The sequence below is a fragment of the Sceloporus occidentalis genome, unplaced genomic scaffold (assembly GCF_023333645.1).
Source record: "Sceloporus occidentalis isolate IW3139 unplaced genomic scaffold, rSceOcc1.0.p SCAF_4, whole genome shotgun sequence".
NCBI lineage: Eukaryota > Metazoa > Chordata > Lepidosauria > Squamata > Phrynosomatidae > Sceloporus > Sceloporus occidentalis.
Genome location: NW_028316984.1, coordinates 77,242,885 through 77,521,631, shown reverse-complemented (window position 1 = coordinate 77,521,631; position 278,747 = coordinate 77,242,885). Strand labels below are relative to the sequence as shown.

Here is a 278,747-nt window from a genome sequence, read left to right as displayed (position 1 = left end):
CTGACTCCCAGCTGACACCCTTAGGTGACTGCTTCACTATACTTAGTGGTAGGGCTAGCCCTCACCTCCAACTTACTTTACATGGGTGGGATTGAAGATGAGAATGTGGATAAGAACGACACACTCATGTGCTGGGAACAATAGTATATAATCAATCTAAAGTAACATATTTCTAAATATATTCTCTCTGCAAATTCAAATGTCTAAAAGCTAGAAGATTAAAGCTGAACTACTACAACATTCTAAAGAGGTGATCCTTACTAGAAATTACAAAGAGATATCTGAGTTGTGTGTTGCTCTAGGTTAAAAAGCCACCAGAACAGACTGCACATTATAATGCAGTAACAGAGACATCACTAGGTGTATCTGTGGGAGGGAGGCAGACCGCATTGGGTAACACCCCAGAAGGGGTATGTAGAGAGACCTTGTAGCACCTTTGAGATTAACTAAAAGAAAGTTTTTCTACGAAATCTCATGCTGCCAACTTCTTTCTTTCAGTTAGTCTCAAAGGTGCCACAAGATCTGTCTACGTACTAATTCTATGTAGTATACTCGTGGGGAGGTACACCCGAAGGGACTGGCGTGGCTACTGGGTGAGCAAGAAATGGTGTTGCCTCCCTTTCCCACTTGCCCAGCAGCTGGGCTGGACTCTACATGGGTCCTCCAGAGGCTGCAGTACCACCTCCCTCAGCAGCAACCACCGCTGGGGTGTGTCTTCAGGGTTCAGCACAGCTTCTGGGATAGCAGCTGTACTGGACTCTAAAGGCCTTATGTGGTGGTGGTGGAGGGTGCCCTTAGAGTGTGGCATGGCTGTTGGGAGAGCAGCCATACCAGACCCTGAATGGGCATTCTGGAGTCCGTAGTGCCACCCTCCTCAGAAGCAGTCTAGGCGGCCAGCTGGGTGGTGAAGGAGGGCAAGGCAGTTGCCCGCCCCACTGGGTGACATCAACCTCACTAATGCCACTGTGTAATATACTGTCTGCTTACACACTTTAACGAAATATTATTTTGCATGATATGTCACATTACACCTGCTTATACATATAATCCTGATGCACTATTGTAGATGTTAATATTATACCATTGAGAATACTTTTAAAATTAAACCAATAAACATAGTTCTAATTAAGATAATCATAAAACACATGCACACATCTAAACAAAATGGGTCGTTTTTAATGCACGGACTAACCATCTCTAAGGCCAGTTAGCTATTTATGGAGATAATGACTTACTTTTGTTTAGATGTCCAACAAAATGAGGAGGGATAGTAAACACCCCACTGCCATTAGTCCCTCCCCTCCTGAATGCTGTGATTCCAATCTGTCGTTCTCACTTGTTCAACACTCTTTGGAATTGCTTTTTTTCCCCAAAAGAACCTCTTTTAAACTAGTGTCTAGAAAAACCAGTTCTTTTGCTATTGCCTCGTTTCATCATAACAGATTTGTTCACATCGCGATAGGAACTGGTTTCAAATGGAAACGAGGGTCATTTGCTCTGAATTGCAATTCGCTGTATATAGTGGGAACAAGCCTTGAATGAGTTATTTAGAGAAGAATCTTGTTTATAGCTATTCATAGGGGTTGTTCCCACTTAAGATTTGAAACGATTTAAAATACAACGTTTTTAATAAAATCGATTCAAAATAACACTGTTCTTATCCCGCTATCCGAATCGCTTTGTTCATCATTCCCATCTGGTTATTTAAATCGAAGTTTTTACCTGCAAGCGTTCCTACTTGGCATGAAATCGGTGTTTAAATAAAGCAATTCTTCTCCTCCATACCTTATTTGGAGCTGTCAATCAATAGTACGTCAGAATGACGTAACGTTAATCCGGAATATTTGGAAGCGATTTATCTTTTGGCATCGTTTCCATTTCATTGACTGTTTGTGAATTTAGCGAATTTAGGAAAGCAAATTTAAGAAACCCAAGCTCTTTCCAGAGGAACTATGGGATAGGTTTTGCATGACAGCATCCCCTCTTCATGTCTCCCAAAAGACAGCCAGGGAGAATCCCTTCAGAGAGCACAGAGATCAATGGGAGAGGCTTCTGGCAAAGCAAAGCTCTTTCCAGAGGAACTATGGGATAGGTTTTGGAGGGCAGCATCCTGTCTCCCAAGACAGCCAGGGAGAATCCCTTCAGAGAGCACAGAGATCAATGGGAGAGGCTTCTGGCAAAGCGAAGCTCTTTCCAGAGGAACTATGGGATAGGTTTTGGAGGGCAGCATCCTGTCTCCCAAGACAGCCAGGGAGAATCCCTTCAGAGAGCACAGAGATCAATGGGAGAGGCTTCTGGCAAAGCGAAGCTCTTTCCAGAGGAACTATGGGGTAGGTTTTGGAGGGCAGCATCCTGTCTCCCAAGACAGCCAGGGAGAATCCCTTCAGAGAGCACAGAGATCAATGGGAGAGGCTTCTGGCAAAGCGAAGCTCTTTCCAGAGGAACTATGGGAGAATCCCTTCAGAGAGCCCAGAGATCAAAGAAGGAGGCTGCTGGAAAAGCAGGGAGGGAGCACTCTTCCCAAAGATTCTCTTTCCAGGGTTGGAGGAGAAGGCAGATTCCATTTGAGAAAGGGAGAGAGAAAGGCTCTATCCCCCCCCCCCCATTGATTAGAGCCCTTCCCTGCCTGGGCGAGATCAGATGTCTCCTCGCGAGGAGCCATCCCTTCCCTGCCTCTCCTCCGTTAGAAATGGGCTCTCCCCACACAGAGGGGAGGTTGCAATCCACCGGCAGATGCAGGCGCTTGAGCAGCCGGGACTTCAGGCGCTTAAAGCTCTGAAGAGATTAAGCGCCTGTAAACCATTAAAATAAAAAATAAAAATAATCCTTCTCTCTTATTGAAAGACCAGAGCGGACAAAGGGGTGAGGGAAGCAAAAATGGCGACAGCCAGACGGATGGGGACAGAAAGGGCAACTCCCCCAAGGACAGCCCCATCGCACTCCGCTCCTCCCATTCATCTAACGCAATTTCAAAGTCTGTCGTTCCTATTTAAATGCTCCGGTTCCTAAATCGAATCAATGGAAAAACGTAGGTCGGACCCTAGTGTTTTTTTAACACGCGTTAAATGAGGAAAACTCGATTCAAAATTTTATTCCGCTCTACAATTCGATTTGTAGTGGGGACGATTGCGGGTTGCTCTAGAACCGTTCTAGGTTTAAATCGGATCCTAATAGGAACACCACTCCTTGGATTCGATTCAGAACGCGGGGTTTCACCTAGTGAGAACAACCCCATAAACAGATGTAAAAGATAATGCCTTATGTAGCTCCCTCAGTGTTCATGATGACTTGCCTTTCACAAAGAAAGAAGAGAGATCCTTGCTGTAAGAGAGCTTAAATGTTGATGCAAAAAGATACAACATGGTTAAAGGCACAAAAAGTAGGTGGGATGCAAATAGTAAAAGGACTGGGAAACCTTCACTTTGCATCCATCACTTGGCATTTCTTCAGAGCAGACTAACTGGTTACTAGTAAAACCACTGTCAGGTATTTAAATGCAGTTGTACTGTAACACAGTGCTGAGTGGCAGTGCAACATACCACTGAAATATTTCATTAATCTTTGCAAAAGAATCTCAGTAATAGAATCAGGTCCCTTGTGTTACTCTGTGATGCCTGACTGTGTAGCTGATATGTTGGATGCCATTAGACTGGCCAATGAAGTTAAGCAGAATTTATGGGACTAATGCAAGAAAATAAAAGAGTACCACATACCACATTTCTATAAAGGATGTGTGTGCCTCCACATTAGTTATTTACTCTGGAGTTGCTTCTTTATGTTCAGTCACTTTTTATCCACATGATGTAGTCATCAAATTATTGCCAATTCCCCCACCCTATTCATTTGTTTTAAAGTCTACAACTACCTGACTTTAGAAATGACTACTACAACAGTGCAGGAGGGCACCCCCACTCCTCAGTGCTAACTGCCATAATGTCACATTCCACTCACATTTTTTTAAAGTGTGGTTTTGAGATTTGTTGTGATCTGTTGTCAGAGGACAATTCTACCACCACACCTGCACACCAGATCTGGTGCCAGCATTTGCCATACTGGTGGCATTGACTGAGGTTCTTATGTTCAAGCGGATCTTCCTTGGACTGAAAACTTGCCTTTCCCCCACTTGATTGGTGCCAATTAAGCCCCCTAATGGTGGCATTCATTGGGGTACCAGACCCCCTTTTCACTGGCATTCATTTGTGAGTGGGTGTGCAAAACAGTATCAGGGCCTATTAAATCCAACAACTAGAGAAATTTGGTTGCTCACAAAAGTGAAATGGGGCCTTCCCTATGCTTTGCTTGTAAGTAGTGCTTAGTGGGACCTAATCTGACAGTGGCACTGTAGTGAGCCATTGCTGTCATCACATACGTCTGTCCTACAGACTGAGAAAGGGAGAATTATCTGTGGAGGTGGCGGCGGCAGTGCAGTGCTACCAGGAGGGCCTGAGGGGCCTTCCACACTACATATTTACAACATGATGATTCCATTTGAAATGCCATGGCTGCCTCCTATAGAATCCTGGGATACATGGTCTAGGAGACACCATGGCTAAGAATTATAAATACCTCTCCCTGAACTGCCAATCCTGACAGTGAGTGTGATGTATTGGGCTGGGTGAACTAGGACTCTGGAGACCAGGCTCCAAATCCCTGTTCAGCCATGGAAACCCATTTGGGGAAGTCACAGTCTCTCAGCCTCACAGGGGAGCAATGGCAACCCCCTTCTGAGTAAATCTGGCCTCTTAGGGTTGCCGTATGTTGGAAACATTTTGAAAGGGTGGGAGTTGGGGAAACCTAACTACAAATCCTAGGATACCACTTGTTTTAAGTCTGTTCAAGTGGAATTCAAGGCAGTTTAAGTGGAATCATAGTGCTATAATTGTGTAGTGTAAAAGAGTCTTAACTTGAAGTGGAAATCTAACAGCTTTCCAAATGGTAAAATTCAAAGATATAACCATGTTCGTCTGTAGAATCAGTACGCAGAGAGATCTCTACATACAGCTTTCCAAACCTTAGGCTGCAGTTGCCACCATGTTTCTCCATGGACTATGCTGGCTACTAAGGCTGTTGGGAGCTGCAATTCAACAGTGAGTGGAGGGCCACATATTTCCCTGGTCTGTTGAGTGCTGGTGTAGGCGGCTTCAGCACCAGAGAGGGTGCTAGTAAAACTACCTTCCCAGGCTCTCAAGAGAATTGGTTCAATCTAGACTATCCTGTGCTTGGATACCTGAACACCTTACCATTCAATACTGTGAATGCTGATAAATGTTTGTCTCTGTATCCACCTAGGTGCCTTAAACCAATTACTATAATGATTACAACAGAACACATTTTGGATTTTCTTTGAAATCATTGACATTGTTTGGATCCTTATGAACTCCTTGTGATCTTTTGTGCAAAATATCAGGCTCTCTGAGGCAACTTGGTAGTTAGTCAGCCAGCCTGAACAAGCCAAAAGGGCATGAGGAAGAAATGGGAATTCATAGAGCATTGGTTAGTGAGGGAGGCATTAGAAATCCTCACCCTTCCCTATTTCCACCCCACTACCACCTTTGGCTCTTTAAAAATTATTGCCATATTTAGCTACTGTGCTTAAATAATCCTGCAGTCCTTTCCAGGCTCCTTCTGTTCCGAGAAAGAAGCCTCAGTAGGGAAGTGTGGCTTTGGGTTTTAAATCACCACTTTCTCACTTTTGCCCACAACAGTGAAAGGGGGTGAGAATGGGGGCTGCTTTAATCCAAATGCCATTCTGGAGACTTTTAATAGCTTCCCCAATATATTTCCTCATTTTCTGGAAGAGAAAGGAGATTAATTTCTAGTTAAAAGCTATTGCCTGGCACCTTGCTACCTGTGATTCTGATGACTTGAGAAGAGCAGAGTTAAAATCTAATCAAGGTAAGAAGCTGAAAAGGTGTGTGTAAGGGTCTTAAAGAAAGGCAAATATAGAACCCATGGAGACAGGGGTCTATATGCAGTTTTACTCTTGGCTGGATGGTGGGAGAGAACTTCCACACACAACGTATGCTCAGCTGCTCCTCTCTGGTTACGATGAGGCAAGGCCTGCAACAGCCTTTTCTTGCCTCCCTCCCTCTTTGTTTCTAGGATGTTCTGCTACTGGTGAGAAGAGATGTGTAGGGCCAAAACTCTTTCTAATTCACTGTAGGTCACCTGTCTAAAACGCAGACATGTATCCAGCTTAACATTTTCTTGGGAGTGTGTGTGTGTGTGTGTGTGTGTGTGTGTGTGTGAGAGAGAGAGAGAGAGAGAGAGAGAGAGAGAGAGAGAGAGAGAGAGTTGCACAAAAATGTAGGTAGGCAGACAGTATATCTGGTATGCCCACATCTTGCTATTTTTATTTAACTTTTATTCTTGTAGCCATACAGCAACTTATATCCATCCAAAGTTCTTCACTAAGCAACTCCAACAATTTTATTTTTTGGCCACCAGTTAACAACAACTACAAAACAGATTTTAAATATTCAAGAATAACCCACTACTACAAAATTAGGAATAAGTCATAAGCGTAATAGAAGTATCATTATACTGGGGTTGTGTATCCACTGTAGAAGTAATCCTGGTGGTTATAGTTTTTTGTGGGTTTTTCAGGCTATGTGGCCATGTTCTAGAAGAGTTTCTTCCTGACGTTTCGCCAGCATCTGGAGAAGATGCCAGCCGAAGCCGGGGGGTGGAGCTTCCACCCTCCGGAGGCAGGGCTGCATGCCAGGGTAGAGCTTCCATCCTCCGGGGTGGAGCCGCACGCTGGGGGCGGAGCTTCCACTGAAGCCCCGCGGGGAGGAGGAGGCGTGTGCCCGCCCTCTTCTCCTCGGTCCCTTCCGTCGGCCGAAGGGGAGGGAGGCCGAAGGGAAGGGCTTGGGCACCCGTCCCAGGCCCTTCCCTTCGGCCGAAAGGGCTCCAAGGGGCCCTTTCGGCCAAAGGGGAAGGAGGCTGAAGGGAAGGGCTTGGGCACCCATCCCAGGCCCTTCCCTTCGGCTCTTCCCTTCGGCCAAAAGGGCTCCAAGGGGCCCTTTCGGCCGAAGGGAAGGGCTTGGGCACCCGTCCCAGGCCCTTCCCTTTGGCTCTTCCCTTTGGCCGTAAGGGCTCCAAGGGCCGTAGAGGAGCCCAGGAGGCGGCAGGCCGCTTCCGCGGGCCCCTTCTCAGCCCGTGCGGCCCCCTGGCCTCCCTCCGGAGAGAGAGGCCTGGGGCCGCAAGGGTCCAGGGGGGAGCCCGCGGAGGCGGCAGGCCGCTTCCGTGGGCTCCTTTTCGGCCCATGCGTCCCCAGGCCTCCCTCCGGAGAGAGAGGCCTGGGGCTGCAAGGGCCCTGGGGGGAGCCCGCAGAGGCGTCAGGCCGCTTCTGCGGGCCCTTGCGTGCGGCCCAGGAGGAGGTGGAGGAGGAGGTGGAGGTGGAGGTGGTGGCCTTGGCGTCAGCAGCGGCAGTGGCGTCGGCAGGACCGGGCTGGGGCCGGTCCTGCTGCCTCCGTGGACCGCATCCGGCCCATGGGCCGGGGGTTGCTGACCCCTGGGCTAATCAATAAACGTTGTTGTTGTTGTTGAAAACAGTGGCTTGTATCATTCTAACTTTTGTGTTCAGTTTTATATCTTTGCATTTTAGAATCTTTGCTAGTTCTTTCATAGCTGCTCTCTCCATTCTTAAACTTCTTAAAAGACCTTTTAATAATGTATTAAATATTTCCCACTAATTTCTTCATCTGTCTTGTATGCCTACCTCGGAGTAAGCTAAGTAAGTTAGGTGTCTTCCGAGTAAACTTCTATGCATTTCAGTTAGAGCCCTTCAAGAAGAAATATGGGGGGAAATGGCTTTGGGGAAAAATTAAGAAAATAAAGGGTGCTTCCAGATGAACCACTATTTTTGGTACAGTGTTCCTACAGTTTAAATTAACAATTTACAGTTAAAATGAAACATTAAATTTTAAAAAATTAAATTAATTTTTTTAAATGGCCATGTATATTACCTTGATGCAGAACCCTGTAGATTGTTGGATTTTATGACTGTATTGTATGTTTTTATCAGGTTGTAACCTCACCTTGATCCTTAGGGAGAGGTGGGGCAATATAAATAAATTTTTTTAATTATTTATTTGTTTATTATTAGATGTATTTCTTCTCTTTTCCTTTTCTTGTTCTTTGCTGCCCTACCCATTCTTCTTGCCATGTACAGCCACTTGCTACAATTTGGTGAGGGGAGTGGTGGTGCAGGCATTGTTGTTGTTGTGTGCCTTCAAGTCATTTCTGACTTATAGCGACCCTAAGGTGAACCTCTAATGGGGATTTCTGGGGCTGAAAGTGCGTCACTCACCCAAGGTCACACTGTGGGTCTCTATGGCTGAGCAGGGAATTGAACCCCTATTTCCAGAGTTCTATTCCTATTGTCAAACCATTACATCATGCTGGCTAATCAAAACAGTCCTTTGTATTGTTCCTTGGAAAATTTCCTGTAAATTACCTTAGATTTCTTTTGGGGGGCGGTGGAGAAGCAGTGTTTTACATTCTAGTTTCAATTTCTATGAAAAATACAATCAGTGCAATTACTTTTAACACATAGGTTCCAGTCTTTTCAGTACAGTGTATGCTAAGTCATCACAGGTCCTATATATTTCTTACATGGGTCCAATATTGGGAGAAAGGTGGATGATACACTCCTTGAGAAATAATTTATAAATTAATGACTTCAATATAAATATTTAAACATACACATATAATTATTGCTCATGGAATGTGTCATTCCTCATCCAATCTAAAATAAAATATTTCTTTCATTGCCTTTTCTTACTGTATATAGGTAAGAATGTAGCTCAGTTGATCTCATCTCCTGGATTGTGTTGTGTAACCCATAAAACCTCTGAAGTCCCCCAATCCAGCCTGACGCTTCAATGTAACATGTCCCACCCCTTAAATTAACCAGTGCACTCAATTCCACATTATAACACCAGCAGAGATAAGATGCACTGAAGTAGGTGATCACCTGGCTCTTCAGTGTAAAACATTGCATGATAAACTTCGTGTTTGAGGCTTCAATTTATATTTCCAAATGGAATCCAGATTCACTTTTTTAACTCCCATGGATTTATTATTAGTGTGTAATCCCTTGTTTTTCATCAGTTGTTCATTAACACTTGTTTTGGCTTTACACAGGTTGAACAACAAGACTTCTAGGATGGGAGATACATTCACATTTGATGGGGATCTCTACAGTCTCTTTGATACTTATAATTACACTGACTACACAATCAACCCTAGCAGTGTATCAGAACCCTGCAGAACTGAGAGTGCATCACCTGTGATCAGGTACTTTGTGGCTTTCCTCTATTGCCTTGTATGCTTAGTCAGCCTGGTCGGAAACCTCTTGGTGGTTCTGGTGGTCACCTACAACAAAAGAAACCGGTCTGTAACTGATGTATACCTTCTGCACTTAGCTATTGCTGATCTCCTGTTTGCTCTCACCTTGCCCATATGGGCTGTCTTCCGTGCTCATGAATGGATCTTTGGCACTGCCATGTGTAAAATCACCTCTGTCCTAAAAGAAGTCAATTTCTACAGTGGCATCCTCCTGTTGGCCTTCATCAGCATCGACCGCTACTTGGCAATAGTTTATGCTACTCGTCAAGCTACTGAGAAGCGGCACTGGGTCAAATTTGTCTGTGTTGGCATCTGGGTGTTCTCTCTTCTCCTTTCCCTCCCTATGTTCGCCTACCGTGACGTTTTCCCTGCACCTAATTCTTCTCAGATGGTTTGTTATGAGAATATTGGATGGAATGAAACAACTAAATGGAGAGTGGTCCTGAGAATCCTGCCACAAACCTTTGGTTTCCTTGTGCCTTTGGTCATCATGCTCTTTTGCTACGGAGTGACAGTGCACAGACTCTTCCAGACCAAGAACAGCCAGAAAAAGAAAGCCATGAAAGTCATCCTAGCTGTTGTGCTGGTCTTCCTCTTCTGTTGGCTGCCCTACAATATCACCCTACTTGCTGACACCCTGCTGAGGACAGGGGTGACTGGTGAGACCTGTGGGCGTCGTAGTGACATTGATGCTGCCCTTTCAGGCACAGAGATCCTGGGATTTTCTCACAGCTGTATGAACCCCATCATATATGCCTTTATAGGTCAGAAGTTCCGAAACAACTTCCTCAAGATCCTGGCCGCACGAGGCCTCATCAGTAAAGAAATCCTAATTCGGTATCGGAAGGGCTCTTCCTTCTCATCTACCTCCGGCAACACCTCAACAACCTTATAATGTCCATGCTGTGAAGACAAGAGGGAAGACAGGACAGCTGAGGACACTCTGCAGCTACTGTTCCAAGACTGAGGTCAAGACAATGCTTCATCTTAACCTTGATTTGGCCATTGTAATAAACTCCTGCATTCTGTATGATTTTATGATCATCTGAAAAGTTGTTATTTTAAAAACCATGAAAATTAAATACTTTTAGATACACATACAAGAAGATATTTTATACAAGCTTTATATGTTACAACACGTTACACATTTCAAAGTGCATGCAATGGAGAGAGACTTCATATAGTGCATGTTTGCTGCACACAAAATGGGTGCAGTTCTAATGTAGATTGTTTTATATGGTAGATTCTCACACACCTATCTGTTTCTCGGGGGGGGGAGGGGTTGGGCACGGAAGCTGTTTTCATTTGTTGCTTTAAGTATGGGAATATGTAGTTAGGGGATAATTGCAGTTGTGCAGTATCACATATGACAACCTGCAGATCGGTTCAAGGTATTTTTTTCTATGGAATTGTTTTCTTAAAAAAGTAATGTGTGCTATGTAAAGCAGCCCTGGATCATTTACAATGCAATCATATGCATATCTACTAATAAATTTATTCCTCTGAATGTTACTTAGCAATACTTCCAGGTTAAGTAGGTATTGGACCACAGCAGGGGTAGGCAACCTTTTTGAGCCGGGGGCCGGGTTGCTGTCCCTCAGACAACTGGGGGGCTGAAACCAAAAAATAAATAATTATTTTTTAAAAATTAAATAAATAAATAAACCGGGCCTAATGTAGGACAAAAATTTCAAATGGAGGACACTTTTTTTAAAAAATGGAGGACACGCTAAAAAATTTCCTGATTTTTTAAAAAATGTTAATATAAATGCATGTTTCGGAGGCTTCTATAGACAATTGCCCCCCTTGCCTGCCGCTTGCCCCCCTTTGCCTGCCTCCTCCTGATAGGCCAAAGGCCCCACACCCTCACGCGAGAGGCCAAAGGCTCCAGCGGCAATCGGCGGCAGGACTGGGCTGGGGCCAGTCCCAAGGCCTTGCCGGGCCGCATCCGGCCCGCGGGCCGCAGGTTGCCTACCCCTGGACCACAGGCTGAATTCTTTAGGAAAACCTCTGTGCTTTTATAAAAATATGTTTGCACAGAAATTAATGACCAAACTTTCTATAGGCTTGAATAAGATTATAATAGGTAGTTTTAGGATGGATAGAAAAGATATGATGTGCTAGGTTTGTGATTTGACTTGAATAATTTTCAGTGTGCCACAGAAATCCAGAAATAACAACATTTCGTTAGCAGTGTATTCTCAGATTATATACTGAACTTGTTTTTCTATGGAGCATGAATAGCAGTATGTTGTCTGCCATTGGAAAGAAGAAGAGCAATGAGTATTTTTCTTTTAGCTAGAAATTACATCTGTCAACACTTTGCAGGTGAAATATTGTAATTCTCCTAACCCTCCACCTCCATGAACTGATTATTTTGATGATTTTCCCCTTTCTCTAGTACTTACTTTCCATATAATTAGCTTACTTGTTAATTATATGGAAAGTAATGGAAGCTAATTAGCTTACTTATTAATTAGCTTACTTGCTGTTCATCGCTATGATCTTTGGAATAGCGGTATATAAATAAAACAAATTATTATTATTATTATATGCAGCAATGCCGCTGTATTGTTTTAGAAATCTGTGACATGAAACAATGCATTCTCTCACACTTATGCCTAGCTGTTCTAAAACCCAATAAAGTTATGAACTGAAGTTCTCATTAAAGTTTATGCACTGGGATCATGTTGACATTTTCAAGTACCTACATAAAAAACAGACATTGTCCAAATTTGTTCTTGTCTGTCATTAAAACCAGTGGAAGGGATTATTTAACTCAAACTGAAACTTAAATTTCAGTAATCATTCTATTTGAGTAAAATGGAGTGATATTGGATAACCAATTCAGGTTGAGTTTTCCTTATCTGAAATATTTGGGGCCACAAGTACTTTGGATTTTGGTTTTTTTCAGATTTTGGAATATTTGCACACACACACACACACATATATATATATATAATGAGGTATTTTGGAGGTGGGACTCATGTCTAAGCATGAAATTCATGTTTCATATGTACCTTATATACATATATGGTCAAAGGGGCCCAGAATTTGGGATATAATATTGAGTTAAAACATTGCAGTGTGGGGAGTGGACAACTGGCTTGTAAAGAGTTATCTTATTATAATATGAGAGATAATTTTTATACAATGATATACCGATGTTACTTGACACCAGCGAGATTGTCTAAGATATACAAATGTCTTAAAAATAAATGTTGGAAATGTGGGGTGCATGAAGGTACTTTTTACCATATGTGGTGGGCTTGAGATAAAGCAAAAAGTTATTGGATACACATATAAAAATTAATGCAATCTATTTTTAAATGTAGAATTGATGTAAAACCAGAGTTGTTTTTGTTGGAAACATCAAAAGAGAAATGTAAAGGTATAACCTATAAAGTGATGCACTATATGATTGTTGCAGCGAGATTGTTGTACACTCAGAACTGGAAAACTGACTGTCTTTCTACAGATGACGATTGCTAAAGTTTTTGAGTTGACTGAGATGGATACACAGGCGACATTGATCAAAGAAAAATTGTTGGACATTTTTTTAAAAGACTGAGAATTATTTTTGACTTATATGAAGAAGAAAGAAGGAAAGATTATATTAGTGGAATTTGAGGATTGAAGCAACTTTGATTTACAGCTGAGGTAAAAGAAAAATAAGTTAGCATAATTGAGAAATTTAAGATATTGAGCATTAATATTCTTAGGCTTGAGAAGAGGGAAGTCAATTTTTGTTTGTGTTAATTGTGTTAACTTGGGTTTATGTTGGTTGTGTCAACTGATATAGTTTTATGTAGGGAGAAGGAGTTGGGGCTGGAGGGTAGCTTAGTTTACTTTATCTTAGCTTAGTTTAGGGTTATGTTTTTATAGTTTAGGTTTATGATTTTATATTTTATATGTATTTGTTTTTATTCTGTATGTTTTATGTTTTAAATCTTAATAAAAGATTTTAAAAAAAGAAAGGGAATGAAAAAGAAAAAAATAAAAAATAAAAAGAAGAAAAGAGAAAGAAAGCAAAGGTGCCACTATCTCACCACCCATGTGGGCATTTTTGGATTTTGGAACGTTTCAGAATTCCGGATAAGGGATATTAAACCTATACTTTCAAGTATGCTGTATCAGGGGAAACAGAATAATATTTGAGTTTTTCCAGGGTGGGTTTAAATGGAGTGATGACAATTTTAATTTGCAGTACTGTAAATGAAGGGCCTAAATATCATAAAGGGCACAAGAACCCGCCTGGCCTTGGAAGCTAAGCAAGTTCAGCTCTGGATTGTACTTGGACAAGAGACTGCCAGCAAATTCCAGGTGGGTAGGGTTGCCATAACTGTCCACCTCCAAACCAGGACAAATGTAAAAAAATGTAGGACAAATGTAGGACACATCCTACATTTCTTATGTCTGGGGGTCTGGAAGGAATTGCAAAATGTTCTCGATTTTGAACCATAAACCTGTTCTTGTGTCTCCAGTGCCTCAGCCGGCAAACGAGTAATACACCAACAGATATGTTACTGCCCCCAGCAAATGGGAAAACTACAAATGAAAGTAATAATTTAAATGTAGATTCAGCCAATTTATTTATTTATTGTATTTACTTATATCCCACCTTTCTCCCAGTATAGGGACTCAAGGTGGCTTTTAAGACAGTACAATTTAAAAACAACATGAAAGCATGTTAAAAGTATAAGTATAAAATTTAAAAATCAATTAAACAATTTAAAAAGTTTAAATTTTCATGCATTGAAATATTATTATGTATTTTAAAACAGGATACAAGCCTTACTCTGACTTGCACAGCATTAAAAAGCCCCATCCTCTATTTTAAAAGCCTGATGGCACAAAAATGTTTTCACCTGCTGCTGAAAGGAGATGGGGCCAACCTGGCCTCTCTAGTGAGGGTGTTCCAGAGCCTGGGAGCAGCCACTGAGAAGGCCCTCTCTCTTGTTCCCACCAAACACACCTGAGAGGGTGATGGGACAGAGAAGGGCCTCTCCTCTAATGGGCTCATAAAGGGAGATGCAGTCAAGGGTTTGTTGGTAGGAAAGGTGACAAGGCATTCTAATGAAGATAAGTTCATCAGAAAACTATCGTGGAGTACATAATAAAATACAGTATATGTACTATAGCTGTAAACAAACCATAAGAAACAAATTTGTATTTACATTGGTTGGATTTAGCTTTTTTGTGTGTAACAGGGACGTAGCCAAGGGCGGGGGGGGGGGGGTGTTCTTGGGGTCCGGACCCCCCCTTCCATTAGAAAAATGAATGGTGCGTGCTGCTGCGCCACCACACCCAAGCCCCATTATAATGGTGGTACTTAGTCTGGACCCCCCCTTCCTAAAATCCTGGCTACGTCCCTGTGTGTAATGTCCTACATTTTTATTGAATGCCTACATTTTACAGTGTGCTGTCCTGTTTTGCAGTTATGACATCTGGTAACCCTGGACATAGGAGGCAAGAAAAAAGAAGGGACATTTGTTATGGCCACAAGGTGGGAATCACGTGGCCTTCCAGTTGTTATTGGCCTCTAGCACCCCACCTTTTTTCCCATTGCCAATGCTGTATAGGGCTAATGGGAGTTGCGGCCTCAGCAACATCTGGAGGAATTAATTATTCCTATCTATGGTATAAAGAAAAATGCCATGTGTATACTGACTTTTCTTTGCATTTTTTTTTTTTTTGGATTTTAAAGAATAATGGAAAGACAAAATATTGACACAACCTCTCAAGTTCTGCTTCTGATCTCTGCATCACTGAAGAGGAAATTTTGCATGTGAAACAACCAACCCTAGTTTTACAGTCAGCTAGGGTGTGTAGTCTTGCAGGCATTTAGAAATTATGAGGCTGGTATAGCAGAGGTTTTCTGAAGCAAACAACCTACCTACATCTTGAGCAAGAGGTATACTCACACTTCCTCTTACAAAAAGACCAAAACAAATGAGCTGTTGATGAAGATTCCCACATAACTGTAAAATGCAAGCTGTTTCACACATGTTTTACTTGCAGTGACGTATCCTCTTTGCAGGAAGAAACACACAAAAACCCTATCACCCTGCATATTCTTTGCAGTTGTCATATGTTTACATGTGTTTTTGTTTGACCATCAAAGGACAGTTCTTGGTTCAGAAATGTTGGATGTTATTTTCTAAAGAGCCTCTGAAGAAGGTCTTAAGAATACTGATAGGCCAAATTGTTTCAGGGCTTTTTTAAACTAATAAAGCAACCATCTTTTGAACATCCTCAAATACGTTTTCAGTTACTTCTGTGGACTTCATTTCATACTCCTCAGTTTCTGCTTTCCATGGTCACCATGGAAAATAAATGCTAATAAATTTACAGCAAATTTCCATATTCAATGGTATATATCATGTACACTGATAGATATTTTACTCTAAGGTAGCCTATCTCATCTGTTCTGTTATATGGAGATCTGATATATGGAGTTTATCACACATGGCTTTTAAACCACAATTAGAGCAAGGGAAAAAAGTGGCTTCGCAGATACTTATCTCACGCTGCCACCTCTGAACTTTAGCTGTTATGTCCCTGAAGCATAATTAGAACATCCCTTTTCATTGATGGGTGAAACGTTCCAATGAACTCCCACTCATGCTAGTCCCCAGGTGTGAAATGTCACTGAAGGAGCTGTTGCAATATTGGCAGTCATGCGATGTCAGTTCCTTCTACTCTCTTCCTGTCCCCATTTCCCCTCACAATTCCCAAGCAGCCTGATTGATTTTTTAAAAAAGAAATAGACAAAATAAAGGCAAAGAGTAGTAGTAGAGGTCCAGAAATGAATGAAAAAGTGGACATAAAAATAAATTTTAAATTTTCAAAAATTTGAAAGGCATACTGGGTAAACAGAGAGGCAGGATTAAGATGAAGTCAGGAAGAGTAGGCAATGACAGAAGCAGCCCTAGTCATGCCATGGCAAAGATGTGCAACAATGGCTGCTTACAAACAGGTATAATTCTGTTTTCTTTAATAAGCATGATTACAGAAAGAACAGGGCTCATGCGGTAAGACCCAGAGAGTAAAGCTGCTTTCACAGTAGATACTATTTGTCCATCTTATACAAAAATTCCTTTTTTTGTTGTGAGGGTTTGTTCAGGCTATGAGCCTTTTATGCATGTATATTAGTAAGTGACTGCAACAGAAAAAAGTGGCATAACGTAGAGGAAATCTAATTACACTGAGTCCACACCATATGCGGGCCTGTTATGGGCAGCTTCCAGCTTACATGGAAGCCGCTGGGAGATTGGTTGAATGGTGTGTGCACCACAGCTGTGCAGCAAGCACGAGCCCCATTATATCTAATGGGGTTTGCGCATACACGCCTTTTGCTTTACATCGGGGGGGGGAGTCTGGAACGGATCCCCCGTGTAAGGCAAGGGCGGACTGTAACTCCCTGCAGCCTATAAAACCATGCATCTCCCCAGAATTATTTTTAAAAGTACACATTCCCATATGAGTTAATACAGATCAGAACATTTAACATCAAATCCTAAAAGAATCCTAAAAGACTGCACCAGGGAAGCTGCATGAGTGCCTGATCATGGATGTTCTGACAATCAGATAATGCCATCTTGCACCTTTGCTCATGTATGGATGCAGGAGTAGCTCAAATCTTCATCAGTCTTTTCATGCCAGGTTTCCCCTTTCCCCTACCTGTTCAACCCCAGCTAATAATGCTAGTACACATCTCCATGATTAACTAATGACTACTGGAAGCATAAGATCCTGGATATCATCCAGCTGCAGTTTTGCAGTTGCAAGAAAATAAGAGACACTGCCCACTTACAGTGCCTAGGAGGACAATTCTTTAGTCCCACCCCCCCACCCCCGGCTGCTGGATTTTGCCTGGGGGCCTTCCTTCCCTGACTACCCACTGGTGATTGGCCACAGGGGTCTGCCTGATACCATCAGCTGAGGTTGCATGTAGAGGAGGGATTGTGCACAAGGAGGTACTACATACTTTTGTTAGCAACAATCTTAAAATAGCATACACTGGCAGAAGAGGCAGTTGTACTAGTGTATGTCACTAGCAGGATGTCAGTTTGAGTTCTTTGTCATCAAAGATCGATCGATCCATCCATCCATTGATCCATCCATTGATCCATCCATCCATCCTTATTTCTTCTTGTTGTATACATTCAAATTGTTCTTGACTTATGGTGAGCAAAATGAACAGAATGAACAAACAAAAGAAAACAAAACAAACAAAAAGAATCTTACAATAGGCAACGTTCTCAGCCAGCCTGAGATTTCAAAGACTACAAAGTTTTCCCCCCAATTTTTTTATTTTTTTTTATTTTTGCTGTAGCTGTTGTTATTTTCTGTTAAGTCAACTTCAGCTTATGGTGAACCTATGAATGAGAGACCTCCAAGATCCCCGTTCATTAACTGTCCTGCTGATGTTTGGCAAACTTGGGGCAGTGACATCCTTGATTGAATAAATCCACCTGTAATCCTATTGTCTTCAATTTGCTAAGCACTTTTATCTTTTGACAGGAAACCAGAAAACTCAATTTAGGCAGGTCTATAAAAGTGGGTAAGCTTCACTCCAGCTAGGTCAACAGCATGACCTAGTATATTGCAGGTTTTTTTTTTAAAAGGAGATATTCTAACTGGACAAATTCCTTAACAGACACCACACATGAAAAGAAAAGTCAAACAAGTGCAAAACATGCTTTGCATGTCTTCACCTTGTATCAGTAACAGTTTCTTCACCAGAGCCAAAGCTCAGCACTAATGACCACCTCAACAGTGCCACCAAACCATTCTCTTACTCTCTTGATGAAGCTGATCTCAAGAAGGTGTTCACTAGAACAACCTGATTGATCGTTGCAGATCTAGGAATGGAATATGAAGGAATATTAGGCATGAAATGTTCTGAGAATATGCATTCCATGACTTTCAGGGACATAGTCATAATTCTTATCATGGTTGCCAAATTACAACAACTCTGCCACAATCTTTAGCTGTATATTTGCAGACAATTCACAGTGCTGATATTCAGGGGCTTGTAAGTGCAAGTGTTACACTAAAAAGGGAAAACAGAGTCCATCTAGCTGTGTAAACAGAAAAGTTGTATCTTTATAAGTATTATAATATGCCATCTCTGGCCAAGTGAGACCCTAGGCCAGCTATTTTGCACTGGGTATAGAAAAAGGAACAAAGTATGCAAGATAGTCCGATAGCACAAAAGAATACTAATCTATAGGCATTTACAAGGGAATGACACAGTGTTACTTGCCTGTAGATAAAATAAAAAGGAAGTTCTGGCTAAAAATAAAAAGCTGTTTTAATATAAATTGGGCAATTTGTTTGAAAATGGAGTGCTACTTGGGGACCTGCTGCTCCAGCCACCTGACTGCTTAATCAACACTTAAGAAGCCTAATGTGTGCAGTTTTCAGTCCATTTTCCCAACTGCCCGTTTTTTTCAGCTGCACATTTTATGTCCAACTTCATACTAAAAACAACAACAACAAAAAGCTACAATAACTTGTACTGCAAGGGAAAAAAAGCCTTCACTAGATGTGCACATGGTGTGGCCAGTCTCTATTCCCACAATTTCTCCAAAGTTTAGGGATTGTTGGGAACTGGTGGCAGGATTCCCTAGGTAGAAAGCTGGTTTGATTGAGGTCCCTGGGCATGACTAAGGACTTTATCACATGGGGACCTATGTACTTCCATCCTGAAAATGTTTAAAGTGTTGGCATCCCAGAAAAGCAAGCAAATTTTCTAATGATTATCACACACAGAGCACAACAATGGGTGAAAAGCACATAACTTAGGCAAGAAAGTGGGTAGAAAGCGAATTTGGGTTTCAGATGGATGAGGACTAATGCCACTGCTAGCTTGGAAATAACATTTTTGCGCATGCTCCAAACTGTAATTTCCTCAAGTGCATACACACACATGCTCCAGAGAGGGAAAGGAAACCCAAGAGGAAAATCCTCTTTGCCCCAGAAGCTGTTTCAGAGGAAGGAAGGCAGAGGTTTCCTTTTGCTTTCCCTTGGCTTGCTCCACCACTTTGCCCTTGGTTTCAAGAAGAATTTATTTTATTTCTTTCTGTTAGCTGAGTCTCTCTCAGTCCAGCTGTTGATCTACATTACATACCAACTGCCTGTTCCTTTTTCTATTGTTGTGATGACTTGCTCCCTTGGTCCACCTACTCTTGTCCCTCTTGAGATGTTTCCTGCTACCCTATTCTTCCTCTTTCTTCAGCCCCCCTGGGCACCCCCCAAGTGGGGCTTACTGCCATTTTGGTCACAGGAGTAGCAACCTCTGAATGGCTGCAGTAGTGTGGCTCACCTTTTACATGGCAAGACTCTAAGAAAATCTTGGTTATGGGCCTTGACCCACTCAACATGAGATATATAACCCTATTGGCCTCTCTTGACTACCTCCTACTCCTGTCTCTGGTCCCCTCAAAGACAGCCTGCTCTCTGTACAGGCAGTTCTTTCATTTGTACAGCAGACAACCATAGACTTAATTTAAGAGTGATAGACAATATCTTCATTGCAAAGTCATAGTGTTTTTATACTACTTTAACTGACACGAGTCCATCCTATGGAATCTTGGGAGATGTAATTTGGGGAGATATTTAAAATTCTCTCTGCCAGAGAGTGCTAGTCCATTCACTCTCTTTAAATGCAACACTGAAGGAGCTTTCTAGCAGATAATCCTAAAGACCTCACTAAAGCACACAATTTCTAGAATGGAACCAGGACAGTTGAAGTGGCGTCAAACTGCTGTAACAGGGTAGTACAGATGTTATATGTGCATAAGCTCTCTTTCCTTCCTGGTATGGAGGTGAATTGCTTGGTTTGGGGAAAGCAGCTTTACTCATCTTTACATCTATCCATCTTTCTATAAAAGTACTCACAGATAATATTTGTTTCACAGAGTCCAATGGAAATGGCTGCCTTCTCTTCCTCTGATTGCCTATTGTTTCCAGATGCCAGCCTGTAGCTTTGATAGCTTGAGGTTGTTGTGTATATGGTAGTTATGAGATGTGAATGGTGAAGGCAGTTATTCTGAAAACCAGGATTTTGTAAGGGGGACATGTCAGGGATTTCTATTCTTGGCAAAAACCATGGAGATGTTGATAAATTTCTTCTTAAAATAGATGTCTACCTATCCATAGAAGGTGCACATTTGTTTTACTCACAAGGCTCAATAAATCCCAACCCCATGTTCCCTGGATTGTGTGGCATGACTACCATAACCAAAAGTAGTCAAGCTCAAAAACATCAGTGTGCATGTTCTGCCCCCCCCCCCTCTCCAAATTCATTAATGCAATCTATTCCACAGCAGAAACGGGATGCACTGCAGAGCTCATAGTATCTGAGTCATGGAGCAGTTCTCTCTGCTGAAATTTGTCTGGACACTTCTGGCAGGTTTTTTTTCCTCACTGAACACTATCATCTGAATGATAAGACACACTCTTTTTGGCAATGGGTCTTGTGAAATTGCTGAGAAATGAATTAGATGATCACCCTGTTATTCTGAGTTTTATAGTTGCAGTCATGACTGAACAATGACACATTGTTCTCATCAGCAGGATTCAAAAACATGTTTTAAAAATGCTCATTCTTTGTAAGGACATAAAATAAAATTTTTCTTTTAACACATTTAAAAATAAGTTTGATCCTTTTATGATTATTATTTGTAATTAAACATGAAACAGGTAACATGATCTCACCTTTTAACTGGATAGCCAGGTAAGAATCATGCAAAGGGTTAAGATAACAGAAATCAGCTTACAAAAAGGAAATAGAAAGGAGGAAGTGACTGGATTTCAAGCTCTTCTTTTCTTTTTGGTAAATTAAAGGCTTTCCCCTCTTTCTTGCTCACTCTCTCTTTTGAGAGAGAGAGAGTGACAGGGCAGAGAAAGGAATGGTCAAGGAAGCTACAAAGGAAGGCATTGCCATCCTCACAGCTGGAAGATCTGAAGACTGAACTCCAAAGAGGTATGAATAACTGAAACATTTAGGTAGATGAAATAGGAAATTTCTTCCTGCACATCTTATTTTGGGTGTTTTGAAAACCCCTTTGACTGTGAGATGAGTTATTTTCTGCAACTGAAAGATAATATCTAAGGAAGCAATTCCTTGCATTTGCACACTGTATAATTGTTTGTAACACCCAGGACCTTTGTATTGAATGTGTTTTTCTTTCCTTTAAATGAAATATCCCTGGAGGTATTTTTGCAATCTAAGGAGGGAGGTGGATCCATACAGTACAGGATGTCAAAATCAATTAGTTGAGGGTACCCACATTTGGGTGGGGTGGAGGGTATAATTCAGTTGAATACCTGGGACAATTAAATCTCTAGTTTTTTGTGGGCTTTTCGGGCTATGTGGTCATGTTCTAGCAGAGTTTCTTTCTGACGTTTCGCCAGCATCTGTGGCTGGCATCTTCAGAGAATGCTTTGCCTGGAAAAATTGGGTGTCTATATAGAGCCCGGGAATGCAGGAGTGGTTTGCATGTGTATTGTTCTGTGTTGATGGCTGGCCTCAGGCTGGGAGGCTAATGCAAAAGAGGATTAGTGTCTGCTAATTGGTGATTATTATCTGCTGGGAAAGCCCCTGATCACCAGTTAGCAGACATTAATCCTCTTTTGCATTAGCCTCCCAGCCTGAGGCCAGCCATCAACACAGAACAATACACATGCAAATCACTCCTGCATTCCCAGGCTCACACAGTATATATACATCCAATTTTTCCAGGCAAAGCATTCTCTGAAGATGCCAGCCGCAGATGCTGGCGAAACTTCAGAAAGAAACTCTGCTAGAACATGGCCTCATAGCCCGAAAAACCCACAAAAACCTATGTGTCCCGGCTATGAAAGCCTTCAACTTTACAATTAAATCTCTGTCTCTGGTAAAGGGAATAGAGTTTGGGAGATGTACAGGAAAGAAGATCTCCATGTGGCTCTTTGGCTGCTAAGAGTGCCTTCCCAGGGGCATCACTAGGAAGGTGATGGTGGGGTTTCAGACCACAGCAGGTGACAGCTCAGAGTGGGGTGTCGCTCAGTGTGTTGGTGGAACTGGACTGCCTTTCAGGCCTGACAGCTCTACTTGTTGGGTGGTATAGAGAGTCTCCTCTTCCTTCGGCTCACCGAAGAGCTCTGCCAGACCTGGAAAAGGCAGTGGGCAGCAGGAACATCCCACCCACACCAGCAACTACTAGTGGGAATGGGCTTCCTTCTGGGTCTGGCAGCTCTGTTGGCTGGGCTGTAAAGAGAGTTGTCTCCCTTTGTCACCTGGACAGCAGCTCCACCAGTCCCAGAAAAGACTGGTGAACAGAGAAGGGAGTATTTTAAAATTATGCACACTGGGTATCAAATATACTAGACACATCACTGTGCCTTCTATTGGCAGTAACAACAGCAACTGATCGAAGGACTTAAAAATTGAAGCTTGGCAGTTTCTAGGAAACAAGGAAGGAGGTTAAATGAGGTTTTATGATCCTCACTTTCTGCACTGACAGTGCAAAGTGGTGATTCAGCCTGGACTTAATATAACTATCCTATAATTTTAATTAATTTGTTCATTGACTGTCTGTTTTGTTTGTCACTCTACCCAGGCCCAATACATTGAGGATGGCTGAAGGGTTGACCTTTGAAGGGGATCTGGCTAACCTCTTTGAAGATTATAATTACACTTATGACTACACAGCCAACCCTAGCAGTGTACCAGAACCCTGCAGAGCTGGTAGAGCATCATTTGTGATCAACTACTTTGTGGCATTCCTCTATTGCCTTGTATGTTTAGTCAGCCTGATAGGAAACTCCTTGGTGGTTCTGGTGGTCACCTATACCAAAGGAAAGAGGCCTGTAACAGATGTGTACCTTCTGAACTTAGCCATTGCCGATCTCCTGTTTGCTCTCACCTTGCCCATCTGGGCCGTCTTCCGTGCTCATGAATGGATCTTTGGCACTGCCATGTGTAAAATCATCTCAGCCCTGAAGGAAATCAATTTCTACAGTGGTATCCTCCTGTTGGCCTTCATCAGCATTGACCGCTACTTGGCAATAGTTTATGCTACTCGTCAAGTTACTGAGAAGAGGCACTGGGTCAAATTTGTCTGTGTTGGCATCTGGGTGTTCTCCTTGCTGCTTTCCCTCCCTATAATTATCTTTCGTACTGTTTTGCCAGCACCTAATTCTTCTCAAATGGTTTGTTATGAGAATATTGGAGGAAATGAAACAACTAAATGGAGAGTGGTCCTGAGAATCCTGCCACAAACCTTTGGTTTCCTTGTGCCTTTGGTCATCATGCTCTTTTGCTACGGAGTGACAGTGCACAGACTCTTCCAGACCAAGAACAGCCAGAAAAAGAAAGCCATGAAAGTCATCCTAGCTGTTGTGCTGGTCTTCCTCTTCTGTTGGCTGCCCTACAATATTTCCCTACTTGCTGACACCCTGCTGAGGACAGGGGTGATTGGTGAGACCTGTGGGCGTCGTAGTGACATTGATGCTGCCCTTTCAGGCACAGAGATCCTGGGATTTTCTCACAGCTGTATGAACCCCATCATATATGCCTTTATAGGTCAGAAGTTCCGAAACAACTTTCTCAAGATCCTGGTTGCACGAGGCCTCATCAGTAAAGAAATCCTGATTCGGTATCGGAAGGGCTCTTCCTTCTCATCTACCTCCGGCAACACCTCAACAACCTTATAATGCCTATGCTGTGAAGACAGGAGGGAAGTCAGGGCAGCTGAAGATATTGTCCAGCTGCTGTTCAAGTCAAAGTCTCAATAAATATCAAGCCTGAGATGAAAGCTCTAGAATGTTTTGGAAATTGCAGTGGGAAATCCTCTTAGCATTGACATGGCATTAGTAATTAATGTTAGTAGGAGCCCTGGTGGCGCAGTGGTTAAATGCCTGTACTGCAGCCATTCACTCGAAACCACAAGGTTCCGAGTTCAAGACCAGCAAAAGGGCCCAAGCTCGACTCAGGCTTGCATCCTTCCGAGGTCGCTAAAATGAGTACCCAGACTGTTGGGGGCAAATTAGCTTACTTGCTAATTAGCTTACTTGCTGTTCACTGCTATGATCTTTGGAATAGCAGTATATAAATAAAACAAATTATTATTATTATTAGTAGTAGTAGTAGTAGTAAAAATGTCTCCTGCTTGTCATAAAATCCATTGTGATTTTCGTCTACATAGAAGAGTTTCCCCATCAAAATGATTTCATGAGGTTTGTGTCAAATGCAGTACTGTACCTCCAAAAACAATATGGCAAAGTAACCAGACACTGTTTATTTTAATGTACAAGACTGCCAACGTAGTACCTTGTGGATAGAACCTAGAGGAACTCAACTTCCTCTGTATATGTCTTGGATAAAGTAGACCACTGTTATAGAATTCTGGGTAGAAGTAACTATAGTTTTCACTGGATCTTGACTAATTTGAGAGATAGATAGATAGATAGAGAGAGAGAGAGAGAGAGAGAAATAGTAAATGCAATAATTCTCTCTCTCCTATATTGTCTTAATATATCTATCATTTGCATATTACATACTGAAAATCTGATTTTATTGTAACCTTGCCTGTGGAGCTGTGTTTAAGATAGATCATTTATTTGGTACAAGGAATAGTTTCTACTTTAGGAAAAACAAATATCTCCTGGATGCAATACATATTTCTCCAGTGTATTGCATTCTGTTAATTTATTTATTCAAGATGGTTCTGCTGGGTGCTTTCCACTCATCCACAGGACAGGAACAACTGGGATGGGAGATATCCCTGTAAGCAAGGGGTGAGACCTATGTAGCCCTCCATATGTTGTTAAAATGTGATGCTCAGTGGCCCTAGTTCACAGAGGTGATGGTGAGAAATGTTGGGAGCTATGGTGAACAACATCTGGAGGACTGCACCATTCCCACCTCTGGGGTTAATTTTGCAGTCTCACTGTTATCTTCAGCCACCAGTCAGTGGTATTTATTGCTATGGTTGCTTCACATCCTTCCCAGTGAGATAAAGTGCAAAATTAAGCTAGATCTCTAAAGCACCAATGGAAGGAAAACTCCTGCTGGTAGACTGAGAAGCTAGCTTGGTTTGTATATTAGGCATTTCTCAGTTAAGAATCTCCTATACACCAGTCTCACTCACAACTAGCAAGTGACATATGGAGCAACCTCCTTGCATGGGGTGAGGGCTGTGGGAGGATAGTGTTGGGAAGAAGAGACTTCTGGACCTCCTATGTATCCTATTGGGATCTTCTCCAGGCCAGATGAGGGTAGGACTTGCCTTACTTGATATAAAAGAAGGTAAGGAAACATTCAGCCTTCCAGATATTGTTGGTCTGCAATTTCCATCATCCTTCACCATTGACTATGGCATCTATGGATGATAAGAATTTTAGGGCAACAATATTTGGAGGGCAACATATTCCCCATTCCTGATCTAAAATGAGGGCTATTTCCTTTTATGCTTCTTCTCCAGGTTGCTTTCAGAATGGGGCCTATTGATTATACAACACAACAGCAAATTCCCCCCCAAAATTAACTACTCATTTCTCTTTGTTTGCATGTTTTAATTAGTTGCTTTTAGTTCCAAGGAAATGCATTTGATTTCCTGACAGTTCTATTTCTCCGTTTTGTGTCATTGATATATTGAAGAACCTTAAGTTTTGATCAGCAAAACTAGGCAGCTGTTCTTTAATATGTTGTGTTAAGAAGTTCCAATGGTCAGTGTATTGTTCTGAAACTTGAAGAAATTTCAGATGTGATGTTTGCAAAGGAAGTTTGAAGGTCTTTGGGTGAGAGGACCGCCCCATAGCCATTATATACGAGTGTGCTGAAAGAGTTTTGTGAGTGCCGACCAAATCTTGTAGTATACTATCTACTGTGGAAGATGTGGGACACCTTTACTCACCCTTCTGGGTTTCTTGACAGTTTCTAGTAGTGATGGTTGAATCCCCCCTTGACTCAGTTGCAAATGAGCTGCAGCATATGATCATTACCTGTGAACAGGTGGATGGAGACATTGCCTCAATTTCTGAGCAAAGCTTCTAAATGGACTTCTACATTTTTCTGTTTTGCATTTTTGAGTAGGGTGGGATTGGCTCATGCACATTTTGGCACTGCTACTTAGCAATTGCAGGGCAAGAGATGGAAGCACATTGCCTAGGCAACCATTCCACACTTCCAGTACATATATATTGTATGTGGAACACATACTGTATATTGTTTTGCCTCATGACTGATTTGTTTGGCAAATTTTACAATTTGTATGTTCACAAAGTGCAGTTCTCTTTGCTTCCCCAAGCCATTGGAACAGCTGGGCTTGCATGAGTTATTTTTGTAAAGTCTGCATTTCAGCAAAGCAATGTTCTCTTCTTGGAGCTCACAGGACAAGTCACTGTACTGGTCTGAACATTATATATCCAGTTTTTAAATCTTTCAAACCCATTTTGGCAACAAATGTTCAACCATCATGTTCACAGATGATGACTACTTTTGAGTACCTCTTTTGAGGAATGGTGCCACCACAATAGTTTAGACTTAAGCTCAGTCTTGTAAACAAGTCCACAAAAGTTACTAGCCTGCTTGACACCATTGGAGAAGGGATTAAGAATTCCTCCAGTTCACCAGCTGTCCATTTCCATGCAAGTATGGAAAGAGAGCCAGCATGCTAAGGTGGTTTGAACATTCAGCTATGACCCTGGAGACCAGGGTTTGATTCCCCACTCAGCAATGGAAAGCCTCTGTGTGACATTGGGCAAGTCACACACTCTCAGCCCCAGAAAACTCAATGATAGATTTTTAGCTTTAGAGACACCAAGAGAAACAAGGGACAATGGATTTTAAGGGTTCTTTAACACAAGGCCACAAAATCATTAAGAACACAGCAAGCTATTTATTTTTTAGTGGAAATCAATTTGGAAAAGGGCTTTAGTTATCTCACTGTTTGGGGGAGAAGTTACTTCTCTTCAGATTCATATATCTTTCCCCTTTGACGGTGCATCTAGTAGTGGTCACTGAATATAATTTTATGACATATCTGTGGTGGAGCTACTCTGGAACTCCCTTCATGGAGAGACTACACTAGCCTAGATCCCTCCCTTCTATCCTTCTGTAGGCAGGTGAAGATCTTAATTGTTTCAGCAGGTCTTTGATCAGTTGGGGGAACCGTCTAATTAAAAATAGTAATTGTAAGCCGCTCTGATAGCCATTAGGGCTGAAGGGCGGGGTATAAATACCATAAATAAATAAATAAATAAATAAATAAATAAATAAATAAATAAATAAATAAAGTGTTGTATTGGCTATATTTGTTGTTTTTATTTTTAATGGTCATGCTTTTAATTCTATTGATAGTTTAAATATATTTTGGAATGACATAAGCTCCATCTGTTTGAATTTTCATAAGCCATTTTGAGTCCTATCCTATGAAAAAGATTTGCCTATAAATAAATATAATCATCACCACCATCATCAAGAAGTATATCATGCTGTTAGTGAGGAGGCAGTCAATACCATTCCTCATTTAATGGTGGAACTGAATATATATGATGCCCATCTCCCCCAAAATAATTGTACTTTGGTTCTTTTTTACAGTGAGTGTAGTCTTCTGGTAATATCCTTCCTCCTTCAAATATAAACCAGCAATATTTTTCTTATATGTGTCCTTTTGCAAATGGTAGCGATGATGGTTAGGAAAAAGTTAGCTTTTAACTAGGCTACTAGAAGTGAACCTGAAACAGTTAAAAAATTAAACTGGAAGACCAGCATGACCTTGATGAATCCATACATCAATTAATCAAACTGAAGACAGTGGTAAGGGTTGAAAGAGATGGGAAGTGATTTAGCTAGAATTAAAATGTTCTGTGCGTTCCGACAGATAACTCACAAATAATAGTAAAAGCACTATTATTTGTTCAGGGTTGGTATTTTTGCTGATACTCAAATTAGGCAGAAAAACTGAGGGCAACACTCCACTTATTTTTACTGCCCTCATTCTATACTTATCTCAGCCTAGTACACCTTTAAGGGAAATCTTCTGGTATTGCTTCTTCAACATTTTTGCTCATATCCCTGAAAAAAGCAGAAACTCTCCTTGGCAATGATGATATAGCAGATAAAGCATCAACGCTGTCTGTAGAGTTGTGAAAAGTATGTCTGCTACTTGTCTGGTGTCTCCCAAGCTGTAGTCCAGACAGCCTGAGAAGCACCACCATCTGAAAATGAACATTTGAAACACTGCTTTTTAACACAAATAATATCAGGGATGCTAAGAAGACCAGATGAATGCTAGTAAATGGTTGGCTCTTACAATGCAGAGGTGGGCAGACTTCAGGCTTGTTGGGTCTGCTTTAATTTTTACTAGGACCCCAAGATTCACCAACCACAGATTAGGGGCCCTTTCACACTACACAACTATAGCACTATGTCCCTGCTTTAACTTCCAGGGTAATATGCTAGGGAATCCTGGCATTGTAGCTAAGTAAGGCTATTGCTCTCTGGAGAATTTGAAATGCCTCTCCCTCAACTGCAAATCCTAGGATTTCACAAGGTGTTGCAATGGCTGTTAAAGCAGAATCATGGTGCTATAGGTGAGCCATGTGAAAGGGCCCTAGGAATCTGTTCTTAGTTCCATTAATTAACTATCAGTACCTTTGCACTAAAATCTATTTCTCATTACTCCAAGGTTTTTCATTTCAACAACCACAAGCTACTCTACTGGAAACCAGAGATCTACCATCAGTGCCAGGTAGTGGCTCCAATGTCCATGGAGTGTTTTCTCTGACCTGGAATGTAGTGTGAACTTTAAAGGAGCTGCTTATGTTGTTTAACTGTTATTATAAGCTGCTTTGGGTTCCTTATTGGGAGAAAGGGGAAATATTTAAATGAATGAATTACCGGTACTAAGCCTCCCTACTCGCTGTGGACAAGAGTTGTCAATAATCTGTCAAAACTGTAAAATCTGTTGAGATCCTGGGATTTTTCCACAGCTGCATAAGTGTTTATAGGACAGCAATTCCAGAATACAGTCAGCTCTTCATATCCATGGATTCTTTATCCACAGATTCAACCATCCACATCTTGAAAATATTTTTAAAATATAAGTTCCAAAAAGCAAACCTGGATTTTTCCATTTTGTATTTGGGACATCATTTTACTATGCCAGTATTTAATTTTAATGGGACTTGAGCATCCATAAATTTTGATATCCACGGGGGGCCTGGAACCAAATCCCAGTAGATACCAAAGGCTTTCTCAAGATTTTAAAATAGCTTTCTCAAAGTTTTGGTCACACAAGTTACCATCCAGGAAGAATGGACAACAATGTTGTTAAAGATGCTGCCAGGCTATGGTTATAACACTGTGATGTCTTAGACATGATTGCATGTCTACACAGTCACTCAACTGGAGTTGCTGTAGCCATTATGGTCTCTTCCTGACTCCCCTTTAATCCTGCCTCTCTGCCCTACCTAGCATGCTTTTGGGCTCCTTATTTTGTTTTAATTTTTTTTTTTTGATGCAATTCTGGAGCTCTGCTACTGTGATGTAAAAAGAAAGAAAGAAAGAAAGAAAGAAAGAAAGAAAGATAATGGGAATCAGCCTGCTTTGGATTAGTAAGGTGGAAGGGGAAGAAGGGGAAGAGGAGGAAATACTGGCACCACGTGACTTCCAATATCGCAACTGTCCTGGCAGCAATGTTTCGCACTGTCAGTGTGGTGGGGACCAAACGGAATTAACAACATTTTTGTAATGATGAGAGTAACAACAAAACTGAATGAGGAAAAGTGGAACTTCCTAGATATCAATGTACCCTGCAGCCATGGTGCAAAAGCAGGATGGGGTATAGTTGCAAAGTTTGGAGCCACACAGTTGGATCCAAAGCAGCTTGACATATTTTCATGCATGTATTGTCAATGGTCAGAAATGGAGTAGTCATATAGGTAGGTGGTCCCAATAATATACTATTGGTGCAAATTTGGGAAAACCAAAAAGAAACAATAGTCATTTCAATCTGATGCTATTTTATCTTTTTCTTAGCTATTTCTTTTAAGAATTCACCGTGTGAAGTTGAAGGCTTTCATGGCCGGCATCCATATATTTTTGTGGGTATTCTGGGCTATGTGGCCATGGTCTAGAAGAGTTTATTCCTGATGTTTTGCTAGCCACAGATACTGGTGAAACATCAGGAATAAACTCTTCTAGAACATGCCCACATAGTCTGGAAACCCCACAAAAATCACCTTGTTCTTATTTAAAGCCCATATTGCCAACTGTACCAAAACCTATTTCCTACTGCAGATTTTATTTTCCAGGTGCACAAAATGGTTAACTACACATTGGTACAATGTCTCAAGCACCAAGAGTAATCTACAGGACAATCCAGGAGTGTAGTTAAATCACTTAGTCACTGTGGTTTGATATCACTAATGGACATGGCTTCATCCTATAGAAATCTGCGATTTGTAGTTTGAGGAAGAAATTAAAATTCTTTGTGAAACCTCCTCTATAGATGTAGTTCAGGGGAGAATTGTAACCTCTACAAAGTAAAAACAACAACAACAACAACAACAATAACAGAGTTTCATAGGAAGGATAGGGGGTTGGACTGAATGGCCCTTGTGGTCTCTTCCAACTCTACGATTCTATGATTCTATGAAATCAAGTATCATTGCACTGCAGTAACTGTGCAATGCAGGCACACACTTACGCATGCTTAATCAGAATAGATGTTTCAGGTTGCCTGCTGAATGCTGTGTCTTATTGCTCTCCTGGTTCTAGGTATCATGAGCTGAGCTCCCAAAAGCCCATGGAGGGCCAGTTCCTCCCAAATTATGTAATGAATATCTTTTTTCCAATCACAAAATAGTCATCTGCACGCAACAGTCCCATATAGCATTTTGCCAGTCCTCAGATTTCAGATCCACAGTGGCTCTTTATTTTTACATTATGAAGCATGTTGAATTTGGTCATGGGAAAGTCTTTCAGATTATGGTGGACTACACATCACATAATCCCCAACCACTAGCCATTCTAGTTAGTGAGAAGTGGTGTCCAAAAACATCTAGAAGGTGCAGGTTCCCCACTCCTGTTTAATAATTAATTTGTTTTATTTATATACCGCTATTCCAGAGATCATAGCGGTGAACAGCAAGTAAGCTAATTAGCAAGTAAGCTAATTTGCCCCCAACAGTCTGGGTACTCATTTTAGCGACCTCGGAAGGATGCAAGCCTGAGTCGAGCTTGGGCCCTTTTGCTGGTCTTGAACTCGCAACCTTGTGGTTTTGAGTGAATGGCTGCAGTACAGGCATTTAACCACTGTTTGACAACCTGAAGAAAAGAAGAAGTTTTTGTGACCACTTTACAGTGATGATGTTCTCAGACTTTCATCTAGCTGCAATCTAGTGTTGTAAAGGAATTTCCAAAAGTTCTGTACACAAGAAGAGTCCAGTTCTCACGAGACTGCTGGCACACGTCATTTTGAGGATGCCAAAACAATTGTTACCCAACTGGCTTTGCAAAAGCCCAAACATCCACCCACCCTACTGTAAATTTCTGACATCAGTCTCAGAGTACAGTTAAGAGATAACATAATAGGACAATAATGATGCACAGTTCATAACAGAAACCCCGGAACAGGGCTAGTTAGAAGGGCTCCCAAGTTTCCACATTCAACAATCTAGGCCAGTGGTGGCGAACCTATGGCACGCGTGCCACAGGCGGCACTCAGATCCCTCTCTGTGGGCACACACATCATCATCCCAACACAGAGTTCACTAGAGTTTGTCACTAGAAATCCAGAGGGATGTGGCACTTTGTGATAAATAAGTAGGTTTTGGGTTGCAGTTTGGGCACTCGGTCTCTAAACATTCTCCATCACTGATCTAGGCAAATGAAGGTGTGTTCCATGGGCCACATGCCCATAAGGCTAAAGTTGTCCAGTGATCAGGAAAAAAAATGACATTTTCCTCCCATGCTTTTAGCAGCACCCTGAGAGCTGCAGGGACAAGCAGGTGATTTCTTTTCTCATAGCATGCAGAGAACATTTTTCCTCTGTTAATATCTGCAGATGAGGCTGTGGTTATCGGCATGAAAGGAGGAAAAGGAAGAGAAGTGGCAGCACTAGCAAGAGGAAGAGGAAGAATGTAGCTACAGGGAAGAGCAAATTGAGGGCATTACCCCTTCTAAATATGAGTCTCCTCCTAATGAAATTTTCTTTCAGTCCGCACATTTCTAGCATTGCAGTAAAAATTGAGATGCCCATTTAAAAACAGAGTTTAGGGCAAAGATGAACGGGATATAGAAGTAATTCACTTCTGTGTGTATATCACTACATCACACTGGTACGTTTCACTTTTCTTATTGTTATCAACTGATTTTTCAGTTAATTAACATAAAAACAATACCCACTTTTGCACTACCTGAATTTTGAACTGTACAAATGTTCTTTTGGAACTGCCCATTTTGCATATGAAAATGCACTGGTAGTTTAAGGGAACAGGTCTCTCAAGACAGATAGGCCTGTTCTCTGGGAAATCCATTATCAGCTTTACTGTTTTATTATTTTGTAATGAGTAGACCTGCTGTCCAGGAAAACTCTTTCCATCTGTAGCTGGTATCTTTATTCCCTTCACCCTCATTCCCTCCATCATGTAATAGTCTCCTATCTCTTCATAAATTACACTGCTGCAACAATCAGCTTTACAATTCTACTCCTGCATTTCCCTACAAAATGCCTACACACCAGGAAACTGAATAACAATGCTGGACTTTGCAATAAAATTATAGTGGAAGAGTTAAGGCCCATAGAAAATCACACTAAACTACTTTGCAAAGCTGGTATAACCTGCCATCTCTCAGCCACATTTTTCCCCCTCTAAGTGAATGCAATAATGATGAATTTTATACTAAAACTAAGGTATTATTGTGGTTTTATATTATCATTGTATTTCTAGGGCTGACAAAACTTGTAAAAATTGACAAAAGCAGGAGTGTTTGATTGGAACAACTGTTTGAACTGCCCACTTGCCCAGGGAGGTTTTCCTCAACAATGGTGCAGAGTCCAGATCTGGCTGCAGACTCTAAGTAGGACAGCTCACTCTAATCAGGGACGTAGCCAAGGGGGGGGGGTTCTTGGGGTCCGGACCCCCCTTCCATTAGAAAAATGAATGGTGTGTGCTGCTGCACCGCTGCACTCAAGCCCCATTATAATGGTGGCATTTAGTCTGGACCCCCCTTCCTAAAATCCTAGCTATGTCCCTGCTCTAATGCTGCATCTACACTGCAGAATTAATGCAGTTTGACACCACTTTAACTGCCATGGCTCAATGCTATGGAATTCTGGGATTCATTTTTTTTTAGAGATATTTAGCCTTCCCTATCAGAGAGCTTTGGTGCAACAACAATCTATAAATCCAAGGATTCCATAGGTTGAAGCCATGACAGTTAAAGTGGTGTCAAACTCTATTAATTTTACAGTGTGGCAGCAGCCCACTAAATAATAATAATAATAATAATAATAATAATAATAATAATAATAAAAGTTTATTTATATCCTGCCCCTTGAGGTCAATCAGGGCGGCTAACAACGATAAAATACAATACATTGTAGATCAAAATTCCCTCCCCCCCTTAAAAATTATTAAATCAATTATAATTAAAACCAACTAATTAAACAACATTAACACATACACATTATTACAAGACAAAAACAAAACAGAACAAAACAAATAAAACAGTAAACTACAGTAGCATTTCCAAGGAGGACCTTGGGGACTCTCATAAGAACAGGGTCTAAATCTCTTGCTGGTGAGCTAGATGTGCCTCTGCATGTGACATTCCCATCAACAAATAGGTTTAAGATTTAAGTGGGGAGGCAAGTGTTCCCCTCCATTCTCCTTCAGACACCCCTTGCCTCAATTTCAATTAGGAGAGGCCTACAAAGGTGGAAGGGAATTGCAAATCTCACAGCTGTCCTTTATAGCTGTTTGTTCAACAGTAGTGTAAAAGGGCATACATTATTAGGTGAAGAACATGGAGTTATATGATCCACTCACTGCTGCAGCTCAAAATGTTGTTTTAAAGTTACATGGCTAAGAAGCCGGCTGTCTTTTATTTAGGGTTTTTAAAATCATATTTTATCAAATATTTCATGTAACCAACAACTGAAAAAAGGCCTCATATTCTAGAAACTAGAGGTTCAGTGCACTCAAACTGGTTGAAAAATCCCAGACTTTGTTCCTGCTCTTTCTGATTTTATACTGGGTTAAAATAAACCAATCTGAAGAGCTGGTATAAAAAAGCTCTGATTGTACCAGGAGTTGACAAAAAATATTCTGGGATGAACAAAGCATGTATGGATCTCCAAAAATAAAATGAGAAAGAACAGGATCTCCTATGAATAATCCCAGAATGACCCCTACTCTTGATGAAAACAGAACGGCAAAGAGGTGGCAAGTCACTATTTTAGTAATAATGTAATAATTGTTGTGATTTTATTGAATAACTGTAATTTGTATTGTATTTTAATTGATGTAATCCCACCTCAATCTGAGGGGAGAGGCAGGAAATATAAACAAAATTTATTATTATTATTATTATTATTATTATTATTATTATTATTATTATCTTGGGCTTTCTGGTCTTTTAAATCATTTTGGATGTGCCCCGCCTTATAAATCAGATGGGCACATTTTATACAGCTTCTGCCTCTGTGCTTTTGCTAAAAATCTGACACGAAATGTAATAAAATAAGATTTTTCTAGCCTTGGCATGGAAAAAAGTATGGCAGGAAGTGGCTCCTGCTAAATTTTTGTGTAACAGGGCTGCTTGAAGGGGCACAAAAGTACTGTAAGTCTACTAAGAGAGAGAGAGAGAGAGCAAGAGAGGTATTGAATGCTCTGTTCAACCCATCTGCCATAGATTACAACATCAAGAGAACAGTTCCAGTGGTTATGAAAGAGGGCCCTTATACAACACCAATAAAGATAGAGCAACCCAGGGCTACTGGTGACGTACTGGGAAGGCATCTTCCTCCTCACTCCCACTATGGATCTGTCATTTTCTCCTTGTCCCTTTAATAACTAAACAACAGAGAGATGTTCAGTAGATACAGCTTTCCCTGACATAGAAGTGCAGTGATGAGGAACACTGTTCCTGTGGCATGCTGTTGAAATGACACATGCATCTTAAGAGGCCAGAAGCTGTGCAAAAGCTGCATTCCAGTCCTTGGGATGCATGCAGTATTTAAATAGCATACCTCCAAAGTGACCCGAAGAAGCTTTATTTTGGCCTGTTTGTTCAGGCCTAAAGAGACTGTGTTGCCTTCCCTGAAAAGCTGTTGCTTAATTCACATCTAAAGGCAGGCAAATTAAATTGCCTAAAATTTATATAATAGAATAAATAAATCTTTTTTTAAAAAAAATGAAGTTATAATCACACACATATGTGTGCACACACTCTTCCTTCTCCTTCTTTTTTTGGTCCAGAGACTCTGTGTTTGCCCTGCAGTTGCTGCAAGGAAGCCTCTTGCTTAAGAGACCTGAGTGAAATGATCTTCTGCAACAGGGTCAGGAAACTGGCAGAGGGAACCAACAAAGGTTGGCTAAGAGGTCACTTGCTTGCTTACTGTTGCACCTGATTGCTTAACCATACTGGCAGACCAAGAAGAACAGGATAAAGGATGTACTAACACAATCCCTCTGTCTCACATCAACTGCTTTGAGGCAATCTGTCTGAACCAGGATTGCCAATTTTTATTATTAATCCTATCTCCTCCTCCCTCAAATGTGTTTAACACAAAAATAAGAAGCCTTTTCCCATCCAGATGTCCTTGGACTCCAGTTCCCATCAACTATAGTTGATAGGAGCATGAATCCAACAGGACAACATGGAGGGTCACAAGTCCATACCCCTGTATTCACACCCATCCCTGTTTTACAGCTGCTTAATCTGTAGATGTTAACCCTTAAAGGTTAAGGCAGTTCTCTTCAAGTTATCAAAACCCTGTTGTAGATTTAAGCTACTAATAAAGGGACAAGAGCAGAAAAGACTGCTGTTCTTGATACTATTTTGAGTTATGGGAAATGTATCAATCTAAAAAAAATAATACATAAATTTAGAATACCCACTCCAGGTTCTATCTGGGTGTGTTATCATCCTAGCAACAGCTATTCAGCCAGGCAGTAGCAAAGAAGGGAAGAAGATCTATTCCACCGGTATCTTTTCTCCTTTTCTATCTAGCAGAATCCATTCCATCAGGCTGTTTCCACTTTCTCTATCACAGGTGGTAATCACAACATCTATAACTTGAAGAGCTGGTGCCTGAATTCCTCCCTGATCTTCCCCTCTCTATCTCCTTTTCCCTTTTCTGTTGGGTCTTTTAGAACCATGTGGTCCCTGGAGCCATCAGCTGCTGGTCTACATAGTTTCCAGGAAAGAAAGAAACAACTGCAGCCAGTGGTCACAAAGTAGCAGTCCTTGGCACAGGAGAGAAAAAAATTGGCAGTCCCCCACATCAGATAGCCAAGAAGCTCTATTTTAGATGGAAGCCTGAGAGCAGGACCTATGTTTAAATTACTGTTCTGAAAGCCACTTGGGGAAGGGCGAACAGAGGAAATGTTCCTCTTAGTTGGTTTTTTTGTCCACACACACACTCCACAAAATAAAATAAAATAAAATAAAATAAAAACATACACACAAAAAAACACATCCATATGATGTTGCCTTTTTCATGGAATGTCCAGAGACAATTCCCAATGCAAACAGAAACATTTTATTTCTGCCTAAAGTTGTTGTTGTTTAAAAAGTCCAGGATACATTGCAGCAAAACAAAACAACATTTGCAAAGGACATGTTTTTCTTGTTCCATTTAAAGGTTAGTCTTCTTTCTCTTTGCTGAATGGGAGAGGAAGCGTAGGGCCTTTATACTAGAACAGTAAGATTGTTGGAAAACAGTATTTTTTTTTTTTAAAAAAAGGCATACCTTTTTAGGTTTTCAGAGCCAGTGATGAGCAAAGACCCAGAAAAGATCTATGATGGTTCAATTGTCTATAACATTATGAAATCTGAATACTTATTGGCCAGACTGACTATACAGCTGCTTTCATTTCCCCAACTGGCTGCAGAGGTGTGTGTGAACTGTAAATGATTTCCCAGGAAGTTCCAGGAAGTGAGCAAAGTCACTTTTTTCCACATAGTTTGGACATGTTAATATAAATAAATGTTTCCCCCCCCCTTGGGTGGATTGTTTTGTTTGTTTGTTTTTTGATTTATTTTGGAGAAAGTTGTTTTTAAAGTAAAAAGAGGGATGGAGGAAGATGGGGGTCTCAGTGGCTTGGGTGGTGGGCTACTTGGAGCTTCAGGTTGCACTTTCTCCACCCCTGCCAAAGTCTGACCATCATTCCCTTGGCTGCACAATGGAAATTGATGCTCTTAAACTTTGACGTTCCACATAAAAATGAGAGAAATTTCACTCGAATCCAAGCCAGACAAACTCAAGCACTTTTAGATCTCATTGATATCAACTGGGAGCAGATAATCAGATCCCTTTGTGGTATCGAAAACTTCACTACTGCCAGAATTGTGCCATCATTTTCTTTAACTTCTACAGTGCAGTTGGTGACACACAGACCACTGCATTGCTCCTAAACTTACTCAAAAATAACATAAACTAATTTTGATGAATCAAGACTGCATGTTTGCCTCTTTCAAATGGCACATGAAACAGGCAGTCTTTGAAACACCTCTAATCTAAAAGTTTTTGACAGAGCTTAGAAACATTACTTTTCTGCACTGTTGCTCCCAGAATCCTCCAGACAACACAGGCTAATTGTAGAGTAAAAAAAGTAACTGTTTTGATCTCCTGAGTGTTGCCCAGGGAATGTAAAGGATGGTATGAAAAGTGACAATGGGAAACTTGACTATTGGCGCCGGGTGGCACACATCTGATGCCATCTTTGGCTCTGCCTCTGCTTTTATGCCCCACTGCCCAGGGAGAAGGCAGCCATTGTCCTTTCAGGGCCTTTCACTGGCAGCAGAATGGTCAGTGAGGACTGATATCACAATCTCCATTCACGGAATGAAGGATGGGACAAAGATCCAATATCTGAGGAATGACAGTTGAGACAGACGCCTGGTGGATTAGCAAAGTGTGTCTGTGTGTAAGACAGCATCACCCGGGCACCCTGAGGACCCATGAAGCAATCTTCCCAGGGCCTATGTCTCAGTGGTTGCATTCCACATCTCACCCCCACTGGCAGTAACATATTCACAAAAGGAGCCACATTTATTTGAATGCCACTGAGTTGAAATCCCTCATTATTTGAACTGAGTATCCCTGACTCTGATAAACAGTACTCTTTTATTAGCATGTCTGATTGTTTGGAGACCATATTCTCACTAAGGGAACTAAAACAACAGTAGCTTTCAATGGCTTAACACATTAGTTACTGTCCACATACTGTTTAATATGGTTTCAGGCTATTTGATGAGGTACTGGCTGATCGCCATTCACTTTGCTGGCAAGCCATCGTGTATAATGCCACTACTTGTATCATCATCATCATCATCATCATCATCATCATCATCATCATCATCATCATCATCATCATCATCGGCCAAATAGCAGAATCTGCATGCAGATGAAACTGGCACCTTTCTGATTATGGTGAATCTGCTGAGCTGACTCTGTTGGTTTCTAAGATTGGTTTATATTAGTTTTCCTTCATGATCAGTAAGCCAACGAACACAAGGAAGGAAGCCAAATGCCTGTTCAATTCCCCAGTGCTTAGAGAATTACTTTCAAAGAACAATCCATTCCATAATTCTTTACATAGTTCAAAAGGTTGCTTGCTGTTAATGCTAGAAAGTTGTTGTTTTTTCTATTAAAAAAAACCAACAAAAAATTTTGTTGCTCCCCCTCCATACTTTCTTTTCGAGGTGGACACCTTAGGATGAGTAAATGTGACAAAATTTGGAAAATTCCTCTCAAAATGCTTTAAAGGCCCTTTAAAGGCAACTACAAATCAATACTATAAATATGTATACTATAAATGTACATGAATATTCTCCTCCCTACTATCTTCTTCACTAAAGAATAAAATCCAGAACATTACATTTTAGTATAATCATTTTTGCAGCACCTGAAAAATAATAACCGCTCATTCCTTTGGTAATGTGGAGAACAGCAGACAAACATATTATGTTCTACTGTGTAAAAAAGAAACAGCATAACAAAACAAAATGATTTTCATTAAACTGATTTTCATTAAACTGATTTTCATTAAACTGCATTTCTTAAATACCCACACCATAAATAATCATTTCTTTAATAGCAACCAGGTGATGCAATTATGAATCCTTGTTTCCTTCAGAATAAAGGTACAATAAAATTCAGAATTAATGGCATAACAGCTTTTGGGAAGGAGGGCTCTCATCCTCCCCAAATTATCCTTGTCTCCAAGCTTCATCCCAAAATACAGTCATCCCTCCATATTTGTGGCTTTGACACTTGCGGATTTGATTATTCACAGATTTGATTAGTATGTTCTCTCTAGGACTGTCTAGGTCCTCCAGTGGAACTCTGTGGTCAACTTTAACTAAAAGTTGCACTGAAAGACCATTTGTAGCTACTCCAGTGCCATTCTATGGTCAGTGTATGTTGGACATTGACCACAGAGTTGCACTGGAGGACCTAGAGATTCCTAGAGAGGTGTCCTATCAGGTAAAGTGTTTTTGTTATTTGCGGTTTTTCCATATTCATGGGGGTCTTGTTCCCCTAACCCTAGCGAATATAATAATAATAATAATTATCATAATCATCATCATCATCTTTTATTTTTATACCGCTTTTCCTTCAGATCAAAGCTTTTCACACACAATAAAACTATATGACCCATGTCATAGTACAATATGTCATCAGTTACAAATAATACAATCGAAAATTTTAAAAACAATATATAAAAACAGTCAAGGACATCAGATAAATAATCTTAATCTATTAGGGACTAGTTTCTCTACAGCGAATTGGGAGGGTATGCTACCCGGAAGAGATATGTTTTCAATACCTTCTTAAAGGCTTCCAGTGTTGAACTAAGTCGAATCTCTTTTGGGAGTGTGTTCCAATGGGTTGGAGCTGTCGCTGAATAAGCTCTTTGGTGCATTGCTGCCAATCTTACCTTTGGGCATTCAAGAATATATTTCCCCGTTGTTCTGAGGATGCGGTGCGGATTATGTAGGGAGAGGCACTCCCTCAAGTAACTCGGGCCCAAGCCATGTAGGGCTTTATAGGTAATGACCAATACTTTGTATTGCGCCTGGAAGCTAATTGGCAGCCAGTGTAAAGATTTTAATACCAGTGTTATATGGTCGGTTCTTGAAGTTGCCGTGACCAATCTGGCTGCAGCATTTTGGACTAGCTGAAGCTTCCGAACTTGGTACAAAGGTAGCCCCATGTAGAGCGCATTACAGAAATCCAAGCGAGAGGTTACCAGTGCGTGTACTATCGTTTCAAGGTCCTTTTGGTCCAGACAGGGACGCAGTTGGCGTATCAGCCGAAATATGGAGGGACAACTGTAGTTCCAAGCAACTGCAATGTATGTGTATGCTAGATCAATGTACTGTAAGCATGAGGAACTCTTCCAGTAAGTCCCCTTGGGAACTTGACATGGTCTCAGCCTTTGCTGGCAACATGAATCCAACTCCCAGAAACTTCCAGCCAGCATGGTCACAAGCCATAATGCATGAGGGATGCTGGGATTTATAGTCTTCCAAGCTTGTTGTTACTGTTGCTATGATCAAAGACATATGACAAAAATTGAGGCTGCTGCCACCTTCAGAATTAATACAATCTGATACTGCTTTAACTGTCACAGCTGCATACTATGGAATCCTGGGATTTGTAGTCAGTTGTGGCACCAGAGCTCTCTGACCAAGAAGGCAAAGTATCTCACAAAACTACATATTCCAGAATTCCATGGCATTGAACCATGGCAGTTAAAGCGGTGTCAAACTGCACCAATTATTCAGTGTAGATACAGCTTTGAGGACAAAGGGATTCTCATGAAATCACTACCTCTCACATTTTGTTCAAATTCCCAATTGGAAGAATTTGGTTTTGGTTGAGGAGGAAGCAATGCTCATGTGAACATTCCATGCACTTGCCTTCTTGACTATTCCCACCAACTAAACATGAGTAAAAAGTTAGGAAAATATTGGGAAAGTTATTTTTTTTGGGGGGGGGGGGAGGGACATGCAATTCCTAGAATCCACAAGACAGCATGACCAGTGGCTATGCTATCTGGAGAATTTGGGGGGATGTAGCCTGCAAACATAACATTTTCAAACCCTGACAATGGTCGATTACTCCCCTACTCCACCACACACACCATACACTGGGTAGAAAATACATTATCTCCCTGCCCAACTGCTTGTTATATCAATGCACGATTTTCCTGATATCATAAATCTGAGGAAGTATGCAGTTGTAGGGTTAAATGAAGAAGCCGGGCTGGTTCTGGAAGTTCACTTGCATGCCTCATAGAAATGTTGGCTAAAACCAAACTTTTAACAAAAGGTGTTATTGGATTTGGAACATAACAGAGGTGCCATAGTACCACTCAAAGCTCCTTCTTATTCAGGGTCATGCTTTATTTCATTATGATTTTTAAAGGATTCCTTCTTATCATTCTGCCTTGGTAGCTGGTGCTCTTCGTAAAGGTCTGCAGTGATGCCCCGAAGGAAGTTGCATCCATCCATTGTCATATAGAAACTGGCCTTCTTGGCTTGATGAGATCTCAGGTGTAGTCTTTGCTGGCCTGATAAGGTCTGGGGTGTCTGGTTCCCTGGGTATTTCTCTTCTGGTGGCAGAGCACGCAGCAGCGTTCCTTTGGTCCAGTACTCACAGAACAAGCATGGCATACAGTATGCTGGCATAACCTGAGCAAGAAATTGAGAGAGAAAGAGAGACACATTGACTGAAGGCACTTTGTTATTGGGAACTGATTTAGTGAGCTGAAGGGATTTACACACACACTTCAGCTAGTGGCATCACTAGGGTTGGCATCACCCCATGTGTTAATTCATGGTGTCACCTCCCAAAATGACCTCCTCCTATACCACACCATACAGAATCAGTAATGTTTTTTGTACCCTTTAACCAGCCTTAAAACTGAGTTAAAGACAATACTGTTCAGGGAAGCATTCCTAGACATTACATGATTGTTATCTAATGATTATTTTAACTTGTTGTTTGCTATATTTTATTGTTTGAAAGTTCATATGTATTATATATATTAAGTTTAATTATTTTTCGTACAATGTATGCCATTGGCAGGAAAGGGAGAGAAACTATTGATATGCTACTCCAAATCATAGGTAGTGTCTATTAAAATATCTGTCATAGCCATAGGAGGGGGTTGAGGGAGGGGGTTGAAATCACAAGAAGAAATGACGGTGGAAGGAACTGTGTTAAATTGGTTCCTATATAGACAACTCAAAGAAAGCTTTAACTATGATAATAAACTGATGGGAGTTGAAGCAGATGTCTTAGATTTTGATAAAATCATTTTTGATGAAAAGCAAATTAAAAAAATCTCATTATTTTATACGTTTTTTGTTAAAATAGAAATGCACAAGAAATATGTGAAACCTTCCATGATTAAATGGGTCCAGGATTTAAAGGAGACTTACCTTTAGAACAGTGGGAAAAAACTTGGTCTAAAAGATTAAAACACACAGTATGTGTATAAATAAGAGAAAACTATTACAAAATGCAAAATAGATGGTACCTTACCACAACAAAATTGGCAAAAATATATAATAATAACAAAATATTATGTTGGAAATGTGAAAAAACACCAGGATCTCTTGTACATATGTGGTGGCATTGTGAATTTGTAAAAAAATACTGGACCCAAATTCATAGAAAGATGCAAAAATATTAGGATGTCAGATTAAATTAGAACCAATTTTTTTTTTATTAAATATGATCTCTGATTCCAATATAGAAGATAAATTTGGTGTACTTTTATTTTATATGATCTCTGCAGCACGGATAATACTGTATGGGCATCACAAAGGAAAGGGGAAAAACACCTTACATGGGAAGATTGGTTGATGAAACTACTGAAATTTATGGAATTGGATAAACTTACCTGCTTAATTAGAGGAAGAGACTGGAATAAAAGGAAGAAATGCTGGGAACCATTAATAAATTATGTTAAGGTGTAAAAATATCTAATTATTTTATTTGGTAAAATTAAGTATGTATTTTTGTAAGATAAGTACCTATAGAAATTTATTTCAATTTATAACAGAGTATTATGAGGATGAAACAAGTAATATGTCTTAAAATAATAGAAACTAAAACAGCAAGTAGAGAATAAAAAACAAATTGAAATATGTATTAATGTATGAAAATTCTCATATCACAGATTATTGGACTTTATAAGGAAGTTTTTTGTTGTGTATTTATTGTATGTGTATTTGTCTTTGTTGTCAATGTTACTGTGTTTTTTTATTTTAATAAATAAAATTTATAATTTTTTAAAAAGAAATGTTTGTGGTATACAAATAGAAATATTTAGTAATGATTTACTATATATATCCCATCCTTCTCTTGACATGGATTCATGTCAGCTTGTAACATAGATTAAAATAAAGCAGAGCTAAAAACCTAATGATAAAAAGTTTTCAAAAGCAGTGAAATAAGCTATCCCATTAAAACACCACTAATTTAAAATACAGGTTGCGTTTCCCTTATTTAGGTTTCCAAAATCCACAATATTCCAAAATTGTTCAAATGCATGGCTGACGTAGCAACACCTCTGCTTTCTGATGCTCCTATGTACACAAAATTTGTTTCATGCACAAAATTATTAAAAATATTGTATATAAGATTACCTTCAGGCTATGTGTAATAGGTGTATACAAAATATAAATGAATTTCATGGTTACACTTGGGTCCTTTCTCCAAAGTACTGTATCTCATTATGTATATGCAAATATTCCAAATACTGAAAAAATCCAAAATCTAAAACTCTTCTGGCCCCAAGCATTTTAAATAAAGGAGACCCAACCTGTAGTATTTTAAAGCCATAACAGTAAGGCTAAAAAGTACAGTGCGTACACACACATGCACACACACACTTCCACTGAAAGTCCTTCAGCACAAACAGTTAAAGGCTTTTACCTCTGACAGAAGGACAGCAGAGATAAGTGATGCTAAAATATTTTTTTTACAGTTTGTAGTGCATTCTTTCTAAGTCTTGTCAATCTGGTACAAGTAGAAGAAGATGTTCATTGGGAAAAAAATCAAATGAACAGTCAAGTCAATTTGCTTTCCACGGACCACCATTCCACTTAGAGTTACAGGAAAAAACAAATGTCAGTGTCCCTTGGGAAAAAAGCCAAGCCTCTTAATTTTTAGTTGTTGTTGTTAACTGCCTTCGAGTCATGCTAACCCTGTGGATGAGACCTCTCCAAGAACCTCTGTCATGCACTGCTCTGCTTAGGTCGAGTAAATTAAACCCCAGGACCACACTGTTTGAATCTATCCATCAAGTGTGTGGTTTTCCTCTCTTTCTTCTACTCACTACCTTTCCTAGCGTTATTGTCTTTTCTAATGAGCTGTGCCTTTTCATGATATGGCCAAAGTACAACAGCCTCAATTTGATAATCTTGGGTTCCAGGGAGACTTCAGGCTTGATCTGTTCAAGGACCCATTTCAATCCATTTCTAAGTTCCAGAAATAGCACAGGTAGCCCCTGACTCCCAAAGGAGAAACATTAACAACCTCACCCCACTACACTAGAGAGACAAATATTAGAATTTCTGAATATTGGCTTTTCCCCACAAAATATAGTCCAGCAACCTGTTGTGGAAATTGCTTAATCTAGAAATCAAAAACTTCTTCTCAAAGTCATTGCACAGAACTGAACATGCTTCCTTAGAGTCATGCTCTGTCCCATTTCCATACTGCTTGGTGGTTGACATGATAGATTGTCATTCTCTAGTGTTTTATCATCGTGCCCAGCTGTTTCCCCTTCCTTTCTACTAACCAGGAGAAACCCAACACTGCTGCAAGCTATTGCTTGCCCACTCAGGGTTCAGGTATCAGCCACAATTCAAGGAGATTGAATATAGTACAAAGAAACCATGCAGGTCGGCAAAGCTGATGAAATCATACTTTTTTTCAAAAGCAGCTTGCTTCACCCAATGCGGAAGCTGTAGGGATCAAAGTTGCAGCCACAGCCCAGATTGCCAATACAGCAGCTTTACACGTGAACAAATGTTTCCTTTGGAAGTGGGATCGTCAACTGAAACATTCAGTTATCTTCAGCGATAACTAGAATGAGGAATTCATTATTCTAGAGCTCCCTTCTTTGCTTTTAATCCAGTCAGTCTTTAGATTTCTCCTTTGACTCTATAAACTAGGGATCGGGATCATCTTATTCTCCTTGATGCTGAGGGACTGAAACTCCCAGCAGATCTCCAACACAACCGATGGCAAAAAATGTTGGAAAGTCTGGCAATATCTGTAAATCCACAGCATTCCCACCTCTATGATAAACAAACTCATGGTTGATGAATACTCAAATATATTGGGACATCCTGCAGGATATGAATTCTGCACTGAAAAGAGCCAGACAGTTAGCTCTGAGTGAAAAATCACACAGACTAAGGAAATTATCAGACAGGGGACGGGATGTCCTTGTCCAATCCTTTTCCCATAGTTCCCACATGATCACGGGAAGGACTTTCAGATAATTTCACACTAATCTGGACATTGCCTCATCCAGGAAGTGCAAATGATAGCGATCGCGTGAAAGACTTTCATATGATGTTGCGCTGATCCTGTCATTGTCCCATCAGTGAGGTGAAATTATCCTGTCCTTGCCCTTCATTTTGCATTAATGGAAGAATCTATTAATGCAATTCCACTTCACTAACAGGTTTATGACAGACCAGTGCATCAAGTGTGAATATCTTTCACGCAATTGATATCACTGACAGGATAAGGATGGGCTTTGCTCCCATTCCCCACCTGATAAACTCCTAAAACAAATTTGCATCATTTTTATTTTGTGTAATATAGCCTTCCATTATTACTACACTATAATTTATTTTGGATGCACTAGCAATGAGGCAGAACAAGAACAAGCCCTGGTCCCTAATCAAAAACCATAAGACCGACATCCTCTTTGGCGTCCTTGAGCCTAAGGGATACAGCTTCTTTTGCACACATGTTACCACAATATGGAGGCAGAGATACTGGCTGCTTCTAAGTCACTGAGGGAGGACATTTTAGTCTCCACCCATTCCTAGTAACCCCAGTTAGGATCACTGGCATGCCACCATTAGCAGTACAGAGGTAGAGATGGAAGTGGGGATAGAATTCTGGGGTGGCAAGAGCACAGGGTCACTTACAGCCCACATAAAATTCACTCCTGCTTTTCCTGACTGCCATGTGCCTTACATAAGGAAGTGTGGAAACCTGGTGGTACCTCTGTGATTAAGTGGACTAGTATGGGTGAAGATTGTTGTTGTTGTGGGCCTCCAAGTCATTTTAAACTTATGGAAACCCCAAAGCAAACCTATCATGGGGTTTTCTTGGCAAGAGTTGTTCAGAGGAGGTGCCTTTGTTTACCTCTGAGGCTGAGAGAGTATGATTTGCCTAAGGCCATCCAGTGGGTTTCCATGGCTGAACAGCGAGTCATTGTCCAGCACTCAAGAAACTAGTGCACCACACTGGCTCTCCTGTTTAACTATCTATTTTAAGTTGTCTTCAATCCTGGTTTTGGAAAAAAGATAGATACAAAGGAGGAGGGGGATATCAAGGGGATTGTTTGCCTTCAAACCCTTTCTGACTCATGACAACCCTATCACAGGGGTTTCTTGGCAAGCTTCTTCAAAGGGGGTTTGCCATTGCCATCCTCTGAGTCTGAGAGAGTGTGACTTGCTCAAGGTCACTCAGTGAGTTTTTGTAACCAAGCAGGGATTTTAACCGTGTGCTCCAGGAATATACAGATCTTGTATTCCTTTTCTAAAAACATGTCTTTCAGAGGCCCTCATGTGCAAATACGCACTCCAGATATAGTCTGTTTACTCATTTGATGTTGTGATCTATATCTGGTTGAGAAGACCCAGATGTTGGAGAGTCATTTGGAACTGACAACAGAAGAGAAAAGCAGTGATCTCTTCATGCTGGTATTATTTCCCAGTTTGCCCATTTTCAATACTATTCTTCACTGCAGAGAGCCAATCTTTTCAATCAGCCCTCTTACTCCACTTGCAGGCAGAAGGATTCAACATGAGACAAAAAACAGAACTAGGGTAAGAGAGGAGTCTTTCCTCCAAAATAGAGGCCTTCACCATACTTGGCTCTACCACTAGGCAGAGTGAAGCATATTAAAATGCAGCTGGCTGTCTTCGGGTTGCTGGAGGAGGCTGCCCTAGTGCTAGTGTTGAAGTAAGACTCCACTGCCATTCTCTTTGGCTTCCATATGTAGAACTGGATGAGGCTAGTAGGCATTTTGTCCTTTGCTTCTAGCAGCAGAATGACTAGGGCTAGTGCTGGCTTTGGCATACTATAAGGCCCTAGACCCAGTCTCCCCAAATACACATGGTCCTCTCAGCATCAGTCAAACAAGTGGAAGCATTACCTGCACTGGTAGCGGCGTGACATGAGCCTGAAATCCTTTTTGCACAGACTACACACTCCAGAGTTCTGAGGAGTTGAACACACCACTGGCGAAGCAATGCCTTCTGTCTTCTGCCACAGAGCATCCTTCTCACTGTAGAAATGGGAGGAGGAGCAGCAAAAAAGGCAGAGAACAAAGGAGGGTCATTCTCTTTCTTACAGGCAGCTAATGAGAACCAGATAGAGGCTAAGCCCCAGATGGAGTACTGTACTGCTCTGCCATTATGATTCTATGATTCTACGATTCTACCCTGGCCTCAGAATGATAGAATTTTAGAGTTGGAAGGGACCTCAAAAATCACTCGGTCTAACCTTCTGGGGATGCAAAAAATCCATTACTATGGTATCCTTGATACACTCTTGATACACTTGATACATTCAGTTGCTGTTTAAAAACTGCTAACTGAAGGAGATATTCTGATATCTGAAGGAGATATAATTTACCTCATGTCACTAGGAAGTTCTTCCTAAAATGTAGTCCAAATTCCCTGGTAATTTAGGCCCGGAAGGTTAGTCCTTTGAAGCAAGAAAAAAATGCAATTTCTTCCATCATCTACATACCAGCCATCTTCCATGGCTGGCAAATGCCACCAAGAAATTTGTCTGTTTATTGCACTTATATTGTATCCAAAATGATTTGATGCCCAAATTGTCCTTATTCAATTTACATTGCCCTTGCCCAACTTAAATTGTCTATGCCCAACTTAAAATATATCTTTCAGATGAATAGTTTTGCAATTTCCTTCAGTCATCACTTCAAATGCTTCTGAGGAACCCAAAAGAGTAATAAAACTGAGAGGTTCATAGTAGACCTTGGAAATGTTACTGTTGGATTACCATTCACAGACTTCCCCAACCAGCAGGACAAGTGATCATTCTGACTGAGGGCTACATTCCAGAAAGTACCATTCTGACCTCTGGTTAATAGCACTGAGAAGTCAGGAAGTTGCCTTATTGGATCAGTGATTCTCCTAACTCTTCAACTTTTTGTCTTCACCAAGGGATTTGTCAACTACCTCCACCCACCTATAAAAATTAAGTGGCATGGCATGGTAATGGAAGGGAAGAAAATATTTAATTAAAAAAAGACATATGAGGAGCATGGAACTTATTTTTAAGCAATGATACCCCCAAAAGTGTGATTTTTCCTTTTAAGTGCATGTGCTTCTTAGACATCTTGCTTTAAAGTTAAAATATTGCATTCTTTGCCGCTCCATTTTAATGATACATCAACAAATTAAGCAGTATGGTACAGAATGTGGCTTCTAGAGGGTCAGGAGGAGGGAAGCAGCCACAAGCAAGCCAAAGTTTGTAGTCTCTGGTCTGAACTGACTGGTAGCTGCTCTCCAGGTTTTTCAGGTAGCACTTTTTCCTAGACATAATGGGAGATACCAAGAATTGCACCTGCATTCTTCTGCATGCAAAGCAGATTCTGTCACTGAGCTATAGGCCCTTCCCGTAATCTAGCTGCACTATATGACTCTTGCTGGTTTCTCTTTATCTTGTCTGCTTTGACTTGTTTGTGTGTGTATGTGTGTGCATGCGCACACACATGTTTTGCTCACTGCCACTTATGGCTTTCCAAAGCCAGTAAACACAGAAGGATGCTACTCCCTTTCCTGCTGTTCCTCTTGGCCCTCATTCACTCACCGCAGTAATTCCAGCAGCTTCCCTTTCATACTGCAGAAAAGCTCCCCCTGTTCCGACAACTGCTGTTTGTATTTCTTTTCCTTTTCTTCTGTTTCTTGGTGGCTTTTTGCCAGTAGGAACTGCAATTGTTCTTTTTCTTGCTGAGACCTAAGTAAGAGAAAGAGGAATATCTGAAACACTATTACATGCACTCCTGACATAAATAAGTTTTATAATTCTGCCTAGTATCTTCCAAAGAATTCTTGGAATTGAAGGTTTACTGTGCTGTTAGAAGCAGCACTGTATCAGCCCACTGCCTCCAAATTACAGTCCCCAAGGTTTAGAATAGGGTGTGAAAAATGTGTGGCCCTCCTGATGTTGTTGGACTGCACAGCCAATGGTGGGGATGATAAGAACTGCAGTCCAACAACATTCAAAGGGCCACATGATCCCCAACTTGGTTTACAAGACAAGAAAACAACTGTTAAACAAAGGGCTAAAACAGACGGACAGTAAGCGCCAGCTTCCCAGCGTTGTGGGCATGTGGCATTCAAACAGCACACGCCCCCAAGCCACCGGGAAGCTGCACAGCTGACTGTACTTCAAGGTATTTGGGCAGAATGGCATTTACATGTGCCATACCGCAGAAATGCCAACAAGCCACAGTGGCAGTGGCAAAGCTGGCTTTTTCCTGTCTCAAAAGGGAGCGGGGTTTTTTGCCCCTTCTTTTTTGAGCTAGGAAAAGGCCAAGTTGGGGGTGTGGCACACGGTTGTTGCAGCCCCAACCTGGCAATCAAAGGGGCGCTGTGATGCTGCTCCTTCAGGCCCATCTGTTTCAGCCCTAAGTCTACCTTTAGAGTCACAGCTGTGAGTCTTGGAATCTCTTCTAACAGTCTGAACTGTTTGTTGCTCACTACATTGGTCCCTGGACACAGTGTATTAACCTCATTGTAACTGGCTGAATAGCAATAACAAATGCCAAAAAGTGTCAATTACCTGTGTCCCAAGAGTCCCTCCACCCACACACAGTGACATGCTGTCCTTGGGGATATCCACAGTTCCTGTCACAGTGCTTAATACCTGGCATTTTTTTCCTACTCACACACCTGGTAAGGTACCTTGTGAAGCAGCCAAATGCTCCTGGCTAAGCTTTATATCCTCTTGGTAGGGAACACGTGACTTTGCTGTGTAGCAGAAGATTTATCACAACCACAAAATTGTCTATGGGTGCATCTGCACTGTAGAAATAATGCAGTTTGACACCACTTTAACTGCCATAGTTCCATCTTACAGAGTTGTGGGATTTGTAGTTCAGTGAGGCACCAGAACTCTTTGGCAGAGAAGGCTAAAGACCTTATATACCTACAAGTCCCAGGATTCCATAGGATGGAGCTACAGCACTTAGTGTTAAACTGCATTATATCTACAGCACCCTATACAAATTTCCCCCAATTTACAACCTTTCCAAGGTGTTGACCTATTGCTCTCCATTGTCTCCAGTCAACATCCAAGGGGGCACATGCCTGCCATGCCTGATGTATACTGAATGGCAGTGGCTCTCTACGGTTTTAACCAGAATATTTCCTGCTTTTAGTTGTAGGATGCTGAAGACTGAACCCAATAGTTTCTGCAAACAATGGTTATCCTCCTCCACTGAGCTTCAGCTCTTTCCTTAAAATACAGTATTAAATGGAATGTGTTCATCCTCTCACCGGTTCAGCTGCTCCATGAGATTCATTGTAGTTTTTAACTTGGCTGCTAGCTTTTGCTTTGCCTGCTGAACATCATCCGTCAATTTGCCCAAATGGCTAGTTAGACTCTGAGGAAAATTGGGTAAGGGTGGGGAGAAGCAGAACAGAAAGCAAGTCATGCAAGTGTGAGAGACCAGATTCACTGTCTCCCAGGAGCAAAGAAGAGGTCGAGAATTCTATGGTTCTTTGAAGTTCCAATTTTCTGGAACAGTGCAGTGGCAGCTTTCTTTCCATTTCCCCCCAAGAACCATTTAAGCCTTGTCCACACACCAAGAGCCCCCACCCCCATTCTGGCATCATCCTGCTTGGATGACACACATCCTAAACTCCAGTTCTGATTCAAGCAGTCCAGACAATGGTCAGCATGTTCCTTGCCAGAACTGGGATATAACAGCCTTAAAACATATTTGATCTGGAGCCCTAATGCCACAGTGGTGGTCTGCGCGGGCTTCCTCCTGGACTGCCTAATAGCAATAGCAGCTTCATTTATATGACGCTTCATACTGCCTAAGCAGTCTCTAAGTGGTTTACAACTGTACACTAATTGCCTCCAACAAGCCTTGTACTCATTTTAGCGACCTCTGAAGGATGCAAGCCTGGCTGGTATTGAACTCACAACCTTATAGTTTGTGAGTGAGTGGCTGCAGTACAGGCATTCAACCACTGCACCACCAGGGCTCCGCACTTGTGCCACTGCTGTGGGTCACTTGTTTTGAGGTCAGAAGAAAGTGTCCAGCCATGTGGCCATCCCTGGATGCTTCATTCTGGCCTCAGATACAACTGACCCACAGAGGCAGTGGATGCAAGACGTCTACACAGACAGCCACCCTGGCATGGAAATGAAGGGTCATGGGGGGCGGGGAGAGATTGGGGCACCTGTGGGGCCAGGAAAATCCAGGCTGCACCCCCCCCCCCAGCATATTCTGGACAGTGAAGATTACATTACACCTACATTAAGCCACATTTTGCCCCTACACCTCCTTGCCTGGTATTTTCCCAAAACTACAGCCATTGTGGGCTCGGGTGGGTACCTTCTGATCCCTGACATGTCTTAAGTTTCCAGATGTCCTAGCCAACATGGCTAGAGATTGTGGGAGCTTGAAACACTCCTGTTGTATAGAAATCCTTTAAGAAGCTAAAACGAAACACACTAGGTTGGTCCAAAGGCCCATCTAATAGAGCATATTTTCCAGAGTATTCAATCAAATGTTTCTTCTGAGAGCAACACACCAAGTCAATAGCAAAGCTTGGAAAAGTTAGTTGGTATTTTGGGGGCAACTATTTTTGGAAAACAGAAGCCACCAGCCAACATGACCACTGAGCGGTAGCTCAATCCTCTGAACAAAAAGATGTCAGTTACAGATGATGCTGGGATGAGAAATACTGTGTTGCCAAGGAGAGAAGAATCTCGAAGTAGACGCGGACGAAGCCCCAGGAAGAAGGGACTCGCTAGACCAGCCTCCAGAAGAAAAGGATACCCAACAAAGAGAAGGGAGAAATCTGAACTCAAATCCGCTTTTGAATTTGGACTTGGAAGATACGCAGCTTATACATTCAAGAATGTTGGAAACCTAACCAGGTCTATAAATTCCTTAATTTTATTTGGGGGATTTGGGTACTTTAAAATTGTTTGATTTCTAGGCAGGGGAGAAGTACTAGAATTTGTTTGTTGGGTATAGCTCCGAGTATGATTAATATCTACCCTTGTATGGGTTAGGTATAGAATCTGAATATTCCTTGAGGATAGTAAATTCAGGTATAAAATGACGCTCAAATTAGCATCCTGGAACGTGGGGGGCATAAATAGGGAAAAAAAGAGAAAACAAATATTCCATCTTTTGGAAAAGAGAAATTACGATGTAGTCCTTCTACAAGAAACTAAAATAAGGAAAGGGGAGGAAAAATATTTGAGAAACCCCAAACTGGGCAATTGTTTTGCCTTGTCGAATAAGAAGAGAAAGAGAGGATTAGCGGTTTATGTAAATAGGAATTTCCACACGAAGGAATTAAATAATGATCCGGAGGGAAGATTTCAAATAATAGAAATAGATATAGGTGACATGAAATTGATAGTGGTAAATGTTTATGGACCATTGGAAAAAAAAGACATCTTTTATCGGAGGTTAAATGAAGAACTAATGTCTTATGACCTAAACAATATAATATTGGCGGGAGACTTTAACGGGGTAATAATGCCAAAGAGGGATAGGAAGGCGGAAAAAAAGATTAAGGACAGTCAAGGGAAACTTCCCAAGAGCTGCAGAGACTTGATTCAGGAACACAATCTTGAAGACCTTTGGTCCTATAAAAATGAAGATAAACCAGGATTTACCTTCTATTCCGAACCACATAAATCATGGTCCCGTATTGACCTATTTTTACTGTCTGGAATATTGGCTACAAAGGTGAAGTTAATGGAATTAGACCCTAGATCACTATCTGATCACTGCTTGATTGAAATGTCGATGAAGGTTGGGGAAAACCGGGAATTTTCATGGAGACTAAGGGATGAGCTTTTAGGGGATAAAGCTTTTGTGGAGAAAATGAGAGAGGAGATAGCCATTTACTTTAGGATAAACGAGTCACAAGAGATAAAGAATAATGTGGTCTGGGATGCGGGTAAAGCGGTGTTTCGGGGGTTATTCCTGAAAAGGGCCGCGGAAATAAAGAGAATTAACAAAAAGAGGGAGAAAGACCTATGGGAGAAACTCAAAGAGAAGGAATTATTGCTAAAAGCTGACCCGGCAAACACTCAGATAAGGAACGAAATAAAAATCCTGCAACAACAAACACAAAGCAAAATTAACTTAGAAATTGCAAGAAATTTAAAGGCGACTAAACAAAATTTTTTTGAAAATGGGAATAAAGTAGGGAAATGGTTAGCAAAGAAATTAAAAAAAGAAAGGGAACGAAAAATTATCCCTAAGCTAAAAACTGATAAAGGACTGATCACCTCTAGGGAAGGGATAATAAATTCATTCCGGGAGTTTTATCAGAATTTATATAAGGCTCAAGGCCATGACAAAGAACAAAAAACGGTTCTCCAAGAGTACATTAAAAGGAAAATTAAGCTTAGGATTACCGAAGACCAAAGAGAAAGATTAAACGAGGCGATCTCGAAACAAGAAATATTAAAGGCAATCGAGAGTTTGAAGGAAGCCAAATCCCCAGGAAGGGATGGTTTCACTCCAAAATTTTATAAGGAATTTAAATGGGAATTGATAAACCCATTAAATAAGCTTCTTAATTCAATAGCAACAGAAGGAATCCCTCCCTCTTGGGAGGCTGCTAATATCTCTCTCATACATAAGGAAGGAAAAGATCCGTTAATAGTTTCAAATTATCGCCCAATTAGTCTCTTAAATGTGGATTATAAGATTTTTACACACATCTTAGCAGAAAGACTAAAGACGATTCTAAATACGATATTGGGAATAGAACAGAATGGTTTTTTACCAGGCAGGCAATTAAGAGATAACATCAGACCATTAATAAACTGCCTAGAATATTATCATGTGCACAACGAGAGAAAATGCGCGATAGTTGCATTAGATATGGAAAAGGCTTTCGATTCTTTAAGTTGGGATTTTCTGCTTGAAACTCTTAGACAATTAGGCTGTGGGGATATATTTATAGATCAAATAAGACAAATATATAGCAATCAAAGTGCGCAAGTGGTAGTGAACGGGGAGAAATCTTCAGAATTTAAACTTTTTAGAGGGGTGAGACAAGGGTGCCCCATCTCCCCGCTTCTTTTTTTGACAGCGATGGAAATCCTTATTAATGCTATTAATCAAAATAAGAACATCAGAGGGCTTAAAAAAGGGGGTCTGGAATTGAAAGCGAGGGTGTTCGCAGATGACGTTATTTTAGTATTGGAAGACCCGATCCAAGGGATAGACTCATTACTTTATGAATTAAATCAATTTGAATTAGTCACCGGATTAAGAGTCAACAAGAACAAGACCTCAATGTTAACCAAAAACCTTACCAGGGAAGAAGTGGAGTTGTTAGAAAGAAAGACCGGTTATAAAGAGGAAAAAAAGCTAAAATACCTGGGGATTTGGTTAGCAAAAGATAACCTTAGACTCTTTGAAAACAACTATGTTAACGTTTGGAAAGAGGTTCAGGGAAATATGAAAAGATGGAACCAATTAAACCTTTCGTTATTGGGGAGGATCTCTACAATTAAGATGGTAGTGCTTCCAAAAATAATGTTTTTATTACAGAATTTACCAATTGAGATAAAAGAAAATAACTTTAGGAGTTGGGAAAGGGAACTTAAAAAATTCGTTTGGAAAGGAAAGAAGCCTAGGATAAAATGGTCCACCCTGAAAGATGCTAAAAAGAGAGGGGGATACTCTTTGCCGGACTTTCAATTATATTACTGGGCTTGTAGCATGGTGTGGATACAGTGCTGGATAAAGTTGGATGACCCCTATATTTTAAATTTGGAAAATACTCACTTGAGATTTGGGTGGCATGCCTTTCTGTGCTATGACAAAAGTAGATATAATAAGGATTTCGACAATCACGCTATGAGGAAGTCACTTTTAATTACTTGGAATAAGATTAAAAAATTGTTTTATTTCAAATTACCATATTGGACTTCACCCCAAGAGGCGTTTTTTGGCAGATGGCTCCCGCAAGGCAATTGGCTAACTTACAATAACGCATTGACTAAGATAGGACCAGGGAAAGTTAGCATTAAAACTAGAGAGAGGCTGGTTGAAGAGGGTTATGAGATAACCTGGTTCAATTATATTCAGATCTGCCAAAAATACAAAGAAGATATAAAAGAGAAGGGAATTGAACCCGGATTTAACGAATTAGACGAGATACTCTGGCAATCGGATAAAAAAAAAATAGCCAAACTATACAACTTATTTTTGAAGAGAACTTTAGAAAAGCTTGCAGTCAAGGATTATATGATAAAGTGGTCCGAAGACTTAAACATGACAATTAAAATGGATGAATGGGAAGGGGCTTGGAACAAGACGGATAAGTTCACAGTGGGCCAGAATCTGAAAGAAAACTTTTTAAAGATCATGAACAGGTGGTACATTACCCCCTGGAAATTAAAAAAAATGTCCAAGTCCTCAGATGGAAACTGCTGGAGATGCGGAATAGAGAAGGGGACACATTACCACATGTGGTGGAAATGTGCGGCAATTCAAAAATTCTGGGTTAAAATACATTTGACTATGCAACAAATTCTAGAAATAAAAATTCCAATGAATCCCAAATTATTTCTTCTGAACATAACTTAGGTCCTCGATCCCAAAGACGAGCAGCAGAATTGGAGGATAGTTCTCTATATGATCACAGCGGCTAGAATAGAGATAGCGCGGCTCTGGAAAACTAAAGAAGTGCCAACTTGGGAAAATTGGATGATGAAGATCAATGATTATAGAGAACTAGATATTATATCCTGTCATGTCCAGAATAGAAATAACAACAAGAGAAAGGAAATGTGGAAAAAAGTCCTGATCCATTGGGGGAAAGTGTGGGATTTAGATATCTCTCCGATTGTAATCTAATTTGGGTGGCAAGAATGGAAGTGAGAATAGAGGGACGGGAGAAGAGATGTAAAACTGGTCGAGTTGGAGGGAGACTTCAATATATGCTATCACTGATGCATTATATTTCTGTTCTAACATTTCAGAACCTAAATAGACTCCAAATGAAGCAGAAGAATTTATAAAGACTCTTCCAGTTTTATTTTTTGTATCACTATAACTGTTGAGAGGGTTCAGGGAAAGATAATTTCAGATATTATTGTATAGTGATGTGGTAAAATGCAAGATAATCTAAGTCTATTAGAAAATTGAATATACTGTGTAAAAGGATATAGGGTAAATAGACTTAACACCAAAAGGTATTCAGATCTTAGAAATTAGAATACAGCAGAGAAGCTTCATTTCTTACTTTAAGCATGGGCTGTTTAAGTTTAACAATAAGAACTTCCCTTCAGGAGAGACAAGAGAAGAAGAACGAAGAGGGGTATGAAGATGTTTTTTTTTACGAGATCAATTTCATTTGTGACATGATGAATCTTCAATTGTGTGTTTTATGTTTATTTTAAAAATTAATAAAGATCAATTAAAAAAAAAAGAGAGAAATACTGTGTTGCCTCATATAATAATAATAATAATAATAATAATAATAATAATAATTATATTTATTTATATCTTCCTGCCTCTCCCAATTGGATCGAAGCGGGATCACAACAGAGTTTAAAAAATACAATTAAAACATTAAAATATTATTATCACACAAGTTAAAACCACTGTTAAAAACATAAAATCACTTATCAATGTACTCCTCATGGAACAACAGGCTCCTCCTACCTTGCTATGGGCTTCATGCTTGGCACTTCCGATTTTCTTGACAGCTCTTTCCAAACCTTGTGGCACATCAGCTTGAAGTATATCTGTGTCTGTTAGTTGGGGCCTTGCTAGTTCCAGCACATTGCCACAAGGGGGAGCACTCTCCTCTGTGGGCCATTCCCAGCACTGTTCCAGTTCTTTACTCAGCTTCTTGGCTATGTGAGTGGCTTGCATTTTCTCTTGTTCTAGTTGCTCCACATGAGTTTTTAACTGCAAACACTGCTCTCTTAGGGAAGAGGCCACCATTTCATTTTTATCCTGCAAGGCTTTCTGTAGTGCTTGGCTGGTAGCCTTCACATTCTCCAGCTCACTTCTAAGTTGTGTGGCCTCCTGGATCTGTCCCTCCAGGGAAGCAATAGTGCTCTCTTTGTGCTTTGCTAAAGCCTCTCTTTCTTTAAGGGCTTGCTGCAGGCTGGCTTGGAGCTGTTTCCTCTCCTCTTGAAGCTTAACTACCTCTTTTTCAAAAATGCCAAGCTGGCTTATCAGTTCCTGCCTGGTTCTTTCGCATCGGGCCTGCTCCTCAGCTAGTTGAGCAGCCAGATGAGATTTCTTGCTGGTCATTTCTTCTAACTGAGCTTCCAGTGTAGTGTTTTTCTCCAAGGTTTCCTGGAGCTGACCTGATTTGGTCTTTAGGTCCCTTTGCAAGCTTTCATATTCTCCTTCCTTGTCTTTTAGGGCCTTCTCTTTTTTCTGCAGAGACATTTGAAGAGTAGCAACATGCTCTTGACACACCAACAATTTCTTCTGAAGGTCCTGCATCTCTAATTTTGTAAATGCCAAGCTTTTCTCCTGAGAAATGAGAGTTTCTGTAAGGGTTTCCCTCTCATTTTCTAGCACCTTTATCTCAGCTAGTCTTCTCTCTAATTTCTCCCTTAGAAGATCCTTCTCCAACATGGTCTCTGCTGCCCTGCCATTCCTCCCTTCTAGCTCTCCCCCACTTGTTTCCAACTGGCTGTGCTGGCTGCTCAGGGCAGCTACTTGGGTTTCCCACCTCTCTAGACTCTCTTCACACATTTTTAGTTTCTCCTGCAGTCCCTGACATTGAGAAATCATCTGCTGGTGCTTCAGTTCTTGGGCCTCCATGTCTGCCAGGCACTTTTTGTGTTCTGCCTCCTGAGAATTCAGCCTTTGTTCTGCCTCTTTAAGAAACCTCTCAGCAGCATCTTTGCTGGCCCATGCCTCCTGGCATTCACTGGTCAGATTGGCAAGCTTACATTCTGCCTCTCTGAGGGATTTTTCTACCTTGGACAGCTCTTGCTGCTGTTTCTCTTGCTCGTCCATTTTCTCCTTGTGTTGTTTTTCATGATTGGCCAGCTCCTGTTTCAGAGCTTGGTTCTCCTCTGAAAGGGCTTGCTTTAGAGACTTGTTCTCTTCTTTTTGCTGGGCCAACTGCAGCTGCAAAATACTAAGCTCCCACATTAGTGCTCTCAGATCCTTCTGTTTCCAGCAGCCATCAGTTTCAGAAGACACCTGATGTGGATGTTCCATATTTCCACAGAGGAAATGTTCAGGCTGAGGAAGTAGGGAACTAAGATCTTGAGTAGAAGACACCTTGCCCGGCTGCTCCTTGCTGAGTTTGACCTCTTGGGTCTTTGATTCCACATTTTCCCTCTGCACCTCCTTCCCAGAAGCTGGATGCTGGGCTTCCTTTTCCATAAAATAATTCTGCTTTAGGAGGGAACCCATCTGCAGCAGACTGTTCTTTCTGCTTCTCCAGGCTCCAACCCACTTTTCCATTGAGTGTTCCAGCCTAGGCCAAATGGCATTATCATCTGTTGACTCAGGACCACAAGGATCTTTGGTTATTAATGAGTTCTTATGGCCTTTGGTGGCTCCATGGTTGTTTCCTGGACCTTGATTTGAGTTCCCAATCTATGAACAACAAACAAATAAACAATATGTTACAGAGAAATGTTACCATATTGGATCCCAGGAAATGGAAGAGAAGCAATGGGTGCTCAGGTTTTTGCATGTTCATGAACAAAAGCTGGGCTTCAAATGTCTTATCACACATTGATACTAAACAAATAAGAATGAAGAAAACACATAAGCAAAAAGGACTCTCCATCTTTGGAAGTGTTTAAAGAGAGGTTGGATGGCTATCTCACAGGAATGCTTTAGTTGTGTTTTCATCCATGGTTTCCTCCATGGATTAGATGGACCTTGTGATCCCTTCCCACTCACACTGACTTCTACAATATGTCTGGGGAGGGCAAAGTTGCTGGATCACCACTCTCTTGGGATAGAGGGTAGGTGGGCACAGGGAGATCTCAGGCTCAAAGGGCCCTTTCAGACCACACAATTATAATGCTACGATCCTACTTTAATTACCATGGCTGCATTCTATGGAACTTGTAGCTTGGTCAGAGACACCAAAGAGTTCTTCAACTGCAAATTCCAGGATTCCATAGGACAAAGTCATGGCTATTAAAGTGGAATCATAGTGCTATAATTATGTAATAGGAAGGAGCCCTAGGTCTTCTTGAAGGAATGGAAAAGGACATACCAGGGCACAGCAGTGTTCTAAAGCTATTGCTGGAGTCTTCTAGCAGGGAGTATCTTGCTATGCAATAGAATAGGCAAGGAAGTGGAAACTACATACCTCAGAGGATGCAATCTCTGCATGGATGTGGCTGGCAACTGGGATGGAACATTGGGGCAAAGCCCTAGGAGAAACAAAAGTAACAGATCTGAAATCTGTATTTCATCTCCAACCTCACGGCTGTCTCATGAGGAAGATGTGCCTTTGCCAGAGGTTGAGCCTCCCTTATCTGCAAATCCAAAATAAAATAAAAAAACAAAAACCCTGAAACTTTTTGCCACCAGCTGCTTACTTCTGTCTTCAAGGAAAGGAGGTTAGTCTGACATCCAGGCCTTCTGAACTTTTCTTCAAGGAGCTCTTGCTTCACCACTGTCAGAAATTTTATAGAGGGGATAAAAGGAGAAGGGAGGGAGGATTCAGGTCCCTATAAAAATGATCGTCCTCTACATCCTTCTCCCTTTTCTTGGTAGCCGAGTGAAGGTTTATTTGCTGGCAGCTACCAAATTCACTTGGATTTCTCCCTCCCTTTCCAGCTACTTTGCTACAAGGGTGGAAAGTGTGCTGACAGCTGGGGAAGCATCTGGGACATCTGCTTTTTGCAGGTGCCTTGTGTGAAACCATCAAAATATGCCAATACAGGTATTCCAAAATCCATAAATAAATAAATAAATAAATAAGAAATTCAAAACACTTCTGCTCACAAGCATTTTGGATAAGGCAGGCTCAACCTGTAAATCTGGACATGGTTTCTCTAGAAGGAGATTTCCCTGGATGGTGGGTAACTTTTTACCATCCAGATGATGTGGTGCTATAACTGTCATAGGCATTAGACAGCACAGGCAATGGCAGGAAGAATCATGAGAGTTACAATCCAGTATTATCTGAAGGGCCATAATAGCCCACCATTTAGGCTAGTGTCATGGGTGGAACAGCATCTTCTGTGGGTCTAGAGGCCCATTCACACTACACATTTATAGCACTATCATTCCATTGTAACTATCATGGCTCCATCCAAGAGAATCCTGTTGTTTGTTTGTTTGTTTGTCTGGTGAGGCATCAGAGAAGTTCTCTGGCTGAAGCTTCTAAATGCCCCTTCTTCATCTGTCAATCAGAGAAAACACCAGCTGTAGTATAGTGGTTTGCATATTGGACTTAAACTCTAGAGACCAGGATTCAAATTTGCACTCAAGTCATGGAAATCCACTGGGTGACCTTAGGCAAGTCATACTCTCTCAGCCTCAGAGGGGATGTTCCCACTTAAGATTTGAAACGATTTAAAATATAACATTTTTAATAGATCCGATTCAAAATAACCCTGGTCTTATCCCGCGTTCCGAATCGCTTTTATTCTTCGTTCCCATCTGGTTTTTTAAATCGAAGTTTTTACCTGCAAGCGTTCCTACTTGGCATGAAATCGGTGTTTAAATAAAGCGATTCTTCTCCTCCATACCTTATTTGGAGCTGTCAATCAATAGTACATCAGAATGACGTAACGTTAATCCGGAATATTTGGAAGCGATTTATCTTTTGGCATCGTTTCCATTTCATTGACTGTTTGTGAATTTAGCAAATTTAGGAAAGCGAATTTAGGAAACCCAAGCTCTTTCCAGAGGAACTATGGGATAGGTTTTGCATGACAGCATCCCCTCTTCATGTCTCCCAAGACAGCCAGGGAGAATCCCTTCAGAGAGCACAGAGATCAATGGGGGAGGCTTCTGGCAAAGCGAATTTAGGAAACCCAAGCTCTTTCCAGAGGAACAATGGGATAGGTTTTCCATGACAGCATCCCCTCTTCATGTCTCCCAAGACAGCCAGGGAGAATCCCTTCAGAGAGCCCAGAGATCAATGAAGGAGGCTGCTGGAAAAGCAGGGAGGGAGCACTCTTCCCAAAGATTCTCTTTCCAGGGTTGGAGGAGAAGGCAGATTCCATTTGAGAAATGGAGGGAGAAAGGCTCTATCCCCCCCCCCCCCCCCATTGATCAGAGCCCTTCCTTGCCTGGGCGAGATCAGATGCCTCCTCGCGAGGAGCCTTCCCTTCCCTGCCTGGGTGAGATCAGAGCCCAAGCGGGCAGGGAATGCCTCTTTGAGAGGAGCCTTCCCTTCCTGCCTCTCCTCCGTTAGAAATGGGCTCTCCCCACACAGAGGGGAGGTTGCAATCCACCGGCAGATGCAGGCGCTTGAGCAGCCGGGACTTCAGGCGCTTAAAGCGCTGAAGAGATTAAGCGCCTGTAAACCATTAAAATAAAAAATAAAAATGATCCTTATCTCTTATTGAAAGACCACAGCGGACAAAGGGGTGAGGGAAGCAAAAATGGCGACAGCCATGACGGATGGGGACAGAAAGGGCAACTGCCCCAAGGCCAGCCCCATCGCACTCGGCTCCTCCCATCCATCTAACCCGATTTCAAAGGTTGTCGTTCCTATTTAAATGCTCCGGTTCCTAACTCGAATCAAGGGAAAAATGAAGGTCAGACCCTTCGTCTTTTTTAACGCGCGTTAAATGACGAAAAATCGATTCAAAATTTTAAACCGCTCTACGATTCGATTTGTAGTGGGGACGATTGCGGGTTGCTCTAGAACCGTTCTAGGTTTAAATCGGATCCTAATAGGAACGCCACTCCTTGGATTCGATTCAGAACGCGGGGTTTCACCTAATGGGAACATCCCCAGAGAAAAGCAAAGACAAAGCCCATCTGAACAAATCTTGCCAAGAAACCTCCATGGCAGGTTTACCAGGAGCCCTGGTGGCGCAGTGGTTAAATGCCTGTACTGCAACCATTCACTCAAAACCACAAGGTTGCGAGTTCAAGACCAGCAAAACGGCCCAAGCTCGACTCAGGCTTGCATCCTTCCGAGGTCACTAAAATGAGTACCCAGACTGTTGGGGCAAATTAGCTTACTTGCTAATTAGCTTACTTGCTGTTCACCGCTATGATCTTTGGAATAGCGGTATATAAATAAAACAAATTATTAATTAATTAATTATTAGGTCAGATAAGTCAGAAACAACTTGAAGACACACAACAACAATGAACTCTCCATTTCAGGATTTCATAGGACAGAACCATGGCTGTTCAAACAGTGCTATCAGGGCCCATTCTATAGTGTGAATGTGTTCTTATACTGGCAGGAAGGTTGAGGGAAAAGCTGCAACAAGCATGTGAATCACAGAAGATGAGTGGTCATCAAAGCAGAGGATGGATGTTACATAGCTAACAGTCCAGAGGGATTTGTAGAAGGAGGTGGAGGCTAGTGAGAGTATGAGGAAAAGGCAGCAAAGAAGGTACAGAGATTAGAGTAAAGGGAGGCATTAACAGAGAAGTGGGAACAGCAATGATGAAGGGGGAAAGGGAAGAGTAGTGAGCTGCAGTGTGCAGGTATGCATCAATAATACAGAAGCAGATTTTGTTGTAACTTTTGACCCTCTGAGATGATATTGGACTGAAACTTCCAGGATTCCTCAGCACTGTCTATGCAGACTTGGACTGATGGACATTGTTATCCAACAAAATCCAGAGGAGCCACAAGCTGTTCACTGCTGAGATAGCAGAATAGTTTAATCCAAACCAGACTGGAAGTTTTCAGCACCCCAACATATTTTTTTAAAATGACTTCTGGCCACTTAGAGAGGAAAGTACAGTGTTCACAGTGAAAATATGTAAGAGAGACAGCAACAAAACCCCTCCCTTGCACTGGCCCCAATGCACCTTACTCCAAAATAATAATGTGAGGAAACTGTGTGGAGAATCCAAGCTGCATATCCTCCTGCTACTCACTCAGAGACCATTGGCCATGCAGCATCCAGGTCTGCTCTGCAGAGTGCCAGATGGAAGATGATGCCATCTAATTCATAGAGGGAGCCCAATATATCCAACCACAGCTTTCTGTCCAGGAAGGGGCTGCGTGCGTAGTACCATTCACTGCAAGGAACAAACCAGAACAAATCCTGAAAAAAACCCACTGTCTCCATTCCCATTGTGGACCAGGTCTTATGGGATGTAATTGACTGAGAAGGGGGCAAACATTCTAGTTACGAGGTTATGGAGGTAGTAACTGATCCCATAACTCTCCTTCACCCCACCAAGCTTCTCTCTGTCAACTGGGGCAGCCCAGTTACATAATACACATGTACTATGGGGACATCTGGGGAACTCTAGGCAAAGAAAGAAAGAATGGTTTGTTTTGGTATTGGTAGGTGGCAGCATTGAAGGTGGTCCACAGAGACTAGCAGCATACTAGGGTGACCTTGATTGTTCAGAAAGGGCACAATGGTATTATATTTTCATTGTTTATGGTAACAGAATACAGCTCCTCTGTCTTCTCTGACCAAATGTGAAGCATTTTGACATTGTGCTGGGAAATGAATTAACATTTCCTAGTTGAACCAGAACAACTCCTGACTTGCTTTTCTGCTGCTCAACACACTCACTTATCTGGGCTGGTTCCATTGTTAGGCAGAATTAGGCAGGATGGCAATCAAAACACTGACACTTTTTGATTAGCAGGAAATATGGCCATAATGGCGAACCTATGGCATGCATGCCACAGGTGCACATGCCTGTGGCTCCTCCCTCCTGGCATTTCCCAGTCTCCAGATGTCTCTCTGACGCAGCTAGAGGCTGGGCAATGGGCTCTGGGGGGCAGGAGCCACAGACACACACTTCTGGCTCCTCCCCAGTGTTTCCTGGCCTCCAGCTGTCTCTCTGAGGCAGCTAGAGGCCAGGAAACAGGCCCTGGGGGGCAGGGCAGGGGCCACAGGCACGCGCCTCCTCCCTGGTTCTTCCCGGCCTCCTGCTGGAGGCAATGAAAGGGGGGCTTGAGTCTTGCCCCCAGAGACCAGAAGTTTTGCCCCTGGAGAGTAGAAACCCTTCCCCCGGAGGCCGGAAGCCCCTCTCCTGGAGGGCACCAGCCCTGCCCCTGGCAATGGGTAGAGCCTGGTGCTGGGAGAAAAAATAATTGGGGCACACAGCTCCGAAAAGGTCGACCATAACTGGACTATGACATCATCTGCCACTCTACACACACACACACACAGAGAAACTCCCCTGTTTGAGTTTAACTGCAACCTCCATAGTAGTTGAAGGAGGGAATAAATTTTCCTACCAATACTGTATTCTGATTATTTTGCTGTTGTGGCCCTTCAAGTAGTTTCTGATTTATGGTGACTATCATGGCATTTTCTTAAGATTTGTTAAGATGTGATTCTCCATAGCCTGTGCTGGGTTTCCATGATTAAATGGGGATTTGAACCTTGTTCTCCAGAGTTGTAGTCCAATATTCAAACCATCTAGCTCTCTCTGATGAGCTCCCCCCCCCCCCACTCAATAATCCTTAATTACTTTGGGATGGCACAGTCTTCAGTAGGCAATTAAGACCCTCTAATTTTACCAAAAAACAGTGTCTGATGGAGGTGAAATCTACTATTTTTTAAAAGAAAGAAAGAAAGAAAGATCACCATTTTCCTCATGGTGATGCTATATTTACTTTCACAATGAAGCTTCCACATCTAAATTTACCTCTATACTACTGCAGGATGGCAGATGCTGGGACAAGGAAGTGGAGTATCAGAAGATAAATTTTGTCCCACATGCCCTAAGCTAGCTGGTACCTCATGATATGGTGGAGGATGCTGCTCCATAGCTTATGCTGAAGAAAGATTAAGCTGCTTGTCCATTCAGTTTGTGTACACAGAAGAGGGCCACCGTTTTGTTCCTTGCTTGGGACCAAGCCTAATGCTTGAGGCTCCATCTTTAGACTCCAACATATAGTAGCAACACTGCTTTGTCTAGACTTTGTCCTTGTGCCTGAATCCCATTCCTTCCTTGGAATGCCAGAGTCCTCCATGTTTCTCATTCATCATATCCACTTTACCATTCTTTGCCTTGTTATCTTTTGCACCATGATCCTAAGCATGCAGTCACATCCTGTGTCCCAAACATCTTATGTCTCACCTAAACCACAGAAGATTATCGCACCGGGGTTAAAACGTTCCCCGGTGCATTCTAACGGAAGCGAGCATGGAGTGTGATGGGAATGCAATGGGGCCCAGAACACTATTTTACCACACAGCGGAACGCCACCATCGCCACCAAGCGTTCCCATCGTGTTCCCATTGAGTTCCTGGGGACACCATTTCTGGGGACGCTTTGAAACAGTTCCCAGAAATGGCGTCCCCTGGAACTCAATGTGAACACGATGGGAACACACAGCCCGTTCTGCTGTGCGGTAAAATAGCATTCTGGGCCCCATTGCATTCCCGTCACGCTCCATGCTCGCCCCCGTTAGAACGCACCGGGGAACGTTTTAACCCCGGTGCGATAATCTTCGCAGTCTTCCTTTACCGCAGAGAACCCTTACCTAGTCACTTCTGGTTCCATGAAGCAAAGTTGCAAGGTCTCAGCCAGCTGCTGATGGACCAGGCAATAGCGGATGAAAGCACGTCCTTTCCCCACAGATGTTTTCAGCTGCTGGATCAAAAAGAGGCACACTTTGATGTACATTCAAGGGTAGAAGAATAATCTAATGCCACTCTATTTGCTATAGTATTCTTCATTCATATTGTCTCTACTCCACCTGGTTGGCATAAATGCTGTGAGAAACTTCCCCTACTTGCTGCCAGTGCATGAATTATTCATTAATTACACTTGGTTCCTTGTACAAGTCCATCCATACTTCTTTTTTACACAACAGGTGGAGATGACATAATGTTTACATTTTTTCTTCTCCATAGTTATACTTTCTCATATTGCAATGGTTTATTTGTTGCTTCTTGGTTTTTTTAAAAAAAATATTTTTTAAAAACTTCACTTAATCCTTGCAGACAGAACTTATACATTTTATTTAACTCCATAGCAGAGGCTAGAGCATGTGTTGCCCCAGATGTTGCTGGTCTGCTACTCCCATCATCTATAGCAAGTATCTGGATGTGGGCATCCTCCAGATGCTATTGGACATAATTCCTCACCAATGTCAATGCTGGATAGAGCTTCTGGGAATTGCAGTCCAGAAATATCTGCAGGGTGGTGTGAATCCCCACTGTGGGTTATATTAATAGCCTTTACGGAAGCTGCCCAAGAAGTTTCGATGTTAATATGCAAAGGGATCTTGTAGCACCATTAAGACTAATTGAATGAAAGACATTGTAGCATAATTTTTTGTAGATTTGGTCTACTTCCTCAGATGCATGGAGTGAAAATGGTGCCAAAGAAAGACATTGAGATCAAGTGTAGATGTTACTTGGCATAAAATACTATGGCCATAACACTTGACCTGAAGGAGCTTTGTGAAAGGTTTATCTGTTTCTGGGGTGAATCCATGGTGGTGGTAGTCACCTATACAGACCTAAATGACTTGGGTATCTGGTATCTAAAGGCATACCCCTCTCATTACTAGCCTACTCATGTTCTTAGATAAGGAGGTGGGGGATGCCTGCCTCATTGTCCAACCATTCAAAGAAAGCATGTGATAGCATAATATAGGTTTTTCTCTGTGGTGGTACCCCAACTTTGGAATACCTTCCCCGAGAGGTATGCCTTGTGTTAACTTCATTTTTTCACCATTTATGACTGATTAATTTTGCTGTGGATTGAATAACTGTGTCAAGATTTTGGAACTCAGTGCAACAAACACATATTTTATCATATACTTGGCTCACATAAAGAAATTAAAGAGAGAAGGGAGCTGAAGTTCAGATGACATAACTCCCCCCATAGAAAATTTGTCACGTATCAGGATGCTTTTAATGAACCATAGAGACTATTTCCAGTTTTAAAAAACAGAGCAAAGGAAAACTTTACTTTATTTTATCTCACCAAGAAAACCCTCTCTTTGCTTAAAAAAATGTTGTCCCAATTTTTATGGCTGAAGTCAATTGCTGTCAACCCACAAGAACTAGGTGTTCTCAATATGAACATCAGCCTGAACAACAAATTTTTATCATACCGTCTTTTCCTCAATGTTTTTTTTCCCCCTGTGCTCAGCCAGGAAAATAAGAAATCAAATTTTACCTTTTTAACAATCTCAAACTGCCACTGACAAATCTCTTAGGAGTTGGGTTCCAGCTAAATCCACTGTCCAAACTTGCTGCCACTTCCTCCTTTTCAATAGCTGTCTGCTGCCAGCACGAAGCCAGTACTAACCACATTCTCCTTTCCACCCCATTTACCTTGCATCCATACCCAATAAATTTTATTAAAGACATTTTCTCAGTATCCTGAACTGGGTGGGTTGTTTATCTACTTTCTTGATTTATATCCTGCAAAATATGGACAGTGTCTCTGTTTTCAATTTATTTATTTATTTATTAAAAAGAAGTGACACCCAAGAAAACACATTTTACTAAGTAGTCCGTTTTAATCCCCCTTCTCATAAGACAGCACCCTGTATCAATGAGCCAGAAAGAAATTTGCCATTGTGGTACATGTTTTCTTGGGACCACAGAAAACCACTTTATGGCAAATGTCTTCATATGGTCTCTTCCACGCTAAGATTCTATCATTCTTAGGGTGCATAGAAATAATGCAATTTGGCACTTTAAGGGTCATGGCTTGATCTTACAGGATTCTGGGATCTGTAGTTTGGTGAGGCACCAGCACTCTTTGGCAGAGACAGCTAAATCACCTGGTAAAACTACAAATCCCAGGTTTCCATAGGATGTCATTACAGCACTCAAAGTGGTGTGAAATTGCATTATTTCTATAGTGCAGATAGACCAAGTGATGCTCTTGGTCAAATTAGCACCTGCATTCTCAACACTGACTGGCACTTGTTCTCCAAGATTTTAAGCATTCTAATCTTACTTGGGAATCTACTCCCTAGTGCTATTCCATTCAAGACCCTTCTTCGTTTCCAAAATCAGATCTTTGTGGCTTGGTATGAGAACCATTCTGGTACAGTATTTTGAGCATTGGACTATAACTCTGAAAATCAGGGTTTGATTCCCTGCTCAATAATAAATACTCACTGGTTGACTTTGGGCAAGTCACACTCTCTCAGCCTCAAAGAATGGCAATGGTAAATTCCCTCTAAAGAAACTTGCCAAGAAAACCCCGATAGGGTTGCCTTAGGGTCATCATAAGTCAGAAATGACTTGAAGGCACACAACAACAACAACAACAACAACAACAACAACATGGTATACAGAAAGCTCCTAAGCAGAGCAGATATATCATCCATCTTACTTTATCCAGGGAAGTGACATGCTGCAATCCTGCATGGACTCCACTCTGCAACCTTGTTAGGATTCTGCTCAGAAAATCCCAGTAATCTTTCTTCTGCCCAAAGAGATTTCTCTTCTCTTTCAAATCATACTGGAATGATAATATAGGATTGGGTGTGTGTGGAGATAATGGCATTATTAATTTGTATGAATTTTGTGGATGTTTTTACACTATCAAATTGTTATCTTGAGTGTTGCTTTGGGTATATTTTCCCCCAACAAATGAGTAAATAGACTTCCTTATGATCCACTAGATTGGGGCTCACTGGTGTGGCTGTACATTTTAAAGGTGAGGCTGTCAGCATGCAAGTCCCCATAGTCAGCTCCCTATGAGAGTCCAAAAATGCAGGCATATTGATCCACATGTATTAACCAATTGCTTCTTGGTCCACTGGGGACAGGTCATTTGTAAAGCCAGTGGCTCTTGCTTATTGAAGACCAAACTGCCCCAAACACTTCATGTGCTAACAGGAATCGCTCACAACAATATATCATGTCTGGGAAAATCTACCCTATTCCCCTCTCCTCTCCTTTTGCTCTTGGGATGATTTCAGCTAAACCCAGAGAGAACAGAAAACTTTGATTCCATAGGAGATAATCTCATCATTCCTGCTAATGAAAAGGGTCCCAGTATTTCATCTCTTCAAGACATGGCTACAGCACTCCTGGGATTACAGGGTAAAAAAAAGAGGTTTAAAAAAAAAAACAGGAACAGTTTGGGGCTCCCTGCTGTTTATCAGACAACTTATGTTAAGTGTGGGAGAAAAGTGTGGCTCTCCAGATGTTGTGTTTTAGACTCTAACTTCCATCAGATACAGGACAGCCCAACCAAAGATTAGAGATTAGGGGAGCTGCAGTCCAACATCTAAAGAGCCACATGTCCCCACCACTGCCTTAAGATGACACACTCTTACTAATAATATCTATTTTTGTTATTCAGGATGTCAAAGAGATCTCTCAGGAGCAAAAAAAGAGAAAAGAGAAAATTTAAAAAAGGGGGGATACTTCACAGGTTGAAATTGAATGGTCACATTGAATGGCCATCTATTGTTCTCATTATATAGCGTTTAAGTGACTTTGTGACTATACTGTTTTCTTTTGAAGGTCACATTCCCTCAGGCATACCCTACTGGAAGTTGTATCCTAATAGTGGGTGAGCATAGCAACTGCCATCTCATCTCATCTCTCTCTCTCTGCCATCTCAGGCCTTGTCTACATTGTTGTTTTACCCCAAGTTCCCCCCTCCCCAGGATTGCTGTGTCCTGCTTACAAAATGCAGGGCCAAAACCCCAAATCGGGTCTGGACTGTCTTCATGACGCCCACACTTAATTCAGGGCTTCCTCCCCATAACCTGCATTTTAAAAGCTCACTTTGTGTTGTGGTTTTTCAGTGGGTTTTTAGCAATGACAGATGGTTGCCTTTTAACTCACACTCCCCATTTGTCACCCAGAGCCACCCCGTTGGCTGCAAGTTGCTCTGAGGTTAAAACAAGGTGGCCAGCATCAATATCATTACTGGATGCCTTGTTTTGACCTCAACAGCAGCACCAGGAGATGAATGGGGATCATGTGGGAAGGCAGTTGCCCACCATTGCTGGAGAAGAGAGCCAAAGGTAAGGGGGGAATTTGGGGTCCAGAATACTCTGGGGGCAACCTTGAGTATTCTGGCAAATGTAGACAAGCCCTCACTCTGCCTGGCACATACTGGGTTTCTCTCTTTCTTTTTCCTCATCCAGTGCGTTGTTAGGAGAGGGTCAGGTTGCCCTTGTAAGAGGTCTGAACCGATTACTTGCAGATAACATTTTCTACTGTAATCAAAATAACAAGGTAGGGAATAAGTTTGGGAGTTCTGGGTTGGACACCTTAACGTCTTGTGAGCCAGATCAAGTTGGAGCTTATCCTGTCCCCTGCCACTCTTAGGTCCATGGCGAAAGAGTCGAGTGGGGCTTCCGCAGCTGGCTTTTCATCCTGGAACCAGATTTTACTCTCTCTTCTTCCTCTCTACTAGAGAAGGGGATTGAAGGGGCAAGGAGTCACTACTATGTCCAGCCAGAGCATTGCTTGCAAACACAGGGTAGAGCCCACTGTTATCTCTGATCTCCGAAATAGCAGTGATTTCTTTCCCTCTAAAAGGGGAAGAGATTCAGAGAGGGTAAAAAGGCTTTGTACAAAGCACAAAGGATTGGTTATTACCTTTAAAGCCCTACATGGTTTGGGTTCAGGTTATCTATAGGATTACCTTCTCCCATACAACTACCCTGTACATTCAGCTCCTCTGGGAAATGTTTGCTCCAACTGGCCAGGACTAGATTGGCAACAGTTTCCCAGAGGAAACAGTTTGTCTCTTGGCTCCAGACTGTGGAATGACCTGTTGGAAGAGATACAATAGCTGAAAATGCTGACTGCATTTAAAACATCATTAAAGATATGTCTCTTCCAACAGGCTTATCCAAGGCAATTTTCAATCATAACTTTTTAAGAATGAATTTATATGACTGTAATTTAATGGTTTTATAGTATTGTATTTTACCTGTTGGTTGTATAGATTTTCTTTTTTTAAAATTGTGTTTTGTATTTTAACATGTTGTACCCCACCTTGAGCCTTGAGGACAGATGGGAAAAGAATAATTATTATTATCATCATCATCATCATCATCATCATCATCATCATCATCATCATCATCATCATCATCGGAGGTGTTCATTGAGGAACCTTCCCTCCATTAAGAGGCAAAAAAAAAATCACACATCCTTTTTGTTTACTGTATTGGCAATCAAATACCTGCATCAGGTGCTTCAGGTGCCTTACCTGCAGCAAAAACTCCAGCTGAGCACAGAACTGTTGCAGCTCCCGACTACCATCTGTCACTGGTAGTCCCCGTGCCTGGTAATTTGCATTTAACTCAATCACAGTATCTAAATAAGCAAAGAGATAAGATTAGTCACCTAACTTAGTTATTAGAAGTATCACTCCTTTTAGTGCTGAATTTGGGAGGCATGCAGACACTTTGTCACCAAAAGTGGAAGCGGTGAGAAACAGGAATTAGACACCTGCAGGTATAGGGGAACCTAGCAGTGTTCAAAAGTACACAACAGCCAATTGAAAAGGGAACACATGGCAGAAGGAGGAGGACAGTGGAGGTGAAAAAAAAGGCCTGTGAGGAGCATAAATGAGCTGCATGTTCTTCACCCCAATAGAGAAGATGGGGCCAGGAGTACTCTCAACAAACATTCATTAAAATAGAGTTGAACTATGGTGGGCTTCTAATATTCTGCATTCTGACACTTCTTGGTAATAGTATGGAGAAGATAAGATGAGCCATACTGGATCATCCCAAAGGACTGTCTAATCTAGAATACTGTTTTCACACTGGGAAGCACACAAGTAGGACATGAGGGCAATAGCTCCTGAATTTTGTATGGAGTGAATAGTTCCAATTAAATAAAAGCCTTTGCCTCATAACCATAATTTATGGCTCCTTTTCATCCTGGAGAGAAGTGACCAGTGGGGTCCCACAGGGCTCTGTCCTGGGGCCAGTGATATTCAACATCTTCATCAATGACATGGATGACAGAATTGGGGGCATACCCATCAAATTTGCAGATGACACCAAATTAGGAGGAGTAGCTAATACCCCTGAGGACAGGATCAAAATTCAAAATGACCTGAATAGACTAGAAAGCTGGGCCAAAGCTAACAAAATGAAATTCAACACACAGAAATGTAAGGTACTGCACTTAGGGTGGAAAAATGAAATGCACAGATATAGGATGGGGGACACCTGGCTGAACGAGACTACGTATGAAAGGGATCTAGGAGTCCAAGTAGACCACAAATTGAACATGAATCAACAGTGTGATGTGGCAGCTGAAAAGGCCAATACAATTTTAGGCTGCATCAATAAAAGTATACTGTCTAGATCAAGAGGAGTAATAGTGCCACCTGGAATATTGTGTCCAGTTCTGGGCACCACAATTCAAAAAGGATGTTGAGAAACTGGAGCGTGTCCAAAGGAGGGCGACTAAAATGGTGAAAAATCTGGAAACCATGCCCTATGAGGAACGATTTAGGGAGCTGGGGATGTTTAGCCTGGAGAAAAGAAGGTTAGGAGGTGATATGATAGCCCTGTTTAAATATCTGAAGGGATGTCTTGTCCAGAGAACAGGACCCGGAACAATGGAGGCAAGCTACAGGAAAAGAGATTCCACCTCAACATTAGGAAGATCTTCCTGACAGTAAGGGCTGTTCGACAGTGGAACAAACTCTCTTGGAGTGTAGTGGAGTCTCCTTCCTTGGAGGTCTTTTAGCAGAGGCTAGATGGCCATCTGTCGGATATGCTTTGACTGAGATTTCCTGCATGACAGGGGGTTGGACTGGATGGCCCTTCTGGTCTCTTCCAACTGTACGATTCTATGATCCTATGATTCTATGGCAGTGTAAGACGACAGCATGCATACTTTCATGGCATACACATGTGTTGACTGGGTGAGCATTTTGCATTCATCCCTAGTTTGTAGCAAATTTGGATCTGGGTCAATTATTTCCAGTTAGCAAGTTAACCATCAATTACACATCATTCCCTCCAGAGAGGGATCAAAGTACAAAGATAGCTTAAAACTAAAATGCACGGATGGGAAAAGTGATCTTGTTGGATTCTAACTTCCACCACCCCCCACCCCCATCCATTGGACATGCTAGCTGGAATAGATAGGATTCTATTCCAATGATATCAGCAGAGCTATACACTCCCCATCTCCATTCTTGAAAGATCATAACTACATGGCACAGAACAGCAATGTTCTGCATATTTACAGTCCCACATTTGATCCTGGAATATCCAGTCAAGTAAGAGGCGTGGACCTTTCAGTCTTCCACAACCTTTGTATTACAATGTGTATAATTTTTCACCATTGGTCATGCTGACTAGGATATCAGGGAACAGAAGCTTGAAACATCTGAAAGATGAAAGATTTCCTGCCCCTGAATTACAGGATTTCATGTAGAGGAAAGGCCTGGGAAAGATCCCTTTTTTCAACCCCAAAGAGCCGGGCCAAAGAGTATTCTCAGGATGGACAGCAATTGACCATTGCTGGCCTCTCTTTCTTTCTACCTTTTTCAGAAGGTGAGGTTGAATTTACAGATAGCTTTCAAGTGGGGAGCTGATTGAATGACCTATTGGCAGGGACAAACAGTGATTTGAAAGTACTACTGGAAAAGGGGGTGTCTGCTACTCAAATGAACATAACATATAACAATGACAAAACATTTGTGTGTGTGTGGTGTTGTGTGCTTTCAAGTTGTTTCCAACTCATAGTGAACTTAAGGTGAACCTATCATGGGGGTTTCTGGGGTGAGAGTGTGTGACTTGCTCCAGGTCACCCAGTGGGCTGAGCAGGGAATTGAACATCAATCTCAAAAGTGGTTATACATCGTTCAGGGTAGCTATCAACAATTAAAACCAATCATGCATACAGTAAAATTATACAACAGTAAAACAGCAGCAATATTATAATAAAGCCAGAATACAATTCTATTTATATAAAAATAATGGTGGCTACTTGAGCAATATGCCTAGCCTCAAAAACTGAGGTGGACAACTGAAGCCCTCCCAACATTTTTGGGCAGTTGTTCCCCTAATCTCTACCCCCCCCCCAAAAAAAAACCTAGCTATGGTTGATGGGAATTAAATATCTAAGACAGCTGGAGGGCCACACCTACCCACTCTTACACAACACCCCCCACCCTCAGATAAAACCAATAGTTGTACTCAAAGGGTCCTGTATGCACTTACTCTCTAAGTCTCTGATTACACGAAGAAGCTCTCTGGTACTCGCCATAGCACGGCTTCACCTGGTCTGCAAAGGAAAATGTAGTTCATTAAGGGGATTGGCTTGTATCAAATTGCAGTTCGAGATTCTTCCTCCAAATAGGAAATTGGCATGAAATGTATGTAAGGAATCCTATGTAGCCCAGAAAACGCATGGAGACAGAAAATTCAGAGTTAATTAACCATTTTGCAGTTCTTCTTCAGTCCAACAGCTTTCAGTTCAAACAGGAGTTTTCCTCTCCTTCATGAATGTTTTATCTTTGTTCAACAGTTTTCAATTCAATCAGGAATTTTCCTTTCCTTCACCTATGTTTTTTTCTTTGTTCAATAGCATACAGATCAAACAGGTATTTTCTTCTTCTTCACAATTTTTTTATTTTCTTAATTCTATCCTGTACTGTCTGAATCCTGTGATGGTCTTATTATGCTGCTCTGATGCGGTAGTTAGGATCAGGAGCAAAGTTGACTGACACAACAATGCAACTAACTGACAAAGTGGCCTGCTTGCACAACATTCCCATCCGAATGTAGACTGCAGCTCTGTTAATATGAAAACTTCTATGTCTCTTTTTCACTTTTGCTGTCTTGTGACAGAGGAATTTGTGTACATTGCTTAAGACTTGAGGCAAATCTGAGTTATGTCTGGATTTTATATTTTCCAAAATGTGAAATCAACTGTTATCCCAATCATTCTAGGCATAACCTAAACTTGTATGATACCTCAGTGTCAGAGTCATTTGAGTATGAGCTCCTAAATGTTTAAGTGGATTCTCTTTTCTTGTAATTTGAATCTACACTTGTCCCTCCACATTTGCTGGGGTTAGGAGCACAAGACCCCTGTGAATGTGGGAAAACTGCAAATAAAAGGGGGCTATGTTTTTACCTGAGAGAACACTTCTCTAGGAATCTCTAGGTCCTCCGGTGCAACTCTATGGTCAACATCTGCCAGACACTGATTATAGTATTGCCCTGGAAGAGCTACAAATACCCAGTTGAGTGTTCTATCTAGGAATCTCTAGACCCTTCAGTGTGACTCTTGGTTAAAGTTGACCATGGAGTTGCACTGGGGGACCTAGACATTTCTAGAGATAACATATTAATAAAATCTGTGAATAATCAAATCTGCAAAAGTTAAAGCCACAAATGTGGAGGGAGGAGTGTACTCGTTTGTGTCCTAGTTTCTATTGCAGAAGAAAACACTCCATCTTCTACGTCACGTCCCTTCAGACATTTAAAAACGGCTATCATGACATATCTCAGTTTTCTCTTCTCCTATCTAAACATATCCAGCTCCCTAAGCCATTCCAGATGGGTCTTTGTCTCTTGGACTCATATAAAACATCTTCCTAAATTTCTACAGTGTACAAATGGTCTACTTGAGGGTATTCAGTCATATGCAGAGTTGGCCTTGCTTATACTGCTGTGAGAAAAAGAGGAGGGCTATAGGATCTGATTAGGATTCATTTTTTCCATATGTTGCCCTTTTTTTAATGACAGTTCTGTTCCAAAACAAGAATATTGGAGTTCTGGCCCAGCATTTCAAATCCAGGCTATAATCTGGTGACATCAGTTTATTGGGGGAGACACAATGGCAAGTCTGGGTGGATGGGGTCACAGAAAAATGTTATGGGTTAAGAAGTGTTCAGCTTACAAAGGATGAATAGAAAATAGAGACAACAGCAAAATCAGTGCAAGACATGGATGAGCAGGTTGTGTGATGGCCCAGCTCAAGAAGACTCAGAGCAATGGCTTCAAACTACATGAAAATAGATTCCACCTAAACATTCAAAAGAACATTCTAATAAGAGCACTTTGACAGTGGAACATGCTGCCTTGGAGCATGGTGGAGTTTTTAAAAGAGGCTGGATGGCCATCTGTCAGGAGTGCTTTGAAACTTCCCGCATGGCAAGGGGTTGGAATGTATGGCCCTTGTGGTCTCTTCCAGCTTTATGATTGTATGACTCTATGTGGCTCTTATCGACTTAGAAGATACCATTGTGAATGACCTAGCCTGGCTACTATTTGCCTTCTGCAATGAGTTGCTGTTGTTCATTGTTTATCTACAGAATGGATGATTGCTCAGAGCCTTGGGTCTTCTCTGTGTGGGAAAAAGAAGAAGAAGAAACACCAACTTTTTCTCTTTAGCTAGCATCACATGACTACTAATCATATCTGAGTGTTAACACTCTGCAAAATGTTGCGGGCACAAGGGAGTAGGGTCCTGTGATACTCATGCAACCATATTCCACATAACATACAACTACTGCAACTGATATGATAGCTAGGGAAAGCACATATCCTCTACTGACAACATACTTTACATAGGTAAATTACTCTTCTATGTAAATCATTTGAGTTATACACACAGCCTCAGTCTGTCTTATAGCAGGTCAATCTCAGGGGGCAGGCATGAGGCATGCTTAACTTTAGTGCAATAAAGTGCTTTGGAAATACTCATTTCTAAGTAAGTTTGCAGTCCAGACAGTAATCATCCCAGGCATATCTGCTGTCACTTGCATCTAACCTATGATTGGGCAATTGCACAGGAAACCAGGGTTGATTTCCCCCCTTGAGCCCCACTATGAGCCACCCTCCCAAGCCCTCCTTAAGTCTTTCATTTTTATAAGCGTCAATCAGAAGTGATTTTTTTTCTTCACTTGAAGACCTGGATCCACTCACAGCAGCTGCAGAAGAAATGGTAGACTCCAGAGTTGATTTATCAGCCCCCAGTAACCGATCCACCAGGAGGTCCTGGCTGGTTCTGTCAGTGCTGGCTTAAGGCATTTTGCTGCATGATGTGGATTTCAAGTAGCAATCCCTTCCTATTGATGCACCTTAAGATATTGCAAACCTCCCTTTCTGTGAGTGAAGCCCCCCCATCTGAGATGACCTCTCAGAAAAACCTCCACCAATGGAAAGCTACACCATGATGCTTCTGCAATGGATACTCTACAATAATAGAGGAAGGAAGGAAGGAAGGAAGGAAGGAAGGAAGGAAGGAAGGAGCATAGATGGAGAGTGTAGGTCACAGATCTCCCAGATCCAAAGCCTTCCCATTCACCTTCATGAGGGAAGGAAAACACACTAGCCCAGTAGCTGGAAGATTTAATCTATCTCCAGCTTCTCCCTCCTCCACTTTCTGCCCTTTCTTATCGAAGCTCAGCAGGCCTTGGGAAATCATGGTTCTTCTGCCAAAAATGCAACCTCTCCTGTTCAACAAGATTTCTCTGCCTAACTCTCGCTCAGAGCATGAAAACCTTGTAGTATGCAAAGCTTTGTTATATAAATAGTTCTTGGATATTTTACTACAAGCAGTTCAAAATGTGATGTCCAAGAAATTTGGGGATTAAGATCTGTGTGAGATTTTCTCTAACCTCTGTTTGAGGACAAGCCCCCCAAAGGGTGTCACAGTGCTTAAGGCACATTCTTATCTAAAAAGACTGTCTTTACACAGTCTGCAGCTCTTGCATGTTTTCTGTCCCTGGTTTCCATGTCATCCTGTGAAGCCCAAGGAGAATAGTAACACATACCTGGTCTGAGAAGTTGGCCTTCCATTGCATCCTGAATAGAGCCTGATCCCTAAACTGCTTGGTCTCATCTGTTTGGATGCTGAGGCTGGTCTATGAATAGCTTCCTTTTTCCTTTGGGAGTCATTGCTTCCCAAATGGAAAGGATGACACTGAGGGAGGTGGAGGAAATCCCCTTGGATTCCAGCAAAGGCCCACATGACCGAGGCCCAGTTCAGACAAATTCAGTTTTCCAGCATGCACAACATTGTAGATTATGAGCTCAGCCTTACCATTAAGCTCATGAGCAGCAGTTCGGTTGCCAGATTTCAGGATCTGGCCCTGAGTCTCCAGTTTTGTGGATTATCTCCAGGCAGGAGGCAAGGGGCTTGTCTACACCAGTAGGAAATGTTGCATTCATCCTGAAGCTGGTGCTGGCAGTCTCCACAACATATGGCTACTTCCAGGGAGGATCTGTGGTTTTTGGCCCTTAACCTGACTTTGCTCTGAAGTAAGCAAAACCAGGGAAATCTCCAGGGTTTCCAGAAAAACCTGGAGTGCCTACGGTCCTTTTGGCCGATCCAGCTGTCCATATGCCAAGAACCACACCATCCTTCTTACACTGTACTGAGCAGTGCAGGGAAGGGGCTGGATCTCTTTTGGAGCCACCATCACCACTTTCTTGCCTGAAAGAGACAGCCTGGCAGGTAGAGCGACCCCTTCTTTGTTGATCACATGGTGGAGCACCTTGTTCTGACCTCTGCAGAAGCACTAGCATGCTGGGCAAGCTCTTGCAGGGAATTCCTATGAGGAAGTGGCAGCTGTGAAGGCGGCACTGAGGGGGATGAGCCGTCCGGGCTGATGCAGTGCTGGCCCAGCTGGCCCATGTACACAACAAATAATGCTGCATTGCACCAAAGTTGGCCTGGTGTGTGTGGCCACTGTTGTGGTCAGTCTGGGGCCAATGCAGGGCATAATGCTCCAGACTGGCCCTGGATTAAGCAGCCAGTTCAAACATGCCCAAGGATGCATTTTTTACAGTTATGTTCGGCTCAGCTCTGGGCAAGAGGAAAGAAGGGTGTGCAAATCTCCCGCTCAACTAATAGAGCAATAGGCTTGTTACCAATGTGAAGCTTGTTACCATTTTCAAGGATTAAATTACAGTATTTCTTGCTGCAACTTGCAACTTAAATTCCTCCTTGTGCTTCTTTCCCAGTTGTTGTGGCATCAGGGATTCAGGGCTCTCCTTCTGCTCTGCTCTGCATCCACTTTCTGGCTAGAAACAAGTAGGCTAGATTCAATGTTCCTTATCTCACCTACCTAAATAAGTGTGAAGGAATAACCTTCCCATTTCACATTGATCTATGAACAGTCTTTTTAGCTAAGTCTTACTTTCCAAAGAGGAAAATATGTCCCACCTCTCTCTCTCTCTCTCTCTCTCTCTCTCTCTCTATATATATATATATATATATATATATATATTTGAATGAACAGTTGTGAGCAACTGCAGTGGGTACTGAATGCATATCAGTTCATGACATCACTTTAGGTCTCCGTTTTGGCCCACAAGGGCCAGGGCCTGAGACAATCTTGAATGGGCAACCTGAGACAGCAGAATATCTGATGTCTTCCTTTAACCAGCTAACCCTGCAAACCCTGATTCAAAGACGACAGCATGCCACTCAGTCCAAAAGAGACAACCTTTCACTTCTGCTAGCTGGAGTGCTAATAGTTCACTTCCACACTGCTGAATTAATGCAGTTTGACAATGCTTTAACTGTGGCAGGTCCATCCTATGGAATTTTGGGATCTGTAGTTCGTTGTGACACCAGAGCCCTCTGACAGAGAAGGCTAAACATCTCACAAAATTTGTCACACAACGACAAATCCTAGAATTCAACAGCATTGAACCAAGGCTGCTAAAGTGGTGTCAAACTGCATTAATTTTGCAGTGTAGATGCAGCTCCCTCTCCCACCCAGTGCATAAACTCTGTTGTTGTTGTTGTTGTTGTTGTTGTTGTTGTGTGCCTCCAAGTCGTTTCTGGTTTATTGTGACCCTAAGGTGAGCCTTATCATGGGCTTTTCTTGGCGTGTTTCTTCAGAGGGAGTGTGCTCTTGCCATCCTCGGAGGCTGAGAGTGTGTGACTTACCCAAGGGGATTTCCAGTGGCCAAGCCAAGATTCAGACCCTGCTCTCCAGGCTGGCTCTGTACACGCCCCGAGAAGTGTGCACTGCACACACTGCGTTCTCTTTCCGAGGGCTGGGCGATGTGTAGCACACCAAAAGAGGAAGCACCCAGCAGGGCCCCCCTCGCCAGGCTTGAAGGCCAGGAGGCTGCAGGGGGGAGCAGATCAGGGCACCACAAAATGGAGGACGTGCCAGAAAAGAAAAGGGAATGTCTCCTGGGCAGACGCTGAAGCAGGAGTCTCTCTGGAGGCCAAGCTGGGCGGGAGCGAGGCCGGCAGCTTCTCAGGGCAGCTCAGGTCCCCGGGAGGAGGGTTTGGGGCGCTGGCCCAGCCTTGCCTTCCTCCTTCTGCCTTCGCAGCAGCCGAGTCCAGAGCTCCCTGCTGGGCGGCTGTGTGGCCTAGTGGTTTGAGCGTCTGACTCTGGAGACCATGAAACCCACTTGGGCAAGTCACACTCTCTCAGCCTCGGAGGATGGCAATGGCAAACCGCCTCTGAGGAAACTTTTGTCAAAAAAACACCCTCCCCCGCCAGCCCCAGCAGGTCCCTCTGCCCCCCCCACTCCCCCGGAGGGAGCCCCCTTTTCTCCAGCAGCCACTCACCCTCCTCCGGCCTCCAGGCTGCCTCTAGTCCTTGGCAAAGCGAAAGCAGGAAGCATTGTGTTGTTGTTGTTGTTGTTGTTGTGTGCCTTCAAGTCATTTCCGACTTCTGGCGACCCCAAGGCGAACCTGTCCTGGGGGTTGTCTTGCTCCGTCCCTCCCAATGGCGTGTGCACTTGCCATCATCCTCTGAGGCTGAGAGAGTGCAGCTTGCCTAAGGCCACAATTCCTTACCATGTCTGAAGCATCTCTTTGTGTGCCTTGGCAAGATTAGTTCAGGAGGGTGGGTGGGTGGGTCTGCCTCCCTCTGAGGATGAGAGAGTGTGACTTGGCCAAGGTCACAAAGAGTGAGTTTTCAGAGCTGAGCCCAGGATTCGAACCCTGGTCCAGCCTTCAAACCATCGCACCGCATTCCCTCCTGAAACATCTGTAGGATGTTTGGAAGGCCAACATTTCCCAGCTGCTGATGAAAGAGGTGCACTGGAGCCTGGCCTAGCTTTCCTTCCTTATTTTTCAATATTTCATTGCTGTGATCAAGGCTTTGAGGTGGAATGGACACTTCACTTGAGTGGTTCTCAACCCTTTTTTACCCTTGCAGCCCCTTTTACATCTACATGCAAACATCATATCCCCTCCCCACTCGACATAGTATATGAATAAAAATTTTTTGTTCGTTTAATGTGCCTATTTTATTTTAAACACAAGGATTGATCGTAACTTTAATACACACACACACATATAAGCATTTTATAAGGAAATAGATCTCCTCCTCCTCCTCCTCCTCCTCTTCTCCCCTCAGGCAGAGGTTCCAAGCAGCCTATTTGTCTTTCTCTTTCCCGCCAGGAGAAAAAATAGTTTGGGAAGCAAAGGGGGGGGGGGGTCAGGGCTTTCAAGTCTCCTGCCCCCCTGAGGGTCCCATTGAGGATGACCGAATGTCCTCCTTTCCCAGGACATGTCCTACATTTCAATCTTCTGTCAAGGGAGTAATTTCAAAATGTCCTCCATTTGGAGCGTGACTGCGAAGCTGTAAGGTCCTCCATTTTTCTTGAATGGCCTACATTTTGCAGTGCCTTGTCCTCTTTTGCAGTTAGGGCATCTGATCACCCTGGTCTCAGCTCACTGGTTGAGAGCCACTGCTTTAAACTGATGTCAGTTCCTCTTCAAAGGCTGGTGACAGCAATCTCTCTTAACACAATACACAGCAGGACAACACAACAAGAGTTGCCCTCCCACCCTTTACAGCTACAGGAACCAGTTCAGTAGTATGACTGATTCCACAGAACTGCAAATACAGTCTGTTGAGCTAGTGCCCCCCCCCCCCCAACAAAAACATCAAATGAGAAACCATAATTCTATGAACTAATGTTGTTTGATAATGCCTCTGACCCATCTGTGACCCATTTCAGTGGTTATGAAAATGCTATTTGTCATCTTCGGATAAAGCTGCCATTATTTTTGAAATGCAATACTCCAGCTGCAAAATATCCAGGCCTCCCCTATTTCCACCCTTGGCACAGAATTAGTAGCAGAGAAGGCTCGAAATGATAGCACTATGAAATTTGTTTAAAACACTTCTATTTGTTATTATTTATTTCTCTGGTTTTTTAGATTCTATTCCTATTTTCTTCAGTGAGCTGAAGGCAGCCAAAATGGGTCTTCTCCACCCCATTTTATCTTCATAGTAAGAAAGCTCTAGGGCAGCCTTTGTATCCTGGAGAAACCAGGCCTAAGGGAATCTTTGCATAAAAATTATTATATCTACAGCCAAAAAAAGGTTGTTTTTCAATTGTGGTCTCTTACAGAACCCCTAGAGGCCTCTTGTAGTTGCAGGGATCCCCACTGTAGCTTGTGATAAGCTGAGAGAGCAAAAAGCCTGGGTCATCAATGAGTTGCATTGCCAAGAGGAGACTTGAACTTGGACCTCTCAATTTCTAGTCCAGCACTGAAACCAAGCCCAGCATAGTGTAGTGGTTCAAGTGTTGGACTATGAATTTGGAAATCAAAGTTTAATTCCCCATCAAACCCCACTGGCCAAAGATGGAAACCAAAGGTGGGCCTCATACTCTCAGCCCCAGAAACCTCTGTGATAGGTTCATCTTAAGGTTTCCATAAATTGGACTATGACTCTGGTGATCAAGGTTCAATTCCCTGCTCAGCCATGAAAACCAACTGTTTGTGGAGACCCACCTTTGGAGGGTCTCATACCTTCTGGCCCAGAAAACCCTGTGGTAGGTCCACCTTAGGGTTGCCATAAGTTGGAACCAACTTGAATGGCATGTAACAACAACATTAAGAGTCACAGCTCAGCACTCAAACCACAACACCACACTGGCTCTCATGGAAGTTGTAGTTCCAAATAAACGGAGGACAACAAATTGTGGAAGCGTGTCCAAAATTGTTCTTGAAGAATAAATAATTTCCAAGTTCTCTTGTCTCAGTCACTAACATAAGAATGCCTTCTACTAAAGGATGGATCTTCTCTGTTTCACAAAGCACATAGGTTTCACGAAGCTCATAGTGTTGTCCCTTGTTCCTTGCAGTGTGTTGTTACAGCATAGACAGAGAATGGGACAAAAAGAGTTTTTCTTCTCTATATTGTGAGGAGCACTGCATGTCAGGTACAGTATACAGACATTAGCCTGTTTTTCTGTAACGTGTTTTTCTATACTGTGATAGGTAATTAATTCTTTCTTGCTCTATATCGTACCCCATAAGGAACACAAAGCATACTAATAACCTTTTCCTCAACTAACACTTCAGCAGAATGACATAACTCTTTCAAGGGAAGGTATGTTTATTTATTCATTACATTTACAGTGCCTTGCAGAAGTTTTCATCCCTCTTTGACTTTTGCATATTTTGTAGTGTTCAGCTGAAAAGGATATAATTGGCATTGTTAAAATTTAATGTACACAAGATGCTCAACACTGTGAATGTGAAAACTATTTGTGGCACAAAATTTAAATAAATGGAAACATTTTACACCCAGAGGGTAGCAGTGTTTATTAAATCCATTCCAGTTCCAGGTTGGAACACAATAAAAATGTGGACAATTCAAAGGGCGTGTGTGTGTGTGTGTGTGTGTGTGTGAATGGGCAAGTCACATGCTCTCAGTCTCAAGGGAAGGCAATGAAAAACCTCCTCTGAACAAATCTTGCAAGAAAACCCTATAATGATAAGTTCACCTTAGGGTCACCTTAAGTGAGAAACAATTTGAAGGTACACAACACCACACACACACACACACACACACGCACACTTTCAGTCTGTTCCACCACAGTTTTTGAAATGACAGCTAATAACCTTTTTAATTTTTAAAAAAATGTTAAAACAGACTCCTCCAATCATGTCAAAGTGGATATAATTTCTACACATTAGTATTGTGCATTTCCTTCTCAAAGGCTGTTTTCAATGAGAATGCTATATTAGGATATGGGGATTGGGTAATTCAGACTTGTTCTGGTAAATGGACCAGTTGTGAGATTAGAGCCAGGAGAATGATGGTCAAGTGGGAAATCTAAAATACTTGACAGATATATTAGTTTTAGGCTGCAATTGAAGCAAATCCAGTCAAGCCTGATGAAACTTCCTTCTGAGCAGACATGCATGGAGCTGGTGGGCCCCACACATATTCAAAATCAGGCTTGATTCACGTACATTTTGCAGGTACAAGCCACAATTTATATCTGTCATTTATAGCTGATGCTACACTCATGTGTTTAGTGTTCAGGAATTATTTTCAGGAATGCAATCTGCAAGGAATACCCATGGATCCTGGTCCATTAAGGTAAATGAGACACTGCCTCTGCCCCACAATCCCATCCCCTACTCAGGCAAGCATGAAACAGTTTACTAATTGTAATTTAACTAAAAACCCTTGGATTTTCATATATTTCCCTCTAACCTTTCCTTTTAGAATTGAGGATTCCTCCACAGTTTTTTCCCTTCTTTAAGCACCACACCTCTTCTGTTTATTTCTTCCTCCAGGCCACTAAAAACCATAATTGGAAATCTTTCCTTACAAGCATTCCTAAACAACACTAACCCATGCATCTACTCTTGCTGTGTTTAGAAACCTTAGTAAATGTATTCAAGATTATAGCCTCCAGCCTTAAACTGTTAACATGTCCCTCCCTGTTGTTTAAAGGCTCTCTTTTATGAGTTCACCCTATATCTGAAGAACAGAAATGAAGTTTGGAGCCTTTGGGATGTTGAAAGGTGTTTGTAAGTGTTAGACTACTTCCGCCATCTACTGGACACAAATGGAAAGAGGAAGTTAAGAGTTGAGTCTCAAAGCTTCATTTGAGAACTGAGAAAAAATCCAGGACTATTGAAAGTCATTTCACATCTTATGGAGGTCAGCTTTGGTTTGCAACTGAGGAATTAAAGAATCATTAACACTGATGTACCAGTGGTTAGATTGTAAGGGACAATCCTATATATCCACACAGGCATCATGAAGCCCATTGGGTGAGCTTGGGCCAAGCACTCTCTTTCAGGCTAACAAACATAACTTACAAGGCGGTTGTAAAACAGGACAGTGATTATTGACCATGCATGATGCTTTGACTGCCTTACAGTTAGAGTGGGAGTGAAATGCCACAAAGAGGAGAATGAATTTGACCAGAATACCAGGTCCCTGCCAAAATACTGCTGGAAGAAAAGCATTTGGTGCGTTCATGCTTTGCAAGGGTAGATGTATACAAATGTACACCTAAGACTATAATATGTGGAATGATCCACAAACACTGATGAGTATATCCTGGAGCAGGGTTCTGCATGATGCATCACATCTGGCTGGCTGCAGATAAGCCCAAGCGAACAGGCTGCTTGCTAATTTAGGAAAACAGTGCTTGAGGGATCACTATAAATGGTCCACATTTATAATTTACACATAAGTTTCTTCTTTTAAAAAGTAACTGTGAATCCACTGAAAGCTACATTTGCTGCACTGAACAGTTGCCACTTTTACCCCTCAAATACCTTAAACAGCTGTATGAGAAAAAGATATTTTGCAGTGACCGCTTTTCCCGGCAAAGAGATCCAGTAATAGGGGGAACTTCATGGGGCAAAATTCTGCTTGTTAAGAGTGTTGTTCTGGATACACCCTCTCTTGTAATTCTTCATTTCATCCCTCACTGTCCCACTATTTATTTGCATATTTCTTGTTTCCTCCTTGAAATGCAGTTTACAATTTTATATTTTTTTCCTAAACTAAATTTGAATTTTTGCTTCCACACTCAGATGCAGAATAATAAATTAGATGCAGTGTGCAAAACGTCTAGCTTCAAAATGTGTGAGTGAGACAATGGAATTCGGACATGGCCTGGGTTCAGTTTCAGCTCAAAATGAAATTAATGAAGTGATGAAGGAATTTCTGTGACTGGGAATAGTTGTGATTCGGAATATCTAAAGTGACAGGGACTATCAAAATAAATACAAATAATAAAGTGATTAAGGAGTATCTATGATTGGGAATAACTGTAAATTGGGTAAAGTTAGTTTTTCTCTACTCATTAACCCTAAGAGTAATTCTGTAGATATTTCTCAATATCTCTTTTTGGGGCTGCAATGTTTCAAATTCCTTCTCCCTTAATTTTTTTTAAAGCTTCCGGGAAAAGGAGTGAGGAAATAACACAGTAGACTGGCAATTCTTTCATTTGTACTCAGAAGTAAACTCTCTTAAGTGTGTTCTTAGAGTGCTTCCAAATGGACATATCTAGCACTTCCAGTCAAAAGTCATTGTGCATTTATTTCATCTTTCAATCCTTAATGAATTTTTAGAAGAAACAAAGGCAAAACGTAGGACAAATGAAAGGCCTCATTGTCTGGCCTCTCTTAATATTCTGTTTGAGGCGCACGTATTTCCACAACTGAAGAGTAGTCTGCATAGAATTGTAACCAATGATCTGTGTGAAAGGACATCCTCACATTGATGGGTGTTAGGGCTGCCAATCTGGCTTTTGTGGATATCAGCATGGATGGAGATGTGTAAATGTTCATTACAGCTAGCTCTAGAAAAGAAGAAAGGAATCATCCTGTTTTTTGATCCCGGCTTATGTACAAGCACTCTGTGATCTTTGACCATAGTTCACATGCCTGGTATGCACAAGAGCATAATGGATTCTGTAGACACCACCAAAGAGTTTAGAAAAGTTACTCTTTTGGACTATAGCTCCCAGAATTCCACAGCGATCATGATGTGGGGGGGGGGTGTTTTGGTTTTTGTAGTAAAAAAAAAATTCTTGCTCAGTTTTATATTTATACATTTCAACGTTGTACTTTTTTTGAATTGTATTGTTTTAATTCTGCTGTTTGCCGCCTTGAGCCTTATATTGGGAGAAAGGTGGGATATAATAATAATAATAATAATAATAATAATAATAATAATAATAACAACAACAACAACAAGGCACCCAGCCCTCCCGCTTTTCTTGCTGAAGCCATCAGCCACCTACTGCCTAGTAGCTACATCAAACAAAAGGCTAAATAACTGAACTCAGCATGTAGAGAGTTCAGTAAACTGTTATGGAAACTGCTGTGCTGTATAGAGACAGTCTACAGAGGGCCAGTTTCCAATATGATATTTAATTCATATGGATTAGAATCATGCAGTCAGTAAATTGTCAAGGACTACCAAGGAGTCCGGCAGTTTGGTGTATAGATATATCCACTTTGCCATCCCCTCCATGTCATCATGGTCAAGTTTGTCCTGTGGTTCAGTGGAGATCTGAATACAGGCTGCCGACAGGCAAATCTCATGTGCTGTGCAATACATACATCTCCCTGGCACTGAATTAGCACCTGCATACTTCTTCCTTAGCTCTGTTCTTACATGATATGAAACAGAGTTATCTAGTGGGAGTGTTTATTTTTTATATGCACTAAATGTGGGAGAGTCTTGGCAGGCAGAAGTGGCACTTCAGCACTGATCCTGAAACCTAGATTCCAGTGGGGTGGTAAATCTACATCTAGGGCAAGGGGGATACTGGGTCCCCATTTTCCAATCTCACAGGAGACCCGCCTTCAGTTGTTGCTGTTGTGTTCCTTCAAGTCATTTCTGACCTATGGAGACCTTAAAGCAAACCTATTATAGGTTTTTCTTGGCAAGATTTGTTCATGGTGGCTGTGAAACTTGCCAAAGTCATCCAGAGAGTTTCCATGGAATCCCTGTCCTCCAAGGGCCCTGCACCAGCACTGAAACTGTTACAACATGTTGGCTCCCAAGTCCTCAGACCCCACATTTTTTAAAAAAATCAGCCAAATTTTTGACTCACAAGCATAGAAAAACACCTAAACTGCCACCAAAAACACAATGCTTTGCCCCCTGCCCCCAACAACCCACCAGTTGTAGAAGGAGATTGCTATTTGAGGGCTGAAGACCTCTCTTTTCAAAAACATTCAGTGCGCATAGAAAACTAGATGTCAGGCAAAAGACTATATTTTCCCTTCCAACATGTCCATATATTTATTTATTTTTGTTTGCAGGAACATTTAATCAAATCACTTCCCTCTGTGAACAGAACTTGAAAAAACTTACTATAATGGATCACAATTCTAGAAACGATGGAACTACACATGTAGCTTTAGGCTACAACTTCCAGAATGGCTGAGGTATTCAGGTCATCTCTCCCACTAATAATTTTCCAAGTTTTGTTCCTAAAGTCCGAAAAAGGGCACAACCCTCATGGACATAATGATGATCTAGGTCACAGTGTTCATCTAATACTAGATGTGATCCTAGAAAGTTGGGGCTGCCCATGGTCAACTTCCAGCAGAATCACACTGGTAAGACCAAGAGATTCCTAGAGAGAACATATTAATCAAATCCATGAAAAATTCCAAAAGTCAAAGCCACAAATGTGGATGGCTGACTGTATAATGGTTACTCATGCCACTGTTTTTCTAAAGTAGTAATCAGCTTATCTACAGACAGGGGTATAGCAATGATAAGAGCAAATGAGGGCATTGCCCCCCCTTAAGAATTATGTGCCCCCCTCACAAATTTTCCTTCAGTCCTCAAATTTCTAGCATTGTAGGTGAGCAATTAGAAATACAGTTTAGGCATCCAATGAAAAGAATATGGTAGAATCTTACAAAATCCCAACACTACCCTTCACACACTTACCAGAACATTATACAAGAAAGCATTTCCACTCATGCACACTTTGTATGCTGTAGGATTCGTGTTTGATGCATACACAATTTCATGTGAAAGTGAATTCACAGCTTTAATATGTGTGCTGTCACCATACAGGGATTTAATGCTTCACCAAGAAAAGCAAATGTAATTGACTTGGCTCTTGAAAGTAGTATATTTGGAGGAATTTCAAGTGGACAGTTCCTCGGCGAATTTGCAGAGAAATCATTGTTCATTAGACTTTATTAACAGTTCAGGCCATTATAGTAGGGTGACTTGCACAATATACATTTACTTCCTAGTCACTGTTATTTAGTTTACACACCTATTTTTCATGTGGAAAATTTTGTACTTAAGTTTGCTTTGGGTTTTTTTTTTTTTGGGGGGGGGGGAATCTTGGCATCATACTTTCCAATTAAAATGTGTTGATTAGAGTTATTTTTGTCAATAGCCATGAAAACTATTTTCCAGTGAAACATCCACAGATTCTCAAACTCTCCCAATTTTGTCATTGTTCCCCCAATGTAAATGGTTTTGCTATACCCCTGTCTGCACCCACCAATATGTGATGCATCATATTGAATCTTACTGCAGGATGCATGCACTTTCTGAATGTTTGGTGCCTTTCTGCCATCACTGATCAGCTGCACAGTCAAGTGGCCTTTTTTCTACTACTTGGCTGGCCCTGTGGATGTGTAATGACTGTTTATAGGGCAGTGTCACAAACAACCCATTGCTCTGGTTTAATAGCCAAGTCTCCCCTCCTTTTCCCCTTGTTCCTTGACAAGTGAAAACGTGTCACACAGCAGAGGCTGCCAGCAAACATCAGGAAAGGGACAATGCCTGATGGCTGCAACGCCAGACATATTTCACAGACACAAGAGCTCCATTGACCATCCCTCCCCTTCCCACCCTACTCTCCTTAGGAGGGAATTATCTATTGGGAAAGCAACAATGGCACTGTACCCAGGGTGGCAACAGTGAATCTATCAGACCCACTATCCTTCCCCTGCCCCACAATTGTGTTCAAGTCCACCCCCTGCCTAAGAAATATGTTTCCGGCCCAGTCTGGCTACAGCCCCTGGAATTCTTATTAATAATTGACTGGCCTAGATGGTTCTTTTGTGCAGATCCTCTTTCAGACTAATATTTCCAGTCTTAACAGTCCCTCTTGCCAGGGTTGCCTCCTGCAGCCTGTGTGGCAGGACTGGGAGGGAGGGACAGAGGGAGTGGGAAGAAAGTTTTGCAGACTTCTCTCCACTTGTTTGTTTGCTGGTTGGCACGAGCGACTCTTACAGTATCTAACTTTCACTCTGTGGGTAGAGGCAAGAATGTGGCTGATTTCCAGGCAGGCAGGCAGGCCAACAGAATGTGGCATGCAGGAAGAAACTGAAGCTCAGAGGTAGAGTGCATGTTTTGCATGGAAAAGGCCCCAGGTTGAATTCTGGGCATCTGTAGCTCAAAGGATCTGGCACCAGGGATGGGAAATACCTCCTTTTGGTCTGCAGTGAATAATCTCTAGAGAGCCCCTACTAGTCAGAGAAGATCATATCAGACTAGATCAGCATTCCCCTCCTTGGCTGTTCCAGCCGCTCTGATTATCTTGCTACAGAATTGCGGGATATAAATAAAAAAAATTATTTATTATTATTATTTATTTATTATGCAGTACAACTCCTAGCACTGACCACTGACTGGGCTGTCTGGAGCTTGTTGGAAGTGTAATCCAAAACATCTGGAAGATTTAGTTGGATCAGAGAGGTTTGAGGTAAAGGCAACAGCTGCTGGAAGCTTCCATGCCGATATGGTAGTGAATCCAATCCAGGTTTTAGTCTGTGGTCCTGAAGAGCCATCCAACCTGATGAATTATATCCCTCAAACAGGACCATGCCCTTAGAAAGCTCCTTTAAAGGCTGGATTAAAACATGGAGAAAATGTTCTATGCCACTCACACAAGAGATTCACCATTCAGCAGATTCACATGAGAGTCAATAGATACCAGTGGGCAGAGGAACAAATAATCTGGTAGTTTCTGTGTTCCTGTGAACAGTGAAAGAGATTATTACAGACCTAAGGGTCCATGAATAGCCACGCTTAAGTGAGAAAACGTTCTAGGTTTTTCAGAAACAGAGAGCATAGCAGTATCAATGGGGGGAAAAGGAAGAGCTCCAGGAAGATGCAAAGGTTTGCCCATGAATATGTGCATGATTTAACTGCAAATCAAGAGAACTTTATCTTAAGAGCATTGATTTTATTCCACATATAGCTCCCAGAGAATAATCATTTGTTTTCTGAAATTCAAGCAACACACGCAGAGAGACAAACAGACACAGACAGAGATAACACACAGTTCCTCCTAAAAGGTTTCCCTGCAACTAGGTCTGCAAAAGAAACTCGATAGTAGCCATCTCCTGCCTGGTACCTTCAAAAAGCATAGGATTACAACTTCATCAACCTGACCACATGGCCATGAATAAAATTGCTTTATACTGCCCCAAGACTTTCTCCATGGTTCTAGTGCACCTTCCACAGGACAAATGAAACTTCAGCAACATTTGACAACTCCATTGTGTTCTCTAGGCCCACAGGGTCCTTCTTTCCTTAAAAGTCTGAGGCTTTTCTTTCTTCAGAAATATCCCTTTAACTCTTGGTCCTTTTACTGGCCCCAATTCCCTTCCTAGTCCACTCACTTAGTAAATGACTCATGGGATCCCAGCATCCTATCTATTATGTGTCTTAATCTTTTTGGTAGCATGTTTTTGGCATTTTAGTTATAAATTACCTCAAGCCACTCCTCTGTAGATAAGAAGAAATAGAAGCGTTATTTACAGACAGAACTTAGGTTAGTATCTTTTTACAGTTGGTCCTCAAATCGTGTGGTTACATTATGTACAGCAATTTACTTGTTACAAACCATTTTTGTTGCCACCTGAACCCATGTTTTTACTCTGAACACAACTTCTAATAATGCCCCGTCATCAGGACTATGAATCCCATGAAAGTCTGGCTTACTTCACAATTAACATCCCCCCAGAACAAGGCGGGTATGTACCACCCTGAACTAGCTCTTCAGCTGTCAAATGACACGCTCATATATTCCACTAAACGTCTTATTTGTACTGAAACCGCTTCTGACAGAGCATGCACGACACACTCAAACTCCTTTCAATGCCCCCCCCCCCCGTTTTATAGTCATCAGGCAGACCCCCACCTTTGCAGCCAGCCTAACTCTGCTTGGCTGTGGGGAAAATTCCATTCCGCCAGTGACTCTCCACACCCATGCACTTCACTCACCTTGACCCATGTTAACAGCAACAATGTACCTACAAAGCATCAAGTCTAAAACAGGAAGTCACTTCTCATTTTAGAAATGGTGCACTTCGTTGTAGAAACAGTATAGTTTTCTTTCTTAACATCTTCTCCTGTTAAAATTAGTTTTAAGATTTTGAAAAGTTGCCATTCTTGACAATGCAGAAGTAATAACACCAGAGATCTTTTGGTCAATCCTCTGGGCTGGAAAACCCATTTGATGCCACATTGTTTTTTGTTTGAATCTGTCAAAATGATTTGCATCTTGACCTTGTAACCTTCTTACTCCCTTTCTAACTCTTTCATCATGCATTAGAATCCACATATTCAAACTTTTCATAAGTGCTTGCCATAAATGTTTCCATGTGTTTTGATGTTGTGCCATATTCAGAATTTAAATAAGACTTTCCCAACGTCACCCATTGAGTTTCCATGGTTGAGGAGGAATTTGATTCCTGTTGTCCTTGAGACCTAGTCTAACACACAAACCATCACACTGGAACAATTTTATAACTCAGTTTTGTAACATATGAGTATTGGACTCCAGGACACTGGGGTTCAAATCCACTCTCAGCCATGGGAACTCACTGGATGACCTTGGGCAGATCATCATTCTCTCAGCCTAAAAGGAAGGCAAAGGCAAACCCCTATGAAAAAGAATCTTAATGAGAAGATCCTGTCATCGAGTTGTCATAGTTAAGAGTCAACTTGAAAGGCACATACTGTAACAATTACATATATGTTACAAATGTACACCATTTGGCCTCAACAGTATTTTTCAACTATTTTGTCTCTAGCAAAGTGAGGTTTAAATGTCAATTTCTCCTGTAGCGCAAAGGTCTAAAGTCTGTTGAGCTATCAGCAGATGGATAGTATCACAATCAAAGTTGGCACTGCTACTTGACACTCAATTCTGAAGCTTTCCATTGTTCATCCATTATTAATGCCCTGTCAGACTCTGCCCACAAGGACTGAATGAGCGATCCAAACCAAATGTTAAAATAAAAAGAACCTGATCTCTCCTTGCCTGAACATTCCAACAAGACATAAAGGATGAGTAGGACTTGTTTCCCAAAATATACACTTGAAGTTCATTCTCTTGTGTGTGAGATTGTTGATAGCATGGTTATGGTGATCCTCTTTGGAAGCTTTCCATCCTTCTTTGCAATAAATGGGCCATCTAAATAAGGTACAACCTTGTATCCTCCAAGTGTATTGGACTGCAGTTCTCAGAGAAGTAAGCCACACACAATCTCCTGGGGATTCACTAGGAATTGCAGCTGAACACATCTAACACAGGTAAGAAAAATTATTTTTGGACTGCAGCTCTTACTGTGTGATCATCTTGACCCATGTACAAAATTTTACAGATGTTTATCTTCTGTCCTGCCATTTCTTTTGCCTGTTTTCTTACCACAGAAAGTCACTGAAGGTGGGAATGGGAGAATTGTTGCACATTGGGTTTTGATTCATGTGTGTGTGTGTTGCGTGTGCGCATGTGGGCCTTTAAGTTGCCTAATGGCTTATGGTGATCTCATGAATTTCTTAGAGTTTTGTTAGGCAAGAAATACTCTGAGGTGGTTTTGCCAAGTCCTTCCTCTGAAATGTAGCCTATAGTATGACTAAAAATGAACACTTCAGTAGTTTTCTTGAGGAATTGGACTTTCCCCCTCTCTTTCCTTTCCTGACATTTTGTGCATATATTGTGTGGCAATTCAGTGAGTGGGTTCATTTAAATGAAGAACTGGGATGAGGATGAAAGATTCCAATTGAACACATAGATGAATCAACAACTTTTTATTCATTTGAAATCCAGTAAAAAATAAATTCTTTTCTCTCCCTCATTTCAAGATCTTTATTGCCACTTTGTTCCTTCTTGCTGGTCTGCGATTATAGTTGCTGTGTCTTAGATGAAATAAAGTGGCACTGGCTTGCTTCTGTGGTACCTTCCACACAACAGGCCCCTTACTCTCACCTGCTCCTCACAGCTGCAACCTTGATGATTAGACAAGTCCTTGTCTAGTCTGTCATTTGTGATGATAGTTACATTCCTACTTCAGAAACAAAACCAACTCTCAGTTCCTCCATCTTCCCTCTCATCTCTTTCTCCTTCCTTCTTTCCCCACCCCAGGCCTACTTATGAACCATTTCCCTCCCAACCCACAACTTTTCCCTGCACTTGTTGCTGTGATTTTTCTTCTTCCCAATGTTCCATTTTTCTGGCCACTGTTATCCAGTACCAATTGCCTTTGTTTATCCCAGTAATTGAAGCATACCTCACATTTCCAGGGTCCATGTCTAATACCTCTAGAGTCCAGCAGATCTCATGTTTCCCCACTTCTCTTTTCACTTCAGGAACCTTACCAGTAAAACATCAAAAACAAAAACAAAAACAAAAAAACAACACTCTGAGTGCATCCATGCTGTAGAAAAATGCAATTTGATACCACTTTAAGTTCTGTCACTCCATCCTGTGGAGTCCTGGGATTTCTAGTTTTATAAAGTCTTTAGCCCTTTCTGCTAAAGAATGCTGGTCCCTCACCAAACTACATAGCCCAGGGTTCTGTAGGATGGAGCAATGGCAATTAAAGTGGTATCAAACATAATTATTTCTACAGTGTAGATACACCTTATGGCATATTCTGAGGCGTCTACCACAATTTCCTGTGAGTTATGGCTGCCTTATCCATGAGCCATAGCTCTTATTTATCTTACATTAGAACTATAGAGTTGGTAGGTGGGCTGTCTACTGAGGATCTAGTCTGAGATCTACTTATTTGTTTTCCATATGGAGCTATCCAGTCATGGAAGGCTGCTGAAATCTTCTGAAGGCCTCAAAGGGAATTTCTAGCCCCAAACTACCTGGTTCAATATTGAGATCCAATGACAAACCTCCATCTTTAAAAAGATTAAGCTAGTAACATCAGTTGATGTCACCCACCAGATTTAGGACATAATGTGCTAGGGTTAGAAACCCCTAACCCTACCATGGACTGAGTCCGTAACAAATGGTGGCGGCTGTTCCACATGGCCGCCGCCATCTTGATGTAGCAGACGTTCTGCGTTCGCACGTTGCGCCCCAGAAGTGATGCCGTGAGTGCGCAACTAGTGCCTTGCAGCGTCTCTTCCAGGGCCCAGGAAGGAGTGTGATTTTTGCGCTCCTTCTCTGCAGCATCCGGGAACCGCGCCGTTTGGCTGCTGCGGTTCCTGGATGCTGCAACCGGTGGCGGCGGCAGACCACCGCTTCTCAGCAGTCTGTAACGGGCCAATGTCAGCTAGGAGCCCTATATATGCCACCTTTATTAAACATGAAATAAATACTGAGTTTTAATACCTTTTTGCATGAAGTAGGGACATGTTCTGGCTTGGGTAGTTCGTTTATCATGTTAGTAATCCATCTGCAATCAGCATTAGAATGTAGAATTGTAGAGTTGGAAGGGGCCTTAAGGGTCATTTAGATGATGTTTCACTGATGCAGGCATTCCATTGTTAAAGTATCCCTGAGTTTGTTTAAAAACTTCAATGGAAGGGGATATCACCACCTTCTGAAGTGGTCTGTCCCATTATCAAACAGCACTTACAATCAGGAGTTTCTTTCTCATTTTTGGTCAAAATGTCCTTTCTTGTAATTTGAATGAATTGGTTTGTGTCCTACACTCTGGAACAGCAGAAAACGAGCTCATGCCATCTTCCGTGTGATAACCCTTTAGACATCTGCATTCCACTTACAGCCTGTCAAAACCATTGTGTATGGAGGTTCTGGATACCTCTTTGTGGAACATCTGAAAAAATAGTTAAATGGATGTAACCCTGGTTATGCCAATGTAAGTCACCAAAAGAATTCCAGCTAGAAATAGATTAAAACATCACATTAAAAATTTACACCTTAAATGCCTCCCCAAGGAAGAAGCTCTTCACCAACTTCAAAAAACAACATGTCATTAATGTGGAAATGATTTGGGCCTTGTTAGAAAGGGAGTTCCTAAGAAGGAAGGTGTAGCCACTAAAAAGCCTTCCCCCTGTTCCCAGTTAAGCACAACCAGAGTTTGACTGAGAGATTCTCAGTTCCAGATTGCAGTTCCAAAAGGTATCTTTTGCAAGCTCTGTAGTAAGGCATTGGCCTTACTGCTCTCATGGACATTGACTCTCTAGTCTTTTTCCTTCTGTTGCTTACACTGGTTTAGGTGCATTGATGTAGCACACCAACAATGTCTCCAGCCAGTCTCCAGAACCACAAATGGCACTACTTACCTTCTGTCTTGTTTGTTATGACAACATCTTCAATGAGGTAGAATAACAGACAGTAACTTGTTCAAAACTTCTAAATGAACTCCATAGTTCAAGGATGGTCCCATTGCTCTGCCTAATATTCATCACTCACTAGATGGGTTTTTTTGGCTTTGAAGCTATATTTTTTCCCCATGTGATGGCCAGATCTGAGGTCATCTATCATTAATTCTCTCCTATCTGACATATACAGGCCCCATTCCCGCTGGCGATTTTGCTCCTGAAGGAACTGGGCAGATTGGGGGGGCCCCCTCCCGAATCTCTCCGTAAGCGAGTGCCCACTAAAAATTGAGGGGCATTTTAACCTGAATGCCTTCTTCAGAAATCGGGTTTAACATGAAGGTGCCTGTTGTCAATCAAGCTATCATCATAGGTGATGTTTGCAGCACTCATTGGGGCATCGGAAGTGTGCTTCCCCCCTCCTTTTTTTTTTTAAAGAGCCAGGAGCCAGAATGCGCAGATTCTGTCAAATTTAAAAACCTCTTGTGTGTGTGTGTGTTGTGGGCATTTGGGTCAGTGCAGGTTATGATCTGCCCTTGGCCCCATTTTCAACCCCAAAATGCCAGCTAATGCATCCTGTATCCCCCCTCCTTGCCACCCCAGAATGCCTCTACATGTAATAATAACATGTAATAATAATAATAATAATAATAATAATAATAAATTCCTCACCTTGGAAATGCCAGAAAAGGATGCGATTGCCATGCATTTTTTTTGCTCTTAAAAGCAATTCAGGGCTACCCCTGAATTCCTTAGAGACAGTAGCAAAAACATGTATCATTTTGCCAATTGGCCAAATTGACAAGAGCAACAAATGTAACATTTGAATTGTAGCATTCCATTCGCAAGTCTTGCCCACTATAACATTTCCCCTTTGCTGGGAGTGAGCAAATGAAAGGGAAAGTGAACCAGCAGCAGCTATCCACGTTTGATCTATCTATATATCTGCCTCAAGCAAAAACAAACAAAAAAAAACATGCACATATTTTGTCAAAAATAATTTAAAAAAATAAAAAAAGGGGGGGGGAGGTGCTTGATGGGAGCTCCATTCATGCCCTACCTGTGACCTGACCTGCACTGACCCTTTTCCTCCTGCTTACATTCTCTTCAGAGGAGCTTTGCCATTGCCTTCCACTGAGGCTGAAAGAGAGTGACCTGTCAGTTCCAACTAAAGTAGACCCATGGAATCAATTGGGAATAAAAGGGAAATGCAGCTCAGGCATTCTGACTGTAGCATCCTCATATAACACTAATAATAATAATAATAATAATAATAATAATAATCCAGGAGCAAGAGGAAATGAAAGTAGCACAAGCAAGCACACACATGTCACCCAAAAAATCATGTGCATAAATTGTCAAAAATAAAAGAGGTTCCTTCTACAGACTGAGTTCCCTACACCCCTCCTCCGGCTTGGCCCCGCAGCCCAATTTCCCTTGGCAATCCTCCTCCTCCTCTTTCCTTCCATCCCTCCCCTCCCGAGCTGCCCTGGCTCCTTCATCCTTCTCCTCCTGCTCCGTTATAGAATGCCCTCCATGGCTCCCTTCTTCCCACAGCCACTTCCTCCTCCTCCTCCTCCTCCTCCTCCTCCTCCTCCTCCTCCTCCTCCTCCTCCTCCATAACTTTCTCCACTCCCCCCCCCCGCCTTCCCTCTGACAGCCCTTTGCAGCCCCTGTCAGTCACCCTGATTTCCCCTTTTTGCCTCCTGTCACCCTTTCCTCCAGATTCCCCTTTTTCCTTTGGCTCTTTCCTCCTGCTCCTCCTCCTCCTCCTCCTCCTCCCCCTCCCCTCCGATGAGGGGAGGGAATGCTCTGACCTCTGCCCGCCCTCTGACCTTAATCCCTCCCTGAATTTGCACTGATCATGATCGGGGACAAGTTCATATTTCGCAGAACCCGGGTCTTTTCAGAAAAGATGGATTTTAGCCCAAATCTCAATACCCCACGCTAAGGGGCATTTCCTTGTGCAAGCCTCGACATGGATTGTGACAGAATCGGGCCCAATATGAACTTCACATGGAAGAATCGATTTTAAATCCGGGTTAAAAGGTAATGTGAATGGGCCCTCAGAAATGTATGAAACTCAGTCTACAGGAAAATCACATCCCGATAGATTTATAAGTATGCAAGCACATATACATACTGACATTTACACATGCGCACACATCTTTGCCATATTGGGATTAGTGCAAAGAAAGATGTAAAATGTAATAAATGCAGAGCAGAACATTTCATTTAATTAACTGTTCCTGTTAATGTTTAAATGGGGGAAATAACTCAGTACAGCTCACCACTTAGGGCAGTTTGTTTCCTATGGTAACTCTAACATCATCTCCCTCTCATGCGCTTGCATACACAGAGAGTAATCATTGTTATGGCAGAAGATTTACACAGAACACTAGGAGTGGGAAGGAAGCTGACAATTTTTTAAAATAAAAATGTGAGTATGAAAAAGGCTATTTTTGGCACTGATGTCAAAGTGGACACCTATCTGGGAAGGGGGGGGGGGAAGGAAGATGCTTAGCACCACAATATAAGAAGAAATTCAGTAACACAGGAGGAAGCTGGGAGAGGATGGGGAGATGTGTATCTTAATACTGGGGGAGAGGGAGAATAGAAAAGAAAGCTGAAGTAGTAGAAGAAAAAGGACTGTTCAAGTGGGTTCATTGGTACTTTGCCCATATAGGCAAAGTTGCTGTAAATCCCTTCCCCTTTGGTCTTATTTGATTTCATTGCTGACAGTCTGGCAAACATCAGGAAGGCCACTTCCCTTAATTCTGATTGTTGGATGTAAAGTATAAGGTCTCTAACAAGCTCTGGTGTTTTGAAACAGCAAGCATCATCATGTTATGTAATATGTGGTATTCTGGAATAAAAGACAGTATTTTGAATTAGGGAACATATGGCATCCCAACCACTGTCCCAACCTCTGTTCAGTTTGGCAATCAGAAGGACATGTTATTTCATTAACCGGTCTGTCCACCTTATTTGTGTGTGATGGGATAGTGGTGTATGAAATACGTACATGTACATTTTGATTTTGATTGAACTGAAATGTTTGTATAGTAGGTGTCCTTTATTTCTAAAAGACATAGCAAATGGAAGGGAGAAAATTATAACTCACATGTACATGTGGAGTTATATTTATTTAAAACTTCCATTCAGGATTCTATCCATTACAATCAGAAATCTTTGTTGTAAGTACTGTTTCTAACAGGGGGCAGTGTCAGTGGTACAGGTATTCCTCAGTTAACAAAGTAGTTGTTATCCCCGGCATTACTTTTTTTTAAACAAAAAATTGGTACCAAAGGCATAAATAAGATGAAAAGAATAGGAATAGATTCCTGTGCCACAAAAAAAGAACAGTTCAACACATTTTGCCAACTTTGTATTCAAAACTAGCAATAGCCACAAGTGAAATGAAACCACCAGATCAGGTAAACCTTGCATAATGATGTAAGTAAACAAAAACTTTTTGAGCCTTCACCTGAAAGCTTCTTCCAAAATACATCCAGGGATGACATTTTCTTTCATCAATCTCCACTTCTCTCATGGCTTCCATTTTGCTGGTTATACTTACAGATCTATACTTTGCTTAAAAAAACATGCTGGGGCATCTGGTGAGACAGGCTTGCCTGCTCTCCCCCTTTCTCTCTGTTTTGCTGTTCATGCACAGTGAATGGAAGATTCTGGAGGCAAGTGCTGTTGTTTTAGGTCGGAACACACAGATACTATGAAACTGGCCAGAGCAGCATCTCCTTCTTTTCCAGCTCAAGCTTTATTGCACTGTTTACTGCAAATATGCTGCTTCAACCCAACACCAATTCTCTAGCCTTCCTTCATCACCCTCCCAATGCTGATGGTGCTAAAAACCAGCTAGCTAGACAGAGTATGAGGAGGAAAAATGACAGTAGAAAAAGACTCTGTAAAAAGCAGCTTTACTGTCAGTGGTGTTGTTAAACAGTGGGTGGTGAAGGAGTTATACCTGTATTTACAAATAAACACCACAAGTTGCAGCTACAGAACAGATACTGGGATAGATATCATGCAATTGCCTTTACATTTTTTCTTGTATGGCCAGTACTAACTAGAATTTGTGGAGATTGTGGGAGTGATGTTCCACTCTTTCAGTCATGGCCCCAATTCTAACCTTCCCCAGCACACAGGTAAATTTTGGAATTGAAAAAAAGGAGGAAAATCAAATTACAGACTTCTTGTGTGATATATAGTTTTTCTCCAAACCAGGGCCTGCAGGTGGAAGATTCCATTTCCTTTGCCTACAAGCTCATCATGTACTTCATAAAAAAAAAAGATTACAAGAATAGGAGGAAAAGGAAGCAGTGGCAATGGCAGCAGCTGCCAGAGGAAAGATGCTATTTTGACTTGTCATTCCAGCTGCAATTCAAAACTTGATTGCTTGGGGCACATCTCATTTCAGTGAAAAACTAGGTGCACTCATGCAGATAGTCTTCAAATTAAGAATCTCAAAATATAACTACCCCCCATGGCTATGGCTCTTAATGTAAGGGGAGAAAAAGCATAAACACACTGTGTTACCTTTTCTTGGTGCTTCGTGCTGTCTGGACTTATCCCATTCCCCTAAATGTGACAGGTAACTTACAGATGTGTAAGACAGTAATCCTCACTATCCTTGGCCAGAATGTCCAGCTCTCACCATCAGGAAGTTCTTCCTAAGATTTAGGTGGGATCTTTTTAGGTGGAATCCTGTAGCTTGAATCCCTTGCTCCATATCCTAGTCTCCATAGCAGCAGAAAACAAGCTTGCTCCATCTTCAGTATGACAACCCTTCATATATAGCTCTCATGTCACCTCTTAACCTTCACTTTCCTGGGGTAAACATTCCCAGCTTCTGAAGCTGCTCCTCATACCACATGGTTTCCAGACCATGTTAATTCTGTACCAGCTTTCTAATCTATTAAGGTAGTTTTGAATTCTGATTCTGTTCTCTCCCAATTTGGGGTTATCTGCAAATTTGATAAGCATACTCACATGTTCTCTTTCCACCGAGTAAACAGATCTAGCAAATCTAAGATAGGGTGTATTACAGAAGAGATGAAGAGAAAAGAAGAATGGGGAGGGAGGAATTGGGGGGAGGCTGAAGAGCCCCTCCCAGAATCAGTCCAGACAGTGAGTTTGTACATATTTCTTCCATTTGTAAAGAAAATAAATCACCTCTTGTCTTAATAACATCCTTCAATTTATAACTCTTTCCAAAGAGATTGCTTCGGAGATTTCCACAGTCATGATTCACAAAGACATTGAATAAAAACAATGGTATTCCTTCCTTGTACATCTGTGCATGTTCAACTGTTCCTATAATCCAACCCAATGCACATACCCAGAGCCACTCAGAGCTGTAATGAACGCTCCTTTCTCTGCATAGAAAGTAGACTATGTGCTCTCTAGGATTAGAACATCCCATCCCATCCATCTATGATTCATTACCCCAGATGCACTATTTCTGTGTCCTGTCTTATTAGTATAATTCAACATTAGATTCACCATGTCTCTCCACCAGGGCCTTTGCTTAATGCTCTTTCACTTTTCTGTTCAAACCATCTGGCACAATCATATCAGGAAGTAAAGGCAGCTGCATTGTTTCAGGGTTTAGGTTGCAAAACTAACCAACAAGACAAGTAGGGAGATGAAGAGGAAGCAATGTATATTTATGAGAGTCTCCAAAATCAGTACCTTTTGGTGGTTCCTACAAGGCCCTGGGGAAATTGTGATCTCTTTTCTTTGACAGATGCAAAGGGTACTTAGATCATTCATCACAGATGCACACTACTCCTAAATCCTCTTAGAGCCTTATCAAACTATTCCCTCATTCCAACTTGCCTTATAATCCGAATTCCAATTCGGCTCTGCTCTGCTATGTTAATCGATTCCTAAAGGTCCGTAGTTGCCACTATGAATTGGAATATTTCCATTACGCCAGTTGAATCGCTTTTTTTGGCATGATTGTCATCCCCATTAGTTTGCACCGTGTCAAAATAAATGTCAGTCATTGTCTCTACCTGTCAGTCATGGGTGTCAAAAAAGGCAGAGGACTGGAGCATGGAGTTCGGGGCAGGCAGAGGACTGGAGCTTGGAAACTGGGGCAGGCAGAGGACTGGGGCTTGGAAACTGGGGCAGGCAGAGGACTGGAGCATGGATCGGAGAAGAGGAGGAGGAGGAAAAAGGCAAGGCCTGGAACTGGGCAAGGTGGCTGGGGAAGGGAGCAAGGCTAGAGACACTTTTTAAAAAATAAATATATATATAAAAAATAATTGAAACATTGATAGAATGGTTTAGCAACTACTTACTTTTGTGATAGTTGCTTGACCAATCTATCGATTTTTCGATTACTTTTATTTCTTTTTTTTAAAATGGAAAATGCAGCACTGGGTGTGTGTGTGTGTGTGTGTGAGAGAGAGAGAGAGACAACTGTGGGAAGAGATGGCACACACACCACTGCCATTTGTCTCTCCCCTCAGAAAGAATCGACTCTGATCTGATGTTCCCACTTATTGGACATGCTTCAGAATCAATTCTTCTGAAAAGAACTTCTTTCAAACTGCTATCAAGAAAACCCATATTTTGTGTGTTTGCCCTGCTTTATTCAAACTGGAATCAATCCAATAAGGATCAGAATCAATTTCCAGTGGGAACTAGGGTCATATAATCAGAATCACAACTCGAAGTAAATTGTAGTGGGAATGACCCCTAGATGACTCTCACTCAGAAATGGGGTTTTAAATGGAGAAAACCCCCACAAAAAGGAGGTGTTTTTCAAATGCATTTGCACCAAACAGAAATAATGCAAAAATAAAGTGGACAGAAAGTGGACAAAAATGATACTTTTTTACTTTCGGGAACTTCCTGAAAGTAAAAAGGTCCACTTTCATTCGTTTTATTTTTGTGTTATTGCTGTTTGGAAGAAACATAGTCTGAAAAACATCCCACATTTGTGGGGTTTTTTAAATAATATTTTTATTAATACTAACAATCAAACCAACATTAACATACATAAAAAATCTAGAGTCAGTCAACTAATACAATCAAATCTATCCAAGACACATACATATTACCACACTCAAACCTTCCTTCATTCCCTTTCTTCCACCTTCTTATCTCTATCCTCCCTTATACCTCCCTTCTTCACTAACTCCTACTAACTATCATTTATATGCATTCCATCTACTGTACTTATCTTCTTTAACTTATCGCTACCAATATTCGATCTTCAATTTTCTTTCATACTGACATCACTTCCATCCTCTTTAATATCTTTCCATTTTGGTGTATCCCTTTGTAAACAGCTTTAAATCCTTTCTATATACCTACTATCTTCACTTTCTAAGTCATGTTAAACTATTATCTATCATTTAACATTTAGTCCTTTAGCATTGACCTCACTACGAATGCAAATACATACCCCTATTTAATTCAATATTCCCAACATCTGCGTTTTTTTCCCCTACTTTTAAATTCCATTTCTGAGCGGGATTCGTCTAGTGTGATAAAGTCCTTAGACACTACTCTCAGTTTGAGTGCAACCCCAACAGTCATTTCCATGCCTTTTGGGAGCTATTGACTTCTGATTTCAATTAGTTGAGCTATGGCAGGAATGTATCCCACTCCCCACCCCTCCATGGGGAACTGACCTGAGCTTTCCCCCTGTGAAATAAATAGATGCTACAATGATGTTAGGGAGCCATGAGGTCAGAGTCAATCCACATGAGTTAGACCACCCCCCCCCCCCCCCCAGCTGCATTCTTGGCCAGTAAGACAGGATCAGTGGATCAGGACTGCATTGTTTATTTGGCAAGTGTTTTTCCCTCCTTTTCATTTTTAACTGGAGCAGCTTGGTAGAGTGGTATAAGCGGGGCAACAATACAATCCTGTACTTATAGCATACACACACTGGAGTATGGTGTAGGACTGTAACCACTGCCTTGTTCCCTTCACCTTGTTTGATGATTCCATGTGTTCTGGGTTTTTGTCTCCAGAAGCATCCCAGCAGGCATAAGCTCTACTGAATTTCTACTCTGCCAGAAATGAAGGATACAGGCTAGAGAGTACAGATCACACACGTGAAGCCTACAGCCATGGGAGCAGGGGAGGGATCAGAACATAGACCCCTGAGCATATGGGAACTTCAGGATTTGGCATGTCAAAGAGATGAGTAACCAGGAGCAGTCCTGCCTCCCCATACTGATACAGTCCTCATTTAAAATGCTTGACCAATCTTTTTATTATAGAGTGGGTAGCAAGAATGGAATCAACACACAAAGATAGAAAAAGTTACCCACAAATTCCCTCACACACAATTGGCATCATATAAACTGAGCCCACCTAAGCATGCTTGAAGTGGTTTCCTGTATAATGGGGCTTCTGGTGTTTATCACACGGAGGTTTTTGCAGCTCAGATCCAGGGTGACTCCTGGTTCAGCTTTGCAAATTCACGTTATAACGTGAATGTTTTATCACACCTGTTTGCCCTTCCGTTGTCCTTCCGAATCGAGGGGGAATCGAATCCAAGGCATGTCACGTGATGTGGATTCAAGCAAAGCAGAGTGAGTGCAAATTGTATTACCCCACTGGTGGGATTCAACAATTCGAATCGGCACCCTTGCGCATGCTCAGTGGGGGTCTGAATGCATCGTGACCTTGTACATTTCTGGGGTGAAAAGGGGCGCAAGTTCTTGTTCCCTGTTTTGCGTAATTGAGTGATTGCGTGAATATTTGCCTTGTGAATATTTCTATGTCTTCTTCATCCCCTTTTTTATTTTTCCTTCCATTTCAGCAATTTCAACACACAGATAGATAGATAGATAGATAGATAGATAGATAGATAGATAGATAGATAGATGGACAGACATATCTGTATATTCACATTCACGCATGCACACACGCACACACACACACACACACACAGTATATAATCCCAAAAAATGAGTTGCCTTGAAAGTTGCTCTGAAAGTGAAAGGACCACTGAAAGGAAATGGGGGGGAAATTGCAGTGCTGCATCATGGGAAATTTGCAACCTGGGGGGTTTGTGGTGGTGTACCAGAGCAGAAGCAAAGTTGCATTCCCCATCAGACCAATTTGGAGTGAAATCAAAGTGAGCTTGAAAGTGAATTCTGTGAATTCACTTTTTTCCAAATTCACCAAAAAGAGGGGTCACTTTGGAATCACTGCAGAAGCCCCACAGAAAGAGCCCCCATAGAAAGGAATCGCGTATGATAACATATCATGTTATCGCGTGAATCCATGTTGTTGAACCCGCAGTCACGTCAGAACTGAGCTGCAAAAAGCTGCAAAAACCTCCGTGTGATAAGGCTCATAGTTTTTCTCCCTGGCCATGTACTTCTGCCTGGCACACCAGCTCTCCAGTCACTCCTTGCTCTGTCCCTCCACACCTCTCTCTCTCTGGGCACCATGCCACTGGGTTTGCTCCCACTAAATCTTGCCAAGAAAACCCTATAATAGAATCACCATAACAGCAACAAGGTGCTGAAGCCTGGTGTTTTAAATTTATTTGCAAATGCATTACTTGTGGGTAAGAACAAATACCCACAAGGAATGCATTTTCATTGAAGCAATGCATTCAATATGTTCTTAAGAATTCCTGTTTTGATGTGGTGAGTGACTGACTTTTTGAAAAAGTTGGAAGCTCTTTAATGAGACACTGACTTTTCTGGTGTAAAATGTAGAAATCAGTCCAGGACAAATGAAGTGCAGTTTCCCCAGCTATTTCCTGAGATATATCTTAAGGAGAATATATAAAGCAGGTAACTTACTAAAAAAAGGAATTTTCTTTTCTCTTTAATTTTCTCTTCTTTTCTTGACAGTCAGAAGCTGGACAGTCATCTTCCAAGTGCTCCCTTCCTCTTATAAAATCTTGTGAAATTACACACCCATACAAAAGGAAATTATGCTTGCTTATAAACATTTTCCTTGTTATTTCTCACCATGGAGACAAAGGGGAAATATCTAAGACAGCAATGCAATTGCATATAATGTAATAAAAAATCAACTTCACCTCTAAGATTCATCTTTTGCAAATTAAGAATAGAATCCCCTTCCCCACCACCACTCCCTTCTCCTTCTGTGTCATGTCTTTCTAGATTGTAAGCCCGAGGGCAGGGAACTGTCCAATTAAAAAGATTGTATGTACAGCGCTGTGTAAATTTACAGCGCTTTATAAATAAAGGTTAATAATAATAAGAATAAGAATAATAAGAAAGAAAGGACAGAGGACACTATGCAAATATGCCTATAGAGGTAGTATGAGACTGTCTCAGGTTAAAATCTTTTCTCAGCCACTAAACATATTGACTGGCTTTGAGAGTCAGTCAATCTGGTTCACTCTCAGTTTGAATCTTGGTGGGAATCATGTGGATCTCCCAACTGTGTTGGACTGGAGCTCCCAACAACCATGAACAGTGGCCAGGGCTGCTGGGAGCTGCATTACAACAGCATGTATGACCTGCACACTTAACACTCTGGCCAGGAAGTTTGCAGAATTTTGGTTCATTTTTAATCAACACTAGTCTTTCTTATTAATGTATTTAGCTGTATTGTTTCTACACAGCATACCTTCATTCTAGTTATCTAATTTTGTTGTTAACTGTTGTGAAGTTAGTTTTGGCATATGGTGACCCTATGAATGAGAAACTACCAAGTCACCCTGTTATCAGCAGCCCTGCTCAAGTCTTGCAAACTCAGGACAATGGCTTCCTTGATTGAGCATATCCACCTATAATGTGGTCTTCTTTTTTTTTTTTCCTTAATGCCTTCTGACTTACCAAGTACTATTGTCTTTTTTAGTGAGTCTTCTCGTGATGTACCCAAAATATGACAGTCTCAGTTTAGTCATCTTGGCTTCTAGGGAAAGTTGAGGCTTGATTTGCTCTGAGATCTATTTGCTTGTCTTTTTGGCAATCCATGGTATCAGTAGAATCCTCCTCCAGCACCACATCTCAAATAAGTTGATTCTCTTCCTACCAGCTTTCTTCAAGGTCCAGTTTTCACAATCATATAAAGAAGCTGGGAAATATGATGCCATGGACAATCCTAACATTAGTATTCAGTGATATACCTTTATACTTCACAATCTTGTCTAGTTCCTTCATAGCTGCCCTTCCAAGTACTAGTCTTCTCATTTCTTGACTGCAGTCTCCATTCATTAATGACTGAGCCAAGGTATGGAAAACCTTTAATTATGTCAATGGCTTCATCATCCACTTTAAAATTATGTAAATAATCTCTGGTCATTATTTTTGTTTTCTTAATGTTCAGCTGTAACCCTGCTTTTGGAATTTCTTCCTTGACTATCTTCAATAGTTATTCCAAATCTTTGCTATTTAATGTTAGTACTATGGCATCATTTGCATATCTTAAATTGTTGGTGTTCCTTCCTCCTCTTTTCACGCTTCCTTCATCTGAATCTAATCCATATTTAGATATGATATATTCAGTGTTCATGTTAAATAGACAGGTGCAAAATGCAGCCTTGCCTGACCCCTTGCCAATTGGAAACCATTTGCTTTCTCCATATTTTGTCTTGACAGTAGCCTCTTGTCCTGAGTACAGGTTGTCAGAACAATCAAATGTTGTGATACACCCATTCCTTTAAGGGAGATCCATAGTCTTCAAAAGCTTTGCTATAATCTATAATTTAGTGTGCTCCATTAGTTGACATAAGTTTGAAATGTGCTTCCTAGTGCCTCTTCCTTTTTTTAAAATTTTTTTTTGAAGCCCACTTTGGCACTGGGCATTTTTTGCTGTATACAGTAAAAATCTTTGTTGTAAAATTTGGAGCATCGTTTTCTTTACATGGGAGATCTATGCAGTAGCCTGGTGGTGATGCAATCTATAGTGTTCCCTTTCTTGCAACTAGGATGTATATTGAGCTTTTCCAATCTGTGGGGCATTGTTTTTTCCCCCCATACTTGTTCACAGTTGTTAGTTAACAAATATTGTATATTGTTATTTTACTATGTTTTGACTGCTTTACTGTAAACTGCTTTGGTTATAATCGGAGTACGCGGGATATAAATAAAAGTTTGTTTGTTTGTTTGTTTGTTTATTATTAGTTAGAATTTGAATGGATTCTGTCTCCATAGCTTGAAACAGCTCTATTAATACGCCATCTATTCTTGGTGATTTATTTCTCCCAAATTTTTTGAGAGCAGCTTCTACTTCATTTTCTAAAATTATGAGTTCATCTTCAAACAGTTCTTTCTTTAATAAATCTCTCATCCTTTCATCTCTTTTATATAATTATCCAGTGTACTGTTTCCATAGTCTTTTTATTTCTTCTTGATCACGTACTGTGGTCATGTTGGACATATAGCATCCCCACTCTTGGTTTAAATTTTCCTTTGATTTCCCAGATATTGTGGACATGACCTCTTGTTCTACCTTTTTTATTGTTGTCTTTTATAGCAGTTCTCTTTGTTCCTGCACACGTATCACTGAACAGTTGTTTTCAGAGTGCAAACCATATCTTTGCCCCCTTTTACTTTTGCTTTTAATCTGTCCTTAACTGCCTGAAGAGTTTTATTTGTCAACCAATCATGCGTTTCTTTCTTTTTTGTTGCAGACAACATCTTTTTCCATTTTTCATGATAGTGTTCCTGGCTTAAGTCCAGAGTTATTCTGGCTTCTGGTCAATTAGGCTCAACAGTGCAAATCTGTTTTTTTCGTGGTTTTTCAATGCTACAGAAAAGTTCTTCAGATTGTATTCTGGCATGGTGGTTGATTTAGTGTTCTTCTTTAGCTTTCTTTTAATTTTTGACATTAGCAGTTCATGGTCTGTGCCACAATCTGCTCCTGCTCTTGTTTTTGCAAACAGAATGAAGCTTCTTTGTCTTCTTCTTTCAGTTATGTAATCTATTTGATTTGTATCTTGGCCATCAAGTGATGACCAGTTGGACAAAATGAGAGCATTGCCTTCCAAATGAGAAAAAAATTCCTTCAGTCTCCAAATTTCTAGCATTGCAGTAACTTGCCACTTAATTTATTACTCCAGCTGAGCATTTGGAAATTCAGTTTGGGCACCCAAAGAAAAGGGCAAAGAGTGCATCTACACTGTAGAAATAATGCAGTTTAAGAGCACTTTAACTGCCAGGTGCCATCCTACAGAATCCTAGGATTTGTAGTTTAGTGGGGTACCAGAGCTCTCTAACAGACCAGGCTAAATACCTTAACAAACTACAAACTCCCAGGATTCCACAGAATGGGTCTACAGCACTTAAAGTGGTATCCAAATGTATTATTTCTACAGTGCAGATGCACCCAAAGTTATCAAAGAAATGTGAACATAGCAAATGTAATAGTTCTAGGTGTGAACAATTTCCAGTGTCTCATTCTCTGCTAGACTTTTGGGAAATGAAGGGAACTTTCACTAGCACCAGATTTCTTATTGGGAGGACAATACCCTCATTCCCCTATAGCTAACCCCCTGTACCCATGACAGTGCTCTGGGACAGAATGAAACTTCTTGTTCAAATTAAGTGGAGCATGCATGAGGGATATCATGCCAGTCCATTATTTCTGTACACAGTATAGAAAGTAACTATTGTTTGGGCCAAAGAGGAAAATGATCAACAGCCTCGTACATCAAGTATCTTTTGCCAGAACCTGAAGCAGCTGGGGGCTTATATTAAGAGTACAGTTGATGCATGTGAGATGAACATTATAGACCAGGGGTCGGCAACCTCCGGCCCGCGGGCCGGATGCGGCCTGCGGAGGCCTGGCGGCCGGCCCCTGCCTCCCGTTGCCGGCGCCGCCCGTTGCGGCGTTTCGCCGCTCTGGGCGCCGCCATTTTGGGCGGCAAAATGGCGGCGAAGTCTCGCGCGACCTCCCTCGAGGTCGCGCGAGACTTCGCAGCCATTTTAGGTGAAAAAATGGCGGCGCCCAGAGCGGCCTCTGGGGCTATGGGCGCCGCCATTTTTTCACCCAAAATGGCGGCGAAATCTCGCGCGACCTCGGGGGAGGTCACGTGAGACTTCGCCGCCATTTTGCCTCCCAAAATGGCGGCGCCCAGAGCGGCGAAAAGCCGCGATGGGCAGCCGCGGAGGCAGCGGCGGCGGGCCTTTGAGAGGCCCGCTACCGTCTCTGGGGCCCTCCAGCAGGGCTCCGAAGGCGGCAGTGGGCCTCTGGGGGGCCCGCTGCCGTCCCTGGGGCCCTCCAGGAGGGCTCTGAGGGCGGCAGGGGGCTTGCTGCCGTCCCTGGGGCCCTCCAGGAAGGCTCCGAGGGCGGCAGGGGGCCTCTGGGGGGCCCTTTGCCATCCCTGGGGCCCTCCAGGAGGGCTCCGAGGGCGGCAGGGGGCCTCTGGGGGGCCCTTTGCCGTCCTTGGGGCCCTCCAGGAGGGCTCCGAGGGCGTCAGGGGGCCTGTTGCCGTCCCTGGGGCCCTCCAGGAGGGCTCCGAGGGTGGCAGGGGGCCTCTGGGGGGCCCGCTGCCGTCCCTGGGGCCCTCCAGGAGGGCTCCGAGGGCGGCAGGGGGCCTCTGGGGGGCCCGCTGCCATCCCTGGGGCCCTCCAGGAGGGCTCCGAGGGCGGCAGGGGGCCTCTGGGGGACCCTTTTCCGTCCCTGGGGCCCTCCAGGAGGGCTCCGAGGGCGGCAGGGGGGCTCTGGGGGACCCTTTTCCATCCTTGGGGCCCTCCAGGAGGGCTCCGAGGGCGGCAGGGGGCCTGCTGCCGTCCCTGGGGCCCTCCAGGAGGGCTCCGAGGGCGGTAGGGGGCCTCTGGGGGGCCCGCTGCCGTCCCTGGGGCCCTCCAGGAGGCTTCCGAGGGCAGCAGGGGGCCTATGGGAGACCCTTTGCCATCCCTGGGGCCCTCCAGGAGGGTTCCGAGGGCGTCAGGGGGCCTCTGGGTGACCCTTTGCCGTCCTTGGGGCCCTCCAGGAGGGCTCCGAGGGTGGCAGGGGGCCTCTGGGGGGCCCGCTGCCGTCCCTGGGGCCCTCCAGGAGGGCTCCGAGGGCGGCAGGGGGGCTGCTGCCGTCCCTGGGGCCCTCCAGGAGGGCTCCGAGGGTGGCAGGGGGCCTCTGGGGGACCCTTTGCCGTCCCTGGGGCCCTCCAGGAGGGCTCCGAGGGCGGCAGGGGGCCTCTGGGGGGCCCGCTGCCGTCCCTGGGGCCCTCCAGGAGGGCTCCAAGGGCGGCAGGGGGCCACTGGGGGGCCCTTTGCCATCCCTGGGGCCCTCCAGGAGGGCTCCGAGGGCGGCAGGGGGCCTCTGGGGGGCCCTTTGCCATCCCTGGGGCCCTCCAGGAGGGCTCCGAGGGATGGCAGGGGGCCTCTGGGAGGCCCGGTGCTGTCTCTGGGGCCCTCCAGGGGGCCCTCCAGCGCTGGTGGCCCCCACCAGCTTTTTTGCCGGTCTCTGACGGGGCCTGGGGCCCCGTCAGGGGCCAGCAAAGGTGGGGAGGCCTGGCCCCCGGAGGGTGGAAGCTCCGCCCCTGGCACGCAGCCCCGCCCCGGAGGGTGGAAGCTCCACCCCCTGCACGTGGCCCCGCCCCAGAGGGTTGAAGCTCCACCCCCGGCTTCGGCCCCCTAGTCGCCTGAGGGACACCAACCCGGCCCCCGGCTCAAAAAGGTTGCCTACCTCTGTCATAGACACTTTGCAGTGGCTGCCCCTATCTTGGTGTAGATGAAAACTGTTAGAACTTTCTTGATATGGATCAACACAGCTACTGTGTCTGGATTTTTCTTGCAGGCCTGAATTTGGAAATAATTATAAAGTCTGCCTCTGCTTCAAAATTCACTAGTTTAGCACTTATTGGCACAGTGTCCATGGTAAACTATTTGTGCAATCATGCCCTCTTCCTGGGCAGTTAAGAAAGCTGACTCCTTTGAAATGTTGTGATGGAGGAGAGTTCTACAGATACCAGAGAATCTCACAAATGAACTCCCCCTAGGAGCCAAAGTGACTATACTAAGGCTATTGTACTCCAGGCCTATAATGAGGTGACTTGACTCACTGGAAAGACAATAATTTTCAATAAAGTGAAAGGCAGTCAGAAAAGAGGAAGACTGTGTTAGAGTCATAGAATCATAGAGGTGGAAGAAAGCACAAGGGCCATCCAGTCCAACTCCCTTGCCATGCAGAAATTCACAATCAAAGCATCCATAACAGATGGCCATCCAGCCTCGGTTTAAAAACGTCCAAAGAAGGAGACTCGATCACTCTCCAAGGGAGTATGTTCCACTGTTGAACAGCTCTTACTGTCAGTACGTTCCTCCTAATGTTGAGCTGGAATTTCTTTTCCTGGAGCTTGCATCCATTGTTGCATGTTCTAGTTTCTGGTGCAGCAGAAAACAAGCTTGCTCCATCCTCAATGTGACACCCCTTCAAATACTTAAACAGGGTTATCATATCACCTCTTAACCATCTCTTTTCCAGGCTAACCATACCCAGCTCCCTAAGTCTTTCCTCATAAGGTATGATTTCCAGGCCATTTTGCCATTTTGGTGGCTCTCCTTTGGACACGCTCCAGCTTGTCAACATCGGGGCTCAACAGACGAACAGCTCTGTGCCACACATTTTTGAACCGTATCATTGCCACAGCAACCAAAAGGCGCGGCAATGATGTGCTCCCTATCGGGAGGAAAAAGAAGGTGCCTAAAGCAGCTTTCTGGAAGGGGCGTGATTGGCGTGCTCGCACACCCCGATCGCATCACTTCTGGCCAGCACAGTTTGGTCACTGTGCTATGCTTGCACCATCATGGCACCACTGTGTAGATGGGGGCAAGCCATGATGGTGGCCTCCTCGCAGACTAGGTCTTCTGGGCATGTAAATGCCCAGCCTCATCTAGCCCTAGTTTGTGGCAAGGACGCCGCTAATCACCCGTCTGTACCAGGCCATCCTTTTTTAATTGTGGTGCCCAGAACTGGACGCAATATTCCAGGTGAGGCCTGACCAAAGCAGAACACAGTGGCACAATTGATTTCAAATTGATTGTAAGTGGTTACAAATTGATCGATTCAAGCCCCATTCCATTTGCTCTGGATAGAACTGTGCAGATCTGGTTGCCCCCATACCGAATCTGCCCAGAAAGAAGTTCTGACTACCCTTTACCTTGATTGATGCAATTTGCCTGTCTGAAGTTCACATTTGCAGTACTGCTTTAAAATGGAGCCTCCTTTGTTGTCAGTCAAATTCACTTCCATTTTTATCATTGGCCAATGGAATAGGTTCTTTCCCCCCTCCTTTAAAAAAAACAAACTGGTGGCAGTGTGCACATATTCTGTCAACTTGTTAAAGTTAAAAACCTCCAGGTGCATGTGTGTGTGTGTTGTGTGTATTTTGGTCATTACAGATTATGGCAACCCTAAAACGACCCCATCCTGGGGTTTTCTTGGCAAGATTGGTTCCGAGGAGATTTGCCATTGCCTTTCCCCTAAGGCTGAGAGAGTGACTCCCCCAAAGTCATGGGTTTCCACAGCCTGCCCTCTGAATGCCAGCCTCTAGCTTCCCTTTTGCTTCCAGCCCAGCATTTCTTCCTCTTTGGAACCTCTTCCCTTCCCTTCCCTTCCCTTCCCTTCCCTTCCCTTCCCTTCCCTTCCCTTCCCTTCCCTTCCCTTCCAAAGTGACCTGACGTGCCAGCAGCAAGCAAACGAAAGGGAAATGTAGCACAAGCAGACACATTCTATCAATATGTATCAACCTGTAGAACAAGCATTCGCATCATCTGTCAAAAATAAAATTACAAAAGAGAGAGAGAGAAAGCTGCCTGTGAGAGGGGAGCCATGTTCCGCCCTCTGCCCTCCCTCTGACCTAAATCCCTCCCCTGAACTTGACCTGATCATGACTGGGGCCAAGTTCACATTTGCCAGCAGCAGGGAAGAAACCGGTTTTCCTAAAACACAGGGGAAATAATCAACTTTTGGAAAAAACGCTCTAAGGGGGATTTGTCATGGATCAGGTGTGCAAGACCCTAATTCTGACGTGTTTAAACCGGTGCCAATGGGAACTTCCAACTTTTATTTCAGGTTACAGTTTGGTACAAAAGGTAGTCTGAACGGCCCCCAAATCAAGAAAGCCACCACCCTGAGTTTGTGGGATCTGAGCAAAAGCTCTTGACAGCCATTTGAGTACTTTGATTCACAGAGTCACTTTAAATCAAAGTTGATTTGATGGCAAATAATAACATCAAACCCCTACTTTCTTTACAACACAAACTTAGTGATCTTGGTATCCTGGAGTGTTTCTATACTATATAGTTATAGCAGCCTGATCACACATTAATTGCCATGGGTCCATCCTGCTGCCTTTGGGGATCAGAACATTGGTGAGGCAGTCTTAGAATTCCCATTGCACTAGAGCTCTCTAGTAGGGGATTCTAACCACTTCTTCACCAAACTACCAATCCCAGGATTTCATAGGATGGAGATGAGGAAGTTACCTCTTACAGGGGGACAATGGGATTCTAGGCTTTATCCAGGGAGGTATAATGTCTAGCTCAAGGGAACTAATAGTACCACTTTATTCTGCTTTAGTCAGACCTCATCAGGAATACTGTGTCCAGTTCTGGGCACCACAGTTCAAAAAGGATGTTGACAAGCTGATGCATGTCCAAAGGAGGGCGACTAAAATGATGAACAGTCTGATAACCATGCTTTGTGAGGAAAGACTTAGGGAGCTAGGTATGTTTGGCATATGATTCTATGACTTGGTGGGGGGAGATATTTGGGGTTTTTTTCATGCCTAGTCCCTTTCCTCCCTCCCTCCCTCCCTCCCTCCCTCCCTCCCCTTGCCTGCTCCAGTGTCACGGTGCCCCACTTGTTGTTGTTAACTACCTTTGAGTCAATCCCTACTCATGGTGACACTGCTTGCTTAGGTCCTGCAAACTCATACCCATGACCTCCTAAATAGAATCCATCCATCTAGCATGTAGTTTTTTTCTCTTTTTTCATCCCTCCACCTTTCCTAGCATTATTGTCTTTCCCAATGAGTCATGCCTTCTCATGATGTGGCCAAAGTATGACAAGCTCAATCAGGCAGATTTCAGGTTTGATCTGTCAAGGACTCAATTGTTTGTCTTTTTTGCTGTCTATGGTATCCTCAGCACTCTCCTTCAGCACTGCATCTCAAATGAATGGATTTTCCTCTTACTGCTTTCCTCACTGTCCAACTCTTGCATCTGTACATGGTGATGGGGTATACAGTGGCTTGTAGGATTCTAACTTTCAAACTGTATGTCTTTACACTTTAGGATCCTTTCTGTTAATGCTCTCTCTCGCATCCTCTCTGTCTCTCAGTCTGGCACAGTTTCTCTCTGTTGCTGTCAGTGCCAGTTTTCATGGACTTTCTCCAGTCCTGGCCCAAGGTGACCAAATGTCCTCACTGCAAAAGAGGACAAGGTACTGCAAAATGGAAGACATTAAAGGGAAAATGTAGAACACGACACAACAAAAACTTGAAGCACTAATAGAAACATATCTCTGTGCTACTTGGCCATGCTCCAAATGGAGGACATTTTAGAATTCCTCCTGGACAGAAGGTTGAAATGAAGGACAGGTCCCAGAAACAGGGTGACCAGATGTCCTAACCACCCTGGTGACAAAATAGTAAAATGCTGGTCCTGCAGCCACAAGGTCGTGAATTCAATCTTGCAGGGCTCCAAGGCTGACTCAGCCTTCCATCCTTTTGTAGGTCGGTAAAATGAGTACCCAGCTTGTTGGGGGCAACTGGCTTACACATTGTAAACTGCCTAGAGAATGGTAGAATTCAAAGATATGTACTGGATTGCAAAAGAGGGGTCCCTGCTGAGATCCAAATAGACTTTCCTGGGCTTTGAAAATGTCTGTATTGCCACATGGCCAGAAGGAGGAGGTGCCTGCCTGCCTGCAAAAGATATCCTCCCCAGCATACCATCTTTCCTAAGGACTGAAACAACATGCAGGCATCTGACTAACCTCTCCAGTCCCCCCCCCCCCTTCTCCTGTTTGGTTTGTAATATCTTGCCTGATGAAGAAGCCCATGGAGCTTCAAAAGCTTGCAATTAGTATATTGTGCCTTTTGGTTGGCCAATAAAAGGTATCACTGATGGATTTAAGATATAGCTGTGTTGACTCAGTATGTGGAGAGATCATGTAGCATCTTTGAGGCTCACTGAGAGAACAAAATTGGTGGCATGAGCTTTCCTAGATGACTTCCTCAGATGCATTTGGAGAGCGCTGAGTCCACTATTATGAAGTGGTGCAGAAATGTAACTGCTCTAAAGGAGAACAAGGCATGTTTGGATGTATGTCTTGAGTACTGAAGTCTTATGAATATTGTCTTTGTATCTATGCTCTATTTTATTAATTGAATAAAAGAAAGATTTTTTTAAAAAAAAATGTAGGACCTCTCAGGAACAAATGTAGGGCGTGAGGCAACCAAAGCTAAAAACTCCCCTAGAAATTTAAGCCCATACTTCTTAGCCGTGCATAAAATGGAGGGGGGGCTGGCTTTGGGAATTCCTCCTGGGAAGAAGAAGGTGGAAAGATTGGGCCTGTCCTGGGAAAGGAGAGGGACTTCTGGGTCTGGGAGGCAGCTGGGCAAGGAAATTGGTCTCCCTGGCCCTGTCCCTCCAGCCGCCTCTCTCTGGGCAGCGTGCCACCCTCCTCCTCTGCCTGCCAGCCTCCCTCCTTGCCTGGTCCCTTGGGAGAGCAGCAGGTAGTGCCAGTGGGGAGAAAGCCCACAGCCCGAAAGAGGCGGGAAAGAGGAGGAGGAAAGTGGGGGGCCCTTCGCCCTCTGCCCCCCTCAGACCGCCCTCTCGCCCCCTGGCTTGCCACTGGGGCTGAGGGAGTGGGCACCTTTCCGTCTTGGGAAGCTGGCACTCTCTGAGCCTGAGCCCCCTTCCTTGCTTCCAGCGGTTGGATGGGATGCTCGGTGAGCCTTGTGTGCTGCGAGGAGGAGGCGAGCCCCCATGGAGCAGGAGCAGGAGGAAGGCAAGGGCAGGGCGAGAGCCAGGGGAGGAGGAGGACGCCCAGCAAGGTGAGTGAGACCTCCGGGCTTCGAGGAATCCCAACAGGAGCAGGACTAAAGGAAGCGGGCCTGGAGAGTTGAGAGAGGCGTGTTTGTCAACTTGGCATTGGGGCATGTCCTCCATTCCGGGGATAGGACACCTGGGGACACGCGGGTTCCAGGGCCTGCCCTTCCCTTCAGCCTTCTGTCCAGGAGGCATTTCCCAAGGCCCTCCTCCATTTGGAGAAGGACTGAGAAGCAGGCACTGGCATTTCTATAGGAGTGGTTTTAACTTTCCTGTGTTGGAATGTCCTCCCTTTGTCTTTGCATGTCCTCCATTTCCCCTTGCATGGCCTCCATTCTGCGGGGCCCGGTCCTCCTTTGCAGTTAGGACCTCTCTGGACCTGCCCTTCCCTTCAGCCTTCTCTCCAGGAGGGATTCCCCAAGGCCCTCCATTGGGAGCAGGACTGAGAAGCATGCATTTACATCTGGTTTTAGCTTGTCTGGGTTGTACTGTCCTCCTTTTTCCTCGCACGTCCTCCATTTTGCGGTGCCTGGCCCTCCTTTGCTGAGACCTCTGGTCAGTCACCCTGTTTCCAGGACCTGCCTTTCCCTTCAGCCTTCTCTCCAGGAAGAATTTGACAAGGTCCTCCATTTGAAGCGTGGATTTCCATTTCTAGCTTTTCTAGTGTGTTACGTCCTCCACTTTTCTGGACTGTCCTCCATTTTGCGGTGAGGGAAGCAGGGAAGAAACCTGGGCCTGTCAGAGGGGAGCCAGGCACTGAGGGGCTGAAGGGGTCGGGGGGGGGGGCTGAAGGAGACGACCATACTGTCATGTTGAGAATACTTATTTCTACCCCGCCTTTGGGGAAGCAGTTGTTTCCAGGAGAGAGGAAAGTTACAATAACATCCCAAATCCACATAACCCTGATACCTTTATGGGGACAAAGAATGCAGAAAAATGTTGCAAGCATTGGAAGCTCCACTGGCTTCTTCCTGGGGCAAAGATGTTAGCAATCGTTCAGGGGAGAGAGGGAAATGAAGGCGACGTGAGTCCCAACAAGCCTGCACTTTGTCAAAGTGTGGCTGTTCACCAGTTCAGGTGGCTCTTTGGAATGGCAGTTGTGTTTTTTTTCTATATTAACTTTGAAACCCACCAATTCTCCACATTTAGTCAGTGACTTAAGCAATCCCTCCGTGTTGTTCAGTGGGTCTTCTAACAATATCACTAAATGGTCAGCGTTAGCTTTTAACATCTAGCTTTGATCCTTGATTTTCAGCCATTGTATTACTGGGTTTTCCCTAACGCTATTATTCAAATAGTAATAAATAATAGGGGAGATAAAGGACACCCTTGTCTCGTTCCTTCTTCTGTCGTAAGGGCTTTTGCTTTCTCTCCACTTACAAAATTACATGCCAATTGTTCTTTGTATTGATCCATTTTTAAAAGGTTTTCTCTGGTATTCATTCCTTTTAATATTAAACTACTAAACTAGTTCTATTGAACTACTGAACAGTTCAGATGGTTGCAGAGGGAAATTTGTGCAGGTGGGCCCTTCCTCCTTCTGGCCCTGGGGGCACTTCAGCATTTTAAAGTTTAATAAAGAATTTTAAAGTTTCATCCACAAGACAAAAAGAGATGGACCTCTTGATATCCAGAAAGGTATGGACGAAGCTTGGGAAAGTTACTTATTGGGATTACAACTCCCAGTATGCTGCCTGGGAGATTCTGGGAGTTGTACTCCAATCTCTCAAATTCTCATCCTTCCTTTGAGCTTTGGGAGGAAAGGAGAAAGGGCAGAACTGTGCCAGGTGTGCAGGGGCGAGCTTTAGCTGGCAGCAAGGCTGGCTGTCCTAGCCCTTTCAAAAGCAGGAATGTGGAAGGAGATGTGGAAAGCACTTTTCAGGTATACTGCAGGTGAAGGTAAAAGGAGAGAGAGGGATGCCTGTTGAAATGACTGACCCACCTGGACAAATGTGGCCATGAGCAAGTGAGATTTTTGAGGCACATGCCTGTTGTAGTTAAAGCAGGAGAGTACCAAGCCACGCAGGCAATTATTTTTGCTCATGTGTGTAGTGCAACCTTTGTTGAGAAATATATGCCTCTATCTAGAAAGAGGGCTAGAGCTAGACATATTCTCTTTAGCTGTGTGAGGAGTGATGGTGTGAACTAGCATGTTGCAAAGTGTATTGATGCTACAGTAGAGTCTCGATTAACCAACATAAATGGGTGGGCTGATAGTTGGATAGCCGAAAATGTCGGATAATCCAGAGGGTCCAAGAAAAGCCTTGAAATCACTATGAATTGCAAACGTATTGAAGTTTTAATGCTTGGGGTTGTGTTTGAGGGCCTGGCTGTGCCCGTCACCTTCCCCGTTGCCATGCTTTGGCCCTTGTTTTGGGGCCTGGAGGTACTCGCCCTGCTTACTGCCACTGCCGCCGCACTTCGGGCCAGGTTTTGGGGCAAGGCTTCACTTGCCCTTCTCTCCTTGCCCGTTGTGGCCACCATGTTTGAGGGCATGTCTGTAGGCACGGAAATGCCTACAGCCATACCCTCAAGCAGTCGTGACGTTGGATAATCCATAATGTCAGATGACCGAAGGACTGATAATCGAGACTCTACTGTATTTAAATGGAGAAAAGAAGCTGTGGCAGGTAGAGCAAATATATTTCTGAAGCACAGAAACATTTAAATAATTATCAGGGAGGTGTCGCCTCCACCTTCTAATGTGAGTTATTCCACTCAACCTTCTGCAGTCTGTGACCTTTTGGAGTTTCTCCCCTTTCCCTCAGGAGGCACTTCTTTTCTGTCTTTCATATATAATTTTTCTGTTTTTCCAGTTTGCCTTTGATAATTGAATGCTGGTTGCTTCCAGTCTCCTGCATTCTTTTATCTGTCCTACTTTAGTTTTTGAGATCGTTTAAATCTTTGAGTTGCTTTTTTGTGTGTACACTGCCTTGGAGTATTATTGAAAACCAGCCCCATCTGCAGCACAAGAATAGACAATGGGCACATCTAAGCAGTTGTGAAATGTTGGCATTAATAATAAGTACATGTTAAAAGTAGAACTGGCATAGTGGTACTGACCATGGCAATAAGATCCTTGTCAACTTGAAGGGGATCTGAAAGTTATGCAGCAGTTTGGATTGGCGGACAGATGAAGGAGCAAAACTGGTTTTGCAGAAGATGAGTACTGAGATTTTAATAGTTGGAAAAAGTCTTTTAGCTATCTAGTCTACTCCAAACTCCAGTTAGAGCCTCTCTAAAAGACAGCTGTCTAGCCTTTGCTTGACCAACTGCCCTTAAAGTCAAGAAGTTTCACCTAATGTTCAAAGAAAGAGAAGGAAACTAAAGCTGAGCTGAATTTTTGTAGGAGGTAAACACTGAGGTTTTAGCTCAGGACACAATGGGCTGCACTGTGTTCTGCTCCTAGAGAGGCAAAAACGTAGCAGTATGGACAAGGACAATCTATGATAGATATAGCAATTATTTAAAACATGCTTCCAAATCCAAATATCATTATACATATATATGTACTTGAAACATTTGTGTGTGTGTGTGTGTGTGCATTCTTACATATATTCCGCATAATCCACCCCACGCCCTCAGGTCCTCTGAGAAGAACTTGTTACAATCGGTGAAGACCAGAACAACTATGGCGACCCAGAAGACCTTTTCTGCAACTGCTCCCAGACTATGGAACAGCCTGTTGGACGAGATTCATCATATTACAAGCTTGGACAGATTTTAAAAAAGCTGTCAAGATGGATCTCTTCTGACAGGCCTTTCTGGAATAGTCTTTCAGCCACCCATTGAATTGACTCTTGTGCAGTCTATCCCACCGATTATCTCGTACCCCATCCCCTAGTTTTAGTTATTTTAATTAATCTTTTTAGTATGAATTTTTAAAAGTAATTGTGATTTAATTGTTATTTTAATGGGGGAGGGTAGAATTTGGGACTATTGTGTATTTTTATTTTATTATATATTGGATTAGATGAAGGGAATGCTGTGAATATAGTATATCTTGATTTCAGTAAGGCCTTTGACAGGGTTCTCCATGACATTCTTACAAACAAGCTTGTAAAATGTGGGCTAGATAACGTAACTGTTACATGGATTAGTAATTGGTTGACTGGCTGAACCCAAAGGGTGCTCAACAATGGCTCCTTTTCATCCTGGAGAGAAGTGACCAGTGGAGTCCCACAGGGCTCTGTCCTGGGCCCAGTGCTATTGAACAACTTTATCAATGACTTGGATGACAGAATTGGGGGCATATCAAATTTGCAGATGACATCAAATTAGGAGGAGTAGCTAACACCCCAGAGGACAGGATCAAAATTAAAAATGACCTGAATAGATAGAAAGTTTGTCCACAGCTAACAAAATGAACTTCAACACGGAGAAATGTAAGGTACTACACATAGGGCAGAAAAATAAAATGCACAGATATATGATCGAGGACACCTGGCTGAACGAGACTACATATGAAAGGGATCTGGGAGTCCACAAGTTGAACATGAGTCAACAGTGCGATGCGGCAGCTAACAAGGCCAATGCGATTTTAGGCTGCATCAATAGAAGTATAGTGTCTAGATCAAGAGAAGTTATAATCCTACTCTATTCTGCTCTGGTCAGGCCCCACCTGGAATATTGTTTCCAGTTCTGGACACCACAATTTAAAAAGGATGTTGAGAAACTGGAGCGTGTCCAAAGGAGGGCAACTAAAATGGTGAAGGGTCTGGAAACCATGCCCTATGAAGAAAGACTTAGGGAGCTGGGGATGTTTAGCCTGGAGAATAGAAGGTTAAGAGGTGATATGATAGCCCTGTTTAAACATTTAAAGGGATGTCATATTGAGAGCAAGCTTGTTTCTGCTGCTCCAGAGAACAGGACCCGGAGCAATGGATGCAAGCTACAGGAAAAGAGATTCCACCTCAACATTAGGAAGAACTTCCTGACAGTTAGGGCTGTTCGACAGTGGAACAAACTCCCTCGGAGTGTAGTGGAGTCTCCTTCTTTAGAGGTCTTCAAACAGAGGCTGGATGGCCATTTGTCGGGGATGCTTTGATTGTGATTTCCTGCATAGCAGGGGGTTGGACTGCATGGCCCTTGCGGTCTCTCCCAACTCTATGATTCTATGATTCTATGGACTGTCTTATTGTAAGCCGCCTTGGTCCTAGTCACAGTAGGCAGAAATAATGAAAGATTATTATTATTATTATTATTATTATTATTATTATTATTATATTCATGTATTCATATTTTTGTGTATATAAAACACAACTGTTGCAAGTAATTACAAGCAGCTCCAAGCAATAGTATTATCCAATGGTCAGCATGTTTTTTTTAAGTAAAACTGCCACCTATACAGTTTTTCTGAACAGAAAAGGAAAACTCATAGTTTCAAAAGTGTTATGATCTCCCCACAGCTTATGAAAACAAAGATACCTGCACAAACTACCATTCCCCAGTATTAAACACACTCTGAATAAATAAGAATTCAAAGGTATTTGGGGCAAAAGATTGGAATAAGTCTATCCAGTGGTGATTTTTTTTGCATCACTGCAAACTTCAATCTCTTTCAAAATGGGAATAGCTTGTTCCTTTACTCCACATAAACAGCATCTAGGAGGAAATCCTAGAATAGAAAGAAACTTTCAGGAAAAATAACCCACCCAAGAGTTGACAACGCCAGAGTGTGGTGATGCCTCATACACCTATAGTGTTAACAAACCCACAATGTCCTGAAACAGCCCAGCTGAAAGACAGCCTCTGTCTATTTTGGAACCACCAAAGGTCTATACTTAAGTAGAAGGGGCAGAACATGGACTATGCTATTTGGGGAGAAAGTTTCATTTTCTTTTCTTGGATGTGAAGTTGCCAGTTTCCTCCTTTCCAGAAAGACTAACTAATCACCATGCAATTCTGTGTGTCTTTCTCTGTATGCATGTGTGTGTATGGGGGGAGGACAGATCAAGAGATAATATGATTATATGCATTTTGCTGACAAAAGTACTAGTATGAAAAGTAGGGAAGTATGCAGGGAGTGCCTTGTAAGGACAATAATTGGCCGGCTACTACCAGGGCACAATGGCATAGTGGTTTGTAGTGGGTTAAGAGTCTGGACAATCACGGTTTAAATTCTCACTTGGCCATGGAAACACACTGGATGATCTTGGGCAAGTCTCATTCTCTCAGGCTCAGTGGCAACTCCACCTGAACAAATCTTGCCAAGAAAACCCTGTGATGGGGCCACTTTAGGGACTCCATAAGTTGGAAATAACTTGAAGAGATACAACAGCAAAGCCAGTGCACCTATTGGTTTTCAAGCTGTGTGAATCCACCACTGTATTTCTTTAGAAGCTTACTGAGTCTCCTCAGTGAGCTAATATATAGTGGCGGACAAGTTTCTCTGAAAGATGGTTTGTCCATGACTACTTACCCTTTCTCTGAAATGCAAAAGCCCAAAAGAAAGTGTCAAGCCTGTTCTCAAGTGTCCTGTCAGTTCATGCAGGGCAACAGTTAGGGGCCCAGTAGGTCTGTGATCACTGCCAGCTTGTGAAGAGTGAACTAACAGTGCACACTAGGACAGCCTTCCCAAGATACTTTTGGACTACAATTCCCATCATTCTAAGCCAGCACCCCATTGGCTAACTGGAAATATTTGGAGTTGTAATTCAAGTACATCTGGAGGGCAGTAGGTTGAATGGAGGCGCTGCCATAGTACAAGTCTCTGGATCTTCTGAAATGTGAAAGGACAGCACAGCAGAAACCCAGAAAGTTCTTCAGAGAAGCCATTGCAGAAAGAAGTCCCTGAAGTCAGAATATTTGAAGGGACCAGCACCACTGAATCTGCTGTTGAGCATTTCCAGGGAACTATATGGCATTTCAAATCCAAGCCAGCTGAATGTACTCTTTTTTGTTTAATCTAAATTGTTTCACTTGGTCATCTTTGTTCTCCAGGAGCAAAAATTACTTTGTATTTATTTGGCTTAAAGAGATTGCAAATTGGAATACTTTGTTGCCTCTTAAGCATTCTCTGTAAGTTCTTTTAATAAACGAAGGTGGCTGAGTGTTATTTCATTGGGTGATATTACTGTGGGCCAAATTAGACTAGAATGCAATTAACCTGTATGCATCTTGTTATTTAAATGGCAGCTGAGATGAGGAATCAGAGCAGTCTCAGAACCTTCAGAATTGAAAGGTTGGTGAAAGTTTAACTCCTTTGCCAGTCTGTAACAGAGAGCCTTATCACATGGAGGGTTTTGCAGCTCTGTTCCGACCCGACTCCGGATCCAACCAGGCGGATTCATGCTAAAACGTGATATGTTATCTCACATGATTGCTTTCTATGGGGGGGGGGGGTTGTTCCGAGGCACTTCCGCAGTCAATCCAAAGTGACTCTTCATTTTGATGAATTGGTAACAAGCGAATTCACAAAAATTGCTTCTAAGCTCTGTTCGATTTCACTCCAAATTGGTCTGGTGTGGAATGCAACTTTGCTTCCGTCTTCGTACCCCCCCCCCCCCAAAAACCTCCAAGGTCCCACATTTCCCATGATATTGCGCTGCAGTTTTGCCCCATTTGCTTCCAGTGCTCATTAGGGTAGATTTAGATGTAGATGACGGGGTGAAGGGAATGAAATGGAGGGTAGATTTAGATGTAGATGACAGGGGTGAAGGGAATGAAATGGAGGGTAGATTTAGATGTAGATGACAGGGGTGAAGGGAATGAAACAGAGGGTAGATTTAAATCTAGATGACAGGGATGGAGGGAATAAAATGGAAGGTAGATTTAGATCTAGATGATAGGGATGGAGGGAATGAAACAAGAGGCTGGAGGGAGAGATGGAACAAAGGAGAGGGCCATCGGAGGCTGGGGCGGAGGCTCCAACTCCCAGAATTCCATAGCCTTGAGATGGGAGCAAAGGAGGGGGCCATCGGAGGCTGGGGGGAGAAATGACAGGAACAATTCACATGAGGGTTGCATTCACGTGAAAGTGGAACCAGGAAGTGGCCCCCTTCTGCACCCTGGAAGCGTAAAAGGTCTTGATGCATTCAGAGCCCCACTGAGCATGCACAAGGGTGCCAATTCGAATTGTTGAATCCGCATGGTATGTACTGGTGTGGTAATTCAAAGTGCTCTCACTCTGCTTTGACTCAGGAAGCACCACAATTTCGTTCTTTATGTGTGATAATACATCACGTGAATTGCCTTGGATTCGAAGTGACCCTGCTATGGAAGGGCTGCAGAAGGGCTCCAGATTGGAGTTCCAGTTTCATGTGTGATAAGGCCCAGAATCACCCATCTGAAACTGCTCTATAGCTCCCCTAGTTTCAGAGAGGTGATTTTTGCGTAGCTTGGAAAAGGTACAAGTACGGCTGTATGGCTGGAAGCTGTAGTCCAGAAACAGAACAAAACTTTTCCAGGCTCAGGATTTCTTCTGAGGATCATGGTGAGAAGTGAAAGACCTAAACACCCATTTCTTACCTACCTTAAAGTTCAGAAGTGCTGTAGTGGTAACTTCTCATATCCAGGCACTCTTCATGACAGTTCCCACAAAAAAAAAATGTCAAAATTTATATTGGCATGACTTGCTTTAAAATGATATTGTGAAGACACACCCAACTTAAGGTGGTGGCAGGTTTGGGTGTGCAACGCCGGTACCCTGGTGAGATCAAACTCTTCTACCCAAAAAAGGCTCTGAAGCTGAATGTAAAGTTTAAAAGGGGGGAAATTTAATTTAAAGGACAAAATAAAGAGTTTTCTCCTCCCCAGCTCTAAACAAAAGGTACTTTACAGTTGCAGCAATCTTCAGGTTGTCATCTTTCTGGGTCTGATGGTTTGCTCTCCTCACTCAATGGAGCTGGTGCAGGGTCTTTCAGCTCCTGAACTCCTTTATTTTCTTGCTGATGGTAACTAATTCGGCTGAGGTGTAAGAAATGCCCTTTCCGGCTGTCTGGGCCTGCTTGCCACCAAAAGACAGCTCTCTGCTTGCTCACAGCAAAGACTGCTCCCCCACTAAAAACCTCTAGCTACAACAGAGCATGTTGGGAAAGGGCAAACCAAACCTGGAAATAATGCAGGGGAAACCTACAGCTCCTCCCACAAACTAATACAATGAACTTTTCTACACTAAAATAATCTATGGCCTGAACCAAAATAAAAGAAAATGCAGGGGGAAGTCCAATCAGTCCTGGCAGGACATCACAGATATATAACTGAAAATAACTGAGAATAACACACATAAAGCAGAGGAAGTCTTTGACTTGTAATGCTCTGCAGAGCAATGCAAATGAATGCTCTCCTTATGTAACAGGCAAGATCCTTCCGGGTGCAATGGGATTTCTTCTTCTTGGCCCTAGAACAGGTAGCTTTTGTGTATAACCAGATTAGCCTAGGTATTTACATTAGGTTGAAAGCATTAACTGATAAGGGCTTTCATTTTGTTTAACCAAACTAGCTGAGTGCAACACCAACCTTGGATTTTTATTCTTGGCTTTTAGATATAAAAAGGAGCAGTGGCAACTAGTGGCTGCCATTATCGGTAAGGCAGTGAAGCTGTTCCAGATTTTAAACCAAACTTTAAAGGAGCCTTCCAAAGTGCTGAAGTCAAACCCACAAATGGGCACAGAAACACTGATTACTCCTGTAGAGTCTGGACTAAAACCCAGAGTACATTTACCACCCCACTGACATGGGAACCATGAGCCTCCATGGGGAAACAGTCCTGATTTGTATTGGTTGAAGAATCCACTCTGAATACCACAGTTGAATTCTGGAATATGCAAATGAAACCTCTGAGCATGTGAAGAGTGCTTCTCTCCTTTCCACCAGATAACCACAGTCTGTCCCCACAATCATAGAATGATGGAATTGGGTGATGCCCCTCTTTCCCATACCCCCTCCCACCCATTTCTGGGCAGATGACACAGCTTTGGGTCAAGTTTGAATCCCACCCCCTTCTCCTATCCTTTTTCTTTTTGATTTAGAAATTATTTGCAAGATATACTGGAGGGGAATGCCAACTTGTCTGTCTGCACAACTGTGGCTGCCACATTTTTCCATGAGCCATCACTGGCTTGTTATGAGATTAATTTCACTGGTTTCCTATATATCTCAACCTAAAGATAATCCTTTGTTAGTAACATCTTGTTCAGTTGCTGTGGAAATCATTAGGATCCCCTTTCACTAATGAGAGAGAGACTGAAGAATAGGGTGAAAGAAAAGCGGAAGAGAGAAGTGCATAGAACTGGCAGCACCCCTTCTTTGTACCCAAGCACTGCAGCACCTTCATGGAGGATAAAATGAAGCCCAAGTCTGTAAAATGGCTCTTTTTCAAAAAGACTTCAACATTACTCCTGGGACCAAAGAATGCCATGTCATCTTTTCTAATTTCTGTCAACCTGCTCAGATACCTCAGCTTCAGACAGATTTATTTTATTTTCTATCCTAGAATGTGGTGCAAGTATTTCACTGCTGTCCCCTTCACTCTACAGGCAAAGAAGAAAATAAACCTTGAAGGGAGGGGGTGTTGGTGCAAGTATCTTTTTTTCTCGCTCCTTTTATAGGCACCTTTGTCAGGATTCTCAAGCTAGGCAGGTTTGGCCCATTTCTGCTCAAGGTGTCTTCACTGCAGGAGGGAGAAAATTAGGGCACAAATGCAGCTCTGGATGGTGTTGCCAACTGAAAAGTATCACAATGTCAAAATAATTATTTTCCAAGCAGAAAACTAACCTGAATGTTACTAACTTGGCAACTTTCCTTCACTCCATAAATTTTACATTATATACCCATATGATGTGGACCTTATCAATGATGTAGGAGAAACAGGGATCACACAGTCAAAACACTGGGAATTTTTCATAAGTAGGGCTGTTGATATCAAGTGGCACTCTCTATCCTCAGACTTTTCCCTCTGAAGTTAGCTGTGACTAGGGAATGCTTGATCTTTAATGAGCAATTAATACACATTATCTTGATAGAGATGAAAACAGGAGAGAAATAGTTTATCATAAAATGTTTCTCCCTAAGAGTGATGAAAAATTTAAACTGGTGGTCTTATACTGTTTAAGGAGAAGCTATATCCCTCTTGATCATATGCAATGCAAAGACTCCCAGCCAAAGTCCCACATGCTCTCCATGATAACTGCCCTTTATCATTACACTGTTCTAGGACTGTTGGCTGATCTTAACAAATGGACGAAATGATAGTTCTATATACTCTACCCTTTTGGTATATCTGTGTATCTGAACATGTTTTAGTGAACACAGTTGCCTCCATTTCTGGACTCTGCTTAGAGGGGAGGCTGTGAGGACTGTCATGATGAAGGACTGCATTTTAAATTTTATCACTACACATACACATGCATTCAGCCCTTCATATTCACGGATTCTGCATCCATAGATTCAACCATCCATGATTTGAGTATACAGTCAACTCTCCAAGTCCGTGGACTTGGAAATCCCCGGAGGGGTGACTGCTATTAATCTTAATAGGGGTGTGGCCATGGTGCGCCTCCCTCATGCACGCACTCCATTCAAGCCTATGGCCTCAATATGCATGAGAGTTCAAACTCACATTGGGGGGGGGGGTCTGGAATGGATCCCCCATGTGTTCAAAGGGGCAACTGTATTCTACTACCATACCAATCTCAAAAGCAAAGCTTGATTTTGTCATTTCATAAGGGACACAATTTTACTATGCCCTTGTGTATAATGGGACTTGAGTGTCTGCACATTTTGGTATCCACAGTGGGGTGGTACATTGGGAGGTCCTGGAACCAATCCCAAGCAGATACCGAGGGCCTACTATATATTCATAAAATGATATAGCTTACAACACCTAACAAATATACTATTAATTCTTTTGCAAAACTCCACATAGGATACTTACAAAGTCACAAATGTTTTAAATGACAGGCCTTCTCTGAAAGGGCACTGACTGTTCTGTTCAAATGAACAATTTCATCTCCAGAGGTGTCACTAGCAGGGTGCGGTGGGTGCGGACTACATCAGGTTACATGATGAGAAGGGGTGATACCAAACTGACTTTCATGTGTAGGGAGGTACTTCTTCCATTTTGGCCAGTAGACAGGCAGGCAGGCTTGCTGGCTGGCAAGATTCCTCTTCATGCCTTCCTTAACTTAGCTTTGGTCACTTCCCCTTCCCCACTCCCACCATTCTAATTTCAGCTATTCTGTCATTTACTTTGCCTTCACTGTCCCTTTAAATCCCAATATAAGGACCCCTATTTTCTTTTCCTCTCCTCTGTCCTTCTAATCAGGCTTGGTGCATGAGGTGAACTCATGAAGCAATGTTTCTAAGTGGGTGTTGCTTCTGATAGCACATTAGTAGCTGCTAAGCAGCCAAAGTGGGGAGCAGCTAGAGAATTAAAGGGGGACAAAAGGTAAAGCCAAACCATTGTGATACCAGAGTGCTAAGTCATATTGTCACCACCCCACCACCCCAAATGACCTTCCTACATATTACACCATATAGAATCCTTAGTAATGTTTTTTTGTACTAATGTTATTCAGAAATCATAATACCCATATATCTCTGAATGTAATGGTAATAGTTGTGACATAAACAATTAGCAAAATTGAAATTATGCCTTTAAATTACATATTGTATGCACAATCTAAATGTATTTATATGTACATAGTTTCATGTAGTTAAAGTGAAAATTTGGTAAGATGCGATGTTTTTAAAGAAAATTTTATAAGAATATATATTTTTAATATGTAAAATATAAAATATAATTAAAAAACCTGTTGCATCTCCTTTCTTCACCCCCTTACACCATCTCTTCAGAATTTAAAAGTAACACAGGTGAACATCACAGCCTGTTTCTGCCAAAAGACAGATATTTGGGGAACAGTGGTGTCACCCTGCCCTTAGAGTGTCACCTAGAGCAGTCCACACCCCATAGTGACATCCCTGTATGTGCCTAGACTGAACCCATGGAGAGGAACCTCTATGTACACATTATGCTTTTAAGAGTCTTCATCTTTTGAATGATAATGGATGGGGTAAATAATTTGACTTTCCCCTGCAAGTAGGCAAAATTAAAAACACTAATTAATAACAACCTGCCTGTTAATATTGAGTGTGACGGGAACCCGATGGGGCCCAGAACACTAGTACTGCACAGCGGAACGCCGCCACACGTTCCCATCGGGTTCCCATCGGATTCCAGGGGACGCTATTTCTGGGGACAGTTTCAAAGCGTCCCCAGAAATGGCGTCCCCTGGAATCCGATGGGAACCTGATGGGAACGTCAGCAGTGGCGGCGTTCTGCTGTGCAGTAAACTAGCATTCTGGGGCCCATCGGGTTCCCGTCATGCTCCGTGCTCGCCCCCGTTAGAACGCCCCCGTTAGAACGCACTGGGGAACGTTTTAACCCCAGGGTGATAATCTTCGTTATGTATTCTTCAGTGTTTTAAGAGGGTAGGCCTAACAGCAACACTATCATACATATGCATTTTAAACTTAATTTAATTTAGTGTTAATTTCCACTACTCAGTGAGTCCTAGAATTTCAATTGCACAAGGCAGCGGCAGGATTTGTGTGGCCCTCTAGGTGTTGATGATCTGCAAATTCCAGCATTCTTTTCTATTAGCTGTGCTGGCTGGGGCTGATGAGAGTTGCCATCCAGCAACATCTGGAGGGCTCCACAGTTCCCACTCCTCCTATAAGAGAAGCACTAGGTACCTCTAACATAAACCTTGATCCCTTGTAAAATTACAGTTTTCAAGATGTTTTAGGGTAATCATGGTGGTTCAAATATTATAAAACCACTGTAGGTTTGCTGGGTTAATGCAAACTCAACCACTTTTTGATGCTTTTTACAGACCCTCCTCAGCCAAATTAATAATTAGAAACATGTTTATCATGTGTAAAATGAATTCGGTCTCAATTTTCAGCTCAGTTTTCATTGTTTTATATTAGATTTCTTGTTCTTAACTCTGTAGCTGTTTATTTATTTATTACATTACTTAATGTATAGCTTGATTTTCTTCCAAGGAATAGGAACCAAGATGGCTTTCAATTAAAAAGTACTAATATAGTTAAAACATAAAATGAATAAAAGCATTATAAATTTAAAACACAATTTAAAAACTCACTAATAAAAGAAATAGAGCACCTGCTCAACTGAAAGTCTTTTCCGCAGGTCAGTGGATCTCAATCATGCCAATTTTATTGTGTGGCAAAGGTCTTTTTGACACAAGGTTTTAAAATGAGCAGAAAAGTGTTAATGAGAAGCTTAATCTCCCATTACGAACATGGTCTGTCACAGGACTGGAGAAGCTTCAGTGCAGCTTTACTGCTGCATACATCCCTCAAACTGATCTCATGTGGTCCAAAGCTCACTGCAGCTTGAGGCCTCTTTGTGAATGATCTTTCTCTAACAGCTTGCTAGGCATAAGAGGGAGAGAAAGAAAGTAGGGACAGTGAACCTTATTTTTGGCTCTGTCCACTGCTGAATTCAGTCCCACGCACCACCAGCAAAGCATGCTACCATCAGTCTACTTCACCCCTATTCCTCCCATGGGAAAGTAGCCTGCCTAGCTGTATTAGGACGATCAAGAAGATTAACCATTTGGATAAGCTGTCTATTATCACTAGCAGCCTGCTTACAATGACAGATCAATACCTCCCCTTCTTCCCACCCGCAAAAGGTACTACAGCAGCAATGGAGGGACATTTTCTTGTGTGCCATTTTAAAAACAAGGTAGAAGCAGTGGTGGTGGAAATGCAAGGAAAATATTGCCATCTTGATTTTTCTCTTTAGATGTAAAAAGATCTATAGTTGACAACATTGGCTGCCCACAGTCTGTATGTACATGTCATGGCTTTCCCCGTTTCATGTCATGTATATATGGGTGGAGACCTTGGAAAGGTTACTTTCTGGGACTACAATGTCTCATTCTGTCAGCCAGCAAGGCTTGCCAGGGGATCCTGGGAGCCATAGTCCAAAAAAGGAATTCTCCCAAGTACTGAAGCCACATAAGTAATTGTCATAATAATGCATCAAAACCATCATTTTGCTTGCTGTTTCATGCAGAGGGGTGAGGAGGTTTGCCATGCTGAAAGTGGTCCCCCTGCTCCTTGGTCTGCATGCAGTGGCACACATTCCATGATGTCACCTTGGACTGTGCGGCATGAGCGGCTTCCTCACCACTCAGCATTGCAGCAAGGCCCCAGAGCCAGTGCATTCACTGCAGCCTTTCATAACTCAGTGCTTTTGGTGGTGCAGTGGCAACTCACCCTCTTTCTTGCTTGCATTACAGAAGGAGCTTATTGAGAAGCAGCCGGGGGAACTTGGGTGTTGCCATTGGCCTCTATAACATCCTTTATCTTTCTGAAACAGACAGGAATTAAATGTGGAAAGGGAGGGGGAGGCGCAGAAATAAGATAAACCTGTGTCAGCACAACAGAAAGACCTGGGCCTTAAACTCAGTGCAAAAGGAAATGAAGAATCAAGAACTCTGTAAAACCAGGTAATTATACTGGCAGATTGATAAGAAGAAAGCAATTGGTCTGAGAATGCATTGAGCTTTCTCTTTCTAGAGTTAAGTCCTTGTCATGCCACAGATTGCTGATGTGACTTTTTTGCCTGGCCTCATACACAATGCTGCAAATTTCCTGCACCCCTACTGTGTTAAACCAAATCCCAATGGGCAAAACTGTGGGGATATTATTGATGTAACAGCCATTTGGTTGTGCCCCAACAGTGCCTAAGTACATCATTTGGCAGCCTGCATTGCTGTACAGCATGCAACTGTTCAGGTATTATTCAGTCCATCCAGTTTTCCTTGTAGGGTTCTCTATGTATGTGATGTGTGGCTTGAATGGCTACTACACCACTTCCTTGTTTTCTAAAAAGAGAGCTCTATAAATGTCAAAGCATATTTTTAGGGAATGCAAGCCACAAGTCTTTTCCTCTCACTCCTTTTGGAAGATTGTCCTGCCCTCTAAAATAATGTTCCTCCACTGGCCAACAACTCCCAGGGCAAGGAACAGTGGGAAGGAAAGAGCTTATAGCTGTTGGTTCTGATGTTTCCTTATTGCAAAAAAAGATTGTCCAGTGCAGAAGGAGGTGAGCAAATTATAGTCTGTATACAGGAAACTGTGGTGCCATATTTGTATTACTTTTGGCATATGTTAGTGTTCCTAATAAAAGATATTACTCACTTCTGCATTTTAAACAGAATATTGAAACAGATGTGCATTTAGCAGTTCTGTCACTGTAGCAATGTGTCCACATGCAGACACACATACACATGTATGTGAGATTTTGTGTTCCTACTCAGCAGATCATACATTACATTCTCTTACATACATTCTCTTAAAGGAGTACAGTCACCCCTCCTTTTTCACAGGGGATCTGTTCTGGACCCCCTCGTGAAAATGGAGTTTCACTTATATTCTGGCCCCATTGGCTTGAATATAGGTGCATGCATGTGGGGGTGCACAGGTACATGCCACGAGTGCACAGCCCATTCTTTCCCCCTCCTTTCATCCTTCGTGCATAAGTGAGGGATGCGAGTGAAGACCACAAGAATGGAGGAAGGACTTTTGGACATGGGATAGGGTAGGTGCCATATTGTTCTTTGTTTTGGACAGCAATATATTTTGGGCTGTCTCTGGACTGCTCTTCAAACAGAATGATGTACAGTCCTCCCTCCATTCTTGTGGTCTCCTGATTTGATTCCCTTGCTTATGTGCCAATGGGGCTTGAGTATAAGTGAAACTTCATTTTCGTGAGGGAGTCTGGAACGGATCCCCCACAAAAAAGGACGGGTGACTGGACTCCTTTAAGAGAATGTATTTTCACATATTATGGAATGCATGTCTAATAGCCTCCCCCACCTCCGCCAGCTCACCTGTCTGTCCTTTTAAAGGCAGAAGTGGGAATCATGTGGTCTTCCAGATGATTACAATTTGGACACTATAAAGCCTGACTGCTGGCTATGCTGTTTAAGGCTGCTGAGACTTTCCATCCAACAAATCTAGAGGGCTATATGATAATCAGCCTTGCTTTAAGATGAAGAAATCATGTCATTTCTTCCCAGTCCTGACAGATTCAGATCTTCATGGGCATGTGTGCCATTGTGTATGTTAATTTCTCTATAACTCACTTTGTGTACAGAACACATTGTTACCCAAAAAGGTGGGAGGGGGCTGGGGGAGTCCCCCCCAATTGTGTCAGCATCTTTACTGGTTTGGGAAATTACTTAGTGCAAATGTCGCATTTGTGACGTAACTGGCGAGGTGCAACATGTGTACGCTATGCGTCCATTACATCATAATAGTGGTGCCCGAGTACATAGGCTGCCACCATTATTGTGCTGCCAGTACATGCTAGGGTTAGGGACCCTGTGGTTGCCACATAGTTTCGTAACCCTAACACGGCGTGAGCATGGTGTTTAGGGCCATGTGTACCACGCCATAGTTATATACTTCCACCAGAATCAAAGCCACCATGCCTGTGAATACATGTTGCTGAGAATTAAAAACAAGATAGGCATCTGTCCATTTTGGGAAGCAAGAGGTAAGAGTAGACACACCTTTGGGTTGATCCAGGAGTGTTCCTATTCCTATTCCTATAGCAGCTTGAGCCATGGGAGAGCAAAGAATTCAGTGTGTTTACAACAGTGATTTCTGGAACAAGAGGAAATCTTTCAAACTGAATAATTCCACCACGAGGGAGTGAGAATATGGCAGTGAGCACATTATATGTGGCTATCTCCTTACTAGCACATCCTGGCCCAAGGAGCATTAGGTGGATAGAAACTACATAAAATCTTCTCTCTACTTCAACCTCAGCTTCCTTCCCGAACCTGTGCCAGACCTCTGAGGTTTCAAGCTCTGAGCTGCTATTTTGCTAACCAGTATTTTTTCCCCTTGCACTGATGGTATTGGTCATGATGAAAAATGATGCCAAATGAAGATGGTCTCTGCCCTTTTTCTCATCTCAAATAAACTATCATTGACAAATCCCTTATGAGATGGCCTCCAGCCAAGTCTATTGAATTTCCCTGTCCAAATCTGCTGTCATTTCACCCTTCTCAGTGGCCAGCTTGCTGCAAGCACACAGACAGTGCTAACTGCTTTCTCTTTCTACTACATTTGCCTGGAGAATCAAAAGTCTTTTGACATTTAATTGCAATATGAACCAAATAAATGTTGTTAAACATATATTCCCTACTTCCAGAATAGGCTGTTAATCCCTCCCTCCCTTCCTTCCTCCCTCCCTTCCTTCCTTCCTTCCTTTATCCATTCATTTTGTTTATATGTTTCCTTTCTCCCAGAATGGGACCCAAGTCCACTCACAGATAAAGTTGGTTAAAAACATACCAATACAGTTTTAAAAACAATTAAAATAATTTCATTTAAACAGTATAAAATTACATTAAAATAGAACAGTTAAAACACAAATAAACACAGCATGCACCCAAATAGAAAGCCTTCTTGAGAGTGAGTACATATTAAAAGCTTGTTTTAAGAAACAAAAAAAGACTATACATGCCAGTAAAAGAAAAGCAACGAAGGCTGCTGCCACACTGCAGAATTAATGCAGTTTCATACCACTTTAACTTTCATGGAACAATCCTATGGAATGCTGGGATTTGGAGTAGGTTGTGGCACCAGAGCTCTCTGACAGAGAAGACTAAATATCTCACAAAATTACAAATCCCAAATTCCATAGTATTCAGCCATGGCAGTTAAAGTGGTATCAAACTGCATTAATTCTGTAGATGCAGCTGAAGAGGCTAGCTTAGCCTCTCATGGGAGGACATTCCAGAGGGTGGGAGCAGCCACTGAAAAGGCTCTCTCTCATGTCTTCACCAAGCAAGTGTGTGATGGTGATGGGAAAAAAAGAATGCTTTCACCTGAAGATCTTAAAGCTCTGGCAGATTTGTATAGCAGGTCTTTGATTAATATCCTGGAACATTTGGGCAGTTTATGCATTTCTCTGTGTGTGTGTGTGTGTGAGAGAGAGAGAGAGAGAGAAAGAGAGCCCTTATATGTCATGTACTGTATATGATAGGAAACATACACATACACAGAGAGGGGGGATAATTATACAGTATATTTTATATATGACAGGAAAAGACATGGAAGTAAATACAATTTTATTAAACTTTCCATTCCCCCTCCCCCCAACCCAAAGCATAGCATCCTTTGATAATGAGCCAAAGATCAGTTTGTCGTTATGGAGCAGTTCTTGTTGGAAATATATTATGTGCACCTGGAATTTGTTATAGAATGGAAAGGAGAAGCCAGGCATAGTCAGACATGCATTCTATACTTTAGGAAAGCTGATTTCAGTAAATTTAGGGAAATATTTGGGGTACTCACGTAGTCAGGAATACTAAAAGAAAAGTTAGTTCAGGATGGATGGGAGTTTCTCAAAAGAGAGATACAGAGGGCACAGTTTCAAACAATTCTGATCAGGAGGAAAAATGGGAGATGTCTCAAGAAACGAGGATGGATGATTAAAGAACTTTCAACAGAGCTGTTTTAAATGTAGCATGTATAAGAAATGGAAAAAGGGGAAAATCACCAAAGAAGAATTCAAACAAATAGTGAGCACATGTAGGGGTAAAGTCAGAAAAGCTAAAGCGCAGAATGAGCTCAGGCTTGCTAGAGAGGTTAAGAACAATAAAAAGGGCTTTTGGGGGTATGTTCACAGCAAAAGGAAAAAAGAAGGAAACGGTAGGGCCACTGCATGGAGAAGATGGCAAAATGCTGACAGAGAAAAGGCAGAATTACTCAACACCTTCTTTGCCTGTCTTCTCAGAAAAGGAAAAGGGTCCTCAACCTGAGGATAATGGAGTAGAGGACACAATAGGGGAAATGCAGCACAGGATAAATAAAGAAGTAGTACAGGAATATCTGATTAATCTAAATAAATTTAAGTCTCCAGGACCAGATGAACTACACCCAAGGCTATTAAAAGAACTGGCAAAGGTAATATCGGAGCCTTTGGCAATAATCTTTGAGAACTCCTGGAGAACAGGAGAAGTCCCAGCAGACTGGAGGAGGGCAAATGTTGTTCCCATCTTCAAAAAGGGGAAAAAAGAGGATCCAAAAAATTATCGTCCAGTTAGTCTGACATCTATACTAGGAAAGTTTCTGGAGCAGATCATTAAACAGAGAGTCTGTGAACATCTAGAAGGCAATTCCATAGCCACAAAAAGTCAACATGGGTTTCAGAGAAAGAAGTCATGCCAGACAAACCTGATCTCTTTTTTTGATAAAATTACAGCTTGGTAGATGAAGGGAATGCTGTGGATATAGTATATCTTGATTTCAGTAAGGCCTTTGACAAGGTTTCCCATGACATTCTTGCAAACAAGCTTGTAAAATGTGGGTTAGACGATGTAACTGTTACATGGATTTGTAATTGGTTGATCGGCTGAACTCAAAGGGTGCTCAACAATGGCTCCTCTTCATCCTGGAGAGAAGTGACCAGTGGGGTCCCACAGGGTTCTGTCCTGAGCCCAATGCTATTCAACATCTTTATCAGTGACTTAGATGAAAGAATATGAGGCATGATTATCAAATTTGCAGGTGACACCAAATTAGGTGGAGTAGCTAATACCCCAGAGGACAGGATCAAAATTCAAAATGACCTTAATAGATTAGAAAGCTGGGTGAAAGCTAACAAAATGAATTTCAGCACACAGAAATGTAAGGTACTGCACTTAGGGCAAAAAAATGTGAAATGCATATAGGATTCCCCCATCCTATATCTATGCATTTCATCCCCCCCCCCCCCCCCAAGTGCAGTATCTTACTGTGTTGAAATTCACCTGGCTGAAGATTACGTGTGAAAGGGATCTAGGAGTCCTGATAGACCACAAGTTGAACATGAGCCAACAGTGTGATGCAGCAGCTGAAAAGGCCAATGTGATTCTAGACTGCATGAATAGAAGTATAGTATCTAGATCAAGGGATACTATTCTGTTTTGGTCAAACCTCACCTGGATTACTGTGTCCAGTTCTGGGCATCACAATTCAGAAAAGATGTTGAAAAACTGAAGCATGTCCAGAGAAGAGCAACCAAAATGATGAAGGGTCTTGAAACCATGCCCTTCGAGGAGAGACTTAGGGAGCTGGGTATGTTTAGCTTGGAGAAGAGAAGGTTAAGAGGTGATATGATAGCCCTGCTTAAATATTTGAAAAGATGTCATATTGAGCATGGAGCAAATTTGTGTTCTGCTCCTCCAGAGAGTAGGACCCAAAACAATTGATGCAAGCTACAGGAAAAGAGATTCCAGCTCAACATTAAGAGGAACTTCCTGACAGTGAGGGCTGTTCTACAGTGGAACACACTCCTTCGGAGTGTAATGGAGGCTCCTTTGGAAGTTTTTAAACAGAGGCTGGATAGCCATCTGTCAGTCGTGCTTTGATGGTGAGTTCCTGCATAGCAGGGGGTTGGACTGGATGGCCCTTGTGGTCTCTTCCAACTATGCTTCTATGATTCTATGATTAAATTGTCTTATGCTAAATGAGACTCTTGGTCCTTCTAGCCCGATGCTGCCAATGCTGACTGCCAATTGCTCTCCAGATTTTCAGGCATGACACTTTTCAGTTTCTATCTGAAGATTTTTGGGAGTGAATCTGGAACCCTCTGCATGCTAGCATAATGCTCTACTAGGAAGCAATAGCTTCTCTTCCAAGAAAGGCACACTTCTAATTATTCTTAATTTTCTGGTTTAGGGATGGCTCTATCTGTAGGAAGAGTGAGGGTAGTCCTATTACAGGCAGCAAAACTTGCGTGTCATGAAAAGCTGTCAAAGGCTCAATTATTTGGTCATTATTATTATGCTTCAACTGCCAGGGGACAGGAAGAAGTGCTTGGAATGAAAAGCTACATCCAATTAAAGCTGTGCCTTCCCACCCATGCCTAGAATATTAGATACCTGATCATTTTAAATGGAGACACCATGGACTGGATCTGGGACCTCTGACCTTTGCATGCAAAACAAGGGATGAGCAGGTCACACTTCTCCATAAGGAGCAGGAGAGTGAAATGATGTAGTGGGTCAATTGTGCAGAGAAAAGATCTTCATATGCTCAAAGCATTTCTGACTTAAGAGTTTACCACCCTTGAATCATTGATTGATCTTTGCATCCAGCCACTTATTGCTTCACTTGCAGTAGTCAATCACTGCCTTCTAAATGAGATAAACATATAATTTCCTACTAGTCTTTAACACCATTCCTTAGTAACCTTTCAAAAACAAGGTGTTTAAAGATAAGTGAAGTGTACATGTTGGTAAAATGGAAAGGAGAGAGGTGTAAATCAGTAAGGAATATAACTAAACAGGTTGTAAAGTGAGATCACACTGTTTGGGACACCCTTTCCCAAGTGACAATTTGTACGCATGTTGGTCTCACACCATCCACAGGTAACAGTGTTATTATGGACTTTATCTGGAAATCAGTTGCAGTTCAGGGAATGGCCATTTAAAAACAATAAAAAGAGGACACTAACAAAACATGTCCCTCAGGGACAATAGTTGCAACCTCCATGTCATTCTGTGTAAATCCATCGTTTCTTCCAACAATCAATGTTTACATAATGAATTAAATAGCAATAACACAACGAATTAAAGGATACCAATTATTAGTGTTAGAAACAAGAAATTAGTCACTCAATTTCTAGTTGCTAAATTGCAAGACTAGGTTTTCAAACGTGTTGCTCTAAATTCTGGTCATGTGAGCAGTATATAACTTAGGGCTTGTCTACACAATTAGACTACTTTCATTTGAATTGAAAAGACTGCAATTTCACCAAATGTGATTTGAAAGAATTCAGCCTTTTTGCAGCCCTGTGACCTCCCAATTCCATAAACTCAGCTGAAAAAGGATTTGTAGTTTCTACCATAAGTATCCATGAGTATTATCAAATGTGGCTGTCTGCTACTTTGCATGAATATGCATGTGTTTGCATGGCTGCACATTTTCGACAGAGGGAGGGTGAATAGATGTGAATTTGCACAGGAAAGTGAAGACAATTAAGTGTTAATGCAAATGTGAGAAAATCCACAGCCATGTGCATAGTACACTTGCATGTGGACTAGCCCTTAGAAAGGTGCCTATCTCTATGTTTTTCAGGTTGATTTTATTTTAAATTCTATACCACATTTTATCTCTTAAGGAATTGTGTGATGTTTATATAAAATCAGTAATTTAAAAATTAGACCATTACAATGGCTTCCTTATGATGACAACAACAGGAATATGTAAATTAATTCAACACCAGGCCATTAACCTCCATCAGTTTCCCCAGCCTCAAGCAGACCAATGAGAGAAGCACCAGCTGCAATACAACAAAAGCAATTGCTCTTTTTTTAGTCTGGAATATCCAGTGTCCATTAAAAACTTATAAATCTAGCCAGTTCCAGCTACTCTTAAATACTATAGAAGACTTTGGTAATATGGTGGCATGAAAGTATTTTAAAGTCTACAAGATGAAGAAAACAGTTAAAACTCCCATGGAAGCAATGTAGCTTTCCATTCTTCCAATTCTGGTAATGAGCCAAGACGATGAAATTCCAGCCAGCCCTGTAAAACCTTGGGTGATTGTCATTCATCTCAGAAGTAAGTTTAGAAGGCCTTTTGGAAGAACTCATATTTCTGTTTTTAAAAATAATCCTGATCTTTCTTGTGTCATTTCTAAACATCTGGAATTAGGTGTTGGACCATATCATGGAGCCAAATGAAGTTTATTCCATCTCAAATGCAGCTAATTGCAGCATGTGGCTGTAGAACAGCTTAAAGGCATGGCTCTGGATTCTGGCTCAAGCTACTCAACAGGGAAATAAAATTTGAAGTAAGACCCTTTTTATCTCTGAAAGTGACTCATGGATTTCAAAGAACCTAATTTGACTTTTATTTCTAAATGCTTCATACCTGAAATCTAGGCCAGATTTTTTTCCTTTTTAAAGAGCCCAGATTTCAATTAGGCACTAAAATGGGGTAAGTTTTCAAAAGCACACAAGATGGAATGTCTCTAGCAGTTTCTGTTGTGTCATCTTTGGCTGGATTTTCAGCCAAGCTGGGTCAAATGGAAAATGCAAGATTAGTCTCTCTCTGAAAACCAAGATTAGTTTGAGATGGGGAAGGTTAGCTCACTAGAATATTACTCTCTGTGTACATACAAACATATGTGATTTGAGCAACTGCATGACAGTGGAAGAGCATTCACTAATGGACAATTTCTTCTTTAGAAGCAAACACTCTCTTCTCCAGTTGCCAAACTTGCTTAGACCCTTACTTACTTTATAATACAGAAGATTGTGACTTTAATAATGCATGCAGTGAAGTACACACTAGTGCTGAATAAACAATAAACAAACTGTTAAATAATTTCTAAAATAAAATGTTGTCACTCTTCAAATTTGACTGGATGCCTTGTATCTATGAAACATGGCAATGGTTGTGAGGGAATGTTACTCTGGACATGCTCAAAGGATATGGATGAATATTTCTACTATTATTTCACATGACATTAAAAACAGATTCTGGGACTAAATTTTGAGTGTTGTGCATTTCTTTAGTTGAGAAACTTAACAACTTTGTCATCTTGGCAGAAGCCTTAAGGGAGCTAGCAAAACTGATCATTCCTGCCAGCATACCAAACAGTTGCTTTCAGCATTGTCAGGTCCCAAGTCCAACACTTGGTATCTCTAGCTAAAAAGAATCTGGTTGCAGAAGACAGAAATACTTTTTCCTGTCAGAGATGCTAGAGAACAGCTGCTTATCAAAATAGGATTAGAGATTAGACTCAACTGATAAGTAATTTGACCACCAATAATAAAACAAGTTAACATCTGAGCACCTGAGAAATCGTGTGTGTGTGTGTGTGCGCGTGTGCGTGCGCACATGTGCACATCTGCCTTCAAGTTCCCTGTCGACTTATGGTGACCTCATGAATTTCACAGGGTTTTCTTAGGCAATTAGAAATTATAACCTACAGAACATGGTATTCATTGGCAGTCTACCATCCAAGTACTAGCCATAAGTGACCCTGCTTAGCTTCCAAGATCAAATGGGAGCTAGTTTCTTTAGGGTATTTATACTCTGAAAAAGTACATATCCCGCAACATTTCACAAATGAAAATTGTACCACTTCAGCCATTTCTGGCCATGATCCTTTGCTCACAGTACCATTATTGCACTTTAACTTCAATGGCTGCCTCCTGTGAAATCCTGGATTTTGTAGTTTAGGGAGGGACATTTAGAATTCTCAGCCAGAGAGCTCTTAGGCTTCACTAAAATACAAATTCTAGAATTCCACAGGTGGGAGTAAAAGTGAAATAAGAGCAGTAAAAGTAAAAATATTAGGAGGCAATAGAAGTGGAATAATAGTAGTAAAAATGGAATCATCGTGCCATAACAGTGTAGTGTGGTATTGTAGAGGCCACCAGCTATTGCTGCCCTGGATATATTTACAGTAACTCTAAAGACCAGGGTTTGATTCTCAGTTTGACCACAAAATCCATTGGGTGACCATGGGCAAATGACATTCTCACAGTGTAAGGGGCTATAGCAAAACCTCTTTTGAAGGAATTTGCTAAGAAAATCCCATGATAGGGTCACCTTTAGGTCGCCATAAGATGGAAGTGTCTTGAAGGAACACAACAACTAAGCTATTAAACATGGCTAACAATCTTATCCCCAGCTCTGTCTAATCTCTCCTGAATACAGCCTCCCCCCACACACAATCATTGTCCTATTTGCAATTACGGGTGTCTTTTTCCCCCCAACCAGCTACTGTGGTTGTGTTTTCAGTAGCTGCTAAATGTGCAGACATTGTCAGGCAGTGATCATTACTTAATCTAGGGTGTGACTCCAGCTACTTTCTATGTATCAGTTGAGTCTAGAAGAAAGGCCAGTTTTATTTCATTGGCTGGCCAGAATCTTGAAATGTAGTGGGTTTACTTATCAGTCATTGCATTTTCTCCTTACAAATTTGCATGAAATAATTACAAAATAAGGGGGGACCACGCTCTCCTCATTGTCATGCTGTTTCTGGGCAAGGTGTTTGGATCCTGCTGGAAAATAGACAAAAGACTTTGTTTTCCATGATATTTTGTGTTTGTGATTAAAATTCTTGTCATAATGGCTTGAACAAGATTTTACTAAAGGACTCCCTATTTCTACCAAGCCTTCTCCCCATGATTTTGACTGAAAGTGGCTTAGAGGTTAAAACATAATTAAAAAGTACAAAAGCCAACATTAAAATAGAATTAAAGTATTAATCTTATTAAAACCATTTGAAACAATGCAGCACCCTCTTACAGCCTCTTATATAACTTCTGCAAGCACCTTACCCCACATGACAATAGCATTTTGCTTGGGATTCATTTCATGTAGAAATGAAAAGAAAAATCTGATTGATTCAGCCAGAATGAGTCATATACACTGTGTCCTGAACAACAAAAGGTTGTGCCAAAACATGTGTTATGTCCCTGCCCTTAGAAGGTTGCCCTCTCAGATTTAGCCTGTCTTTTGTGACAAGAATCTTTCGAGGAAGGGGCTTGGAACACAGCACCTAACTGTGCAACTTTGTCAGTAAGTGGAGTTAGAGTACCCACCATTTTTCTTAGCATAGCTGCTGGGGCATTAACAACACTCTAACAGGCAGGAGTTCAACAGGGTACTCCTTCACTGTCTTTATGATACTAGTAGATCATGTTAGTCTGACATCAATACCAGGAAAGATTCTGGAGCAGATAATTAAACAAAGAGTCTGTGAACATCTAGAAAGCAATGCCATAATCACAAAAAGTCAACATGGGTTTCAGAGAAAGAAGTCATGCCAGACAAACCTGATCTCTTTTTTTGATAAAATTACCAGCTTGTTAGATGAAGGGAATGCTGTGGATATAGTATATCTTGATTTCAGTAAGGCCTTTGACAAAGTTCCCCATGGTATTCTTGCAAACAAGCTTGTAAAATGTGGGCTAGATAAGGCAACTGTTACATGGATTTGTAATTGGTTGACCGGCCGAAGCCAAAGAGTGCTCAACAATGGCTCTTTTTCATCCTGGAGAGAAGTGACCAGTGGGGTCCCACAGGGCTCTGTCCTGGGCCCAGTTCTATTCAACATCTTTATCAATGACTTGAAGGACAATATTGGGGGCATACTTATCAAATTTGCAGATGACACCAAATTAGGTGGAGTAGCTAATACTCCAGAGGACAGGATCAAGATTCAAAATGACCTGAACAGGCTAGAAAACTGGGCCATAGCTAACAAAATGAAATTCAACACGGAGAAATGTAAGGTACTGCACTTAGGGCGGAAAAACGAAAAGCACAGATATAGGATGGAGGACACCTGGCTGAATGAAACTACGATGTTTATCACACTATACTCTTAAAGTGCTACTATTCCACTTTGACTCCTCTAGCTGCCTCCTGTTGCATTCTGGGATTGGCAGTTTTAAGGAGGGGTATTTAGAATTCTCAGGCAGAGAAATTCTCTGCCTGAGAATTCTAAATACCCCTCCTTAAAACTGCCAATCCCAGAATGCAACAGGAGGCAGCTAGAGGAGTCAAAGTGGAATAGTAGCACTTTAAGAGTATAGTGTGATAAACATCTACGTGTGAAAGGGATCTAGGAGTCCAAGTAGACCATAAGTTGAACATGAGTCAACAGTGCAATGCGGCAGCTAACAAGGCCAATGCGATTTTAGGCTGCATCAATAGAAGTATAATGTCTAGATCAAGGGAAGTCATAGTGCCACTATATTCTGCTCTGGTCAGGCCCCACCTGGAATATTGTGTCCAGTTCTGGGCACCACAATTCAAAAAGGACATTGAGAAACTGGAGCGTGTCCAAAGGAGGGCGACTAAAATGGTGAAAGGTCTGGAAACCTTGCCCTATGAGGAACGACTGGGGAGCTGGGAGCTGGGGATGTTTAGCCTGGAGAAGAGAAGGTTAAGAGGTGATATGATAGCCCTGTTCAAATATTTAAAGGGATGTCATATTGAGGAGGGAGCCAGCTTGTTTTCTGCTGCTCCAGAGACTAGGACTCGGAGCAATGGATGCAAACTACAGGAAAAAAGATTCCACCTCAACATTAGGAGGAACTTCCTGACAGTAAGGGCTGTTCGACAGTGGAACACACTTCCTCGGAGTGTAGTGGAGTCTCCTTCCTTGGAGGTCTTCAAGCAGAGGCTGGATGGCCATCTGTCGGGGATGCTTTGATTGTGATTTCCTGCATGGCAGGGGGTTGGACTGGATGGCCCTTGTGGTTTCTTCCAACTCTATGATTCTATGATTCTATGTGAATTTTTTTACTAGTAGACTACTGTTAATGCACAAGAGTCCTCCTGATATCCATTCTCAGCCAGCCCCAATCACTTCCAAGTTTGCAAAAGTAACTGAGGCCTATTTGTCTTTCCCTCTACTTGTGAAGCGCTTCTCCTTTTCCACTTCATGCTCTTTCACTTGGCCTTTTCACTATACTCTCAGCTCCACTCCTCTTTTCATAGGCAAGAGTAAGCAGCCCCCTTTCATATTGTCCCTGCTACCTCCCATGTTTCCAAATGAGTCATCTATCTTTGAAAGGGCCCTTGTGATCCCTGTTAGGTAGCCAGCAGCTGTTCCCTTCCTTATCTCCAAGTGTTTCTCTCTTGGGGGCTTATAGACAATCTCTTGCTGACGGACCCTCTGAAAACCTCCTTTATGTGCCGCCTGGGAGCTTTCACTCCCAGGGCTGCTCCTTCACTAGGTTTTGTTCCCAATTCCTCTTTGATGTCTCCTGTTATGGAAGCTGGACACCTTCCAACAGTGAGATAAACAAGGGCTCTTGCCTTCCTATCATACTTTGGAGGGAGAAGCACCCAAGAGTGTTTGGTGAGAATGGGGGACTGCAGGCCTAAATCACAAGCCTGTTTGGGGAGGCAGGCATTTTCTTTCTTTCCCAGGACCTAGAGGTGATCCTTGTTCTATTCTCACTTTATGAGCCTGCCTACCTCTCACCTACTATTGGTATAGGTGACTTCCCCACCTCCCCCTTATTGTACCAATGCAATTCTGCTTGGATTGCCAGATTCACATCTCCCAATTTCAGGGATATTTTGGCAGCTTTCATTTTTATTGATTTGATCATTTGTATGTACAGCACTGTGTACATTTACAGTGCTTTAAAAATAAACTATAATAATAAGTAATAATATCCAAATGAAAAGTATCCCATTTTATAATATCTTGTGAAAATGTTGTGGGTCAAGGAGAAAGAGGAGGCAGCTAAGCAAGTGTTGTAACACAATCACCATCTCCTTTTTTCCCTTATGGACGTTCTCTGCCTTTAACACATAGATGAAAATCAAGCAGCCTTTCAGATGTTGTTGGACTACAAGTCCCACCTGTCTTAGCCACCACAACCAATGGTAAGGAGTACTGGGGATTGTAATCCAATTTACAGGGACACACTGTTCCCACCCTTACTTTAACAGCTGCACAACAGGGGGGAAATTCGACAAGTTCATCATTTCACTATCATAGCATTTAAAATGCTAGGGAAATCTGCTTATTGACTATCTGCCTGAGTAACAGCTGTCAAAGTCTCAGAGTCTCTGGCAGGAAAAAGAGAAATGGGGGGGGGGGGGGAGCCATTTTTCCAGTCCACTTTTCTATGGTGTATTATAGCTGGATAGATTTGCAAAAAAACATCCAGCTGTAAGGATGAATGCTTGTACAGTTGCAGACCTGTATCGTTTGGAAAATATATTTAGATTTTTCTCCAGATTAGAGGGGGTGACTTATTTAGTTATTTTATTATTATTATTATTATTATTATTATTAACCTTTATTTATAAAGCGCTGTAAATTTACACAGCACTGTACATACAATCTTTTTAATTGGAAGGTTCCCTGCCCTCAGGCTTACAATCTAAAAAGACCACGACACAAAGGGAGTGGTGGTGGGGAAGGGGCCTCTCTAGTACGATAATACATATAAAGTACATAGCAATACAGGAAATGATTCAATATAACAGGCAACAAAAGAACATCAAATAGCAAGTGACAATTATGCAATGCCTGGGAACGCTGCCCTGAACAGGATGGTCTTCAACTCCGTTTTGAAGCTGGTTAAAGAGGTGATGGCTCTTGCTCGCGGGGGAAGAAGGTTCCAGGAGTGAGGGGCAGCGAGTGAAAAGGGGCGAATCCGAGATGGGGCAGAGGAAATCCTGGGCTGAGACAGCAGACCTTGACTGCTATACTGGAGCCCGAGTGGGAAGGTGAGGAGAAATAAGGTCTGATAAGTAAGGAGGGGCCAGTCCATGGAGGGCTTTAAATGTCGACAGCAGGAGCTTACACTGAATGCGGAAAGGGAGGGGGAGCCAGTGAAGGGATGCCAACACAGGAGAGATATGGTCACAGCTGTGGGCGGATGTGATAATGCGTGCAGCTGAATGCTGGACAGAAATTAAAGGACAGAGGTGAGAAAAAGGAAGCCCTGCCAGAAGGATGTTACAGTAATCAAGTCGTGAGATCACTAAGGCATGGACTAGGATCTTGGCAGTAGAGGCGGAGAGATAAGGTCGGATTTTAGCAATATTGTACAAAAAGAATCTACAAGCCTTGGCTGTGGCCTGGATCTGAGGGATACACGTCAAAGAAGAATCAAAGATAAAACCAAGACTGCGAGCTTGCTGGACTGGTTGAATAGAAATGTTGTCCACGGAGACAGAAAAGGAGTGTTGAAGGGTGGGCTTAGGAGGAAAGACAAGAAGCTCTGTCTTGGACATGTTGAGTTTCAAACGCCGATGGCGCATCCACTGCGAGACAGCTGTGAGACAAGATGAAACCTGCTGTTCAAGCTTTGGAGAAAGGTCGGGGGTGGAAAGATACAACTGGGTGTCATCGGCATACAGATGGTAAGAAAAACCAAAAGAGCTGATGAGTTTTCCTAAGGACAGTGTGTAGAGAGAAAACAGAAGGGGACCCAGAACAGAGCCCTGAGGAACTCCAACAGATAAGGGAACAGAGGACGAAGTCTGACCACCTGCAACCACTGCAAAAGATCTGCCAGACAAGTAAGATCTAAACCAGTCAAGAACAGAGTCTGAGAACCCAAGGTCAGAGAGTATGTCAATTAGGAGAAAGTGATCAACGGTGTCAAAGGCTGCGGACAAATCGAGAAGGATGAGAACAGAGTAAAGGCCATTAGCCTTGGTCATTCGAGATCTTAGTGAGAGCTGCCTCTGTAGAATGCCTTGGGCGGAAACCAGACTGAAAGGGATCGAGGATGGAGTTGGCTTCAAGAAACTCAAGACAGCGAGAATAAATAACCCGTTCCAAAACCTTAGAAAGAAAGGGAAGAAGAGAAATTGGGCGATAGCTAGACAAAGAGGAGGGGTCAAGAGAAGGTTTTGTCAGAATTGGGGAAATGAGAGCATGTTTGAAGTCCGATGGGAAGGAGCCTATAGAGAGAGAGAGATTGAAGACACAGAGAAGCGAGGGCAGAAAAGAGGGAGCTATAGAAATTAGAAGACGAGTAAGAATTGGATCAAGAGGACAGGTTGCAGGTTTGGAAGAGTTCAGAAGTGTAGATAGTTCATCCAAAGAGGCAGGAGAAAACACAGAAATTTTTTTAGGCGAGGGCAATAGAAGTTTATGAGCAGAAGAAGAATCGGGGGGGGGACTATCTCAGAGCGAATAGTGGTAATCTTAGAGATGAAATAATTAGCAAAGTCATTAGGAGAGAATGATGAAGAGACAAGAGGAGAGGGAGGTTTAAGCAACGTGTTGAAGGTGGAGAACAATTGCTGCGGGTGCCTCTCACTGGCGGAGATCAATGATTTGTAATAATTCTGTTTTGCCATAGAGAGGGCGCGTGAGAAGGAAGAAAGAACAAATTTGAAATTGATAAAATCAGCCCACTCTTTGGACTTTCTCCAAAGACGTTTGGTTGCTCTAGAGCAGGACCAGAGAAACTTAATGTTGGGGGTAAGCCAGGGCTGAGGCCTAGTCTTAGAGGAAGAAGTGCATACAGAGACAGGGGCAAAATGGTCAAGAGTCGAGGAGAGAGTGGAGTTAAATAAAGACATTGCTGAATCAGCAGAATCCTCGAGATTTAGGGAATATTACATTTATGGTAAATAAGCTGATCTGTTGGATAAAGGGATTTTGGAGTGGCTGGGACTGCTGTGAAACAAAGCACCCAGATGCATGGCTGTCCTTACCTTTACAGTTCCAGCTTTGATCATACCGTGTGAGAAACAAGCAGTGGGAATCTGACCAGCCCAACTCTCTAAGAATATTTAGGAGTCCAGAGGCATCCAGAGAAAAGACAATGAAGATGTAGCTGCAAGCCAGATATTTCACCTTGCAGATACCCAAGCTAATTTAAAATAAGTACAACAGAGGAGCAAGGGACCTTGGTGGGTACTATGAGAGAAATACCTAAGGACACTATGTTCAGAAACCTTGCTGTTAAATATCTTGCGATGTTAGACAGTGGACACCATTCCTTCCATCTCTTGCCACCTGAATGAGCCAGGTCAGTTCATCTTACTGCATAGCAGGGCTTCCGGTTCACTTGTCATTCAGACAGATAATTCAAGTCTCCAAATATAGCTATGTAGGAGGAAAGCTGGATTATTAGTGGTGTCATTTGACTAAAAGCTTCTGAACTCTCAATAGCTGGGGCTCCATGCTGCTGCACCACATATGTAAACACACAGGACAAAAATGCCAGGACAGAAATGCTGCTTGAAGAGGGAGGCTGTAGATCTTCCTTCTTCCAACATCTTCAAGGGTTGGTAATCTATACTGCTCACTTAGGTCCAAAACACATCTGTAATAATCAAGTTTGAGACTGCTTTAACTGCCCTGGCTAAGTGCTAGGAAATCCTGGGAATTGTAGTTTATTGTGGCACCAGAGCTCCCTGACACAAAGGGCTAAATGTCTCACATAATTACATTCCCCAGAATTCCCAAGCATTGAACCAGGGCACTTAAAGTGGTCTCAAGATGGATTATTTCTGCAAAATGTTTTGAATCTTAGTCCCCACTTTCCAGCTGTGGAGCAAGTGAAAAGATGAGTGGTACATTGTGGTCCTCCCCTCTGCAATTCCATTTTTGGTCATGCCATGTGAGAAACAAGCAGTGAGAATTTCTGGAGATCCTTTTCCTTGGGTATGAAAGGGGCTGTCTCTGGCCCCAGGGAAAGCTTGTCTTTTCCTAGAACCATTGCCAAGCCTGATCTGTCACAGCATAGACTCCCGCATACCGCCAGCATAGCTCTCACAGCTACACGAAGGGGGCCCATTTGTAGGAATTCCTCTTGGGCCCCAAATACCATAATTCAGCCTGATGGTAATTGTCTTCATAAACTTATATTAATGGTTTGAAACATACATCAAAAGGAGGGAAACATAATAAGGAAAAATCTCAGAAAATTGGTCCATTAACACTAAAATCAAATCCTGGCTGAGGAAAGCCATGTCACTTTGTTGGATAAAGTCAGCTGTTCCCTGTCATTGGCAAGTTGGCACTGATAAAAACAACGCTCCCCTACCCAGACCCACCCCAGCTGTCTGGTGGGCATCCAAAGAGAGATAAAAGTTCACATGATGCTTTTGGAAAAACAGTCCACCCCTTCATGCCAACATTCTCCCTCTTCACACTCCACATCACATTCACTGACTGACATCTTGTGAGGTGCAAAACACAGTTTTCAGTTTGCTAGTCCCATCTGCTGTACATCTACTGGTATTGGTACTGTATTGTACTAATTCACTGTTACTATTGAAACTGTAGTCATAATTTGTAAAGTTTCACATTTTATTTCTGCCAATTGTATGCAGTCTGGTATCCTATTTTGTTCTTTGTGGTGGAGACTGAGAGGAATTTCTTACTATTTTTTCTTATTTTCACTACTCTCAGACTGTTGATGTTTTTGCTGCTGTGACTTTTCAGTTTGCCTGACTTAAAAATTCTACCATGCCCATAGGAGACAGTAGCCTCACTTTCCTCCTTCCCCTGGGTTTGTGCTTCCTTAACTACTAGGAACAGGTAATACCAGATACCTTGGCCTTGGGATTCGGAAATTTCCTAACCTGTGCAGATTGATAATCTACAGTTCCTATCTCTCCATGTGGCATAATGTGTAGGTGTGTAGGTGTGTATTTTTGAAAAAATGGATGGGGGAATGTAAGCAAACTCCTCTCCAAACCTTAAAATTCTCTGACATCACCACAATGTTGTTGTTGATACTGTGGTTACTTTGTTTGCTGTTACTGACTGTCACTGTTTAACCAACATCCTAACCTAGGTAGAGTTTTGTCTTTCACTAAGATTGCTAACACTAACACAGCATTTTTTGCAGAAGTCTTTTGTGTCACATCTATTGTGCAGTGTCTCCTATGGTTCTACAAGTTGCCTCCTGGCTAAAGGGATGGGATGTTGCATTCACAGAACTTTTCATCTCCAAATATTTACAAAGGCTCATAAAGGAAATTTTTGAACAGTAGTAATGAGCAGATGGCAGGTACTCAGTGCTTCCTTTACTACTGCTTAATAAAGGAACATGACTTGGGGGAGAGGAAGAGAGAGAAAGTGTGCAAGTTTAGGAGGCATTCAAAGACATAGCTGTGTTACTCTGTTTCAGCATAAAAAGACAATCCAGTAGCACCTTTGAAACTATCTGGGAAAATGACATTTCTAGCATAAGATTTCATGGACTCTTACAGTCCACTACATCACCATGGATCTGAAGAAGTGGACTTAGTCTCAAAGCTGCACCTGGATTCTTTTACCTCTTTTTATGTGTTTGAAGTGTATGCACATGCTACAGATGGGGACACTGCTGTTGCCCTCTGGTGGTTGCTTATATAGTTGGAATGTTGAACATGCACACACACACCCACCTCTAATTGAGGTAGTATCCATTAGATGTGACTGACTTATCCCAAAGGTATGTAAACTTCGTATTCCCAGATATTGATTAACTACTCTTGCCATCTTACCTGATTATTGACCAGACTGGAGAATATATGATGGAATTCAGCATCATCAGGAGTGCCACAGGTTCCTTGGCCCTGATTTATCCCAAGGGAACTTTCAGCATGACCCACTATTGTGTGATTTTTTCACATGTTCCTTTCCCCATTGCAGTCATGCAATATTGTGTCTCCAAGTAACGGGTAATGGGAAGTTGAAAGGATACTTTGGCTGTGCAGAGGAGCATGAGTCTCTTGTAAGGTTAATGGCAGCATAGAATATGGGCTTGCTTTTCTCACTTTTACATGACAGCTGAGCCTACTAAAAGTCCCACTTGTACATGAATATTAAAGGCCCAGCTAAGATGCCTTTGCAACTGACTATCACAGGAATATGTTCACCAATTTTTCTTGAATCTGATGAAATGTACATTGCACTGCAGATGTAGAGTATAAAACACTGATTTGTGAGGGAGGAACATGTAAAAATGAATAGCAAGGTGCATGCATATGGGGAACTGTTTCATTGCTTGTCACTAATTATGTCATGAAAAGGTAAGATATGTTCCCAGGATGTTCATGTAGCCACATCCCACACAGAAAGGAAGGTGTCTTCCTGGGTACAAAACATAGCACTTTTAAAATCGCAAATCAGAGTTGGATAACTGTGGCCATCAAGATATTTCAGGCCCACAGCTTTTGCTGGCACAAAAACAAAACAAAAACAAAACCCCAAAACAAAAACAAACAAACAAAAACAAATAAAAAACAAAACAATGGTGAAGGATTATGGGAACTGTAGTCCAAATACAGCTGGAGGTCCACAGTTGTCCATCCTTACATAATGATAAGTTCTTAAAACAGAGGTTCAACATTGAAAGGAAATGATGAATTATGGGTTTGTGGGAATATCTACTTCTTGCAGAATATTGATTGTATTAGGAGACCTTTTATTTCCCCCCCCCCCCAAAAAAAAAAAAGACTGTATAATGTCAGAAAGAAACAAAACCCTTGACTTCAGTTCCTTGCTACTGGTAACTGGTGGCTTCTATGTTACTGAGGTGGCGGATCTGTTCTGTTTTATTCCAAGCTTTAAAAGACTTATACAGGGTGGTGATTCTTTAATGGATAGGATTTAGCCTCTTAGATGCTTTCTTTAGACTTCATACTAAAACCTAGGGAGGATTCATTGCTCCACTGACAGGGAAGACACCAGCCACTATTGCCCTTCACAAAGTTGCCTGCTAATACTGTACCTGAATGGAAATTATTAAACACAAGTAACAATAATGAGAAAAGACTGTACAGATTTGCACTACTAAGCCTGTATGACAGGGAACCAGAATGACAGGAACAAGGGGGAGAGAAGCAGGCTAGCTCCACCAGGCCTGCCTGGAAGAAGACGAGCCCTCCCTTCATCCACCATCTCGAGGGGGAGAGAGGCAGGCTAGCTCCACCAGGCCTGCCTGGAGGAAGATGAGCCCTCCCTTCATCCACCATCTCGAGGGGGAGAGAGGCAGGCTAGCTCCACCAGGCCTGCCTGGAAGAAGACGAGCCCTCCCTTCATCCACCATCTTGAGGGGGAGAGAGGCAGGCTAGCTCCACCAGGCCTGCCTGGAGGAAGATGAGCCCTCCCTTCATCCACCATCTCGAGGGGGAGAGAGGCAGGCTAGTTCCACCAGGCCTGCCTGGAGGAAGAAAAGCCTTCCCTCCAGTCCATCTGCCTTGGTCCAGGCCTCAGAGGGAGAGAAGAATGCTGGACCTGATCCCCTCCCCCCCTCACCATTCCCTTCTCCTTTTGTGTCGTGTCTTTTAGATTGTAAGCCTGTGGGCAGGGAACCGTCTATTATCCCCTCTGTTGTAAACCGCTCGGATTCCCAGTGATTGGGCGGTATATAAATAAATCCTATTATTATTATTATTATTATTATTATTATTATTATTAACTAGGGAGCTAGACTGGTTCATTACAGGGAAGCATAAAAGAAGGCTAAGGAAAGAAAAACAATAAGTCTATCATTTCACCAAAATACAAACTAAAAAAATCCCTGTAAAATTTAAAGACTACGTACAGAATAGTTTTGCATATTAAACTTAATTGAGAAGGGAACCAGAAGAACTCTGGACCAGGGATAATGATAATAATAATAAATATTTATTTATATTCCGCCTCTTCTGCTTTGAGGATCGAGGCAGGAAACAGCAAAGTTAATACAATATACAACAATAGAAACAACAAGACCCACAAGACCCCAACCCAACTCTCCCTCCCAACTATAAAATTAAACAGTAAAAGATGGTTAAAAAGTACATAACAATACATCAAAATTAAAAAACAAACCATAACTAAGAAAAATAATAAAAGGAGGGGGATTCAATTGGTTCTGGACATTATCAATCGGGGAAGGCCTGCCAGAAGAGAAAGGTTTTTGTTGCCTTTTTAATAGCTTCAAGTGAGGATAATTGGTGAATCTCTTCCAGCAGGTCATTCCAGGTTTTTGGAGCAGTGGCAGAGAAGGACCTCCAGGAGGTCACTGCCTGTCTGGTTTTTCTAGATTATAAGAGGCTTTTCCTGGAGGAGTGTACGGGAAGGATTGTATGGGAGGAGGCGTTCCTTCAAGTAGACTGGACCCAGGCCATGTAGGGCTTTATAGATATTAACCAACACCTTGTACTCTGCCCGGAAGCTAATAGGCAGCCAATGTAGTGAGTTTAAAATAGGTGTAATATGGTCGAACTTGGATTTTCCAGAGACCAGTCTGGCTGCAATGTTTTGTATCAAATGGTGCTTCCAGACATGGCACAAAGGTTGCTCCATGTAGAGCGCATAGCAGAAATCAAGATGAGAGGTTACTAGAGCATGTATGACCATTTCTAGGTCCCGCTGCTCCAGGTAGGGGCGCAACTGGCGTATCAGCCGAAGCTGATAACAGTCACTCCTGGCTGTCGCATCAATCTGAGAAGACAGTTGAAGCGACGAATCCAGGAGCACACCCAAGCTGCGGACACAGTCTTTCAGGGGAAGTGTGACCCCATCTAGAACTGGCGAACTTATCTCCATACCCGGATTGGGTTACCTACAGTTTTATTTGGATTCAGCTTAAGTCTATTTTCCCTCATACAATCCATTACCGACTTCAGGCAGTCATTCAGGGGGGAGATGCCCTCCTTGGTCACTGAAACAGTCTGAAACATAGAGAAATAAATTTGCATGTCATCAACGTACTGATAACACCCCGCCCCATGTCTCCGGATGATCTCATCCAGCGGCTTCATGTAAATGTTAAACAGCATGGGGGACAGAATGGCGCCCTGAGGGATGCCAGATGCCAGCTCTCTCAAGAGGAGCAGCTGTCCCCCAGCATCACCATCTGGAATCTGCCCGAGAGGTAGGAACATAGCCACTGCAAAGCAGAGCCAGTGATTCCCAACTCTCTCAGCATTCCAGAAGGATACCATGGACAATGGTATCGAAGGCCGCTGAGATGTCCAAGAGCACCAACAGGGCCACACTTCCCTTGTCAATGCACAGACGGAGATCATTGACCAAGGCAACCAGGGCAGGCTCCACTCCGTATCCCGACCTGAAGCCAGTTTGAAATGGATCAAGATAATCGGTGTCATCCAAGACTGCTTGGAGCTGGTTTGCAACCACCCTCTCGATCACCTTACCCAAAAAGGGAAGAAGAGATACTGGCCGATAAGTGTTTTTGTCCAGGGGATCAAGGGAAGGTTTCTTTAGAATGGGTTTCACCACTTCTAATTTTAGACTCGATGGAAAACAACCTTCCCTGAGGGAGGCATTGATTATGGATTGTAACAACTTCACAGTTGCCTCACCTCCCTGGATGGCCAGCCAAGATGGACAGGGATTGAGAGGACAAGTGGCCTTTTTTACATTACCAAGCAGCTTGTCAACATCATCAGTACTCATAGACTGAAATGGATCCAATATAACCTCATTAACGGAGTCACTAGATGCCTCTCTTGTTCACTCTGTACTAATGCCGGCGTCTAAGTCAGCCCTTATCTGAGAGATTTTATCTGCAAAGTGGTCATTAAAGGCATCACAGCAGGCTCTCATAGACTGAAAAAGAGGATTCAAGGTGGAAGGAGTTTGAGTCAACTTCTTAACCACCTTGAATAGCTCTGCTGGACTGGACTTTGCAGACGCAATAGATGCAGAGTGGAAGGACTTCTTCGCTGCAGCTATTGCCACTCGATCTTGTTAGGGAAGAATACAAGAAGACATTATCTGTAGTCAAAAAGAAAGGAAAACTTCATTGGATGATTGATGAAACTCTTCAAAATGTTACAGGCAGATGAAATGTAAAAGTAAAAGGTGACTGAAATAGGCTCAGAATCCTGAATGTAACCATTCAGTGACTTGTATGTAAGAACAAAGAAATCTATTATAACCTATAAAGAAATAAAAGAGAGCAAAAAAGGAAAAACAAGAACAAAGAAATGAAAGGAAATTTTATACCAAGAGTAGGGATGTAACATGACCAAAAAGGAAACACATTATGTGACCAGGAAAAAAATAAAAAAGAGATTGAAGTAATATACTGGAGAACTATGCAGAAGTGAGCAAAGAATGACAAGATCTTCAGAGAATAACTTTTTGATGAAGAACCTACATTTTTAGAAAGTAAAAGTGAAAATTGCTCTCAGCATGGAAGAAATAAATCACTAAGAACAAATGGGCTACTACTAGAACTGCTTCAAGCTGCAGAGACAGAATCTATACAGATTTTAACAAAAATCTGTCAGCAAATATGGAAGACAAAACAATGGCCCACAAACTGAAAATGCTCAATATATGCTCAATGCCAAAGAAAGGGGACCAAGGGTTATACAGTGGACCCTTGTTATACGCTGGGGTTTGGTGCCAAGATCCCCAGTGTATAACAAAACCCATGGATGCTCAAGTCACATTAAATATAATGGCATAGCAAAATAGTGTCCCTTATAAAAAATGGAAAATCAAGGTTTGATATTTGAAATTTATACTTTTTTTTTAACATTTTCAAACCATGGGTGCTTGAATCTGTGTATAAGAAGGGCCGACTGTACTAACAATCAGTATTACTTCCTTGTGTAAATGAAACCATGCTTGGGAATTTATAGCAAAGACTTCTGTCATATGTAGAGCAAGAAATGCCAGATGTCCAAGCTGGATTCAGAAAAGGAAGTGGCACTAGAGACCATATTGCAAACATATGGCTATTGGAACACATCAAAAAATTTCAGAGGAAAAGAAGCCTATGTTTCAAAGATAATAGCAAAGTCTTTGATTATACAGAAAAATTATACATTATATAGATTACATAGAAAAAATGACTCATTTTAAGAGAAATGGGTGTGTATCTGTCGCAACACTTGATTGTCCTGATGAGCAACCTATACTCTGGACAAGAGACTACTGTTAGGAAAGAATATAAAGAAACAGAATAATTTCTGGTTGGCAAGGGTGTCAGAAAAGGGGCATCTTATCACCCTATCTATTTAATTTACATCCTGAACATATTATTCAGCAAGTAGAATTAGACTTAGAGGAAGGAAGATGAATAATTTAAGATATGTAGATGATACTGCATTACTAGCAGAAAGTAGCAAATATTTTAACTGACTGCTGTTGAAAATTAAAGAAGAAAGTGCAAAAACATGGTTATAGCTAAATATTAAAAAGACAAAAAGTAATGACCACATAAGATGATTAAACAGGCAGAATATTAAGAAGATAAAAGTAGCAACCACAGAAGATTTACATAACTTTAAAGTGAATGATGACATCATCAAAATTGTTAACATAAGAAAAGAGGAAGTCCCCATTACAAGTTAATGATGCCAAACAGTGGCACCACAGCCCTGAGCTTACAAGACATGAGCAGGGCTGTTGAAAGCCCTGGCCCTTGGAGGTTTCTGATTCATAGGGTCACTATAAATCTTGAAAGGAAAGAGAAAGCTGAAGGATAAGACCCACTGTCTAATGTTCTCTTCTCTCCTTAAAAGTTACCTGAACCTCTAACTTTTCTCTTCCTTGCACAGTGGTTTTGGGAAGCAGTGGGATCTTACCACTTTACAGTATTTACAAAGTTGTCAGTAGGGATGTACATAATTTGCCCCATTATGCCCAGGCACAAACTCTAGTGGTGTAGGCCAGAAAGGACAATTATACTGTGAGCTGTACAAAGATGCTAACTAGCAGCAAAGTATGCCACTGTGAAAACTTTTTCAAGAGGAGTTACAGTAGTGGTTGTTATGCCACCATTATTTTTGCTTCAGCAATTTCAGCTTCTGTCCTTGCCCGTTTGCTGAAAAATGAAGAGCGCCTTTCATGCTGAATCAACAGATGTGCGTGATGCAGGTTTTATGAATTCAGAAACAAAGAATTCTTGGCATTCCTTGAATACTCATTTTGATTCCTTTACATTTCTACTTTCAGGGCTTTAGTTCCTTCCCACATGTACCTCACAATAATGTTGGATTCTCCCCAAGCTGAAATTCCACTGTTGATTTCTGTTGTTGATTTTGCTGACAAAAAGACTCAGCGTGCCCTAATCAGACATCAGTTTCTTATCATATTGCTGAATATGAAAGCTCTATCGCTGTCCTCCTCCTCCTTCTCCTCCTCCTCCTTCCTCTGCTCTGACTTGGCCAGGCCTCCCTTATGATTAAGGGTTTGCTTCCTTAGACCATTGTGTGAGTTAATTACTTAAATAACAAAATTGCTGGGCACCCATTCAAAAAAAAAGAATTCTGGAATTTTTGCCAACAGCTTGTCTGAAACCTCATCTGCAAAACTGTTTCTGCTGTGTCAGGACTGGGATCCCAAATGACAGTAATGATATTGTAAAGTGAATGATTAGGACACGCTGCTCTCTGAGATAGCTAGTGCATTCTGGGTAACAGGAAGACATGGGAGCAAAATCAAAGAAGTGTGTGTGTGTGTGTGTGTGTATCTGAAACAATGAAAATGAGATTAGGAAAAAAACAGTGTGTTTGAACATGTCTGTTATGTATACATGCCTACATTGTGTTTTAATTCACTGTATTTTCAATGCTCATGTCACTCTCTGTCTTGAAGATGTTACTGGTTTACATGAATGTATTGTGATTAAGTACTGGCAACATAACTTGAGGAACTCTGCCAATCCATCTCTGGATTCAGTTTGTTTGATCAGATTTAAAAAGTTACTTCTAAACATGATTCTACCCAGATCATCTTCTTTGCACTGTTTCATTATGGATTATTTCAATATGTTGCTATATCCATTCCTCTTAAACGTAAGTTTGTAGGATTGCAAGAAAATGCTTGCTTCATGGGTCATAAGATTCCAGTCACATACACAGGACACGACACATCAATAACATAATTAAACATGCTAAAAAAAGGTGCTCCACACTAATTAGCAACATAAATCAGGCTTTAGGTGTTAGTTTATTTGGCCAAATAGTTGTATACTCTCAAGATATTGCTAAATATCTCCCAAACCTTGAGTTATTCTAAAATAATACTTCTTTAAAAGTAGTCTCCATCCTACCACTTTTGTTTCCCTTGTTTTAAAATGGCCACAAAATAGTTGGACTTCAGTACCCATTTTCATTGTCCTCATTGTTCAACTTGGTTCTTATGGTTCCAGATGCTCTTGCCCGGTAGCTTCCTTGCTAAAATTAGTTTGCTGAAATTACTTTGCCATGGAAGTAACTAGCTTTGGCAGATAGATATGGCCACCTTTTTCTTCCCTGGACATGATGTTTTAATAGCCAAAATGTAGTTTCTACTAAAGTGGAAGCCTGGAACACAGCTGTTAGAAGCCTTCCTGAGGGCTCATCAAATCCCAACTATTATCAGGATCCTTGAAAAAAATATTTTCCAAACTCTGTCCTATACTTTGGAAGTCCTTTCCTTACAAATTGTAGCCTCCGCTTCTTTTACTTCAATTTCTGTTATGTTCATGTTTTGTTGTGTCTTTGGAACTATCTTTAAGTCAGAAGGTGGGCCAGGTAAAATGCAGTCCTTTCCCGCTGAATTTTGGCCCTACTTGCTTTTCATTTGCTTTGTGTTCCTTCCAAACTGGCGGTCCTTCATTACATTGCACAAGCATCTCAAGGAGCTTGATAAAAATGAATGGTTCACAACAAACATCTGGAAGGAAAACACAGAGAAAAGTAGGACCAGAACAAGAGAACAAGACCTGTTCCAAGACAAATTGCACCAGAACTCTTTTCTTCCTTTGGCCTTGTCCTCTGTCTCCTTCTCCCTTTTGTCTTTTCTTCCAGAAGCCTCAGAAACCCAATTTGTCTTATGTTGACCATAGTAGCACCCCAAACCAGTACCTCAATCCATCCAGGCCCATGTTAGCCATACTTGACTACAAACAGATTCCCTAAGCAGAACCTCAATAACTGTGAGAACTGCAGCTAAACTCATAGTAACTAGGGCAGTCTGAGGAGAAAGGGGTGGAAGATGATGTCACTGTCCTTCCCAATTAAAAAAGCTCAAAGCTTTGACTGTGTGAGCCCTGGCTGCACTACATTCCTGCATGCTTTTGTGGCATTGGATACTAAATAGGGTCATTTTTGTTTTCATAGAAGGAGCTGGGATTAGGAATGAGGGATGCTGTCAATTACCCTGTCAGGCAACTTGTTTATCTCATCTCCCATTGTTTCCCCTTAACTAGCAGCCTTTTCTTGGGGGCAGAATGAAACAACGCAACAAATCTGTCATACTTCTGAGCTTCTATCCATAGCCTACCTGACATCTAACCTTTTTCTAAAGACTATATTTTAGAAGAACCTTGGGCAAAGTGTGTCTCTGCTCTTCATCACAACTTTCTTTCTTCTTGTTACTCATGTAACATGTAGGTGAGTACGCAGCAACAGCAAGGAGGAAAAAGGACGATGCAGGCCTATGAAGAGAATCTCTCCCCTCCCCCGGCAAATTATTAATAGCAGTGTAGGAATGGCAGTTTTGATCAGACTGGCACTTGGTGACATGTTTTAATCTTTCCCTTTCATGCTGTTTTCTGTCTGTAGCCATCAGCACCCCATACAGCCTTTTGTCTTGAGCTAAAGGCAAACATGTGGATAATCATATGATATGCTTTCTTCCCATACCAGAATTATTATCTGAATTAGGGGGCCACATCAGTTATTAATATTTTTTATATTAGGAAACTATTCCCCTAATTGTTAACTGTTTATGGATCTTGATTACATTCAGCTTGGCCCTCATTGCCTCTGGCAGGCTCTTGCCCTTCTTGGCAATTGCAGAGGTTTTGATGATGCAGCAAGGGATACTGCCACTCATGTCTGTTCTGGGACCCCCTTTGTGTGCATGTGTGCTCTGTGCCTTCAAGTTGTTTCTGACTTATGGCAACCTTGAGGCAACTCTGTCATGGGGTTTATTAACAGAAAAATCCAGGATTGCCCTCTGAATAACCCTGGGTATATGGTTTTCACCACTATTACCTCCCCCCCCCCACATCACAGTGAGAAATTAAAATAAACTGGACTCAGCTACCTGATGCTGTTTGGGGAAACATTACCTGGTACTGGGCCGTGGTGGGTGGTGTCCACTGAAGCTGGCGAGGCAGTGAACGAGTAACTGGAGGTAGAACCAGGGGGACATTAGCAACTCATTTTATCTCTCTGTCTCTCTCTCTTACACAAACACACACTCAAACACACACACACACACATTTGGCTGGACTCCCCACTTCATGGAGCTCATCTCAAATATGGAACCAGTCTTGCTTGTCTTTGTTACCTTACCCCACTACCAGGAGGAAGCATGCACCCTTTCCCTTATGGTAGGGATGGAGATGGCTTGTGTCCAACTTAAGTAGCATTATTTTATTGTTCTAGCAACAATGTTAAGCCCTCTGCTTGATGGATACATGGGAAATCTCAGCCCATGGTAGTGTCATACATATGTACCAGTGACTGGAGAGAAGCACTGCCTTAAAGGAACCACTCCCCCACCCTTTCCCCATTCCCATCTGAAGAGGACGTCCTTGGGTAGAGTGCAAAATTAAATTAGTTGGGCCTCAGCTCCCTGGAGACAATAAAGCAAATAGGCCAGTGCCGGAAGATGATGGGGAGGAGCTCTTTTGAGCAATGGCTCTGTGAGGCCTTGCTGGCATTTCTCTGATTAAAGTGCCTGGCAGAGCAATTAGCCAAATGTTCCTGAGGTGAGGCCAGCCCCGGGCCATGGCTGTGTCAAGGGCAATGTCATCTCTGCCTTCCCAGTTCCAATGCACCAGGCTGTAAGAGGAGGAGGAAGAAGAAGAAGAGAAGGCAGAGGAGGTACAAATCAGGGTGGAGACTGATTTGGTTTCATAGCTATGATGCAAGAGGAAATATGATGCAAGATTATCACCTTTCTGAAGAAGATTAGAGACCACTCATCATCTGTTATTTTATTTAAATATATGGAAGGGTGAATGTATTTGTCATCTGGTATTGAGACCTTCCAGTTGGCACATTTTGGACTAAACTGGCTGTTGTTTCTGTTCCTTCTCTGTCTGACTTCTCTCTCTCTCTCTCTCTCTCTCTCTCTCTCTCTCTCTCTCTCTCTCTGTGTGTGTGTGTGTGTGTGTGTGTCTCAGTTCCCTGGCAGGATTTATATTGACAGTTCATCTTCTGTGCTAGGTATTTGACAATTTCAAAGCTATGTACATCATTCAAAAGGAGAATAATATCCATTCTAACAGTCTGGTCTTTGGTAGTATGGTCTTACTAAAAGTGCAGCAATGGGACAGCATCTCAACTGGGAGAGTCCTCAATATCATTCACTTCTACCCAACTCTATTGACTGTCATCAGAGTAACTATACCCTGGCTTTGAATTAAAGTGTAGTCCAATGCAGCCTCTAAGGTCTTGTATATATTGGACATTTATTATGGCACTGAGCTGAAGGTGATGTAACCAGCTGCTGATTTAAGTATCTATGCAGACAGCATCTGGAATGTTGTCTTAGTGCACCTAACCATTTTAAGATACACTGCTTTTGAGAGGAGCACATGTTGTTGCTAAAATAAGGTATGGATGTGTATGGAGGAGGTTTGGAATATAGGAAAACCCTGGATTCAGTTATTATAGTTGATACAAGAAAAACTATACAATGAGATCTCGAGTTATTGTTGCAATTCTTGTATCAGACATGATACGTTCCATTTCAAATGAATCCCAGTGAAAATGTTGACACTGTATGTGTATATATGATCCAGATCTCCTCCTTTAATTTACTGTAAGAAGGCTGGCTGTAGGGAGAATGGACTGGAAACCAACACAGTTGGCAAAGTATCAGCCTGATTTGTTTCTCATAATATAGAGTCCCAGTCAGCAGACTAGTAGCCCCGTTCTCTACTGACTGCAGTTTTTGCAAACCAACTTCAAAGGCAACTCCATGAATATAACTTGAAGTTTCCAGAGAAGGGACAACTAAGGAAAGGCTTTTGGATTAAATCTGGATTTTCTGTTTATGTTGTTTTTCTTCACCGTCATCAGTAAATGTCTGGTTGAAAGAAAGACGAGATATGTTTTCATAAGGGAAATGTAGCAGCGATGCTATGTCTTTACTTTGAATTTATGCTAAAATAAAAAAAAAGTGTTAGGAATCTTCCTGTCTTTTTTTACTCCAAAACTTTGATGCAAATCCAGTAAATAGGACCTATTTTCTATGTAGCTAAAAAGGAGGCTATGGGATTGTGCAAAGTTAGACCCTGTACCAAATCTGATCACTGGGAAGTGGGTGGCTTCCATTTCCTATCTCTAGCTTCCAATGTATAATCCTTCCCCTTGCATAACAGTAGGGGAAAACTGAGCCAATAATCTCATTTTTGTAACAAATGCTTAATAGAAGCTGAATTTGCTTTAGAATTAAACACTTCACACAGGATAGTGTGAACTTTGTGGAACACTTTTATTTGCCATCTATGGAAATAGGTTTTTGACAGTTTCAACATGAAATAAACCTAGACGGGGCCCTATTCTTACAGCTGGCTTGCTACAGCTTTCTCCTTCTCTCTTTGCCATTACTCCTCCTCTCCTCTTTTGTTATCCTCCTCTTCCATCCTATGTTGTGCATGTTACTTTTGGTATGGTATAGTGTCTAAGAGGCTAATGCACATTGTAAATTTATAGGAAATCCCTTGCATTGTACCAATCTGTAATAAACTGACCAGGTGATTACTACTACTGTGACCCATTCTCTTAGCCCCTTAATATTAAACTAATTTACAGAATTGTTGTAAAGTGGACTAGAATAAGGTACATAAGGTGGAATGAATACCCCAAAGTGCTGTGTAAATAGTAAGCATTCATACAGCTGAAAATGAAGTACTTATCTGTGGATTGTGTATCCCAGGCAGTGTTGCCATTTTCCAGGGAATTCCCTGGAACCTGGGGAATTTAATTAATTTATTTCTGAGGATTTTGACTGAATAATAATAATAATAAATATTGGGGAATTCCAGGGATTTGGGATTTTGGTAAAACATTCCGGGGAATATCTGTGAGGCTTGTTGGCAACACTGATCCCAGGCTAGCCTACCCTAATCTGGTGCTGCCCAGATGCATTGGACTACAGTTTTTATAATCCCAAAGCAGCATGTGTGGCAAGTCAGTCATTAGAGAGGATTTATGAGAAACAGGCTAGAATTTTGGAATGTTCCTGGCAAACAATATAATTATTTTAAAATTTAAGAAAAAACTTGTGTTGGAATGTTTTAAATTTTCTTGTTGTTTAGTAGCTTTTTAGGGGTTGATTAATGTTTTTATAATTGGGAAGAGGGACGAGGGTTTGGGGTTTTTAATTGTATTTCTTAAATTGTATGTTATCTTATTGCTGTAATTCGCTGATTCCTTTGAGAAAAAGCAGAATATAAATAATAATAATAATAATAATAATAATTATTATTATTATTATTAAATACACTGTAGAATTTGGAAAGGTTACTTTTTTGGATTGTAATTTTCAGAATTCTCTGGCATTCTGGATGAGGGATTATGAGAGTTATACAGAACAGAAACTTTTCCAGACTACATAGATATTTTAGTTTTAGGGGAAATGAGGAAAATTTACATGTATTTTCCTAAGACAGGTGTTAATTGCAATTGTAAGTGCAGAAATCAGCCTTATAATTGCTTTTGAAATGGCTGGAACAGATTAAAACAACTGAATCAAAAACATATCAACAAAGACCTATTTTTAACAACCAAGAGTGTTGTGACAATGCTTTGTAGGCAACTATATTACGCATAACCTCTTCTTGATTACAGTCAGTTTCATCAGATGCATGAATATTGGCACACTGTTCATGGATTTAGAGAAAACAATTAAAACAAGAGAGTCACATGAAATGGACTATATTCCTCAAAACTTTGTATGCTATAATAATTTTAAGGTGTCAGACTAACAAAGCTGCTGCTGTTGTTAACTTCCCTTGAATGGATCCCAACTCATCGTGACCTGTGAATGAGATATCTCTATTTTTTAATATTTATTTATTTATTTATTTCATTTATAAGCTGCCTTTCTCCCTGGAGGAATCCAAGGCATCCCACAGACAAGACACTTAAAATCTCAGTAAAAAAAACAATTTAAACATCTACACACAATATAAAATCACATAAAAATATACAAAAGTTAAAAACATAACTAACTTCTTCATGCTCTCCTTAGTTCCTGCAAATCCATCCTTGAGATCTCTCTGATTGAGTCTATCCATCTGGTGTGCAGTCCTTCTCTCTTTCTACTTCCCTCTACCTTTCCCAGCATTATTTTATTTTCTACTTAGGCATGCCTTCTCATGATGAGGCCAAAGTTTGATAGCCTCAATTTAGTCACCTTGGCTTCCAGGGTTGGCTTTTAGGCTTCATCTGTTCTAGGACCCATTTGTTTGGAGTTTATCAGACAAGGGAAATTGGAAGTATAATCCAATGGCAATCTGAACGCAATCATGGGGTTTAACATTATTGTGTGATAGACCACCACACACAAATTCGGGCAATGGGAAGTCAGTCCAGCACTATCATGGGGTTTCATGTTATTGCATGATAGACTACCACACGCAAATTCGGGCAATGGCATTCTATTTTCGGGCAATGGGAAGCCAGTCTGAATGCAATTCACATTCATGTAAATTCGCTGAATTAGCAAATTCGCATGAATGCGTTCTGGCCCCACTTTCTTTTCATTTGAAATTAAGAGAAATTCCTCCTGTGTGATAAAGTCCTTTGTCTTTTTGGCTGTCCATGGTATCTTTAGTACTCTTCCCCACCACTTTCTTCACTGTCCAGATTTCACATCTTTCACATCTATACATGATGATGGGGAATGCAATGGCTTGGACAAGTCTAACTTCAGTGTTCATTTGTCCATCTTTAGGATCTTGTCTAGCTGCCCTTCCCATTCCTAGTTTTCTTCTGATTCTCCACTCTTCACTCTGATTCATGTTTGATCCTAGGTAGGGGAACTCTTTTACTGTTTCAGTTTCCCCATTGTCTAGGATAAATTTATATATTTCTTCCATGGCCATTATTTTTGTTTTCTTTATGTTCAACATTAAGCCTGCTTTTGATATAACAAAGCTATCCCACTGGAAATAATTCCTGTTTTTAAAGGAACCTCTCGACACGGAATAGGTAGGTACACTGACCTCGCAAAGTGCAAGCCAATCCCAGTCTCTGTTTACTGAGGTTGCCAAGTCAGGTCCCTTTGAGACTTAATTTTTCAGAGAGACAGGTCTTACTTGCACATCTAGGCAAATGTAACAACAATTGAATGACCCTAAGGCAATGGAATACATAATGTCTTTCAGCAGAGGAAGTCTGCCAGGACTCCCATATTGAGAGGAAAGCTATGAACTATTTAGTGAGAAGAAACAGTCCACTAATTAGGCAGTTGTTTTCTTTGGCCAGAAAGAAACAGTTACTCATAGCAGGTCTTTGCTTTCCAAGGGATGTGTACATATGGGAAATGGGAAATGCACAGGACAAGCTAGGTTAGAAAAGGGGGGGTGGGGGGTGGAGGGAGAGTTTGGGGGAATGCCTGATCTGTAACTCAGATGCAACATTTGGAGTCCCTCCAATGTTCTTGTGACCTGAGAAAAACAGGAACAAAATTCAGAAATGGAAGGTGATCAAATACTTTATCATTACACTTGTTTCAAAAGAATCCAGAGCCTTGTGGGGTTTTACTTCACCCATCTTGCTTGAATAAACAGGACTGGACGACTGGTAGAGCAATTACTACTCTATTGTTCCATCCTTGTAATCTTAGATACAGGCAAAGTTTGGACCACACTGACTGTGGGATTCTGGGAGCTGCAAACTCCAAACACACTTTGCTTTGATTCTTGTTGTCATCTTTGATTGCCCTGTCTCCACCTCCATGCATTGGCTTAATGAGGGAGTGAATTTTAGAAGGCAACAAAATGATGTCAGTAGTATTTCACACAGAGATAAATAATCCATTCAGGCCTGCAAGGCCTGGGGATATTTACATGTGTGTAGTTACCTAGCCGCACAGGTGGTGATCCAAAGGTTCCTGTGTTCTATAGCATTGGAACTACAGCACTCCACCCAGCCTCTCTGCATAAGGAGGAAAACATTGTTCTATCTGCTGGGTATCTCCTCATGCATCAGCCCACTGGGACAAGGAGCAGTTTAGTATTTGTCATTCTGTCTGACAAATTGGCATTCACAGGCTAACTTCCCCTGTGGGATAACTGAATTAGTTAATGCCCTATGGGTCCTCTCTTTGTCTCTGCCTGCTGTACCCTCCATTCCTCTCAGACTCACAAGAGGATAACACTCTCAAGGACTACACACGCTGGTGGATTGCTACACAGATTTCCCCCTCCTACCAGGAGAGTTTTCCATTAATTTTTCTGTGCATTTTGCTGCAAGAATAATGGTCAGCCTATGAATCAACTGAACATCTTGCACTGCTCTTCATAGGGCTGGGATATCTTGATGGTGTTTGGAAATCACATGGGGACCAGAGAAGCTTGCACTGAAGCATGCTACAGGTCCATCATTCTGATTGAAGCATCCCCCCCCCCCCAGACACACACTGTGGGTGTACCGGGAACATCCATTCCATAGGATACACTTACAGCACTTTGACACTACTTTAAGTGCTCTAGGTATATCCCATGGAATGCTGGGATTTGTAGTTTTACAAGGTCTTTAGCTTTCTCTGCCAAAGTGTGGTGGTGTCTCCACAAACTACAAATCCCAGGATTCTGTAGCATGGCGCCATGGCAGTTAAAGTGGTGTCAAACTGCATTGTTTCTGTAACGTAGACGCACCCTCAGAGATTCATATCAGCTCACTTACAGATCTATATCAATTCACTCTGATACATCCTGGAAAGTGGGTTACTCTCAAAAAACCTTTTACACTTTCAGAAGAGGCCTCTCTTAGCAACCCCCTCTTCCATTTGCCTTTAAATTAGCACAAGGTGCTGCTTGGGAACTTGGGCAGTTGTTGGCTTAGCAGAAGCCAACTACCCCACTGGTACTCAGAGGATGCGGTTGGGATTTGGCTTAACATTTGAAACCTCTGTGCCTTTGGCTCAACCCGTTTCCCTTTGTTGGCAGTGAGGGCTTAAATTAGCATCTCCCGAAGGAACCTTGTCACAGGCTATCACTGACCTTGTCCATCATGGTGCAAAATAGCCTTTTTTATACTTTCTTTCATTCTTTCCTGGAATGGTACATCCTAACTGATGCATAGCCTGCTCCCTCTCAGGTACCCTGGTTTTTTGCCAGAAACCATCACAGCAAGCATTTGATGGCATCCTGTCTCCTTAATAGAGTGTGTGCTTTTCTTCTATAGAACTCTTGTCCCTGGGAGCTGGGAGCTTCCATGCCACAAATCCATTCCCAAATTTTAGCTAATCCTTTAGGGGATCTATCCAAGGTGCTGAACACACCAAACAGATCCCACACCTTGGATACCATCTTTAAAGTTCAGGATAAAACCCAGAGCAGATGCATAGGGCCACTGATGTGGAAGCTACTAGCCACCACTGGTTTGTGGCCCTTTCCTGAACAACTTCTCCCATTCCACTTTAGAATAATGTTTTGAAGATGTCAGTATTTCTCTGAAGATGCCAGCCACAGCTGCTGTGGGCAAAACGTCAGGAATAAATTCTTCTAGAACATGGCCACATAGCCCAAAAAACCCACAACCCCACCACCTTAGATTTATCTTGCTAAGATATCACTAATTCAGCTGATTTGTAGGAAAGCCCTTTGGGTTCTAAACCAGGGAATACTGAGAGATAAGGTTCAGACCAGTTTCAATTTGCAGGAAGCATTTCGTGTGTGTGTGTGTGCTTTGACTGTGAGTTCCTGCATGGCAGAGGGCTTGGACTGGATGACCCTTGAGGGCTCTTCCAACTCTATCATTCTATTTACGACTCTAAGCCAACATAGGTTCCAATGGCCCTTCCTTAATGGCTTCGTGTCATGTTCCTCTCCTCTCACTTTCAGCAGCTTATGATTCAAGGGGACGTTTCCGTGCGTGGACATAGTCCTTCCTATATCACCAGGACAAGCTTTAGAGACAGATAGCCTCTCTCTCTCTCTTCCGTTTTCCTTAACTGTCCTTTGCGCCCTTAACATCTGGCCACTCTGTTGCAATGCCTTTGAGGCTATCACTGTCCCAATAAGTCTGGCGAAGGAGCCTCAGGTCTAGGGAAGCTCCTGCTCCCAGCTTCTCTCTTTCATTGGCTGCTTCCTCAGTGGAGGAATGACCCGGTTTGGCACCGCTTTGAGTCTTTGTCTGGCTCAAGGCTATGGAATTCTGGGAGTCGGAGTTTGTTGTGGGCCCAGAGGGGAGCGGGTTATTCCTCCACTGTGGATGCAGCCTTGATGAACTTTCCCGGGGACCTTTTTTCTCTCTTTCCCTCCTTTCCGAGCGCCCCCTTTCTGTCTCCGTAGTCCCTTTCTCTCTAATGGACCCCTGATCACAGCTGTCAGTTGTGCAGCTCTGGAGGGGGAGCCATGCCTTCCAAAACCGCTTGATCGCAGCAGAAGCAGCAGCAGGAGCCGCCGCCGGGCGAGATGCGGGGCTTCTCAGGGCCAGTAGCATCGGCTATGATCAGAGCGTGGCGTCCTGAGGATGCGACTCTGGAGACCAGGGTTCGAGTCCCCGCTCGGGCATGAACCTCTGGGCGGACCTTGGGCGAGTCACACTCTCTCAGCCTCTCAGGGAGAGGCCAGGGCAAAAAACAAAAACAAAACCAAACCCTCCTGAACAAATCTTGCCAAGAAAACCCCACAAGAGGGTCTCCATGGTAGAAGAAACGCAACACATACATATACACCCAGAGATATCGATCAAGCCCCCCCCCCCTTTAAGGAAGAGCGTATTGTCCCGAGGACGGGTTCGATTAGCTCTGGATGAGGATCGGAAAGGGAAGAGGGGGCCCTCAGACCAAGGGGCTGGAGCAGAGGCGGGGGGGGGAAGCGGGGAGGCAGGGAAGGGGGCGAGGGGCAGCGCAGGAGGGAGGGGGCCAGGAGGGAGACTCAGGATCGATTGGAGGGAAGGCGCTTCGGGAGGCGGAGGAGGGAGCTGGCCCAGCGTGGCTGTCCTTCGCGGTCGGCTGGGGAGTCGGGGCAGGTCCGGGTCCCCGTCCTTGGGGGAGCCACAGGAAGGAAGGAAGGAAGGAAGGAAGGAAGGAAGGAAGGAAGGAAGGAAGGAAGGAAGGAGGGGTCCCCCGCCACTGCCTGCCTGCCTGCCTCCTTTTCTGCGCCCACACGCGCGCACTGCGGGGCTCCTGCTGCTGGAGAGACCGCGACGCCACTGCCTCCGCCGCCGCCGCCGCCGCCTCCCGCGCCCGGGAAGGAAGAGGAGCAGCAGCAGCAGCAAGAGGAGGAGGAGGAAGGGGCGAGGAAGGCGAGGGGGAGGAGGGAGAGGAGGGGGCGGTGTCGCCGCCGGGGCCAGCGCTCAGCAGGTCGGGAAGCCAGGCGCGGCGGGTCAGTGCAGCGGGAGACAGCAGCCGCCCGGGATCGCCGCCCCTCCGTCTCCAGGCTCTGCTGCTCTGGCGCAGAAGACCCCTCCGCCTCCTCCGGTTCCTTGGCGGCGCGGGGCTCTGCGGAGGCTGGCGGCGTTGGCGGGAGTCCGTCCCGGGCCCCGGCCTGGAAGGCGGCTGGGCTGCCTGGGGCCGGAGGGGCGCGACTGAAGGGGGCCAAGATGACGCGCCTGAGCTGGTGCTTCGCTGCCCTGCTCCGCTGGGGGAAGTCCTTCTTCTTCTCCTGCCTGCTGCCCCTGCGCCTCTGCCTGCGCCGGGAGGTAAGAGCGGGGCCCGGGGAGAGGGGGGCTGCGGGGGCAGAGAGAGAGAGCCTGGGCCCCCTCCGCCTGGGGCTGCTTCGGCCCCCGCCACTCCTCCTCCTCCTCCTTCCCTCCAAGCCCCGAATCGGAAGAGAGCCCAAGAAGGGCCAGCCAGCCCAGCCCCCTTCTTCTTCTGCCCGGCAGGGGCTCCCCATTCAAGACCCGGCCGGAGAGGGGGCCAGCCAGCCTCTGCTTCAAGACCTCCAAGGAGGGGGCTCCGCCACTCTCCCGGGAGCCTGCCCTGCTCGCCTTGGGCCCCCAGCTTCTGGCGGGGCATCCTGCCCCCCTCTGCCCCCCCGGGAGGCCAGGCTGCAGAAGGCTCTCCGCGGGCGCTGGGGGCCGGGAGCTGTTCGCTCCAGGCCTTGGGGCTCCCCAGCCCCCACGGGCTTTTCAGGGGAGGCTCCCTCGGTTGCACAGATTCCTCTTCAACTGCGGAGGCTCTAGGTGAAAAAGCCCCGAAGCCAGCCATCTCCCAGAGGCACCTGCTGGGAGTTGCGGGACGAGGAGCCCGGGAGGAAGGGGCCGAAGGGAGGGTGGCTGGTCCTTCCCGAGAGGGATGCTGGGGCAAGGGCTGCCAGGTCCCCGCCGGGGCCACCCTCCCTCCCTCCCTCCCTCCCTCCCTCTCCCGGGTCCCTCTGGGAATGTCCCCGGCAGCAGGGGATCGGCAAGGAGGATGCTCTTGGGAGCCGCGCTTTGCTGCTGCCTTGTCCAGAAGGCGCTGCAGAAAAGGAGAGCCCCCGAGGAGCCCCTGGCTGAGCAGGGAGGAAGAGGAGGAGGAGGAGGAAGGGGCTCCCAAACAGGTGGCGGCGGCAGCAGCCTCGCCGAGGGAGGAGCGGCTCCCCGGCAGCAGGTTCGGGATGGCCGCCGGCCAGGGGTCCGAGCTACAGCCCCAAAGGCCTCCCTCGGAGCCGCATTCCTCAGCCCCAGTGCTCTTGTCCTCTTTGGGGTGAAATCCCACCCCACAGATCTGCTGGGAAGGGGGGGGGTCCTCCTGATGGCAAATGGCCCTGGTCTGATGAACCTGTCAAAGGAAAAGACCGCTTTGGCAGAACAGTCAGGGACAGAGCGGCAGAAGTCTGTGTGTGTGTGTCTGTTCTGGGGGAAACCGTGTCCTTTGTAAGACTTTCACGCATCTCTTAGCCTGAAAATGTACCGAAAGAGCATGAAGCAGCGTGTGTGTGTGTGTGTGTGTGTGTGTGTGTGGAGAGAGGGGGAATCTCTTTGGATCACCTTTTCCCCAAACTTCTCTTCAATGCAGCAAAATGGGGGGTGGGAAACCTGAGCCAGCCATTCCCTAATTTCTTTGTTCCCCCGCACCTGGTTTCCCCTCATTGCTTTCTTTCTTTCTTTCTTTCTTTGGGAATGGGATGCTGCCTGTCCTTGCCTCTCTCTGAACCATGGCAGCTCCAGGACTGTAGCAAAGGAAATCCTCTAGGTTGCAAGTTCCTCACCATGGAACTGTCTTGCAACTCATTCTGCACTTCTGGGCCTGTGGGTTAAAGAAACCAGTCTCTTGCCTTCTTCTGCAGAACCTCCCCCTGTTAAGGTTTGCTTTTTTATTTTTTAAAAAATGCATCCCAAGCTCTCTCTCTCTCTCTCTCTCTCTCTGTGTCTTTCTGTGTGTTTTTGAAAGATCATTTGTGGCATTTGGACCCTGAATGTCTTCTGCTTTTGGGAAACTGGGGTGGTCTGACTCTAAAGCTATCTGAAACCATATATTCTCAACTGGCCATATTCCTTGGTCTTGAAGCTCCAGAAAGAGACACCAGTATCAAAAGCAGACCATCTTCTGATTTTGGGAAACTGGGGTGGTCTGACTCTGAAGCTACTTAAAACTATATATTCCTACCTGGCTGTATTCCCTGGTCTTTAAGCTCCAGAGAAAGACATCTCCCGTTGCCCCTCAAGTATTCCAGAGGTTCTGGGAAAGTTCTCATTGCCCCTCAAGTTTCCCAGACCTGATGGGAGCTCCATGCTTCACTCATCTCCCCAGCTCTTAATAAGGAAGCTAGAGAAGGTGAGGGACACCATCTCTGAAGGAGAAAAGGATCTACCTGGGTTAATGGGCTCTGAATATCAAGCGTAAGAGGGGCAGGCTGCACCATCAATCTCTAACCTGGGCTGTATGTTCTCTGCAGTACAAGGAAGTCAAGGTTCTGCATCAGTGAAATCCAATTCTATCCCAAGTAGAGCTGAATTCTGTGGCCAGACTATTTTGTGCAAACATGGACACATTTGTTTATTTGGCATTACATGTGTCATTTTGGCTGTTCAATGGGAGTGGGGGAATGAAAGCCTCCTCCTGCCTCCAACCACACATGAAATACTGTTTAGGGTTCTTCTAGATTCAGTGCACAGTTGTTCCCTGTTATGGAAGCTCTTTGCCATAGGTTCATGCTGGCTGATGGGTTCTGGGAGCAGTAGTCTAAGAAAGGAAATTCTCCATGCTCTGCTATGGAGCATATTACCTTTTCTTACCTGAATATCATTTGGACACAGAATATGTCAGCATCCATATTAACAGTGGGGAAAGCCAATTAGGTCTCTTTAATCGGGTTTATGAATCAACTCCAGTCCCTAGTTTGTTTCCACAGTTAATTAGCTGTTTAATCTCATTTCATCAGCTATGCTTCCATCCCATGGGATTTGTAGTTTGCTGGGATTTCAAAATGTTATACTATTCTGTTGCTTTCTAGATGGGAATTTTAAATGCTGCGACAGCCTTTAAGATAGCACCATGGCAGTTAAAGTGGGATCAATGTGTAATTACGTGATAGTGTGGATACACCCCTGATTTCAAGTCTTGGCTAAGCAGAGAACCTGTTTCTCTTTCTCATTGGCTAATCTCAGTGGTGGTCTATTTCACTGAGGCAAGAGGAGGAGGTTTATTGTAGGGAATAAGCCTGCAACCTGTTGGCTATGGATAATAATGGCTATGTCATAGCCATAGCCTAAAGGCACCTAATCCTATCTGTTTTTGGAAGCTAAGCATGCTCAGCCTTGGTTAGTACTTGGATGGGAGACCACCAACCCTAAGTTGACAAGCAACATGAAGGAACACACACATGCAGGCATTATGACATTTGTATATACACAAGCACATGCACACACATGCAGAGTTCCTAAAACTTTACCAGGCATTACAAGGCCATATTTGTTGTAAAAGGCAAGTTAATGTGCAGCAAGCATGGAGTTGGTCCTCAACTGTGTTGTGGACATTAAAACATCTTTCTTCTAGTCCATCTGTTTGTAGGGAATCATAGCAATACTTTGTTGCTGGAACATCACTTTTAGTAACTGCTATGCAGGAATTGTGTGAGTGTCATGAACATGTAACATATCTGGTGATGCTAATTACAAGTTTTCTTCTTCCACATGCATGTGTCATTTTTGTAATTTTAAAAACAAATCAATACCAAGCATTTTAAAGCCATTGGATGCCTATTTCATTTTTTCACAAATAAAAAGGGTGTCAAGAAAAGTTATTCTCTTGCATTGTAGCTTACCTCCTTGAATATGCAGGGATATGATAATCACATTTTAAAAGTTTTGTTTCCATTGTTTCTAAACTTCTTTACTACAAATTGTGGTACTGATATCATTGCAGCTCAGTCCATCCATTGCTAGTTGAGTTTTGGGTTTTTTTGTATCTCTCCTTCTCTTCTCTCCAGGGAATCTCAGGACAACTTGCTTTGACTTCTCCCAATATATTATCACAACAGCCCTGTGAGGTAGCTGACACTGAAAGGCAGTGACTGGTCCAAGGTCACCCAGCAAACATTGAGTCTGAGCTAGGATTTGAATGTAGGCTTGTTTGGTACCACTCTCTACCTGCTGCAGCACAACACAGTTTCTTAGTAGATCTGCAAAGTTGTAACCCCCGTGTCCATCTTCTTGGGAGTAAGTGCCATGGAAGACTGAGGGACTTATGGAGCTGTAGTTGTATGATTTATCTAATGATAAAAGTGTGGGATTTTTATCTTCTAGAAATGCTACAGGGCTACATCCTGTTACGTGTGGGTCACAGCAGTCTATGAGGCTTCATCTGCATACAACTTCATGTAGGGTCATCAACCACATATGAAAGCCAATATAGTTCACATAGTTACTTTACTGGTGCATTCACTCCTTTAATCAAAGTATTGGCAAGAGTCAGAGTGAGGAAAGTATGAGAAGACATCTCTCATGTTTCCCCAAATAATGGGCCTGTTGATCTATAAGGATCTGCAAACGTGTCAAGAAGACAAGGGGCTTTTGGCAGAGCCTGGTTTTAGCATAAAGGCATTTGGCAGAAGCTGAGCGATATCCACAGAGGATGCTGACTAGGGGATGGGAGGAGGAACATGTGGAGAGTTGGGGAGCAGGCGACACCCACCATTAAAGACAACATTAGAGTGGGAAAGGGGGTACAAAGAGTTAAATGTTCTGTGCTGGTATAAGCAGCCATCCCTGGCCATGGCTGGAGACAAGATGCTGGGGTGATTATTAACCTAGAATGGATTTTAAAGGCGTGGGTTATGAGGCTGTGGGTTAGGATGGAGGAACATGAGGGCTGAATAGGAAAATATCTGTGCTAGGGAAGCAAGGTGCAGAGGAGAGATCTTTCTTTAAGTTCTTCCCTTGACCTGTTTGTCTGGCTGGGGCTCCACAGATTCCCTGTAGTTCCCTTCCTGGAGCAGCACTGTGCCTAGAGACCCCAGCACCAACAGCAGTAGCAGCAGCCAGGCAGCCTGCCTGCCTGCCTCCCTGCTTTGCTTCTTCTCTTTGCCCTTGCAGGGTCCTTTAGCAAAGTGGCTTGTTCCGACTGAGTGAAGCCGCTGTTGCTTTGCACCACCACAGGCACTTTGCAGCCCGGCTCTCTCTCACGTTCCCTGCCTGCACGGTCTCTTTTGTCATGATGATTAGCTCTTCCCTCTGCTTGCTTAGCAGGAAAATGTAGGGGCCAAGGAGTACCTCTTCTCCTCTTCCACCACCATCACCACCTCCTCCTCCTTCTCCTCTTCCTGGCCTTGTCACTGAGCTGCATTGGCTTTTCTTTCTGCAGTAGCAGTGTGGGGGAATAGGGGCAGCCTGACCCACTGGTTAGTCCTTCTGCTGCAGCCAAACAGCTGCCTTGTGAGGCTGTGGGGAGAAGGCAGCTTTGTCTTTGGTGCAAGAAGAGTAACTGAACAGGGGGTTTGCCAGCTGGCTAGATGGAGAACGTGAAGCAAGGCCAAATCCGTTCCAGTGCAGTGGGCCCACACAGCCTTATGAGCTGACAGCAGAGAGGGGCCCAGGAGGACATTAGCACAGTCCCTCTCTCCTTGCAGCCCTTTCTGGGTTTGCTGCTCTCCAGAGGCCCTGAAAGGGATGTTGTGCAGTGACATTTGTGTTGCAGCAGGGCTGAGAAGGGATTTACATGACATCATGATATAGCAATGGTGAGTACAGTAGGCTCTTGGGATCCACAGGGGGTTGTTTCCAGGATTCCTGCGAATACCAAAATCCGTGGATGCTCAAGTCTCATTAAATACAATGCTGTTGTAAAATGGAGTCCCTTCTAGAAAATAACAAAATCAGTTTGCTTTTTGGAATTTGTATTTTTTTAAAAAAAAAATCAAGCTGTGGAGGCTTGAATCCATGGATAAAGAATCCATGGATAAGGAAGGCTGATTGTACAGGGCTTAGAACAAGGGTGGGAAATGTGTTGCCCTCCCAGCAGCTCCAGCCACCATAACCAGCGGTGAGACATGCTGGGAGTTTAGCAATCCAGCAATATTTGGTGGGTGGCACAGTTTTCACCTATGGCACAGAATGTGGCATCTGGCTTGGGCTAACTCAGATTCTTTATTGCTAGGGCCAGCCATACATCATGAGGTGACCACTGCAGGTAGCAGATCCTGGGGGACACCTGTGGCAGTCCCCGCTGGTCATTCATCCTGAGCTCCCTTAGCCATTCTACTCTGTTGGAGGAAAGAGCTGTGTGTGTGAGCCCACCTCTTCTGCACCCTCTAAAATTGCATTGCTGTCTACCAGTGGGATGGAGGATACCGTCTCATCACCTGTGCTGAAGTAACATTCAGCTAGCAGTCCAGTTCATGTCTCTGTTTTTAAGGGATGGATTTTGGGGCCTGGGCAGCAGGCTTCACCTTTATCTTTTGTCTTGGGAAGCAAAAGGTCCTGGGTTGCTCTGCTTACAACCATACAGGTCAGTAAATCCACAGGCCTGTGGCTTTTGCATGTCTTGACTGTTGTAACTGGCGCATGGGGCCAGCAGGTGAAGCTGTATCAACTTCCCTTCCCTCTATGTGAAGCTTAAATAGACTTTGTGTCTCCCTTGCATTGTTTATATTGCAGCTTAGTTGCTGTCCATGTAGAAAGAAGCAGAGGAAGGGTGTTTGTGATGCAAATGAGCATCATGGTCATTATAAATTTGTCTTCATATTGCAAATCTGGTTGAGATCGTTAGATTATTATTTGCCATCAAACTGGCTTTGACTTATTGGAACCCTGTGGATGGAAGGCCTCCAAGTGCCCTGTTTAGCAACATATCTGCTGAGCTCTTGCCAGCTCAGAGCAGTGACTTCCTTTATTGAGTCAATGCATCCACAATGCAGTCTTCCTCTTTTCCTACTGCCTTCCACTTTAATAAGCATTATTGTCTTTTACAGTCAGTCATGGTGATACGTCCAAAGTACAACAGCCTTAGTTTAGTCATTTTGGCTTCTATTGAAACTTCAGGTTTGCTTTGCCCATTTATTTGTCTTTTTGGCAGTTCATTATATCCGTAGAACTCTCCTCCAGCACCACATTTCAGATAAGCTGATTCTGTTAACAGTTGACATTTAGAATGACTTTAAGAGCCAAGCTACACACTACACACACAAACACACACAGCCATACTGAAAAACAGCTTCCACTTGAGCTTTGGAATGGGAAAGCAGGATGTTGAATCTTTTCCACTTGTGTTTTCTTCGCATCTTCCTCCTCAGCCACTTTCCTCTCATGTTGTTGTTGTTGTTATGTGTCTTCAAGTAATTTCCAACTTATGTGACTCTCAGATGACCCTATTATAGGGGTTTCTTGGCAAGATTTGTTCAGAGGGGGAATGCCATTGCCTGACGCTGATGCTGAGAGAGTTTGACTTGCCCAGTAGGTTTCTATGGCCAAGTGAATCCTGGTCCCCAGAGTCAAAGTCCAACACTCAAACCACTACAACACACTGGCTTTCACACCACATTGGCTCCTCTTCAACTGTATTCTAAATGCATATATGCAAGTGTAAATGCCTAGCTAGAACTCACCACTGGTCAATTCTTTTTGTTACAGCCAAATAGTTGCCTTGGGAGGCTCTAGGGAATGGGCATCTATGTCTTTGGTGCAAGAAGAGCAAAGCGTATGGAGGGGAAAAAACTACTGTAATACCATGGTTACAAGAAGGAAAGAGCTTGTGGCAGACAGAGGTGTGTAACACAGAGATTTCTTTACCCTGTTCTGTTCCTAGTTATAGTGTTAGGAGCTGATGGTACTCTGGTCTGGTGTGTGCATGCATGAAATAAAATGAATAATTTTAGAATTATATAAAAATAAGTTATTTTATAGGGACTGATTCACAATTAGTTTGGAAAACCAGCTTCTTACCCTGGTTTCCAACTCCCATTTAAAGTTAACCATGGTTAATATTAATCTCCATATAAGCACTGTAGTAACTTGTAGTAACTCAGAAAAGAGAAGGAAGGGTGAATTTGCATGGGAAGTTTAGGAGAGAAGGAGCCTATGAGCTCAGAGGAGATTTGTGATCTTTTCACCAGATTGAACAGCTTGGAAAACATTTTAACTTCACTGGGCCTATGTGTAAGAAACATCATCCCACAGCCTAACTGGATTAATGCAACTCCCATCAGCCTCATCCAGTATATCCATATCAATGATGGAAACTGTAGTTAAACACATCTAGAGAAAGGGGCACCAATCTGGGGAAAGATGGTGCAAAACAAACCTGAAACCTTTTGTGTGATCATAAATTTGTGTTAACTATCCTGCATGCTCTTTTTTTCCCCTTGATGCATTTCAATATGGTAGATTTCCAGTTTAGCAGCCAGTACACATGTAGGGAACACTGAGAGTAGAATCACCATGGGATGTGATAATCTGCAAAGGAGTTTCATATCTGTTTGGTAACACATAATGACATTTGCTTATTTGTGCCAGTCTGTTAAAACCCCAAAGCAGTAGATTGGGAATTGGAACATAACCTAGAAGTCTCTTTCCGTATTGTGCTAACCACATTGACCTTATATCTGACGGTGAAAGTAATGCTTAAAAAGTCACCTATTTTAGTATTTGTTTTTATTTCAAACTTTATATAAAAGATAGTATTTCAGCGTATGTGTAAAAACCCGAAAGGTTAAGCTATTTCAGGTGAAGAGTCCATAAAACACTGTTGTTATAGGTGTTTTGGTTCTGTTCCATGCATACTAATGTTGAACTAAGTTAACCTCTTGCAAGCTTATCTCAATGGCTGGTTTGCTGTGGCTTGGGGACAGTGCTTTCTCTATCACTGGGGAGTCTCTTTTGTCACCCTCTGAGCATTGTTGTTCTGCAGTTCCCATCATCCCTAGCCAGTATAGCCAGTGATGAGGAATGATGTGAACTGATGTCCAACAACATCTGGGAGGCCACATGTTTATTTAGAGTATTTATACCCCACTCTTCAGCCAAAAGGTCAGAGCTGAGGAATCTCTAGTATTATAGATGTTGTCATACTACAAATACCATCATCCCCAACCACCATTGCCCATACTGACTGAGGCTGAAAGCATCACCCAACATCTGGAGATTTCCCATGCTAAATGTGGATCATCTCAACAGAAGAACCCCCAAAACATTTGGGTCATAGAGATCAACCCAGGTTTTGGGTGTCTGTCTCTTGGCTGGAATGTTTTGGGATGATCTCTTACAATTTTCATTCACAGGTGTGCTCCAGAAATCCACTGTTGTGCCAATGCAAGCAGTGCAGGTATTTTTACCCAGAGGCAGTTACCATACCACCTCTCCCAGAACTGGCATGATGCTGCTGGCAGTACATCCTTAGGTTTCCCCATTAGTACATGAGATTGTTCTTTCCCTCCTTTCTTGGTGTTTTTGTTCCCATTCCCTGTGCAATTTCATATAGCTTAGGAGGGATTGGATTTTTGCCATATTAGCAATGCCCCGATGAAGGAAGCACATCCCGCTTGAAGCACCATGTCCTCCACTGACCAGGCACAAGAGTACTTTTCCATAGGTGTGCATGGCTTCCTTGTTAAAATGGAGCAAAGCAGGAGGGATTTTATATATCATATATCGATGTAGCCTTTTGAAATACAGTATTGATATGGGACTCAAGGAACTCTCAGTCAATTCCAGTTCCATGTCCCTCATGCTCTTCTGGGAAGATTAATAGCTTCTTTGAGTACTGTGTGTGATAAAATTCTTGATTCTAAGGGGAGGATACAAAGATACCTGAAAAGGGAGGTCACAATATATTTTCCCCTTGCTGAGCACAACATATCTTCAGTGCAAATAATGGAGCACTTTTGACTTTCCCCTCTTACATTCTAGCTACTTTATTTTTATATAGTGTGACACCAGGCTAGGTGCAGAGATTGGGAAATTGATGCCAACCCCCAGAATCCCCCAGTGCTGGGAATTCTGGAAATTGTAGCCCAAGATGTAACTTATCCAAGCTCTGGTGAACATCCAGGGATTTTAGGTGTTTTAGTCCAAAAAGGAATAGTCAAGACCAGTTTTAGTACCAAGATGTAATATTTTCAAGCTTTGGCTAAGACATCCCAAGAAAATCCAATCTTGGTACATTGCAATTGTTTTGCCTCATGGGGCTGTGCTTCCTTCTGGGCAGCTGAGTTTCAGGATCCTTATATTTCCCACCGTGCCCCCAACATAGTGTTGACCTTATCAGAAAGTTAAAATGGCAGCTGGCTCAGACCCAGCTACCCAGTGGTCTCAGTACTGGAGTGCTGTTGCTGCCACTGCCAGATAGGTCTCTTGAGGACCCACTGATGTAAGAAGAGGTCCACCCCAGCACAGACTGTTGAGGGCATTCTTAAACCCAGAGGAAGGTCTCATAAAGCATGCACATTAGTCCAATTGACTGTCTGTTCATCCCCTCATTTCATAAAAAGCAATCGCTAAAAGCAATGTTGTGGGGAGAGGTGACAAGATTGTCCATGACAAAATGGATACAAACCATACACAACTTAAAAAAAAAAGGCAGGGTTGGCTTTCCCCAATCTTTAAGAGGAAATTGTTTGTGTGAATGTACTAAGGTGCATGAACCCCTGCAGGTTCTCCCACCCCTCAACATTTTTGTATCAATCCTAAGAAATGCATACTGGTTATTTTGACATATTGTGTTAATGTGCCTCTCACAAGCAGTTTGTACTTGTCAACTTAGCTTATGCATTGATTATCTTGCAGAAATTGAATGCAGTGGTATTTCATAGAGGAATAGGAAAATTACAAATTTAGTGAATACTGAATACCCTAGTACAGACTATGTACTCTGTGGTAACAGTAGCAGCAGCAGCAGTAGTAGGGATGTGGTGGCTTAGTGGTTAAGATATCAATTCTGATGATCAGAAGATCGGAAGGATGGCAATCCAAGGCCCAGGTGCTGCATGATGGGGTGAGCTGCTGTCACTAGTCTCAGCTTCTGCCAACATCACAGTTCGAAAGCATGCAGTTGCAAGTAGATAAATAGGTATCACTTTGGTGGAAAGGTAATAACATTCGGTGCAGTGATGCTGACCACACAACCACCAGAGCAGTCCTCGGACAACACTGGCTCTTTGCCTTAGCAACAGAGATGAGCACTGCCCCTTACAGTCAGTTACAACTAGACATTCATGTCAAGAGACTACCTTTACCTTTACCTAATAGTAGTAGAATAGTGGGCCCTTGGTATCTGTTGAGGCTTGGTTTCAGGACTGCCGTGAATACCAAAATTCATGGATGCTCAAGTTCTGTTTTGTACAATGGGGGTAATCAAATGGTATCCCTTATATAAAATGGCAAAATCAAGGTTTGCATTTTGGAAATTATATATTTTAAAAATATTTTCAAGCCATGGATGGTGGATTGCATGAATAAGGAATCGGTGGATATAATAATAGGATTTATGGAGGCTCGACTATAGTAGTACCATTTGTAACCAATCAACATAAAAATAATGGGAAGTGTTGTGTGGGTGTGATAGTTCTTTATTGCAGATGGATGTGGAGAGAAGAGAAGATGACAGGTGAGCTTGGAACATCCTCAAGGCTGGTTCCATTCCTTGCCAGTCTTCAGTTCTTTGTTTGGGATGAATTGATCATGTTGTCCATGTCTAGCCCCTTTGACTTTGGCAAGCCTTGATCCAAGTTCTTTCAGCATAACTTTCCTGACATTGTTTGTTTTGTTTTCCTTTGTGAATATGCTGCCAAGGGGGATTAGCATCAGAACTTGGCTTACACACCCTGCTTGGAACAGGTATCTTTGCTTATGTGATCCCTGTGTGCATGGCAGTCGATAATTGGGCACTCATCTGGCTGAGTGCCTGGGATCTCCTTGTGGGGTGGGGGTAGGAGAGGGATAGTGTTTACCTTGTCACCTTCATTGGCTTTTAATTAAGAATCAGAGCAGAGCAGATTTGTGTAAATGACACTGTCTTTCTCCCAGCAACTTATTAGGCCCTGTGAGATAAACCTGCATTTAGAGGAGCTTCCCCAACATGGAGTCTTTCAGATGTGTTGGACTGCAACCCCCTTCATCCACAGCCACTAGCTTCTCCTCATTGGAGAAGGCTGGTTTAGTGGCTCTTTACTAGTGTGCACAGTTGGCTTTCTTTCTTTGGGATGATTCTGCTTCCAAAGAAACAGAGCTAGAGATGTTTCCACTTACGTGGTGTTTCCTCCAAGGCTTTGATTCTTCTTCATCCCATGAGCCCAGTTTCCTACCTCTGTTTCCAAGGTCATGGTCTCTACTGCCCAAAAAGGGGAAAAATCCTCTCTCTCTCTCTCTCTCTCTCTCTCTCACACACACACACACACACACACACACAGAGCATCATAAGTGGGTGAAATATTCCCCCTAGAGCTCAGGGCTGTCTGCTTACACCTTGAAACCTGAGCGATATGATGATGAAACCATTATTTTTACTGCAGGATGACAAATGCCATAAGATGAACAGAACAAGCAAACCAGGTAATCTACTAAATCATTCCCATCAGAAGGGGAAGGAGCATCTCATGTGAAGAGGGCACTGGGCAATCCAAAATTTCTTTGTAGATTAGATAATGCTGTTCCCAAAGAAGATTCACTTCACTTTCCTCCTGCCTTCCATAGTTTGTGACTTGACTCACTTGCTCAAGTCACTTGAGAGCTATTTGGTTGGCTCCTGCTGTTATGTTGTGTAGCTACCCTCTAAATGTGACACACTGCAGTTCACAGTGTAAAGTACTGATCTTGCCTTGTGAAAAAGGGTTGCATTGGCTGCCCATCTAGGTTCCTGAAGCTATTGCTTCAAAGAGCATACAATGATTGCCCCAAGGTAAAACTAGCAGCTACCCATTGGAGGGCCTATACAGCGACAGGCCCCACCCTCTGGAACGCACTCCCAGAAAAGATCCGACTCTGTTCCACAGTAGAAGCCTTTAAGAGGGCATTAAAAACCCACCTCTTTCAAGCTGCTTTCCTTTCTGACTCTTTTTAGATGAGGAAGTCCCCCCCCCCCATAACTGATGGTTTTAATGGTCTGTATATGGCTCAGGTTTTTATGCAATCTGAATGAAATTGTGATTTGTAATTAACGTAATTTTTACTGTCTTATACTGTGACATGTCTCACATAACTGTTGTATTGTAAACTGCTATGATCTACAGGAAAGGCGGTATATAAATAAAGTTTTTATTTTATTTTATTATTATTAATCAGGATATATGAAAGAGCTTATGTGAGACTGAATGAGAGTGCATGTGTGCCTGTTGACTTATAGCAACCCCCTGAGGGGTTTGCCATTGTCTTCCTCTGAAATATAGCCTACAGCACCTGATATTCCTTGGTGGGCCCCCCATTCAAGTACTAACTGGGCTTGATAGGATCTGGTGCCTTCAGGGTATTTAGACTCCAGGGTTCCATTAAAAATTCAAACACAGGAATCCCTGTCTGCATTTGTGTAGTATGAAGGGTGTGATTATGACCGGTATTCTTTATCTTTGGGGGAGTGTAGCGAGTGGAAAAGTACGAACAGTGGAAAGATGGATTGGGACATCTGGCTTCTCTATGTAACTGTGAGCTTGGGTATGTTGCCTGTGGGTGGGGGTATGTTGACCACCATGATGGGAAGAAATGTATATATTATTTACATGACCTAGTCATTTTGATCAACATCATCCCTATTGAACAGAGCAAATTAGACTAGTTTAGCCCTCATATCTGTCCTGCAGTGCAGATGGGACTGCATCACCTACCTTCTTGGCCATCTGTATGCAGTTACTACAAGTGATACCATGCTGCATACAAGTGTCTTTGGGTCACAGCCAGGATATGATTTGGAACTATTTTGAAATGCACTGCTGGTCTCCAAAACGTGTATGTTGCTTGGTTTACAATAGGGATAGCAGGTCTAAGACGTCCACAGAAGAGAGATCAAACAAATTCCCTTGTGAAAGTCCATATTTTGAAATGCGTGAGGCATGTGTTTATTAATCTCAATAATCAAGAAAGTAATGTGTACAGCTTTAGCCCAACCTAGAGACATAAATTCACCTATTCATTTTACCAGTAATCCAAATAATGGTCAAGATTCTACATCCAGATTGCATAGCGTAAATCTCTACATGTGGAGTTAGTCTCTGGTTGTGCATGCAGCCCTTGTGTTGGATGGAACAGTTGCCCAATCAAGAACACACCTGAATGTGCAACCAAGTGCACATGAGCTTCTGTTTGTTTATGTACATTTGCATGCATAATAATTCTGCATACAGAACTCCTACTTCTGTAATCTTGAATTGAATGCAGACAAAGAAGTCCAGCTGCTTCTGTAGCGGAACTTACACATATGTACTACACCAATAGGATTATGAACAATGTGTCCACATTAGTTCAAGCTAGAAAAACAAATAGGAATAGTGTTGTTCATCCATGAACATGTATGCATGCTTACCTCTTCTCTAGTTCCTCTCGGGAATCAAGCCTTCAACTAAGAATGCTTGCATCTTCTGTCCAAATCTCATATCCCTGGTTGCTTTGACCCCAACTTCCCTTTCCTTTCTATGTGAAGGAATGCCAGTGGCAGGAAATGTTCAGCGCAGTTCCCAGTGCTTTCCACATATGGATTCCATATGCTTTCATTACCTTTTGATCCTTCGTGGCCTCAAATCAAATCCAGGTGCATTGAGAGGAGGAAGCTATGCCTTGGGCCTTCCACTTTCTGCTTGCAAGTTCATGAACCCCATGGCTTTGTGATGGGTCATAATTGGTGGGCCAAACTGAGAGCAGACCTGGCGGAAGATTAGGACAAGCTTCCTAATTTTCCTCCAAATATCATTTTAAGAGTTTTAGAACTACATCAAGTATTGGAAAACACACTATGCAAAGGATCTTGTAGCACCTTTGAGACTGTATGAAGTAAGTTGTAGCACAAGCTTTCATAGACTTCCTCTATTCCTCAGTAGACCAAGTGTACAAAAGCTTATGCTACAACTTCTTTCACATAGTCTCAAAGGTTCTACAAGTTACTTTTGCTTTCTGATACTCCAGACTAACACAGCTATGTCCCTGATTTCTTAATCCACTACTTCATCCCCAGTCAGATCATTGGATCTACCTAGCCCAATGTGTGGTCTGTTCTACCCATCTCCAATGTGGTGTACTCTCCAGAAATTTTGAGATACAACTATCTGAGAAATGAATAGAAAAGAATAGGATGTTTTAGTGAAAGCTGAAAGTCCTTTAATATTTTCCAGGATATATGACCTTGTAAACTAGAGTGCTCACTCAACCCATGGCCTGCAGGCTGCACATGGCTCCCTTTTGCTGCTCCAAAGCATCCATAAGCACTGCTTCTGCACCAAAAAGCAGCAATCCGATCTGAGATTGCTGGCAGGGAGGTTCTGGTGGTGGCTCAGTTTCCACCCCCAGGCAACAATCCCACCCTTTTGAGCACCAATCTGATTGGGACCCACTGAGCAATCCCTTGTGTACCCCAGTCTCCTCCCCAAAGCCCAGAAAACTTGAGACTCCCCCCCATACCACTCTATGTATATGTGTATGTTTTCATATGTACACATGCCTGCACCTCGGAGCTGAAAAGTTGTGCTTTCCAGCACTAAATTGTGGGTCTTATGTTTGGGACTGTGTTGTTTTAAAGAAGGATAGTGGTTGACTGGTTAAATAGTATCTGGGCATTATAACTTCAGCCTACGGGTAGACTATCACAAAAATGTAAAAAATAAAATTGAATGTTTGAGAGTTAGACTAGGACTTTGGGAGATGAGGATTTGATTTTCTGCTTGGCCATTGATACCCACTGGGTGATCTTAGGCAAATCATATTCTCTCAGCTTCAGAGAGAGGCAATGAGAAGCCTCCTCTGAACAAATCAGGCTCATGATAATGTCCCTTAAGGTCACCATGAGTCATAAATTATGTGAAAGCACACAACAATAATAAATTCATTCCTAAGAGTATGTCAGAGACATACCAGTTTTCTGTGCACCAGGAAAGGTTTTTTTTTATTAATGGGAAATACCAGAATTGTGCATCTTGGCCTGGAGACCAAAGTGTTAAATTTCAGGGTTACATTTGTCATCTCACTAAAAACCAGACATTAAGGAATGTTTCTATGAGATTTACCACATGTGTGTGGTGAGGGGGGACTGCAGGCAAGTTAATTTTAATGTATTTTAATGGAATTATCATTTATATTGCAGAATTCCATGGAATCTGGTATAAATAAATTCAATGTACAATTGTTTTAATCTCCATGTACTAGGATTAAAAAAGAATAAGAAAAACAAACGCTTGCACCGTTTATGTTATGGGGCAGTTTCTGATTGAGAGAAAACGTAGTATAGTGGTTTGAGCACTGGACAAAGGCTGCATCTACACTGCAGATTTAATGCAGCTTGACATCTCTTTAACTTGCCAATGCTATGAAGTTATGGGATTTGCCATTTTTATTTCAATGTTTAGCCTTCTCTGTCAGAGAGCTCTGGTGCCACAACAAACAAATCCTGGGATCCCATATCATTGGGCCATGGCAGTTAAAAGAGTGTCAAACTGCATTAATTCTGCATTGTGGTAGCAGCCTATGACTCTGGAGACCAGAGTTCACATTCCTTATTCAGCCATGGAAATCCAGTGGGTGACCTTAGGCAGGTCAGACTCTCTCAACCTCAGAGGACAGCAAAAGCAAACCCCTCTGAACAAATCTTTCCAAGATTCACCTTAGAGTCACCGTAAGTCAGAAATGACTGGAAGGCACACAGCAACAAAGGCCCCAAACACACTGCAGAAATAATCCAGTTTGAGACTGCTTTAATTGCCCTGGCTCAGTGGTAGGGAATCTTGGGAATTGTAGTTTATTGTGGCACCAGAGCTCTCTGACAGAGAAGGCTAAATGTCTCACAAAACTACAGTCCCCAGGATTCCTAGCATTGAGCCAGGGCAGTTAAAACAGTTTCACAGTGGATTGTTTCTGTAATGTCTTTTGGACCAAAGTCTTTGATTCCTCAGAGAATTCCAATGTACTGTAAAGGGACAGGGTCAGGGATAAGTTAGGGGAAATGTACACTTCTTGCATTGTGGGATATTTCTTGACCCCAGTTAGATTTTCAGTGTCTCCCCCCATCCCATGGCAAAAAACTCATTCTAATGGGGCCTGTGGACAGACATCCTGCATATGTGCCTTCAAGCTTCATGGCATTATGGTTACTGCAACATGTCATGGGATAACTTTGTTTCTTATTTGTTACTTTGTTTCAAACTACTATATATACTTGACTATATGTCAACCTCATGTATAAGTCGAGGGCAGGTTTGGGGGCAAAAATTATGGATTTTGATATGACCCATGGATAAGTCAAGGGTAAAACTTAGGGGGCATGGAACAAAGGATCTAAAGGATAAAGGAAAAGAAAACAGTGCCAAAGAACTTAGAAAATTCCAGCAGGCACAATTGTTTGTGTTGTTCACACTAAAGGCTGGATGGATGAAAGAGTAGAGGTGGATCAGTGCTTACAGGACAGATTACACTCTTGCCTTTCACCAGGAAATGGTTCCTTTTTTAAAGTAAGTTAAAGAACAAACTTATATTGACCCATGGATAAGTTGGCTCTGTTTTTGGGGGTCAATTTTTAGACTAAAATTTCTAGACTTATACAGGAGTATATACAGTATTCTGAAGGGGGGAGGATAGTAGATTTGTTGGCATAATATTTTTGTTCTGGATCAATTATTGATTCTTTGTAAAAACTGAACATAGCCAGTGACTGAAACTTGGGACCTGGTTTACAACTGCTGATGAGATACTGCTGCAGAAAGCCTACATAGTACAGTCAGCCCTCATTATCCACAGATTTTTTATCCATGAATTCAAGCATCAATGACTTGAAAATATTAAAATAAGTATAAATTCCAAATAACAAACTTTGATTTTCCATTTTAGCAGTATATAAGGGACTCTATTTTGCTATACCATTATATTTAATGGGACTTGAGCATCCGTGGATTTTGTTATCCACAGGGGGTTCTGCAACCAAACCCCAGCGAATAACAAGGACCCACTGTAAGTCTGATTCTGTGTGCATTCTGCAACCATATGTGAAACATCTTCAGAGCACTTAGGGTTCTGTGTACTCTGTTCTTCAATAAAAATAAATCAAAATTTCATTGGGGAAGGGGGAAGTACCTGATTAAATTCTGTGACATAATACACCACTAATTTACACAAATTCAGTCTCTCTTATCCAGAATTCCAAAATCTGAAATATTCCCCAAAACAAAAGATTTTTCATGGGTGGCTGAGATAGCGACAGTTTTGGTTCAGTATATGCAAAATTTGTTCCATGCACAAAATTATTAAAAATATTGTATAAAATTACCTTAAGGCTATGTGTATAAGGTGTAAATGAAACATAAATTAATTCTGTGTTTAGTCTTGGGTCCCATCACCAAGATATCGCATCATGTACATATATACAAATACAGATATTCCAAAATCTGTAAAACTCGGAAATCTAATACACCTCTGGTATCAAGTATTTCGGATAAAGGAGACTCAGCCTGTATTTTTATTTGTTTTATTATTTCTGTGTGGTCTTGGAGAAGACCAACCTGTAGTGCCCCTTATCTCACTTATTCCTTTTATTTTCTCAGTGGCCCCTACCCCACCTATACCTTTGGCTGTCGGCCATTTTGTAGAGTGGGCTGCTGCTTCTCTAGTCAGAATGCTGTCTCTGCTTTGTTCTTCAGCAGCAACTGCCTTGCTTTAGGAGTGCTGCAGCAGCTGCATTTATGCTGTCAGTGTAATGGCTCATGTGTAGGTGTAAAATGCACAGACTGGGGGCTTCCAATGGCTCCTTCTTTTAAATCAAGAATCAAACCTGTGCTCGAATAGGTTGCTTCAGATGTAATACTTACAGTGGTAGCAATCAAAGACATTGTGGCACTCTTCTATCCTGACTTCCTTGATGACTTTTCTTTAGGAAGACAGAAGAAGCACTGGGAAACACTGGTGGGTAACAGATATAAGTGCATTATGAACAGGCTAAGGCACTGTATGACAAAAGAGCCTTCTGCAAATCCAAGTCAAGATTTTTTTACCATCTCAGCCAAAGGTCAATCCATATACCCAAACAGGCTGGACTGACAGATGAATGTCAGTATCTGTAGACATCAGTATCTGTACTGGCCATGGGAAGTGGCATCCATCCTACTAGCATGCAGCAGACCAGCATAATGGATGCAGGATAGGCCATGTCATACACTGATTGTAGTATGATACTTCGAACAGCTTCAGCAGAGGAAAATTGTGTCTGTGTGTCTGTGTGTGTGTAAAGAGAATGACATGAGGAAAGTTGGCTACTGCCACTTCCCATTTGCCATCTGAAGTGGATGCCTCACTCTGCCTCATGGTAGGACTGGCCCTATTCTAGAAGCATCTTAGAACTGGCATTATTTACAGCTGCTTGTCACCCACATTTTTTCTACATCATCATGTCTTAGGCATTCGTGGAAAAAATGCTGACTTAAGCCTCAGGGACTGACAGTGATATCAGGAGCAGGAAGTATATATCAGGGTCAGGCAGGAGGTCAGTCAGGATCTACTGGGAGATTGATAAGCAGTTTACAGGAGCATGGTTGGAAACAGTTCCTAGACCCCAGGGGTTCAACAGTATGGTAGCTTGCTGAAATTGAAAATCTGGAGTATATGTGTGAGGGAAAAGCATAAATCTATATGTGAAAGGATTTCCATGCAAGATTCAGTTCTGGTGGTGAAGACAAATTCCTGAGCTAAGAACTTCCTCAGAGGCACCTTCCCCTGCAACGCAGTGTCCAACTTCCTGAGCCATTATTTCAGCTTTAGTTTCAGCTGGTGAAGCTCAGGGTTCTAGTGGAAAATAAAGGAGATCTTCTGAGCCCAGAGCAACATGCTACCCATTCCTAGTCTGCATCAATGTCCCTAGTTTCTTACTGCCAAAGCCACCTTGCTCTGTATATTGGTTGGTTGCTTTCTATCATTATGTGAGGTGAGTACATTCTTATTTCTAAGGGTGTGTTGCTGCTGCTGTGTGCCTTCAAGTCATTTCTGACTTATGGTGACACTAAAGTGACCTTACCATAGGGTTTTCTGGGGTTGAGAGTGTGTGACACATCCAAGGTCTGTCAGCGCAACTGCTGAGGTACAACTATGGCTATGATCAGCACACTGATGAAACCCAACTCCAAAGCTTTCAATGACCTTTCTTTGTAGATTGATACAGATAAAAGATAGTGTAGGATAAAACTGACCCTTGTGGAACCATGCAATGCAGCTTCTAGGTGATAGAACAGTACGACTGCCAGAGTAAAAATTGGAGAGGGCTCTTGTACCTTTAATGGCTGAGTAGAAGAGGGAATTTCCATAGGTGGTGCCTGTTTCCTGGTTGTATTACAAGTGACACATAGTGAAATTCCCTTTTCTACACAACCACTAAAAGTATAGGAAACCTCTCTAGTTTTCACTGTGGAAACCCTATGGAACAGGGATCTCCACATTAACCAGCTTATTGGATTTCTTTACCTAAAAATGTAAAATCAAAACATTTAAGAGTATAAAAGAATAATTTTATAACCCAACAAGAGTTACAAAATATTCACCTGCAAATATAAAACAACAGAATGACTACAGAATAAAAACCCATTGATTGATTGATGGGATTTATATTCCACCTTTTTCCCAAAATGGGATTCAAGGCAGCATACAACAATCTGAAAAGACAAAACTAAAACATGAGTTCGAAAAGTTAAAATATAATCACACAATATTCATATTAAAGCATAAATTAAAAACACCATAATTAAAAACCATTTAAAATAAAAAAACATTAAAAGAGTACATTAGACAAGTAAAATTCACCCACCAAACACCTGCCAAAATAAACATAAATATAATAAATAAATAAAATTTATTTTAAATACATTTTAAATAAACAAACCTAAACTAAATAAAAATAAATAAACATAAACATTCCCAGCAGTAGCAGCATACAGCAACAACAGGAAAAACAGCACTGGTAGTTACTATAAGATCTGTAAAACTGAAGCCAAATTAAGAATGTGGGATGATACAAGGTTGGTGGTTTCTACAGACGAAAGTAGCCCTGCATTCCAGATGTTGCAGTTTCTGTGTATCAAATGCTGCAGTGAGATAAAGGATAAACAAGAGAAAAACATTGCCTTCCCCCAACTATGAAACTCATCTATCAGGGCAGTTAAATCCCTGACCAAATCGGAAGGCAGACTGAAAAGAATCAAGGAAGATGTGTCTTCCAGAAAGTCGCAGAATTACTCTGGCATCGATAGGACAGCCACATATTAATTTTTACCTAGAAACTGGATGCTGATCCCAAGGAAAAGAAAGCAAAATGTTATGGCTCTTCCCACACAGTGTCAAATATTAATATAGCTCCATGGGTTGTGTTTCTGTAATACTTACTCAGAAACAACTCCAGCTGTCAAAATCACTGTGAGGCTGGGAAAGTGATCAGGCACAGTTCCCTGACACCAGCTGCAGGTGTGTGACCTTCTTCCTATGAAAAGTGACTTTACTGAGCTCCAATTTTCTTCCTAACCGTTTCATGTGTAGCCATCAGAGAATTGGCATTTTCTCTTTAATAGTGCCTTTCACAATTGTGTCAAAGGTAGAAATACAATAGGCACAGTTTTTCCAGACATGGCGGCATTTGTTGTTGTTGTTGTTGTGTGGCTCCAAGTCATTTTTGACTTATGGCAACCCTTGACAGGTTTCTTCAGAGGGGCTTTGCCATTACCACCCTCTGAGGCTGAGAGAGTATGACTTTCCCAATCATCTGGTGAGTTTTTGAGGTACAAACATCAACTTCTTTCTTTCTTTCTTTCTTTCTTGAACTCCAGTTGTGAATTTCAGCTAGGGAAAATTCATTGAACCAATGGGTTCTGGTCTAACAGTTGCTGGTACAGTACGTGTCAGAGCCCTGCCAGCACAAAAAGGTGGCATCTCTATATATGAAAAGTGCAAGAACTGTACTCTGCTAGCATGAAGGCAATTTGGATCAGTGGATGCCACCTTTGGCAGAAGGGTGCTGTAGGAACTGGTTAGGGACTAGTGTGCAGTCATATCCCTCTATATTTACTTCAGGTTGGGGACTTGGGAATGTCCAAGGTGTGTGGATTCTACGTTTTTCTCAATCTGAAATAAAGTTATGACTATAAAGAGAGGTTACTTTGCTCTGCTTCTTTGCTTGAGGCCTTAACAGGGAAAAGTTACTTTTGGGATTATAACTCTCAGAATCCTCCACCAGCGTGAAAGCTGTAAAGAATTTCAAATCAAGTATTTCCTGAACTGCTCTGACTTCACCTCCCACCACAACTGGCTCTTATCTCATTTATTGGCAGGGGAAAAATCTATTTCAGAATCATGTGGCCCTCCAGCTATTGTTGAACTGCAGATCCCAGGTTTTCTCACCACTGGCCATGACAGCTAGGGAGTTATAGTTCAGCTGCATCTGGAGGGCCATAAAATTCCCACCCCCAACCTGATCCATGGCCTGCTCCATTCAAAAATCTTCAGCAGGGCTCCTGCTTCCCAAGGCAGTTGGATTTAATGTCAAACAGCTTGTATAGTTAGAGGGTTTCTCCTAATGTTTGAAATTTGCTTTTTCCCAGTTTCTGCCCATTATTTCCAGCTCTGCCCTCAGGAACAACAGAAAACAAATGTACTATATTGTATCTTCTACATAACAGCCCATGGGTTATTTGAAAACAGCTCTTCTTAATCTTCTTAATCTTTGCTTTTTCCAAGCAGTTAGCTTTTCCAAGTTAAACATATCCAGCTCTTTTAATTGTCCTTGACTGGTTCCAGATACATTATCACCATCCTAGTCTCCCTCTGCTGAATGCCCTTTGGTTTTTGAGGCTGTTGCCACACTTAATGTAGTTTGACACCACTTTAACTGTCATGATTCTATCCTATGGAATTCTGGGATTTGTAGTTTGATGGAGGCACCAGAGCTCTTTGACAGGAAATCGTAAATATGTCACAAACCTATACATTCCATGGCATTGAGTCCTGGGAGTTAAAGTGGTGTGAAACTGCTTTATTTCTGCAGTGTGGCAGCAGCCCCTATGTCTTCCTTAAAATGTAGCTTCCAAAACAGGATGCAGTACTCCAGGTGTGCCTTTACCAAGTGCAGAATAGACTAGAACGGTTTACTTGCCAAACTAGGGATGTGGCTTATGTTATACTCAATGGTCCTGTGTTTTGGATGGTATTCTCAGCTCCAGTGAATTTTGCTAAAGGCCCCTGAAGGTCTTTTCTTACTGAGGCTGAAATGCATTGGGTGTCTCTTTACTCTTTTCTTCTTATGCTAGCACAGCCTCAAGATCATCTTAGCTTTTATCACAGTACTTATTATACCTTTTGAACATCTCTAGCACTGAAGTCCTTTTGCATGTCCTTGCTGTCATTATCCTTCTCTTTCATCATATCCTTGTGCATTTGATTTTTATGTATGTAAATGCAGGACAAAGACTTCTTGCTTCCACATGTGCCTGTCCACTGTCTTGTCTGTATGATGGATCAGGTCCAATGAGACCTTCGAAACAAAGCATAATCAACAATAGTTTGTGAAACGGATGAATCTGCTTTTTGAAAAATTGGGGCAGGGCAGAAAGCTCACCCCCTCCCGTGAAACCTTAAATTGGAACAGATACTAGCTTGGCATAGTATCATCTATGTGTCTTGTAAATCTCTTTGGCTCATTATTTGTAATATATAAATGTTAGGATGTTAGAAGAGTATGTATCTGGAATACAAAATGACCCTAAAGTGGGTCCAGAAGATCTGAGTCCTTGAAAATGGATGTACAGATTTTTCAGTTTCTGAGAACTGAGAGGGATTTAAAATGAACTAAAAGTTAAGATTTGGTTTGCACACAGTGGCATCACTAGAGGGGTGTGGTGGGTGTAGATTCCACCAGGTGACACCTTAAGAGGAGGTGACACCACTGTTCCTCAGACATCTGCCTTCTGGCTGAAACAGGCTGTGGAATTCACCTGTGTCCCATTAAAACGCTGAAGAGATGGGGTGAGTGGGGTGAGGCTCAGCAAAAGGAGAAAGGTGAAGCCCCAGGTTTTTAAAATTAAAAGTTCACATTTAAAAAATTTTTTTTTATTTTTTCAAAAGAATTATTTAAAAGCATCACATTTTACCAAATTTTTACTTCAGGCAAATGAAACTATGTATATATAAATACATTTATGGTATGTGTCTGATATTGTAATTTAAATGGTTTAGTTGTTTATGTCACAACTATTACCATTACCTGCAGTGATAAATGGGAATTATGATTGATGAGTAACAACAATACAAAAAAACTTTACTAAGAATTTTGTATGGTGTGTTACAGGAGGAGATCAAGGTGTGTGTGTGTGTGTGTGATACCAGTTCTAGAGATGTCACTGTTTGTGCGCATGTGTGTGGAAATACAGCCCTCATGTGTGTGTGTACAGCCCTGAGACCTGCAAACATTTCCTACCCGTGGAACAAATTCAAACTAGCTAATGTGGCATAAAAGGCTGTTAATGCAGGAGAGCCTTACACTGCAAATAATCTATGAAGGGAATGTCTCATACCTACCTGAAATGAAGGGGAGTCATTGCCAGCCTTCCCTAGAGGCTGCGGGTGCTGGGAGCCATAATTCAATGCACCAAGTTGGGGAAAGCTAAAGTGAACAACATTGGAAGATAGACCGGGTACAATGTCAGAGCTGGCATAGTTTATTCCACCTTTTAATGCTAAATGTACTGTGTGTGAATGTAGTAGCACTTCATGCATACAAAATCTGTTCCAGCCTTTTGTGATGAATAATACTTGAGGTCAGCCAGATGTCTGGATCATGACTTTAATGATTCTCTTGTGTAGCAGGGTTGTGTCTGTGGATAAACAGTTAAAGGCTGAAAAGTTTTCATTTTGGCTGAAAAAGTGTGTGTGTGTGTGTGAGAAGAATCAGCTGCTAAAAATTCTTTCATAGATGCACAATGGAACATTAACCAATATGCAGCAGACTGGCACATGTGGAGGTTTCTTGTTTTGTTTTTTGGTTGGAGGAATTCTATATTAAAGAATTGTTTGGTTACCGTGGGTGAGTGGTGTAAAGATGCTTCTTATTCCTAGCTCAGTGCAATAAAATATCTTGTTAAAAACACTCTTTTCTTGGGTGGTGTGTCTGATATTGAGGGGGGGGGGGGGAGAGCAGGGAGAAACAGGATGGAAATACCTGTCACACAGGTCGCTTGTGCAAAGGTGAAATATGCTGTAGTATCTGGAATTCCTGTTTCTGACTCACTCCCATTAATGCTTTGGATTCATCTGGAAGAAATCTCCAGCTCTTAAGAAAAGCTTTTTACCAAAAATGTATGCATGTGTGCGTGTATCCGTGTAATTGCTCAAAGATGTAAAACATTGGGGGACATTCCGGCAATGCTGTGTGAGCAGACAAGCTTTTTCTGCAGAACAGCATTCATGCCAGCTGCCTGCAAGGAGGCCTACTTTATGGGTTGGCTCTTGCAAGGCGGCAGGAGGTGTACATGGTATAAATCACTGAGTTTCGGTGAGAAAAGAGAGAGAGTGTGCATGGGATGGAGGATAAATTAAAGCAATCTGGATGGTCATCATCTGGATGGAAGAAAACCAAGAGACTGAAATAATATTTTTATAGATGACTTGCAGAAATGTGACAGAATGTTAAGAAAACAGCACCGGATAAGGAAGGGAGAGGGTTATAAGGAAGGGGTATGGAGATATGTGTTGGATATGATCATGTTCGAGCTTGGAAAAAATGGTTTTCTAGGAGCTCAGCTTCAGAAAACAGTGCCAGATGGGGAAAGAGGCGGGTTATGGAAGGGGTCCAGAAGGTTTGCATTGGATGTGATCATATCAGGGCTTGGTGAAATGTTTTTTTTTTTTTTAAGGACTGGAAGATTCTGGGGACTATAGTTCATAACTTTCTTAAGTGCTTACTTGTGCTACACTGCATGAAAGATAGCAGTGAAGCACAGAGTGTAGTGAGTTATATTCAACATTTTTACTAAGTCTGCTTCATTTTTACATATGTTTCTGGTCCTCATGACTTCTGAGGAAAGCTTGATGGCAGGCAGGCATGGTTTGTTCAAATCTCAGAAACCAGAGGAGATCTAGATGAAGGTTCTGTGCACAATTTTCAGTTCTGACTCTCTGTTCTCTGGTCCCTGTCCAGCTATCTCCTGTTCCCGCTGTGTTCTTCATACCTTTCAGATGGTTCCTAAGAGATGGCTTAGGGAGGGCACATTGGTGGGCCACACATTATTCGTACGCAGAGTATAGGAGCCCTGGTAGCGCAGTGGTTAAATGCCAGTACTGCAGCCACAGCATTGTGAGTTTGATCTTCAGGGTCTCTAAGGTCAACTCAGCCTTCCATGCTTTTGTACGTCAATAAAATTAGTACCCAGCTTGTAGGTGGCAATTGGCTTACAGATTGTAAACCACTTAAAGATGGCATAGTTTAGTATGAAGTGGTTTAGAAATGTAAATGCTACTGCTACTGCTGCCCATGGACAGAATCCTAGAGTTAGAAGAGACCACAAGGGCCATCCAGTCCAGCCCCCTGTCATGCAAGAACTCCCAATCAAAGCACCCCCAACAGTTAGCCATTCATCCTCTGTTTAAAAACCTAAAAAAAAGGTGACTCCACCAGACACCTAGGAAATGTGTTCCTCTGTCGGACAGTTCTTACTGTCAGGAGGTTTTTCTTAATGTTGTGGTGGAATCTATTTTCCTGTAGTTTGAATCAATTGGTCTGTGTCCTATTCTCTGGAGCAGCAGAAAACAAGCTTGCTCCATCTTTCATATGATACTCCTTCAAATATTTAAACATGGCTATTTTGTCACCTCTTAACCTTCTCTTCTCCTGACTAAACATACCCAGCTCCCTAAGTCTCTCCTCATAGGGCATGGTTTCCAGATCTTTCACTATTTTGGTGGCCTTCCTCTAGACACGCTCCAGCTTAGCATCATAGAATCAGAGTTGGAAGAGACCACATGGGCTATCAGGTCCAACCTCCTGTCATGTAGGAACACACAGGAGATTATCATACCCTTAAATCCCACCAGGAGAGGCACAGGATCTAAAAGACGAAAACAGGTATTATCGTACTTACCCATGCCCGGGCTGCAGGTAGTCCGTATCTTCCCGGACAGCCCATCTGCAACCCAGACTTCTGCCCTGGCTTTTTTAAGAACGGGAAAAATCTTGTTGCAGACAGGTTGACCAGGAGGATATGGGCTGCCTACAGCCTGGGCATGGGTAAATATGATAATATCCATTTCCATCTTTTAGATCTTGTGTCTCTCCTGGCTGGATTTAAAGGTGCAATAATCTACACAAGCAAAGCACCCCCAAGAGATGGTCATCCTGCCTCTGTTCAAAAACTTTCAAAGAAGGAGGCTCTGCCACACACTGAGCTTGTCAACATGATTTTTGAATTGTGGTTCCCAGAACTGGGCACAGTATTCCAGGGGAGGTCTGACCAAAGCAGAGTAGAGTGGCACTGTTACTTCCCTTGATCTAGGCACTATACTTCTACAGCCTTTTTCATCTCTAGTTACAAGGAATCGGGTAGTCAATAAGAAAAACTGCTGTGAATTCAAATAAGAATACTCACTCCATTTCCAGATGTGGCTTTTATTGAGCAATCATTCTCCCTCATTTGTGGAATGTTGCAGGAGGGCCACAAGATTTAATATTCATATTTAATTCATATTTAATTCGCAACCCTGTGGTGTTTCCCCCACTGCTTCTTCTTTGTTTTATCTTTCCTAAAAACAATCAACACAACCAAACCTTGTTATGAAGAAAAAGACAACATTACAGTATATACTCATGTATAAGTCTAGAAATTTTAGTCAAAAAGGTGACCCCAAAAACCTGAGTCGACTTATCCATGGGTCAATATAGTATTGTACTTTAACTCTTATTTATATAAAAAGGAACCCTCCCCTGGTGAAAAGCAAGAGAGTAATCTGTTCTGGAAGTACTGACTTCCCTCTATTCTCTCATCAGTCCAATTTTTAATCTGAGCACAAACAATGATGTCTCCTAGAATTTTGTAAATTCTTTGGCATAGACGGGTTACAGACCGCCCGGTTGGGGCGGGCTGCACCCGCCCCTTTCCCCGGGGTATTGGGGCCTCAGCGTCCAGAGCGGCAGCCGCTGAGGCCCTGATCCGCTGCTTTTCAGGCTGCAGGGAAGCGGCAAAAGGCCCCTTCCCTGCAACCTGGAAAGGGGTGTTCTTGGGGCTTCAAGCCCCAAGGACACCCTGCGGCGGCGGGGAGGAGGAGAAAGGGGCCGCTTGGCCCCTTTCTCCTTTGGTGCGCTGGGTGCAGCCGTGTGAAGGCTGCGCCCAGCGGACCAAACCAGGAAGGAGCTCCGAAACGGACCGAAGACGTCACGTCCGCGCTGCCCCGTATAGAGGCGGCGCGGTTGTGACGTCATCATGGCGGTGGCCGTGTGGAACGGCCGCTGCCATTTTGTGTGCACGGAGCGTACACTAGGGTTAGGGGGGTGCGGAAGCACTGCCCCTTTCTAACCCTAGTACGCGCTCCGTGCGTACTTTCTGGCCCGTTTGTAACGGGCCATTGTTTTCCTTTGCTTCATCCTTTAGTTTACATCTTTTGTTACATGGTCCTAAATTTTACTCTCGACTTATCCACGAATCATATCAAAATCCATAATTATGGCTCCAAAACCTGCCCTCAACTTATACATGAGGTCGACTTATAGTTGAGTATATATGGTATAAGTGCTCTCCTTTTGGAAGCACCCTGGCCTAGATGGAAAAATAGTCAGAGCCAAAGCCTGTTTTCCTAGAAGTTTGGGGAGCAGGACTTCAGTAGAACATCTCCCAAGTTCTACTGAAATTCCCTGCACATATTTATTTATGCCACTTTAGGTCCCACCCCAGGAAGAAGGCAGACTATAAATTAAAAGCAATTAATTAAGGTAAGTATCTGTATATGTATGTATATAGCATTCCACATTGTACAAAGAAATTCAAAATGTTGTTGTCTCGTCTTTCCAGTTCAGTTTAGTCTGAAGAGCAATTTAAATTTGTGTATGCTTAATACACAAAGGTGACACATGGATTGTTGTATAGTTGTGGGTGATTTAATTGTTGCTTCTGGCTGCAAAGCCTCTGCCCAGTTCAGTTAATTGTTTTGTAACGTTTGTGAGTGGGCGGACAAGGGGTGTTCTCTCTTCTGCCCTGGACTTGTGTGTGAGGTCTTTGTTGTGCTAAATCACATTTCTCACATTTTCATTTTGTGGGCCATATATCAGTGTTCAGGAAATTGCAGGATATTGATTGCTATGAATATTCATTAGCCTTATCTTGTATGTTTTCACTTTCTGTTGGTACAACGTAAAGAGAAAATTACCATGAAAGGAAGGTCTAACAGTTGCTATACCAAAGAGGAATAATCAGCCACATTCTCATGAAGGTGTCTCTGAATAGGGCCTTCCGAATGACTTTCTGGTTATTGTATCCAAGACACATTGTGTGAACCATTCATTCTCTCGCTCTGTGGGGTAACCTACTTGCCCCTGCTAGACCATCTCCATCATGTCAACTTCCTCCACTTTTCTCCCCCCACCACTCCTGCCAAGCCAATACATTTTAATTAAGGCAGGAAACAGTATGTCTTCATGGCTGTTAGACTGGGAGACTTATTCCTCCCCTCCCCCCCCCCAACACCCACTAAATGAGATCTTTGAGGGGTGGGTGGGAAGACTTGGGCATTAATCTTATGCCTATTGGCAGCTTAATAGTTTGCCTGAGATGCTATCTGCCATTTTTCCTAGTCTCACTTTTCTTCTGATTAAATAAGAAGTGGGTGAAGAGGACGGCTCTTTGTGAAGGCAGACATTGATTTACTTTGGTTTATTTCATTTTCAAAAGGGGTGAAGAAGCTGTGTTCCAGGAGATCAAAGACTAAAGAAAGAAAAGGGGATGAGGTGGGGCGGGACAGGGGTGTGGGACAAGGTAGAGGTAGAATAAATCGACCTCTGAAATCTTAATGCCTAATAGCAATGTGTCTTATCTCAGTTATTTCCATAAACAAATTCTTAGAGTTACCATTATGGATGCCTCCCTGCAGGGGCATCAAAAGGGGCTGTGGGGAGGGGGTGTTCACGTCGTACCAGGTGACACCCTAAGGGAGGGTGACACTGATGCTCCCCAAATATGTGCCTTTTGGCAGAAATGGACTGTGGCATTCCCCTGCATCCCTTTAAAACACTGAAGAGGTGGTGTGAGTGATGCAAGACTCAGTGGGAAGAGAAATGAGAGAACCCAGATTTAAAAATAAAATAAAATTTTAATTTAAAAAATGTTTTTTCTTTTTAAATTTTCTGTAAAAACATCACATATTGTCAAATTTTCACTTTAGCTACACAGAGCAGTGTACATATAAATACATTTAGGCTGTGTGTATGATGTTATAATGTAAAAGTATAAATTTAATTTTGTTAGTTGTTTATGTTATAATTATTGCCATTACATTCAGTGATATATGGGAATTACAATTTATGAGTAACATTAGTACAAAAAGCATTAGTAAGGATTCTGTATAGTGTGGCATAGGAAGAGTTCAATGGGGAGGTGACACGATGTGTTACTGCACTGGGATACTTATTGACTGCTTTTTCCATCAATGAAAAGATGCACTTTAATAATGCTTCAGAGGCACAGCAGCATTGCAATTGAAGCAATGCCGTGTGATAGGTACTGCCAAAGTGCTAATCTCTTGCTACAATTGTGGTTTAAAATCTGTATATGATGAAGTCCTTAGTAGACCACAAACTGAACATGAGTCAATAGGGTGCAATGGAAGCCAAAAAGCCAATGCAATTCTAGGCTGCATTAATAGGAATATAGTGTCTATATCAAGGGAAGTAATTTATTGTAGTTACCTGCCTTTGAAGTGACCTCGACTCATGGTGACCCTGTGAATGAGACAACTCCAAGCCCCCCTAACCTCTACCTCTCTACTCAGGTCCTGTAGGCTCAGGCCTGTGGCCCTCCTGATTGAGTCTATCCATTGGCATGCAGTCTTCCTCTCTTTCTACTGCCCTCTACCTTCCTCAGCATTATTGTCTTTTCTACACTAGAACATGTCCAGAGGACAGTGACCAAAATGGTAAAAGGTCTGAAGACCATACCCTATGAGGGACAGTTTAAGGATCTAGGTATGCTTAGCCTGGAGAAGAGAAGGTGAAGAGGTGACATGATAACTATGTTTAAATAATTGAAAGGATGTAATTTTGAAGAAGTAATAAGCTTGGTTTCTGCTGCACCAGAGACCAGGGTGTATCCACAGTGCAAACATAAAGCAGTTTCATGCCACTTTTGGGTTGGACTGGATGGCCCTTGTGGTCTCTTCCAACTCTACAATTCTATGAACTGTCATGACTCTATCCTAAAGAATCTTGAGATTTGTAGTTTGGTGAGGCATCAGGGCTCTGTGATACACTAGGCAGAATGTCTCACCAGCCTACAAATCCCAGGATTCCACAGGATGGAGCTATGGCTGTTAAAGTGGTGTCAAACTGTTTTATTTCTGCAATGGGAATACAGGTTAAGACACAGAACAATGGATTCAAACAACAGGAAAAGAGATTCCACTTAAACATTAGGAAAAATTTCCTCATGGTAAGAACTTTTCCACAGTGGAATATGCTGCTTCAGAGCATGGTGGAGCTGTTTAAACAGGGGCTGGATGGCCATCTCTCAAGAGTGGTTTGACTGTGCATTCCTGCATGTTAAGAGGTTGGATTGGATAGCCCTTGTGGTCTCTTCAAGCACTTCCAGCTCTTCTGCTGCTGGCTGTGGTAGGAAGTGATAAGTACGGTAGGTGAACCAACATCTTTGTATCTGGGCAAGAAAATGGTAGATCTTATGATTGAAAGGAAAAGAAATCTCAACAGAAAGTCTCTCTTCACATAGTAAAACAAATCTTCCTCTGGTAGCAGATTCCACCCTGAATAGTTAAATGTGGTATTTTCCAAAACAAAAATAAACCAAGACAGTGCGGGTTCAGTGAAGAAACCAATGACCAAAATCTAGAGCTGAACCCTGTCTTTCCGGGAACCAGTCAAATTTTAAAAAGCTTTTGTCTAGAAAGAAGGGGCAGGGTCTGGGAAAGGAATGGGTGGCCCCCTTGGGGAACTTCTGTAGACCATATGTGGCCCTTAGACTAAATAGGCCTAAATACCCTAAAGGCACCAGTTCTGTTCTGACCTTGGAAGCCAAGCAGGGTCAGGTCTGGTCAGTACTTGGAAGATCACCAATGACTCCCAGGTGCTGTAGGCTATATTTCAAAAGAAAGAACTGGCAGAACCACCTCTGAGTATTTCTTGCCTAAAAGGAAAACCCTATGTAATTCATGGGGTTGGCATGAGTCAACAGGCAACATGAACAAAAGAAAGAGAAATTGTAATTATCTGTGTCATGATCATAGGACTTTACTGCACCATCCTGTTCTCATAGCAGTCACACTACGAAAAATAAAATGGAAACACACCACTTTGTAGCCATCCATCATCACATCAGTCAATCCAGTGACAGGGCTGCTGCCCCCCTTCCCAAACTCTTCCTTAACCCCTTAACTCTGTTCCCTGTCTTTCCCTACCCAGCACGCCTTTAGAGATTTCTTTTTGTTTTTCTGTGCCAGTCCAGCACTCTGATGCCCCATGGAAGTAAAAGAAAGAAATGGAGGGAGGGGATGTAACCAGGGAGCTTCAGAATAGCAAGAAAGAGGGGAGATTGTGGGGAGAAGAGAACAATGTGATGCAATGTGAGCAACTGCCCAGGGAGTGATGGTTTGCACCTGGGGACTTGCACAGGTTCCCCCCCCCGCACGAAAAGGAATGTGTGAGAGACAGGGCAGGTACAGGTTGAATGCATCGTCATGTGATGAGTATTACTAAAGCTGCTTCCTTCCCAGTGTTCTTGTGCTTTAAACGCTGCATGCAGTAATGTCCTAAGGTAAAACTATCAAAAGATTTTCTTGGCAGGATTTGTTCAGAGGGGGTTTCCAGATAGCTTTCTCTATGGCTGAGAGAATGTAACTTGCCCAAGGTCACCCAGTGTGACTCTCCATGACTGAATGAGGATTCAAACCCTGAGTCTCCCGGAGTCCATCACTCAAACCAGTACACCACCATACACCTTTAAGTTACTACAGTTTTACCTTTTCCCCATCCCAACATCTTTTTTCCCCTGTTGAAATCTTAGATATATTTTAGGTACTTTGGTTTGCATAATTTCTAATGTTGAGTATAATATATAGCCATCATGACTACTTGGCATTGAGAGTCTCATCCTCTATAAATTTGTCTAATTCTCCTTTTAAGTCATCCAAGTCAGCAGCCATCTGTATATCCTGTGAAAGCAAAGTCCATAATTTAACTGTCTGGTGTGTAAAGTCTTTCTGTCCTAAATCACCCACCATATGTGTAATTGTTAGTTGAATAAAACTACATGTGTTAATAGATTTCTATATATGAGAGTGCAATTTTATGTGCAAATAAAATGTTTAGTAAATTTTAGATCCGATTTTAAAAATGTATGAATGTTACTTAACTTTCCATCACCTTTTTGAGGGGGGGGACCCCTATGATTTTGTGGAAATGTTACACCTCTACCTTTACCATGGAATGCGTGGCTCAAACACATTATCATTCCTTTTTTCAGTTCAATGTTGCTCATACTGACATTCTTTTTTTAAAAAAATTGGGCTCTTCCAGGGTAATCAAAGGAATGTAGGAAACCGCCTTATATCATACCTTCCACCATTTTGCAGAGACAATCTGGGACAAATTTGGTTAACAGATATATGAGTGATCAAAATGGCAAGAGTTATTAATGAGGAAGAACACACAACTTTGGAGAGTGTACAATATTTTACTCTTGTCTGAGCCTACTGGAAAGGGCTAGATTCTGCTCCCTTCCTGCTGAGTTACAGTTTTTCACTTTAAACTCAGTTTTTGATCAATTAAAGAAGTCTGAGGACAAAGGGAGAAAATGGGAGGAATTAGGACATTTTAAAAACAGCAGAAAAGTGGGCTGGCAGAGGATTAATAGGAACTGTGAAATTGAGACAATTGGAAGGTATCTTATATTGAGTCACAGCCTTCGCCCCTCTAGCCTGGTGATTAAAGAATGGTGCAAAACTGAATAAGAACAGCTTTACTTTTTCACCATACTTTCTGAATCACCCTATATTGTCAACTCTGATTGGCCACAGCTGTTCTGAGAATCAGGAGGATTATTTCTTAGCTCTGTCTGGAGATCTCTAGTTCTCTTCCATCTAGGTACTAACCACACCCAAACTTGCTTAGCTTCTGAAATCAGACAAGATTGGGTATTTTCAGGTATGGTGGATAATCTTCTCTATCCAGAAATACATCTTTTTTTGTTCACTGAAATGACTCACAGATAAACATGTTTTAAGGATTATTTAGATGCCATGGGGAACTTGTGCTTGTTTCCCATTTCCATCTTCTGCCTTGGGTGTCTTCTGAAAGATCTTTATATAAAAACAAGAACACTTCATTTTCTCATTATTGTTCAGTGACAGCAACTCAGTAGAAGCAGGGCATAGCTGAATGTAGGTTTATGACAAGAGTTATACCTGAATGGTCTGAATTGAGTGGTCTCAATCTACTGATCTGATCTGGAAGGGGTCTCATCCCACCACTGTGCAATAAGATCCCTTCTGCTGAGTCCATGTGCTGCTAGTGGGTACGGCACATTCTTTATACATGAAACTCTCAGGTTCAGTGACCAATATCTCTAGATAGGACTGCATTAATAAGTCTCTCATTAAGCTCATGGACAAACATTTACACATTCTTAGATTCATCTTTATCATTGACCTTTTAAGCTTGATGGTACTGCATCTTAGCAGACTTGTACAAGTAACTTCATTCTGTTTTCAGAAGAGAATTCTATTTAGTACACAAGAATCAAAATGTACACAACTATCAATGCTGGGAATAAGCAAACATGTCTGTGTAAATATAAATAGGGCATTCATTAGCTCACGTAAAGTGAAGTTTCTATGCATTGCAAGCATATAAGATGCAAAAGTAATAAATAAATAAATAAGATACTCAAATCCCTGAACCAAAGTTCAATAGAGGGGGCGTAATTTTTAGAGTATAGTTTAAACAGAGAGCTGTGGGGGCTGAGAAGTGGGACCACAATCTTGCATGGCAGAAATAATAATAAATAATAATAAAAATTTTATTTATATGCCGCCCTTCCTTCGATCAGGGCGGCTTACAGCATAAAAACAGACAATTCAAAATACAATTCAATAAAAAATACAATAAAAGTACACAAATACAGAATTACAAAAACTCAAGCCCAACAGTAAAAAGCCCCATGGCCCAACCTCTTGGCCACGAAAGAGGAGGGAGGCCCGCAGGATATCTATTCGGGGAATGCCTGTTGGAATAGGAAGGTTTTCAGGTCCTTCCTAAATTGGGCCAGGGTGGTAGACGAGCGGAGCTCTGTGGGCAGCGCATTCCAAAGGGCTGGGGCAGCTATGGAAAACATCCTCCGCGAAGTGGAGGCTAACCTAGCCCCAGGCACCTTCAGTAGCTGCTGCCCAGACGTTCTGAGGGTGCGAGGCGGAATGTACGGGGAGAGGCGGTCCTTTAGGTATCCTGGGACCAAGCCATTTAGGGCTTTATAGGTAATTACCAACACCTTATATTGAGCTCGGAAACGAATGGGCAGCCAGTGGAGACCTCTTAAAACCGGTGTTATGTGGCTGGTCCTGGGAGCACCAGTGACCAGCCGGGCCGCCATGTTCTGCACCATTTGAAGCTTCCGAGTTTGGTATAAGGGTTGCCCCATGTAGAGTGCGTTGCAGAAATCCAGTCTCGAAGTTACCAGAGCGTGTACAACAGTTTCTAGGTCCCTCTGGGCCAGGTATGGGCGCAGCTGTCGAATCAGCCGAAGCTGATAACAGGTGCTCTTGACCGTCGCATTCACCTGAGCCGTCAGGTGAAGCGACGAATCAAGAAGCACCCCCAGACTGCGCACGGAGTCCTTCACAGGGAGCGTGACCCCGTTCAGGACAGGTGGAACCACCGCCATTCCCGGACCAGGAGAACCTATTACTAGTACCTCCATTTTCTCTGGATTCAGCTTGAGTCGGTTTTCCCTCATCCAGCCCATTACTGACTCCAGACAGGCCACGAGAGGAGAGACGCCATCCCCAGTCACTGCATCAGTCGGAGGCATAGAGAAAATGATTTGGGTGTCATCAGCGTACTGATAACCCCGCGCCCCATGTCTCCGGATGATCTCTCCCAGCGGTTTCATGTAAATGTTAAATAGCATGGGAGACAGAATGGCTCCTTGAGGGACCCCAGTTTTGAGGGGCCTCTCATCGGAGCACACGTCTCCCAGCTGCACCATCTGGGACCTCCCAGTGAGGTAGGAGCGGAACCACTGGAGCGCAGTGCCCCCGACTCCCACCTCTGCCAGGCGTCCCAGAAGGATACCATGGTCTATGGTATCGAAAGCCGCTGAGATGTCCAAGAGCACCAACAGGGACACGCTTCCCTTGTCGATGCCCAGACGGAGATCATCGACCAAGGCGACCATGGCCGTCTCAACCCCGTAGCCCGCCCGGAAGCCAGTTTGAAATGGGTCCAGATAATCCGTTTCATCCAAGACCGCCTGAAGCTGGATAGCAACCGCCCTCTCGATCACCTTTCCCAAAAATGGTAGCAGCGAAACTGGCCGATAATTATTATGTACCAGGGGGTCGAGGGAGGGCTTTTTTAGGATCGTACAATGGCCAATTTGAGATCCGATGGAAATTGCCCATCCCTCAAAGATGAAATAGTATTGCACTAAGCTTAATTTTAGTTGCGGGTAAAAGATAGAAGTTTTAAGGATATATCAACTAGGGTGATAAGTAAGAGAAAGGGGAGGAAAGTGAAAGGGAGGAAGGAAAAAAAGGGATTTTGCAGCCATCTGTGTTCTGAGTTCAGTTGATGTCTTCGAACACCTTCTTGACCTAAGTTACAACATGGATGTCTGGGGCATTAGGGACAGCTCTGTTAAGACCACACATTGCGTTTTGAGTGCTGGGTTTTCTCATCTGGATTATTTCTACCACCACTGTATTTTCTAGAATAGTGCTTCCCAAGTTATCGGATGTGGGAGATTAGTCATGGAATCAGAAACATATTTGTGCTACCATTGGCGGGTTACAGACCGCCTATTTGGGGCGGGCTGCACCCGCTCCTTTCCCTGGTGTATAGGGGCGTCAGCGGCTAGACCAGCAGCCGCTGAGGCTCTGATCCGCCACTTTCCAGGCTGCGGGGAAGCGGCAAATGGCTGCTTCCCCGCGGCCTGAAAAGGGGTGTCCCTGGGGCTTCAAGCCCCAAAGACACCCCACGGCGGCGGGGAGGAGGCCCCTTTCTCCTTTGGTCTGCTGGGCACAGCCGTGTGAAGGCTGCACCCAGCGGACCAAACCAGGAAGGAGCTTCGAAACGGATCTCCTTCCTGCTCCGCACTAAGGGCGCACTAAGCGCCCTGGCGCGGAGCGAGGACATCACGTCCGCACCGCCCCATATAGAGGCAGCGCAGTCGTGACGTCCTCATGGCGGCGGCCATGTGGAACGGCTGCCGCCATTTTGTGCACGCAGAGCGCACACTAGGGTTAGGGGGTGCGGAAGCACCACCCCTTTCTAACCCTAGTACGCGCTCAGCGCGTACTTTCCTGCCCATTTGTAACAGGCCTCAGTTTCTTTTCTCCCCCGCCCCTGGAAACTCATTAGGGACCAGGGCTGATGGCTCATGAAGCAGGACTAGACCACAGACTAATACTTTGAGTAACTCTGCCTTAAAGGAGTAGAAAGGGGAAGAGATTATGATGGAGAATGCAGACCAGATGATGAAGGAACCCTGAATAATATGAAGAGGGGGCCTGGATGTTATCATCTTTCTGTTGATGAACCAATGAAAGATTGTACCAAAATGGTCAGATCTCTTAGTACATCCATAAAAGAAATAAACAGAATAATAGCAGAGTGCTCAGTATGCAGGAGATGGGAGTTCAGTAGTTTGGTCCCCTGTGTGCAAAGCAGAGGAAAGAAAGTACTGGCTGAGAAGGAGAGACAGGAGCAGATTGCTAGCCAGCCTCCTGGTACCTTCAGCCATGTCATCCTGAAAGTAGGAAAATCATGTGCCAAGAATTTTCACAAAGTGTACAAAGGGGAAGAGAAGCATCTACACAACGAAAATGATTATATCTAATGTATACATGTGCAGGTGGACATAGTAAATACGTATGAGGGGAAGAAAAAGGCAAACTGAATATTTCAGCAACTGATGCATCAGTTGAAACAAAAGTGAATATAAAAAATTCTCCAAGTTAAAGTGGTGTAGAGCTAAAGGCAGAGCTAGCCTACTGAACAGGAGCAGAAGAGGAAAAATCTCTACATGCCACATGCACCCCCCTTAACTTCAGCAGGGTGATGTAGCTTGGTGTGTCAGTCATGCATCTTCTCTGTAACATCTAGTTATACCTCTTGAGGCAGAATAATCTAGGCTAAGTACATTCATTCAAATTTAATTTACATAATTAATAGGATAGAATTTGAGTTGCCAGCAATGGCCCACAGTTGCTTCCTGGGTTGTAGATCTAGCAAAGATTCTTACACCTCAAGAATGACGTGAACCAGCTTTTCTCAGATGTAGCAGGACTTATAGAAGACTTACCTGGTTGAATGTTCCCTTTTCTCATGCAGCTATCAAAGACCTCTTCAGTACGAGGCTCGGGAACAGGCCACACCAACTCTAAATAAATAATAATAATAATAATAATAATTATTATTATTATTATTTAATTTTATCCCGCCACTTCCACTTTAAGGATCGAGGCGGGTAACAACAAAGTTCATACAATACACAATAATAAAAACAACAAGCCCCACAAGACCCCAGCCCAACCCTCCCTCCTAACTATAAAATTAAACAGTAAAACATGGTTAAAAAGCACATAACAATACATCAAAAATTAAAAACAAAAACAAACTGCAAATAAGAAAAATAATAAAAGGAAAATAATAAAAGGAGGGGGATTCAAATGGTTCTGGACATTATCAATCGGGGAAGGCCTGCCAAAAGAGAAAGGTTTTTGTCGCCTTTTTAAAAGCCTCAAGTGAGGATAATTGGTGAATCTCTTCCAGCAGGTCATTCCAGGTTTTTGGAGCGGTGGCAGAGAAGGACCTCCGGGAGGTCACCACCAGTCTGGTGTTTCTAGACTGTAAAAGGTTTTTCTCGGACGATCGGAGTGTATGGGAAGGATTGTATGGGAGGAGGCGTTCCTTCAAGTAGACTGGACCCAGGCTATGTAGGGCTTTATAGGTGATAACCAACACCTTGTACTGTGCCTGGAAGCTAATAGGCAGCCAATGTAGTGATTTTAAAATAGGTGTAATATGGTTGAACTTGGATTTTCTGGAGACCAGTCTGGCTGCCATATTTTGTATCGACTGAAACTTTCGGATGTGGCACAAAGGTTGCTCCATATAGAGCGCATTGCAGAAGACAAGACGAGAGGTTACTAGAGCATGTACGACCGTTTCTAGGTCCCGCTGCTCCAGGTAGGGGCACAACTGGCGTATCAGCCGAAGCTGATAACAGGCACTCCTGGCTGTCACATCAATCTGAGAAGACAGCTGAAGCGATGAATCCAGGAGCACCCCCAAGCTGCGGACACAGTATTTCAGGAGAAGTGTGACCCCATCTAGAACTCTAGGGTGTTCTTTCAGTTCCAGAAGTTACTGCATTAAGTTTCCCTGAAATGGGACAGATAATTGAGAGGGGGAATATCATTAAAGAGTTCAAATGCTACTCCCTATTTGCACTTGCTGAAACAAGCAGTGTAGTACATGCCTAAGAGATTTGGACAGAGCTTGGAAAAGTTCCTTTTTGGACTAGGAGGTCATGGTGTCTGCATGAATCTGTGAACTGCAAAACCAAACAAGGTAAGGCTCTGCATTTAGGCCAAGGCTGGAAATAATGCAGCCCTCCAGATGTTGTTGGATTGCAGTTCCCAGAATTCCTCACCATTGGTTATGTGGGACTTGCCGTCCAACAACATCTGGAGGCTCACATGATTCCCACTATTTGGTAAAGAGGCAGAAAGCAAGAGGTGAAAAGGGCAGTATTAGATGGAAGTGTGAATCAGCTTGCAGGACTCCTCTCTCTTCCTTCAACCTTTTGGTTGCTAAGTGGCTGGAGCCTTTCCTGGTTTACAGGGGGGCTGGGGGAGATGTCCTAATGGGTAATCTGCAGCTCTCTCCATTATACTTCTTAATGATTCCCTAAATCATGCTAATGAACTGCAGCCCCAACCCCCCACATGCTGCTTGACCCTTTCCTCAGAAGAGCACCGAAGGGCAGCCTGGATCCATTATGCTGGTGAATGGGCTGTGGCTAAGATTTATAGAGCAGGCGGGGAATGGTGAAGTGGTCTATCTAGCTCCTTGGCCCTTAGAACAGAGCACCTGGGTTGTCGTTAAAGGTAATTAGTGAGCCAGTGCTGATTGATGTGGGACCCAAATAGCCTCCTGGCCCAGCACGGGAGTCCTGTTGGAAGGACCAGCTCCTATTGATGCCCAGGGTGTAATGAAGTTTCTGGTTTGAAATGTATATTGAGCCTTAGATCTGTTTTTGCCTGTGTAAAGGAAATGTTGTATGTTGAGCTAGGCAGGCCTCAGGTTTTCAGCCAGTATCTCTCCTCTGCTCCCTTCCCTATCACTGATGAAATCCAGCTTTACAAAGCTGGAACCTCTCCAAGAGAAAGGCAGTGGGCGAGGTTGGAGGGGGGAATATGACATCTTGCTCATTTCACATTTATTTATTATGATTCCATTCCACTCTTTTCCAGGAGTTCAGGGGTGTCCATGACTGACAAAATCAGCTTCAAAAACAAAGCATCAATAAATCCAAATGCATTGAGCATTATAACTTGAGATTCTTTCTTTTTTTAAAAAAAGAATTAAATAAACTATTTAACTAATTTAAGAAATGAGTTGCACACCAGTTTCAAACTGTCCAGAAAAAAACAGATAAGCACAGCTTCCAAGAAAATACTTTTCTAAGCAACCAAAATCAACAAGAGAGAAAGAAGGGGGGTGGGAGGGAGGGAGGGAGGGAGGGAGAACTACAATATTGGTGGCAGGAGATGGGACCAATGGGATGATGTTCCAGAATTGTGATGGGAGATCACAATCTTTGTCCACCCATTCTGACCTACTTTGCTGTCCAAATGGCAATTTTCAGTCAGGCATGTCCAGCTGATATTAAGGATTGTATGGAGTCCTATGTTTCTTAAGCTATGCAATAAGCATTTTATACGTCAGAACAGTAAAGTATTCCAGAAAGTAATCTGGTAGCTGGTGCAATTGTTGGAAGTGACAGCTCATCTCTTAATATGAACCACACACTTTGCGATCCTAGATAGTTTAGAATGCAACTTCTGTGATTCCCCAGGCATTGGGGATGGCTGAGGCTTTTGCTGTCTAAGAACATCTGGAGGGCATCAGGTTGTCTACCTCTGCTTCAGTTCAGGGCGGGTCACGCTTGTGCTTCGGGTGGCAAATGCTGAGAGCAGCAGAGTTGATAGAGTTCCAGCTGTTATCATGAACTCTCTGGCTGCTCCTTTTTGTTGCAGAACAGAACTATGTATGTCACAGAACATGTTCTGGATTCCTTGTTACAGCTGCTTTCTCAGTTGTAGTGGAAAACACTTTTCCATAGCCAGCTTTACAGTACAATTCAGCTGTCTGCCCTGTCAGTCTGTATTTGGACTGAGGAGGGGGGGAGATCTTGGTTTTCACCTCAGGTGAGCATTGTTTTTTGCACTGTCTGCTGCTGTACAATAGGAAGTCAAGTTGGGACTAATATTGGAACCAAGCCAGTGAATTGTGAGGCCCCTCATATAAATGTTCTCTTAATGTGAGGTAAGTTTCAGGAAGTGAGAATCTCTTGGACAGAGTTGCTATCTTGCAACATGGGAAAATAACACTAACAGACCTGACAGAAAGATCATCGATACATCATGGCATGTTATGTAGCAGGTTGCAGTTATCCATAAAAGCTGATAATATCAAGAAATTGTTAAGTCTTGAAGGAACAACAGGACTCCTTGTTGTTTTTGCTGTAAAACTGCTGCCCTTTAGAAATTGCTACCTTCCATGGTTTTTGTAAGGCAGCAGTCAAAAGAAGAGTGTGAGCCTAACAATAGCTGTGTATGTGGTACAACAGGAGCACCCTCACTCCTTGACTTGGAACACAGTTGTGCGTACCTTCTCCAGGTTGGCCACCCTGCTCCATCCCCAGTGGCCTTTTGCCTCCCCTCCCTGTCATTGTGCTTCCAACGGGACTGTAGGCTGCCCCACTAGAGGTAATGAGAACTGCTGGGCAATGAACTGCATTGGCTACAACTAACACTTTGTAAAGTTTTTTTTAAAAAGAGGAGGGGAAGCAGCAGTAAAAGCACTTAACGAGGTGATAAAGGGCTTTAATGAGCTGGCTCTTTGATAGCACAGCTATAAAGTGATAGGGAAGCAGGGAACAAAAAGGGGTTACTTGGAATGCATGGGAGAGAAAACACTGCAACTGTCTAGAACTGCCTTATACATTTCTTTGCTATATGTTTCTGAAGCTGTAAGTGGAGACTTTCTCTGAATCTCTCATTTGCCAAGATAAGGGGTCATCAATAAATGTCAGTTGGTCTACATGTGCACCTGAGCTTGGAAAAGTTCCTTTTTTTAGACCACAACTCTTAGAATTCCCATCCAGCATGCCAACAGGGCAGTTGTAGTTGAAACAAGGTAACTTTCTCAGCCTCTGATTGGGACGTAATTACTGTTAGAATCACAGAGTTGGAAAGGGTCCTATGGGATATCAAGTCCATTATAGGTTGAGTCTCCCTTTTCAGAAATGCTTGGGACCAGAAGTGTTCTTTAGGCATTTGTAGATCCTCCAGCATGATTCTATGATCAACATCTGGCAAATGTGGATCATACAGTTGTACTGGAGGACCTGGAAATTCCTAGAGAGATGTTCTCTTACGTAAAAAGGATAGGGTTTTTTTTAATTTGCAGTTTTCCCACATTCACAGGGTCCTTCACCCCATATCCCCAGCAAATAAATAATGTGGAGGACCACTGTATTTCTGATTTCGGAATTCCAGATAAGGGAGAATCAACCTGTTATGTTATGGTTGTTTGTCCCCCCCCCCTTTTTTCCCCCCTTAGAGTGAGAGAGGGAGAGGGAGAAGGAGAGAGAGAATGGTTGTCAAACATCCTACCCCCTTCTTGCTTTTTGTATAGCAAGAGACTTGATAGGAAACCTCTCACTAAATAGGAGTGTGAAACATCTGTTTGGGGCAGGGTGGCACTGCTTTAAATTCTAGGGAATCCTGACACTGCATGAACTTTGATATTCCTTTTAGCTTTTTGTCCCAAAGAAGGGCAGGTCTGGAACAGTTTTGTCATCTTTAGCCGATCTAAGAAAAGTAGGCCTCTAATGCAGATCTTGATATTTAGAGAGGGGGAAAATTTCCAACAATGTAGCTCAGTGGTAGAACTAATGTCTTTCATGCAAAAGGTCCCAGATTCAATCCTTGGTATCTCCAGGTAGGGTTAGGAGAAACCTTGAATTTCTTCTGCCAGTCATTGCAGACAATACTGCTGGCTTAGATAGGCCAGCAGTAAAAAGCAGCTTCCTACATTTCTGTGTCAATTCGTTCACCCAGAGCATCTTATGGGATTTATTTGTTGACCTATTTTGCTTCAAGGATATCTTAAGCATGCTCCCCTTTTCTAAGACAGGGCTGCCTTTGGAGAGAAGTGACAATAAAAACAGATCCTGTGAGAGACCGGGGAGCCTGTTCTGGGTTTGCAGGACTGAAACAGTGACCCTGACATGGCACAGTTGAGCTAGATACCCAACCAGAAATAACCAAGTACTGTAGTTATCTTTGCTCAGGTACAATACTACATAGGTGATGCAGCTCCATACGTTCAACAATGACATCAACAAATAGGATGAGCACAGTTATGAACTGAGTCGCAGTGCTACATAACAGTAAAGCTCCCCTGCAAGTTAATTAGCAGGATAAGCTTGCCAGGTTGTCAGCTGCAAGTCAATTACAATTGGAAGTTATAAACGGAACTGAATGAAAAAGACTGAACCCTACTGTTTAGCCTTAAAACTTGGCAGTCAGAAATGCAGTGAAAGCAAAATGTAAAATGTTTAATCTCGCTTTACTGGCTTTAATTTTAATAATGGTTTAAGGACCATTGGTAGGATAGGGAGTAGGGGAGAACACCGAACACACCTTATTTCCAATTATTGTTTCCCTTTCCTTTCTTCTCATCCTTTGTCCAGCACTCTGTGAGATATACATGCGATAAGGTCCTTTAATCTGGCATCTGGGCAGTGGATCATTCAAACACCACCCACTTTTTTTTAGATAGTCTTGGAGCCCACTCATATTCCTTGAATGAGTCCTTTAATTCTCCTATGCAGCTTCTCTGATCAGTCCAGTGATTATTGTTTAAGGTTTTGGCTCCCAACCTGAACTTCTTGAAGATTTTGGGAGCTGAAGTCTAATAACAACTAGAGATTCAAATTTAGACATTACTGATTTAAGGGAAGCTCTCTCCCATCCTCTCTGGTATCGTTTGTTCCCTGTCTTATATGTCTCCAGTGTCTAAAGTAGAGCTGGGGAACCTTTGGAGTCATCTAGATGTTTCAGATTACAATGCCATTAGCCCCCTAACATTAGCTATATTGGAATGGGGCTGATAGAGGTTGTTGTCGACAGTATGTGGACAGTAAAATGTTCTTACTTCTGGTCAGCTCCCACTGGTAACCAATTAAAATTAGCCCAGTAAAATTCTCTTCATTGATGAATTACATAGCACAGATCATTGGATAAGAAATAAAACAAGGAAAAATATATTTTTTAAAAAAGAAAACAAGAACCATTTTTGATTGATCCCTTCCCCCTTCATTACACACCAAAGGTAGTGCTTCTTTTAAGGTGATACCTATTATGACACAGATTTGCAACATATATGTTAAAAATCTAAGGGTGTGTTTTTTGCTTCAGAACTGTCTCATCAGTCATACTCAAATTTAAACCATCAATTCATTGATTTAATCAACTAATGCATTTAAATAATTAATTAGTTGACTTAATAAACACATGTGATTAATTGACCATTTTTTTCTTCTTCAAAGGAGTGACAGAACAATGGATTTCCTAAAACTGCCAATAGCTGGGCTTTTTCAGTTGGACTCTGCAAAGCCATTACGTTGGTGGAGATGTTCATGCTGGGTCATAATGTCTGCAGTGTCTACATGTTTGGAAGGAGCATGGGGGAGGGCAAGGGTGTGTGTGGGGGGAAGGCCAGGCCAGGCAGAGCTGTGGTGGTTCTTCTCTCCCCTGCTGTGGCCCTGGATAAAAGGTGGCATTGTGTAGCTTCATAAACAGGGCTTGGTGAGTGGGGTCTCTCCGGGTCTGTTGGTCTTTTGGGTTTTGTTGGAGAATATTATTGAGCCTGGGGAGCAGAGCAAATGAAGAGGACTTTGGCACGCCACTGCTTCCCCACAGCATAACCTGATAAATAGAAGTGTCGATCTAAAATGCCATATGGAAGAATAGGATATACAGTGCTAGAGTTACATAAATAAATAGAAGTGCAGATGACCTGTATTTTGCCCCATAGATTCCTAAAATTCTTATGCTGCCACTGTGCAGTTGTGTGATCATTTTACCAGATATGTTCTTTGATTATCTGGAGTCTCCAGTATGATACTGTATTATACAATTGGCTTTCTTTTGTAATACTTACTTACGTACATACTTAAAGCATTTATGCCCTACCCTTCAGCCAAAAAGGCTCTCAGAGTAGCTTCCAAACAATTTCTGTCTCTCTGTGTGTAGTATAAAAACTTTGTTATCTAAAGTATACATGGCAGAAATATGATATCCTGTGGAATGTATCAGACGTTTTTGATCTGGTGGACTCCACCTTCTCATTCATCCAGAGTCCTACAGCTCTATGGAGGAGCAGCTTCAAATTAGAAACGAGCAACTTAGGATGCCCACTTATGGAAAAGCCCATAGATCTTAAGTAGATGTTTTCTCTCGCAGCCAGACTAGCATGTAATAGCAACCATGTTTTTAGATCTCTTCCCCCTCATATCCTTAGATGTATAATGTCTAGAATTTACCCATTCCCTGATGCCATGACATACAGTGTTTCATCACCTCTACTTCATATCCTTGGCTGCCACCAATAGGATGCAAGAATATGTGGATACAGGAAGTTCTACTAAATACTGAAGAACTGACAAACTATATGTATGATTGTAGACAAGTCTACATAGGGACCACCAAACACAGTGTGCAAACAAGAATCAAGGAACATGAGAGACACTGCAGGCTGGGCCAGCCATTAAAATCAGCAGTAGCGGAACATGCCACAAACCATCCTGGACATAAAATACTGTTTGAAAACACTGAAATTCTGGACCATGCCAACAACTACCATTGAAGCCATTGAAATCCACAAACACCTGGACAATTTCAACAGGAAAGAGGAAACCCTTAAAGTAAACAAGGTTTGGCTACCAGTCCTGAAAAATAGCAAGAGGAAGACTCAACAAATGCAAATGAGAAATCTCCCAGCAGAAAATGAGCACTAATCAAGCAGACAATAATCCTCTTTTGCAGACCCTCCCACCCCGAGGCCTGCCATTAGCAACAGAACAATACACATGCAAATCCCTCCTGCCTTTCCAGGTCAAACAATATATATACCCAACTCCTTTCCAGGTAAGCATTCTCTGAAGATGCCAGCCACAGATGCTGGCGAAACGCCAGGAAGAAACTCTTCTAGAACATAGCCACATAGCCCGAAAAACCCAGAAATATATATATATATATATGTATGATTGCCATTTCTTTCACAGAAGAAATCATACATTTATGTTTATGTCTAGGCTGATCTTTAGCCCTACAACATACATTGACATAATCCTGAGGAAATTCTTAAAGCCACTGGGTTTCAGGGGAACCTTCAGCAAGCTGTTCACAGCAATATCTTTTTTTACCTAATTGGTGAATGTTCACTATGGGAGCAGTTGAACCTTGGATTTAGCTTTTAGTCCCAGTCAGTGGTTTGACACTCATTTATTTGCCTGGCTGTCTATATCATCTCTTTTTTAATTGTCCCTATCTTCTTTCATCACTTGCTCCTTCACTTCAATTAGTATAACCATAAGAAAATGATGCTGATGCATTGTGTTGGGGCATGATTCAATTGGTGGGTGTGAGTCCATCAATTGGAGATGAATGAAGTGTAGATGTGGGAAATCACAGCTTCTTTGGTACTAGCCAGAGCGCAGTGCAATTCGGCAGGATCAGCTGTTGGCACAGTTGAATGGCTTCCTGGGAACATTGATGTATGGTGCCTCTGCTTGCTAGCAAAATGTCATGAGCGTTGCACATACCTCACAAGGATAAGTTATACCTACCGAGATGGTGAACAATATTCCCACTCCTGACAGATTTTGCCCCCAGGAGATTCATTCAGCCTTGCACAGAGTTAGACCAACCTGATTGTCAGAGGTAAGTAAGAATCTCCTGTAGGTGGCCCAGAAAATAAGCTCTTCTAAACTGAAACAGAGTACCTTATCACACACATTTTTCCCCATTATGGGCATGAGAAGGGGCTGCTCGGAGCCAAGAAAAAATGCATTTTACCGTACACCAAAGTGTCTTCAAAATGGCCCCATTCTGTTGCTTGGCACCAAGCCATTCCCATTCAGTGCTGAGACGCGCCATTTTGCTCATCTGGAAGACTTCAGTTCAAGCTACAGGATGCGTCTCAGCACTGAATGGGAACAGCTTGGTGCCTGGCAATGGAAAAGGGCCATTTTGAGGACACTTTGGTGTGTGGTAAAATGCATTTTATCTCAGCCCTGAGCGTCCCCTTCCCGTGCCCATAATGGGGGGAAAATGTGTGTGATAAGGCACAGAGACTGCTCCTTTGTTTCAGTTTCTTTTCTCTTTTTGTATTTTTTATTACAGAATTTAAAACAATGCAAAACAATAAGTTTAACAAAGGAAAAATAAAACAGGAAAACATGGATGTGAACTTTGTTATGAAAACTGTACAGATATTGATGAATAAACAACAAGGTGTCTAAAGTTATTGTGTTGTTTCAGTTTCTTAATTTTTGGCACAGCTTGGAAATTTACTTTTTAAAAGTAAAGTACAATGCATCCTCGCCTTACGCGGGGATCCGTTCCGGATCCCTCCACGTAAGGCGAATTCCGGCTATGTTCAAGCCCCATTCTTTCCAATGGGGCTCGTGCATGGCGGCGCGGCGGCACGCGGGGCGCAACGGGCGCGCGCACCCATTCAATTGAATGGGACGCACCGCCCCTTCCGCCCCCAGCGTGCCCCACGGCTTGAGCGCGTATGCTCAAGCCGCGTATGGCGCGCCCGCATATGGCGCGGGCGCGCTGTATTGTATAAAATATTCCACATCCCTTTGATAATTTATTGCCATTAGTTTCACACTGTTTTTATAACACTTGTTATAATACATGTTACTTTTGGGGTGCTTTTTAGCTCCGGTTTTTTGAAGAAGAAAAAAACCCTAAAAGAAAGAAATCGATTTAAATTGTGTGTGTGAGGGAGGAGCTTCCTCTGATGCTTCAAAAAACATTTTAGTGCCCTGACCAACAATTAATGAGAAAAGCAACACAGAAATGTTAGTTTTTATATGGGGGAAAACAGGGACGTAGTCAGGATTTTAGGAAGGGGGGGGTCCAGACTGAGTGCCACCATTATAATGGGGCTTGGGTGCGACAGCACAGCAGCACACGCCATTCGTTTTTCTAATGGAAGGGGGGGTCTGGACCTGGCTACGTCCCTGGGGAAAATTACTATGTTGCTCATTATATAGAAAATCTAAGAACGTTATGGTTTAAAAGGAACGTCATTATGTTCTTGTAATTCCACAAAGTAATAAATTATAGGTAATATAATTGATAACATCTTACTTCCCAACTCTTGTTTTAGGTGTGTTAGGGAGCAAGCTGGCAAGCAAGCAATACAATATCTGTGGGCATATTTGCAAAAGATTTGTGTTCACTGGTTTATGATTAAACAGATGAAGCTGCTTATACTATTCTCTGCTGGAGACCTCTAGTGCTGTCATTCAGTAGACTACAGCTACTTGCAGAGAGGAATTCAAAGTATTTCATGTAACTAAATAACCCAGGATTCCATAGGATGAAACCATGGCCGTTAAAGTTATACAGTTATAAAATGTTATTAGTATGAAACTGATATAACTGTGTATTACAGATACATCTTGGGTCAGGTCACTAGTGCACCAACATTGCCAATTCTATGTGATGGCATATTTTCTTAAGAACATGGGCAAAACATTTCCCCTCACCTTTACTGATGGTGGGTATTGAAGCTGGGGTTTTCTGCATAACAAAACACATGCTGTAAATCTTACCCATGTCTCTGTCAAGGATGATAGTTGTAGGTCTTACAGCTAGAGAGTAATACGTCCCCAGGAATGGTTGAATCACTTTAGTTAAGATTATACGGTATACCAACCAACACGCCAAAGACTCTGTCCCTAGCACTCTTTAACTACAGAAGAAAGATAATACACAATTCTCTATCTCTTCCCCACACTGTCTTTTTCTTTAAAAAGCATGATTGCTCTTTTCTCCCCCACATCTACTTCTTTCTTTCAAAGCTGCCAATCATTAGTCCACCCCCAAGGCTTGTCTAAATCTGGAAATCAAATGTGAACCAAATTCTCTGTGTTGGTGAAAGGAAATATGAACCAAATGTAAGCATAGCTGTTGAGGGGGAAACAGACTTCCAGGCCCAAGCTGTTCTTAATAAGGCATTTCAGTTGGCAGGACCCAGCAGCGCCCAAGGCAGCTGGCTTGAGGAAACCCAACCAAAAGAAAGTAAGTGAGTGCTGAACTCATAATACGGAGAGAGAGCAAGAGATCCATGCTGTCAACAGAGCTGCTCCAGATTTGCCAGATTAAGACTATTTTACCACCCAGTTTGTTGCTCTTGTTCTCTCTCTGTGTGTACACTCCAGCATAAAGTGGCCTACATTTAGCAAGCTTACATTCCTCTTTATGGAATGTAATTGTCATGCTATTGTCCAGTTTTATGACGGAGATTGTAAATGGAAGGACTCACCATTTCTATATAGATGCCAGCACTTTGGGGAACCACTAAGGTTACCTTGTTCAGCCCCATTCATGTAATGGACCCCATAGTGGCTCACTGGGCCTTTAAAGTAGGCTACCAGTAATGGCAGCAGTGGGAGTTAGGGGTAAAACAGATGCGTCTTTGATGTAGTTTTGTTGGTTGGAACCACAGCAAAAAGACTGATAGCTAATTATTGTGTTCTGTAAAGTGAATTAATATGGATCTCTTAGGGTGCATCCATTGTATAAATAATATAGGCGGGATACAAATTGCGCAGCGTGGTTGCGCAAAAACAGGAGCACTGAAAAGCGGCTCCTTTTTGCACCGCTGTAAACAGCTGGCGGTGATGCGAGCACATTTCTGCTGTGTGGCTCCATCTGGACACCACACAGCAGTGGCGTCATAGCTGTGCACGCCGTCTGGACGGTGCCGCACAGCTATGGTGTCATGGCGACGTGCTAGGGTTGCAGGGCATGTACATGCGCTGGCCCGAGGCAACCCTAGCACATTGCCATGATGCCACAAAGGGCCCGTCTGTACAGGGCCGTAGTTTGACACCACTTTAATTACCATGGCTCCATTTTACAGGATCTGGGGATTTGTAGTCTTGTGACACACCAGCACTCTTTGACAGAGAAGGCTAAAGACCTTGTAAAACTAAAAATCCCTGGATTTCATTGGATAGCTTTACAGCACATTAAGTGGTGTCAAACTGCATTATTTCTACAATATAGATGTACCCCCAGTCTCTGTGGAATGATGTAGTTTTCATTATTTTTATTCTATTTGAGGAAGAACATAATTAGAGGCAAGATTTCCACATACATTCTCTAGTTCAGAGGTGGGCAGCCTTTAGCCTTCCAAACATTGCTGTACTGCAACTCCTACGATTTCTCACCATTGTTTGTGCTGGCTTGGGCTGAAGTGTCTTATGACTACCATGTCAGGATGCACAGGGAAGCCATTGAAATCCACAAACGTCTGGATAATTTCAAATGGAAAGAAGAAACCCTTAAAGTGAACAAAATTTGTCTACCAGTCCTGAGGAATAGCAAAATAACCACTCAGCAAATGCAAATGGGAAACCATTCAGAGTCAGGGGCTTTCTCAGCAGATAATGATCACCAATTAGCAGACATTAATCCTCTTTTGTATTAGCCTCCAAGGCTGAGGCCTGCCATCAGCACAGAACAATACGCATACAAATCACTCCTACATTCCCAGGCTCACCCAGTATATATACACCCAACTTTTTCCAGGCAAAGCATTCTCTGAAATTGCCAGCCACAGATGCTGGTGAAACGTCAGGAAGAAAATCTTCTAGAACATGGCCACATAGCCCGAAAAACCCACAAAACAAAACAAACAAAAAAAAAACACTCCTGGATCTCTCGCCTGAAATTCTCTAGAGTTGTCTCCTTTTCTAAGCCCAGCTTTGTGAGATCTGTGTGGTTAGTGATGTATATGGCAATACTATGCTTACTGTGCCATCTGAGGGTTGGAGGCTAAGCAGAACACTGACATAATCTGCTGATTGAGACCTTGCTGTCCTATGGATATCATCCTGTCCCAAGGAACTGAGTATCTGATTAGAAGGTAGGGGAGTTAGCAATGATTCTCGTTTCTCACCTTGGCTTTTATTAAATATCAAAAGGAATCATTCTAAGGCAAATAATTTTCAAACATCCACTTATCCCAGATGAACAGGACTACCTGTGAACTAAGATTTCAGAAGATGCCTTCTGGATATGTGGGAAAGAAGTACATAGATATACCACTGCTGGAATGTACTTGGTTTTACAGCTGTGGCCAGAGTGAGGAACTCACACATACCATGTTACCTTGTTGTTTGTATGAAGATCTAAAGGAGAAACTATATGGAGAATCATAATGAGATAATTGCCCTGAAAAATAAGAATTCTGCCTTGAATCTCATTTTGGGAGAAAGACAGGATACACAGTTGGCCCTCTATATCCACAAATTCTTTATCCATGGATTCAACCATTCAGTTTAAAAATATTCAAGAAAAATATAACCCTCCCAAAACAAACCTTAATTTTGCTATTTTATATAAGGGATACTATTTTACTATGTCATTGTATTGAATGGGACTTGATCATCCACAGATTTTGGTATCCACAAGGGGTCCTGGAACCAAACCTCGGTGGATACCAAGGGCCCACTGTAAATCAGTGCAACTGCCACTGGTTATTCCTTCTATTTGCTCCAACAGGTTAGTCTCATACAAATTGGCCTTAGAAGCTTTGTCCTTGGCTAGCAGATGACTCTTCCAGTTCTCTTACCTCCCTGATCCACAGGTGGCAAGGCTTCTGAGAAACTCTGACTCCATCTTCAATATGAGGGCAGGTATTTTTTTTTTTTTTGAGCAAAAAATCTTTTGTACCCCAATCAATCATGGATTAGGTAGGCTTGGCAAGAAGGGAGACTTCCTTTGCAAATGTCTCAGAGGTTTCTTGCTGCTGCAAGAGGTATGCTGTAGCTATACCCTCTGTTTTGTATGTGAAACTGAATGTTGAGGCTTTTATATCTCAGTTGTGAATGTTGGACCTCTGATCAAGGTATATATGCTTTATAACATATTTATTTTAATGTGTCATCCAGCCCACTGCAGCTGTTGCTCAAAAGCATGTGGAAAGACAGACCTATTCTTTCAGTTACGTATTGTGTATGATATGAGCGGGTATTAATAATCATGTGGTATGTACAGCAGAAACTGGTCAGGCAGGGGAAGTCCACCTTTCTTTTGGAATATATAGGTATATTCCTCTATCTGACTGAGGGTACTCGCCAGGTGACTGCATGCACCCAGTTTCCATATTCAACTGAATGTGTATGCACATAGCTGTATGGATAAATCTTCCCAATTTATATTTATAAACACTGCAACTTATGAAGAAGATTAATCGCTTAAATCTTGAGACTTTGCCTGAGTTCTGTGTTTCCTTAAGAATGCAGTTTCACTAAATGAGATCCTAATTCTGAAGTTGGGTTTTAAAAGAAGACAAAAAACAATAGCTCAGTTGCTGCCTTGTAGAGTATGAACTGTGTACATGCTGTAAAAATGTTACTGCTTTGGCAGCAAAGCTAGAAAATGTCAGTTTAGGGCATAAATATTATTTGGCTGGAAATTCTGTAACTAAATGGAAACAGGAAAATGACAGTCTGCCCCCCCTTTGGTGATTTTTTTGGGGGGCGGGTAGTGAATTTATACTAGGAGGTATACCATTGGCAGGATGACACTAGCCCTGAAGAGCTGGAGAACAGTTACTAGTATCTGTAGTTAGCTGGAAAATCAGTATGCAAAGGGATCTTGTAGCACGAAAGAGAGAAGATGGTAGCATGAGATTTCATAGACTTGAGTCAACTTTCTTAGATGCATGAGGAAGTAGACCCAAGTCTAGGAAGGCTCATGCTACCAACTTCTCTCTTTCAGTTAATCTCAAAGGTGCAACAAGATCCCTTTGCATGCTACTATGTGTAGTGTCCATGCTGGCTGGGGATTTGGGGGCTGGTAGTGGGCATAATCCAAAACCCATGCTCTCTGCCCAGAGGAATTCAATCCTGGGTATTAACTTTGTAGGACTGAATGCTTGGGTTGCCTGCAGGCTACCATCAACACAAAGTTTTACTGCAAATGAGTGTTACTCCTAAATACATGCCTTCAGACATTTCATGGATGGAAACTGGGAAACCTGTGGCCAAGCAATATCAGCGAGTGGTCAAGGTGGCAAAAATTATGAATCAGAAGGGACACATAAGCTCAGAGGGGGCAGATCTGTTTGCTTTTGACTGAGCCTTTTGGGAAGGGCAAGGCCCCTTCATTGAGTGGAAACTACTTTCATACTTTGAACTGACTTTGCAGCAGTGGCAGTAAGGTGAAGTTACTGTATTACTATATGTGACAGCCAGTGTGGTTTGAGGGGTGGATGATGATTCCCTACTCAGTCTTGAATCCTGGGCAAGTCACACGCTCTCAGCCTCAGGGGAAGGCAGTGGCAAACCTCTGAACAAATCTTGCTAAGAAAAGAAATGACTTGAAGGCACACAACTAGTAAGCTGAAGACAAATGTAGGAGGTGGAGAGGAAAGAAACTGGGACTCCCCATTTTGGAGCCCAGGGTTTGGATCCCGGCTGGGCCATGAAGCCCACTGGATGACCTTAGGCAAGTCACACTCTCTCAGCCTCAGAGGAGGGCAAGGGCAACCCCTCTCTGATCCAACCTTTCTAAGAAGGCCCCTTGATGCCCCAGGTGTCCCCAGGCTGAGCAGGTCCTCCATTTCAGCCTCTTGTCCACAGGAGGCCTACCTAAATGCCCTTCCTTTGGAGCATACATTTCCCCCCTTCCTGTCTTTGGGCCTGTCCTCCGTGTTCCCTTTGGCTTTGCCAGGGGTCCTTCCTTGCAGTTCAGGGTCCCTAGTCTGGCCAAGTGGGAAGGGCTGGGGGCCCCCCCTCAAGACCCTTCTTCTTTTTTGGGGGGGGTGTTTCAGGCTCTGATCCAGCCCCCTCTCCCCCAAACCCAGCAGAAGCCCCTCTCCTCCTTTCTCCGAAGGGGCTGAGAGGGAAGGGCGGCAAAAGCGGTGGGCTTGGAGAGAGAGAGAGATGGGGGGGGGCAGAGTGTGGGGCGGAGCGAGGAGGAGGAGGAGGAGGAGGGGGGGCAGAAAGAGAAGGGCTCTCTCTCCGGCAGAGCCGCCTCCCTCTGCCTTGCCTTGCCTTGCCTTGCCTTGCCTTGGAGGCGCAGGACCTGGCCAGGCTCTGGAGGAGAGGCACCCCCCAGGCATTGAGAGAGAGAGAGAGAGAGAGAGGAAGGGGAGCCTTCTTCTTCCCATGGGGCAAGGCTGGCCGCCCCTGCTGCCCCCCGAGGAGGAGGAGGAGGAGGAGGAGGCTGTGGCTGTGCTGCGGAGCCCCCCTCGGGCATGGCCTCGCTGGCCCTGAGCCTCCCCAGCGGCGGATCGGAGGGCACCATGACCTGGGTCTGCCTCTCCTGCATGCTCTGGGTAAGGTAGCCAGCCTCCTGGGGGGCTCCTCTTTAGAGTTCGCCCCTTGGGCTTCTGGCGAGGAGGAGGAGGAGGGGGCCGCGGGGGGGGGGTCTTGGATGATTTTATGCATCTTCACTGTGGAGATCATCCGGGTTGAGACCGCTTGAGCTGCCCTGGCTCCATGCGATGGCATTCTGGGCATGGTCGTTTGTTGTGGCACCGAATGCCCAGAATGCCATCGCATTTAGCCAGGGCAGCTCAAGCGGTCTCAACCCGGATGATTTCCACAGTGAAGATGCAGCCAAGCGGGGTAGAGAGAGGGAAAAGGAAGCAGCCCTCTCAAAGGCGTCCATCTGGAGGTGGCTTTTGATGCTGGCTGGGAAACAGATGTCCAACTCCTCTCCAGGAAAAGAGGGGGATCGGGGGAGACTTCGCCTGCCCGCTTCCTTTGAAATCCTCCTCCTCCGGAGAGTGTTGGCTCCGGACTGTGCTCCGCTCCAAAAGCCCCCAGCTCCTCCTCCTTCAGGAGAGCAAGTTGGCAGCAAGGGAGGGAGGGAGGTCTCTCCTCCTCCTCCTCCTCCTCCTTTGGGGATGAGCTGCTGGAGGGGTCTGAAGAACGTGCTTTTTCTTGACTGGGGGGGAACAGCTCCCAGAATCCCCCAGGCAGGGTGTCCCCAAAAGGACCTTGGCCGCTTGTGGGTGGGACAGCCTTCCTTTGGGAATGAGAGGCTGAAGGCTGGCCATCGGGACAAGGGTTTCTCCAGGTGTGGTTGGACTGCAGCTCCTTGCTCTCCAGCCCAGTATACCCAGTGGGAAAGATATGCTGGGAGTTGGAGTCCCACTCATCTGGAGAGTGGCTGAATTTGCACCCTTGCCCTGGGGGAAAGGGTTTGAGATTGGAGTCACAGCTAAGTCTTGGTGCTGTAAGGCAAGTTCTGTGTCCATATGCCTGAGATGCTTTTGAAATCTATCCATGGCTGAGAAGCGTGGTCAGCATCAAACCCAAGCTCCTGCTGCTTCCCCGAGTCCTGTGGGTTGGGCATAGACAGTGCCTGCCTGAAAAGTAAGCAAGACTTTGCCATTTACATTTTGGAAAGGTGGAGGCTTTGAGGAGGCGAGGATGAGAAGAACCACTAAGTCAGTGGTTCTCAACCTGTGGGTCGCAGGCCCTTTGGGGGTCAAACGATCCTTTCACAGGGGTCGCCCAAGACGGTTGGAAAAGACCATGTTTCCAATGGTTTTAGTAACCGAGATGAAAATAAATTTTATGGTTGGGGGTCACCACAACATGAGGAACTGTATTAAAGGGTCGCAGCATTAGGAAGGTTGAGAACCACTGCACTAAGTAGACAACATCTGTGGAGATCCTCTCTCATATTCCATTAGGTGGTATGGAAGGAGCTCCACAATCCGCAGGTTTTAAAGTCATGTTTGTATCGCTCTCCCTTTTCATCATCTTCATGAACACCTCTGGCTGAGTTCTGATATCATTGGGACAGTGACTCCAAGTGCCACGCTATAAGACCCATTGGTCTACAAGCCAGGATTTGCTCTGCTGGGAGTGAGGGCCCTGGGAGAGATCACTAATGGGACCAACATTTGCATGAAAAGAGGACTCAGTTTCTTCAGAGCAGAGCCTCTCTGCCCAGTCTCTACAGTTACAACCCGCTGTTTGTGACATTGCTTTGTTGCCATAGTGATACTTTGGGTGGTCCCAAAGGCGAAGCAGGGCAAGGGGAGGGGGTCTGGAGGATGAAATAAAGCCAAGAAGTAGACCCCCTCCTTCTGGAACTGAGAAAAATGGCCTGGAATGTGTAATAGTCTCCCAGGGTGAGGGAGGGATGATGGCATGGCCAGTCCCTAAGCTGAGAGGAAAGTCCCGCATCCTTAGGAACACTTTCAAATATCATCAACTTCAATGATTGCTTAGAAAAGTTACTTTCTTGGCTGTGGGTTGTGGGTCTGGAAGCTGTAGTCTTAAAAAAGTAACTTTCCCAAGCTCTGCAGCTTAATTTACTAACTAATAACAATTTAACATACTCCTATTGATACTTGCAAGTCAGCCCTCCATATCCACAGAGTCAAGCATCCACGACTTGAAAATACTTTAAAAATATATAAATTGGGAAAAGCAAACCTTGATTTTGCCATTGTTATATAAGGCGCACAATTTTACTAGGCCATTGTATTGAATGAGACTTGAGCATCCACAGATTTTGGTAATCCACAGGGGTCCTAGAACCAAATCCCAGTGGATACCAAGGGCCCACTGTATGTAAAGGAGTAAAGTCCTGAAGAAAGAGTGGGCAGGATTTTTTTCCATTCTTTGGGATGATTTTTTTTTTGTTAGGAACAGTAAGCAGACAGAGAGAGACTTCTAGATAACTGATTCACACCAAAAATTTTCTACTAGATATATTGACATGTGTCAGCTCTTTCAATGTGGCCTTATTCTGTGAATAATCACTGAACTTCCCATATCCTCAAAATGTGGGTGCCATTTGAAATGTGGAAGTCGAGTTGAGATCTTGGCTTCGGAATTGTTCCATGATCAGTTTTATGAAGGAGCCTCATCTGTTCCAGCGAGGGACTAGTGTGAATCTTTCCCAAAGTGAGTTGTTTACTCTTGATGGTAGTGTGAACAGGTGAAAATGACTGAATAAGTTTAAGCTTTCATTTGGCATGGGGTTTCTGTCTGGTGGGAAATCTCAAGTACAAAGACCCTTCAGAATAAATTAGTGTCCTTGTGTCTACACTTGGTAGGGCTGGCCCTAACATTAGGCAGAATGAGGCAGCTGCCATGGGCAGCAGGAGATCAGGAGCACTGGATTGCCCTCTCCAGGAGGAGCCTGCTGCTGGTGGTGCTTTGACTCCCTTCCCTCATATCCTTGCCTGACTTGCTGTCATGCTGTTTCTCTTCCTACTCTCTTATATGCAGGGTGGCTCCTCTTTCTCACTTGCCCACAAACCATTCAAGAAACATTGGCCACCTGTCTGTATGCAGAGATGGCAGGACCACAGAAAAACAGGCAATGAAGTGGGGCAGGCAAAGATGGATGTGCCACTACAAAGACAGGGGACAGCAGTAGTGCTCCTCATTGATTTCCCAGTGGTAGAGAATGTGTCCCATCTGCTCTTCTACCATTAGGGCTCCGGAGGTCCATTCACTCTACACAACTACAGTGCTACATTCCACTTTAACTGCCATAGCAATATCCCATGGAATCCAGGGATTTGTAGTTTAGGGAGGAGCCTTTAGACTTTTCAGCCAGGGAGCTCCTCTGGTGCTTCTGACCAAACTACAAATCCCAGGATTCAAATGATGCAACCATGGGAGTTAAAGTGAAATCAGAGTGCTATTATGATAAAGAGTGAACAGGCCCCTAGTTTAAGGAACTGGGAGGACCCATGAAGATACTGGATGCCCAGTATAGTGTCAGAAATCAAGATGAATCCATAAAAGCTGTTGCTCACATCCAAAAGGGGGACCTCCCAAAGCCTGCACCTCACTGGTCTCTAGCTTCATAATATTGTCATCAAACTCTCTTTTCATAAATTCACATAGTATGGATCTTTTGCTGTAGATGGGATATTATTGTGATGGTTTAAGCTGCAGGGCACCAGATGTGATGTGATTTATCACCTTAGACAGGCACAGGGGAGTAGCCTCAGCGGGTCAGAGAATTCATTGGGCCTAGCATTCTTTCTCTGATAAAGGACAGCTCCAGATGCTTTGGAGAGGAAATGTTTTAACAGCATGGGGTACTAACCGGGAACTGTTGATCACTTCCAGCTTGTAAAAATCTGATATTGTTTGGAGAAGAACATAAGACTTCCCAGCAGAGGGAGATAAAAGACCAGTGGCTGCTTTTGGGTGGCATGATGCAGGCGGGAAAAGCTATCCAGATATCAAATATTTATTTAAGCCTAAAAACTAGGCATTTATAGCACTCTTTTCTAATTTAGAATCATTGACTGTTATTGGAGGAGGCTGTTTAATAGGGTTGTTCTTTGAAAAAGCTGGAAAATATTTTTAAATGTTAGGTTATAATAATATTTTTAACATTCTCTCTCTCTCTCTCATATGTTATATATAGTGGCATGTCTGTGTGGTAAAAGAAAATGGAAGGAAAATTGTACAAGTAACATACAGATTGTTTTAAAAAGCACATTGGATTTTTAATTTTTAAAAATCAGCTAAATTAGATGCATTTTAAAAAGCAGATATAGTTTGAAATGAAGCTGAATTTAATACCTATATTTTAAAAGTCTAGTCTATTATTTCGAAAAACACAATACTGTGTTTAGCAATTGAATATTGAGTTGAGGTCAGTTCTTCTAACTAGACTGAACTATGGAAAAAAATCTGACTTGAGGTCAAGCATTATAAATGTGACAGCAGCCCATGTATTGTATTTCTTATGATCAAATGATGAATATGTATGACTGTGCCAAGCAAACAGCGTGGAAATCCATCTCTCATCCCATAAAGAAAAACTTCAAATTAAATAGCCTTGACTTTGTTAATTGACTTGCTTATTTTAATTTTTTTTAATTGAAAGTATTTTATCCATTCTTTACCTCCTCCCTAAAAAAGTCTCCCAGAGAGGATGGCTTGAAAAGATTATTAATAAGACAGTCCTGGTCAAATCCAAAGATAGGGCAAAATAAGAAGCCAAATTGAAAAGGAGGAGGAAAAATGGAAATCCACACTGGGGTTAAAAATGCCATTATCCTGAAATACACAATCAAACATTATGTCTGGAGAGTCAAATACTACAATCTACCATATATACTTGACTATATGTCGCCCTTGTGTGTAGGTCGAGGGCAGGTTTGGGTGTCAAAATTATGGCTTTTGATATGACACTTGGATAAGTTGAGGATAAAACTTAGGGTCATATAACAAAGGATGAAGCAAAACAATGTCAAAGAACTTCTAAAATTCAAGAAGACATAAACCTTTGTGCTCACTCTTAAGGCTGGATGGATGAGAGAATAGAGGGGGTCAGTACTTCCAGCACAGATTATACTCTTGCTTTTCACCAGGTGATGGTTCCTTCTTTTAAATAAGAGTTAAGATACAGTACTTAAATTGACTCATGGATAGGTCAAGTCAGGTTATTTTGGACCTAAATTTCTAGACTTATACATGATTATATACAGTAGTTCCTATAATGAAATTCATAAAAAGTCTTGGTTTTTTAATGAGAAAAATCATCCAGTGTATGTGTAAAAGAAACAGAGAAACTTGGATGGACATCATCATACTCTGGAACAGACTTTTAGATGCCATCTTTCAAAAGGGCTGCTAGCAAATTTTTACTACACCTGTTCCAGCTCCTAAATCACTTACAAACATCATTCTGTTGTGTGAATATATGTTTTGGGTTAGTCAAGGAATTCAACTGTAGGATCTTAAATCCAGATGGACATTAAATTCTGTGGTAAACAGGCTTCCTGTTATTCACTAAATTAAAAAAAAAGTTTAGAAATCTCTTGACAATATACTGCAAATAATGCAGGTCCCAGTCTACTTTCTTCCCAATCCTGTGAAGTAACACTCAAGTACAAACTACCACTGCTTTTTTGGGCGCGGTACAGACCATGCAAATGCACTGTGCTGGTGCCGATTTTAGGGTTAGGGCCCGTGCGGCAACCGCACAGTCTCTAACCCTAGCATGGCGCGGTGCCATAACAATGGTGGCATCCCATGCACACAGGCTCTGCCATTGTTATGCAAGTGCCACGTGGCATCTGCACGTTGCTGTACATCGCTTTTGTAATGAGTGCACCAGTGGGGCACTCGTTACATCAGCCCTGTGGCGCAAAAATAACCTGTTTTTTCCAGGTTCTATTTCCTCTGGAGGGAAGCAGCATGGTTTGGTGGCTGTGGCTTTCCTCTGGAGGAAATTAGGCTGCCAGCAGGCCACCCTTTTGAGGCAGTCTGTCCCACACCATAGTTAGGTCCCCTGACAAAATATGGAATCTAATGTTGGGCCTCTTAATTTTCAGCTGAACATAGGGTTGATTTTTAATCACCTCAAAAGGTGAAATAACATTATCATGTTTCTCCTACTGTGGGAGAAAGGCGGGATATAAATCCTTGAAATAAATAAATAAATAAATAAATAAATAAATAAATAAATAATATTTGTAAGTTATGAATTAAAGGGGTTTCATTACTTCTGGGTTGCCTTTTTCACAATGCCACAGACAATCATTTTGTATTACTGTTCTGATGTATTCATTCTTTCTTCCCAGAGAGAAAAAACTGATGAATGTGCAGGTGTATAATTTGAGCAATGGCATCTCATTCTTTGTGTATCATCTTAGCACAGCTCTAGGGTTGCTAGCTTAAAAACTGGGGGTGGTTCCTATCTTTAATGGTTATGTAGAAGAGGGGGTTTCAGTAGGTGATGCTTGTCATGCAACCAGGTAATAAGCAATGCCTGCAGGAATTCCTTTTTTTATGCAACTGTTAAAAATGGAAAGAGCCATCTTGAGTTTTCAGTCTGGCAACCTTACATGGCTTCTTTGCTGGTCTTCCATAACTGGTAAATGGCAATAGCCAGACTTGAACTGTACCCTTTTAAAAAAAGAAATGTAGATATGGTACTAACAGATTTTAGTCTGGATTCCTTTGGACCTGGGTTAGGGTTGCCTTGTTATCAAGGTCTCCCATAAAATTTCCATGGGGAAAGGATTAGGGAAAAAACTAGAGTAAATGGATCCATTTTCTTCCAGAGTACTCTACTCTCAGTGAAGTACATCATGGAAAAGGACCTAAGCAGTGTTGGCTGCTGGCTCTGATGTGAGTTGCCTTTTGTGTATGTGTGTGAGCAGAAGTATAACATGAGAGAAGATAAGATCAGTGTTATAGTAGTCTAATGAAATCCCCGGGCAAATCAAAACATTTCAGTGGTAAAACTTTCATGCTGAGGTTGTCGTTAAACTTTTAATGGGAAAGATAAAAGGGGGATTATGCTAAAAGCAAAACAAGGTGGGGAGAGAATAAACATACAGTATAACAAAAACCAAGCTTTTACTGCCAAAAAACAATAATATAGAAAGATGAATCCTTAGGTGCTCTCTAGCTCAAAGGTGGAGAACCTGTGGGTTTTGAGGTTTTGTTGGACTCCTTGACTAGACTCCTTTGTTGGACTCCTTATATGGTTTCTGTTGGCTGAATAAATCATAACCATTTTGGTTAAGTTTCCTTCTCATTTTCTGTCAAATGATTAAACATCTTGATATCAGTCAGATGGATCCTGGGATGCAGATATCTGGATCTAGTTATGTGAGGGAAAGTAACACTTTATTTATTTGTCATTTATTTGATTTCTATGATGGCTTTCTCCAAAATGGGACACAAATCAGTGTTACACTATAAGATTTATTTCTGAGTAAACATGCCCAACATTTGGACCTATATGGCTTCGATCCAGGCTATCAGACAAACTTCTTGGTGGTTGTTCTAGGCTCTGTAACTGCCTTCCTAGGAAGACTAAACTACCCCCCTGCCTCCCTCCTTGGTGTCCTTTCATCAGCAGGCACAGGGTTTTAAAAAAAAAAATGAAACAGGTTTTTAGAACTGAATATCCTTACAGAAAAGGCTGTAATACCTTTAATGGTGCTACTTTTAAACTGTTTTTAATTATTTTTTTAAATTGTTATTGTATGACTTAAAGTTATTTCTGACATGTGGTGACCCTTTTTTGCATGTTTTGTCCAGAGGGGACAATGGGATTGTTTTCAGACAATGTCAGGTGACGTTGCCATTATCCCAACATTAACTAGTGAATAAAGCAGCAGAATTGCACTGCTTTTTATTTTCAGGAAAATCATGAAAATAAAAAGTGATGTAATTTTGCTGCTTTATCCATGGGTTAATGTTGAGATAATGGAGACGTCATCTGAAAACAATCCCACTATTGTGGGATATTCATGGATTTAATCACAGTTTATTCATGGGCTACCGGTGCTTCCCTCCTGTGTGATAAACTCTGTAGTCCAGCACTCAAACCACTATACCACTCTGGCTCTCAATTTTTTTTAAAAAATGTTAAAATTGTATGTTTTAAATTGTTTTGAATGTTACTGAGATTTTAATTCCATTTTAGTGGTGACTTTTTTGTGTATAACTATACTGTATTTGCTCTAATTTATTAGCCTCCTTGAACTCTGGTTTTGGTGATATCGGTGTCAGAATTTGTGCATCTGTTTTTAAAGAGGTTTTTTTTCAGTCTGAAACATTGGCAATAGCATGGTTTTGTGCTGAAGATTCTCATAATGCTGAATTTTGTTCAATTTTATGGAAGACTACAAGGTAGAGCAGGGATATAGCTTTGGAGGGGGAAAAATAAGAGCATTCCCCCCTCAAATAGGAATTCTGCTTCATAAAGAAATTTTCCTTCTATCCCCAAATTTCTAGAATGGCAGAGGGTGAGATATGGAAAAACGTTCATCCCTAGAATGCTTATGCAGTTTGATTATCCCTTATCCAGAATTCTGAAGTACTCCAAAATCTAAAACTTTCTGAGCCACAACACAAGTAGTGTAGTACGTACCTCTACTATATTTGCAAGGCTAGAGAGAGAGAGAGACATGGCTGGAGAGAGATGTGAGGATCTGTGAAATGGGAGAATCAATGCCTCCCACTGTTTCACAGATCCTCAGTCTCTCTCCAGCCTCATTATGTTTTATTATGTGTATGCAAATACAGTTACTTCCAAAAAATCTGAAATACAGAACACTTGTGCACCCTCACATTTCAAATAAGGGATACTCAACCTATATCTGGTGTGTTTGCATCCTCTTGGTACTTTTGCTTCCCCTTTTCCTTGGATGCCTAAACTGTATTTTTAAATGCTGAACTGAAATTTTCAGTTATTGCAATGCTAGAAATGTGGTGAGTGAAGGAAAATTTCATGAGGGTGCAGAATTCTTATAGGTAATGTCTTCATTTTGTTTGCTCTGACTACACCTCTGAAGTATAATAGGGAAAAGGCCACAGATGAAGATTGCTGTCAGTTATGTAATGATCATTTTTGAAGTGCAGGATGTAGTGTTATGTTGTTGACAGCCATCTCCCTTGCCTCCAGAGAATTCAAAAAGGTGAGCAACTGTGTTGGACCGTATCAACAAACCAGTTCTAGTAGTTTTCATCTCCATTAGGAGTAGGTCTTTGGGAGGATACTGGATCTTAATTACATAGCCAACCAAGACCAAATCAGCTCAGATTCCTTTGTGTTACACCTAGAACAGCTCAGCTCACACAACAATGCCTTTTTGCTGAAAATAAAAATCAATTTCCTTTCCCCAACTACCCTGTGGACTGCAGCTAAACTCAAGAGGTAACAAGGAAGATTGAGGTGGTGGGTGATGTTCTCACCTCTGACAAGTCCTGATCTCCTTGCCCTGTTTCCTGGCTTACCTAGCAGAATGAATCTGTAGATTTTGGAGTGTCCTCCTTTGATGTCACTCATCCTCAGAGGATGCTTTAGTTTCAACAAGTAAACTCTGCCACCCTGAATGCTAAGCTGAAAGGCTGGAGTAGAAATTCCCTAAGTAAGTAAGCTGTCACTATGCTAAGCTCCAGACAGGATTGATTTCCCATGCCCACAGCTGCGGGATGATACAGTCTCTGTGTTTTAGCAAACCTCGCTTTCTAGTCAAGAATGGCGGCCAGGGCCCACAGGCTTAATGAGGAATAATCACTCTTAATTAGACAACAGTTTAAAAGGCAGCAGTGGTGCTCTTGATTGGGCAGCTTGGTTATACAAATGGGTATGTAGGGGTGGCAAATGGAGGGAAGATCTGGCTAGAGGGGATAACTGCTTAGGATGAGAGGAAAGGAGAATTAAATAAGAACTGGAGAGAGATACTTGTGGTTGATGCGGTTTTTTGGTATTAGAAAGTGGAACTAATAGTTGAGCAACTAACAAATAACAGCAGAATAAGTGAGAGGCACAGGACTATATTCCCCCCCCTTAATTAAAAAAAGCAAAATCTCACTTCAACCAGAATCATAATCATGCTTAAATCATATATCATGGGTTGGGCTAGATTCCACAAGCTACAGAGCCGAAAACTGCTCTGTTGTTCCTCTGTCTGTGTGGTCTCCATCCTTTTTCCAAGATCAGACTCTTTCTCCCTATCGCCATCCCCATTTATGACACACAGTCTACTCTATTTATCTCCTGTGCCAGTCAGACCTATGCACAACCTGTGTACAGAGCCAGTTTAAGACACACTAAGTTCCCAAACTAAGTTTTCTTTCATATTCCCCAACAATAGCAGATTGATCCCACTTTAACTCCCATGGCTATATTTTTCAGAATCATATGTTTTTTGGTGAAGAGTATTTAGAATTTCCTGCAAGAGAGTCCTAATCTAATCTAATCTAATCCAATCCATACACAGTTGAACTACAGCATGAGAACTTTCTAGCCTCACAAAACTACAAATAAATATGCCACAAAACTACAAATCACATGGTTCTCCAGGATGGGCAGTGGCAGTTAAAGTGATATCCCATTGCCATAATTGTATCATGGGAAGTTCCATACAGTTACCAAAAAAGTATACTATTATAACAGATTTGTATGGCACTTTTGTAATTTTTTAAGGGGAAGGATTTAGGGTTTTTATGATCTGAGGCCCTAATCTGTAGTTAACTTAGTTTTGTGCATAAATCTAGGGGTGCCTGCGTGCGACCTATTGACTTGGAACAATATGGATTGGGCTGACCCATGGACTGTGATGGCAGCTATCTCTTCCCTACCTCCAACCTTGCCTGCCTGCCTCCATTCCCACTGTTGTGATTGAATTTCCCCTGGAAAGCTCTTTGACTTAAGATACTTCTCCCTAGGGAGATGGAGGCCGTGAGGGCAAAGGAATAATTGACAAGGTCAACAGGCTAAAGGCTTGGAGATGACATTTGGGATACTGGGTGGTGGGGGGAGGGTGGGTGGGATGTCAAAATGGCCCATGGGCTCCTGCCACTTTCACTGATGGGAGACTTAGTGACTTTGCTAGGCATGTGGCATGAGGATAGAAATGAGGATAAGGGTGAGAATAGTGGCAATCTCCATTGTTTACTAAGCTATCTAAAGCAGACAGTGCCTTGATCAATATTCCCCGTGGTTTCCACTGAGCTGAAAAAAAGTGAAAGAGGGAGTGTGCATGAGAGAGAAAGAGAGAGACTCTTTCTGTCATTCCTTTGGATGATTAAGGTAGTTTGACAGTTTTGTCTGAATATTTGGGTGGTCTGCTGAAAGACAAAGAAATGTCGCTGCTTAGTCACATTTATTTATTTTAAATCATATTTATTTACTTTACTTTACTTTACTTTATATCCCACTTGGTTTCCAAGATGGGACTTTAGGTGGCTTGCAGCATAGGTTAAAACAAAATACAGCACAGTTAAAATGATTTATAATGCAACAGTTTAAAGGAAATCAGATAAGCTAAAAAATGAGGTAGAGCATAAAAAGACCCATAACCAACAAAGGTCCTTCTAAATTAAAAAGGTGTTTGTCTGCTGACTGAACAAGAGCTGAAACCTAGCCTCCCATGGAAGGGAGTTCCACAGATTAGGGGCAGCCATTGAGAAGTCCCTCTCGTCCCTCTCGTGTTTTCTCACCAAATGTGCCAGCGATGACGCTAGGACCAAGAAAAAAGTTCTTAGAGGATCTTCAAAATCAGATGGACTATAGGGAGAGGCACTTTCTTTTTAGATATCCCAAATAACAGAGCTATGGAATGACACTGACACACAAAGAACAAAGAAAATTATTTGCCAATTGTAGAACTATATTATAAGCTTGTATGCACATTACAGAAGCCCCAGTTCTTGTTGTTTTTGTAATATATGGGAATTTCTTGGCAAGATTTGTTCAGAGGGGGGTTTGCCTTTGCCTGTCTCTGAGGCTGAGGGAGTGTGTGTGGCTGAGAGGCTGAAGTCTGACTTGCCCGAGGTCACTTAGTGGGTTTCCATGGCCTTGTCTCCAGAGTCATAGCCAATAGCCAAGGTTCTGTTTTGTCCCCCATGTTTTTTAACCACTACATGAAACTCCTGGGAGAGATCATTTGGAGTTTTGAAGTATGGTTCCATCAATATACTGATGATACCCAACTTCACCTCTTCTTCCCATCTGATTCCTAGGAAGCTTTCTCAGTACTTAATCAATTCCTGTTGTCAGTAATGGACTGGATATGGTTGAACAAAGTGAAACTTAATCCAGATCAGACAGAAGTGTTCCAGGTCAGTTGGGAGATAGATCTGGGAATAGAGACTATATCTGTGCTGGCTAAGGTTACATTCCTCCTGAAATCTCAGACTCACAGCTTGGATGTGCTCCTGGACTCAACTCTGAGCCTGGATGCCCCAGTTTCAGCAGTGGCCAGGAGTGCATTTGCACAGCTACAACTAATATGCTAGCTGCAGCACACATGCCTTGATTACATTTTCATTTTGACTACTGTAACTCTACATGGGTCTGACTTCAGAAACTGTTTAGAAACTTCAGGGGGTCCAACATGCTGCAGACAGAATGCTGACTGGGGCCAGTTACAGGGAGCATGTAACTCCTTTGTTAAAACAGCTTCACTGGCTACCAGTTAATTTTTTGGGCACAATTCAAAGTGTTGGTCATGACTTATAAAGCTTCATATGGCTTAGATCCAGACTATATGAAAAACTGTATGTCTCATATGGATCTGTAAGAGTTTTAAGATCTGCAGAGGAAGGTTTTCTCTTTGTCCCACCACTGTCACAGGTTTGCTTGGTGCAGACATGAGAGAGAGCCTTCTCGGTTGCTGCTCCTAGCTTCTGAAACTGCCTCCACAGGAAGGTTGGCTGGCCTCCTCTCTGCTCTCCTTTTGCGAACAAGCAAATACCTTTTTGTTTAGGCAGGCTTTTAATAAGTATTCATTCTTATGGAGGCTTCCTATTGGGGTGTTTTTATTTATCTATTTAACTTTTCTATCCTTTATACTGTTTTCTATGAGATGATTTTAATTATTTTTAAAATTGTATTTTTAGGTTTTAACTGATTTCTTCTGTGAGCCACCTGGCTCCCACTTGGGGAAGAAGGTGGCTTATAAATTAACTAACTAATTAATTAATTAATTAATTAATTAAAGGAGCCCTAGTGGCACAGTGGTTAAAAGCCGCTACTGCAGCCAAAACAATATGAATTATCAGGGTATGCCAGTTTTCATACTAAGTTGTGACTGCATGAGGGTGTAGCAGAGTGACAGGTGAAGTCCGTGATGGTAAGCCTGCACTGGTAATTAGTGATGCAATTGGGCCAGGTGGTTGTGTTAGCCAGTTAGCAGAGTATAACTGCTTTGGGAATCTGCTTGGTCTTTTGAGAGTGTATTGCTCTTCATGCTAGCCAGGAGCGTGTTGCTCTCCATGTTGATGGGAAATAAGTTTTCTCTCCTTGCTAGGGAGTTGTTGAACTGCTGGCATGCAAGAAGTTATGCTATGCTGATTTATTTTTTGCATTGTATATGTTTGTATCTAGCCATTTTTGCCTTACACTCTGCTGAGTAAAGCTCTATTTTTGTTGACTCCACGAACGACTCTGCTGTGATGTTTTGCAATACACCCTAACATGAATTTGATCCTGAAGGGCTCCAGGTTGACTCAGCCTTCCATCCTTTCATAGGTTGGTAAAATGAGTACCCAGTTTGTTGGGGGCAATTGGCTAACATTGTAAACTGCTTCGAGAGTGCTTAGCACTATAAAGCAGTTTAGAAATGTAAGTGCTGTTGCTATTGCTAAATTAAAAGATAATCCAACACTCAAATGACTACATCACACTGACTCCCCCATGCAAATAGGATATGATGGTGCCTTTAGAATATTTTGTTCTGGTTAGTACTTGGATGGGAGACCACCAATGAATGCAAGGTGCTATAGGTTATTTGTCAGAGGAAGGAACTTGTAAAACCTTTGAGCATTCCTTGCCTAAGAAAATCCTATGCAATTCATGGGATTGCCATAAGTCAACAGGCGACTTGATGACACACACAGACACACAAATGCTATGATATTTTATCTTCAAGCTTCCTTGTCTGGCTGTAATGCAAGCAAAAGCAAAACTGCAGGTCTGGGTTTATTTTCTGTTCTTGGAACCCTCCAGAGGTTGCACGGACTCACACACAGTTCCCCACAACTGCAGTTTCTGGAAGGCATTGGTCTGCTCCCATAACTCTTTTCATTTCCGATGTCCCAGGATTGGCATTTACATCTCTGTAACCCTCCATTGCATTCTCAGCCTGGTGCACCCTGCACTACAAGTCTAGAGGAAAAGTCAAGCTATGAATAAAGAATGATACAAAGGACAAGAAGCCCATTGCTGCCCTTTTTAATCTGTTGATTTATTTAAAATACATGTAAAGTTGATAATTTTTTTTTAGCTTGAGCCAAGGCCAGGACCTCTGTTGGTCTGGTTTATATTTGCATGTGTAGTGATTCTCTGATGTAAGAGCTTACCATATATACTCGACTATAAGTTGATCTCATATAAAAGTTGAGGGCACATTTTGGGGGCAAAATTCTGGATTTTGATATGACCCGTGGATAAAATGTGGGTGCACATAATGAAGGATGTAAAGGATGAAGTAAAGGAATACAGTGCCAAAGAGCTTACAAAATTCCAGCAGACATAACTATTTGTGCACATACTAAAGGCAAATGGCTGAGAGAGTAGAAGGGGTCAATGCTTCTAGGGCAGATTAAACTCTTGTCTTACACCATATATATATGTGTGTGTGTGCGCGCGCGCATGTTAAAATACAGCACTTTCATTGACCCATGGACAAGCTGACTCCGTTTTTTTGGTGTCAATTTTTTAACCCACATTTCTAGACTTATGAGTATATACAGTAATTGTATTATTGCTCCAGTCCCTACCCTTCTTTTCAAAACATGGCATCACTTAACATTTCCCACATTTAGAGATTGTGTTATTACATTTCTGTGTTTCCCCCTTCAAACAATAAGGAAAGAAGTATGGGATGTACTTTTTCAATAAACCAGACTCCATATATTTTGCTGCATGAGTTGCCCTACAATCTAGGGTCTTCATTCAGCCTTCTCCAAAGTGATGCCCTTCAGAATAATGCTACTGAAAGTGGGGGTCCATGGACTGGCAATAGCTTCAGATTCATGATATGTTTCCAGGTAAGAAAGAAAGAGTTTTAGTTGATGGGCACCAATATGATGCTTGCCAGCCCACATTATCAAATAGCTTAAAAAGTCCATCTAGGGTGTTTTTGGGTATCATTCCCTGTCAGCTTCAGCCAACATGGGCAATGTCCAGGAATGATGGCTAAGGGGCTTTTTATTGTTGGTTTTATTTTATTGAATTGTATGATTTTTAATTTGTATGTATTTTATCTGCTGTGAGCCGCCCTGATCGAAGGAAGGGCGGCATATAAATAAAAATTTTATTATTATTATTATTATGGGAACAACTGAAGGGCATGAAAATGATATGATATCTGGAAGATGATAGTGATGGTTTTAAAAGGGACCATAGCCTTATGATAAAGGAGAATTAAAAAAAAACATTTTGTTTTGAAAGAAAAAAATTACATCAGCTTGTCTACTGTGGAAGGCCTGTGCATTCTGCTGTATTTATCCTAAGTGTGTTAGAGAGAAGAAGTGAGACTCATACAGCCTTCCAGATGTTGTTGGACTACAACCCTCAGCATTCTTCAGTATTGGCTAAGACTGATTGGACCAGTCCAATGACATCTGCTCTAGAGTCTGGAAATCTAGAGTCTATTTGGTATTATTAGTTCAGGCAAGCCATTTGGGTCTCAGTGTTGTCCCACATTGATTGAAGTGCTCCATGCAATGCATAGAATGTTTCTCTGTGACTCTATATGTTGAGGTGGGGGAGAGGTAATTGCTTTTCATGGACAAATTGTTGAATTAAACCTTGTCAAACATCAATAGATTTCTCATTAGGAAAACTCAGAAAAGTTCATAAGGGACTTGAGAGATTCCTGAAAGAAATAACAGATGAATTCTGGTAGATAACTTTTTTTTTGGCATATTAGGTCCCTGATACAAAATTTGACATCATGTGAAATGATATCTAATAACAGCATGTTCACTGTTTATCATCCAGTTTTGAAAATGCCCCGAATGCCATTCTCCTCTGCTATGCTTGATGCATGTGTGTATATAAAAATAAATACAACAACCATAACAATACAGGCGTGGTTATAGGATATGCTCACATGATCAGCTGCTGCAGTTGGATTCAAACTGGGTCAAGGGGACAAAAATATCCACCCACTTTGGGAGAGGGGAGCATGTTGACTCTGCAGATTATCTCTGAGCCTCTGGTTTACACTGCAGTCAGAATTCTCAAATTTCTGAGTGAAACACTGGTGAAGGCTCCTCTCAATGCTTAACTAGACTGGATTTGAAAAAGCTGGGGGTAGGGGATGAGAAAGTCATAAGAAGTTCCTCCTGGACCTGTTTTACATGCAAAAGTTCAAATCTACATTCTCATTATTTTGAAGGCATTTCTAAATGGAAAAGGGGAAGATTTAGAAGACTTTCCCTCTTAGGATCCTTTCCTAATTGGATCATACAGGTCACTGGAGAAGGCATCTTTCTCCCTTCTGCCTTCAGCTGCTTCACTAGCTGATGGCACTCTGTTCACCAAGTTTGCTTTAACCCCGTGATGGTTGAGGAAAATGGGGTCGGCCCGCATTCTGTGTGCACTCCACGCAATGGATTGAAGTATGGGAGCTTTCCCCTTTGATTTTTATTTGTGGGAGAGCTTTGCGACACAACACTACAACACCATGCATGGCAACCATTCCCCTTTCTTTTTGCCCCCCCCTTCTTTATCCCATTTACCATTCTTAAATGGGTGCATTTGTTCCTCATTTTCCTGAGATTACAAATGGGGAGAGTTGGGGGTGCATTGAAGGGACAACCTGTGTGTAAAGTACTTGGTCTGTTTTTTCTCTCCACTGCGTGTGCCCAGTCCAGCAACCTAGATGGCAAGGAGCAGCCTCACTATCTTTATTTGCTCTCTGATGTAATGCAGTGGCTGGGGCCAACTCTGGAGGAACAGAGGAAACTGTCTGAAAACAAAAACTGGCTAATCCCCCTCTGCCCCCTATGGCCTGTCATTGAGGTGGGAAGGGGGGAGGGTCGAGTGAGGGAGTGCAGGCCTGCTTTTGGGGTCTCAGGGATTGTTTTGCCTTGACCAGCAGCAAAACTGGAGGAGGAGGGAGAGTGTATATATGAGGTTATCTCCCCCCCCCACTTCTGCCTGAGATTCTGATTAGAAAGCAACTCACATTAGACTGTCCTGGAAGGCTCAGACAGCTGTGCGCCTGCTCTCTCTCTCTCCCCCTCCCTCCCCCTGCACATGTTTGCTTGCTTGCTTGCTCAGCATGTGGAGACAAAATGCCCCAGGAGAAAATGGTGAGGATGAGCACACTATTCAGAATCACACTCCAACACGGATACTCAGACTCTAAGATCATTGGAGAACATCTACATACAGGGGATGGTTTTACACAGGAAGCACAGGTATTTCCTAACTCCTGTCAGTGGGACACCGCCCCCCCCCAGCTTAAAATACTCACTTCTGGGAAACATTTCCCCCATTGCGCCTAAGTCAGTTTTTGAAGCAATGCTGGTCATTTGTGTTGTGTTGTCCCCCTGCATCCCTCATAGAATTTTGCAGGGGTTTCAGATGACATCATTTCCCATTTGTAACCCTTGTGTGGTTTCTCCACTGCTGCTTTGGTCTCTTTTTCTCCTCAAGAACTTCCCTCCAGAGTATCTGAAGCTTTCATAGGGCAAGTTCCCCATTATTGGGACTGTAAAGTTATTTATTTTGGACCGCAGTTTCCAGAATCTGGACCTGCTGGGAAGGGAATTTTTGGAGTTGTGGTTTTAAAAATTACTTTTCTGATCGCTTCTTTTTTTCTTATCCACAAGTAAAAACTCCATTGAAGAGGGGAAATCCCTCAGCTGCACAATGCTCTTTGGAATATTAGTGTTAGGAAAATTGTGTTTCGATGCACTCTTCAGATGCCATCCTATTATACATTTACCTAGGAGTGAGTCCCCTTGAACTTAATAAGACTCACTTCTGAATAGACAGTGCATTGCTAGTCTCCCACCCCCAACCACAAGTATGATAGAAGTAATGGTTTTCCAGATTGAGGTTGTGCTGAGTGCAGTGTTGCTATTGTGATAGCAACACACAAGCTACAGCTCATCTTCCTGTGCTATTTTAAAATTGTTAAAATTGAACCACACTGTATCCTTTTCTTGGATTCTACCTCCCATCACAAGAGCGCTCCAGCTCTTTTTGTATATCCAACCTGCCAAATATTAGACATCTAACCAAAGAATGTAGTTGATGGGAATAAGGATATAGGCTCACTTGAGCTGTAAGGATAGTGGGGGTACTGTTCTAATGCTCCAAATAATACGTACTTATGAGAAAGGATGTGTATTGGGAAGATCTTCAGCTTTGCATTACAACATAGCATTGTTGTAGTGCTTCTAATTTTTCAGCCCATCTCTAATTCTCAGGAAACCCCCTCCTTTTACTCTGCAGCTGTAAAACAGGGTTAAACAATCATCAAGCAAAGTCTGAATCCTAACTTTTAGTTGCCAGTTCTTCAGCTGGATTCCCTGTGGATGCAGAGTGAATATCCATGCTCTGTCCCTGCCCTGCCCCATCCCATTCCTCCAACACTGCTTTGGTTTTTCAAATATTTGTGTTGGAATATTTCCTGCCATTAGGCCTCCAATGAAGAGCCAGCTGTTAAAAAAACCTTTGCTGCAGTCATATCCTGCTGTCTAAAGTCCCTTACTCAGCCTATGCGCTTCATTAAAGCCTGTTCTCAGTGTCCTCCTTGAAGGGCCCCTGGCTTTGTGGGAAACTGGAATTCCATGGAGAGAGCCTGGATACTGCAGAAAGCATGGTGGGTCTCCACCCTTTTTATTTATTTATTTATTTATTTTTGGTAAGGGGAAAATAGCATGTTTCTGAGTGATCCCAGGATAACTACTAGGTTCCCAGTTTGGCTGGGCCTCTTAGCTGTCTGGATGTAATCCTGTTGTTTAGACTAAACTGATGTGAAGGCCAAGCTTTGGGCAGATTTGGGGAGTGGCTGACCAGGAGTAAAATAACACAATATTGGATTAGAGGCCCTGTAGGCATTTTTCTCTACTAATGGAGAAAGGAAAGACGATTGGTGTGACACCATTTGGAAAGGGTTCAGAGATGTCTTGCAGCCTGAGGTCAAACCTTCATCTGAATCATTTGTGTTTTGTTTTCCTGGGAGGATTCCACCAGTCCAGGCATCCTCTTCTCCACACTAGTCTAAACTCTGCAAAGCTCAAATTACAGGATTCCTCTTGAACTACGATTTTTTTTTCTAATCCCCATGAAAAGTTTTATCTGTGTTTTCTCACAAGCTATGGGATGTGATCGTGAAATCTGATGGATAAAGAGACAAAGACAACAAGAAGGGGTTAATTGAATTTTCATTTCCATGTCATCTTAATTCACATTTATTTGTTACATGCCATAAGTATAGGTAAGGAACTGAAAGCATGTAGTCAAGCAGCAGACAGGAGACAAACTCCATGTGCTCTAAGATGGTCAACTGTTTATTCAGTGTTGATTCAATGTTTAAAGTCCCAACATGTTACTGCCAAACTCTGTTTGTTACATGACATAAGTAGCATATAAGTGCCATAATCAAATGCCATTTATCATATTTTGGTAATGCTTTAGTAGACCCAGTAAAGCTAAGAGTTCTAGTTCTAGTACTTCTGAATTCTGATTTTTGTTTTTAGTTACGAATCACACAGCTACTTCGTTTTTAAAATGCAATTTTTATGTACTGCATCTGGAGTTCAAACGGCCCTTCTAAACTTCTTGATAGACTAGAGAGCTCTCATTCTTCATAAGGTACTCCAACATTTTAACTCAGTAATAACTTTGCCATCTTCCATTTTAATCATTATAAAGAGAAAGCTCAGGTAACTCACTTCATCTGAGAAATTAGGCTTAAAGGTAAAGGGCTGGATTGGGTCATTACTACAGACTTCTGCCTCTAGGAAGAGAATCAATTAGATTACCTTGGGGTCCTTTGCAGTTCAGAGCGTAAATTCTGTGCAAGGAGAGAACATCAGTTTCATAATATCTATCCTCTCCTGTCTGTTCTTGAATTCCTGTCATTGTTTCTCCACCCCCATTTAATGTGTTGTGGGGAGGGACAGAATGAGATAGGAAAATGAGTCCCTTTTTGACAGTGCTGGGAAGTTGAGGATTCCCTGGTCATCCCATTTGTGCTCACTATTTGGCCAGAAGGCCAAGTTTGAAATGAATCCACCACCCATTCAAATGAAATGAATCTGCCACCCATCCAAAAGAGGAGGCTGTGCTTGCATGTTTGCTCTAGTGCCAGAAAAGAGTTGTAGACTCTTCTACCCCCTCTCCCTCCCTCGTCTCCATCTCCTGTGCCTTTTGTTGTCTCAAATCTGAGGCCCTGATGGGTTTAGTAATTTTATTTGACTTCTCTTAAAATAAAATCTGGTTGAGGAGGAACACAGTTATGATCATGTTTCCACTTGGTGAGAGAGTTCTTTTCATGGACGAGGGAGGCTTGCTTTGACAGTGTTTAAGAACCCTTGGTTCACCCACTTGAAGATACAAGGCAGGCATTTTTCTCTTTCTCCCTTTTTTTCTTTCTGTACATATTTGTTTATAGGCATAGGCACATGGATGTTTTTGGACTTTTCAGTTTGGGTGACTGTAGCTGCAACTGTGAGGCACTGGACTTCTCAAGCAAGTTTGAGGGAGACTTTAGGGTCCCCCCACAAAAAAAAAGTAGTGGTGAGAGAAAATAGTTATGGTACCCCAAAGGCTGTTTGTATCTCAGAGTGAAATATCCTTGTCTGAAGTGGCTGTGCTGTTAGCTCTCAAGAGCCATGTGCCGGCTTCATAGAGTGCTGCTCAGCAGAGATGCTAATCTAATTAGGTCTTGAGTCACCATGGAAGGAGAGATTTAGTTTTACACTGACAACTTCATCTTTTGTGTGTGAGAGAGTCTACATTTAATCTCTCTTCCTCCACATAGCCTGAATCTTTTGCTCAGCACTTACTGCCCTTCTTGTAACCCCATGAGGCTCATGTGAACTGGATCATGGGTTGGACACCCTACTTGAGGGGGCATTTTCCACCACAGACCCCCTTGGAGCCAGCATGGGCTGAAATATTGTGGGTCAATGATTGAGAACTTCCTTGCCAGCCCAGCTTGGAAACAGCTGGGTGTAGTTAAGGCATGAGGCGAAGAGTGAAGAGACAGGATTGGGGGGGGAGGGGAGGGTGAGCTGTTCTGATCGCCTTTAACTCAGCCACAAATGTAGACTCCTTTATGAGGTGGTGGTGGGGAATATAGTCAATGTGCCAGACAAGGGAAGAAATAACTCTCACGGGACCGGTATCATAAAACATCTAGGTTTATGGCATTAAAAAAATAATAATGCACAAAATGTAAAAAGAGGAGCACAAACTCTAAAAAGAGCACCGCCTTTTTCATCCTTAATATATGGGGTCAGTCTCCAGTCAGCCTGGCAGTCCGCCCGACTGATAATGCAGCAACATAATCTACTTGCAAACGTTGAAGGAAAGAGAGAAAGGAAGCCTGGACTTGCCCTTCCCTCTCTGCCTCCTTTCTAAAGACCCCTATACCCCCCCCCCCATAGCAGGATGTCTTGTTTGTTTGTTTGTTTTAAAAAAAGGCATCCCAGTGTTTGAGCTCTGAAATAAAAGATATTTCTCACATTCTGTGAAGATTTGTAGCAAGAAATTTATCAAGTGTCTTCTTGGGAGGACTTGGAAAATTACTTTTTTGGACTTCCTGTTATGTGTCTTCACGTCATTTCCAGCTTATGATGACCCTAAGGCTACACTCTCAGGGGGTCTTCTTGGCAAGATTTGTTCAGGGGGGGTTGCTTTTGTTGTCCTTTGAGGCTGAGAGGGTGTGATTTGTCCAAGGTTACCCAGTGGGTTTCCATAACCTACAGCTCCAGTCAGCATGGCCTAGTAGTTGGTTTGGGGATCCTGGCAGTTGTAGTCCAAAAGGAAGAATAACACTTCCAAACTCTGGAGTTTGGATACTGACAAAAACTCTCTTTATATCGCCTTAAGATTAGCCTTCAATAGAAGAGAGAAAAGGCCTGGGTGCTGACTGGTTGCTCATGGACATCAAAGTCAGGAAATGGAATTGTTTCCTTAGCGTGCCACTGATGGTTAGACGTCTTTCTAGAACCTCTGCTTCTGGGAATCCACTATACCAATCCTGCCCTCCCATAGGTTTTGGAGGCTGGTCCTGTCAAATACAACATCCCTGCAAAAGAAGACCCCTGGCATTTCAGCTGTATCTTACAGCTTCCCTACCATGAGATGGTCATGTTGACTGCCATCTTGTCTCCCACCACAGCCCACTGTACTTCTGATATTGGCAGCTGCTGATGCAAAGTGAGGAAACACGATATGATGAAGTCACATAAAGCCAAATGAAATTACAGTTGGCAGGAAAAAGGAGAGCAGAATACTACACCAGAGGTCTGGTTTGGGTAGCAGTCTGGTCATAAAATGCAGCTTGGATTTAAACCAATTAATTGTAGACTTTTCCTGTCTTTCAAAATGGAAGTATGTGTATGCATCCCTCCTGCTATTTCATCTAACTCTCTTCCAAAATCCAGAGTATGCAAGCAGAAAAAGAAGTTCTGTGATCAGTCAATTTAATCTGCATTGTATCACATTATATTATATTTATTTTTTATAACCTGCCTTTCACCTAGAATCAAGATTTAACGCAGATGACATAATACAAGAAATGTAAGTAAAAGTACCTGTACATAGAAAATATCCAATAAGTTATTTTGAACTGCCATTAAATCATTTATAGAAGTAAAAACTATGAAGAGATGAATAATAATTTGAACACTGTTAAATTTGTTTTCAATTTTTTTAATTATTGGGGTGTGTTACAGATCGCCGAGTTGCAGCGTCCGGGAACCGCAACAGCCAAACGGTGCAGTTCCTGGACGCTGCCAAGAAGAAGCGCGAAAATCGCGCTCCTTCTTGCGGCCCGCACTCGCGGCATCACTTCTGCTGTGCGGCGTGCGGACGCACAGCGGACGCTATGTCAAAATGGCAGCGGCCGTGTGGAATAGCCGCCGCCATTTGTTACGGACTCTGTCCGTAATAGGAGTAGGGGCGTCTAGAGTAGACGCCCCTGTTTCACACTGGGACGTCTTGAGGATGTCTGAAATGGCGGTCTGTAACCCGTCAGAGTTTGCACCATGTATGTATCCTGGAGGTTTTGCTTTGACTCTTCTTGGCTCCTAGGAGCCCAGGCACCAAAGCAGACATTTCACTGTCTATGCAATAGGGAGGTTCCCATTAATATCAATGGGAGTGTTTTCCCCAGTAGATATAACAGGAGCTTTTTTGTTTTGTTTTGTGCCTTCAAGTCCTTTCTGACTTATGGCAACCCTAAGGCAAAGCCATCATGGAGTTTTCTTGGCAATATTTGTTCAGAGGAGGTTTGCCATTGCCTTCCTCTGAGGTTGAGAGTATGTGACTTGCCCTAGGTCACCCAGTGGGTTTCATGGCCAAGGAGGGAATGGAAACATGGTCTCCAGAGTCATAGCCCAACATTCAAACTGCTACACCATGCTGGCTCAAGGGATCTCAAACTGGGTCTACTCAGACAACCTAATCAGTTTTACAATCCAGCTACAAAATTTGCTGGCTTGAATTCACCTTCTTTCTAGTCAATCCTGAAACTGGAAATAAATAGCAAGACTTAGAGGTATGAATCATAGAATCATAGACCCCATACAGACAGGCCAAAATAAAGCTGCTTTGGGTCACTTTGGAGGTATGCTATATAAATGATGCATGCGTACTAAGAGTCTGGAAGTTGCGCCAAAGCTGCACTCCAGTCCTTAGGAGCAGATCGTGGCTTTGGCGCAGCTTCCAGATTCTTAGTATGCATACATCATTTAAACAGCATACCTCCAAAATGACCTGAAGCAGGTTTATTTTGGCCTGTCTGTATGGGGCCATAGAATCGTAGAGTTGGAAGAGACCGCAAGGGCCATCCAGTCCAACCCCCTGCCATGCAGGAAATCACAGTCAAAGCATCCCTGACAGATAGCCATCCAGCCTCTGCTTGAAGACCTCCAAGGAAGGAGACTCCACTACACTCCGAGGAAGTGTTCCACTATCGAACAGCCCTTACTGTCAGGAAGTTCCTCCTAATGTTGAGGTGGAATCTCTTTTCCTGCAGCTTGCATCCATTGCTCCGGGTCCTAGTCTCTGGAGCAGCAGAAAAAAAGCTTGCTCCCTCCTCAATATGACATCCCTTCAAATATTTAAACAGGGCTATCATATCACCTCTTAACCTTCTCCAGGCTAAACATCTCCAGCTCCCTAAGTCGTTCCTCATAGGGCATGGTTTCCAGACCTTTCACCATTTTAGTCGCCCTGCTTTGGACATGAGGGGATGGCCGGTTCATAATTCCCAACACATCATGCAGGGATGACATTGTGCCTCAGGCATACAGAAGAGCCATTGTGGTGTATTGGTTAGAGCTGGACAAGCACTTGAAAGATTCAGATTTAAGTCCTGACTCTACAATGAAACTCAATGGGGTGATTTTATTTAATAATTTAAATTAAATTAAATTTATTTATTTAATTTATATCCTATTTTCTCCTCAATGTGGAACCCAAAATGGCTTGTTTTTGTTAACTGCTCTTAAGTTGACTTTGCTGTGGTTAGGACATCTCTAAGCCCCCCCTACTCTCTACTGTTCTGTTTAGCTCCTGTAGATCGTACAGGAAAATCCTGTAGATTCAGGCCTGGTGGCCTCCCTGATTGAGTTCATCCATTTGGCATGTGGTCTTCCTCTCTTTCTACTGCCTTCCACCTTCCCTAGCATTAACACCTTTTCTAGTGAGTCGTGCCTTCTCATGATGTGGCCAAAGTATGACAGCTTTCATTTCTTCATCATTTCTTCCAGAGAGAGTTCATCTTTAATCTGTTCAAGGGATCTAGGGCTCCTAGTAGATCACAGGTTCAACATGAACAAAGTCTTGAAGTATGAATAACGTTTAAAGGTTGTGCAGAAATGTTTGGGTAGTCTCATGGAGCAAAAAACAAAAATTGCTGAAATTACTCATTTGTCTGGGATAACTGAAGATTTAAGTCAAACTTTGTAGAGCCAGCATGGGAAAATTGGGGTGTGTAGTCTAGGGCTACACATTGAGCCATGACAGTTAAAGTGGTGTTCAGATGGATTATTTCTGCAGTTTGGATGCATGCAGCCTAAAAAAGTAATTTCCCTGAGTTCTTGGTGAAATAAATATAGCTAATAAATACATATATTTCCCTATCCACGCCTCCAAAATGATTGGGCTGCTTTTCTACTCTTTCCTTCTTTAACCTTAGTTCCATTTCTATAGTAAGAAAGAAACTGGAAGAATGTAGGAAGAGCCACGGTGGATCAAACCACTATTCCAGCATTTCATTCCTGGTAGACAATTCATTGACCATCCAGAGGACATGAAAGGGCTGATATTGTCCCATCCTCTGTGAATTTATCTAATTTTCTTTTAAAACTATCTAGGCTGGGAGTGATAATTACATGTTGTAGCAGGGAATTCCACTGTTTATCTATGAGCTGTTTGAAACAGTAATCCCTTTTCTCTGTCTCACTATTTGGCTTCAATGGATGACCCCAAATTCTAGTACAGATTTCCTTATCCAAAATGCTTGGGACCAGAGGTGTTTTGGATTTTGGGTTTATTTTTATTTTTTGAATATGCATATATAAAATGAGATATCTTGGAGATGGGACTAAAGTCTAAACATGAAATTCATTTATGTTTCATATACACTTTATACAACTAGCCTGAAAGTAAATTTAGACATGGTAATTTAAATACTTTTATGCATGAAACAGAGGCGCATTACAGACCGCCCAAAACGGGCGGTCTTGTGCTGCTGCCAGTTGCTGCGTCTGGGAACCGCAGCAGCCAAACCGCGCGGTTCCCGGGCGCAGCAACAAAGAAGCGGCAAAATGGTGCTTGTTCCTGGGCCCCGGAAGAGGTGCCACAAAGCGCAAGGTGTGCACTTGTGGCACCACTTCTGGTGCGCAACGTCTGGATGCTGTGCGTCTGCGATGTCAAAATGGCAGTGCCCATCTGTATAGGGCGCCGCCATTTTGATGCACTCATTACGCGCGAGGGGCAAGGCGCATCAGGAAGCGTCGCCCCTTGTGCGTAATGATGGCACCTCAAGGGGCCCGTCTGTAACGCGCCAGAGTTTGTCTACATTGAAATATCAGAAAGCAAAAGTCACTATCTCAGCCAGCCATTTGGATAATTTTGGATTTTGGAGTATTTTGGATTTCAGAATTTTGGAAAAGGAATACTCAACCTGCATTATAATTTTCTCCCTATTTCACACTATTTTCCTATTTCTGCACCATACATATTTTATATACATCCATCAGTGGATAACAGAAATTAGTTGGCAATTGGACAAGAGAAATCTCATCTGGAACATTACAAAAAGCGAGATATTGGAAGTCATTTGCACCTAAAAGTCTCATATTTTCTGTTTTCGCATTCCCTTGTCAACTTTGCCTGTGCCTTTTCATTAGATGTCTAAACTCTGTTTCTAAATGTTCAACTGAAGGTTTACATTATTGCAATGCTAGAAATTTGGGGATTGAAGGAAAACTACATGGAGGCAGAATTCTAACTCTTATAGGGGGGCAATGCTCTTATTGTCCACCCATCCCCTATAGCTAAACTCTGAGTACTGGAATCTGATGGGGAATGTATTTGCAGCACACAATCCAGATAGAGCATGTATCAGGCTGACAATACATCATTCTGCACCAGAGCTTTGAAGTAACATGTACAAGGTAACAAAGGCATAACAAAGGCCCTGTTCACAAAAAAGTAATACTGTACTTGGTAATATTTTGTGTGGGTATGTGTGAGTGTAGCTTGTATCTATATATGTATATGTGAGTGTGAACAATGGACTTGCCTTTTTGTGTGGCTTCAAATTTCTACACTGGTGAAAAATGCCAGTGCTGAGAGTGCTGACAATGTATGGCTACTTCTGGGTAGGATCTGTGGTTTTTTTTGCCCTTAACCCAACTTTGCTCTAAACTAAAAGTTAGGGAAAATTCTGGTGTTTCCCTGGAGTAACCTCAGGTTCTTTTGGTGTGTGGAGATCTTATTCAGCCCAGTCCAGTTGCCCATATGCCAAGAGCCATGCCATCCCTCTTCCCCACACCGAGAAGCACAGGGAAAGGGAAGAGCCTGTTTTTGGGACTGCTGCTTTCTTCTGGACAGGAGCTGTGTGTAAAGCCTGTCTAGCATGCCATTGCTTCTGCAGAGGACCTCTGGATCACATGTCTGGGCACCTGTTTCTGACTTCAGCAGAAGTGATGGCTGGTTGGGAAGGCTTTACATGGACTGCCTGCCCATGAGGAAGCAGTGGTGATAGTTGCTGAAATGGGATGAATGAATGAATATTTATTATGGTGCACAGTTAGCACAGAAAGAAAAACAAAAACAGTGACCAAGCATCAGAACAGTATGTATGTAGTGTTGGCCCTCTTGGCCCATGTGCACAGTGATGTGGAATTGTACTTGATCCAACCCAATCTGTGTGGACCCTATCATGATTAGTCTGGGGCATAATGCTCCAGCCTGGCCCTGGATTAAGCAGCTGGTGTAGCGGCACCCTATATTTATATTTTTCTTTCCATGTAACCTTTTGAGGGACTAAAATGTTTTCTTGAGGCATAATTGAGGGATTTTCCTGCCAATATTTTGAGAATTTTTAAAAAGATTTTTTGGAAGAGGAAATAAAAAGTTATGAAAAGTTATGGAAAAGTAATGAAAAATAAAACTTAGGAAAATTTCTCTCACTGTTATTGGTGATGTTTTTGTTTGAGGTTTGGGAGGTGGATGTGACAGTTCTGCAACATATTATGCAATAAATTACTTTTTAAAAATAACCTAGTCTTTACTATGTTCATTAAGAGGCCACAAATACTGTATACCACAAATGTACAGCTCAAAGGGGGGGGGGGGGGGGAGGGATTGTGACTCCTGACACCTTCAGCTATATGATTCTCAGCTAAAACTAGGTGAAAATACTCCGTACTTTCTTCTGTCTCCAAACTACTTTTCACACAACCAGGAATGATTTCTGTTATTGTTTTTTATTGTGAGAAGAAAAAGCAGCCTGCGGGGGTCACAGAAAGGAAGACTGTGGCAGGTGCCACCTCAGACTTTCTGTGGCTGCCCAGTCTTGAATAGAAGTTAGGATCCCCCCCCCCCCCCAATACACCCATTTTGTTTTTTACCATGTCACCTGATCAAGAGTTCTGGAGAACCTGAAAGCTTACTCTGTTTGTAGCATTTTGTTAATCCAATGACATGATTACAGAACTCTGCATTTTGTTTTTACTCATAGATCACACAACCGTTTGTATGTTTTTTATTTTAAAAGCCCCAAGCTTTGTTCTTCATGCCCAAATTAACTAAATGGCTTCTTCCCCTCAACAATCCCCCTCAATTTTCCCTTGAGGCTGAGAGAGTGAGAAGTGGTGTTGAAGGAGGAGGAACAGAGGTCATCTCAGCATAAGGAAACTAGACTGAAGTAACTCTTAGCGTGGCAGGGAGGGGGATGGATCAAGACTGGGCTTGTGAAAAGCAAGTGCTGGGCAAATATGCCCCCCTCTCCAGCTGCGGCTTTTATCACGTGAACAAAGTGAGCATGAGAGTTTTTAAAAAGTGTTTGGCATATTTGAAGAACTAGATTAAACGAATGTATTATTTAAGGCAATTTAACCCCACTTATGTTCACATACTTAGGATGATCAAAAAGCAGTTTTAAAAGGATGTGTTTTTCTCTATCCTCACAAAGAAGTCTCTCCAGAATGGCGTAGTGATTCATGTCCCAATGACTGATTGTGGGAAAAGTCCACATTGAGAATTCTGAAATCAGTGGCATGGACTTGAAAGGCAGAGTGAGAGTGTTAACATAACTATGTTGTTTTCTAGGGAGTTATCAAAATGTCTGCTTTGTTCTGCATGGGGAATGAACTTGGGGGTGTGAATAAAAAAAAACAAGCAACAGCCAACTCTTTGAAACAAGAAGATGTTTGGGTTGGTGGTATATAAAGTCTACTGGTGGCATTTAGGACAGAAAGGTCTATGGCAGGAGTGAGGAACCTGTGACTCGCAAGATACTGAGGAACTACGTCTTACATTGTGCACCACCCTTGGCCAGGCTGGTGGAGGAGACTGAGCTGGAATTTAACAATATCTGGAGGGCCATGGATTCTCCAGCCCTGGTAGTTTAAGTATTCCGCACACTTTTTTCATAGTCCAGAGAGGTGAATAAGTATGAGGTGACAGAACAATGTCAGCATTTTTAGCAAATGAAACATGGAAATGGGTCTAGAAAACCAGCTTCATGTCTCACTTCTGCTCTGGACATCATATATTTGCTTAGCTGAGGTAGTCCTTTCCTCTCCATAACATCATTGCATGTGACTCAAAAAGCTGTTGCGAGAGTCGCCACATGATTTTAACTCCATAGCATTTTGTAGACTGCAAGTACCTTCTGAAGGGTAAATTATTGTTGTTCCAGACAATTTCAATAGCAGCTTTGACTGGCAGATACTTAAAAACCACTGTGGCCCAGAGGGAGTGTGTATTTGGATATGGTAACACTGAGGATCTCCCTCACTCTCTTTTGTTGCCCACTGTACAGTTCCCACAGAGAGAGATTTTTGTCATAGCATTTGACAGTTCGTAAATAGCTCAAGAGAAAAAAATTGAATTTTTACAGAGGGATGTTGATATTAGAGTCTCTTAAAGCTTGCTTTGTCCTTGCAGCAAGGAATATTTGAGAGAACCTCATGAAAACTCATCAGTCAGATTGCATATTCTAAACTATTTTATTTTATTTTATTTTATTTTACTGCTTTGTATTAATTAAAAAACATTGGGCTGTTCCAAAGCCCCATGGATGATTAGTGTTTTTAGGGCCGTGGAAACCAACATTATAAATAATTCAATATTGTGTAAGTATCATGTATTACTATTATGTATATTTTGTCATGGCCTTTCTTGAAAAGCAATAAATTGATATGAATAAATGAGTAAATCTTTGGAGTTGGAGGTCTCCTACTCTGAGCATCATTGGGCTTCTAGATCTTTGAGGCATTGTCACAGTCAGCATTCACACTTTCAGCTTCAACTTCTTTTTTGAGGACAAAGGAAGCATTCATGGGAGAGTTCCCAAAATATTGGCTGTATGGAGTGTTGAAAAGTAGAGGCTGAATGGAGGCAGGTACCCCCATAGTACTCAGGTTTTCCCAATCCCCTTGAGGGTAGGTGGCAGAAAAGACTGGGGATTGATCAGTTTTCTATCCAGCCTCAGATGGAAGCTACCTCAGCATGAAGGACCTTCTGCATTATGTAACCTTGGGGCTTGAGAGGAGAAGGAGGTAGCACTCAGTCTCTCTGTTGAGAAAAGAACTGTCTCATCTATAGTGCCCCAAGGAAGAAGAAGAAATTCACCTGCACCTAATTTGGGATTGGGGAGATTTCTATCTATGATTTGTGAAAGCTGGACAGTGAAGAAAGATAATAGAAAGAGAAGGAACTTACATAAATTGTCGTGATAGGGAGTATGTGGATACTATTGATTGCCAAAATGATCAATAATTGGCCATTTATTCTGCAGCAAATCGAGATTGAATTATGCCTGGAAGTCAAAATGACCAAACTGATGCTATTGTACTTGATGAGATGGAACAACTCATTAGAAATGTTGATAATGCTTGGTAAAGAGGGAGGCTGTAGGAGAAGATGAAGACCATATTATAGGCAGATAGACTCAATCAAGGAAGTCATGGCTCTGAGTATGCAAGACCTGAGTAGGGCTGTTGATGACTATGGTTCTTGGAGGCCTCTTATTCCTAGGATTGTGATGAGTCAAAGATCACTTAGAAGCAATTTACAATAACAACCAAAGCCAGGGGAAGTGAAGAGAAGAAATCATGACAGAGTGTGGACTTACTGTGTTTCTTACATTGGTTTCCTCAAGGTTTCATAACAGGAGTGATGCTGTGAAATTAAATTTAACATCCCTAGGAACCTTTCATCTTAGGCATGACATCCAAGGGGATGCCATTTTGCTGAGACTATGGTCAGTATGACCATTGTGCTGGCAGAAATTGCTTCCATTATTGATTTATGAATTTATATCAAACCCTTCTTCAAATACAGCACTTGAGAGAAGAAGTGAGAGTCCCAGCCCCCTTCCCACCTGTAGTCTTCCTGTGCCTTAAGAATTGCCCTGGAGTAAACCATCTGGAAAAGGTTTTTAGGGCCAGAGACAGTTACAGGGGGGAAGCAGGAAGGTTGAAAATCTCCATGCTGCCACAAGCACAATGTCTGATAGAGGCCTGTAAGTCAAATCCTTTGCTTTGGATAATATTTTGAAAAATCTTTGTCCTTCCTGACAAGACATAAATATGAATTCTTGAATAATCGAATCATAGACTTGAAAGAGAGCACAAGAGTCATCCAGTCCAACCCACTGCTACGCAGGAAGACAAAATCAAGCCACTCCTGGCAAATGGCCATCCAGCCTCTCTTTGAAAGCCTCCAACAAAGAAGACTCAATTACACTCTGAGGCAGTGTATTACACTGTCAACCCTTATTTTTCTTCTTAATGTTTAGGATGAATCTCTTTTCCTGTAGTTTGAATCCATTACCCCATGTCCTAGACTCTGAAGCAGCAGAAAACAAGTTTGCTTCTTCTTCTGTGTGTGTGTGTGTGTGTGTGTGTATGTGTGTGTGTGTGTGTGTGTTGTGTACCTTCAAGTCATTTCTGATTTACGGTGACCCTAAGGTGAACGCATCATGGGGTTTTCTTGGCAGATTTATTCAGAGGAGCCGTTGCCTTCTTCTGAGGTTGAGAGCATGTGACTTATCCGAAGTCACCCAGTGGGTTTCATGGCCAAGGTGGGAATCCTTCAAATATCTAAACATGGCTATAATGTTACCACTTAACTTTCTCTTCTCCAGGCTAAACATACCCAAGCTGCTTCTCATATGGCATGATTTCCAACCATTTTTCATTTTGGTCACCGCCCTCTGGACACGTTCCAGCTGAATAATTCAATTTGCACACAGATGGACCCTTGTATTCCTCTGATTATATCTGTTTTCTCTTTGTGCTATTTCCACACAATATCATCATTAGGAAGAAGAGCTAGGTGTTCTGTCTCAAAAACAGGATTTGGTCTCTTGGAACCAACACATTTTCTGCCCTCAGACTCTACCAGAGCTAGGGGTTAGTTACTTTGTTCCCTTGAGAGGCACATGCTAAATAAACTTTATATTTGCAGCTAAATCCACCATTGAAGGCAACTTGTAACACACATAGTAGGTGGTCCTGGATACTGAAATGCATCACAGTTCACATTAGAAGAAGGTCTGAGTCAATTCTTGTACTAAGAAGGGGCTGAACTCCAGGGTGCCTTCCAGCTCTAAAAATTAGTAGAAGTGGGATTGTCTGCTGGGAAGCAAACAGCTTTTTATTCTGACAGATTTGGGGAATTCACTGGCTATTAAGAACAGTACTTTATCAAATTTGTCCTGAAAAAGACCTGTGTTTTAAAATTGCTTTTTGATTCAGTAGTCTTTTTACATTTTATTTTAAAAATATTTCCAATGTGTAACTTTTTTATTTTTACCCCTGTCAACTTGTAATCTCTCTTTTTAAATAATCTCTGCCTCTTTGAACTTTGTTGTGACCCACCTTGGGGCCCAGTTCTGAGAGAAAGGATATAAATTAAATGTACATGGTGCTTTCTCTCTCTCTTCTTTCTCTCCCTCCCTCTGTCTTTCTCTTTCTCTGTTCATGTGCACGTGTGCATATCTAGAGGTGATCTTAGGAAAGTTGCTTTTTTTGCAACCAGTGACCATGCTGGCTGAACAATTCTGGGAGCTGTAGTCTAAAAAGAAGCCATTCCAAGGTCTGATCTTAAAGTTTGTGCAAGGCACATAGAAGGCTGCTTTATTTGTACAGCTCTCCTTTGCTGAACTGGGGCATGGATGACATCCAGGTAGAGGTAGTTGAGACTAGCACAAAACTGGAATAAAACTGATGAGATGTCTTTAAATCCCTTTCAATCCATTAAATATAGTGGGTTATCTAACCTTATGATTTACTGCTGAAATCTTTCACAGTTTAAGCAAAATGTCACTATTGTTTATCTGAACTTTAAACACTTTATAAGTTTCCTCCCAACTCACCTTGTCCCTCCCTCCTACATCAGATATAATTAAAAATACTAATTGGAATAATATATATGTGAACCAAAAAGTGAGCTTTAAGGATTTTTGAGAAAATGTCCCCCTTCCCCAATTGTTTCACTTCTTATTATATGTAGCTTAAGTGCCGATGACCTGTGACACTTACTGGCTGGTGCAGCATTTTAGAATAAAGCAGAGCAGAATAAACAGTAAACAGAATCAGCTTGGGAGTCATTTTCAAAAGTAATTCATTTTGTTGTCCATTAAATATAGCTCACTGCTATACTGCTGTTACTCATTACAATGATGACAAAGGTTAGCTGTGTTACTTTACATATTACACTACTCATTATTTTTCCATTACTTTCTGTTACTGTTGTTTGGGCAAGGGAAAAAAAACATTAGGACTGATAGAAAAATGACCTAAAACTTCAGAATGTCATGTAAAATGTCTTGAAAATGCCCTTAAAAGTAACTTTTGGAAAATAACTAGGAACTATTATGGTCTTGTTAAAAAAGTAGCTTTGCTGTTCTTTATTATGTTGCTCTGAAAATGTAGCTATCTGCCCCTCATTAGTAAAAATATAACCAATAACAGGTAAAAGTATGACTTGTGATTCATTACTTCTAAGGCAGTTCTAGATAGAGCTCGCCTTGAATCCCATTGTGGGAGAAAGGCGGGATATACATCCTATCAGTAAATAAATATATAAATAAAGCAATAGTCCCATCATTCTTAACCTTTCTAGAGTTACAGACCCCTTTGAGAAGCAGATGAAAGCTATGGATCCCCTCACACTCAAACACAATATTAAAACATAACAGGAAGGAAATTGAATGGGTCAGAACCCTACATTTTTTGTATGTGATTCATAAACCCCTGAAGCCCATCCTTGGAGGCTCAAATCATAATCATAGTGATGATAATAAATTATTCTCAGTCATTATTGTTATTGGCAGAGATTCAAGATAAGCTGTTCAGTTAAGTATACTTAGCTAAGTAGTGTTCCTGGTCAACTCTCTCCAGTCCTGAATTACCGGGCAGCAGTCATTGTGAGCATCTTGTTGTTCAAGATGCAGCAGACTGATGTTTCCACTTGGTTCCTATGAGTGATCTCTGGTGCAAGAAGTAATTGCAACAAGGATCTTGCTTCTGACTTTTGCACTAGAGATCCCACATCGAGGGGTTATGGAAATATTTGCCTACTACATCCAAATCAACAGGAGAACAGACCCCATCACTCACAGCAACTGCTGCCTAGTAAGTTAGAACTGGAAGACTTTTACAATCCCTACATATTCTCTACACTTTTGAATACGTAGGGATTGTGAATATGAATCAATTACAAATGTGTAATTTGTATTATTACTATTATTACTATTACTATTGTTGTTGTTGCTGCTGATGTTATTGTTAATAATTCTTTTAGATCCTGCATCTCTCCCCAAAACTGGGACTGAAGATGGCTTACAAAAATTAAATCACATACAGATAAAAGTGCATGTAAATGCTTAAGTCACAGCACATGAGAACTGTTAAAATGGACAGGACCAGAAGACAAGAATACCCCCCCTCATCTGGCCCATAGAACTGGGGATGCTATAAAAGCTAATAAAGGTTCTTACTGCAGTGCCCATCTGAGAGATGGTCTCTGAAACAGAACGTACTTTGCTGCTGGAATCATGGCTGATACTGGCACCCAGTGGTGCAGTAGAGAAATACACTTTTGGTATTACAATTCTCAAGGTCCAAAGAAGTATGCTGGGGAAGACTACTTGGCATTACTAACATGCCTGCCTCATTCATTTAGAGGGTGGGAGCTGATTTTTGCAATAAAAGGTACAATATTGGCAACGGGAGCTGATTGCTTCCCTCACAGTGCTTGATGTTCCTTTCTCCCTCTATACTAGACTCACTTCTAGTAGTGAAGCTGGACAGGAGAGAAAAATATCTGAAGTAGCAGGTGTGGTAGAGGTAAGTGGAAGGAAGAGATGAAGGAAGGAACAGTGATCATGCCTTTCACATTTCCCCTCTTTCATTTTTAAATCAAGCTTCTCTGCATTATACACGCAAATAGTGCCGACTGTTATATTTAGGCTGCCCGCATCATAGTTAGCTGGAGCCAAGTCTGTCTCTACAGTGCTGATGGAACAATTTTATAGCACTTTAAAAATGGGCTTAATGTCAGCTCTTTGTTGGATCCCGTTTCATTTATTGGTTAATGAATGGTATTCATTAATCACCTCACTTTTAGAATAACCAAAGCAATATATTTCAAAGAGGAAGATGACCTGATGGCTTCTATAGGTGATGATGGTAATGAAAAAAAAATTATATGTAATAATAAAACTATGCAATAATGATGAACAACAGCTGACAGATGTTAAAAAGCACAGATTCATGAGGCTGATGACATACATTGGGCTGTTCTGTTTGTTTACATTTAAGTGCACACAGTATCATTTTCAGACAGTACTGCAGAGGGCAAAATACATACTAGCTGGGGCATGGTAAATAGATGGGCCTGGCAGGCAAAACCCACAATTATACACATGATCCCATCTGATGTTTATGCATGTTTATTTCTATGTGGGCAATGTGTTTTTGGTACAAAATGCCATATCTGAAGTGTCCTTGTATCTCCCTTCTCATTTTGTTCCCAGACCTGTAATTCATATTTGGGAAAGTGGATGTAACTCTGAGGAATAAGGTCCCTCTGAATACATGCTTAGGGATACCTCAGTTAACAATTTACAAATGTTCCTGGGCATTACTACTTTAACAGACAATTTGGTACCAGAAGCAGAAATAACATGGAAAGAATAGGGCTGTATTCCCCCCCCCCCCCCAACACACACAAAGGAGCAGCTCGGCCTGCTCTTCAGTAAACGTATTATTCAAAAATAACAGTATGCATGTGTGAAATGTAAGCTTTGGATAAATAACAAAACATTTTAAATATTTTCTAGAGACTATTTGAAGGCTACTTCCAAAATGCATCCAGAGATTATTCTTTTTCTCACCAGTTTCCACTATTTCCATTTTTGGTGGCCAAAATGGATTTTGATATGATATATAGATATGTGCTTTTTGAACTTGTTGGGGATGTGAGGGAGGCTTATCTATTATCATTTTCTTTTATTTTTCTGTTCATGCATGCATAGCAAGAGATTCTGAAGGCTGCTGCTGTTTACTTGCCTTTTAAAGGCAAGTACATATAGTTACAGTACAATCAGCTAGAACAGAATTCTACCCCTTTCCAGCTCAAACTTTATTGTATTGCTGTCTGCAGACATAAAACTGAAACAGTCTGCATTCCCCCCCTCATTATTCTCCAGATGCTGATAAAACCCCTAAATCTAGACAATGGACAAGGAGAAAAAGAGGGGATGGGCTTGCACAAAAAAAGATGTTATAAAAAGAAGCTTCTTTTTTAGAAGCTTTATTAACTGCCTGTATATTCATCTCAGCAGTCTCATTGAAGACGGAATAATAATAATAATAATAATAATAATAATAATAATAATTTATAATTTGTTTTATTTATATACCGCTATTCCAAAGATCATAGCGGTGAACAGCAAGTAAGCTAATTAGCAAGTAAGCTAATTTTCCCCCAACAGTCTGGGTACTCATTTTAGCGACCTCGGAAGGATGCAAGCCTGAGTCGAGCTTGGGCCCTTTTGCTGGTCTTGAACTCGCAACCTTGTGGTCTTGAGTGAATGGCTGCAGTACAGGCATTTAACCACTGCACCACCAGGGCTCCATGGTTTCTCCTGTCACTGCAGTGGCCCTGTAGCATTGGCAGGCTAGCGATCCATGGATTTGACTGCTTGTGGATCACTATGCCACATATAATTCAATGCCAGTGTGGACACATTGACATGGATACACTAACTCGGACACATGCATGTCCCCTCTCATTGAATAATATGGGGTGTGGCCATTTGTGTTTTTTCCCCATCTGTGAGAGGGCCTAGAGCTGACTGCATGTAGATGGGAAGGATCCACTGTATTATGAAACAACTGGGAGTGTTTTATCTATTGGAAGTTGCCAAGAGATCATCAGTTGATCCTGATCTACCTTCTACCTGATTTGTTCATAAATGATGTATACAGAGTAATTGCAAAATAATTTCAATCCATTATTTGATTTAGACAGAAAGATCCTTTGTACTATTACTGACAACATTGTATATCTTTCCTTTCCTTCTGACAGCCAGAGGACCTTGAAGCATCCACAACCCACACCTTCAAAGTGAAGAGCTTCAAGAAAGTGAAGCCATGTGGAATATGTCGTCAGGCTATTACCCGGGAGGGAAGTACTTGTCGAGGTGAGTGTTGGTGGGCTTGGGAGAATAAAGTTCAGGGTGTCAAAAAGAACTGGTTTATAGGTGTGGATAGGGAACTGATTCAGCTGCAGAGAAAACTATATAGCCATACTAGACAAGATTCACATCGCTATGGTCGGCTTAGCTCATCCTCTGCCAAATGGAGACACATTACCAGGTGGAAACAAGAAAAAGCAAAATCTTCATTTTAGAATGAAGGGGGAAATTGGTGCAGAACATCAGTGGGTGTTTGCAAATAACTGTTCATTAGGGATGTAATTCTTCACTAAATTTCTTCTTGAAGGTGGCAGTGAGTAATTTCTGCTGTTTTCTTCCCACTGTGAGCAGTGGCGTCACTAGGGTTGGTTTAATGCTATCATCCCCAGGCTACTTGGCACAGATCTCAGCCATCCCCTTCAGTCAGCCAGGGTGCCTCTGCTGTGGTGGACTGGTGTGCTGCTTGTGCTGCCCTGTAGCCCTTTCTATTTCTGGCAGGTCTGCTGGCCAGGCGGGAAAGGAAGGCGAAGGAAAGGAGTCCATGGCCTCCCCTGCCCCCATCTCCTCCCCTTCTCACCTTGCCAGGAGCACTGCCAGACCTGGAAGTGGCTGCCTTTTCCAGATGCCTGGCACATTGCTTTCTGCCTTGCCCATCTTTCCCTCCCTCTTCCCTGCTCTTCCTTTTGGAGCATGGAGCATAGAGCAGGGCAGTGGATAGGAATAGAGGACAAAACAGATGGCTGCAGCTCCTGGTTGGGGTGGGGTGATTCCTCATTCCCACTACTTTTAAAACCAGTTTGCAAATCGGTTTGGTTTAAATGACCCTGGTTCGCACTTGAACCAAATCGCTGAAAAGATTTGGAGAGGGGGGCCATGTGCTAGACCCATTTAACCTGTGTCTTTTTGATGTTGGTTTTTCCCATGTCTTTTTGGATAAATCGATTCCATGCAAGTGTAAATCAAATGCGGATTGGAATCGATTTAAATTTGCCCCTTGACCAGCTGGGTCCATTTTGAACTGATTCATTCATGAATGTGAACCACAAGTGGGTTATTTTATTTTATTTTGCAGCAAGAAAATGCAATCAGGGCAAATGTAGTGTGAACCATGCTCTGCTGCCAAACCAATCCATCGATTCAGTTCGCAAAGCGATTTATTTGTAAATGGGAATGCAGCCCTTGTTTCTTTACTAAGTTTGGTCTCAAAGGTGGCAATGAGTAATTTCAGCAATTTTCCTTTCACTGTGAGAAAGTCTTTGAAAACTACAATGTTTTCAAAGGCTATTTGTATTTTGGGCCATATTCTGCACAAAATTCACACTGGTTGTTTTGTGCTGAAAGCAGCATTTTCTATTCAGGAATTATTATTTCTTCACTGAAATATTAAACAATGTTTCCTGTATAAAAGTGCTGTTTTCTGCACAGAAAATGATGTTTTCTATGCAAATCAATCATGTGTGCATTTTATGCAGACTTAATTACATATTATAGCATTTTCTGTGCAGCAAACAGCATTTTCTGTGGAGGACTTAATATTTCTGTGGTAAAATACTACGTATATTCCACACAGACAATAGTATTTTCTAAGCAGAAACTGCTCGTTTTTGCACACAACAACCACATGCAAATTTTGTGCAGAACAAGACATAAACTGTGAAGATTCTCATCAGTCCAGTATTCCTCTCATCAGGGTTTCTCAACAGTTGAAATACATATTTTTTGACCATGCTTTGCACATTTTCAAATATTCTTTCCATCCCAGGTGTTCATATCATGGCCATTTATTCCCTGCAGGAAATATGCTGCAGAAACAGGTGGCTTCCACATCTTGTTTTGACTCTAGCTTCTGGCCATGCAACAGAGCAGAAGTTTAAAAACTGTTCTTATGTTACATCTACATTCTTTATTGGCTAGATGCCAGAGGTGACCTATGTGTGACATGCTGATTGACTGTGACTGAGAGCCACTTTGATGAAATTATAAGAATGTTACATTGGGACATAAGAGATACAGGTTCATGTTCCCACTGTGAACCATCACTGGGTGCATTATTAAATGACCTCAGATCTTTCACTCTCTTTTAGCCTTGTTTACCTCACAAGGTTTGTGTAAGGATGAAGTGATTGGGGGAGACCTATCTCCTTCACCTTAAGCAGGTTATCAACAACAACTGGAGAAAAGATAGTATACAAATAAGTAAATGTAAAATACTATAATAATAATAATAATAATAATAATAATTTTATTTGTATTTTCCCACCTCTCCCAATGGATTGAAACGGGATTACAACTATAAGATTATGCTATAATGATATCCAAGATGCATATTATAAAAGCAGTGAATTATCTAAAAATTACATCACAACAATAAAACAATAAAACATCATTTCAATATTCTTTTACGACCAGGAGTGGGATTTTCTTCAATTCTTTACAGAAGGTCAGAAGAGATCCATCTTTAATGCCTTCTTGAAGGCATCTAAGGAGGTGGTAAGATGGATCTCTTCCGGCAGGTTGTTCCATAGCATGGTGGTCATGGCTGTATATGCTCTATGGGAAGTAGTTGTTAATCTGACCTTTGAATAATCTAGTAAATTCTTCCCAGATGTTCTGAGAGTGCGGGGCGGATTATGTAGGGAGAGGCGTTCCCTCAAGTAACTTGGGCCCAAGCCATGTAGGGCTTTAAAGGTAATAACCACCACTTTGTATTGTGCCCGGAAGCTAATTGGCAGCCAGTGTAGAGATTTTAGTACAGGTGTTATATGGTCTGACCTGGATGTCCCAGTGACCAATCTGGCTGCTGCATTTTGGACTAATTGAAGCTTCTGAACTTGGTACAAAGGTAGCCCCATGTAGAGTGCATTACAGAAACCTAAATGAAAGATTACCAGAGCATGTACCACACTGTTTCAAGGTCCTTTTAGTCCAGGTAAGGACGTAGTTGGCATATCAGTCGAAGCTGGTACCAAGCACTCCTAGTCATCACATCCACATGAGATGATAACTGCAGAGATGAGCCCACGAGTACTCCTAAAGTGTGAACTTCATCCTTTAGGGGAAGTGTGACCCCATCCAGGACAGATTGTCAAATCTCCATCCCTGGACCTTGGGTACCTATCCTCTGGATTCAGCTTGAGGTTGTTTTCCCTCACCCAGCCCATTACTGACTCTAGGCAGGCATCCAGAGGAGAGATGCAATTCTTAGTTAATGTATCAGTTGGAGACATAGAGAGATAGATCATCATGTTCCATGTCTCTGGATGATCTCTCCCAGCAGCTTCATGTAAATGTTAAATAGCAAGGGGGAAAGAATGGTGCCCTGAGGGAATCCAGATGTCAGCTCTCTCATAGAGGAGCAACTATCCCCCAGCCTCACCAGATCTGCCCGAGAGGTAGGAAGTGAACCACTGAAGTGCTGTGCCCCCGATACCTAGCTCCCTCAGGCGTTCCAGAAGGATACCATGGTCAATGGTATTGAAGGCTGCTGAGATGTCCAAGAGCCCCAACAGGGTCACACTTCCCCTGTCAATTCCCAGATGGAGATCATCAAGTAAGGCGACCATGGCAGTCTCAACTCCGTATCCCACCCTGAACCCAGTTTGAAATGGGTCCAGATAATCAGTTTCATCCAAGACAGCTTGGAGTTGGAAGGCGACTGACCTCTTGATCACTTTGCCCAAGTGATCTATAGTTATTTCTCAACAGGGGATCTAGGGAGGGTTTTTTCAAAAGCAGTTTCACTACCGCTTGTTTCAATATCGATGGAAATATCCCCTCCCAAAGGGATGCATTTATTATAAGTTAAAGTGATGTTTTTATTGCATCTCCTCCCTGAACCCAGGATGGGCAAAGATAAAGAGGACATTGTAGTCATTATAGGACCAATGAGAAGTGGAAATGAAATAGTAATAATAATCTTTTATTTTTATCCCACATATCCCATAGGATCGAGGTGACTTACAACAACAATACAACAATATAATACAACAATACAAAATAAAACTCATTATCCCTCCCTCCCAAACAACAATATTATAGTTCACATAACAGCATTAAAATCAATTAGTCAACATTAGAGGGATGGGCATCCTGTGGTATATTCGATATGGTGGTCGGGGAAGGCCTGATGGAAGAGATCCGTTTTGACAGCCTATTTAAAGCTGTCAAGGTTGGTAATGTTTTGGATCTCTTCCAACAGGCCATTCCATAATTTGGGAGTGGCAGACGAGAAGGCCCTCTGGGTAACCGGAGCCAACCTGATCCTTTTTGGCTGCAGTAAGTTTTTCCCAGAGGACCTATATGTGCAGGGTGGATTATATGGAAGGAGGTGATCCTGCAAATAGGTTGGACCCAGGCCATGAAGGGCTTTAAAGGTCATCACCAACACCTTGTATTAGCAGTTAAAGTAGTGTCAAATTGCATTAATTTTGCAGGATGTGGAGATAGCTAGTATAAAAGGCTGGGGAAAACTATGGCTGGCTTTCTAGATGGTGATAAATTTAAATTCCATTCATCCTTCATCATTGGTTGAATAAGACTGATGGACACTGGAGTCTGGAAATACCTGGAGGGTCACAGGTTCCCCAGCCTTGTTTTGAAAAGAGAAAAATAAATAAATAAAAAGAGAGTATGTGGTTATTTTTGGAGAGGCAGGAGGATCCAAGAATAAGGAGCCTGTTTTCCATTCATAATATAATATAAAAAGTTCCACTAGTTCCGACTCGTAAACAAACAAATAAATAATAAACAGAATACTAATTTAGGTAAGTACAGTCACCCCTCTTTTTTCATGGGGGATCTGTTCTGGACCCCCTCACAAAACCAGAGTTTCACATATATTCAAGCCCCATTGGCTTGAATATAGGTTTGGGGCTGCGGGAGCACGTGTGCCTTGGGCACATGTCCCATTATTTCCCCTTCCCTTCATCCCTTGCACGCGAGTTCCAAACTGCGAGTATGGAGGGAGGACTGTAAACAGAATTGCTGCAGAGGTCAAGATGAAAAAAATAGGGTCAACTCATTTGCCAGTCTAAGCTAGCAAGGAAATTCTGTCTCAAAGAGGGCTTTTGTTATAGAGCTATTGTAATATTTCCCTTCATGGTTTTTAATTTCCTTGTATCAAAATGTGACAACAAAATGGCATAGGTATATTTAAAATATAGAAACAAATGTACATGCATGAGCAGACCACTTCTTTCTCAACATGCAAAGGGATCTTGTAGCACCTTTGAGACTAACTGAAAGAAAGAACCTGGTAGCATGAACATTTGTAGACTTGAGCCTACTTTGTTTCTTTCAGTTAGTTTCAAAGGTGATACAAGATCCCTTTGCAAACTGATTTTCTAGACTGACATGGCTAGGTCTTTGAATTGTACTTCTTTCAGAAGTTTACCGCTAGGTGGTACTATTCATTCATTTTTTCATTCATTCATTTTGGCATAAGTCAGAATCCAGTGAAATGGCCCCAGAGCTAAATGATACACTCTGTATATGCTGTATTTCAGAGGAAGAAATGGGCAAAAGCACCTCTGAATATTCCTTGTCTAAGAAAACCCTGTGAAAACCATGGGGTTGCCATAGGTTGACAGGATGCTTGAAGGCACATACACACATACATCAAGCACACTTCATTACATCTGCCTAGACCAGCTGCCCCCTATCTGTGGAAAGTGGGCTTTGTAGCCCAGCACATTATGTCAGGTAGCTGGTTGGGGAAAAGTTGCTTTGGATGTTCCAGCACTTCATTTATCTTTTGGCACTGGCTTGGCTTAATAGGCTAGACCAGCAAAAACAAGCCCACTGGTCAGTATGTTTCAGCCATGAAACCAGAATCTAGGAGCTGAAGTACAGAGAAAATTCAAGAGATGGCCCCTGACAGGATCAAAATGTAAACATCATTTCCCTTGAGATGTTTGTGGGATGTTGGCAACAATAACACTGCCTGTACCTCTGATGGCAGCTATCAAAATGTGCATAAATCATGCACAGGTAGAGCGAATACCCTCATCACTTCATGAAGTGTATTTGAAGTCTGATCTAGATGCTATTGAGGAAAATGATTTGTGTGATGTGTTGCCGTTTGAGTCATTACGGACATATGATATAATGTTGGGTGTGGAAATAATCCTATAAAGCCATTCTGAAGTGAAGTGGAAACTATCCCTGTGAGTCCATGGAAGCATTGCAACGAAAGTTACTATAGTTTCTTCTGCAGTGTTTGCCCATAATCCGACATATTTGCTACTAAATATAAAGGTTTGAAGGAGGAATGGACAATTTAGGAGGGGTCTGCATTGTTTCCCTTGATCCTTAGAGGTGATCACTACTGCCACTGTGTTGCTAAATTTGTTCTTATACTACTGTATTTTGGTGGTGTAGCAGTAGAGGCAACCCCCTCCTCCTGCAAAGCACTCACATTTTCATTTGAGAATATGTTGCTAAGAGAATTTAAAGCATATATCTTGTTTTCTTTCAAAAAAGGTGCACAGAAAGTGCATGTTTTGTTTTTAAAGAAGGACCACATTTCTGCAGTTGTGATTCTGCTTTAAAACAAGATATATGCTTTAAATTTTCTCAACAACTCAGTTAGTCTCAAAGGTGCTAAAAGATCTCTCTACTTGCCATCTACATGCCATCTGTCTACATGCCATTTTGGGTTTTGTTTTTTTTTTGGTGGGGGGGTTGCTAACAAGGATATAACGAAGTTACATTTCCAAAATAATGTATAAAGTAAGAGTGATGTTACTTTCTTTAATGACTAGAGAGACCAACATTCTTCCAAAATGTATCTAGGGATATTTTCTTTCTTTCACCAGACTCTTAAAATAATTTTTGTTTTGTGGCCAAAGTTCTTGATCGGTGCTTCTTTAACATCCTGAGGGTAGCTGATGGGGTGAGTTTATCTGCTTTCCCTTTTCTCTTTTACTCCGCTGCTCATGAGCCCTCATTAGGGGATTCTGGAGACAGTTTCTGATTACCTTGCCTCCTCTAGATAGCTACATGCAGCTACAGAAGGACTGGCTAGGCAGAAATACATTCTTTCCCAGCTTCAGCTTTATTACATTTTTACTGCAGACATGCTGCTAAGTCCTGATACTGAAAGTCTGTGGCCTGTTACAGACAGTCAAAATAAAGCTGCTTCGAGTCACAGTGGAGGTATGGTGTTTCAATGATGCATGCGTCCTAAGAGTCCAGAAGTTGCACCAGAGCCACGCTCCAGTCTGGAGCGTGGCTTTGGTGCGGCTTCTGGACTCTTAGGACGCATGCATCATTGAAACACCATACCTCCACTGTGACTCGAAGCAGCTTTATTTTGACTGTCTGTAACAGGCCTGTGTTTCACCAGCCCTTTCCCACCATCCTCCCAATGCCAATGCTGCTGAAAAACATGCAGCCAGACAGTTGACAAGAAGAAAATGGGAAACTGATGAGGTGAAAAAAGACTTTGTAAAAGGAAGTTTCTTTGTCAAAGGCTTGGTTAACTGAGGTATGCCTTTATGGCACTGTCACAATGACATCATTTACTAGACTATTTACCAGAGCCTGGAAATGTTGCTTTCTTGTAGTACAACCTCTAGGATATCCTAGCCAGCATGGTCCACTGCCCAGTCAGGCTACTGATTTTTGGGAGTTTGTAGCCCAGGAAAAAGTAACATTCCTAAACTGTAGCATTTCCTTCTGCAGGGGCTCCGTGCGACTACTGACATGTTCAGAAGATGGCTATTCCTGTCACCAGCCAACATGTGTGTAGTAGTTACATGAAAATGTGGACACAGACTGATGTGTAGGAGGAGTGCTTCCTAAATGTAACTCTGGGCATGTGGAGTGTATTTAAATTAGTGATTTGATATTAAGACACTCTTGGGGTGATAGTGATTTCACCTGTCAGCATGCACAGTGGATGAATGGATATCGTCTGAATTCTGCAGAAGCCCTCAGCTCTGGCTGTAGGTTTAAACACTAGTACCTATCACATTTGTCCAGGCTAGGCTTTGAGAAAGTTGATACAACTTGTGTGTGTGTGTGTGTGTGTGTGTGTGTGTGTGTCTGAAAGTATTGGGGGGGGGGGGGAGGAAGCTGTTAAGTTGCAGTCATCCCCATCCCCATTTAAGCTCCCTGTGATTATCTTATGTTTAATAAGATATCTTTCTCCATGCCAAATCACTGTTGGTTAGATGATCGCTAAGCAGGGATATGCTTCTCAGAGCTACTTAACATATCAAGAGAGAGACAGAGACAGAGACAGAGAGACAGAGAGAGCAGTTGCTTTTGGGGCTACAACTCCTGTGGAGGGATTCTGGGGGATTCCAAGTTCTGACAAAAATAGAGCAAAAGAGGAAGCTGATTCATGTTCATACTTCTTCCTCATTTTTACTCTCACATGGGGAAGAGGGCTCATAGATCTATGCAGTGAGATCTGGAAGGACCAGAAAACAGAAAGATAGGTCTTGTTTTTGAGGTACAAACAACCTATACGGTAGGGATAGGCAACTTGTGGCCCTCTATATGGCCCTCTGGAGGACCCTTGGACTTCTAGAGGATGCCTTACTGCTATGTGTCCAGCTGTAGGACACTCCTTTGCCATTCCACCACTCTCTACCAGCCAGTATATTGATTCTTGGGGCAGGGGCTGTAGCAGCTAAAAGGTAGGTTACAGTGGTAGAAGAAGAGAGGTGTTGCATAGCAGAACTTTACCATATATCTTCCAAGCAAGGTTCTCAGCCAGACACATTTGTGTTTCTCACGTGTAGCATACATACAGGATACATACCATTTCTACCATGGAAGTGTCAGAAGGTCATTGACCCAAAGATGCTGAATTTGTCTCACAATATACACTCATTCCTGAATGAGATTTAAAATCAAAGTACTGAATGTTAAAGATTTGGCAGCATTTTGGAGGAAAGAACTGAGATGTGAATAAACCTACTGTTTTTCCACAACCATATATATGCCTGCCTCATTTAGTAGAAGCCCTTCAAGATAAACATCACCTCCGGAGCATACTTTAATTATATTTGCTTAGGATGTTGCTGCCCCTTTTGAAATACTAATAGAGTGAACACGGTTCCCCTTTCTATCTTTACCTTCCTTTTGGTACCTTTGGAAACTGCTGACTCTCCCGTTTTACTTTTAGCCTGAATCAGATACACTGTTTTCTCTCTCCCTCACCCCTGCCAAATGTATTCTGTTGAGCTTCCTTTATATTTGCTACATGTTAAGGGAACACACAGAGCTCAAAACACACAATTAGGTGCAGACAAGTCTAGCCATCACAGTTAGGTATTGGCACAACTGTCATATGAGGAAGCCTTAGAACATTTGAGTTTTTGTAGCTTATAAAAAGTCAAGCAAGGGATAGATGTGCTATGTCTTAGTGAGCATGGTGTAGGGGTTTGAGTGTTGGACTAGGATTCCAGGAAACCAGGGTTCAGATCCCTGTGCAGCCATTGAAACTGACTGAATGACCTTGGACAAGTAACATTTTATCAGTCTAAAAGGGAGGCAAACCTCCTCTGAATAAATTCTTTCAAGAAAATCCTACGATAGGGTCACCATAAGTCAAACTTCACTTGAAGACTCATGACTAGGGATAGAAAATATCCTATAACATAACATAAGGTTGTACATGGTTTGGAGAAATTTCCATTTTCCTTGTAATACTAGAACATACTGTACACAAACCTTAAAATACCATGCATAAACCTTAAAAACAGCACTGCACAACATTAAAAACCTACACCAGTCAGTTTCTAAAAGCCTGATGGCATAAGCATATTGTAACTTGCTGAGTGCTGACAGAAGGAAAGCAAGGATGGGACCATCTTGGCCTCTCTAGAATGGGATTTCCAAAGTCTGGGAGGAGCCATTGAGAAGGCCCTCTTCCTTGGTCCCACCAAATAAGCTTGAGAATGTGGTGGGACAGAGACAAAGCTTCTCCAGAAGATCTTAGAGCTCTTATAAACTCACATGAAGAAGAGTCCATCACTCTCTTAGGAAGCTTTTTGTACGTGTCATTTTATGCAACAAACAGATAAACATATGGACTATCATGAGATGTAGTGATGGTCACCAAATGGGAGATCTCTAAAAGGGGATTAAATTCCTATTGGATAAAGCTACCAATGGCCATGAGTATATGTTGGTTTTTTGGTGATTGTTGCTGGTGAATGGGAGCAACAGAATGTAATCTCTCACATGTCCTGCTTGTGGGCTTCCCAGCAGCATCTTATGGACTATTGTGTGAACAGAAAGATAGACTAGACAGGCTTCTTATGTTCAAAGCAGCAGTATTTGTCATGTGATGGAGGCACACTATTTGTCTCTGATCCTAGGAAACCCAGGTTTGTTCTGGTATTATTTCCTGAGGCAGAAGAAGGTAAAGTTTCAGTTCCAATCCACCTGACCCCATGCGTTATGTTGCATAAGCATACACTGCATCAAAGAAAGTGATAGAGATGGCCTCAGTTAGCCATTGATAAAAGATAATACATTGGCATTGTGTCTAATGACTGAATTAGAATCAGCAACATTTGTGTAACAATCAGCCATTTCAAAATCTGGCGATGAAAAGTGAATCTTTCTAACTGTCAGTGCGCCCTGCAACAGTAATATTATTAATATAAGGTTTGTTGTTGTTGTTGTTGTTGTTGTTGTTGTTGTTGTTGTGTGCCATCAAGTTGTTTCTGACTTATGGCTACCTTAAGGTGAACCTATCATGGAGTTTTTTTGGCAAGATTTGTTCAGAGGAGGTTTGCCATTGCCTTCCTCTTAGGCAACGTGATTTCCCAAGGTCACCCAGTGGGTTTCATGGCCAATCAGGGATTCAGACACTGGTCTCCAGAGTTATAGTCCAATGCTCAAACCACTAAGCCATGCTGTCTCTCCCGAAGAATGAAAGGTAATAGTCATTTTAATTTTCTTTTTTTAAAATCTTTTTCTTTCCTGATCTGTTTCTTTAAAGAAGATCCTTATTCTTGGTTAAATCCCATATTGCAAATTGCCTCCCAAACCTACAGTATTTTCTATTGCACATTTTACCTGTTTCACAAAATAGGTCCAGCTGCACATTTGAATAATGCCCAACAAACTTCTCAGTCTGATGAGTGAAACAAAAGGAATCATTTAACCTAATAAGTCAAAGGGGTTTTTACCTGTAATCCAGGGCTTCATTCCATAGGGTCAGGGTTAGCGGATAATATCTAGTTTTACTGTGAGTCATTTGGGATGAATCATTTAGAGAAGGATGTTACCTGTTTGAAAGCAAACACTTCCTTTCACTTCTCTTTTTAAAGAAGATACACCTTTTCTTTGGTACCTGTCTTCATTTTATAGCCCACCTTCACATAGCTCATGTACTAAATTATTAAACAGATTTAAAACAAAACAAAACAAAAACTGGCCCATAGCCAAGGCACATGAACCTTTGGCCTGAGGAGATGAGTCCACTGTTTATTTAAGATTTGGATTCAAAACAGACTTCTTAATATTCAGAATATTTGTTGTTGTTGTGTATCTTCAAGTCATTTCTGACTTATGGCAACCCTAAGGCAAATCTGTCACAGGGTTTTCTGGGGCTGAGAGTATGTGACTCACCCAAGGTCCCTCAGTGGGTTTCCATGGCTGAGTGGTGAACTGAACACTGATGTCCAGAGTTTTATTCTGATGGTCAAACCACTACGCTACACTGACTATATGTAACAGCTTATCATTACCCCGAGACTCCTGATTTTTTCTAAAGGGGAGTGATATTAAGCATACAGAATCATAGCTTGTGGTTCAAGTGCAATTGATTGCATAACTGGCTCAGTACTGACACATTTAAGAATCTGAGGCTACAAGGAACTCCGCTGAAACAGACCAAAGTGCTAGCATCTGATAATTAGCAGAGAAGGCTAAAGACCTTGTAAAACTAAAACCCCCAGGATCCCACTGAATGTCACTACAGCACTTAAAGTGGTATCAAACTGTATGATTTCTACAGTGCAGATGCACCCTTATTTGCAGACACAGTGGTTGTGGGAATTTGCCTATCTGTAAAGGGTGCAGAAAATAGCATCTCTCTGTTTAGTACCCCATCAAAAAGTACCAAAGTCTAACATGAAAGAAAATGAAAAAATTGAGAGGCATTTGTTTGAACTACCTGATGTGTAGATTTAGTTAAATATAGCTCTCTTTCTCTTTCATTTGCTTTTCATTTTATTTTACCCCCAGTCTGAACTGGATGCATGTCACTGGTGGAAGGACTGGATATGGGAGGGGAAGGATTCTTGTGTGTAAATAACATGGATTAGGGAAGTTGAGCAGAAGGTTATGGCAGGCAAGGAAGGTCATTACCTTCCCATCATGCACGTGACTTGAATGGTACATGTGTGCCGGAAGGGATGGGATGGCCCACTGCAGACCCCAGCTCACTGTCAGTCTGACACAGCTGATACAGATCAGGTGAAAGTCATTGGGCAAGCAAGTTGTGTTCGTATGTTCAGCCAAGTTCTTTTTATCGGACCTGGTCAGGTGCACAGCTCTGTTTCCGATGTCTCAGACAAGAAGGAAATGCTTATTGAGATTTCAACAATGCCCGCTTCCTATGTTCCCTTAGGCAGGAAACAACCACAGAGGCAGAGAATGCCTGAAGGCTTATTAAACCCACCAATCTCTGCCTGGAAATCTAGACTGATTAAGGGTTCTCTGCAAGCTAATGGTTCTCTGCTGTTTGGTGCCTGCATATCCTAATCCTACTGTAGTTAGGAGAGCAGAAACATGAGCTCACATCTAAATGGGAAGCTCAAAAGAAGTCCCTTTAATGTCTGTACCCAAGAAGGCCCAGCTAAAATGGTATATTCTTACTCTCTTTGTGTGTATAGCTCCACCCTGATGTCCTCCAGATGTTTTGAATGATGGCTTCCACCGTCCCTGACCATTGTCCATTCTGGTAGAACTGATAGGAGTTGTCCAGTTTGGAGCAGGCTAAACTATTTGGGGGAAGCTATGTTGAGAACCCTAGGAAGGCTTGCTCTCATGCAACCCAAAATTTCAGTGGGTTG

At 42.4% G+C, this 278,747-nt stretch overlaps 3 protein-coding genes across 3 annotated transcripts; 2 read left to right on the top strand and 1 right to left on the bottom strand.

The window, feature by feature from the left end:
* Nucleotides 1–9,172: 9,172 nt before the first annotated feature.
* Nucleotides 9,173–10,249, top strand: LOC149314016 (C-X-C chemokine receptor type 1-like). Its single transcript, XM_089523352.1, has one exon. It carries the CDS (start codon nucleotides 9,173–9,175, stop codon nucleotides 10,247–10,249), a length of 1,077 nt encoding a protein of 358 aa, XP_089379478.1.
* A 12,734-nt stretch (nucleotides 10,250–22,983) lies between these two features.
* Nucleotides 22,984–24,382, top strand: LOC149314015 (C-X-C chemokine receptor type 1-like). The gene has a single exon (XM_089523351.1). It carries the CDS (start codon nucleotides 22,984–22,986, stop codon nucleotides 24,061–24,063), a length of 1,080 nt encoding a protein of 359 aa, XP_089379477.1. The 3' UTR covers nucleotides 24,064–24,382.
* A 17,554-nt stretch (nucleotides 24,383–41,936) lies between these two features.
* On the bottom strand, nucleotides 41,937–177,632 carry LOC149314014 (uncharacterized). The gene is made up of 14 exons (XM_089523053.1): nucleotides 177,603–177,632; nucleotides 172,986–173,757; nucleotides 172,347–172,725; nucleotides 162,935–162,993; nucleotides 72,388–72,494; nucleotides 69,541–69,669; nucleotides 66,719–66,825; nucleotides 64,138–64,281; nucleotides 60,422–60,485; nucleotides 57,781–59,691; nucleotides 51,392–51,498; nucleotides 49,701–49,847; nucleotides 48,013–48,144; nucleotides 41,937–42,286 (listed from the first exon to the last, which is right to left on the bottom strand). Exons 1-14 carry the CDS (start codon nucleotides 177,630–177,632, stop codon nucleotides 42,145–42,147), a joined length of 4,230 nt encoding a protein of 1,409 aa, XP_089379179.1. The 3' UTR covers nucleotides 41,937–42,144.
* Nucleotides 177,633–278,747: the final 101,115 nt, after the last annotated feature.

What these genes read in the sequence shown, in the direction of transcription:
- LOC149314016 (XM_089523352.1), top strand. Translation starts at nt 9,173, where the DNA reads ATGGGAGATACATTCACATTTGATGGGGATCTCTACAGTCTCTTTGAT.
- LOC149314015 (XM_089523351.1), top strand. Translation starts at nt 22,984, where the DNA reads ATGGCTGAAGGGTTGACCTTTGAAGGGGATCTGGCTAACCTCTTTGAA.
- LOC149314014 (XM_089523053.1), bottom strand. Translation starts at nt 177,632, where the DNA reads ATGACAAAAGAGACCGTGCAGGCAGGGAAC. An exon ending in CAGAGATTGCATCCTCTGAG is followed by an intron (nt 59,692 to 60,421) that starts GTATGTAGTTTC and finishes TGTTGTTCATAG; the next exon opens with ATTGGGAACTCAAATCAAGG. An exon ending in CTCATGGAGCAGCTGAACCG is followed by an intron (nt 49,848 to 51,391) that starts GTGAGAGGATGA and finishes TCTCTTACTTAG; the next exon opens with GTCTCAGCAAGAAAAAGAAC.